At 42.6% G+C, this 288,358-nt stretch overlaps 8 protein-coding genes across 10 annotated transcripts; 4 read left to right on the forward strand and 4 right to left on the reverse strand.

Moving 5' to 3' along the window:
• Positions 1 to 23,049: 23,049 nt before the first annotated feature.
• Positions 23,050 to 52,716, reverse strand: CAPN8 (calpain 8). Its single transcript, XM_009937340.2, has 21 exons — positions 52,480 to 52,716; positions 49,684 to 49,753; positions 41,909 to 42,027; positions 40,657 to 40,790; positions 40,314 to 40,482; positions 39,333 to 39,416; positions 38,435 to 38,520; positions 36,991 to 37,065; positions 35,836 to 35,996; positions 34,959 to 35,134; positions 32,982 to 32,993; positions 31,319 to 31,530; positions 30,690 to 30,726; positions 29,959 to 30,024; positions 28,960 to 29,017; positions 28,314 to 28,378; positions 27,090 to 27,158; positions 25,683 to 25,761; positions 24,649 to 24,765; positions 23,968 to 24,026; positions 23,050 to 23,073 (listed from the first exon to the last, which is right to left on the reverse strand). The coding sequence occupies exons 1-21, from the start codon at positions 52,714 to 52,716 to the stop codon at positions 23,050 to 23,052; spliced, it is 2,109 nt and encodes a 702-aa protein (XP_009935642.2).
• A 6,749-nt stretch (positions 52,717 to 59,465) lies between these two features.
• Positions 59,466 to 89,210, forward strand: LOC104332003 (calpain-2 catalytic subunit). Its single transcript, XM_075413066.1, has 21 exons — positions 59,466 to 59,704; positions 60,551 to 60,620; positions 68,430 to 68,548; positions 68,948 to 69,081; positions 69,933 to 70,101; positions 72,082 to 72,165; positions 74,632 to 74,717; positions 75,403 to 75,477; positions 75,686 to 75,846; positions 76,185 to 76,354; positions 77,575 to 77,586; positions 79,041 to 79,252; positions 80,531 to 80,567; positions 81,288 to 81,353; positions 81,924 to 81,981; positions 83,581 to 83,645; positions 84,782 to 84,850; positions 85,350 to 85,428; positions 86,438 to 86,554; positions 87,037 to 87,095; positions 87,753 to 89,210. The coding sequence occupies exons 1-21, from the start codon at positions 59,468 to 59,470 to the stop codon at positions 87,774 to 87,776; spliced, it is 2,103 nt and encodes a 700-aa protein (XP_075269181.1). The 5' UTR covers positions 59,466 to 59,467; the 3' UTR covers positions 87,777 to 89,210.
• Positions 89,211 to 89,645: 435 nt separating this feature from the next.
• TP53BP2 (tumor protein p53 binding protein 2) lies at positions 89,646 to 139,556 on the reverse strand. Of its 2 annotated transcripts, none has more exons than XM_075413064.1 (18): positions 139,362 to 139,556; positions 118,330 to 118,477; positions 113,113 to 113,226; positions 111,662 to 111,741; positions 110,589 to 110,690; positions 107,717 to 107,891; positions 106,112 to 106,293; positions 105,570 to 105,734; positions 104,944 to 105,181; positions 103,044 to 103,172; positions 102,514 to 102,650; positions 101,231 to 101,720; positions 100,099 to 100,880; positions 98,093 to 98,230; positions 97,380 to 97,513; positions 96,176 to 96,342; positions 92,850 to 93,049; positions 89,646 to 90,076 (listed from the first exon to the last, which is right to left on the reverse strand). In XM_075413064.1, the coding sequence occupies exons 1-18, from the start codon at positions 139,386 to 139,388 to the stop codon at positions 90,035 to 90,037; spliced, it is 3,450 nt and encodes a 1,149-aa protein (XP_075269179.1). In that variant the 5' UTR covers positions 139,389 to 139,556; the 3' UTR covers positions 89,646 to 90,034. The 2 variants fall into 2 exon arrangements, with proteins under 2 accessions (XP_075269179.1, XP_075269180.1); XM_075413065.1 differs by lacking the exon at positions 139,362 to 139,556 and adding an exon at positions 125,097 to 125,164.
• Positions 139,557 to 150,808: 11,252 nt separating this feature from the next.
• Positions 150,809 to 164,283, forward strand: FBXO28 (F-box protein 28). Its single transcript, XM_075413067.1, has 5 exons — positions 150,809 to 151,036; positions 155,946 to 156,055; positions 157,069 to 157,207; positions 159,876 to 160,071; positions 162,148 to 164,283. The coding sequence occupies exons 1-5, from the start codon at positions 150,824 to 150,826 to the stop codon at positions 162,540 to 162,542; spliced, it is 1,053 nt and encodes a 350-aa protein (XP_075269182.1). The 5' UTR covers positions 150,809 to 150,823; the 3' UTR covers positions 162,543 to 164,283.
• A 4,559-nt stretch (positions 164,284 to 168,842) lies between these two features.
• Positions 168,843 to 174,091, forward strand: DEGS1 (delta 4-desaturase, sphingolipid 1). The gene is made up of 3 exons (XM_075413070.1): positions 168,843 to 169,002; positions 170,617 to 171,359; positions 173,526 to 174,091. Exons 1-3 carry the CDS (start codon positions 168,921 to 168,923, stop codon positions 173,670 to 173,672), a joined length of 972 nt encoding a protein of 323 aa, XP_075269185.1. The 5' UTR covers positions 168,843 to 168,920; the 3' UTR covers positions 173,673 to 174,091.
• A 5,053-nt stretch (positions 174,092 to 179,144) lies between these two features.
• On the reverse strand, positions 179,145 to 222,485 carry NVL (nuclear VCP like). 2 transcript variants are annotated; one of them, XM_075413068.1, is made up of 23 exons: positions 222,325 to 222,484; positions 221,099 to 221,172; positions 219,879 to 219,931; positions 219,702 to 219,798; positions 218,758 to 218,812; positions 217,949 to 218,218; positions 215,189 to 215,315; positions 214,808 to 214,884; positions 214,381 to 214,515; positions 212,772 to 212,873; positions 210,739 to 210,856; positions 210,128 to 210,272; positions 207,151 to 207,418; positions 204,725 to 204,943; positions 203,970 to 204,074; positions 203,103 to 203,165; positions 201,605 to 201,724; positions 199,745 to 199,844; positions 192,501 to 192,607; positions 188,241 to 188,317; positions 186,720 to 186,808; positions 183,125 to 183,195; positions 179,146 to 181,188 (listed from the first exon to the last, which is right to left on the reverse strand). In XM_075413068.1, exons 1-23 carry the CDS (start codon positions 222,379 to 222,381, stop codon positions 181,144 to 181,146), a joined length of 2,574 nt encoding a protein of 857 aa, XP_075269183.1. In that variant the 5' UTR covers positions 222,382 to 222,484; the 3' UTR covers positions 179,146 to 181,143. The 2 variants fall into 2 exon arrangements, with proteins under 2 accessions (XP_075269184.1, XP_075269183.1); XM_075413069.1 differs by lacking the exon at positions 186,720 to 186,808 and having other exon boundaries at positions 179,145 to 181,188; positions 222,325 to 222,485.
• Positions 222,486 to 222,501: 16 nt separating this feature from the next.
• Positions 222,502 to 230,908, forward strand: CNIH4 (cornichon family member 4). The gene is made up of 5 exons (XM_075413071.1): positions 222,502 to 222,855; positions 224,311 to 224,379; positions 225,435 to 225,547; positions 229,986 to 230,126; positions 230,707 to 230,908. Exons 1-5 carry the CDS (start codon positions 222,787 to 222,789, stop codon positions 230,732 to 230,734), a joined length of 420 nt encoding a protein of 139 aa, XP_075269186.1. The 5' UTR covers positions 222,502 to 222,786; the 3' UTR covers positions 230,735 to 230,908.
• A 4,021-nt stretch (positions 230,909 to 234,929) lies between these two features.
• WDR26 (WD repeat domain 26) lies at positions 234,930 to 267,447 on the reverse strand. The gene is made up of 14 exons (XM_075413072.1): positions 266,630 to 267,447; positions 264,958 to 265,057; positions 264,786 to 264,842; positions 258,160 to 258,296; positions 257,490 to 257,587; positions 256,518 to 256,674; positions 251,747 to 251,885; positions 247,538 to 247,678; positions 246,061 to 246,180; positions 245,139 to 245,284; positions 244,533 to 244,611; positions 243,825 to 243,954; positions 241,084 to 241,269; positions 234,930 to 239,587 (listed from the first exon to the last, which is right to left on the reverse strand). The coding sequence occupies exons 1-14, from the start codon at positions 267,001 to 267,003 to the stop codon at positions 239,562 to 239,564; spliced, it is 1,890 nt and encodes a 629-aa protein (XP_075269187.1). The 5' UTR covers positions 267,004 to 267,447; the 3' UTR covers positions 234,930 to 239,561.
• Between the last annotated feature and the right edge of the window lie 20,911 nt (positions 267,448 to 288,358).

The raw sequence follows: 288,358 nt of genomic DNA on the forward strand, positions 1-288,358 counted from the left end.
CTCCCCTCCTCCACGAGACATCCTATCAGTGTTCGGGGACCAGACTTACCTCTCCTGTCTCAGACTACACCAGCTTATCTCCCCCAGCTTCTTGGAGGACAGCAAGTAGAGAGGGGGGTGCATGCGGCAAGGCTTCTGCCTGGTGCTCGCTGTCTGCTGGGGCTGCAGGGACAATTTGCTCTTCCAAACGCAGCTCTAGAAAGCAAAAGCACGTGCAGCAAAGTGACTTCTAGGGAGCAAACACCAGGAAAAGCAAGACCCATTGAAGCCCTACGCCACTTGTGTCTTCAGCCCTGCGACGCTCTGTCTGCAGGCTTCAGGTCACTTTGCAGACCAAACCGTTTGTGCCCCGAGAGGCGGTGGCCAAACAGAGGCCGCGGGACAAGCGGGGCTGAGAGGACAACACTCGATGCCCAGCCCCACCAGAAACGAGGCCCAGGTTTCTGGCGTCCCTAGCCCCAGGCTGTGATGATCCCCAGTCCCTCCTCTTACCACCTCTGGGTGTCTCCGTGGGGGCTGGCGACTCCTCCTGGGCTGGTGGGCTGGAAAGGTCACTCCTCTCCTCCCCAAAGAGGTCCCTGCAGTTCTCTATCAGGAACTCCACCAGCACCTTCACCTGCACACATCAAAGCCTTGGTCTCAACCCTGCTGCCAGAAAACGGACCCAGCAGCCTTTCCCTGTCCTGAGCCTTGCTTCTGCGCAGAAGGCTGTGGCCGTGGGGCTGCTCTTCCACACAGCCACCCCACCAGCATTTGCTTGAGGGAGGACGCACGCAGACACCTCTGAGCAGCCAAGCTGTGATGGGCCGGCAAGGCTGCAGCCGGCTGGGCTAGGCAGCGTACCTTGTCAGTCACCTCCAGCATGGCCTCCAGCGGGAGCAGGTCCTCGTTGGGTGGGCTCAGCAAGTTAGGCCCAACGCAGATGGCCAGGTTGGTGCAGCTCATCGTGCTGGTGGCTGCGTTGTGGCCGCTGTGCCAGAGGAGGGACAGAAGCTGCTTCAGGAGGAGGACATTGGCCGCAGGCAGCTTCTTGGCCACCCTGAGGGAACAGCAAGCCAACACTCCTAAAGCAGATGCTGCCCAAGGCAGTGGGGAGCCAGCGGCTGTGTTGCACAGCTCTCCAGGTGCTCTCAGGCAGCGGTCAGGGCTCCTGCTCAAGAGGGAGCCTGCTGTCCACTCTTACGCTTTCAGCTCCGAGATCTTCTCCTCCTTGCTGCTCCTCTGCATGGCTGCCATCCAGTCCCCGTAGAGGTCCGTCATGAGGAGCTTGGAGGGGATGCTTCGGAGGAAGTCCTGTAAGGCCAAGAGCTCCAGGTGAGCCTTTGCACACCGCGTGCCAGCCAGCAGCTCCTCCAGCTGCAGGTCGGAAGCGCTTGCCTTCAAGACGACGGCTAGGCAGCAGCGCAGGCTGGCTTGCCAGGTCGACGTCTGCGCCGCAATCCATGGCCTCCCGCAGCTTCCAAAGCTCTGTCCCACTGGCAGCTCGGCGGAATATCCCCTCCGTCGACGGCCCTTCCTGCTGCAGGACAGCCAGCAGCTCCTGTAGGAGAGGCAGGAGGACAGTTGCTTGCCTGAGGAGCTGCCTTGCAAGAGCGCTGGCCAGAGCCCTGCCCCACAGCTGGCTCCTTGCTGGGGGTGAAGAGCCCAATCCCCCAGCCGCAGAGCTCCTGGGGACAGACAGCGCCTCTCTGGAGCAGCTGCAGGGCCGGGGACGCCCTGGCCAGGCTGCCTTACCTGGATGGGCCGGGCGAGCGTGCCGTCCTCCGCGCAGAGGGCTGCCAGGGGCTGCCCAAAGAGCGTCCTGCTGCAGCCAGAGCCCACCTGCCCTGGCGCCTGGGCAGCGGCCGGGCTGCGCCGCAGGGCAAAGGGCCAGGGCAGCCCCCTTCACCTCTGCTCGCTGCTGCCGCTCCCTCCTGCTGCAAAGAAAAAGCGAGCAAGAGCCCGTCAACGGAGAGCACGAGGCCAGCGCTCCCGCAGCCGCACTGCCTGAGCAGTGCAGCAGGACGGGCAGGGAGCCAGCAGCTGGAAGCGCAGCTGCAGCTCAGCGGCTCCGTCTCGGAGGCTCCTGAGAGCTGCCGTGGCACGGGGCCCACCTGGGCCAGCCCTGGGCCTGCCCTCCTCCAAGCTGTGGGCAGCAGCAGAGGCTCCGTGTCCCCGCAGAACCACCACCTCCAGCAGCCGCTGCCCAGCGTGTGTCCTTGCTGCTCCTGGTGACGTCCTCCCTTGGGGTGCCCAACCTGCGTGGCAACACTCAAGGCACAAGTGAGCACAGCTGAGCCGCTTGCAGGAGCTTGCCTTTCTTTCCAAAACTCACCTGGTGAGCGGCAAAGTCCTCCTCTGTTGCTAGAGGGCACCGTCGAAGGTCCTTGCTTGGGATCAGGCTGCAAGAAGCAGGCTGCGCTCAGAAAGCAGCCCCGCTGCAGAAAGGGCCACCAGAGAGCTGCCACCCGGTACCAGCAGCCTGAGCGCAGCAGAGCTGGGACCCTCTGCCTCGGAAGGCTCTCTGCCCCGCATGGCAGGTTTCCTCCTAGCGCCGCCAGTGAGGACGTGCCAGCATTCCTGGTGGCTCCCCAAACCTTTCTACTCCCCAAGTGGCACCACAGGACCCTCCTGTCCCTCCCAAGCAAGCTCACCCCACTCGCCCCACATCCCTGGCTGCCCCGCACAGTCAGAGGCAGCTCAAAGGCGGCCATTCTCACCTCTGCCTGGCCCTCCAGCAGCCTCTCCACGTTCCTGACGCTGAATGTCCTGCACTGGGCAAGAGAGAAGGAGGGCGAGAAGAAGGTGAGCAGCGGTGCCTCTGCTGCTCAGCTGGGGGACCGGTGCTCGGGGACAGAGCCCGGAGCAGAGAGACACTCATGGCATGGCGGCAGCTCAGCTCCTTCTGCAGGAGTTGGAGCGACGGGAGGTGGGTCACTTGGGCTCTCTTCTGTCCTTCTGGGGTGCTGTGCCCTGGCTGGGGACGGGGAGAGAGCTGGGTGAGCCCCAAGCCACCTCTTCCCTCTTGTCAGGCAGCTGTGCCCGCAGGCGTGGGGGCACCTCTCCCCAGCTGGGGAGCTCCCTGCCCCCGTCCGGCTGTGCCTGCAGCATCCCCCCGGCTTACCCCAGCAGCGTGCCCAGCCACAGCTCCTTCAGCGCCCGGGAGCTGCAGACAGAGAGCAGAACCAGCGTCAGGCCCCGCTGCCCCCCGCCCGTGGGCAGAGGCAGGCGCCTGCACAGCCCTGCCCCGTGGGGAAGGACGCAGGGGCAGGACAAAGCCCCGTGGGGCAGGACAGAGGCGCTGCCCAAGCCCTGGCTCCCTCTCTCCTGCCAGAGCAGCTGCTTTTGCCCTTCCCTGCTGGCGACCAAAAGGTGAGCAGGGCATGCACGACGTGGCAATGCCCTCAGCCCTCCGTGCCGGCGTGCTGCCCGCTCCCTGCCCAGGCTCTGCACGCGGGGCAGAGGCCATTCCCGCGATGCCGCGGGAACCTCTCCTGCCCGGCCATGGCACGTGGCACCACCACTCACCCGAAGGTGGCCACGCAGGAGCCGGTGGGCCAGGAGAAGATGAGCGAGGTCCTCTCCTCCTGGCTGCCTCCCTCCTCCTCTTCTTCCTCGCGCGTTGCTGCCTCCTTCCCGCCGCTCAGCACCCAGAGCCACTGCAGCGCCAGGCGGAGCTGTGGGCGCAGGGTGGTGCCCCGTCTGCAGAGAGGAGAGGCAGGCGGTGAGCTGGAGGTGGCTCCTTGGGGTGCCCCCGGGCAGAGCCCTGTCCCCCAGCTGCCCTCGGGATGGACACTGGTGCATCCAGCCCCAAGGCGGTGGGGCCTGGGGTTGCTGCCAGGCTGTCCCTGCCCTGCTCCCAGGGCCAGGGCTGGGGGGAAGGCAGCTGGGCTCTGGGGCTCTTACTGCAGCTTGGCGATGACCAGTTCCTCCGGGAGCAGGAGAAGGCGCCTCTTGCTCCTGCTGCGGCCCCAGGTCAGCCGCACATCTGCGCTCAGCAGCGGCTGGGCATCGCTGAGAGCCTCCCTGCAGAGCAGAGCAGAGCAGAGCAGAGAGCGGCGGGCATGAGGAAGGCAGTGGGTGCTGCAGGGCACGGCTGAGGCTGCATGTCCCCGAGGCGTGGGGGGAGCCAACCTGGAGCCGCAGCAGCAGCTGGCCTGGCCCATCCCGCCCGGTTCAGGAGGGCCCTCGCCGGGGACCGAGGACGTGTCCTGGTCGGCAACAGTGAGGATGGGGAGCGGGGTGCCGGTCCCTGTGCTGGGTCAGCGCTGCTCGGCCAGAGCCTGCCTCCTCCCAGCGCCGCTGAGAGCCAGCCCAGCTCCGTGCTGCTGTCTTGGGTGGCTGTTGGCTCCAACTGACCAAGATGGCATCCCCAACGGAAAGTGGGAGGGTCCTGGGGGGCACTGGACTGAAGGTTCTCTGCAGTGTGGCCATGCCCCTCTCGCCCTGGGGAGCCCAGAGCAGGCCACAGCAGAGGGAAAGGACCACCTCCCTCCACCTGCTGGCAGTGCCCCTTGCCTCAGGCTTCACCGCTGGTTCCTGGCCTCCGACTACACTTGGTGCCACTGGTCGCCACTCTCAGGGCCCGGCCGCTCAGCCGCTTCTCCTTCCACCTCCCTCTCTGCTCAGTCATTCCATGCTTCTTCATCGTCTCCATGAGGTTATTTTGGCTGACAGTGTGAATCGCCTTCCTGAATCTAGGTGGACAATGACCACTGCTCTCCCCTCACCTCCCAGTCCAGTCACTTCACCATATAATGTTATCATGTTGGGCAAGCAGGGTTTCCCTTGCTGAATCCATCCTGACTCTTAGTTCTAATCACCTTCCTGTCCTTCATGTTTCCAGAATATTCTATGGCATTCCTAGCACTTCCATGAACATAGGACCCTATTTTCTTTTCAGATATAATAACAAGTTCATGGTACCTGGTCATCTAACACTGTTACATAAATGCTTGTGTGCTTGGCCTTAATTTTGGGTGGTTTTTTTCAATCTGCTCTAGGAATATGGCTGTTAACGCTGCAACAAACATTTAACAAGATGTGAAAGCTCTGTCCTCATTAGTCTAAACAAGAGAGGAGAAGCAGCAGATGCATACAGAGCGGGCACTGCTCAACAATGTGAAGTTAATTTGAGGTTGGCTGAAGGGAGCCTTTGGCAGCCAGCTGACATACTAAAGGGCATTGCTGTGAACCAGCGCGTGCAAGCTCTCAGACACATTGCATTGCATTTTGCTGCAGTGTGCTTCATTGGAATCTGATTTTGAAACACCCCAAAAAGCCATGGTCAACTGGAATAGAAATTTAAGTTCAACCTGTCATTTTATCCGTTTTAAACCTGAATTCACCTTGTGCTTGAGAGCATATGTCCCTAAGGTATAATCACAGCACCCACTACGATAATGTTCATCCAGGGCATTTTTTCCTTGCAGGCTTGCTCTAGTATCACCCACATTTTACAGAAAGGGAACAGAGATACAGGGGGAGACTTGCTCAACTTCAGAGTAGACTGGTGCAGTAGAAATGGCAAAAGCACAGAAACAATGTGGAAAAGATGGGTCTGGTCTAAACAGGAAGGACTTGAATGACGGTGATATTACAAGTACTTAGAGCAAGTCTAAAATGAATACACGGTGTCAAGACTAGTTACATTATCTCTTCTTTTTATTCTTAATGGCGGCAATGATGTGTCTTGAAAATAGAATTACTCTGACCTTAAACATTGCACAGTACTTCAGATACACTATAGTTGATATTTTCCTTAGGGATTTTTAACTTTTGATTATTATTCCTTACACTTTCTCATCTCCTCTTTACCCCTCTCAGTTTATCTGCCATTTATTTATGACACTACCCACCTCTGAGCAGTCAGAATGTCTCCTCTGAGCAATATTCCCAAAGTAAATTCCACTGAGGTTTAAGAGTATACCTCTTCCTTAATCTAGCCACAACTGCCTCTCTTTATTACAGGAAGCTCCGAATACAGTCACTATTTTCAGACAAGCTCATGAACCCTAAGAGGCTGCATGCAGCATTATGTACAAAACCATCAGAACAGACAGCCTCTTCCACCCGTGTGTTATTTAGCTTGGGGCAGGTTGAAGTCAGTCTGGTACACAAGGCTCTGCAACATGCCACAGTTCTCTCCAGCAGAACAGGACTTCCCAAGGAGTACCCAGGGCTAGCAAGCGGTGTTGCACATAACTGTCTGGTACACAGCTGGTAAAGAAAACCCATTTTTGCTGAAAAGAACCAAAGATACAGGCCTCAGTGGTAAGGTGCTTTGAGTTGCCCTGCGAGGCACTACATCCTTCCATCGGCAACGGTCCAGAGCCTACAGTGGTAGGCTCTTACCCTCAGACCCTTCGTAAGACTACAGAGGCTTGAATACAGACTCCAGATCCAAGCTGCAAGACTGAAACTGCCTCTGCTCACTAGGGTAGATCTGTCTCAGATGAGGATGATATAGCAAAAATCCTGTGTGAAAAAAGATAAAAGCACATGAAAACTACGTGGCCCAGGAAGGAGAAAAATGAGAAAGGCCCTCTGTAATGCTACAGACAAGACCACTGTGGCAGTGTGGAGCGGCTGAGAAAAAACATACATTTTAAATTTGTTCCTTGGCATATGTGTGGTTCTTATTCAGTCCTACTGTGCGGGACACACCTATAGGGTGAGAATATGACTGTTTGAAGGATACAAATCCTGAGGAACTTGGGTGTGATTCCTGCAGCTCCTTCTCAACTACCGTGCTTCTTGAGCTTTGCCACTCTCTCTCTTCAGAGAAAAGCATCTGCAAAAAGGGGCAACATTACTTAACCTTCTGTTTCTCTTCAAGCCCATCAGCAAGCATGATTAATGGTCTGAGGGGAGAAAATCCTTCTTAGTGTGGGTCCAAAGAATGACCTGAAGGATTGCTGTAATGTAATGTCTCATACACGGTCTGTGATGGCATCTACTTGCCTCCATTTGTACTTACAGGTATAGATTCAACACTAGCTTAAGACTGGCCATTTTTTTTTTCATAACAGCATAGTTCAGCACCTCATAGAGCATTTTGAGATTGTCTTTTTTTCTTGACTGCATGCAGGACACATTACCCTAGAGAACACCATATACTGGGGGAGAAAATCCTGTATACTGTGTCTGGTGGTGAGTGGCACTCTATAATTCCTCCAGGGAAGGCAAGTGCTTGTCTAAATTGTGGAATTTAGCCATGGCAGCCTGGTTAGACCACTTGTGGGAGTATGACACATTGGTACGCACATTCCTCAGCTCCCACCTTATGGCTGTGGATTCACAGCCTAGCTCTTTGTTTCCTTGTGCATGGGTTTTTCTTTCTCCTCCTCAGGAACACCAGCTTCTCACTTACCTGCCTTTCACCTTCCCAAATACAGATTGACTAAAAAGGTAGAGTGAAATTTGCAGCACACTTAGTAATCCCAGATTCACTTTTTAAGTATCAGACTCCCCAGGTTAATTAATCCTTCACAGGTGGCATCCTGATCTGCCATAGAAGTCCCTGAACACATTTCACAGAATCACAGAATCACAGAATGGTAGGGGTTGGAAGGGACCTCTGAGGATCATCTAGTCCAACCCGCCTGCCGAAGCAGGGTCACCTACAGCAGGCTGCACAGGACTGTGTCCAGGCAGGTTTTGAATATCTCCAGAGAAGACTCCACAACCTCTCTGGGCAGCCTGTTCCAGTGCTCCATCACCCTCAGAGTGAAGAAGTTCTTCCTCATGTTCAGACAGAACTTCCTATGCTTCAGTTTGTGCCCATTGCCCCTTGTCCTGTCGCTGGGCACCACTGAAAGGAGTCTGGCCCCATCCTCCTGACACCCACCCTTAAGACATTTATAAGCATTCAGAAGGTCCCCTCGCAGCCTTCTCTTCTTCAGGCTGAAGAAGCCCAGCTCCCTCAGCCTTTCCACATAGGAGAGATGCTCCAGTCCCCTAATCATCTTTATAGCCCGCCACTGGACTGTCTCCAGTAGTTCCTCATCTTTCTTGAACTGGGGACCCCCTTTGAAGTGTTGGGTAGTGGTTTCAATAAAAGCAGGACTTGGTCTCATTACTGTTCTCCCCTTTAGCAAATCCTATTTAGGAGCCACCACTTGTTATTGCTCACTGATACACCATGACAAGAGCATTGCATAGATGTACTGGGAATGCAGTCACAAGCTGCAACTCCCTTCCCTCTTCCTTTCTCTCGCACTGGACATCTGGATTGTAGTGCTTCATCCTACAAAACAGAGCAGAGATTAACATGGCTGGGGGAGGCCATATGCCTTTGGCTTAGCAGTCTCCGAGGGCTGGACCTTCATGGAGCATGCAGGATTCTCCTGGACCAGGAAGACCTCTAAGGTGAATATTCAACTAGACTATTGAAACTAGTCGCAAAATCGAAATTTGTGTCCAGTTTGTAGCATGTCAAGGCCATAATCGGTGGGGAATTTTTTGCTTCCCAAGAGAATTACCATTACTTTAAACAACCCTACTTATCCTTTATTCTAAGCCAAGATTTAAAAGCCAAAACCGGGAGGGCTTTTTGCTTGAAGGTGAGAATCCAATCATATCAATGTTTGGATTTCAAACATTTTTCCTGTAAATAAAAATTTTGAGGAAAAAAATTGAATCCCATTGATATTCCCATCCTGCTTCAGCTCTACTCTGAGACTGAAAATGCAGTAACACTGATTTGTTTCAACATAGAGGCACTTTCTGACAAAAAGAGCATTTTGAGGAAACATTTCTCAAGTAGCTGTTATGGAGGCATGCTGAGGCTTTCCGAGATCTCCCTCTGCCCACTATGCTCCCTGCCCATTACTCCAGCCCTCCTCTCTGCAGTTTGTCAGTGCCGTTCGTATTATTGGGATATCAAAATAAAGGGGCTACTTTATCAACCGTGAGACTCTGGGCTTATCAAAATGGTCAGGGGAGCTGCTTTGGAGCGTAGTTACATTCAAGAGACCTGAGCAGCAAACTCCAGGCTTGCATTTGGATTGCAGTCCTTGATGCCTGGAGATAAATTGGCATAGCTGAAGTGACTGTAACAACAACCTCAATGGGAGGTGTGTGCAGCTGCAAGATAGCATCATGCAGTGCTAAATGAGAAGGGAAAAATTCTCTGTCTTTCCCTGCCTAAGGAGTTTTCTTTGTCAGGATTTCAGGAGGTCATGGAGATGCAGATAGTAGGTGACACAGAGAGACACTCAGCATCAGCTGGTGTGCAAGCACACACAGATTTATCTGTAAAATTAATATATTCAGTCCTGACAAAATAATCCAAGACAAGTGATAAGTCAACCAGAGCTGGTCTTATTAAGATGCAATACAATTAATTTAAAATTACTTATTTAGTGAAATTGTGATGATCAGTGTTATCTCTCCAGATGACAGGGTTATTAGCTTTAGGCTGCCTGAGGGTATGAAGTAGGAATGAACAGTGGTTAAATAGCAGGCATGTACCTGCCACATGTAATACATTAATACCCGCTCCCCCCCATTTTCTTCCCCTCGTGTCCTCTGGCCATACCTCATTGGTCTTTTACTTGTTTGACCTCTGGTGTGTATTAAAAAACTACTGACAATCAAAGATCAGTACAGTCATTTATTATTGGCTGTGAACAATATTAATCAGAAATTAATTTCAGCTGCTGTAACACAGTGTGAAATACAAGCACTTTCTTCAAACGCCCCCTGATTTTCTCTCTCAACCTCCCAGATTTCGTTAAAATTACCCAACTGAATTTTAGCTTGTGGTGTTCAGGTCACATACACAAAATGTTTATCAAATAAGAAAAAAACTTGCCCCAAACCAACCCAAAATAAAAACAGACTAAGAAATTAATATAATAAGGACATGAAATTTCAGCCTTGGGGCACTGCAAAGGCATAGAGAGGGATTCAGATCAGCAATAAAAAAGATTCTGTTTGTTCTTCAGAATGTAAACATTTTTCATAGTGCATTCAGCTGCTCATGAAAAACTATATTACAATCCTAAGGGTTAGTCTAATGATACTCCTTGGTACTCCCTCACCCTAATTTTCTGAATTTCTAGTGGCTCGTCCATCTCCATGCCCGACACTACCTTGCCCCATAGGATGACAGGTCCTTCCAGGAAGGAGCTTGGCTGAGGTGTCTCTCAGGCTCTGGTTCCCAGCCACGGAGTGCAGAGCTGGAGAACTCAGCTGGGGGACCAGCATCATCCACACCGCAGATGAGAGGACACGCAGACTTGGTCCTTGCTTCCTCTCCCCCACCCATATGCCAGGGCTCACCCAAAGCCTGTGCCTAGGCATCGGTTTGAGTCAAAGCTGTTGATGTGAGTTGGGATTGGGCTCAAGCTTGGGATCAGTCCTGTGCTGACAATTTGATTCTGCACTGAAGCATCTCTGTAAGAAAGCTCCAGTGCGCAGGCACAGATAGAAGTCACTGGCAGCATGGCTGGATTGAATACAAAGTTAGAGACACCCCATTCTTAGCTGTAAATTAAAAATACAGCCACCTGGAAAGCCAGGGGCAATGTCTTATTCTAAGTGACCTTTTAGGTGTCATTGATCCCCCTATCATTTTACATATTTTTTTTCTAGAAACAAAAACATATGTGTCACTACTATATTCAAATTTGGATATCATAAGGTTTATTTTATTTTATGAAATGGTACCTACCCATTTTAGTATGTTTCCATGGAGGAGTTCTTTAGAATAATTTCACAACATTCTTCACAAGTGCTAAGAAATTAGGTCTAATTTAAAGTTCAGTGTCAACAAAATCAATAACTAGTAGCTTTTGCAATCAGTCCATGTCTGTTTAGAGACAGAAAATATTGCATTCAGGATAGAAATGGACATAATAAATTCCACATGTACAAAAGAAATAGAGATAGTTAGAATTTCAACAACCAAAGTGAGACCATTTCAGAAAGGCTAGATAAGAATGAATCACTCAGAAGTTTCTCTGGGAGAGAAGATACTTGCAACACCTCTCCATTATTCATACATCTTTGGCTCATTCTGGTCGTGTTTCTTAAGCAAGTATCTCAGCAGAGGACCTTTAAAAATGGGGTGGACAGTCCTGTAAGGGTCTTTCACCTTGATTTGTCTCTGATACAGCTTGTTTTGAACTCCAAGGCAGCCCATATCTCTCCAGTGCCACCATGCAGCTGGGGCATCATGCATGCTCCCAGACAGCTGAGAGCACCCAGCAGCACGTTACGGCAGAGCCCAAGGGGAGCTGAAGTTTTCCTCTGTTTGTGAACAACTAAGCCGGAAAGAAAACTTCCAGAACAGCTCTGCTTATAAATGTTCAGGCCCTGCCAAAATGATCTGGCACGTTATCATTTTAATAGTCTTGTCATGCACGAGTACTCACTGGATTTCTGCAGTTAACCGGTTCCAGCCTTGAAATTGCTTTTGAAAACAAGTGATACTAACTCCTTTATCTGAGTATGAACTGGTGATATCTCCTTGACCCTTCCCCATGTTGTGAGTCATGATCCTCACAGTTCAACTCATGTCCAAAACTGAAATTAATCATGCTTATTATTTTTAGAGCTAGCCACGGGCACTGGCATATGTGAGTATATTCAACAAGGATGTTTTGAGGATTAAAACACTCTCCTAATCTGAACTGGAACGAACGGTTTTATTGGCTGATCTGACCTTTGCTTGCATTAGAGACAAACCTGTAACTTCAGAGATAATTCATGTTTTATTGCCTTTTATTCCTGTTACTCCTATAAACCCTGAAAACCGTGGTCTAGATTTCATTCCCCTTCTATATCACTACAAGAATTGTGTAGTGATTTCCCCAAACATTTATACTTTGCAAATTCACTTAAAGTAAAGATGTTACCCAAGGTCCGGGATGAAAAAAATATCAGGGACTATTTTGTTTGGTGGAACCCATATTGATCATGATCATCTGGGACATCTGCCCAGTATGATGGGTGACACTGAGAAAGTTAACAACTCTTCTGCTTGGAAACTGAGCACATAATTTCGTAAGGATATCGTGGGTGACAGAAGACACCAGGCTCTGCCAGCCTGCATGAAAAGGAACGTTACATTTTTAAAAGAACACTTGCACAGTTGGCGTGGTGTTTCATTTCCAGTGTAGCATACTGTCACACAGTCAGAGAGATCCCAACATGATGGTTAAATCACAGTGCTAGTGCAGAAATGCAGACTGAGCAGCAGTTTATGTGTAGTTCATGTAGATGGGAGAGCCAAGATGTTGAAAAAAGGACAGCAAATAAGAGAAATGGAGACCCCAAGAGAGATGAAATTACTTTCTCAAAATCAAGCAAGTCATTTGCAACACAATGGGGAGTTCAAGCCAAATCTACCAAGTCCCACAAACAGCAACTGCATAACCATCCTTTGCTTTCACAGTCTGCCATCCTCCTTTTATACTCTTAGAAAGCATGATGGTGGGAAAGCCACCAGCAGTGCGGTCTGAAGTGCATTGCAGAGGGCGGGCAGTAAGCCTGTTCCTGAGGCTCAGGCAGCCCTCACTGCTATTTCATACTGGTTCCAATCAGACTGTGCTGAAAGGCAATTTTTTGATTTCATTGTTTGTGCAGTGCTCATGGATGCGGCACCTGGTACATGTCTTATCCAATTTGAAAGCAGATCTGTCTCACAGATCTTGGTTGCTGGAATGGATGACAGGGAAAAACTCAGACTGAAGCCATGTGTTGCTGTGATTGTGTTGAAAAGTCTAGATGAAAAGGAAACACTACAGCTTGTATATCATGATCACTGAGAAGCATGTTTGCAGATAGAAATATTTGTCCCTTTGGGTACCCAGATACTTCCCCTTTGTGGACTGATCTCTATCACGACAGCTATTTAAAATTCTAGCTGGTTTTATTCAATCCCATAGATAATTTTCTAGACCTGCTAGAAAGAGGCATTATAAAGGGGTGTTTTCAGGAGATCCGGGGACCACAGTCACCATTACCATCAGATCTGGAAATTAGAGCCATGTGTTGTCCCCATGCTGCGCTTCCTGAGGGAGCCCTAGGGACCCAGAGAGGTTTTTCACCATTAGCAAAGACCAAGATTAAGTGAAATATTTTTAATACATTGCTTAGTGCCCTCAAGCCCATGCATTGTAAGTTATTTTTCTAGAAAACGACAATTACACTTTTATAGGCTATCCTCTTCTTCAAAGTAATTGTTACTGGTCAAACATATTTCAGCCAATTCAATAATTGGCCAGAGCTGTGCTTTGCAAATACCTTTTACAGTCTCCATTGCCTTATAAATCTACAAATAAAGAATAACATATAACTTACCACTCAGCTGCATTTATTTAGGATGCAGTAAAAGTAGCAAAGGAAGGAGGAGGAAAATCTTTCTGAGAGGGCACAACTTCCTTCTGCTCTGTGACATGTCAACTCCTCTCCGCTCAGCAAAGCAGCAGCTGACGTTAGGCTCCTGGCAATGCAGAGGGGGTGAAGTACAAAGCGCTGGTGGTAACTGCACAGCAAATAAGTACAAGTCTACTCAATATAATGTGAACACATTGGGCTCCTGGAAGTGATCTGTGGTCCATCCACTGGATCATCCTGTCTCAATGTCCAAGATCAGGTGTTTCAGAGTAGCCACACAGACAGACGGGTATTTTAAATTTCACAGCAGGTTTGCTCTCAATTTCTAGTGTCATCTCAAAGCCTGAAATCCTGAGAAGTCATAGTTTTCCCAAAGACATTTTAGCAATAATTATTAAAACATTGATTACCCTTTTTATCCATGCAGATGTCTGATCCCTTTTCTCATCTTGCCAAATATTGTAGACCAACAACATCCAGTGGCAATGAGCTCCACATGTTAGTTAGCACTTTGTAAAATATGTTTGATCAGGTTTAAGTGTATTACTTTAATATTATATTGAACATCTTCTCCTGAAGTGAAGAAGATGTTTTTTGGGAGAGCTCCTGGTAAACCCATTGGCTAATAAGTCAGGTTTTACAAAATGTGAAAACAGATACAAAATCTACCAAGCATATTATGAAATTTTTGGTTGGTTTCAGCAAAATATGAGGACAGGGCAAAAAGGATCCAGACTCCAGCCACTTCCCAGTAGTGGTGGAAACCCAGAGGCACCAACATTGTGCTAGGGCACATCGCTGCTGTTTAAAAATGTGGAATACACTTCAGGTGTTTAACCCCAGTCACAAGCATAGCCAAGTGAAACAAAGTGCACTACTGCCTGGCAGACATATTTGGCAGCACTGGGATGTGTGTTCCTTCAAAACCAGACTCCTCACACTGGGATTTTGGTTTGCCTCTCTTTCTTACTGCTTGATTGTAATTGCTCTTGCACGGTTTTATTACATACCTCCCTATATTGTTGTGTATGCCAGTTACAATGACAGGATACATGGAGGTATCTGGGGGTATGAGTTCCTCATTTCTGTCAGCATGGTGTGAAAATGGCTAATCTGAGGGCTCATTGTGCCCCCTGTTTCAGGAGCATGCCATCAGTTGATAAGGACTTTGTTACTCCCCAAATTAGATGGCACTCAAGAACACATAGTCTAGCTCCCGGGTATTGTGGGACCAATAAAACTGTGGATGTGCACTGCAAATGGTTTCTTCTGGCTGTTGTTTATAGGAGCTCTTAACAAAACCCTTGCATCAAGCAGTGTCTCCACAGTAGTCCCATTGATTTCAATGGCACTACTCAAGCAGTAACTCAATGGGAACAAGGGTATCCATCTGGTCCTTGGAGATGTAGCTGCATCCGTTGAAGGATCTGTCAAGCATTCCCCAAGCAGTCTGTGCTTGTAGACATATGAGATAGCATAAAATTAGGCTGGGGAGTATGCTGATAGAGCAACAGCCACAATAATCTGAGCAATAGATAAAGACCCTCTTACAACACAAGAGTGGTTCCCCAGTGTAATTAGGAAGTGCACTGTTATGCAATTAAGAAAACTAATTAGAAGTAAATGTTTAGGGAGTGCAGGCTGAAGACATGTTGCAGCACAGTCTTGTCTCGCTCTGTGGTATTTTTAAGATCTGTTGGTCGTTTAATTGGTTTTACAGTGTCTGAATGAACTGCATTCCCAGACCTCTATTGACCACTCCGGTGTCACGGAGCATAACTTACTACATGTACAAAAATACTCCAACCTACAAATGCCAGTATCAAAACATGCTATTCACTTTCTGCTCAACACAGAGAATCTTTGTGGTCCAGCCAGGCTCATTGAAACTCTAGCTAAACACCCTCAAAAAGGCTTCACTTCTGATATAGATGTCTCCATCCATCCATGCAATGATCTTGAATTTACGGATGGAAAAATTTCCTCACTAGGTATCCTCAAGCTAATTACTACTTTGCTGCCAGCTACTTTTAAATGAAATAAAGGACCTGGACAACAGTATTTTACTCACCATTTTTTCCAGGAATCCCAAACCAGAAGTGTTTATTCAGAGTAAAACAAAGTTGAAACAAAAAAATAATGATACTCCTGGTATTTGTGAAAATTTCATCTGTTGTATGTGTAGAAATTTGGAGAAGCAATACCCTGATTTGACAAATACTGTGATTTTTAAGGATATGCTTGTGTGTATGATGTTTCCAAAAGGCACCTTGTCTTCAAAAAAATGTGCATGACAATAGGACATCGCCATTGCGTAACTCCATTACATCACAGAATGTACATCAGGTACGTCAGGTACTGAAGAGAGAGATTCTTGAAACTAGAATAATATTGGCAGTCCTATGGAAAGAGCTGGCTCAAGGACTCTTATGAGGACACGCAAAATTCAGCCTCTCAGTTCCAGGGCCACTGGGACTCCCTGGGATGCAGGAGTCATAGACCTTCACCAATAACTCATCTGTGTTGAGTTCCCACCCATGAGCAGCACTTTTTTGGAGTTCAGACCTCCGGCTACACTGCTCCAATGAGGAGATCTATCCCCCCTGCCCCCGCCCCGCAGTGCTCCCTCTCACCTAGGGCTTTTGTATTTCTGGCATATGAATATTTGAACTTATTTTGTATAGTGGCATAACTTCCAGAGGAAGAATGAAGAGGCACCTCCTCTCCAATATCACACCTGGGCTAGGTGGTAGAGTCTCTCCTAGGGACAGGAGATGCTGACTTGCATTGTTTACAGAGAAGGGGGGCTTTAATCAGAGTTTCTCACACCCATCCCAGTGAAGTGTTCAGTGCTTATACCTCTACACCACCATGTATGAGAGGAGAGCAAAAGTAGCAGGGAAGCAACTCCTCTGTAGACATATTTTAGATGAAAGCAGTGCTATCACTGTGTTTCAAAAAGAACAGGGTCCTCCTGAGATGCTTTAGGCATCTTCAGAAATGCCGCTTGGACCAAGTCTCTCAGAGGACTCTGTCTCCTGGAGAAACACCTAGCACTTGGAACCTGGTTAGCTTTGAGTCTGAGCTAGATGCCAAAACGTGGAAAGTGTCAAAACTGAATTATTTCGGCACATACAGAGAAACACCGATTTCAGGGACTCCAGCAGGTCCAGTACAAAATCTGTAGCATCTCTGAGTGGAGGTATCTCTACGGGCAAGCAGCAGATGAACACAGGCAAGTCTGAGCAGTGCAGCTTTGGAGTTGGGTTCTAAATGCGGGTCGGGGGCAGTTTAAGTGAATGCCCCAAGGATACACTGGAAGTCATCAGTGAGCAGGAGAAAGAAACCACAAGCTCCTAATTCAGAAGTTACGCTTAGGCTTTCTACTGACTTGACAGAACACACAGGAAATCCTTGGTGTGACCCACATAATTTTTAAAGTCATGATTTTTTCTTGTTACTCGTGTTACTGGTATCACTATACAATGCAAGACATGGACTGTGAAATTCTTTTATTTTTATTTTCTCCACAAAGCTTGTTCATTGTTTGTGCTCTTGTCAGCTTGTGCACTAAAATTTGGTTAGATAATTTCTCATTCAAGCTCTCATGCACCAGACCAGGATTTTTGAAATTCAAACATTATCAGCATGTGTAAAAACACACACACACACAAAATCCCAACCCGAAACTGAGATGAGTTCAAAATAAATTAACATGTAGAAGGCTGTCACTCTTTGCTGGAATCAACTTTGTTATTAAGTTCACAGCTGCTGCTTCAGATAGCTCCTTCTCTCAGGATTTTGACTGAAGTTGTTTTACAAATTAGAGGTCAGGTTGGTACTTTATCATTTTCTCATTTTCCATTTAATCTCCTTTCATCTGTTTAATTAATTCCATGCTGATTCTTTCTGAAACTGAAAATATTTTCTTAGTTTCCTGTATTCATTGTTACCATCTCCCAGGAGAGGCTTTCCCAGCAGAAGATGCCACCCAAGGCAGAGGGGAGCATCCTTCATGTGACACGACCTGCATGCCAGAACAGCCCCCAGGGACGCCGCTGCCCTCCAGCACAGAGACTCGGAGGGATGCCCAGCTGCCTGCCACAAAGCCGGCCACTGCCAGTAGTCAATCCTGTGTTTGACGAGTACCGCATTTCCTGAGCTCCAGCTCCCTCCAGATTAATGAACAAATATGATGAGCTTTTAAAATGTGGCAAAACACAATTTGCCATAAACTGTGTTGGTCACAAAGCCCCTTTAAAATCCAAGGAGATCATACCTGCTTCAACATCGTGTGCTGGATAAATTTACACAGCTAAGAGTGTGATTACAGCTTGTGAATACATATACAGTTTTACAAACATATACAGTTTCAAGCTAGCTAGCTTAGTGACTGTGCCAGATATCTTACTGATATCAGTTACCAAATAGATCTCTTTAAATAGAAGGACTTTCTTTTCCAGTCAAGCCTACATGGATGACGTTGAAGACGGATGACATGAAAGTCCAGGTATCCAGAGAGCTGTGCCCAAAAACTGGCCTAGAAGTGCTAGCTAATTAGGCAGTTAAGGTGTGCAAATTAAATAAGGCATAGAAATGAAAAATCTCTGGAAATCCCAAATCCCATGCTATCTGTAGTGAAGCTGTGGCAAAAGGATTCCATTCCTTATTAAAGATGATTTTATAATTAAAGCAATGTCACACTGCCCTGGTCTACTCTCGTTTTCCTTTAAAAGCTTCAGCAGACAAAGAAGTAGCCTGACTACTTTCAGAAGCATGAAAGGCAATGATAGCTATGGGTACCTAGCAATAAGTCAGTTTCTTTGTTTTTGTGTCTAAAGACAGACCCTCAATGCCACGGAGGTCGGTTGCTTGTTTTATCTTCATACTCTGTGATGCCACTGCCAGGGAGCAACATTCATGCTGGGAAGTTCAGTAGTCTCCCCATGGAGCTACAGGGTTGGGTACAGACACAGAGAAAACACCCACTTACACTGAAATATGTTTAAGGTATTCATGTGTTTACAGCGCAATGAACACACATCTTTGGAAAGATTTGTGGTGCTTTCTGAACAGATAGCCTAGGAGTTTTCTCAGCCACTCTGTGCCCCACGTACCTGTGTTACGTGGGCTGCTTCAAAGTGGTGTGTGGCCTCAGCAGAGCACCTGGTTGGTGTTCCCTTTTTCAGTGATTTTGGCTATTCCTGCTCCACCTCAGCAACTCATGGAGATGTACCAGGTCTGGAACACTGGTATAGATACTGCTACCAGGGTATGGCTTGTGTCTTGGATGGCAGGGAGTGAATAACTGAGGAGGATAATGGAAATTCCCTTTCGAAACCAACTTCAGTGTTTTTTTATGTGTAGCAGAGGAACACTGAAATATTTTACCATATCAGCTGACAAGAAGCATACAGCAGAGATAAAAATGTGACCATTTGTGCAGTTAGGAGAATAAGAGAGAGAATATTGAAAAGAATGCAGGAATTTAGGGAAGCCTGGAATGCTTAAAGATATTGGAAGAAGTCCCTCACTGTCATTTTCTCTATAAGGCTAGATCAAGCTACTCCATTTAAACTAGCCTAGGCAAACATAAATTTGTGAGGGATCATATTGAGGAGTAGACCAGCTAGTCTGAACTTAAAGAAAGCATCTCTGGTTTTGTTCTTGGTTTTTTTTTTTTCAATGACTAGGAGGTGATTTAGAAGAAATACATGAATCACCCCTTGAACCAACAATGTAGCTTTTCTATATTTACAGATGAGCGAATAGACAAAACCAGCAATGTTTTATGGAGTTTTCCAAATAAGAGAAGAACATTTGCTTTTCTAAGTCAGCCTGGTGTATTATGAAGGGAGTGCACGTGCTTTCTTCCCTGAAAGTAGCAAGAGTCAAAGAAGAAACCATTTTCTCCGGTTTCTGACATTGTTCAGCTACGGCATGGACGCAAAACTGATTCATTCAGCTTCTTCCTGGCTGTTATCCTTCTGTTTGTTCAGGTGCTTCTTTAGTCCTTCTCCAAGATCCATTCCTACTGATTAGTTTCTGCTTCACGCTCTTTCTCTTCCAACACATCCCTCCCCAAGAACCCAAGCCCTCCTGCCCACACAGGCAGGAGACGCTATGCTGATGGAGCCTGCACTTCAGGTGAGAGCTACATCAAAGATTTCAAGGGCAGAGGAAGGAGTTAATAAGTGGCCAGCAGTAACAAGTGAAGTAATTTGCTTTATTAAAGAAAGAGAGGATTTTATGTTGTACGTGCCATTTTTACAGAGAGAGACAGACACCATGGCAACAAGCTTGTCAGGCAGTAGCGGGGCAGTACTTTAACTATCGCTGGGGATATCATTAGTGGTGGGGAAACATCAAAAGCTTTGGAATTTGGGTTCCTTTCACACCTAGAATCTCGCTTGCTTCTATGGACTTGATTTGAATCTCCAGCCTATAAGCTTAGGCTGGGATAGCAGCAACAGCAGGCTGGGATTTTGGATGCACCCTGAATAACACATAAAAGAAAAACATGCTCACGGTATCTCTGTGCTTCCAGGCCTGCCACATTGTCTGAACTTTATGGAAATGAAGAACTAAAACATACAATTGAGTCAGGTTCAGTTGGGATTGTCTGAAGTAAAGAACAAAAAGGAGTTTGAAAACAACAGTTCCTTCTGTGCTTACTCGTAAGCCACTGATCTGATCATTAGCCTGCAGAGATGCGAAAGGAGAGATCCCTCTGTAAACCTCCCATTCTGGGAGGATGAGCGGGTGACAGATAATTGCATGTACGAGGTTGATTCTTTTTATCCTGCTAGCTCGTAGGCAGAATCCCAAATCCCTGTGATAGGCTTGCACCTCATGCAGACATATACTGCAAAGCTGGTGGCAGATGCTGATGTGGTAGGATTTATACCCACGGTAAGTTCCTCTATACAAGACAATTGGTGCACAAGGAGTTTGGAACTCTGAACATGGTCTAATGTGCATCACATTTTGCAGGAACAACGTATAGAGTTCAAGTTTTCAGTTCACAAGGCTGCAGTGCAAATGAAAACATTTCTGTAGAAAAGTGGAGAAACAGGAAAGATCTGACGAGCCATTGCAGAGTTTCCACGGGAGTCTTTTTTGCCCTGCCTTATTTATAATGTGCTGAGAATGCCATGCAGCACGGTTTTGATAGTGGCTGGGAACATATCACAAATTCATGAACCTTGGTGACTTGCCTGCATTATAGTTCCCCGTGACTGAGCTACCAAAATCTGACGGGAGTTAGCACTGCTTCACAGCTCTGAAAATGAAGGATGGCCAACATGTAAGGTATACGAGTGCAGGGAGTCCAGCTGCCCAAGCCCTGGCTCAGCCCACTATGCCCCACTGCTTCCACAGGTGCTGTTGCAGGCGTTTTAGTTGAGAGGCATTTTAGCCCTATCAGGGCTAACTGGGAGAACTGGTGAGAGCAGACATTTGTTCAGCTTGCAGCACAAGAAAGTAAAATAAGGTGGACATTAATCATCTTTTTTCACATGCATCAATTAAAAAGAAGTGCCTTCAGTCCCACGAAAAGGCTTATTTTTGAGCAGTTGTTCTCTGAGACCTGATAGCCAAGTGCTGTGCTCAAAGAAATGAAAGAGGAGGTGGCTTCTCTGGAGCTGCCTGCTTCCTGAAGATAAAGGAAGATGGAGTGCAGCACTCTGCCCATCCTGTACAGGAGCATGAGAGTCATTGAGATAACTATGAGAATTGTTGTTGTGGGGGCATCTTACTTGATGTAAAGGGAGAAGAACTGGGAGCACGCAATGGATTTCTGCATATATTTGCGTTTTCCCAGTCCTGTTGAGAGAGACCTCTCTGTGACCATAATTGGAATGAACTCATGAATAATGCATGTGAGCAGAAAGCAAATCTGAAGCTGCAAGCAGTTAGCTCACCCTGCTGCATGGTTAGTAAGGAAATGAGTTGCATACTCAAGATATAGGGCAGGGAAGGACACATTCATCTTACTGAGCAGGCAGAGAATTCACTAGAAAATTCTCAAGGTTTCAGAGACCTCATCTTGCCCCAGGTAGCTCTGTCTTCCAGGCAGGTGGAGGTATGTAGAAGTCTATTGTTGGTCAGCAGGAAAATATCTACTATGAGAAACTGGTGGCAACCTAAGACAGCCGTGTGCATGTCATGGCCAGTGTTAGGTGCACAGGGACAGCAAGGGAAAGTCTTTGGTTCCCCCGCCAGATGTTTTCATCCTGCAACCTGAACTAAAAAGTGTTTATTTGTCTTTTACTGGGAGAGAACCTCTAAATGAGAGCAGCGAACACCATCTATTAGAAAGGCAGAGTCGTGCACTGGAACAGGCCATACCTCCTTTTTAGTCAGACAGCTGTAGCCAGCGGCAACAAGAAATTCTGGGAGATGTCAAGCAGAGGCTTGGGGGCTGTCACGAAGCATGCTGTGTTCGGAGACAGGAAGCGAGCAACAGCTTACTTCCCACTTAAAGAGCAAGCTTAGGAACAAGCAGGCACGGAGAAAGGCCCCTCTCGAACACACCACTGGAGAGAGAGACACAGAGCCTTGGCCCCATGTCTGCCTATGGGACACAAATCCCTGCCCACACTCCTTCCACTACCAGGGAGAAGTGTCAAAGACATGTCCTCTCATCAGGTCATTACTGCGAGTTACAGAAATATTTTCTGATGGCTAAAAAAGACTGCTAGATTATCTTGTCTGCATTGCCATGCAGTTACTCTTTATAATTCTGTGAAATTAAATGCAGGGAGATTTTTTTAAAGGACAAAGGTTTTGAAAGATCTTAGGAAAGCAGAACACTGTTAGCCAGTGACTGTTAGCTTCGGTTTCTTGTTTAAATCGTGATCCACACTAGCACATCCCATGCATACTCAAGATCCTAGGCCCCTTACATGTGCATTTTATGCCCCTCTCATCACACTTGCCTTCAGGAGCTTCTGGGCTCCAATCATTCATCTCCTAAAACTCCAAACCCCACCCCCGGGCACTGAAGAACACATATGGACAACCATTCATAAAAAAATCTCAGGTGAAATAATTGCAGCAACTTGCCTATGGCCTGCCATCCTCCCTCCTCTTCCTAGCAGACTGAGCCAAGACTCGCAGAGGAGTGCCACCACGTTTGCCTGATTCCCTGTTCAGGCTCGGGGCTGTGTCCATGCCCAATTCCCCTGTGCCCTCAGCAGCTCATTGTCTGCCTATGGGCACTGGGCACAGCCAAAGCAGACAGTTGACTGGGACGGGAGGTAGCCAGAGCAGCAACACAGATATTGCCCATGCTCTGAGCATGGGTTTCTCTCTGTGAAACATATGCTGCATGTTGCAGGCAGTGGAGATCCCTTCCGGGATTTTGAACACTGCTGAACTTCGATGCAGAGTCAGAAGTCAAACCAAAGCCATCTGGGCCCATCTGTGGTAAGTAAAGATTTGTGATATTTCAGCATGATACACAGAAATACTCTTTGGGCAGGAAAGGTAAAGGAAGTTGAGTCTGAGTTTGTTTGTTTTATTTATTTGTTTATCTTTTTTTTGTTCAAGAGTGCATCTATATATAACTGAGAGGAGATCGCTTCATTTTTAGTGGGTTTAAAATAACTTGCCAGTAACAAAAACAAGTTTCTCTCACTGCTTTGCATAACAAGGAGCTAAATGAGTTGTTCCATGTTCAGAAGAATCTCAGAGGTCTCTGCTGAATTTATTGACTGTGGTTCAAACTAGTGTGCAGCACAGCCACTGAGGGAGAAACAGAACAAAGAGTCAGACCATCTGGAAGGTCCACAGGATGCCACTGGAGCACTCTACCATGGCTCTGGGAGAACAAGCTGGGAAAGACTGGAGCTGTGTTTTAATCTGTTTTATGTGTAAGACCCATCTGCTCTGGAACTTTGGGGAAATTTATTGCACCAATCAGTCTCAGACATTGCAAGTGGAGTCTCTTCTGAAGGAAGACCGGTTCCCCAGGGCAAGCTGTGTGACCTTTGGAAAATTCTGGGGTCAGAGTATGCAATGTACAATTTCAGCTGGATTTAACTAACTGTGACTGAGGGTCACAGGGCTTCCTAGCTGCTCTCTGCCCTTCGAGCCAGTCTTCAGCTGAGAGGACTAATTGGATGTATCTCTTGGGGCCCCTTCCAGCTGGTTCCTGAGATATATTTGTATTCTGGAAAGGGAAGACTCAAGCTGATTTGTGTTATTACAGCTTCAATGGGAGAAATTTGCATTAAAAACAATGTTGGGGAAAAAAAAGTCCTGACATCTTAAAAGGTCTCTTCTAATTCTGGCAGATTGATCAGTACATTCTCTGCCAGACACGAAGAGTTCCCTGCTGTGTGTTTTCTAATGAATTGACCACTACCCTCTGAAAATAGACTGTGAAACACACTGTGTAAGCATCTTCTCAAGCAACCTTAGGAGGTTTCAATGTACCTTTACTTTTTTGCTTATATAAGGTAAATGTTCATTCTACTAGTTCAGACAGGCCTTCTGAGCTGCTTTTCACATAAGGAAACTTTCCCTTTGAATCACTTTTGAGCTTACCACTTATAACAGTGAGTTTAAATAAATGTATTTTAGTGTGGTCCACCGCTGTATCTTAACCAGATGGTATTTTAATACGACCAGCCTCACCTCAGCCAGAGACAGCTGGATGACTCCACTCTTGTCTTTGTCCAGGAGATGGAACATTTCTGAAAAGTAGAAGAGGGGGAAAAAAAAAGTGGATATAAACCACAGAGTTTGGCATGTAGAGAATCACTGTCTGACAAAATGTAGAGGTATGGCTTTTTGCCATGATCCACTGGAAATCTAGGCTGGTTCTGTAAGAGAATATTACAGCTGTTCATTCCTCTTACAAGTCATTTCTAAGCCACTTCGTGGGGTGCAATAGTCAGATCTACAGCAGCAAACTGAGAGTTGGCAGCAGGACAACTATAAAACCTGATGCGGTAGCATCTGGTGCAATCCGGAGACAAACCTGTAAATCAGGTCTGAGTAAGGACTGTAGATGATAAATGGTACCATTTGTAGGAGCCGGGACAACTTGGGGGCCAGAGCACTGACCATAAAATGCAGATGACTGTAAAGCAGAAGAGTGTGGTAGGTTATGAAAACATGTCCCCCACCCTCCATGATCATTCAGACAGAAAAGCTTTTGCTGTATCTCTGCTGCTTTCTCCAACAGACACAATTTTGCTGGCACCCTCTCATTTCCATGCAATTTTCTACATTCACAGTTAAAAGACATCAAATACTTAACAAAACCCCAAAGTTTTCAGGAATTCCCCTTGGCTGATGAGTGGAAGCACTTACTAAACAGAGTCTCCAAGCGGATCATACAGGCCACAAAGCCGTCAAAATCAATGGTCAGCTTGCTGCAGGCGTAGCGGGTGACGATGCTCTGCTGCACCTGGTCATTGAGTGTGAAACCTGAAGGCATGGGAAGCATGTGGATCACTGGCACTGCAGGTTAACATACTGTCTTTGACATGACTTATCCAAGGACTGCTGCAGCTGCCTGGATGAAGGATTGAGGACTATTCGTCCCAGGAGGTCTATCGGACTCCATTGCCCACCTCTGCTGTGGGTCCTTTCCAAAGCCTATTGTGCTAGTTGAAGAGAGGCATAAAGTTCTCCCACAGCATTTTGTCAGACTGTATTTCACATGGTTTCACAGCATAACCAGTCCTATGTTCCTCAGATAAAGCCCTAATTAGCAAGTCTTGGTGCTGCAGCTGAATAGCTGTGATTGCAGCAGGGCCAATTGCTCACATAACACATTGGTCTTATTCAGGCCCGTATTACTGCTATTTATGTCTCTGGATCATTCACATAGACTCCACCGAGCACAAGACAGATCAAAACACCATTTGCTCCTCTAGATGCCCCTGAGCTGGCAAGCACTGCTCCAGAAGTGAAAAGCACACTTTAGAGAGGATATCATTGGGGTATTCCTTGATCAGGCTTGCACCTTCTCCAGTGCAGAGAAGGGTGGTGGGAGGAAATTAAGGAAAACGAGCATTTGGGCATAGCTCTGAAAGAGAACAATTAGATTAGGAAATAATGAGGCCAAAAATAGAGCAAGTAATAATTAGATGGATAAGCAGTGGTCACAGCATGGACAACTATATCACTGGCTCATAATGCAGAAGAGAGGATGGGTCTTGAAGTATATAACAACAAAAGGATGTAATGGTATGTGGCTGTCACGAAGGCAGAATGGTACTGGCAACACTGTGATCTAGGAGACGAGAGGGAAGCAAAGCCATTAAAAGGCTCCACCATTCTTCCAACATTTGGTGGGGGATCAGTCATGATCCGATGGTGTTCCCGAGCAGCACACTCACCTGCCTCTCTGAGGGCATTTCGCATCTCATGGGAGTCGATGGTACCGGAGTAGTCACTGTCCACTTGCTTATAGATTTCCTGCAGCAGAGGGGAATGAGGGAATGCAGAAACGGCTTTTCAACGCTTGCCCACATGGCAATGTGATGGTGCAAGCACAGGCAGGCAGGCTTTGGCTTTCACAGCTGGGTAAAAGCACTCATGAAGACAAAGTAACATGAGGCTCACAAGAGGTTACCAGCCAGAATTAAACAGCCAGGGCTTCTCCAGGGTTTAGGTTTGGTCTGCTAGTCCACTCTGCAGCCCATGCCTTGCCATTCCTCCTGCTCCTGTAGCTAGATTAAAGCTATGACATTCATGCCTACCTCTGCTGCATGCATACCATCACTCTGCTGTGCAGACACAACCTCAGGTTTCTGATGACTGGGACAGGAGCTACCCTTACCAGCTCAAACTTCTACTCTCTGAAATGTTAGTGGGCATGAGAAATGTTTCCCGTAGCTACTGGCAAGCAAGGCAGACTGGGAAACACGTTCCCATGGGCTGGCAGCCCGCCTGCCTTCATGAAACGTGGTGGCAGACAGGCCATTGAGGAAAATATCCTACCATTTGGCAAACACTGCAACAGACATAGTCCATTTTGCTAAATATTTTAGATGTGATGGCAGATGCTTCCCACTGCTAGCAGGTTTATTATCCAGAATTAGAAGCCACACAGACCTACAGCTGAGGCTGGAATTGGCTCTCAGGGCTTGCTCTGCCGACACCATCTCCTGGACAGAGCCAGTGCCTCCATCTGAGGACAGCTGAACATCTCCTCACGAAACTCCAGGACAGATGCTCTGTGCTGACCAGCATCAAACGTGGTACCAGCAGGCTTGCCCAAAAGGGATGTTGTCAAACAAAGCAGGCCCAATTTTGACCTTTATTTAGACTGCCTGATTCTAGGTGAACTTCTTGGGATATTAAATCCCCTGTCAGAAAAATAATTCGGCACTTCTACAAGATTTCAAAAAAGACAAAGCCAAGTATTTGTAGGTCCTAAAAATATGTTTCTTGTGTTTACTAGTGCTCAGCTGGCGATGCAACATACTGCAACAGCAGAGATATGTTCATATGAGCTTTAATATATCAGGCAGCAGAGAGCGCTCTCTTTGCCAGCAATGAAAGAGGATTAATCTGGCTTTCCATAAGGTGCTGCAAATTATGGAGAGTAGTGGGGCCAAGGTGAAAGATGATCTGCTTGTGCCCTTTTAAATCGAAGCTGTTTCTGAACCCTGGAACAAACTCCAGCCATAAGAAGGGAGGCTTCCAAGTATATCTGCCTGTGGTGGCTTAACCCTATCTCAGTTCCGACCTGTACTTCAGAGCTGAGAGGGAAGGGGATAAAGTCAGAAATATTATGTTACCAAATACTTTTGAATCTTCATCCAAAGTGTCTTGAATTCTACAAGTCCCAATGTTCCAGTCCCATTGATCTGGGGATGTTAAGGCACGGTTCAAAAATCCAGATTCCTCTATCCTTAGCAATATTGGAGAGCAACCAGTTTTCATAAAAACAAATCACCCATCACAAAGTACTCTTAATGATGTATTAGTTCTAATTTGTAATGCATCTCTGTCTCCCACAGACATGCTTACAGGTTTACATTTGCTTAGCTAAAGGCATGCCAAGATTTTCTAGGCTATCTGCACTCTCTAGGAATGATGTATGGGATTGCTAAATATATAAGCACAATTAGATCGACTCGCATTTTGTACAGTTAACAGTAGATTAGAATCTTTAGGGAAACAAAGGACTGGCCTCACAGTGAACAAATGTTCGAAGAACCAGAGGCAGGAACTGTAGGTGAAGAGAGACAGTCAACAGTAGGCTACGCAGTCTTTCCCAGTGTCCTTCAGGGCCTTGGTCACCCCTTCCTATGGAAAATTATGCAGAAACACAGAGTTGCCCACCATCACTTCTCATAACAACCACAAGATCCACAGCTAATCCATTCTGAACTCAACACGACCACGTCATGAGACCAGCATCAGTATAACCCTGGAAGCATGGCTCTTGACTGTCCCAGTGCACTGGCTACCTTCCCAGCATGTCAAAGGAGTACTGGGCAGATGTGCTGACCTCTCCTTTTACCTTGGCTGTGCAAAGCTTATTAGCTCCCCTATGTCCTATGTATTATGTGGAGGGGAGGGAGGCACAGCACGTGCTTGTAGCCTTCACCCTTCGAACAGGGCCTGTGTCTGTTGCTTTGAGCCCTGTGCTCTGTAACCAGTGTCTGACTCAGAGATGGAAGTTGAGGTTGTGCTTAAAACCTGTCTCCAGCCAAGCATGCTGTGTCTGCATCCGAAACTGCATGGGTACATCCAGGCAGAAGTTCCCTGCTTCTCCTCCCTTCTATTTTTAGTGAAAAGTTTAAGCAATGAGAGATGCAGAGCAGGCGAGAGAAGCAACCAATGATTAAATGGTTCAGGTTTCTGCCACCCCGAGCTGATAGAGCTGCTTGGCTGAATTTTGTGCCTCCAGCCATGCACCTGGACAATGGAAGTGTAAGCTTAGCCTATCTTCTCGGGAAGTTTTGCAAAGGAGATCCAGAAACTTTAAAGGTGATGAAAAAATGTTCAAAGGATACATCTAAAAGGCTGATCATCTCCCTGCAAGTGTTAATGCTGAATCCATCACTTTTAATATCCTTTCCTGTACAAAAAGGAAGTAAAAATCCAAGTCAGTAATACTTATGTACAACTTTTTTTTCTGCAGACAGCATTGGAGATGTCAGCTACCTTAAAATCTTGTTAGCAAAGTAAAGACACTACCATTTCTTCCACTATTTCCCTTCAGCTGATTAACATGGCTTTTTTGGCACAGGGGCAGGGGATGCTGTTGAGTTTGGGGGTGGTAAGCCTCTGTCTGTCCACAGAAGTTATGCAGCAGCATGATAACATCTTCCCATTGTGGTTCTCTGAAGAAGGTACAGGGAATACAGTGCCTCTGCAGGACATTGGCTGGCAGCTCTTGGAAGGGGAGCACCAGGTGGTATTTTTTCATCCCATATTGGAGGTTCAACAAACCAGGAGAAACCCAGCGGGGGGCAGACAAAAACTTGGGTTTTCATCATGCTTAGCTGATAGAGCTGGGTTTTCTTAGCACAGGTCCCACTTGTGTGCTGATGGATCCAGGCAGAGACGGTCACTCTGACCAAGGAGCAACTTTATGTCTCCTCATTTCAGCACGTGCTTCTCACCTTCATTCAATGGCAACTACGTAATGTTACTTACTCTTCGCCAAAACCCGGTTTAGGATAGTTTGAAGTTCAATTGCAGTCACTTCACAGTCCTGGACAGAAAACATATTTTAGGTGTTAACACAAAAAATATTTGAAACAAACTATATTCATTTGCTCTCAGACATCCGAGTGCTATTTCCCTTCCAACCCTTATCTAAGGCATGTAAAGTTTTAATTTTTTTCTAACACTTTACATCTACCATCAGACATCACATGGAGGAGATCCTCAGAAACAAGGAGTATTTCCTAGTCTTTCAAATATGAAAGAAGTGTTTTGTTAGGACCTATGGTGACATGACCCAGTAAATGTTAACTTTTTAACAGGTTTGACTGAACTGGGTAACTGCCTTCTTTCTCAGCTAAAGAGGTTCGAGAGAGCATTTGAGATTTTCCAGGCTTATGGAAACCACAACCAAACAATGCTAAAATTGTCCTTTCAAAACTCAGAAAGGTCTTTCTAACTGACAAGATGTTTTCCCTCCTTGGTGCCAGTGGCCACCTGTTCATTAAGAGAAAATCTGACGTGAGAGTCACAGGCTAGCACAGCAGGGCTTTGTAGATACTGAGGTTTGTCAAATAAAGTAAATAGAGAGAAAGTTCAGCCAACAGTTTTCCAGTTCCTGGGGCTTCTAAACAAAAAGGAAGGAATTGGCCAACTAGGCAATTGTCAGAATTATATGCCAACTCCACAGGTAATTTATTTCACCATGGGATAATATTTTCACAGTCCTCACTTCCATCACCCCTGTTTTCAAAATTATTCCATGCCCTGCATTACTGAGGGAACAAATCACATTTTGCAGCAAAAAGAGGAACATTGTAGTAAAGCTACTCTATCGTAATATAAATTGAACTGAAGCTGTGAGTTAATAAAAGGGAAGAACTGGTTGGTTTTTTGAAGACCAGGCAGTAAACGGAATCGGCAAGTCTAATATTTGCATAATCATAACAGAGAGGTCTCAGTCTTTTTCTTTCACTTTAATGCACTCACCTCTCCAGAGAGCTTTTGAAACAGAGTCTTGAATTCCTCATCTATATCTTTGTTATCGACATAAGGCTAGAGAAAAGAGATGATCGAGAGTGCGGTTTACAAGGTGGTTCTAGAAAGCAAGTTGTGGATATCATAAAGCAACTTTATGGGGAACTATTTACAGCAGTCGAAGACGAGCGCTTGCTCTGCAGCAATGGCAAACCAGAGGCACTACTTAAATCACGACCAGCCAGGGGCTGGCTTCATTTGGGAGTAAATACTTTCTAAGACTGATGAAAAAGTTTTCTTCTGTTACTAAGCTAGTTTTATAAAATAGCTGCAGTGAAAATGTTGCTGCACCTGGCTATAGCAATACAGCAGTTCCTTGGAAGTCTGTGTTCACATTTTCACTTGGGCTTCAGGGAGACTGTTTGTTGCTATGAAAAGGATCATTCAGTGCCCTTCCCACCCTTTCCTACCTGTGCTAGATGGAAGCACAATTTAATGCATTCCAGCCCAACCTACAAGAGTGCAGTTTCTGTACCCCATGGGCCCAGGTACGTGAAAATGGACGTGAAACTAAGCCATGGATATGTAAAGAAGCCCTGTAACCAGTAAGTATTGCTCCTGAGCACAAACATGTACTGTGATCCCAGCCTAGGGGAGAAATAAAAATCTCTCCTCTGCTTTGCCCCCACATTATGAAAGTAAAATCTGCTAGGAAAAAAAATCTGCCCCGTTAAGACGTTTACCTCATATGGTTTTGCAGTCACCACATCACCAATCATCCTAAGGAAAAACAAAACAAAAAAAACCCCACCAGAAATTATGAGTCTACCATTTGCCTTTAAAATAATTAGCAAAACAAGCTGTTTAAATATAAGGTGTTAGCAAATGCACAGAACAAACCCCCAGGTTCCCTGCTTCACATGCTCTCCATCCCACCTCTCTGTGTCCCACCTCTTTGAAGACATTTTCCTTGGGAAATCCAGCCCTGTTGTTCTTGTCTTGTATCCACACTCCTGTATTCTCTTTTAATGCCTGCTATTGATAGAACTCTTTTTAAAACAATCTCCTCATTGTCATACTCCCAAATCCTCCACTCTTTAATTGTGGGAATTTCTACTTCACAGACCTGAGGAATCTAGTTATCACTTCAGTGCTTGCTGAAGGCCATCGGAAGAGCCATGACTCTCTACCATGGATGGGTGTGTGTGACATATTGTAGACTACATAAGAAAATAGGTCCTAGAAATGGGACTATTTTGCTGGTTAGGGGAAAAGGTAGAGTATGTGGATAGAGGATGTGGGTGCAACACCTGACCTTTTCCTTTACATGGCTCACCTGCAGAAGAAGAGGCTTTACAGAGAAGATACGCACTGTGTTTTAGCCTGTTTCTCAGCAAAAACTCGCAGGCAGAAATCTCCATTTTTGTAAGGCTCAAAAGTGGACGGCACAATGAGGTACTCTCCTCGGGGCAACTTCATGCGGCGGGAGACTTCACGCAGGTTGACATAAGGATCAGACTGGGCTGCCGGTTGGTTCCTTGCGAAGAAAGCACGGTTTGCATGAATGTCTGTGTTACTTGCCAGCTGTGGGAAATAGGATTTTGTTAGAAACCATTTGACAAGTCACTGGTCAGCCAGCCACCTTGTTTCAATTCAGTGCTTTAAAGCCATCTCAAGTTTTTCTTCGCATAAAAGAATAAATCCACGAGTGATGGCGTAAAAGATAACCATCAGGGTTCTATCATGGGAAACAGTCAGGCAGTAGTTTCTGATTTCTTTAACCAGACAGAAAAGAATAGCACACAGGACAAAGCAGTAGTCACATGAGTGAGACTTTTGGGGCCCCATTAGGTGATGTACACAACTTCTATTGGTAATACTAAGGGTATGCCTTTGGATTATGTGGAAAACTGTACTTAATTTTTCCTTAGTACCAATATACTCTTAAGCAAGTGAAACATTGCATAGCTTGTAAAACAAGACACTGATGTAAGAAGAAACAATATAAACCTCCTATTCATGACTTCTGCTTCACAGGGATGTCTTTCAAAAAGTGTGATTCAATGATCCACAAAAAGTGCTGTGTGGTTGACAAAGGGTGAGGAACATTGCATATGGATAAGGCTTCTTGCTGTCTAAGATCGGAGCATACAAAGATGTTATCAAACATTTTAAAATAAGTCAATTTTTCTGTTGTAAACTGTAGAAAAATTTGGGGTTTTTTCCTCTTTTGTTCTGAAGATAAGATTGTATTTGGTTTTTATTCAACAGTCCTATCCTTTCTCCTCACTCAATCTCAAGGTAAGTAGGACTGCAAAGATTAAGAAGCCAGATCCATATCTTTTTCAATATATAAAGTTCATTTTCCCTTTGCATCTGCAAGGCTGTTAAAAGAACACAGTTAATTGCCACATGACCACACATTCATTTACAGAGAGAGAAGAAAAGAGCTGAAAAGCAGAGGAAAAATTGTCAGCGTAGGCTGCTGGACCTCAGTAATTAGTATCGGCTGTTCCTACTGCCAGACACCCCTGGGGTCTCTTTCTTCAGGAATGAAAAATCTTTTTACCTCAGTATTGACATCTGGGAGGATTAGGAAAAGTTGAGCAGGGTTTGTTCATTACCAGGAGCCCCCAGCCCAGAACTATAAAAGGAGTGGATCCACAGAATTTGGCATTACTTCTGAATAACATTAGCTACATTTTCTCGATTTTAGAGTGCAGAGACCCTGTTCTGCCTTCATCTGTAATAAACAGACAAATTCTGACCTCTGCTATACAAACTTAGTGGAAGCCAAATTTTAACAAGTATAAATGAAGTCAAGACTGGGACTCAGATGTCTGTAATAAAGCCTTGTGCCCCAGTCCCTTGGAAATGATTATTCAGAACTTGAGATACTGGTCCAGCTATTCAAGAAAAAAGCTTTCCAGAAGAGCTGCCATTAGTGAGGAAGAAGTCTTCCTGGTAGCTAAATTCTCCAGTGCAACAGGAGGTGCCCATCTGGAGGCTAGAAATCTTCAGCAGAGATTACATACCTCCTGAGGAATCTGAAAGGAAGAGAAAGAGCCAATGTTAAGGGACTGCTACATACCTGCATCTATAATTTGAATAAAATTAAATCAGATAAAGCCTCCTTCAAACATTTTTTTTTCTTTTTTATTTACAACTACATTTTTTAGTATCAGTTATACAGGAAGTTCTAGCTTGCGCTAGAGCTGTTCCAAAGGAAAAACAGGATCTTCACCCAGAGGAATCTATAAAACATGTAATTGCTTTTCTCTTGATACGGTGTTGTGAATGATACTATTGGTTGCAAATATTTGGGTAAGCCTTTAAATGTTCAGTCAGGAAAGTCGACAAGTTAGCCCCACTTTGCTAACCAAAACCAAACAGAACTTATTGCAGCAGACCTAAAATCTGCTAGTCTACTGCCATTGAAATATGACAAAAATACAGAGTTACCACCACTAGCAATCAGCCTGAAGAGGATGAGATTGTTGTAAGGATATTACAATAATAAATTTCAAGATTTGCCCCTTCCTAATTTAACTAAATCTCTATGTTGATTTGTACCTCCAAATATAAAATAGCTTTTCCAAAAGCAATTAGTTGTCTTGAGACCACAGATTCCAGTGAGAGCCAAAGAGAGCATCCTCCCAAGTCTCAAAAGAGCTTTTGAAAATGTGTCCCATACAAAGATTCTGGGGCATGAGATGGCCCCTTTAAGCCTCAGGTCTTGTTCCTTATAACCAGCATACCAGAAGGCCAGGGTAGGCAGTTTGAGCTACGTGACTTTCAAAAACTCTGCAGGGCAGGTAGACATGAGCATACATCTTTTCACCTTCTCCTGCACAGAGATCTGCTTTAGGTCACCATCTATGTTGTCCTAACTGGATCTCCTCAGCCACAGCATCAGCTGCAATGATGTAAATCTACAACAGTGCATGACCCAAGTAATTTGGATCATAGTTGGGTGTCTACTCGAGATGACTTAGCAACCGTGTCTTTCAAAAGAAAGTCTTCATATTGTTAAGAGTCACCAAGTCTACCCTACTATGGAAAAGGTCACAGAGGAGGCAGATGGGATGAAATAGATATAAAGCACAAAAGCTCTGCTAACTTCTCTAGGGTTGTACTCAGTGATACGAGCAGACAAACATCCTTAATGTGCAAATTCAGGATGCCAGTAGGCCAGGGTGCTTCGCACCATGCAGATGGCAACTCAGAAATGTGCTTAGTGAGAACCGTTTGTGTATGCAGACACTATGGCACTAGGGAAGCCTTTCCTAGTTTTGAACTATCCTGCACAAGATATATTAGCAAAGGTCACGCATTCCCATCTGCTCCCACCTGTGCTGGTTAGTGATCTTCATCCAGTGGAATCTGTAAAACGTTTAATTGCTTTTCTCTAGATTCGATATTGTCAATGATAATACTGGTTGGTAACTTTTATATTTGCTTCTCTTCCCTCACATCACAGAAATTAGAGGTGACACTGTAGATTTTTTTTCCCTATATCACATTTTTAGACACAAGCAACACTGGAAGAATCAGACAAAAGCCACCAAAATTACTCAACCAGAACAATAGCATGGTAGACAATGAATCAAAACAATTTTCAAATGCAAGGGAAAAATAATAAGAAAAAGAAAGTGACTACTGAGCACTAACGATAGGCTGTAATCAGAAACACTTATCTGGAATTGCCAGGCTCCCTAAGCCTGCCCCCATTCAGATTTTGTACGAGAAGGTTCTCAATGAGACTGTTGCTAAATTATTGCCTCTAGTTTTACACTGCTCTCCTGTTAAAGTGGGATAAAAACTGAGCCTAAATTTATCTGAATCTTCGCATATTATGTGGGTCAGGAAGAAATGAGAGAAGGATTGGAATTGTCTTGCAAAACCCAGTTCTTCTTGAAGCGTAGTGCTGAATGTCAAGATGTAGCAAATTACTAATTCTTTCCAGCGTAACAGAACAGGGAATAAAGCCTTTAGTCAGGAACAAACCTTACCTGATAGAGCGAATAACCAATACTAAGCAGAGCTTCTCCCATTTTCTTCTGTCTCCTGCGGTTCTTCTGCATCAAGCCCACCAGTATAGTACAGCACGGCTCATTTAAACTCCCTTCATGGTCATCATCTGGTTCATCCAACTGGATTTTAAACTGGGGATTGGTCCAGTATGTTGCTAAGAATTTCCAAGGTGAGACAAAAAGGAGGAGATTTTGCTATCATTGTAGCCACTGTCACTAGAATTACAGAAAATATCTCTTTGGAAGGACTTATGCCTGGAGTATATCCAGTCCTTTCCATTAAATTATATTCTTATGTTTTCACAGCTATGCTGAATATCAATTGGAGCCATGGCAAATCAAAGCATCAAGGTATTTCCTGGGGAGTAATGATCAACAGGGAGGAGCTGGTATCGTTAATTCCAGCCAGCCATCTATCTCCAGGGAATGTCTTTGGCCAAGGCTGTTATTGCTGCAAGATGACCAAATGCCAGACTGCCTCTCCAGAGGTCTAACCTGAAAAGGAATGGGAAACAGCACTGCCACTGAACTGTGACACTTTCCTGGCCTACCCAACCCTTTGGACGATTACTCCAGTCAGTAGCAAAAGCCATGTAAGCAGAAAAAGCAGACAGAGAAAACAAATAAATACAGCCATGAATTAACTGCTTCATGGGTTGCTAATCCCCAACGAGAAAATAAGATTGAATTAGATCTTGGCTTAGGCTGCCAAGATTTTGCTTACTATCTAAACCCTGCAGAAAAGGCCACACCTCCAAGCTCTTCCCGCCAAAGCCCCCTCTGATTGATAGGCAACAATTTTTGTTGTTTTGCTGGTATTTCACCAAGTGCCCACTTGGGCTGGGTGGGTCTCCACCTTGGTAGTTCCGGCAGCCCCCAGCAGTCGAACCCCGTCTCCACTGTCCATTAAACAGAGTCAGGTCCCATTTATTGACTTCGTTGCTTGTCAGTGTGTCAGGAGTCAAGTTGCAGATCTCAAGGCGGGTGAACTGCCTTTGAAAATCTGAAAATGCCATCCTAGTACAGAAAAAGATCAGGGTTAGTCCATCAGCCTGCAACAGTCAAGGCGATTGCAAATGGATGTCTTTCCCAACAGCGCAGCAAACATGAGCTGTCCAAAGCCCCATTGAATTGAACTCTGAAACTTGGATCTGGCTTTTGGGAAACAAAATTTCCTGCTCCCTGAATGAGCTCTATCTATCTCCTGGAGACAGTTGTTCTTGAGCTGATACCCATTATGGTTTCAGTCGTGCCATTTTCTCCATCCTCAGCCGTGGGCAATCCCTCATGGATAGTAATTCATAAGTAAATTCACTAAAATTTGTGGAACAAAATGTGCAAGGAGATGCGATTTAGTGGAGTAGGAGTTGGCCCTTAAGAAAGAGTCACCCCATAGAAAAACCATCTCAGTTTGTGTTTTCCTTTAATTGTATCGTTCATGTTTGTTTTTACCAGCCCTAGTAGCTTTGGGTGGGTGGCAGACCTTGATCACTTCATGCCACAAGCAGAGGTCTGTTCTCCTTTCTCAGTGCCTTATGGCCTGTATAGCTGATTGCACTGAAAGACAGTGGGCATTTGTCTTTCCAGTCTAGGACAGAGTAACATGGATTTAGTACTGATCCGTATAATCAGCTAACTAGGATGGGCTTTCCATTAGATCTCGGTAAACAGACTCTTCCCAAGCTGATAATCTAAACTTTTTTATTAGCGTGTAGCATTTAGGCAAAAAAACAAACCTCAAAATATAGAGCAGCTGAGGTTCATTCTTGCCACTTCATTAATTTTATTACCATCTGGTCTCCATAGTTTGGATAAGCACTGAGTTATGAAAGCTCTAATAAAAGGTAATATTTGAATGGGAATTGAGATAAGCAAGAGGCTAACAACACACGCATGTCATCCCTTGGTGGTGGCTGGTGGCAGTTTCTCTTCATACAAATGAAAGGGCTGCTTAAAAAGCATACATGTACATAAAATGTCCAAAAGATTAAGATAACTGAATGATTCTCACCAAAACTCTCCATCATCTACTTGCTTATCCAGAGCCTGTTTTTGTTTGGGATCAACATAATTCCATTCAGGAGCACTGCGGACAAAGCACAAAAACAAGATGTTCAGTTGTGATGTTTCATTCTACAATGAGATCAGAGAGTTAGGCTCTGTCTTCCTTTACAGCTGATAAAGGAGGATGTATTTCTCCGACAACTAGACCTTCTGCCCCTCCCAATGGCAGTACACACTGCAATCTGACAATACAGGACTGGAATCAGGCTGCAGCTGTATCTGCAAGTAAGCCTTAAACTGAATCATGGCTGCCAGGTACCAGAATATACAAATACTGCGGAGTGGCTGAATTAGGTAACATGCAGCCTGAAAGTCGGGCAGAGCTTCTCCATTGTAAGATCTGTCGGGATGCCTGATATTCTCCCTAGGGAGATGATATAAACTGCGTTGTTGGGGTCACCAAAGGACAAGAAAGCAAAGAAATGGGATTAGAAAATGTACTGCAGAAAACATTGCTATGTTAATAGCAAACTGCATTCCTCCTTTGCGTTCTGATGTTATGGTGCAGCAAGCTGGACTGATCTGCTCCCACGTGACGGTGCAGTTCTGCACCTGCCTCAGCAGGGTTGTCCCATGGTAAAACAGGTGCCACAAAATCAGGATATGGCCTGAGGCACCTTATCTTGGAGCTGAGCAAAGCAGCTTGATAAAGGTAGGAATAATTCTAATGTTTATCTCTATTTTCTATCCTGAAGTGTTATATGACATCAGCACTGGTATTGTAGTCAATCAGGACAAGAAACTGAAATCTCTAAGTATCGCATGAAAAAACATCATGGCCCAAATGAAAGTAAAATTTATGCCATTCTAAATATAAAAATAAAAGAGGTGTTGTCATTGCCGTTCTCATGAGATTCCAAGACAGCTGAAGCCCAGATGGTTTCTGATAGGTATTCAAACTTCTAGGCCCTTCGCTTAGTCAAAGTCCAAATTTTTTTCAAGATTCTCCAGTAGAAACCAAATACTGGTCTGATTTAGAGCATGGGAACCTTAGAGTTGAAGCACAGGCACAATGGTTTAGCCCTGCTGTATTTCTCAGGACTGGGACTAGTTTGCGTATGCTACTAAGGTCCTGGCACCGTCAGTTGGATCAATCTGAGAAAAGTCGTCTTGCAAAATGACGTGGATATGGCTTGCATTCGGCTGCTCGTAATTAAAACATAGGCTGTTCTCTTATTAGAAAGCTCTGCCTGAGGCAAGGAAGAATGTCCACTGGGCAGAGCAGATCAATATCTAACCTTGCTAATAAATTAATAGTGTTTTATTCCAACTGATTTAGTATCTCGCCTAAATGTGCTTTGTGATTGGATTAACTGCACAGTCCCAACCTAATTTTTAAAAGATATCAAAATAGACTGAAGAGAGGGAAGCAGGGGCATATAAAAACTTACTTATCACTCCAAGCTCCAGTCCATTCCACTTCACCCCAGGGATTTCTCAGCCTCACTAGTTTCTCTGGCCGTCCTCGGTAATATACCTAAACGATCCACAACAAACAGAGCCTGAGCACTTCCATTATTCCAATCATCACAGGGCAATTGCTTTTCAGACAGGATAAAACATGATTTGTACTTGAGGGATACAGTCCATTACAATTTGCAATAGTTAAAAGACACCTAGATGCCTTCCACCCTTATTTTACATTCTCCTGTGCCGTCAAGTGAGCCATTAGCTGCAGCACTCACTATTTCGTATAATGACAGCAACCTGCAAGGAAAACCATCAGCTACAAACCAGCAGAGTATCTACATACTCAAAAGCAGGAGACATCGCACGACACAGCAAGGTTGGAAAGAGGTTATTTGGCATGGACACCTCTGTCATGATTCCAGTTCAAGAGGAGCAGGAGTGTCTAGGGCTCACTGTGAAGGTGAGACTAATGGGGGAGTTCATGAAACAGGCTTCTACTCCTTTCCCATTATGGCTGACTGGCAAGGTACGTGCTCCCACTTCATGCAGTAGGAACACGTGGGGAAACGGCTGCCTTCTCTCCTGTTTCTCCTTTCTGTACCCTCCATGTCAGTAACAGCGTGGCCCACCTTTACGTTTTGTATTCCAGTCTGGTGGTACAATACAAGTTGCAGACTGCACAGTATACTCTATATAACTACCAGTACAAAGCTTTCAACCTGGCTAGGTACTACAGGTACTTTCTTTTTCTGTAACAGGGCGCATAAGGTAGCAACATTTTTATCTGATCAGTCACAGCAAGGCACCGGAAAGGTGAAGGCACTGCAGTATTGCAACTCCAAGCTGTTTTGTACGATGGCCCTGGAGAGGCTGGCTTACCTCTTCTGCTCCAGTGACAGAGTAAGCATGCCCCTTTACCAGCTTCAGACTTGTGATTGCTTCTATTTCAGCTGCAGTAGTTACCTGAGGCAATAAAAATATACACATTTAGGGCCATATATTGTGTATGAATACAGATTTCATGAGCCAGTTAATAAGGAGGAAGATATCCAAAGTGTTATGAACAATGAATATCAATATCCCTGATGCAAAGTGTATTAAACAGAGGTGAGATCCACAGCAAAAGTTTACCTCCTCTGTCTCATGTCCCTATATATGCAGTCCTAGCATAACAGATATTCGAGAATGTACAATGAAATCTAAATCTAAATCCAATCCCCAACTCAGGTAATGGATCCAGTCACCTGCAAGGACATGTTCATGTGAACTCAGCTCTAACCTGCCTCAGCTGAGATCCAGTATATCAAAATTTCAACTCTGGTAATCCTATATGCCATGAACGAGGATTTCAAACAATGTAGTGAAACGGGCTGTGAAAGGCATGGAGTTTGCAAAACATGTTCAAATATAATCTGTAACTTGAGAGAATTTGTATTACAAGTGTCAATAATTTTTAGGCTTGAATACCATGGCCAGAGTCAGACTACAGGCTACAACAAAGTATCTCAAAGGGTTTTCCTCTGACAGTTGCATGTCTGGAGCAGAAATGATACAGAATCTGAATGAGAAAAGATACTCAGAGAATGAAAATGGAGTTCAGGAAGGCCAGTCCCCAGCCCCTCGACTCAAAGCATTACCACGGGCTGTCATGTGAAAGGAGAGGCATGATGAGAGTCGATTATTTAGAACCTCATCCAAAGTTTTTATGACTGAAATCAGTAAAAGACTCACATTAATTGTAGTATGTTCTTAATTCAGACTTTCCTACCTACGTCTAACATTGGTCCAAGCTTTAGTTACAATATGGACCAGAGCCCTGAGAAGAGGAGCGGGGAGAGTAAAGCGGCCACAGTCTCTTACATCAATGGAACATCCAAGCAACGACCCAGCTCTCAGAGCCTTCTGGATGATTTGGTACAGGTTTGAAGGAGCCCTCCGCAGCTCATAGGACTCGGAGATGCCTCCAGTAAAATCCTCAAAGCCCTCTATAGTGGACCCTCCTGTGAGAGCTTCATAAGAGCCGTTCAACCTGTGGGGGAGATGACAAGAGCTATATAAGGGGCCATCTCTGCTTGTAAGCATTGGCACTGCAGGAGGAAGGGTTCATAATTTAGTATTGCTCGGGCCCTGTCTAACACCACAACCTCCTGGGCAGTCAACTTCTGCACACCCAGGAGCACTGACTCCTGCTTAGCCACCGTACTTGGCATAGGCCTTCTCCAGCAGTGCGCTCCAGAACTCGTTGCCTTCCTCCGAGTGCACAAAGAGCAGTTTCCCGTTCTTGGTGGGCAGCCTGTCATCCACCACGACATCCACCCACTCTCCGTACTGCCAGAACTGACGAAAAGAAGAAAGGAAAAAATGGTGAGGGCTGATGCGCATGTGATAGCTCCACGCTACCATCTTTCTACCCCTTCACCTCTCATCAGTTCCCCCTGGATAATTCACTGTGAGGTTTCATTTCTGAGTTGGACTCTTTCCTTGTAACAGAGTGAAACTCTTTCCATCCCTGTGAAGTACTTCTTAACGCTGTATTAAAGTTTTGCTGATAGGTACTATAAACAGTGACTTCTTGCACATAACATCTGGAACACTATCTGTGCTCCATGCAGAGCTTACATGGTGGAGAGTCCAGAAAGCTGGTGTGTAGACAGGATACTCTGAAGTCTTTTCTTGTCTACTCTTTTAAGGCCCGATCAAAAACAAAAAAATAATGACCCTGTAAAAAATGGTCCAAGGAGAGGTCACCCAAAGGGGAAGCACTTAATAGTGCTAATGCCTTCCGAAAATACTGGGAGAGGTGTGAAACATTGCTAACACCAGGTTTTTGCCTGAGCACTTGAAACCTTTAATCTAGAATTTGAGAAGGGGAGGGGAGGGGAGGGGAGGGGAGGAGAGGAGAGGAAATATAATTTACATAACAAGCCCTCTGCTGAGATGAGCTGGTGGAAGGGATAGCTATGTGCTCTATAATATCTCTCCTCACCAAAACACCTCCTTTAGCTTTGCAGGGTGAATCCACACTGCTCACACCCAAGCCTAACTGCTAGTCAAAGCAGGCTGGCTCAGTCCCAACACACCAAGTCTGCAGGCAAGGAAGTCCAGACAAAGCAGTGAGGAGGGAAGGGAAAGAGGAGGAACCGCATCAGCCTCAATTCCCTCTCGACAGTTGACAGCAACAGAGCTTGGCTTGACTCACATGGCATGATGGTTTGGCTCAGTTTACAAAACCTGTATAAATCGCCCTATCGGCTGTAAGACAGCAGAACCTAGCCAGTGAGCAGGTGCCATTTAACATGATTTAATTCTGTTCTTTCCTTCCCCTCGCCCCCCCAAGTTTCACTTACACATTGTAATTCCTGAATATTTAGCCTGTGCCAAACACAGAAAAGCTGCTTTTAGCTAAATACTAGCATTTTCCTCTTTTATTCTCAATACCCTGATCATATAGTTACCTGGAAATGAAAGATCCCAGCATAGTCCTTCTGGAAACTCTGAGCCTTGGGAACAACACGGTACAGAACATCTGGATTCAAAGTCAGAGATGCAATAGCAGCCAGGAGCCAACAATCACCTAAAAACACGTGTTACAAGGCAGAAAGGTTCATTAATGAATAGTGTTTCAACAAGCTGATCCTTACACCATTATGTCATCCTCCCACCTAGACTAAAATAGCGTCATTAAATGCTTCACAAAGTCCTGCCAGACTCTGTATTGGTTCCGCAATCCATTCTTGTTTTGCTGTGTTACTTGTTGCTTTTGCTCATTTTCCACTCACCCAGGCCACACAGGTATCTTGGGGCCTCTGAGGCTGATCATGGTGGTAGTTTCAATGGTCTCATTTGGGCTTTGCTATTTTGATTTTTTAATGAAGCTGTGAAAGCAGGCTGTTTTATCTAAGCTTGTTAATGCTCTCAGGAGGCCGAGAACACAGCCAGAGAGAGAATGTATTTGGGGTATGCATGTTGCAAAGCCTGGCTTGGCAGCACAGAGTTAATGACCTGTGATACTTTAACTACACCTGAGCCACAACACCTGGGAGAGGCAAGGGCTTAGAAAGTGACCAGAAGAGTGTAAAAGCTCTGGGTTGATAGAAGGATGGTGGGACTTCTGTTCCTGTCCTTTGGAGAAAGTTTGATGGATAGCAGGAATGTTTGGATGGTTATTCCTTCTCTAGCCCTTTCTTTGAAGGTCTGAACTTCAACCAGTGTTTAGGACTACTACTACAGACTTGCCCATGAGTCTAATAGAAGCTGAAGTCTCCTGGGAACTCTGCAAGGAGGTGAGTCCTTTCTCTGGCCCACTCCTTATCCTGGCAAGAAGGGGTATGCCCAGCCCTAGCTGGAGGCTGGGTGTCTTGGAGCTCAAGCTTTTTGCTGGGTTACCTGCTTGTTGTGGATAGGAGGTTGTGTAAGTGGAAGCCTCTGTCACATCTAACTCAGCAACACATGGGTTTCTTGCAGTGTTTGCATACAGCAAACAGCAGGAGGAACTTTTGTGTTATTACTGAGGTGTGCAGAAACTCTAGGAAAACAAAGCTGCTCTGACAGTGCTGACAGTTTCCTGGTTCCCTGTGGACTATCTGTGCCAAGACACAGTTTCTTTGTGCAGGTGCATATTCTGCACAAGCAATTGGCATAACAGCCCTTGCTTCAGTGGAACTAAGCTAACAGAGAAACCAAGTAGTTTAATCTGTAGCATGATTTAATATTTTAGAGCAGCATTTAACTCTTTATATTGACTAGGGTTTCATCATTTAATGTCGTGATGAGTATAATTGTAAAGGTAATATACAGGGGCTCACCTGGTGCTGTGTGCTCCCTGCTGCCTGTACTCCCCTGGGAGGTATCCAGATGCCCTCTCCGAGCTGAGCAAGAAACAGCTGTTCCCAGTTAAGCAAGCAGTGACTTGAGCAATACCTATAAACAAATGCCCCTGGTGCCGTGACCTGTAACTGCCTGAGCTGGCTGATCTGATATGGGTGTAAAACTGTGATCCACCTGGTGTGCCAGCCCAGGCATTTCCAAGGAGGAGGGAAAACCTAGTATTAGTATGTGAGGTGGTACTTGGGCCTTCCTTGAGGATTGCTCTTTGCCATCCTAGCTGCCACATTCAGGAAAGAGCATTCAGGCTGGAAGGGTGTAGAAAATGGCTGGATTATCTGTTTCTCCCCATCCACCTGTGTCTCTTATGGGAAGAGGTTAAAAAAATCTTGTCCTGCTCATCCTGCACAAGTGAAGTTTGAAGAGGAAGTTTGAGGCAGGTTAAATGCTACTTCTCAGAAAAGCTGTTTGAGCCAAGAGCTCTTACTTGAAAGGTAAGATTTCCCTTGCAGAAGAGAAGATAAAATAAATGGGTTGTGAGATGTTTAAACTGAAAATAGGAAAAAGTTGCTGCTGTGCATATAGAAAAGAAAGTCTGAAAACCTCAGCCTGTAGAACAACTATGAGCAAAAACCTTCTTAAGCTCATCTTCAACCTAGCTCTTTTACAAATTATTTTTCATTCTGTGGGAGAGAGCTTAACTGACTGGATTGGAAGGTTTCTCCCAGGCTTAGGTACCTATGTATAAAATAAGCAAAATTGGGAGAGCACAAGGCGGAGGGAAAAAAAGACTTCAAGAACCTCCTTTTCCAAGAAAATACAGATGCAGGAAAAAGTGAGACTGAGAACATTCAGACCTGTTTTTGTATCTATTTCTTTGAGGCTTTCCTTGGTACAGGTGTACGCTTTATGCTGTTATAACTTCTGCTTTTGCTTGGAGAGCTAGAAATAATGGTGATAAGTTGGGGATGAATGACTCTTAGGAGGAGGAAGGCGAAAAGCCTTATAAAGTTAGAACTGAAGCCTTCATTTTTTTTTAACTACTCCAGATTTTCTTGCTGTTCTTGGCATGCTGTGAAGCACAGAAGACTATTTGTAAAAAGGTGGCAGGGTGAGGATCCTGGCATCCCTGTTGTGTTCCTCCACCTCTGGAGAGACTACAGGTCTAGTAGTGACGAGCTGGTCCTTTCCTGATATGCAACATCTGGAAGGGTTTCCCCTTCCTGGTCCAAGCCAGGATTTTATAGCCAGTGAAAGGGAAACTACTCTAAGCTTTGCTGAGAATGGTGTATGTCTGATGCAAAATGAGGCAGAAGAATCAGTGAAATGAGAGGGCTTTCCTTAAATATGTTATTTACTTCCTGACTCAGAACTAAACAATTTCAGAATCCCATCCCCATAACATGCGAAATGCAGCGTGAAATCCTTTACAGCTATCTTACGGTATGAATTAATTTCTTAGCCTCTGGGACAGTGAGTGGCATTGGCACTTCTGCCTCCCACAAATGTGCCATGCAGTCGGACCTCCTGGGGAAGTATTAGGGGCAAGTCTGCTCAAAGCACTCAGGGAAAGAATTATGTCGGAAAAATTGCAGTGGTGAATTTGTTACTTTCCAGTTCCTGTGATGCTGGCTTTAAGACAAATTAAAGAGGATGCAGGAATCTGTCCATGCCAAGGAGTTTCCAGGATGGAGCCCAAACTGCACAGGTTGCCTCTTACATTCTTGTACACCATAATAGAATCCTGGCCTATTAATAAGGTTTCTTATCCCTACTGGATAATGTATTACTAGTTCTAAAAAAGTACAAGTGGACAGTGCTTGTTCATTTTTTCAAAGTTCAGCATAATTTTTCCAGCAGCAAACTTCAGAGTTTTGTTTGTGGTTCTGCCAACAGTGTAGTGCAGCAGCACAAGCTCCCGAGAAAGGGAGCTTATGTAGGACTGCTCAGACTCGTCCTGATCCAGCTGCAGGTTATGAATCCTCTTTCAAACTATGAGGAAACTATTAGATTTCCTTCCTAAAAAAGGAACTTTTGGAGGGAGAGGAAATGAGGCCAATAGGCCAATGAATTTAATATTTAATTAGAATGTATTTCCAATACAGTTATAGTCAGAAATATGACAATACAAAAAGCATTTCTGCTCACTGCATGCATTTGAAGTTGTGGCCTTTTAGCTTAGAAAAATAAATTTAAAAAAAAGTCTTCTCAGCAATAGCCCTGAGCAAGGCTAAATCTTCTATGGGCACATACACTGCTTTCTGCTCAGTCTCATATTTCATGAATTAAAGTTTCAAACAAGTGTCAATTACAGTGTCTACGGCTGCTGCTGAATGTGCTAAAAAGAAGCCAGCTTGATTCCGGGATCTGAAGTAATTTGTGACTTTGGTATGGTCCAACTATTTTATTCATTTATTTTAATTTTAAATAAGCAATTCTGGCCTTGAGTTTGTGGTGGAAAGGGTAAACCTCAAGCCTAGCTGTGCGTAGCTCTCTGTGTGTACATATACATATGCACACACACATGATCTTGAAGAATTACTTTGCCTATTAGTGTACTCGAAATGAAGTCACTGGCTGTTCACAGATGTGCTGAGATGGCTCGTGTTCTCTGTGCTGTGCAGGTGCCTCCTGGTTTACAGAGATAATCCAGCTGCTGCACAGAATATCGAATCCTTGGTGAACTGGGAGCTAAGCGACTCCTCTGTATTGACGAAGTTTACCCAAGCACACTGCACTCGCAGAGGCCATAAAACAAATGAGAAATTTGATGAGTTTCAGTTGCCACAGAGCAGCACTCGGTTTCTGTTTAGCTGCCATCAAAGTGTCTAGACGCAGAGCATCTGAACTCTTCATCGGTCTAATGATGGTGAGTTTCAGCCCAAAGCCCAAGTGTCTGGCTCCAAGATCTAACTGGGCAGTACAGAGGCATTTCTGTCCTCACTGTAGTCTGGCTTCTCACTATTTCAGCAATGCCTGGTGTTCAGAAGGGATCCAAATGCACTCCTGTGGCTCTTGCTTCCTGGTCTGCCAAGCAGATTTGACGCTCGGTTTTCGTCTCAGCTGGAAGCCCTTTTTCAGAGCTCGTAGTACCCGTGGCATGCTATCAGATATCAAGGAAGCACTGACCTGCTAGCTTTGTAATTTTTAGCAGTGCAGGTTGTTCCTGCTTTGGTATTTTGAAAGAAGGCTACCTAAAGTTTTTTCATGGAAATTAATTAACCTCTGCAGCTGTGTACTGAAAGGCAAAGGAGCACCCAGCAATGGAATGGGCTTTCTTCTCTTCAGGGTCTCAACAGCTGTCAGCTAATGTATGTTTTGAGATCTAAGGGATCTATGTCCTAGAACAAGGATCTCTGATACCCCTGGGGATGGGACTGAACGTCAGAAGAGCCATATATTGATGTCCATGGCAAAATAAGTGAACAAACCCAGTACTATTAAGCTCTCTCCTGCCTACTGGAGCTCCAAAGGCTCCCTCAACAGGTATCAGATCTACCTCAAAGCTGTCGGGCTTTGGTTTGTTCTCCAGCCTACCCATAACCTTCTCAAATCTGCCCATAAGACAAGACATGCACAAAGCCCTCATGAGGTGGGCTCCTCAGCTGGTGTGAACTGAATCATCTGCGTTGGCTTCAGGGGACTTCTCCAGCTGATAGCCCAGGCCAAGGGAGCTGCAGTGCTTGGAGTACCCTCTGAGCTTTCAGAACAAAAGGTGCCCATGAATACAAATGGTGCAGATCTGGAAAGCCAATGTTAAACTGAGAGGGTTTGAGTATGTTTTATGTTCTTTAAATTGAATTTATGCCACTTGTTTCTTAAGAATTTCTGCAAACATTTCTGGGGTTAACTTATTCAGACCGCTGCAAGAAAACTTCATAGATCACCTTTAATAACTAAGACTGTGTGACTGTGTTTCAAGTTGTTACTAGGCTATCAAAAAAGATATGGTTCAAAGAACGTTTAAAATGTTTCAAGTCTTTCAAGTTCCCATCAAACTTCCCAAGCTGATATTCATCTAGCTTACGCTGTTTTCAAAGAAATAAGTTTAATGGAGTGAGACTAACTGTAGGTTTTCTTGTTCCTTTTGTTCATACAAACCCAGACCTGTAGTGTTATTTTTAAAAGAAAAGAAATACGTCAGAGAAGATTATTAAAAATAGGCTCTATTTCCCTCAAGGACTTATTAACAGGTCATATACATGGCTTACGTAAATATGTAATCAGAGTCTATTTCAATAGAGGTGTTTTACATGAGGGCTGTAGTAACAAGGACTTTGAAATTCAAGGTATTGGATCAAATACCAAAAAAGCATGGTATACCTCAGACATGTAAAGCAAATACCTGAACGTTAAAAGGGAAGTCCCGTACCTGTATTCTGAGGTTTATTTTTGTGAAGGGTCAGTGTACGTAGAAGCAATTCAAAGCAGCCTTGCAGAAACAAATGGGATTATCTTTGACTATTTTTTTCTTTGAGAGAGAGAGAAAAGGAAGCTTGTAACAAAAACAGAATCAGATACTGGGGCTTTTCTTCTAGGTTAAGGGGTAGCTTTCAGGACCAGCACTTGGGGTACTGCCCACTGAAGGCTGGCTTGGAAAAGCCTGGGGGCAGGCATTGTCCCCAGATTCACAGGAGGCTTTTGGGCCGAGTTCTGTTGTTTGATGGATTTTGGCACTGCTGTCTGACGAAAGCCCATTTAGCACAAAGGACTGCAACCCCACAGAGACGTTCAGGAGGTGGCAGAAATAAAAAGGGGCTCACGGTATTTGTATTCAGTATCTAGGCTTAACAGAAATAATGCATTGACCTCTTCTAGTTTAAGAGCAGGCAATATTCTTCAGTCCTTGAGCTTGTAAACTGTCGAGGAAAATGAGGGTTTACTTCAGGCATGTGAACTTTATTTTTTTTTATGCTATTATAGAAACTTCCCAAATTGGAGATGACAAGAAATGTTGCTTTTATTACTTATCTGAACCATTTTCCTACAATACAGTTAGTGATTTCCCCATACTCTTTTTCAACATCCCCTGAATAAGTATCTTGGAGCAAGTATATGATTGAGCATCTTATTTTTAGCATTTGGAGCAGAAGCCCACACACCAGGGAATTTTTTAACAATTGCTTTAATGGTGCTGTGTTTACAGGACCAGCATTGGTATTATTTATTACCAATGACTTGCAGAAATTGTTTGAACCTCATTTGCACAATGGATGGGCTAGAAGACCAGTAAGGTCAGGAGTACTGTGGTAAGCAGCGCAGGAGGGAGAAAGGCTTATTTCTCTGTGTCTAATCTATCAAATTCTCATTACAAGAGTTTCAGCCTTCTTGCCTCAATATGTAGTCAGGAGAGGTTGCTGCTGCTGTCTTCTGGAGCTAGTTCTTATCAGCGAGGCAGGCAGGGAAGAAGGCTGCTGCGGCAGCTATTCAAAGAGGGAATAAAGCCCACTTACAGCTGCCTTCTGGCCGCTTGCACAGGAGCTCTGTTTAGACAATGGCAAGCCTTAGAGAAAAATGAGTGGGAAAGTTTTGCTATAATAGATCTCTAGGAGAGGACAAGTGCTGTCTGAGAGACACCTTGTCCGTGCCAGCCCCTAATTCGGGGAGCTGAGCAACACTGCCTTTTTTGGCTGCATTTGCAGAACGTGCCCGGTGCTTGGTCACTCCTGCCGCTGCTCATAGCTCTACACCAGACAAGTAGAAGGAGCATCCAGCATGAAGGCCTTGGAACAATTGCTTGTTGTGGATGGTATTACAAAGTTTGTGCCCTGTTCATGTTTTTATGATGCGGTCCTTGTTTATAAATCATGCCTGCAAGCATATGGCCCATCCTGCTTGGCATGAAATGGCATGTCACAGCCCCAGCCCCTGTACTAAACCAGTTCCTGCTCTGCTCCTTGGTGGTTGTGTGTTTGTTCAGTGTGAAATGAGGGATGGAACTTGCTCTGTCTGCCAAATAAAAATCCCTAATGACTAGGCTACTGGATGAAACCTCCCTGCTGTCCCTTGTCCCCCAAGTCTTTGGAGCCACTCTTGCTGGGATGGACATGAAGCCCACTCTCTTGCTTCAAGGCAAGTGCTCTCATGATTAGGTTGGTGTCCAGCTCTGTCTCAAGAGGTGAAAAGCAAGCCAGTCTTTCTGTTCCACAAGGGGATAAATAGCTCCCTACCTCCAGGAGACTCTTTGGTGTCTTCCAGTTTTGACAATGCTCTTACAAGCCCATATACACTCCATACCAGGCAGCAATGCTTGTGCATGAGTCCCTTTCTTGGGTGTCTGCCTCTCTCCATACTATGGCTGGGAGATAGCCAATAAAATGGCATGTGTATGAGGAATTTTTAAATGAAGATTCTTTTTTTTTTTTTTTTTTTCCTTCCGAACAAAATTCGGAAGTGCCGTACATACCCAGCTCTCCTTGGCAGACATCTGTGCGAGTAGCTCCTCCAACTATAAACTGAGGGTTGGCGCACAACTCCTGAAAAGACACATTTTCGAAGTATGCATCACCCTTTCCAGTCTGAAAAGTTCCTGTTTCTTGTTCCTTGCTTCAATATTCAAAAAACATTAAACACTTTCAACATTTCTTAAAAAATATATCCTTTGTCCTCTGTCTGACTAATGCGGGGTTAGAATAATGTTGCCTTATTAAATTGAAGACTGCATGTATCTTTTTTTTTTTTTTTTTTTTGAGGCAAATCCTGAAGCATTTGGCTACTTGAGACTGTCAGTGATATTGGTAAGAATTTTTGCTACTGCGGGGACAGAGGTGAAAATTCAACCTTGGCATTTACATCTTCTTTTATCTTGCTGTGGTTTTGGCTCAAGCAGTGCAAATGCGTTTGTGACCATCAATGCTGGATCTGGCACTGGAGCTCTGCTGAGCTGCCACTGCCACCAGCGTGGAGGATGTTACCCTGCCCCAACCCTGCTTCCTGAGAGGCCAACCATGCAAACGCTTCTATTAGTGACCCCCCTTCCCCCTAGCCTTTTGGGGCCAGCTGAGTAGGTTATGACAATGACCATCCCTCCTATCCCAGCTCTGAGCCCTCCAAAAATTCATGCCCTGAATTAGGAAATTTACATTGTCTCACTAGAGACAAAAGCCTTCCCTTTCTCCCAAGCATCTTCTGTGAGCTTCTGGGTGGCAGCAAGGAGCAGCCTGTAGGAAGCCTATCATGGCAAGCAGGGTTGAGGAAGCTGAGGCAGTCGCTGGCTCTCCCAGAGACAGCAGTTGTCAGCTCTGAGCTTCTCTGTGTCACTGAGCCATGGGACAGGGACAACACAGGGCTGCTTGTGTTCACGTGATGAAGAGCCAGTTTGCGAATCTCCTCTCGTGATAGATGTGATCTCAGCTAAATCCCTTTTGTTTCTGTGGTTATGAAGCTGGTCAGCTGCCTCAGGGCTGTCCTGGTGGGTAGGAGTCAGGAGTAGGTTACCTACCACACAGGAAAGGTTTTGTGTTGGTTTTTCTCTCCTCCCTCCAAAACAGTGCACCCAGTGGCAGCCAGCTGCTTGTGATTCATTACTCACCCAGACACCTGTCCTTCCTGAGTCACTGCCCAAGTGCTGCATACACCTTTCACACAACGGCATTTCCAGCTCCTCTCCTTATATCAACCCACTGCTGAAATTCGAAGATAAGCCTGTGATGGCAGAGTGCCCAGCGCTCGCTGTCTGCAAACCAGCAGTCACAGCTGGGGGGGAGGGGAAGGGTGACCTTAGCATCTCCAGCAGGTCTCCTCCAGATCACCCATGGGGTACTGTTTCGGATGCAGGCAGGTAAGTGAACAGTGATCCCATCAGCCTGCAATCATGGGCAGAGTTTGCAGATGGAAACCTGCTGGCCAATTGAAAAAGTCCAAGCAATGAGCAGGACTGTGACCTCCGACAGGAGTCATCTGCCAGCTGTAGGTCAGATCCAGGTCCCTCCACAGGAGAGCAAAGCAGAGGATTTGTCCCCAGCACGTGTGCTTGTGGGCCTTGCAGCAGGGTTGGACTCTGCCCCAGGAATGGAGATAAGCCAGTGGGTCCTGGTACTTATTGGTAAAGTGTCCATAAACTGTTTGTGTCTCTGCTGAGTGCTGGGAGGGCAGAGGGGGGTCCCACACTGGCAGGTCTCTGGCAGGCAGGGCTGGGACATTCTGCTGGATCTCAGTCCTCGGTCATTCCTGACCATGCTACACTTGTACACATCACAGGCAGAGACACTGTCACGACGTTGTTCTTGCATGAGGAACCAACGTATAATTTTATGAGTTTTCTAAGGCTGATGATCCCCCAGGGTAAGCAAAGTCAAGAGACACTTCCATGGTACTTGCTGCTGAAACACCAGGTCCCAGAGTAAAGTGCACATGGACAAATGGGGGTGACAGCGTAGCAGCTTTGAGTTACTAAACCTGCAAGTTTCCTTCTCTCACTTTTCAGGTGAAGAAAAAAAAAAATCTGAGCCTTGAAATTTTCCCTGTTTCTCTCGTTCTCCTTTCCCCCATAAGAGGAAGGTAAGTTGTTTGAGGTTTTTTTCCTTCCTTCCCCTTTTTTCAATTGCTCTTGATGTTGCAAGGAGGCAAAGTGACAAAGGAGGAGCAAAGGGGGGACAGAAAATAATGACTGAGAAATGAAAATTATTCGAAGCCCTGAACTGAAGGCTTAAAAACAATTCAGCATCTAATATTTCATGATGAAAATGACCATTTTAAAATGAAAGGCCATTTATAAGATATATGTATCTAGGTAGTAAGTGTTCCAGTCAGTTGCTCTTAAAGTGTCACAGGTAGCTTGAAGAGAGGCAGAGCATTTCATTTAAGTATTAACCTGGTTTCCTGGGGTGGGTACCGTTACAATTGATGGTTGGTAATTCCTGGGGTGCCCTGAGCTCTGTCAGGTACACGCGGGGCTTTTGCATCCACCTCTGAATTGCACCCTGGAGTTGTTGTGCTCTGTGGAGCTGGGAGGGACAGGGACGAATCAGGTTCCCATGAAGCAGTTATAGGATTCCTAGCTTTATAAAGGACTTAGAAGATGTTGAGTTCTTTTTTTCCACCTTAATTCTGCTACCCATGGAGGTAATGCAAGACAGAAGGAAAAACCAAAACATACAGGCATAGCGGATATTCAGGCTCACCACTGCTTTAGCGTGGATGCTCAGGGGAGCTTTGATTAGATCTGAACCCAGCAAAACACGCAGTTACAAAGCACTCTTACCGTGGGGCGCTTCCAGATTATCCCCTGGGTTCTGAAGGAGTACGGTCCCAGGTCCCGGTAACCCAGCGCAGAAGGACAGGCTGGGAACTCCTCATCCTTGAACAGGGTGCCAGCCTGCAGGCACTGCCACCTCAGGACTTCGTAGTCCTGCTTCAAATACTTGATGGCGTTCCTGTTGGATCCGAGCCCATCCGCAGCCGCTCTTTCTTGGCAGAGCCTTGCCGCGACCCTGGACATGCCTGCCCACCCTCACAGCGTGCGGCACAGCTCTGTCGTTGCCTGCTAGGCAAGAGGAGGTGAATATAGGCAGGTAGCAGGCTCGGGTGGAGCCGGGGGCTGCCCTACACGCTTCAACAGCCCTGGAGGGAGGAGGCACCAGAAGTGCAAATATGTACCTGAGATGTATCTGAGAGATGCAGGCAAGGAGCTGATGGGGGCTGCAGCCAGCGCGGCTGGGACCATGGGCACTGCCTTGTGCTGCTTACCCACTATTTGCTTAAACGTGTGTGACTTCCCTGCCCCTTTATAAAATAGGCTTTTAACAAGGGGCAAAGGAAAACAGTGCTTTTGCGGACACACCTATTTACACATGGAAAGTCATTGCGTACATTCAGTGTGCTGAAAGTCAGGCTTGAGGACCAGTGCTTTAAAAATCCAGATGAAGATGGTTTAAAACTCCTTTCCTTGCTTCTGAGATTGGGCTCTATACTGCTGGAGGATTGAGCAACCACAAAACCTGGAGCTAGATATCTACTGCTGTGGCTTACCTGGCTATGGAGATGTCAGCGAGTTTTAAAGTTGGGGAAAAATTGAACCCATTTCTGGCTTAAGTGATCTTTTTTGAAAAAAAAAAAAAAACAAAAACCAACAAACCCAACTCTTTGATACTCTCAAAGCAGTATGATTTTATGAGTTAATTTATTAGCAATAAAAGATGTGAACTTGACAGAGCTAGAGATGGATACTCAGCCATATGACCTGCAGAGGGCAAGGATACAATTCAGGAGCGTGACCCAGGCCAAAACAGGAAAATTATATCACCGGATAGGAGGCAAGGTGTTAACCCCTGCTCCCCATCTCCAGTGTGACCCTGAGCAAAAGTCACTGTACCATCCCCATCTATAAAAACAAGGTCTTATCTCGGCTGGTGAAAAGTTAGCCATCGTATTTAGAGTCTTTTGATGATAATTCCTGCATATAAAATGTTTACAGGAAAAAAAACCACCAACAACAACAAAAAAACCCACCTTGGGTGCAGAAGGCTTTTTAGACCTTAAAAAATAGTGGTTCCTGTTCTTGTAGTAGAAAAACTCCAAGTTTCTACCCATTTTGTACCGACACAGGGGTGCACCCCTGCCTGGCAAGGCGGCTGCAAATGTCTGTAGGTTCAAGAACTGAAGCAGGAGCAATTTTCCACTGAGCACAGCTGCTCTCTGCGGTCTTCCTATTTCATGGCCAGATTTCCTCAGCAAAGCCCAGTGCGTGTCCAGCTGAGAGCTGGGTAAACAGTAAGGCTGTTTGTCAGAGAGCATGTTTGGTGACTATCCCTTGGTAAGTTTAGACTGGAGGTGTGGGGAAGGGAAGAGAGAATTTTTAAGGGCCGAAATCAGTTGAGATAAGGAGCCCAAACAGAGGCTGGTCGGGTTGCTCATCTGCAAATATTTGAAGAGCGTGAATGCAAAACAAGAAACAAAATTACTTGCTCAGTTCCAGGTGGGCACAGGTAGAAAAGGCTAGGCTAAGGGAATTATTATACCAGTTATGCAAAAATTGAATTAATAATGTTGAATTTCAGTAAAGGAGAAGGATGGCCAAAATTTCATCTCTGTTACACTTCAGCACTTCAGTCTGTGTACTGAATCCAAGTGAAGAGTGGAGTAGTAAAGGGTTGAGGGGAGGATTTTTTTTTTTTCACAGGATTGATTTTTTCTTTCACCTCCCTGACAAACAGACCCATTTAGAGGTGCCCACTTTCTCTGCTTGTGAGGCAGAATATGGCACACTCACATCTTGCTGTAAGCTTCAAGCTTTGGCAGTGTTGTTCATGGAAAACCACAGTGCTCCAACACTTGGGAAATGCCATTTTGATTGGGAATCTTTTGTTTGCCACATGCTTTTTCAGACACACACTTCATATGCTGTGTGCTCTGTAACTCCAGTTGCCACCAGACACGAGTGGGCACAGAAAGGGAGAACGATTGTGCATCATCAGCATGTTGAGGGTTGATGCAGAGGAAATACACTCAGATTTGAATCTTCATAAATTCCAGTAAAATGTGCCGTAGCATTTTTTTTGTCCTGTATCTCTCATTTGGGAAGAGGATGAGGACAACCATTTTCCGTCAGAGGCTTGGACCAAGTGACCACCCAGGGTGTCCACCACAACCCTCTGCTCCTAATGATCTGTAGCACAGCACTTCAAACCCATTTCCAAGCTTGATCAGCCACAGAATGATTTATTTTGTGTAGAAAGTGATACACAAGCACCATCTAGAGGATATAAAGAAGAGGAAAAGATGGTGATTGTATAGTTGACTACAGCAACAACTGACAGTTGTATTATGGGGGGGAATACATTTCAGTTTCTCCATGACCCTCAAAAAAGGGCTGCTGAAGTGGCATTAACCCCTAGGGAAACAGCAACAAGAAAAAAAAATATGAAAATTATTCTGATTTCTGTTCCGTCTGAGATTTGCATGTTTTTACATGGCTCTTCCTGCTTTCCCTCCCCTCTCTCCCTGTCTTGATGACAGCAAGATGGTGAGAGAAATGGGGAAGAAACAAATAAACCAAGAAAGCACATAATCTTGGTTTCAAAGAAGAATCTGCAAATTCCATGAAATCAAAATTGTTCCATAACTGTGGAAATCTTTAGAAGAAAATAACTGTCAATTATCTAGCAGTTCTAGATATGTTTTTTTGCTGTAGTGCATTAGAGGGAAATGAAATGGCTCTCCTGTACTGCAGCACTTTGCAAATGAAAATTCAGGCTGCTTAGCTGTACTGTAGCCCCTACAGTGTGAAAAGGGATTAGCTAGATTTAGAGAGCTTACCTTCTCCTTTTCTAGATGTATGGGCTCCTACCTGCCCCATTACTGTGAAAATGGAGTGGTTATTAACAGGCAGACTAGTGCAAGCTATGAAAGGTCCTAAATGTTTATCTGTATGATTATTCTTTTAAAGGTTGGAGTATTTCACCAAAATGTTCGTGGAAGGAGGATTTGCTACAAGCTGCAGCCTAGTGGGTTCCCTATAGGGAAAAGCGTCTGAGGTTAGCAGCGACCTTGTTCATTTATTTTTATAAAAAGCCAGAAAATTGTCAGTGCCTTAGGAAGAGGAGGAGGGAGGTGATGTGCGGCAGCAGTAATGCCTGCACCCTAGGTGTGAAGCTCCGCAGCACAACTGGGCTGGTCCAGGGGTGTTTTTTCAGCACTGTAAGGAGGTGGGAAGGGCGGCTGAATTTCGCAAGATGACCCAGGTCTTGCTGCCACCTCTCACTGCGTTGGCCGGGGCTGCAGCCGGTCTTGCGCTGATGAGGAAACCTCAGTCCCGCTCCAGATCCCAGCTCCAGAGGGGAGAACAATTCCCTTCGTTGTGAAACATCACCACTGCTGCTGCAAGCCTCCTCCTCTGGGAAGCCACCCGCAACCTAGTGGGGACAGGGCAGCTCCCGGGCAGGACAGCAGGAGCCCAGAGGGTGTGTGGCCCCTTCTCCCCTTTCCTGGGTGCTTGGCAAGTGGCTCACCTTTGTCCCCCCAACATGTGCGTCTAGTGGAGGGCAGATGAGCAAGAGGGAGGGATGCTGTGAAGCAGAGCAGTGCTGAGCTGCTTACCACTGCTGAGTATGGGAATAGGGCAGGAGAAGCCTGTCCTGTGTGGGACTCCAGGCTGTGAGAGGCATCTGGATGCTCCTTATCAGCAACCAGCATGAGCTGCTGCAGCAACAACTGAAACCACTTTACTTGTGAAATTTGAGAGTTCGTGACTCTTTAACAGCGGCAGGTGTGCAGAGAACTTGAGAAAAAGTCAAATTTCTTTTTCTTTCTGAAGTTGCCTAGTTTTAGGGGGACACTAGTGGATAACTATTCTTGGGGCTTCTATTTTACCTAGCAGCATTACACTGGTCTCGCAGTCAAGTGGAAATCTCCCCTTTCTTTACAGAAAACAGGCATATCATGTGAGCATGTAGAAGACCAAGGGGACTGGCTTGTGTAGTGCTCTAAAGACCTTCCTGCTTTCCTTCTCACTGTGGGCTCACGTCTACATCTACTGCGAGGCTGGAAGCGGCTGGCTTGTCGACTTACCTATCTGCAGAAGACTTTGTGGGCAGGCTGTTCAGATGGCTGCTGGTATGGCCAGCTTCCCATATAATAAATGAAATCCTGGATTACACCAACATTTCCTCGCCTCTTACCAACCCACCTGGGACAGCACACCCTCTATGTGTTTGGGAACACTCTAACTAGCCATGACGGCAAAAATATGTCTTCTCCGCATTGTCTTGGGTACCTCTCCCACTGCCTGCTTGAATCCTTGCTGGCCAACTTTCCTTCCATCTTTGCTCCCTTCTGTTGTTCTTTTCTGTTTGGCTCTGTCTCAACTCCCATCCCACCGCAGAGACTCTAAGAAAACTCTGGTAACGGCGACTGTGCAGAGAGGCCATATAACATGCTTGTACACACTCGATCTTCTTGATCGTTGCCCAAGCAAAGGCTGTCGGTGGGCTGCCAGCAGACCCTAGAGTGGTCTGTGAATATCATCTACAGGACGTAGGGGAGATGACTAAGAAAAGCAAAGTGATTATACAACAAACTTTAACCCAGCTTAAACTTCTGCACCTACTAGAAAGTGGCTAGAGGAGTTCAGAAACCACAACTGGTTTTGTGGGCCAGTGAAAATCACTGCTTTAAACTGACACTGGTTTCCTTTTACGGTGACTCTTGAAAAATCAGAGAAGTCTAATCTGTGGCAGCTCTACAGATTTGAACCACTGCGTGGAGCCAAACAAACACCTTTTGAGCAGCTCTACAGCTGCCGGATCTGTCATGCTAGGATGCAACACAGCTCCTTGTGAGTTAAACTCCCAGGTGGTGAGTTGCTGTTGTCTTTTCGTCTCCTGGTTCAGCAGATGGCTTTCTTGTCTGAGAGAGGATTCAGCAGTGCTTAATGAATTGAAACAGTCGAGTGAAACCATCCTTCGGTATCACACTGTGTCCTGCTAGAGCTTCAGCACAGCCATGCTGGAGACCTTGGCTAAGGGCACACCAGTAATTGAGTGCACACAGTGTGTACCAGCTTGGTTCAGAGAGCACTTAAGCACGTAACAGTACTTGATTCGCTTCCAGTTCTTCATGTCTAACTGATTTCCCACGTGCCTTATTCTCTTCATTAAAAGAGCCCCTTTAACCCACAAGGAAGAACCGACACCTTCAAAGCAGAGTGAAGTTGATCTGTGCCTGGCCAGGTTTGGACAACCTCACAGGCAGCATCAGGACTGCTCCCTTGCATGGCCGTGATCTACGCAGACATTGCTGGCTGGTGTGGCACTCTCATATCTAACTTCAAAAAGATTTTGGGGGCCTCCTCTGCTATACTGCGAATTGAATAGGCAACGCTTACATTGGGTTCCAATTTAATAGCCATGGTTTCCCACACAGCTCTGTAAGCAGAACCTGTGCAGAGGAAGCAGAGGAATCATAGAATAATTTGAGTTGGAAGGGACCTTTAAAGGTCATCTAGTCCAGCCCCCCTGCCGTGAGCAGGGATATCTTCAACTAGATCAGGTTGCTCAGTTTTCCATCAAACCTGACCTTGAATGTTTCCAGGGACGGGGCATCAACCATCTCTCTGGGCAACCTGTGCCAGTGTTTCATCACCCTCACTGTAAAAAATTTCTGCCTCATAACCAGTCTAAATCCTACCCTCTTTTAGTTTAAAATCATTACCCCTCAATCACAAGTGATCGAAGTCCGAAGCTACCAAGCAAATAGTCAGTACCTCTGTGCAGACTGAGGCTCCATATATCAGCAACAAAAAGATACTTCTGATTTATAATATTCAAGGAAAACTTCCCAGCACATCTGAGCAAATGGTACAGCCGGGTATTTTGTGATTCTTCAGACATTTTTCAAACAATAATGTTCATTTCAGCCAGATAGGATGGCTCCAAACAAATGTTCAGCGCATCCAGGGCTCGGGATGTGACCCACAGAAGGAGGTGCCTCTGCTTCCGAGGCAGCCGGACAGCCGGCGCAGGCGGTGGGTGCAGCATATGAGGCTATCGGCCTCTGCCCCGCCACCCGGGGAATGCTGCCTGGTGCCCAGCACGTCCTGAGTCAGGCCTGAAATATGAAACAAATGGTTTGAATTCTCCCTTGGAGGGATGCCGGCCTCCGCGGGTGCCAGCAGCAGCGTTTCAGCCGTCCTTGGGAGCAGCGCGCTGCCGGAACGGAGACCCTCCTGCTCCCGCACCGCTCGGCGGGGGTGTGCGTTTGGGGGGAACTCGCTGGGCGCAGTTGGGGCTACGCAGCGGGATGTGGATGGATTCGTGCAGCGCTGGCAGCGACACGTGCTTTGGCCACCACCAGCAAATCCAGCTGTAAATGATTTCTGTGGCGCGCAGCATGCAGAATTCCAACAGGAGAACATTACAGCGTACAGACACACCGTGTTAACTCTTGAGCTGTATTGGGGGGGTTTCCCCCCTCCTTTGATTTTTTTCTAAGCTTACAGATTTGAATATGGATACTTCTGGGTTTTTACGCAGGAAATATTGGGGTTTTCTGATATTAATATTCTAATACTGGGGGGGGGGGGGGGGGATCTTCATCCTTGACTCGGAGGGGCTGCGGGTGACGCCCGGTGCGGAGCAAACCGGGGGATGCCGCGGGGCTGAGCACTGGCGGCACTCGTGACACCCTCCGGGGCGGCGGGGGTGGGTGTCAGCCCGGGCGGGGCCGGGCCGGGGCGGGGCGGCGGCGGCGGGGCGATGGCGGGGATGGCGGCGGCGGTGGCGAAGGAGCGGGCGGTGGCGCTGGGCGCGGGGCGGCACGACCGCGCCGTCCCCTACCTGGGCCAGGATTTCGGGGCCCTGCGGCAGGAGTGCCTGCGGGAGGGGCGGCTCTTCCAGGACCCCTCCTTCCCCGCCAGCCCCGCCGCCCTCGGCTACCGGGAGCTGGGGCCCAGCTCCTACAAGACGCAGGGCGTCGTCTGGCGCAGACCCACGGTAGGGCGGCGGCGGAGGGAGGGGAGGGGAGGGGAGGGGAGGGGAGGGGAGGGGAGGGGAGGGGAGGGGGGGGGGGGGGGGGGGGGGGGGGGGTCCCGGTCCCGGTCCCGGTCCCGGTCCCGGTCCCGGTCCCGGTCCCGGTCCCGATCCCGGTTCCAGCGGCGGTAGCATCCTTCCCGCGGCACCGCCGCGCCTTTTCACCCGACTTTTCTCTCCCCCCCCCCCCCCCCTCTAACCCCGGGGCGCGGGGGATGTCCTTTCCCCGGGCTCCGGGCTGGTGGGGCGACGTGCTCGGTCCGCACAGCGAACAGCAAGACGGCCGCTCGCCTCTCCGGGCCCGAGCTCTCCGTGCGGCCGAACCTGCTGGTCTGGGCAGCGCTCGGGAGCTGTCGCTTTGGCTGCCCCTTTCCCCCAGCAGAGAGATGAGCTGACCGCGATGCGGAGGTTTCCTTCAGGAGCCCTGGCTCAGCCTGCGCCTCGGGCCACCGAAGCAGCCTGCGGGAGCCATCGGGTCAGGCGGAGAGCAGGGTGCCCGGGCACTGCTGAGAGACCCCGACGTAGTCAGTGGCGGGGAGGTAACAGCCTGGCACTGTGTGCGCGTGTGTAAGGACACAGTGGGCTTCCTGGCACGTACTGCGAAGCGAGGTGGCTGCCTGCAAGCTTTGGTCACCAGCCCTGCTTCTCACCGTGCTTCACGTGTGTGGTGCCCGTGCTCGCTCCTGTCCCGCTCCATCTCCGTGGCGTTGTCCTGCTGTGGTCAGTCGGTCGTGGGATTTGCTGAGAGTGGGGCTGTGTTCCCTCGCTTACCTGCGGATATGTGTAACGCAAGGCTTATTTTGTTCCCAGGAGCTGTGTTCCAGCCCGCAGTTCATAGACAGTGGAGCCACTCGCACGGACATCTGCCAAGGGGCCTTAGGTAAGGCGGAGGCAGAAAGCTCAGTTTTCCATGCAGGTGCTGCCCCAGGACACCACAGCTTATACTAGGCTGTAACTCACTAAATACATCGTTTTGCACCCTACCACTTCTTGCCTTTCCTTGGCAGCTGCAGGTAGAGACAGTGTGTGTTTGTCTGCTGAGCACAGCCTTGCTGTGTGCACCAAGCTGGGATGACACAGACTGGTGTCCCGGTGGGTCTTCTGATCACTACCAGTTTCTTTCATGTCTGCATCCGTATATCTGAGAGCAGCCTCACTAATTTCTGCCTTTAACAGTCCACACAGGAGATCGGGCGGTTTCTTTCCTCAGTGGCAGAGAACTGAGCAGGAGGGACCCCCTGAAACCTGGAAAGTTGCAGTATGGAGAAAACAAATTACACAGAGGGATTCCCAGCTGCTTGCCAGCTCTTGAGGAGAACAAAACTGGGGTATTTCGGGAGGGATGGGCCAGCCTGTGAGCCTTTGCTGTGGGTGCCACTCAGTTTGTGCAATGGCAGCCCCTGGGTCAGCCGCTCCAGAGGAGCCCCGGGAGCTGCGGGGAAGCCCCGAGGACAGTGGGAAGCGGGTGGCTTAACCTGGCTGTGCGTGCGCAGGCATCCCAGCCTCGAAACTTCTCTGCAGAAGGCGTTTTAGGTGAGTGCCTCCATGCCTCTCCTCCCAGAAGGCAGCGTGGAGGCTGGCGAGGAGGCGGCGGGGATGCGAGAGGAAAAAAGCTGAAGTGGAAGCAGCGAGGCTCCTATTTATTCCGTAACTTTAGGGAGAGGGTTTGAGATTAGACTGATAGCGCGGTTGAGGGAATGCTCTCTGTGTAGGGAAACGTGACTAATACATGCTGTGTGTTGTGCTTTTGCAGTGGGGTTGGCAAAGGAACAAAGTTCTGTTTGCTTTTCATCAGCATAATATTAGCCACTTTGCGGCTTCTTAGTTTCTAGTCCCGCTGCTGCTATTTGTGTTTTCATGTGCAAAAACATAGCGGAGGGGGAAGCTCATTTCACATGTTTTGTGCTTATGTTTTCTTTCAGAAGTTATTCGCATTGGTGCTTAAACAACTAGATACAATTTGTGTAAAAAGCCCTGACAATAAAAAATACTTGGATTGTGAATTTAGTTCTTCTCGTGCCCCAGTGTCATCTGTGGCATGGATTAGGCTCCGTTGTGTCATCAGTGAAGTCCTTGGCGTGTCATCAGCTTCCTTCATGTGTTCTCTCTCTGCTGGGTATGGTGTCTCCCACCATGACTACTTTGGCACAAAGCATGTCCCAGTGCTTAACACGTCAGACCTCTGTCCTCTTTTCTTCTTTTTTAATTGTGAAACTTCGCAGCTAAGGAGTAGTTGAACTTTAAATTAGTGTTCGTTATAATGCCTTTTCAACATCTGGTATTTTGTAATAGAAGTTCATTTCTGAAGGCAGTTAGTTGCTTTCTGCCTAATACAGGCTTCCAGCTTTTCTATCCAGATATTGTGGCAGAAAAAGCACTGGAATGAAAGATTTGTAACTTAGTTTTCAAGTTGTGGAGTTGCCATTGCTAATGCCAAACCTTGTTTTAAATTTATGAAAGCATTTCTTGTCCTAATGGTCTTTTGGGCCACTCAGATGTTCTCATGAGGTTATACGGTACCACCAAAGGATATGAACTGACTCACAGCTTGTATTATTTTATCTCCTGAAATAAATATTTGAATAGGAGGTTGTTAGTGTTCTTGTTTATATTACTGTTTTCACCATGACTAAGTACTGCTATGACTCGCCCATCTATCTTCTTATGAATCTGGGCAGGATTTTGGTGTTGTGTGACACTTTAGTGGTTCATTAAAAATTAGATGCTCTTGATCTTTTCTCTGTATAGAGTTACTAAGAGCCGGTATTGAGTCTCTGCTTTTTCACACAATGAGGCTAGCAGATGTGCTGTACAAATGCTTAATTTTTTTTTTTTTTTGCCACTGCCTCATCTGACACCAGAATTTGTACCAATACATTTGCTTAAGCTTACATTTACTTGAACTGTGTGTGCTGACACTGATGTCCTGTCACGTTTTAGGATATCATAAAGATTGCACTGGAAAATGTCAGGTGCTCTTGGAAGCCTGTATTTTTATTATGTTGCTTTTTTCCTTAGGAAGCTTATGTAGTCTAATTATCCCCCAAAAAGCTTGATCACAAAGCAACAGACCTGTGCCCATGTGGAGTTTTGTCACTGTTCTGAAGCCATTCAGAACATCCTGGAGTACCACAGGGACAGATGAGGCATCCAAAGCACACGCACCCATCACTGCTGCAACAGACTTCTTGGCAGGCGGTGTGTAACCAAACAGCTCAGCTAACGAGCAGTGGTACAGATGTGGCTTTTAGCCGAAGAGTCTTTGGTCTGTGGGTCAGATGCAGCCTATGAATTTGTTTCATTGTATTTGACCTAGACTGTAGGATACTGCGATGCATAAAAGGCATAGCCAGTCATCAGTGCGGAAAAGGTTGTCCCTTCACCAAGGCAGCCGTTCATTAGGTTCTCCAGACACCAAAATTCTTCTGCTTGGGCTTTGGACTATCCTTTATTCTGGTTTTGTTGCTTTTTAGGAGAAACTTTTAAAGGCGAGTATTTGGAGTTAGTTTTGCAGTATTAGATCTGAAGTCGATGATGGTATTTGGCTCAGACCAGCAGGACGTGGGTGACTCATGACAGCGGAGGGGAGGAACCAAAGCCGCAGCAGAGAGGAAGCTTATTCACTCTTAACCGCCTGCTTTGGAGAGGATGTCACCATGGTATCACAACACTGGGGCGTACACAGCGCAGTATCTCCTGTCTGCTGTTTAGACACAGGTGTCTCCTCCTTAAATAAAAATGTGTGGAAAAGTAATGAATTGAGTAGGATGAATTTAGAAAATTAGATGCATGGTTTTCCCACGCTGGCAGCCGCTGTACTGTAAGTGGGAGGCCACAGCCTCATGTTTCTAACCAGAAAACTTGCTGGAGCCCTGTGGTATTAATATAAATACATTCAGCTATTGATGCAGTTGTTAATCTATAGCTGTGTTTTAAAATAGTGACCTGTCTGTGATTGGCTGAATGTACATTTTTTTCCTTTGACCCCATACTCTTTATTTACATGAGCTGTGCAGTGACCAGAGGAGCTGCCTTGCGCTTACAGCCAGCCCTGCAGGCCCTTCGTGGGGATGCTTTCCTTGTCTTTGCTCTCCAGAATGGCCAGTTTTAAGCCTTTATGGCTATTTATGCTTGCCTCGCAATTACATTTTTTGTAACGTTCTTGTTTATCACTGAAGATTAGGTAAATGCAGAAATAGGTGCATAGAAATAAGAAGTAAAATGTTGATAGCAGCTAAAAGAAAGCATGACAGAAAAAAATAGTACTTATTGTTGATATAAATAAACTCACAGCCTGATAATATCCCCTTTTCAGGTAACTTTGTTCTGCATGTTGTATTGTGCGTTTACAAAAATTCTCCGTGATTAACCTAGCTTTGCTAGAAGACCTTTCAAAGTCTTCATGTAAAGAACCTGCTTGTTAACCTCTTCTTGGACTTTTGTTCTCTATCGAAGCAAAGTCACTGTCAAGAGCTTTACAAAAGTGCCAGTTCTTATCATTAAGACTATTCAGTAAAGACCCTGCTCACACTTACTTAGTGCAGGCTAAATCTCTGGGTATTATCACAAGTTCTGTTCTCATCTAGGCTTTGAATTATCAAGTCTGCTTTTAGTGATGACTGTTCAGAAAGGGAGAGGTGATATCCTGACTGTTGAGCACTTTTAAATGTGGAAGGCTAAGGATCGTGTGTCTCCCAGTATGCTGCATCGGCCTTTTAACCTCAAGAAGACCATGCCCAGAATTGTCCAAGTTAAGCTCTATGTTTGTCTGACTCCATATTCTCCGTAGAAACCACTAGAAAGTTCAACAGAGAGATTTTACAACAAAATCTGCGGTCTCTTTCTCTTCCTGTCCACCTTGATGGGATGGCTAGAAAGTAAAGGACATTTTTTATAAACCCTGCTTATGGGCTTAGAGGCCCTCTGGGGAGAGTTTCTCCTCCTTGAGCTTCCGTGCTTCTTATGTACAGCGGAAATCTGACTCAGACATGTATTATAGCATTAAAGGGTGTATGCTCTTATTCTAGATGGCTGAGCAGCTTCTTGATCAAGGCTTCCTGAGCTACTGTGATCATGTCGAGTTGTTCACTTGTTCTTTCTGTGCTGCTGTCTGCCTGCCCAGACCCTGCCTTGTTTATGGAATAGAAATGCTAATATTTCTTTGGAGGAGTGGTGGGGCAGCTGCTCTCTGAGCCAGACTTGCTATTAATTTAAATAAGCACGGTTTTTCTGAGGGTAGTAACACCAATGTCAAATGTTCTGGGGGGTCTCTTGGAGCGGTCGAGTTTGCCTGGTCAAGTAAGGCTGTGCAATGTGAGCCCTGGTTTGTGCCGCAATAGAGGTTGAGCAATAGAGAGGAAAAACACCTCCACAGCTGACTGCAAACAAGGGGCGTAGGACATGCCTCCAGCTGTTTCCACCCACCCGACAGAGCATGCACAAAGTGCCTGCAGCTTTGTTGTAGAGGCCAGGAGCTGTGTGGTTTTACCCAGCTGTGCCTTAGGACTAGCCCAGCTGTGCTGAGCGGGCTGAGTTGCTGCCTTCTTACATTCATCAGATTTATTCTGAATGAGAGCATGTATCTGTGTAATTGCATGAAGGCATCCTAGCAGTCTAGGTAAGCGTACCTGTACTGCCTTTAGCCTAGCCGATCCGGGTCTGAGATGCCAGAGACTCGCTTCGCCTCCGAGTTGTGCATGCCCGTCTATAAAAGCCTTGCAGAGCCTGGGACATGTGCCGGGGTTGTTCTGCTGCTCGGACAGGCACCTGTCTGTGAGCTGTCAGTTGTTTGGCCTCTGTGCTGAGATGAGACCAGTTAAACTGTCGATTTGTATATTTGTTACTTGTCTCATGTGTGTTCCCAGTGTTCAGGGTGCTTTGAGATTGCTTTTTATTAGAAGTTAGAAGCCTCACTAAGGCTTGCTAACTTTTCCCAGGTGTGAATGATTGTTCTGCTGGAGGGACAGTGGCACAGCAGGGAGAATGAAGATCCCTCCTCTTTTCCTTCTTTTAGGATTTTGTTGGTCTTAAAAACACCAAGGAGCCCGTGGCTCCGGGATGCTACCAGAGGAATGTCGGGAGGGAGGCCAGGCATTATCCGCCTGTGTGCAGTGCTGGGGTGTTGATGGAGAGCACTCAGCTCTCCTGCGGTGTGTGCTGGTCCAGTGCATGTGTATATTTACATCCATCCCCTTCTCCCACAATGTCTCTGACATACAATACTTCTACTGCCAAATACGTGACAACCCACTGCTCTTTTGGTCCAGAAGAGGCCGGTCACAAGCTCTGACCTCCTTTAACTCAGTAAGCCGGCAGAAAGACTTTTTTTTCTCTGGGTTAGTGAATTGACTTGCTGTGTGATGTTTGTCTCCACTGGGAGACAAACAAGTCAAGGAGAAAGGAGTGGAGACAATATGATATTAATTCAGATGCAGTACAGTATTAATTCAGCCTGACCCCACAAGAGCCCCAGTCAAAGTTCCAGAGCTCTTCTCTAGGAGGTACTTGTCCCTTGGACTTGAAGAACCCCAGCTCTCATTCAGAAACTACCTGTTTTGGAGACTTAATAAAAATAGGGATCCTTGATGTGGAAGAGATCTCTGGGCACTCTCTCCCTAGTGATTACCATGTTGTCAGGTTTGTTTGAAGACTCCTTTGGTCAAAAAGGACAAAGAAAAAAAAACTACAAAAATAACTTTATGCGGGCAGGCTGCCTATGGGAGAGCACAGATCTAAGCTGAACTGAAGCTGAAGTCCTGTTGTTGCCTTTGACCAAAGGATTTGTTTGCAGAGCTCTTTAACATCTTTCGCTGTAAGAAGAATTGCTCTGAAGGGTCACTGCTAAAGCCCTCACACAAGGGGGGACAGAGGATCATACTGTTAATTGTGGGTTAGCCCATCTGAAAATGTGTGTTCGTATCTCCTGACCCGAGTCCCTTCCCCAGCAAACGAATTTGCCGTGCTTAGTGGTGCCTCTGAATGCCCCACGGGACCAGGGGGCACGCAGCTCCCAGGGACGAGGGTCTCAATGCTACAGAGAAGACTGTAGGAGGGGTTGCCATTTTGCAGGGTGAGATGGATGTGCTGTCGCAGAGGAGGGAGGAGTTTGTCCTCATTGCTTCATAATCTGTCACAGGAGAATGGCAAGGTGACTTTTCTGTTTGAAAAACTTCTCTGACATGGTGGTTTCTCCATTGCAGTACAAGCAGCCAGAGGCAGGACTGAAGGGAAAGTTTTATGTTCGGTTCTTCCCCTCTAGGTTATGAAACAATAAAAGCATCTCAGGTTTTGAGATTATTCTGCAACTTCACATCTGGCTTTTGTGAGATGCGAAAAGGGCCATGGGACAAATGTCATTCATAGGGCTGCTGCTGGGGGTGGGCCGTGGAAAGCCACCAGCAGCCTGGAGGGAGCTGCAGGCTGCCTGTGTTCCTCTTGTGCCACCCGAGTGGGTTTGTGCCTGAGGGTGGCCCTCAAGAGCTGCTTTAGCCTGAACTCTCCCTGAGACTTCCATTGCAACCCCAGCTTCTCACCTGTGAGCTCTTGATGCTTTTGCTGCAGGAGAGAGCTGGCTGTACAGAGCCCACTGCTTTGCCGGCCCCTGGCTTGCCAGCAGCTGCAGCTGCTTCGTGTTCCTTGAGCCTGAAATCCTACACATGCTGCAGGACCGTTTTGTGGGATCGAATGGGTAATGCCGACTTTCCCTGCGTTCACAAAGCAAAGCGACAGCAGATCTGGTCATGGTAACAAGGAGTTTGGTGTCGGGCTGTGGGAGTCAGGGGGTCTGCTGGGACTTTAAATCTCTAAACGCCTTGCTAATGGGCTGCAGGAGGCCTACAGCTGAGCAGAAAGGTAACCGCTCTGTTAAAGTAACACTGGTGTCTGAAAATAATTACAAAAAATAGAGGTAGTGTTTATATAGATGTGGTATCCTCCTCTGTTTGCTTGGTAGGAGATGGTGTGGAAAACTACTATCCAGACAGCCTGGGCTCTGGCGTGCGGGCTGGGTGTGTGTTGGCCCCATCCCAGGAAGGGTGAGGAGGTGTGTGGGGCTGGGGAACAGCGACGGCCTTCAGACCTTTCCTGGCTCGCTGGTGACTAGCGCCAGAGACGGGCTGCGGGGCTAAGCCTGGGGCCTCGAGCGGGAGCCTGCAGGGACGTAGGAGGTGAAAGGAGCTCCTGTTTGGTAGGAGGCTGGCAAGAGGCCTTCACAGGAGCTCGTCCGTAAGGTAGACCTCTGGATGGCAAGTCAACAGGCATTTATTAAACATGGAGGAGGGAAAGAAAAACAGCCTTTGCTTGAGAAAACACTGGTCTTTGAGAAAAAATGGCACCCCTGAGTACCTGCGTGTGCCCACAGGCCTTGCTCTCTGCCTTCTCCCCATGCTGCTTCCTAACGTGTAAACACTCAACTGGATATTAAGTTTTCTTTCAAATAGTTGCAGCATGGGTCGTGACTGTGCTGGTAGATCATAAAAAGCCTGCTTTTACCTTTTGTTATTACTTTGGTCTTGAGGAAATGCAACATTTGCCTGGAAATGGCATGTGTTTGTGTGCATGCATTTGCTCTGCCTTAGAGGTAAAGTGATGGGAGGGACCGCATCATCGCAGCCAAGGTCATTATTAGTTATAATGCAATACAAAAACTAAAGAATAAAGTTTGAATATTGGACTTTTTTTTTTTTTACAGGGGACTGTTGGCTCTTGGCTGCTATTGCCTCTCTCACTCTGAATGAAGAAATTCTGGCCCGTGTCGTTCCCAAAGACCAGAGCTTCCAGGACAAATATGCAGGAATTTTCCACTTCCAGGTGGGTGGAAAACCAGCTCTTGCCTTCCCCCCAGTGCTGTTGGCCAGGAATTGGTGTGGCTGGCCATGTCCACCTGTGTGGTGTTTCCTGGAATGCTCTGAGGGACATCAAAGAGCCAGGCAGAAAAATGAAGAAATCCAAAAATGGAGAAATCCAGAAAGGGGGGTGGTGGTGGAAGGAAGACGACTGCTAACCAAAGAGCTGAGAGCAGGGCTGTCTTTGTGCTCCTTCCTCCATCAGCAGATCCAGCTCAGGATTTGCATCCCAGAATAGGATGCATGAAGCTGACTGCAAGGGGGATTGTTTTTCCTTGGGGAAATCGGTGTTAGCCGACGAACATCCTGGTGACCCGAGTGCAAAGCGTGGGGCGGTGACGAGGTGTTTGTGCTCTCTTTCCAGTTCTGGCAGTACGGGGAGTGGGTGGATGTCGTGGTGGACGACAGGCTGCCCACCAAGAACGGGGAGCTGCTCTTCGTGCACTCGGCAGAGGGCAGCGAGTTCTGGAGCGCGTTGCTGGAGAAGGCCTATGCCAAGTGAGTCGAGGCCAGGGAGGCCCTTCGAGGGCAAGGGAGACTGCTTTCACCCCGCTAAAATCTCCTTCTGCCTCTGCTTCCTTGTAGCATCCTCAGCTGTGCAGATACTATGCATTTAAGAATGTCAGCCTCATTATTACCCTTTAAAACTTTTAGGGTATGGGTGCTTCTTCACTCCTTCTATGGCTTGTTTAGTAAAGCTTTGCCAGCAGGTGCTTAAGGCAAGTAGCTGAAAGTACTGGCTTTGCTGCTAGCCAGGAAAAATAGCTCTCGCATGTGGTGGCAAGGCTGTTCCTAGAGTGCTGTCTCCTGTCGCTGGGAAGCTCCGTTTCATGTGCTCCACGCACCTGCAGTGCTTTAGCACCAGTCCATGTGCCCAGCTCTCTGTTCAAGGTGAAGATGCTCAAATCTGAATTTCCAGTTTTGGGGTGACCAGGGAGGAATTCTACCATCCCACATTACTATTTTCAATTGACGTAAGAAATTGACCTAGTTCAGATCAGCTGAAAATCAGGCCCATAATTGTTAAAGGTATTAAAAGACTGTGTGGAACTAGGGGCAAATTGTTGGGTCTTGATTATTCTAAATACTATTTTTTCTTCAAATAGTGTTCATGACTTTTGTCATTCATATGACTGAACCTGCAACCTGTATACATGGTCATATAAGATTTTATGCTGGGCTTTCCGTGTACAGAGGTCTAAGAAGCAACGCTGAATGGGGGGCACATTCATAGCTGCTGTGGTGCTGTTGAAAGCAGAAATGCTGTGGCAGTTGGTACAACTGAGGACTTCTGTCCAAGAGAAGAGGAGAACAGGGAACCTGATGGTTGTGTGTGTCCTCTCATGCAGACTGAATGGCTCGTATGAGTCTCTCTCTGGTGGCACCACCACTGAAGGCTTTGAGGACTTCACCGGTGGAATTGCGGAATGGTATGAGCTGCAAAAGCCACCACCCAACCTCTTCAAAATCATTCAGAAGGCACTTCAGAAAGGCTCTCTCCTTGGCTGCTCCATTGACGTGAGTTAGTGAACTTATTGCTGGACGCTCAGCTCTCACTGTGTGTGCAGGCAACTGAGGGATGGACCCAGGTGTGCAGGAGGTGCACAAAGGATGTTGGTCCCCTCTGCTTCCAGTTCTTTGCTTTCCCTTTGACCCAAGAGTGCAACACAGGCCTGTGCTCTTCTGGGAGTTCAGGCTGAAACGTAGACTTCATTAGTTCAGGTGTAAAAGCTTGTTGCCTCCCTTGTTCTTCTTCCTCGAGACCTAGAGCTTTTGCTGTTTTATACGTTTGTGGTAGCGAATCGTACAGGGAGCTAGCTTATTAGGGGTCCTGATCTACATCTTTGCTCTTAAGAAAGCCCATAGCTTGGCAGCAGGTTGGTACAGGCTGCATGGGTTTGGATAGAAAGCTGCTGCTAATGGCTCCTGCAGTCAGATGCTCAGAGGTGGCAACCTCTGTCCTTGCTGTAGCCTATTTGTTGCACAAATTGTACCAAAATGTTCCCCAAAAATCTGGACACCATTCTTGAAGCAGGGAGGCTCAGACTGTTGCCAGGCCTTTAAAAGGCTTTCGCGGAAAACACGTCGCCAAAAGCTGAACGTGCACCAGAAGGAAAAGAGGAGTTTTGGCCCTGCCTGCAAGGATACAGCATCGCTTTTAGCCTCACTCAAATGAATATAAGTATTGTTATTATGATAATTACTTTGCTCCCAAAGGAGATTACACCTTAGTTATGTCTAAAGGGAAGGTAAACTGTTTACAAGTACTCTGTTCATAATATAAACTCCAGTGTTTCCTCCCATTCTTTAAGTTAAATCAGAGTCAAAGGAGAGGGAAACTTCACAGCAGGAAAAGTACTTGGTTGATGCCAGCGTGCAACTTCGCAGCACTTTCGGGACCTGTTTTACTCATTTGCATTTAGATAAAAATCTGACATCTGGATTTTTGCCCCAGAATGATACAAATCTCTTGTCGGGGGGGGGGGGGGGTGGAAGAAAGTAAGTATATTCCCTTTGTAAGTGCTGACACTTTATATATTGTGAACTAATTATTAGTGAGTTTAGCCTTTGAAAAAAATCCTGTAAAATCTTATCTTCTCTTCTGTGAGAGAACTAGGGACACAGAGATTAAGCGTTACATGGAGAATGCACTGCAGGCAGTAGTAGGCCATGAACTGGCAGCAGGAATCCTGCCTGCTTGATCCCACTCTTTTTTTTGAAGCTTCAGATATGCTTGTTTAAAGATCACACACTTTCTGAAATGGTGGAAAGGCAAGTGCAAACACACATTTCATAGAGGTTTAAGCACCTTTAGAGCAAGATGTCGAGCAGTCACTTTCTAGCAAGAAGTGACTTTTCTCTGCAGTGTTTATAGGCCAGACTGCTGAGAATTGTAATGGCCACAAAAAAGTGAGAGGGTGATATGCCCTAGGTATGAGTGGCATCTGAAGTGCAGCCTTTTCCCTTGCTCCCCTGCATGGCAGGTCCTAGGCCGGTGGTGCTGGGGAGAGGAAGGGAAACTTCCCACCCTGCTGTGGAGCCAAAAGGGGTGTTTTGACCTCAAAGCAAAGCACTGGGGCTTGCTGGACCCCAGTGTGATCCCCAGTGATGCCTGGGCAGCTTCGGGCCAGTCATCCTCTGTGTTCGTCCTGGTCCCTTGAGAACATGGAGTTCGTTGTGCGTGTTCCCTTTGTGCAGCGTTTGGAGATGCACGGGAGGGGATGCACTGCACTGGGTGTTTTGGAACCAGGAGGGAGTTTTGTTGAGGTGCAGAGCTTCTGGCGTGCACCCCGTGCCACGAACATGGCACCACCACACATGCTGCCATCCCCTCTCCCCCCTCTGTCACATAGATCCCTCTCATTGCCTCTGTGCAGCAGCTGAACCACCCCTGCAGCCTCCCAGCGAGACTAAAGCTCCGTTGGAGGGGAAGCTTTTCTCCATTGGATCCCCTGCCACGTGGGAAGCCACGCTCACCGACTTTCTTTGCTCCTCCAGATCACCAGTGCGGCGGAGACGGAGGCAGTCACTTCCCAGAAGCTGGTGAAGGGACACGCGTACTCGGTCACCGGGGCGGAGGAGGTAGGTGCGCTGCCCCAAAGGGGTGAAATGCAGTGAGTTTTGTGCGTGGCCTTCCCTGGGCCGTGGCAGCCACAAATTCGTCTTCAACCTGGGAAATTCTTCAGTCTCATCCATTTTGTCGAATCAAATTTTGAATTCTTGCTTTCTGAAGAAATACTGAATTATTTGGCGTGTTTTCAATAAAGGCAAACTGGACATCTTGGGGGGCTGATCAAAGAAACCCCTTTATTTCCACGAGCATTGCCGTTCCCTAGCCAGCGGGGCGGCGGGAAGCCCTGTGCAGAGGGCACACTACCCTCTGCTGGTGACAGGGCCCCTCAGAACATTTCCGTATGGCAGGTGCAGCACCACATCTTGAACGCACACCAAGATGTGCGAGAGATGTGTGCCAAGCGGGGAAAAAAAAAAAAAAAATAAAATTATTGTCCCTTAAATGCCTGCCGGGCAGCACCTTGCGGCAGGGCACAAAGTGCCTGACAAGAGTAGGTGACTGGCAAAGGTAAGTCAAGTGAAAACAAAGGAAGCAGATCGTGGCATCCTTCCACGCGTGCAAAGGGCTTTCGGTCACTTCAGTGATAATTATTTCCGAAATAATTTCTGGAACTTCAGAGTGCGGTGTAGAAAGCCGCTGACACGCTGCACTGAGGTGGATGCTGCTAGCGGTCAGGTTTATGTACGTGCATTTAGTCCTCCTCTCGCCACAAAAGCAGTGAAGAGGGAGTTTGACCTTGATTCACAAACAGGCATGATTTAGCCAGGCTTTTCCTTTGGAGCTGTGTGGAGGCCTTGTAAGGCTAGTTCATCTTGGGCACCAGAGCATCATCTCTGGACTCCACTGTTGCCGCACTGTGCTGTTTTCTCGGCTTCAGGCTCTAGAGGTGCGCCGGCTCCTTCCTCAGGTTAGTGGCATGTGTTCCCCGTAAATACTGGGTGTTCCCCCTGAATTCATACAACTTTGCTTGGCCTGAAGTCTGTGAACACAGAGATCAGCAGATAACAAGCCAAGGCCTCAACACAGCGTGAGGAGGTGCTGTCATGGCAGGGTTTGCGCCATGGGGCATTTGTGTGGTCAAAGGGGTTGTGGCCAGACCGAGTATGCCATCTCTTGTAATCAGTGCAGTTCAGATTGTATATAGGGAGGGCAGAAGAAGACATTTGAATGTGAAAGGGTAATTTATACATAGGTGACAGCTTTAGAGAAATATTCCCTGGTACCTGCTTTTTGGCAATCCTGTAGCAGCTTTACGTTCCTTTGCTTGAAAACCTGTCAGAGGTAATTTTTTTAGTGGCATAAAACAGACATTGTGCTTTAATGGCACAAAAACCTTCTCTGGACAAGCTTTGGTGCGTGGAGCTCATTCGAGATCGGTTTGACTTCATATCTTTTGGACCAGATGAGTGCATGTTTGTGTATGTACACTTCAGTGTTTGTGCAGCAGAGATACTTACCGTGTCATGTCCTTTAGTTCCCATAGGAAAGGTGGAAGGGAGCACAGGGCTGAGTCCCTGGGTCAGTACTCGGCCCAGTCTTGTTCAACTTCTTCATCACTGACCTGGATGAAGAGTTAGAGTGTACCCTCAGCAAGCTTGCTGATGACACAAAACTGGGAGGAGTGGTGGATACACTGGAAGGCTGTGCTGCCATTCAGCGAGACCTGGACAGGCTGGAGAGTTGGGCAGAGAGGAACATGATGAAATTCAACAAGAGCAAGTGCAGGGTCCTGCATCTGGGAAGGAACAACCCCATGAACCAGTGCAGACTTGGGGCGGACCTGCTGGAGAGCAGCTCTGTGGAGAGGGACCTGGGTGGACGACAGGCTGACCATGAGCCAGCAGTGTGCCCTGGCTGCCAAGAAAGCCAATGGGATCCTGGGGTGCATTAGGAAGAGTGTGGCCAGCAGGTCAAGGGAGGTTCTCCTTCCCCTCTACTCTGCCTTAGTGAGGCCCCATCTGGAGTCCTGTGTCCAGTTCTGGGCTCCCCAGTTCAAGAAAGATGAGGAGCTACTGGAGGGAGTCCAGCGGAGGGCTACGAGGATGATGAGGGGACTGGAGCATCTGTCCTATGAGGAAAGGCTGAAGAAGAGAAGGCTGTGAGGGGACCTAATAAATGCTTATAAATATCTGAAGGGTGGGTGTCAGGACGATGGGGCCAGACTCTTTTCAGTGGTGCCCAGCAACAGGACAAGGGGCAGCAGGCACAAACTGCAGCATAGGAAGTTCTGTCTGAACATGAGGAAGAACTTCTTCCCTCTGAGGGTGAGGGAGCACTGGAACAGGCTGCCCAGGGAGGTTGTGGAGTCTCGTTCTCTGGAGATATTCACGACCTGCCTAGACACAGTCCTGTGCAGCCTGCTGTAGGTGACCCTGCTTTGGCAGGAGGGTTGGACTAGATGACCCACAGAGGTCCCTTCCAAGCCCTACCATTCTGTGATTCTATAACTCTCCATACACTTCTGATCCCCTCAGGTGAATTTCCGAGGAACAGCACAGAAGCTGATCAGAATCCGAAATCCCTGGGGAGAAGTGGAGTGGACTGGGAAATGGAATGACAAGTGAGTTGATGTCTCATGCATTGCCAGTAGGCTTTTACTGCAGGGGTACAATCAGGTTTTTGCTGCCGTCTGTCTGCTCCCTACCTCAAATTCCTCTGTTACATCTGGATGTGATGTTTCCTCTGAGCTGTTTAAAAGAAGCATCCCACCACTGTCATCTCCCATGCATCACAGGATGCGGTGCCCTCCGTACAAACACCTGCCTTCATGTAAGATGCAGTCATTTTGTTGGTGGTTCCTACGAGCCTCTCTGTAGTTTCTGCTTCTTTAACGACTCGGGTTCAGTGGTGAGCTATTGAGAAGTTTCTTTCTAAAAAGGGCTTTAAAAATCCATTTCTGTTGTTAGCAATGAAAGTTGGAGTTTACTTCTGTGGCTGGGCAGTATTTGTTCTGCGTGTTCCTTTTTCTAAAATAAAGCTCTGTCTCAGTCAAGGCATTAGCACTTTCTGCATATAAAACTTCCTGATCCTTACCTTGCATATGTAAGAAATGGAGTATCGAATAACCCAGGTCTCTGTATTTTAATTCTGCTGTGGTTTGAGAGCCCTGGAGCTGCTGTCAGCTAGATGTTGTGGAGTGTTGCAGTCACGTGGAGCTGTAACAAAATTAAATCGTTGTGCCAGACCAGCTGCATTAGGATTTAACCTTTACTGTACCCTATAGTTGATGTGGGATTGTCTTTCAGTTGCCCAAACTGGAGTGGCGTTGACCCTGAGGTGCGGGAGCGGCTGACCAGGAGACATGAAGATGGGGAGTTTTGGTAAGTACCGCTGGGTTTCCATTCGGGCAGAAGGGAATGTCTTCTCCTCTGCTTTTCTTCACACAAAGTAACCTCTCCCAGTACACTCCTCAAGACGAGTGAGGAAATTCACCCTAAATCCCAGTGCTAAATCGCAGTGGGAGAGGGAGGATAGACAAGATGCTTGTCCACCCCAAGGAGACATTGCCTGTGGCATTGCCTCCCACAGGATGGCGTTCAATGACTTCTTGAGACATTACTCCCGCCTGGAGATCTGCAACCTGACACCGGACACCCTGGCAAGTGACAAGTACAAGAAGTGGAGCCTGCTGAAGCTGGATGGGAACTGGAGGCGAGGAGCCACTGCAGGGGGCTGCAGGAATTACCCAAGTAAGAGCATGCAGTCACCACCCTGATGGAGAAACCCTTTATACTCGTCCACTTGTACTTTCTCTGGGAGCTTCTTCTGGGAGCTGGTTTGGGGTGGCCTGTAGAGGAGGAGGATGTACCTGGGATATCGGGGACTGAGCCCCCAAAAGTGCAAGGGTTTGTGAAATGGGGCTCCCTGGTAAGGATCTAGTTGTGGTTGTAGAGGCTGGGGTGGGAGTGTTAGATTTCCTTCTCACAAGTGGTTTTGGAAATCGGTCTCGCATCTGTCCTAGCTGACATGTATATATCGGCACGGGTGCTTTTAGCCTCTGAGCAGTTTGCATAAATCCACTTCCCAGACACTTTCTGGACAAATCCACAGTATTTAATCAAGCTGGAGGAAGAAGATGAGGATCCTGATGATCCTGAGAGGGGCTGTACTTTCCTCATTGGCCTGATTCAGAAGCACCGGCGAAAGCAGAGGAAGATGGGAGAGGACATGCACACCATCGGCTTTGCGATTTATGAGGCAAGTAAGGCAGTACAGGTGCATGAGAGGAAAAGGAAAACTTGCCCTATAAATGAGGTAGTGCAGTTCTCAGACTGGGCTTTCAAGCAAAACTCAGCTGGGTTGAGTTGGACACCAGCTGTAGCAAGGGAAAAGTCCACTTAGATGTTTAGAAAATTATCCTTCACCAAAGCAGTGGTCAAGCACAGGGACAGGTACCCAGAGAGATGATGGAATCTGCATTCCTGGAGATACTCAAACCTAGAATGGACATGGTCCTGAGCACCCTCATCTAGCTTTGATATTGGTCTTGCTTTGAGTAGGGGGTTGGACTAGATGACCCACAGAGGCTGCTTCTCACCTATAATATTCTGTGTTTCTAAAAGGAGGAACAGAAAAAAGTACTTAAAAAACAAAAGTGCAGAAATCCAGTCTGACCTTCACTTGTCAGGCTGTAGTGAAAAGCAGCAGAATGAGAGCAGCCGTGGCAAGGACGTGATGCTAGCTGGGACACCTGCGCTAGCTTGCAGGTTGTGAACCCAGCAGCAGAACCAGCCAAAACACCTGTAAAACTCGTTCTGCTGAATAAAGGCTCAGAGCTGTGCCTGTGGTAGCTCTGTAAGCAGAACATTTCGTTCAGAGCTGCAAAGCAATGGTGGTTAACTGGCAGTGAAAACAGGACTAATGATCTTGCCTATGGGTTTCTCTGTAACCCTAGGCATTACGTGCGGCTGCTTGCTTCCTTGATGTCCCAGCTTTGGAAAAGCTTGTCAGAAATCTGGTCCCCGTAGGCAAATAAGATTTAAACCAAAGCTAGGTCCCCTCAACCCATAAAGAAACAAAACTGCATTATCGTCTTGCTCAGCCTCTGCCTCCTCTCCTGATGATGGAGAGTTCGGGGGGGGTAAAGAGAAGGTGGGAAGAAATAATAGAGAAACTGAGTCTGCAAAAAATATCCCAGCAGGCCACGAGGTTGAGGGTCAGCAGGAAACCACGGCCAGCCTGGCTGTGTCTGTGCCGGGCTGTTCCCATGCTGCCCGGGGTGACCCTCGCCCGTCTGCGGGACGGCACTGGGAGCAGAGCCAGCACTCAGCACTGGGCTCACCGCTCACCTTCCCCCTTCAGCTGACTCTTTTTCTTTTTTCCAAGAGTGTGGATGTACCCGCTAACCAGCGGTGAAAAGAATTAGTCCTGGAGCTGCCATTCAACAAGCAAATAACTCTCTCATTTTCTCCTTGCAGGTGCCCCCAGAGGTATGTTGCATGCATTGGTGGTCAAAGTGCAGAGCTGGGGCTGACTGGCTTGTGGGAAGAAACGGTTCAGAGGATCCTCCTTCACTGCAGGACAGTATTGACTGTGCAGAGGCTAAAGTTAGAGGCCATTTATTCTGGAAGGGGCCTTCAGCCCATGTTGCATTTCCAGAGCATCATGGGTTGGGATAAGAGCTCTCTGTGCTGCAGAAACTCACCAAAGCTGCTCTTCCGTGGGTGTTCTCCCAGGCCAGACCCACACCTGCTCCCCCAGAGCGCAGCTGCTTTTCTCAGGTTTGCACAGAGTTCATGTTTGACACACAACGAATATTCCAAGAAGGTGTTTCTTTTCATTTCCCTAAGCACCATCTTTACTGGTGTCTCTGTGTTTCTACCTGCAGGTAGCTAATAAGGTGCCCCGGGGATCAGAGAGGGGTGGCAACGCAGTGGGATGCCTGTGCAATAGGAGGCAGGGCTGCAGGTGCCTCGGAGCTGCTGCTCCTGCGAGGCGTGAGTGAGGTTGACCAAAATGCCCTGGTAACCTCATTACATGGCCTGCTGTACCTGTGAGGGCGCATACGAAGCACTGGGGCTATGGAGGCTACGCTCAGACCAGCTACTGCTGTGTAAAATGTGGTTTCATCGGGAAGGAAATGGTGCTGCCAGTTAATTAAATTTCTTGTGTACCTGACACTACTGTGTCAGCCACTCAGCTCTCACCCTTGTGGTCCAAAAACCTGATTTCCATAAAAAAGATATTCTAGCTACAGTCCCATGATTTTTCTTTCCCCCCAGAGGTAGAATTTTATCTCCCACCATGGACGCAGGTCTGACAGGTTTTATGTTCTGAAAAATCCAGGAGGACTGGAAGGGGGAGGTGTCTGAACCGTGCACATTCCTGATGTTTGCTTCTAGATCCGAGCTAGCCCACCTGTAAAACCCTGCACGGAAGAGTTTGTTCTGGGAGATGTTACACTCCAAATATGCTTTTAAAATGCGTAATGTTTATTTTATTCTTGGAGGCCTCTGTACGCGGGCTCTCTGCCGTAAGGCAGCCTGACCTCGGAGGCAGAGCTGAGCTGTGGTCCCCCGGTGGCACCAGCTCTGGGGACCAGAGGGACGCGGGTCATAAGCCAGCTCGCTTTAAAGAAAAACAGTTGGTGGAAGAGTCTGCCAGATGTCTTCACACACCGTTCATCATCTGCAAAACATAAGCATGGCCTTGAATGATTTCTTGAGATGATCTGCATAATGTGTTTGCAGCTGCAGCTCAGGGGTGCTGTGGTGGGACATACCCACCCCCTTTCTCTTCTCTCTTTTGGTTTTGTTGAACAGACTTTTTGTTTTTGTTTTTTCTCCATACATAGCGAATTGTCATATCTATTATATTTTTAATTTGTAAATGCAAATACATGCAAACTGTGGGGTTTTTTTTCTCGTTCTTTGCTTTTCATAAGTTTTCTGGCCAGACGAATATTCATCTGAGCAAAAACTTTTTCCTGACCAACAAAGCAAGAGAAAGATCAAACACCTTTATCAATCTCCGAGAAGTCCTCAACCGGTTCAAGCTCCCTGCGGGAGAATATATCATCGTGCCCTCGACCTTTGAACCCAACAAGAATGGGGATTTCTGTCTGCGAGTCTTCTCTGAAAAAAACGCAGACTCCACGTATGTAGCTTTTCTGTAACCATGTAAAAGCGGTGGGGGCATGGGGGTGATCTCTGGTCCCTCTCGCGGGTGTAGAAGGATGGAGCAGCCCAGGGCCTGGGGTACGTTGGTACATCGACTTCCTACAGGGAGCAGGAAGAGGGGAGGGGGGATGCGCAGCCGCCCTCCATGGATGGGGTCATGGCAGTTCTTGTTTGTCCCCAGTTTCCCCATGTAAGACTGAGAGAAGTTTGACTAAACATAGCGGGAAGGAATGGTGGAATAATAATTATTGTTATTAATTGACAGCCGTACCTCGGCAGACGTTCTTAGTTATTGGGCTGTAGGCAGCTGGGTGCCCCAGCACAGGCTGGTCTGTGGAGAGACCAAAGTCCCAAAGAGCGGCAGGCTGGGCTCTCCGCTTGGGAGGCAGCAGTGCGTGTGCTTTCGGCTGTCTGGCAACATGCAGATGGCAGCAATTCATGTCACACCTTGGAGATCAGGCTGGGAAAAAAATTCAGGATACTTGTTCAACAAAATGATACCTTTAATAAAATTAAAATGTGTTTTAATGGAACTGGCTCAAACCACACCATTAGCTGTGAAAATATTTAGACATGCCACATCTTAAAGAGCAGCTGGGCTAAGGCCTTGGGAAAGGGTGTGGGGTATTTCGTATTGCATTCACTAATTCAAACCAAGCAAAAACCTTTCTACTGTTCTGAAATCTTTTGTTGCGTGTTTCTGTAGCAGTGAGAAAACCGGGGCGTCAGTTGTGTGAAGGCACATTGAGCTTTTGATGGGCCCTTAGCAGTGCTTACGCACCATCTGTAGGTGTGATGCTCCCACAGCAGCTGGGGGACAGCGTGAAACGGTTCTCCTCCCACTCTGTCACGTCCAAATGACTTCAAGTCTCTTAGTTTTGCTGTTTTATAGGAGAAAAAGAAAAAAAAATTACTAGATGGAAGTTTGATTTGCACCCGAGAGCCTGGTCCTGTGCTGAGGTCTGTAGGCAGTGGCATGAGTGACCCAAAGGGTTATTTCTGACCCAGAATCCTGTCTGTGGCTCTGCAGGCTGTTGCACAGTTTGTAACGTGTTTTGAAACTCTTATTACTACAGCTGGCAAAATCCTGCTTTCACTGGTGGTATGCAGTGTCTGTGGCTGGTGAATCCAGTAACTTTTGAACACTTATCGTTATTCCCGTAATTTAAAGAATCTCTCTTTAACTGAAACCTGAAGGAAGGGCATCAGAAAATGACTTGTTTTGTTTTTAATGTTGATTTCTCTATCTTTCTAGGGTTATAGACGATGAAATTGAGGCAAATTTTGAAGAGGTACATCTTAAATGTTTTAAATTGAGATAATTTTGCTGTGAGTAAGTGGGGTTGGGTGCCTGTTGCCTGTGCAGGGCGGTGTTTTTCTATAGGCATTGTCAAGAGCTGTTGCCCCTTTGGAAACAGATCTTTCAATACCCAGAGCTGAACGTCCAGCAAATGTAAACATCGTAAGCAATAACGGAAACTCGTGTTGTCCCTTATCCAGAGTGGTGAGCTTGGGCTTCCCAGGTACAGGAGATCAGGTGCTGTTTGCAGAGGTAACTGGAGCCACGGGAAATTCCCTTTGCTCTCCAGGAATCCAGGAGCACAGCCTTTTAGCCATAGGGGTGTCTTCACATGCGATGCTGTTTCTGTGAATAAGTAGCGGCTCACATATGCTTAGTCTTGCTAGAGATGTTTCACCTACTAATACATCTACCTCTCTGATTTTGTTTTTCCCCCAAAGAGAGGAACTTTTGTTTTGCTTTCTTTTCTTTAAATGAAGATAGCTTTTTTGTTTGTTTTTGCAAAAGCCATTGCAAAAGTTCTTAATTTCTGCAGTGTTTGCAACACCAGCATTTCGAGGTGTCCCTGAAAATAAAACTGATTAAAATAAAAGCACTCTCTACCTTCAACTTTGCCATTTAAATTATGTTTTACTAGGGGCAAGGAGATGCATTAAGTCCTTCTCAGGCAGAAAAGTTCCTCCTTTCCATGTTCTCTGTTTCTCTCTTCTAGACCGAGCTCAGTGAAGAAGACATCGAACCCAGCTTTAAAAAGCTTTTTGGACAGCTAGCAGGAAATGTGAGTTGTTGGTTTTGTTTTTTTTTTAAGGACTTACTGGTAGCATGAGTGAGTGGGTAAGAGAGATGCCTCCCCCAGCGTGGAGTTTAATTCCAGTGCTGAGTCAGATCTCGAGCATGTGCATAATTTCGCATGCAAAAATCTGTATGGTTACCAGTCTGCTTACACAATGGATTTGTGAGGGCTCCTGGCAAAACATCTCTGCTCTGTTTGAACTGCAGGCTCAGCTTTTACCTCTACAGGTCTCCAATTCTGTCCTTCAGGCAGAGCTTTTGGTGCAGGCACATGGGTTCCTCCGGTGTATGATGAGGACTGGGCTGTGCCTTCTCCCCAGGCTGCTCTCACCTGCCCGAGGGGTCGGGCAGACCCCACAGCCCAGTGTGCTAATGCCGGGGCGTCGATGCTGCTCCTGGAATGGCTGGTGGGGACACCAGCCAAGCTTACCGCTTGCGTTTTCCACCCAAGGGAAACTTGAACTCCAAGGGATGTTTGAACTTGGCCAACTTGCCCAAAGGAGTCTGCTTATGAGATGGTGCCTGCAGCTCACAGAGAAAAACTTGTTTTCCGCAGGATGCAGAGATCTCCGCCTTCGAGCTGCGCAACATCTTGAATAAAGTCATGGCTAAACGTAAGTACCTTCCTCTGGCTGTCTCTTCAGCTGGCCACCAGCAGGTTTCCAGCGTGGCCGCGAGAGCACAGAGCACACCACTGACCTGGGCAGAGTCAAACCCCTGCGTGTGCTTGGCTCTTGGTATGGCCACAGCCACGTGCCCTGTTCCTTCAGGGGGCTGCGGAAACTCTGAGGCTGTGCGCACAGGACTTTGGGAGGGCACCTATGGGTGCCTTTTGTCCCAGCATCTGCTCCTGGGAATTGACTGCCAGGAAGACAGACGGATTTGGTTAATGCTTGATAATAATCAAGAGAAGGTATTGCTGCTGCTCTGGTATTGACCCATTCAGGATTCAAACAGTAGCCCAGCCAGTGATCTGGGGTGTCCCTGAGGAGGAGGAGAAACTTTGAAAATCTGGGCTTTTTTTCTGTTAAGTGATTCAGAGCTTGGCTCTGCATTATTTTCCATTCCATTAAACAGTGCTTGAGAAATAAGTCCTTGGAGAAATAAGTAGCTCTCTAATTTCCAGAGTGAAACCTTAGCCAGGTAACCAGGACTGTGTTGTATGTCTGTGTGTACCAGCCAGTTAGAAAAGGTGTATTCCTAGTTACCAGGCTTCATGTCATATTCTTCCCTTGCATGATGCTACGTACCACTGACCTCCATAGGTCAGAACTCCATGTTGTCCACAGAAGTCCACCCTTGTCTTTGCAGGCAGACAATAAGTGCAGGAAAGCTTTATCTCTGTCTCTCGCTTCTGTAGCACACCTACAAACCAGACTAACTGGGCTGTTTGCTTGGGGAAACATCGCAGCTAGCTTTCACCCTAAGCCTCTTCGCCAGGAGATCAGAGGGCTGCTTATCAGCATCCATTTGCCTGCTTCAGTGCTGCGTCCCTCTGGTGTACGAAACAAGGACTATCTTATGACCCTTTGCCAAGAGCCTTGCAATTCTTGCTCACGTGTCCTCACACCTGAAGCTCTCCCTCGCTGGCAAGTCCTGACCCCACTGACCACACATCTAAGTGAGCACTGCCTCCCGCTCTGCTGGGTGCAAAGGAGTTGTCCAAAGTCGTAGCATACCTCAGAGAGGGTACCTAAGCAACATAAGGCAACGGTTTCCCATCCAGTGTTTGAGGGAACTGTAGGGTTATCTGTACGCAGGTGTCCTGACTACAGCTCTACACCACATCCTCCACAGTCTGCATTATGCTAGGTACTTGTCAGATGCCAAAGGCTTCAGATGATATTAGTAATTCCCAGAGCAGGAGGCAGGCATCCCCTGCTGCCCACTGCACTCCTCTGGCCCAGACTCTGGCAGCGGTACGGCTGGACACCTACTCCCAGGAAGGGATTTGAAGTAGGCAGCGGACTGCCATCAAGTAACTAACAGGTGTAGATCACAAACAATGTAGAGCACTAAGCAAATGTTATGTAGAAGCAGAAAACCACACCAAAATGAAAAAGTCATCTTGAAGTTGCAAAGGAAGCCACCAATGACACAAAAGCAAATAAGGGCTGAGGTGCATACACTGGTTACAGAGCTCCCAAGCGATTTAGGAAGGTGCTGTGGTACTGCATGCAATGATAATTCTGTCTTTTGCTCTTTCGTTACAGGCCAAGATATTAAATCTGATGGCTTTAGTATTGAGACGTGCAAAATAATGGTTGATTTGTTAGATGTATCCTTTAAGGCTGTTCCTACATGATATTATTCGGCCTGTGCTGGAGTAGGTGAGCTGCCGCCTTTGCAGTGGCGGGTCCATGCTGATGTACTAGTGACTCCTGAGGTGGAGAAGCTGATTTTACTCTGGTTCCCCTGAATAAATGGTAGCCATTGCTGCTGACCGTGGCACGTGCGTTCTCCCAGGCAGCGGGGAAGACTCCCAGGCCGTGGGGAAAATCCATTTTCAGACAGGACGATCTGCTTTGAAGTCTTCCCAGCTGTTGCATGTTCTGGTTTAGCTGGGGACACAGTGATGTTTGTGCTGGGAAAAGACACCTGGCTCTTAGCATGGTGTGGATAGCCTTGGCTGTAGAGTTTGAACACTGCACTTCACTGCTTTGTTGCCTGGTTGGAGTTGGTAAGGGCATCGTAAAGCCATGAGGACTTAGCAAATAGAAAATGAGGGAAACAAACACAGGAGCCAGGCAGTATGCTGGCCTTAAGGAGCTTCTACTCCTAAAAATAAGGGCAAAGGCGTAGGATGAAGGATTCAAGTCTAAGAATAATTGTGTTCAGCTTCTTTGAGCAGTGGGAGTTGAATTGCATAGTCAGAAAAAGGGAAATTACCAAAACAGAATAATGCTGTGCTGTAATTTGGTGTAAAATATGGCAGTCCACAGGGACTCCTTAGTGGGTTTTGGGAGCAAAGCAATGATCAGGTTCTTTTGTTAGCTGTTTGTGCAACAACTTCAGTTCTCCAAATAGCAGGCTTGGTTGTGGCTTTTCCTGTTTATAATCCAGACTTAGGACTCGTGCTCCTCTAACTGCAGGTGTTGAACCAACGATGCAGAACAAAATGGCATCGTCGTGGCTGTTTGGTGCATGCATTGAAAAGATAGAGAGCTGCCAAAGGAGGAGCAGAAAGAACTTGTGAACCGATCACGGTTTAAATGAATCGGTCACCTTACTGATTTAGAACGACAAGAAATCTTGGACAACAGTTACGTCTTCAACAGGATGAGTCCTTTAGAGAGGACTTGCATCCTTTTCTTAATCGCAGTTTTATTTTTAAATATTAAGTAAGTAAACCCAGTGCATGGAGGGGAAAACTCTTTTCCTTCCCTCCAAAGAGATTACCTTAACTCAAAGAAGAACGACGGGAGCGGTAAGCTGGGACTGAAGGAATTCCACACCCTCTGGACAAAAATTCAGAAATACCAGGTAAGACGCAGCCTTTTTGGGTGCACGTGCGACCAGCTGTAGAGGTGGCTGTAGCCTGATTTGCCTTGTACGGTGTATACAGTCACACACTGCCCACAGCAGGGACTCTCGCTTCAGCTCACGATGCGTTCGTGTCCTCAGTCCCTCAGGACCCAGAGGGATTTTTGCTTTATCTCACCCCCAAATCCGTAAAGCCTTCCCACCTGACAGCGTGAGTTTGGCGTCAGCCTTGCAGCTTTGGTAGTGATTGTGCCATTTTGCACAGACGTTCAACGAATTCTCCGGAGTCCTTATCCACTCTGGCTGCTGCATTAAAAAGACTTACTTTCCAGAGCCGCTTTTAGACGACCTCGGGGATAAGCACCTAGGCCTTCAGACCGACGTCGCAAACGCTCCTAGGCCACGCGCAGGCTGCATTTCAAATTGTTTGACTTCTGACGAAAGCCAAAACATGCCCTGAATTATTGAAGTTTTTGACTTTGGGTTTTGTGTTCTGCAGAAAATTTACAGGGAAATTGATGTGGATCGATCTGGTACCATGAACTCGTACGAGATGAGGAGAGCGCTGGCAACAGCAGGTATTTGTATTGGTCTGTCTCTTTTTAGGACTATATCAGCTTTAAGCTGGGTTGATAGATGATTACCAGTCTCCTGTCTATCATTTGTAAGCTGAAAACTCCTGTGTTCCTAGACCTGAAAGGCTGTTGTTAAATCTAAGTGCTCAGCCTGGGCTCTCGTTTTTGTGTAGCAGTGGCTTGCCACGCAGGCACACGAGAAGCATCTCAAAGGAGTGACAGGCCTGCAGTTATTTTCTGTAATGACCAGCTTTTGGAGAGGCACAAATAGCTGCAACCATCTGGTCCTGTAGCAGTATACCGTTGTCTTTCAGGGGGTCTCTCTGGGTACGTGTTTGGCATAAGCCTGTAAATGAGGGATGCTGTGACCCAGGGAATGCAAGTGGCCTGACCCAGGCATGATGCTCACAAGAGGGCTAAAAGAGGGGTCAGTTTGCTATCGCAGCCACTGAAAAACGAATCTGAGTTACGACAGTGAGGCAGGTGTCCCAGAGCCCTACGATCTCACGTTAACTTACTGATCTTCTGAAGCCATCTTAACGTCAGCGTTTGGGCTCTCTGGAGCTTCCCCTCCTGTGACAGCATAAGATGAGGCAGCATTTCATTTTGTCCCAAAGTTTAGAAGCTCTTTGGAAATGAGAGAGACCCTGTTTGCCCACAGAAAGCCACTGCTTCGTCTCATGTGCCTGAGCCTGGCAACCACCTCACCACCCAGGGAAGGACCACAGGCTGGAGCAATTGGCTGTGTCCCCTGGGAAATGGGAGCCCACATGTGGCAGCACGTGTAGCAGGAACAACACGAGACCTAGTCACAGCTCGAAATCACTCCAAGTACAGAAGGGCTTGTTGGGAGTTTCTGAAAAGTAGTAAATATTTGTAAAATTGGAGAATTTAAGCAAAAGTAGAGAATTGAATTTCTGGCAGTGTATAAGGTTGAGGGGTTTTGTTGGTTGGCGGTTTTTGCATTTTTTTCTTTCTCTTGTTTTTTAAATCCTTCACATTGTATTTTTAGGGTTCAAACTGAACTGCCAGTTACATCAAATCATTGTGGCTCGTTTTGCTGATGAAGACCTCATCATTGACTTTGATAACTTTGTACGGTGTTTGATTCGGCTGGAAACCTTGTTCAGTGAGTACACAATAACTGGACAGACTCTGCTGATGTGTGTTTTCAAGTCCAGAATTCAGAAAACCTTGGTACTGGAACCAAAGCGACTTCAAAGCTGAGCTATTAATCTGGCAGTGCAGTCTGCACGCTCCTCCTAGATCTAGGAATCAGTGTTTTAGGCCACGCTGCCGAACTGGAGCCAGACAGTCTTCTGTGCAAACAACTAAATGTTGATTTAAAGCCAAAAAAATAAATCTATCTAAACAGTTATACATTGACAAATAGTGTTAATATTGCAGACTGAACAATTAAAAATGTTCAGTCTCATTTTTGTGCATGAGCATTCAATGACTTTAGAGCGGCTCTTTCTGGTTTGGGGTATAGACCATTGTCATACATTTCAGAATATGGGAATAAATTTTGATCCTGAAACACAGGGAAGGGGAATACTTTCTTATTAGTTCCTCTATTTATCCTTGTCTGTCGTCTCATTGTTACCACAGAAATGTTTAGAAAACTGGATACTGAGAAAACTGGAACAATAGAATTGAACCTCATTAATGTAAGTTCATTTAACTCTAAAACATTTGTTGTCTTCTTTTGGGGGGAGGAAGGAGTTAACAGAAGAGACTGTCCTGCTCCATTCTGACTGATTATACGCATTCACATACATGCTAGATTTGTGTAGCTTGTGTATTTATAAGCAGTCTTAAGAAAGGTTACCCTTTTTTTAAAATTTACCTACATCCCACTGTATTCTGTAACAAGCAGGCTGGGTGACTTGAATCTGATGCCACTTATCCCTTCCTGGCAGGGATTTTGGCCGATAAGTACACGGGCTTCCTCCCTGCCTTTTCTGTCAGCAACAGGGTAAAATGTAGGTGCAGTAGTGACTCATGGTATCGGCCATGTCTGCTTCTTTCTGCACCACGTGTGCCCTGGAGAAAGGACAAAGTTAGGAGAAGGCTACCCACCTACACATGTTCAACTTGTTTATTACCCGAACGTAACTTATTTTTGGACCTAAATGAGGAATATGCAAATCATCCCAAAACTCTTCTGACTTCAATGAGAGATAAATTTAAATCATTCAGGAAATGAGTACTTCTGTTAACAGCAGACTTTCCTCCTCATGCTAGAAATGGGAAGATGCATACTTGCTACAGGTATTTTTACTGAACTTAATCTTGGGCCATTTTCTGCTCTCTCTCGCATATAGTGGCTGTGCTTTACCGTCATTTAAACCACTGACATCAGCTCAAGACACATCAAAAAGAGCAAGATCAGGTGAAGATAATCAAGAAAACATACATGTAATATCCAAACATGAAAGTGCCTTAACTTATGCATGGCAAGTTTTGCACACAGTTATAAGGAGGAAAGTATTCTACTTCAACGAGAGAAGAATCTGCAACCTCATTGTTATGGGTCTGATAATCTTTATCTAATATATATCCTCTCTACAAAAGCTTTAATTTAGTGTAAGTCCTCAGAGCAAATTTTGAAAATACTGCTTTGCTAATATCTTTGTATTCAAGGTGCTTTTACGTGACTTCTGGAAGAAAACTCCTTATAGCTTGACAGTCTGGTTTAATAAGTGCTTTTTGAGTGACAGCTCCATTCCATCCTGCGTATCTGAAACTAGAAAAGGGATGGTACTGCACATCTCTGAATACAGGTGTTTAGGTAAGATATGGGTCCCTTTCTGCCAAGCCCCAGTATTCTTCTTGTTAAATATTCTTCAAATAATTGAGCAGCAAGTAGATGTTTGACCCAACTGAAGGATAAGTCTTTCCATCCTTGCCATTGATGGACCTGTAAGCAGGAGGCTGTTGGCAACCAGACTCGCAGAAGAGACTGCCTATGCTCAGATGCAATCTTGATTTCCTGCATCACTTTTCCTTTGAAATACAAGAATGTATTTAAATAAAAACAGTAGAAGTAAAGTTTGCAAGATTGTTATTCCTTCTGCAAATGAGCACATTTTTTTCTTAGACACAGATCATCACAGAGCACATGGAGAGCTTCTGTTGTCAGGAATAGAATATGCTGTCGTTTAAAGGGGAAAACAGCATTCTGGAGCTGACTAGGCACTGACAGACACTCTGGCTGTGTGTCAGTTAATGAAATGCTAGCTAGTCTGACACTTTAATGCTTGAAAAAAATAAAGGTTTCAAAGAAAGTTAGTTGGTAATATATACCCCATACCTAACCTACTAAAATCATGAGCAGAGTGCTGCTCCCAGGAGTTCTCACTAATGCTGACTTAAGTTTACCCACTTGTTAGTAGGAAGGAGGACATAATTCCTCAATTTCTTGTATTTATGGCACCTTTTCAGAAAGCACTAAGGACCCACCTAGTAGGAAAACATGAGCCTGAAGGGTGAGGCAGGGAGACACTTCATAAATATCTTTATAGAAAGATTTGACCCTTGCCATTAAATAGTGTTCGTTATAAGTGATTATTCCCAAATAGATCGCTATAATGCATAGTTCCATAGGAAAGGCGTTGTCTGGAAAATACTTGTACCAAGTGTTTTTCTTGTATGTCCCTTAGCTTTTAGGTTAACAAAGGTCATATGCAACTACCCGATTTGGCTTAATTTTAAATGCAGAAAGACTGTCTTGAAGGATGTGGGGAAGAGGGGTTCAATTTAATACAGAAAGTAGTTGAATGTGAGCATAATGTAGAACAGCAGTGTGTCTTACTGTTAACAGTTTCAGATGGTCTAATAAAAACTTGACACTAAAATACCCAGAGTTAAAGCTTAAAAGGAGACAAAAGTTTAATGGTATCACAGTCAAGTAAAAACAAGTAAGTTGTCAAGAACTAGAGAAAGTTTCTACACTTAGTTTTCAAAGTACAAAATACAATAAATAGATGATGCTCTTTGTAAAAAGAGGAATCTAAAACTACGTTGTCTGTTACAGCACATAATATTTTGAATACATGGAATTCCTAAGATGCTACAGCATTTTTAAAAGTTATTGCTTAATGGAGCAGTCACGTGGTTGTCACTGTTCAGATGCACTTCAGTTTAGCTTCTTTAATGAGTGGTCTGCTTTCAGAACTTTATTTTAATAAATTTCTCCCATTTGGAAAAAGCCTTGGGACAAATTTGGACAGAGCCAAGTTGTCTGTTTCACGATGATTCCTTCAATGGTAAATTGAAATGGTTCTTGTGTTTAATGCAGGAAAATGTGAAATTCTTTTCTGCCATGTTTGAAGAGATCAGAGTGGGTACTTGAACATAATGGCTTGCTTAGACCAAAGGCAGCCAAATTTCATTTGCTTGTAAGCATTATTTCATCTTGTAGAATGCCCTCATCCATTTGTGAATGCATCAATCCTTCATTTGTTTTCAAAGCACATTCTTCATAGCTTTCAAATTACATTGTCACTGAAATAAGTCTCATGATATTGGAACCAACACAAAACAATTTTTTTTTTTGCAAGTCATCCATTTATTCGTACTTCAGGATTCTGGCTTCCGTACTATTTCATGCCAAGCTTCTTTGTCTAGGTTTAATCCTTGGATATAGCTGAGGGTAAAACAGAAATAAGATTTCAAATTTTACTGCTTTAAAAGGTTACTTTTTAAAAAAAAAAAAAAAAAAAGGAAAGAAAAGCCTTTCTTTGGTGCTACAATACTAACGTAACCTTGCATAGCAAAAGCATGGTTATAAAAACACCCAGAGCACTAACAAATATAAATTTAGCATTCTTAGGCAAGCTTAAAAAATACTAACCATGTCAGTACACAAGGCAGGCATTGAACAGCATGTAGTTCAGTACCTTCAAGCCTACCTAGACGGGTGGGCTAGGAAAAGCATGTGGCTTTAAGTCAAGAGATTTGTGTGTTCAGTGAACTGTAGGATTCTTCCCTGCTTTATAAATGGAAATAGAGATACTAAAAGTCCGTTTTGCTTTCTCTCTGCCAATGCCTATCAGCTTTCACTTATCTGTAGCTTTGGGCAAGCTGGAAACATCTGGCTGTATAAGGACCATGGAAGTGAAAGAGCTGTGCTTTAGTGAGTGGGTAGTGGGTGGCCAGTTAAATCCATTTAACAGCCCCGCAGTAAATCAGTAGCTGCCACCCTGGGGCCCTTGTGCTGTGTGCCGTATACACATTCTGGCTACGCACACAGAGACTGCCTCAGCTGCAGGGTGACGATGGATGGGACACAGCTCAACACAGCACACAGCAGCACCGAGACGCTTGGGAAGCTCCTGGCTCCCACTTGCAAAGGGTTTTGGGAACAACTACTGTTCTGCACAGCACAGCTACTGGCATATAAAAATGGAAGGATATACGTCATACAATTAGGAAAGATGAATCCTCCATGCTCTAAATGGCAGTGCATGTCTACATTACATCCTGGATTTTTTCAGCTAAAGTTCTCCTTAAAGATGCCCTCTTCTCTCTTCAACCAGCATCTGGTTTTCTGCTTTTTCAGAGTCAGCTGATGATTAAGAGAAGACCAATAACTTCACTCACAAGGTTTGTCTCAGCCTGCTATGATTTCAGCAGCAGCAGAGATTAAGTTAGTCAGTCACAGCAGCACAACACCTGATAGTGTTCCAAAGATTCTGTCTGGTATCAAGAAGTCAGTATTTTGACAGTATTATCTTATTTGCATTCAGTTTTAGAGCTCTCACACACCTTAGGGAGCTAGCGAGTCACTAAGAAGGGTAGAGTACTGATGCAGGTAATTTCATCCTTGGTTTTATGCAGTGCACCTAACTGCAAAAGGATAAAGCAGCTGTGATAAAAATACAGCTTAATATAAGAATATATTAAACTACCAAACATTTTCCTCTGTGCTGAACATCTTAGCCTAGATGTCAGCTGCTATATAAAGAGTCCAGTAATTGCTTTTGAGAATAGCCACAGAATACTTCGGTAGCAGGATTAGCATGGCTGAAGAGACACAAGAGTGTAACAGTTAATACTGGGCTTGGGGAGTTTTCCCCAAAGGTTCTCTTCAGGTTGTGTTGTGCTTAGAAGGATGAGTTGTGATCCCCAGGTCTAAGCTGTGTTGCCTTGTGCTTTTTATTACAGAAGCACAGACGCTCCTTGTGTTCTTACACACCTGTGCTCAGGCTGAGCACACGCTTATGAAGCCGCAGCACATGCTTAATTCACCCTGGGGCAGGAAAAAAAAAGCTGCCACTTTTGACCTTTCTGACCATAATGTGTTGGCCAGTGGCTGCACTAAATTTAGAAATGTTTATGTCTGGAGAGGGAAAAGCTGAGCAGAAGTACTATGTTAGGGAGAATTTTACAGTACATGGTGGGTGGGCCTGACCTGAAAGGGATACAGACATGAAAACTGATTTTGCGCTAAACGTAGTTGATCTGCAAAATCTAACCAGTTTAGGAGGAAGGATTATGTGCATGAAGGAGGTTCAGCCTCTTTCAAGCATCATACATCAATCAACTAAAATTCCCAGTGGTTAATCTTTAGCATTGGCAGAACCTCTTATCTCCGGCAGCAGGGCAACTAGAGATGTAGAAAAAAGCTTAGTGGAATTTTTATATGTGTCCATCTGCTATAGTTTTCTAGCAACTCAGCCACGGGGAGAAATACGGGGACATAAAGTATCTATTATTTGTACGCAGTTATTTTTAATAAAAGAGGTAGTACAGAATGTGATGAGGAAAGGAGATGCCATTCATTTAAGGCCTTTAACATATGGTTAAATATTACTTAAAGAGCATAGGAGAAAAAAAATCTGCCTTTATTTGGCAACATGATCGCTTTTTCAACATTACAAAAAGAGATGACCGTAGATTTTCGCAATGTTTTTCTTAAAGCTCCCTGTGAAACGATCTCAGATCACAGGGTGCAATGCATGCACCCAGACAGGGAAGGACTCATGACTCATTCTTCATACAAGTGTCAGTTCTTAAGGCCCTTTGTGCCAGTGCATCACTGTCTAGAAGAGGGGAAACCCAGTCCTGTTCACTTGCTCAACAAAGCCTTATGCACACATCATGTTCAGATAAAAGTGTTTTTTTTCCTCTAAGATGATGAGACAAGGTTAGTATTAGAACCTGCTATGTATAGCAGGGTGGTGACAAATGTTGTTCTTTTATGCACCTATTAATATAATCTGTGTTAGGTATCTAAACAGAGGGTGTTAACCCACTCTGCCAAGATATTCAACTCCCCAAACGAATACAAGAAGAATATCAACTCCTTCCTCTTGACTTCTGAAATTACACCTAACCTAGATACATGAGAATAATGCTGTGTATACTTCCACATAGTGGCATTGGGTGTTTGGACTCTGCAAATATCAAGGACTCACCCCTAGCAGGTTGCGGGGAACATAGCCTTCCTTGTCATTCAGCCGTGCCCACCACCACTCAATCTCATCTTCATCTTCCCGACGCAGGATTGTCATGCAGTCTCCCTCTTTCATCGAGAGCTCATCGTCATTCTGAGCCTCATAATCCCAGAGTCCGTAAATCACTCCTTTGTTCATTATCCCCATTTTCTCCTGGACTCCTGCAACATTAAAAACAGAGCAGTTCAGTAAAAAAGTTTAAAAAAAAAGAAAAAGGGCAACAGGTGCAAAGACTCCTGTACTCTTACTGGAGAGCCATCCAGGAATAAAAGAAAAACCCCAACCTCGATTCGTATCACACTGAGCACCTTGTTGTCACCAGCCTACTGAAAGTCAGTCCTGGAACAGGCGACACTGAAGGCAGCCCTTGCACACAGCAGACAGGTTCCTTCCTTACACGTGTTCAAAACACACAAGGTAAATGGGGACAGGAGCACCGACTGATAAAAGGTTATATATTTTTGTGCTAGTGTGCACACTTCCTACACCTAAGTGATGAGCAAGAAACACTCCTTTGTACTCTTAGTTCATCAGTAATCTCTTTCTGTCAAAGGGAGACAGCTCTACCTGCTTCTGTTGACCACCACTGTCATTCTGATGCTTGAGGTATTATTTGCCATCCGTGTCACTTTATTTCAGACCTTTAAACCAAGTTGCATCTCAGATCTATACCCGAAAGATCTGTCTGCTACCCGCCAGCCACTTTCAGTAAACTTTTATCTCACTCTTGTCTCAGCAGTTCTTAATTTCTGCCACTATTGTAATTCTTTTTAAACACTGACTTCAGAAACACAATTCTGTTAAATTGCTTCTGGACCAAGGTGTTTTGGAGTATGTGCATACACCTTGCAGATGTTATTTAGAACTTGTTCATCTTACAGCTGTAGCCAAAGATGAAATTCTATTCCTTCTGTGCACATTCCTCAGCTTCTAAGCAGCAAACTAGAAAAGGTATCTTAATCAACTATTATACAAACTTTCTCTTAGGTAATGATTCCATTTTAAAAAACCTGAATCCTACTGGGGGTTTTGTTTGGTTTTGGTATTGCCAGGAGCAAAGAGTACATTGCACATCGTATCGCAAAACTTGGAAAGAGAAACGACATCTTTTGCATATTGCAACCTATTGTATAGGATTCTTACCTGCGTCTGCTGAACAAAGCATCTGCTCAAATCAAGTTTGTTATTTCTGCATACCAGCTCATCACATAAAACTAAGTTACTTCCCCTGCATGCTTAGTTCTGCTCCGAGAAACTCTTCCCTTGCTTTGCATTTAGTACAATTAAAGGTTTGGCAAAAGATGTGCTCTGCTTCTACCCATGTGGAAGGTACAACTGAGCACTGAACATCAAAGCAGACAGAAAATGGATCTGGTCTTCTAAACAAGTGTTAGAAGTCACACCAGGGTGGCAGTGCAAACATGCTCTAAGGTTTAATGCCTGTGCTGTCTCCAAGAAAGTGAAAAGTGACATAACTAAGTAGCATCGGACTTGTCATTTAATCAGTGCTAAAAGACTAGCAGTTTTATTTAAACCTGCCTGTCCTTGATGATATTCAGTATTGTGCATCATTTACAACAAAAAGTGATAAGGTGAATCAGTGGATTACACCGAGGTTTCTCACCTCACAGACGAGTATAGAGAGCCAGGTTTTAATGTGATATCTGCTCTGCAAACAGACAGATACACATCCCCAAACTTCTTTCACAGCAAGAAGCAGATTTAGCCAGTGAATTAATTTCTTGCTATAACTACAAGCAATCAGAAGCAGTCTTAGCAATAGGCTTAATTCCTAATGGAACAATATGGAAATTTGATAGCTGAATAGCCAAAGTATCAAGAGATCCCTTGGTTTCAGTGGTTTCAGTCTGGAAAAACTTGCAATAAGCCAGAGCTTTACAGTCCTTTCAGGACCCATTGAACAGTATTTCATAATACCAAAAAGCCCAAACCCAACAAAAAACAGAGTATCAAGTGAGATCACCAGATGGCGGGTCCAAAAAACCCCACAAAGAAAAAGAACGTGTTTCTTCATGCTGTATATAATAAAGCCATGGATCTCCTTCCCACAGGATCTTGTGGGCTGTTTACCCAAATTTAAAAATTAGACAAATTCCTGAAAGCAATCTCTCAAGACCTATTCAACACAAAGACACCACCCTCCTAACTCATATCAGAGTTAAAACCAGTAAGAAATATCGGACAAGTATTTTCTTTTTAATCTAGTCTTCCAATCTTCCTTAGGCATTTGCTGTTGATGACCAAAACTGGAGTCTGGATAAAAAGCAAAATGGAATTTAGCTTGGCCCACAGATTTCGACGCCAGTTAAATAGGCTCCCTCCCTTCATAGGGAAAACTGTATATTTGGCACCAAGAGATACAGTTTAAGCTCAGTGAGGATAGCTGGACAGACTGTTTCGAAATATGCTGGCTGAGCATCTTGTAGAAACTCAGATCTCGCATGTTCCACAAAAACAGAAAGGCTGTATTACAGCTTTTTACACCATATTACATTGCTATTACTCTAACCTCTTATAAATAGATGACACTCCAGCTAGCAGGCACGTAGGGGACAAGCACTACATACAAAACATACAGAAAAGTAATTTAAAACCTCATTACATAAAAAACATACGGTAAAGTAATTTAAAACCTCATTGACTAATACTCATCACACCCTGGGGGAATGCATCCTCTCCATTAGAAGATAGTTTCCCTGTAGTCTTACTAGTTGAATAAAATCTAAATTTAATCTGTGATTTCTTTTTAAATGCAAGAGATGAAAAAGGCCAGAAAAATAAAGTCAAATTCAGTGCTTACTAACCTTCATTAAGGGAGAAGCTTGGCAATATGTTTCTTGGTTCTAAAGTGCACATTAGGAAATATTCCTCATTTAACGATACCAGGCAGCAGATAGGAACTGCCTACCAAGATTCCACACCACTTCTGGGTTTATGTAAAAAAGTACTTATGTGGTAAGATTCACCTAATTGTCACCTCACTCTAACATATTTGTCAATGCACGCTTTTAACCCATTTCAAGGTTTTTAATGTAAGGGAACGTTTTGTTACTCAGATCTTCTCTGTAGGTTCAGCATTATAAAGTCAGTCTCGATGGACCTCATTTTGTGACAAGAAGCTGGCTAAACCCTCTCTCTTTCCAAGAGAAACTCAAGGCATGGGCACACAACCTAAGCATGCAACTTACCACTCCCCACACAAAAACATACCAAAGTGTGCCAGGTGAGTCCCCAGAACGCTCCAGAACTCGGTTGCCACCACCTACCATATAAGAACTGGGAGCACTGTGTGTAGCCTTCCTCCATTTCCTCGCACTTGTCTGCAGCCGTCTGCATGTCGCTGTAGGTCATGGCAAACACAGCAGCACCCGACTCCACCAGGAACTTGCACACCTGCACGTTATTGCAAGATGCTGCACAGTGTAATGGGGTCCTGCAAGCCAAGAAGAAAGAGATGACAGATTACTTTTATTTGCTCATAGCAATGCTTACAGACTCCTAGGGGCAAGCCACTTCTGCGCGTGACCTGCGGCACTCAGTACTGCATCACTGAAGGCTTCCCACCAGAAGCACTTAACCCAGGATGTCAAGAGCAATTGCTTTTCACAGATAAGAGTTACCAAGAGCTGTTTGAGCCCTAAAGCTGGGTTTCCATATGGATCTCTAGTTATACTACCTTTTTGTAATCCATTAACATTTTAAGAACATTCATTAAGGCAATAAAAATAAATCAGTACTAAAAAACCCACTCAGAAATCCTCCTGACATCATTCCTCTTAGAATCTAGATAATTGCTTCAAGACCTGACTTGGTGAGAAGCGCAGGTAATGGGGATAACTACTGAGGCTGGGGGACAGCAAGCAACTTTACTCAGTCTTGGGCCTCAGACACTTTTGTTATAGGCAGAAATAATAGTAAAATCACTGCCCCCTGCCCCTAGTCTTTTGTAAATAAGCTCCCTAGCTACATGTAAGAAGGGTTTGTAACCCATTATGAGCTACAAGCCTAGTTTGTAGGTTGTGGTTTTATGCTTTCTTTTGTTTTTAAGTTGTCCAAGTATTGGGCAAAGAACTGAGGAGAGTTTGCAGGGCTAGATACTGCCCAGACCACATGTATACTACAGGCTCTCTCACAGAGAGGACATTGGGAATTTCAGCAAATAGCTCACTATGCATAAGCCGTTTTCAGGATCTCAGAGAAACAGTGATTTCCCAACAACTGTCTCCTCTCTACTGGGCCTCAGACAGACACTTTTTTCATATAGGAAATATTAGTATAATTTGGCTATTCTCTCCTCTGCACATTCTCATATGATGCCCCACAGAGAACTGCTGTTGCTCTGCTGTGGAAAAGTCACTGCCAGCTCTACAGGAGCAAAGTGAGAGACCTTCTGAGGGACCTGCAGCAGCCCCCAGGCTGCAGCTCTCTTGTGGAGAACACCTGTAAGGTACCACTCAAAGAAAGCCTTACCATCCATCGCTATCTGCAGCGTTCACGTTCACACCAAATTGCACCAGGAACTTCACGATTTCCGTGTGTCCAGCACACACAGCGTTGTGCAGTGCAGTAATCCCTTCATCATTGGGCATGCTGGGATCTTCAACCTGTTCAGCCACAAAAGGAGCCATTCACATTTCGATGAGACTCTCTACAATAAGCACCTCTTCACGTATAAAAATTAGTTGTCTTATTCCAAAATACGATTTTGAGCCATACTTCTACAAAGGACATGAGCAACAGGCAGAAAGCTACAGCAGTCACCAGTCTCGCAAAAAGACTCACATATAAGCTTACAGCCTTTTGATAGTGAGAACCTAAAGTGGTTCAGAGGAATGGCATCCTGGTAACTTAGTAAAGACATTCATAACAAATTTCTGATGTTTGCCTATTTAACTGTGCAGCTTATTAAATTACCTGATAACATGCCAGACAGGGGATGAAACACTACACAGAAATGAGGCAAAAGTAGTCCTGCAAATTTACAGTCTTGATGCCAAATACCCAGTGTGGATTTAACACTGTTAAAATCAGCCTCCAAGTGGCCATGTCCTGTTACGACTTATCTCCTCAAGGGCAAATCTAGGCTGTGCGCTATTATTTTAGCTTCCCCAGTCCAGAAATGCTATGACTTCCCAGTTTGAACCAGGATTGCTATTCCTCCTCTTACAAGTTTGCATTTGTACCTCATAAATTATTCTCTGCACGAGGTCAAACTCCCCCTCCAAAGATGAATCCAGAAGCAATGCAAGGGGATTGAATTTCACTCTCATTCCATGCCCAATTCTCTCAGAGCCAGTTTTACGCAAGTTCGTCCTCTTCCCCTGTGAAAAGGTAACACAAGTTACAGGCATTTTTTTCCCGGGAAGGACAAGAATACAGAATTGATTATTTGGGAATGACAGCAGAAATGACCAATTAAGGCACTGTTTAATATGAAATTTAGACTATTTTCTACCAGTTCCCTGACACATTATGAATATAATAGGTTAAGCATGTTATGAAAGATCTCTGCCTTTATCTCTAGACAAGGTCACTATTCAATTCAAATACAGAAGTCACCTTGATCAAACGTATCAACAAAATAATAAAACTCTTAATCCCTGAAGATCAAGAAAAAAATGCAATTTTTTTTTTATTCCGACTACTTTAGCATTAGCTCTTAAAGCTGTTACACAAACCAAGTAGTACCTTCCGAGAAGTATACTACCTTTTAAGCACAATGTTAAGTTCCTAATGTCTTCGTCAGTTTAGCAGAGGTTAGCAGGAACACAAACAGTTACGGAAAATAGTTTTAGAAAGAATATAGAACCAAGTGTAGAAATGTTTTCAATGCTCCCAGTGATACTGGAGACCAAGTATTTCTATCGCTGAGTTTGTAGTCTTTCCTTTAGAGAATATGCACGCGTGAGCTCAGCGCTCTCCCCAGCTGGCTGTGCAGCAGCAATAAGCACTATTCATAAGGCTATGCAAATTCCTGACAGATGTCCAAGCAAAGATGAATAGAAATGACTCATATTTTGCAAGAGCAAACATGTGAAGATAAGACATAGAAGAGATTCCCAGAAAACACTCTTTCGCCTCTTGATTTATACAGAATATCAAAAAGCACAGGCTTTTTAAAGAAAGAGCCTGTCAGCACAACCTAAGTATTTAAATATGAAATCAAGAAGTTGGTTTCTTCTCATCATCGCAGAATTATTACAAAACCAACCAGAAATTAGTTCTTACAATTTAGGAAATCCTACCACTCAAGCTTCCTTGTAAAAGGGAGCAAGGACAAAGTCTTAAAAAGCATGAAAACGTGCAGTGACTATTCCGTGAAGGAATCAGAAGGCTACAAAGCACATTTAAAGCTTTTAACTCCTCTGCAATGAAGCGATGGAGGGAAAAAAAACACTTTCATATATCAAGTTATTAAAATTCTATTTATGGTAGGTTTTAAAAGAAGCTCTTTGAGGAACTTAAAAGCAGTATTTCTGTTCTACAACACTGAGATAACACCACACCACACACACAGATACAAACTCCCAAAACAAACAAGATGTTAAAATGCTGCCTACTCTTAGCCTAAAGAGACTCCACGTTGATGCAGCTCGAGAACTGACTGATGTTAAATCAGGTTCCAAAGAAAAATTCAGAAAACATTTCAGTAGAGGAAGTGCAAGCAGTTGATGCGTACAAAGGAGTTTTTAAAGCAGAAACTGAAGTAGTCTGTTTCTCCCTGTTTTTCAAGCAAGGAACTTTCAGATAAACAAATGCAATCCAAGATTAAGATAATTAATTTTCATCTCATATCAGTGATATGTAAAATCTGTATCTGTGCCTCAAAAAAAAAAAAAAAAGAGCTTTAATTTTCCTTAAGAGGGAAGCATAGCTTAGATGTAGTAGGCAGACTTATATAACGAATGTTTTTACATCCCAGAAGAGTTTTACTATTTGTGCATCAAATTTCATTTTAAACTTTTCATTGTGTCGTTAATTCTAGAGACAACAGAGACTTTTCATTCCTGTCATTCACTCTGGAGACAAGGGCATCACACAAACAGAACAGATACCCACAGAGAGACTCCTACCCTATTGTGCGACTGTTCTCCCACATCTGGTTAAGCTCTACAATAAAACGCACAGGATTATGGCAGAGCTTGAGATGAGTTATTGACAGAGCACCAAGTTGTAGGCTAATACTTACAGGAGGCAAGGAAAACTGCCCAGTAACTTCAGGAGGCCTCATATTGAATGAGTCCTCTCCCAGACTCTCTGGTTCCCCTGATGGATAGGGAGGTGGTGGGTATGGAGGATATTCTTCCATGTATACCTCCAGCGGCAGTGAAGCTTCTAGGCTCGGTTCTTCCATTTTTGGCTGCGTGAGTTCATCACCATCTGATATTCCCTCAGGTACAGCATCCAAAGGTACGGAGGGAAGAACAGCTTCACTCTGGTCTGCTGGTGTGTTTTCCGCTTCCTCAGCAATAGCCGGTTCCGGCATAGAAGCAGCTGTTTCTTTTTCCAATTCTGCACTTAGATACGGATTTGGGATTTCTGTTGGGCTTTCAGGACTGGCAGCTGATGCCGTCTGTTTGGAGGGATGTGACGGAGCTGAGATAGTCTCCATCGCAGCCAGAGTGGTTCTCTGATACAGCAGCTTCTGAATATTGGGGCCGTTGGGTCCTTCTGGCTCAGTAATGGAGCTACGTTTCTTCAGTGGTCTTGGTGCATTAGACAACTTTTTTCGTAGCGCTTCCAAATCAGCATCACTCTGGTTGCGGTACGGATTGGATAAGAACGGCAGCAATTTGGTTGGGCTAAGGGGACGGGGTATTCGCTCTATTTCGTGATTCTCATGACCAGAGGCTGTTGTTTCCATCTCGGGCTCCGGACTGCCTGGCTTGCCTTGGAGGTTTGAGTAGACGTTCTCTGTCTGCGGCAGCTGATTCTGTACACCAGCTCCTGCCATCACAGGTTTGCCATACACTGCAGAACAGTTCAGAGAAGGGTGGGGGGAAAAAAATAAGTGTGAATATTTGACCAACAAACCTAATAAGAACACAAAACCTCATTCACCTACCTATGGCAAAGAAGCAGAATAATGTGATCAACCAAACAGAATTAGTGTGGTAACCAGGTTTACTGATTACGTTATCTTGGAAATGCAAGACAGATATTCTGCACTTTGTTAACGCTGATATACAACATGCCAGATCCACCTAAGATTCATACACTTGCATTAACCTGCTTAATTCCCCAGAGGAACAGCTTTGTACCCACAGACCAAGTGGAAAGTACATCTGCCTGAGGTTTATGAAGACAGAAGATATGCTTACTGCTTGGGAAGTGCGGTCCTCTGGTCTGTGCCCTTGTCAAAGCACTCTGCACTGCCTGCTGGAAGTTCTTCCCAGGAGTCTGCTGTTGCGTGTACATGCTATAAATTGAACTTGCAGCCACAGTTTGAGGCTTTCGAAATGGCGGGAGTGAGGTCTCTTTGGACGGCTGAGGGGTAAAAGGTCTTACAGCTGCTGCTGGGGGACTCTCCTGTTTGGATGAGGGAAGAATTTGGTCCTGGCCAGAGGAAGGACCTGCAGGAGGTACAGAAATTCTTTGCTGTATCTGCTGAGAAGGATGGGAATGCTGCTGTGCCACTGCTTTCTGTTTGTTCCCCATAGTTACAACAGCCAAAGGCAGCTTCTGCGGGTTTCCATCCAGCTTAGCATCAGTAGGTTGCAGATGACTGGCTTGACCAAAGTAAGGCAAGTTTATTTGTTTTGGTTTAGTGGGGACAGGCGGTGGTACCTTCGTTATGTTTTTAGTGGCTGTCTGAAAGACAAAAGAAGCTAATTAAGATTAAACAGCAAAACACATTCTAGTAGTTCTACTGCAAAGGACCGAAGATCCTCAAAGAACAACACAGTATCTAGCATTTCTGCTGTTGCTGCAATACTGTTTACAACATCATTGGAAAATGAAGAGACTTCTTCAAACATTTCATCATCACAGTTGTTTGTACTTTGAAGCCATTCTCTTTAATTCTTTCTATAGCAGTTCTGTTTAGAACAGCAAGCAATGGTAGGGCACAGTAATTTCTCTAGAGATAGCAGAGACACTTAAGTAGCATCTGTAGGCAAGAAGCTTGTTTCTCAATGGAGCACTTGTCATCACCAGTTGTCCTTTGTTACTTCACCCCTACCTGATCAAATCATGCCCTTGTGCCAAGATTTAATGAGAAGTCTTGCTGCAATCAAACATCTGAAGGACACTGCTGCATTAAACAGTGAAACAAGTGTGTAAATGATTAAAAAAAAAAAAAACCACCTATGTAAATGCCTCTGTGTATATAACGTTTTGTGGAAAAAAATACATGCATACACACTAGTACAAGTAACATAGCCATTTTTACGTATTCAGTCAAAAAGTATATTTTCACAGTGACTGTAGGGAATGACTTTGAGTTAACAACTGCCCTTAGAAGCCCAAAAGACTTTTTTCCTTAGAAATAGTCTTTTAAAACAAGACCTAGGGACTTTTCAAAGAGTGTTCTGGCAGCAATATATCAAAAGCTGTGTAGTAATCCCTGTCAGATAGAATGCAGTGGTTCGAGTTTCCTGCGTACCTGAGCTTCTCGCAGGAGATCTTCGCTGCTCTGGTTCTTTCTCAGCATGCCCAGCCCAGCAGAATGGTCCACAGAATCAAACATTGAGAATGGACGCACTTTCTTCTCTTTGTCGCGTAAAAAAGCTTCTCCTTCGGCTGTTGTTAGACAGAGAGGAAGACTTTTAAAAAGGACAACACAACTGTGGAGTAAGAGTCCTGTTCTGCGCAATACTGAAGACAGCGTACACCAGGGATGCTTTCCACATCCATCCTTCCCCTGCACTAAGGGCCCAAGGGCCTGACAAATGCTGTAGCTTGCAAATTAAACAGGAGCATGTATGAAGGCATTCGTATCTACTTCACCACCTGAAACAATTTAAAAAAAATAATCCCTTCAACACCAAACTAAAGTTTATTTGGCAATATTCTTTGATTTTTTTTTTGTGCTCTCAAATGGATTCGACACATTTACCAAAGCATTTAGAAGAGACAGATATAATTAACTAGATTCTGCATATTTTAAGATTAGTCAAGCATGTAAGAACATACCTTGTCCTTCACTAGTCACGATTCCTTTTCCTGAAGTCAAGGCTGATCCTTGACTCGCGTGACTGTCTGGATTTGAACTACTCCAGTCAGTGGCAGACGGGGAAGGTTTTCCACTGGGGACCACAGAACCTAATAGAGAACAAGTGGAAGAGACTAAGCTAATGTTTTTATTGACTTATTTATTACAGGTAGGTGTTTTGGGGGGGTTTTTTTGTTTGTGGGGTTTTTTTTTTTAACAGTCAGGTCTAGATGGTGTACAAGTATCATACACAGGTTAACTGCCATAAATTCTATCACTTTAGATTTTTGCTCATTTGTTTGTTTTAAAAAGAGAATGCAAAACCAAGCTCAAAAGCAACTATCAAAGCAGTAGCAAAACTATTTGTCCTAGCACGTGTCTGCATTTACACTATTCAGACAAGAAACTTCTCCAGATTGCCTTCTTTCCAATTAGTAAGAAACTTTCCCTGGATGTTTACAATAAGTTAAAGGTGACAGAATGGCAAGAAGGGATGAGAAAGATCTACTGTGCAAAGAAAAACATGATGCTTTAAAGCATAAACAGATCCTGCCAGCAATATCCAAGACAGTAGAAAAATCATCTGTATGTTCAATGGGCATATAGGCACGACATTAAAGCTGATCTTTACGTTCACTGGAGTAGACATCCAGTCTGCTTCAAAAATAATTAAGAAAATCCTTGCAACTTGCTATTAGTTCAAATATCGCACCAAATTCTCTCCACTAAACTCTAAATTATCTACTACAATAAGTGATATTAAATTCAAATAGTAATGATAAGCAGCAGGAGAAAAGTTTCATTCTGACAAAGCATCAGATACTATGTCTCTAGAAAAGCAGTCGTTTTGCCCAAATGCTGAAAAATAAGGAGTGATGTTTTAGTTCAAATAGCACAGCACCACCCATTCCTATAGCAAAAACTCAGAGTTTGTACTGACTAGAGCTAAAAATTCCACTACAGCAGTTTTAAGATCTGCAAACCAAATAAAATGAAACAGGTCCCCATTCCCCAGTACAGCATGAAACACTTGGATTGGTTTTGTGTCGTGGCTACTTTAATAATATCTGCCAGAACTGGAGATATAGGGAGGGAGATAAAAAATAAACAGAACTATTCTACAAGCTCAGCTTCCATTTCTTCCTTTTGGGAAGATCAGAGTTTCTCTTAAGCTGAAAAGTGAGTCTTCGCCTCCCAAGACAGCACACAAGGGATATTTGCAACTCTCCAGTTTCTCCAGACTTCTACTCTCTACGGAGCTGAACTGTATCTCACAGGAGAAAGCCCCAGAGAGAAGTCAGTCAAATTTCCATTAGCAATCCAAGCAGAAGAGGCCAAGCCTCAAGTCAGGTGTTGGACTTCTGTCTCCCCATATTCCTACGCCATCAACATGTCAGCAAGTTTATTGCTATTTCTGTGCTACAATAAACTGCCTCCTTTATAATATTTCTTATGACGTTGGTTAATCCTTTACATGTGTCATTTCCAAGACACACGATCAAAAAACTCAGCTTTGCTAGTTTTTAAGTCCAAGTGCCAGGTTGTTACCACGTATGTCCTAAAACTGCCTCTAGAAACCCAAACAAACACTGCTGTATAGTTTTGATAAGTATTTTAAAATAAATAAATCACATCAGTTTACAGAAAAATCCTCCCACATTCTAGGCTGTATAAGAACTTGAACTGCTCATTAAGAGGATTACTTAATTTCTAACACATTGAACCATATAACCTCAGTGCTTATAAAATATATTCACTGGGGCAGGAAAACTGCAAGCAGTAAGACTGACATCCGAAATAATATTTGTTTTAAAGAAAAAGGACAGAACTGGTAGATAAGAAAACATTTCTGGAGAAGAAGTATTAATTGTAAACTGTTACCTGCGGGAGCTTTAGCTTGTGAACTGCTCCCAGCTCTCATGTTGGGCAGAGTTTGTGTCTTTAGTGGACCATCAGGCACCTGCAAAGCTTGTGTCCCATCTGAAAATGCTGGTTTCACCAAAAGTTCAGGTCTAGAAGCAATACGTGGCATAGTAGAGGACTGAATATAAGGACCCACTGCTGCCACTCGACTTGGAGCAGAAGCCACTGGCTGGGGTAAATTGCCATCTGAAGAAACCTTCGGAAAAAGAAGAAAGAAAATTTGAAGAATGTTACACTGCAGCATGCATCCATCGGAGTTTGAAACAGAAGTCAAAAAGGACAAAATAAGAATTACAGTCCAATATATTAATTATCCTTTTTTAAAAAAGCTTTAAGAGATACAAACATGAGGTAGGAACAGCAAAAAAAAAACCCCACACAACATGCCAGCATAAGAAGAGTCCTTGTCCATTAAGAGTAAGTAGGTTAACAGCAGCGTACCATGAAAAGTACTTTAATAATACAAGACTTCTACCACGTATGAATAAAAACAAGCAGTGTAGCATCTGAACAGCCTTACCCGCAAGCAAGTTTTTACTTCAGACTGAAATTAATTTCTTTGTTATTAAATATCCCGCACTTACTGGTACATTCTCTTTCTGTTGCAAAGCTGCCTTTTTCTTCCACAGGCGCTCTCGCAGCTCATTAACACGCTTATCCATGACCGCCACCTCCGAGTTGCGCTTGTTCAAACACTCCCTCTGTTGCTGCAGCTTGGCATTCTGCTCCTGGTTCAGTTTGTTCCTCAACTGAATAAATTCACAAAGCGGGGGGGGAGGAGGGGAAAACAACAAAAATCAAAACAAATTAACTTTCAGGATGCAGGACAGGAAACGGTTAGAAAGAGAAAAGCCCTCTAAAAAGTCAAGTCATGCCGGCAAACTCAGATTATTTTCTCCACAGAAAACGTTGATTAGTCTCCAAAATTTGCAGACAGGAAAGATACACTGCGTGCTCCTTCCCCTGCTTATCTTGAACCCAGTACAACTAACCCTCCATCCTCAACACGCAGGCGGCCACGCAGTTCTGTCAGGAACGGGAGCAGTGGGATTTCTTTCCAACGAGGCAAGAAACGACCCAACCAACTTTTGGCCCTTAAGAGTTGCGGTTCATGGCATTGCCTTACCTGCAGCTCCTTGTACAGGCGGTCGAGCTCAGCTACAGCTGACTGGTTGTCATGGTAACCATCAATTCGGCCGTTCTTCAACATCTCCAGTTGCCTGGTGAGTTCCTCTACCTTCGACACCGCCAGCACGAGCTCGCGCTGCTTTTGCTGGAACAGGCTGTTCATCTGTTCAATCTCCTCCACTGGAGAGGACGAGAGAGCACAATAGCTGCCCTGAGCAACAGCCGAGCGTGGGCTGCTTCCAAGGCGGTGGTTCAGGGGACGGCGAGCGCCCTGCCGGCCCCCGGAGCTGCGCTGCACAGAGGCTGCGGCCCCCGGTCGCCCCAAACTGACGGGCCCTGGCAAAGCAGCTCTTCCTCCAAGCACTTGTAACAGCAAACGCACTGCAACGTGATGTAAATCCTACCTACTTAGCGCACTGACGAGGAGGGAAAAGAACATTTTAACTTTCTGAAGTATGGAAACAAACAAAACCACATTATCAGGCTGAATTTCATCTGGTAGAAGCCTAAACTCACTTAATGCTGAATTCCGCAGGAAGACACTCATTCAACCACAAGGCATATTTATGGTATTTAGAACACTGAATTTAGGTCATAGGAACTCCATGACAAAACACACAAGCTGTTACATTAAACAAAGACTCAGAGGGCTTTTTAGGGTCTATTACAAACAGCTGTCATCAGCTGCTCCCACTGCCAAAATTCTTGCATTACAGAACAAAGTTTAAGGAATCCGTAAGAGTTCAAGCACGTGCCAAGACCAGACCTGCTGGGGAGGGTGCAGGGAAACAGATACACATGCTCCAAGATCTTGTATTACTCTTCCATCCTTCCATTTCTTTAAACTGATGTTTATTTTATGCAACAGAACCCAAACAGCAAATGCATTCTCTGCTTAGAAAAACACTTTATCAGCAAAGCACTGTGCTTCTTAATAAAACAATATGTTCTCATTGGAGTCCGGCTGGAATTAACAAGTTCTGTACAATATGTATAGAGGGAGGATGAAAAGGTAGGCAGCAGAATGTGTGTTGATATGGAGTCTGAAACAAACATTTAACGTTGCACCAACATGCTGAACTGCAAGCACCCCACTAGTACTGTAGCAAGCCAGAGACTAGTCCGATTTCCGCAATTAAATGGAAATACTCTGCCACTTTGGCCATTAAGTTACCTTTTGCATAAGGGGTAACATGAGTATCATGCCAAGCTTTGTTATAGGCCAAGAAGAAATAACACTCTAAATGTGTGGGGTGGTAACATCAAGGACGGAAAAAGTTACTGCGGTACATAAAGGTATCTGACTAAGGAAATTACCTATATCAAAATTAAAGAGCAGATATGCTAGGCTCAAAACACAGAGTGAAAATGCCCTTATGGGATATTTTAAAACACAGTAAGCAAATACATTTTGCTTTAGGTTATTCAGGAATTTTCTTGGTAAATATAAGATGTGAAATTGTTAAGATTAACATCTCCTGGACCGCTGTAAATACATCCTCTGAATCAGAGAATTCAACAGAAATTTTAGAGTTCCAAGAACCATCCTTCATGAAAAAAAAAAAAAAAAATCACAGGCTACTTTCCCCAAGAAGCAACTCACCTAATTTCCCATTGCTGAGTCTTTTCTGCTCCACATGGCCTTTCAGTGCTCTCACTTTCTTAAGTTTGGCTTCCTGATTCTCAGCAATTTCCTTTAATCGCTTCAGTTTTTCCTGTTCGGCAGCTTGCTGTTGCTGTCGCTGATCTTGTTGTTTCAGGAATTTCAGACGCTGTTCCTGCAGTCAAGACAATTTTTTTTTCTTTCAATGAACTTACGTTAAGGTACTGACAGAAAAAAACACCACAGCAGCGCAGATCAGCTTTAGCCCAGTATCCTGACTTCCCAGGGTGTCAAGCGAAGCCTGAGAGAACAGAGCAAGCACATACAAATTCTGGCCCAATATAATCCTCTACAGTACAAGAGCCTGTGGAAACAGAGGTGGTATCCATGTCTAACAGCCCTTGGTAAATTTTTCTTCCATGATATTACTCAAAATCTTTGGAAGCCTAAGAAAAACTTTAGCATTCATGTTCCATGCCATTTGCCAATTTCATTTAATCACTGCTTGCCTCTTGAGTTGCAAAAGCTAAGGATTATTTCCTCTCTACCTTCTACATGCTGATTGAACTTTACAGATCTTTACCATACATCACATATTAAACAACTGTAAGTCATACTGGAAAATATTAGACATTCTTTATGCAACAGATCTTCCATAAATTATTGACCACTTTCATCATTCTGTGCTTCTTCTAGTTCTGCTAAAACCTCCTTCAGATGGGGGATCACTGCACACCAAGCTCTGACAATTTACCATTTCCTGGTAACGATCACTGCTATCACAACACAGGAGAATTCAAGACATGGGAAAACCTTCTCATTTACCTGGCCCCCACTTATACAACAGACATCATCTCGGTCGAGAGAATCCTTTTGCCTCTCCAAGAGTATTAGAGTAGGATGGTTTGCTACCAGTTTCTGTGTACAGGTGTCTATAGTTCAGAGCTAAAAGAAACCACCAGATCACCTATAGACACTTCCCTGAAGTCACACACCATTACACATGGCTTCCAGTTCTGCAAGGATAGGTTGTTCCAGAGGCAGGAGAACTACTAAGACTTTCCCAAGCACCCACTAACAGCCAAGACTACCACTGCTTGCTAACATTAGAACTCCACACTTTAAAAAAAAAAAACACACACACCACCAAAACAAAAAACCCAAAACTACACCCCACCAGTCATATTTAGAAACAGAGACTCTTATATACTTTGAATAAAAAAGGAAGAGCCTTCCAGGCAGCACCTGCAGTGTATGCACTAGTTTAGAGTCAATCCCACTCAGGAAAATGTCAGAAAATAGATATTACCATTTGTGTCTAAAAAGAAAGTGTATTTTTCACCCTCAGAATCTATTTTTAATACTGCATCTGATTTCAGAAGCCAGGAAAGAGGTGATAGAAAGCTTCTCTTTGAAACGGCATCTAGGAAAGCAGGTTTGTTCCAGAGAGGCATGTTAAGTGAAAAATTCTCCAGCGTGACACCCACAAGGCTACTCTTCTGCAAACCACAGGCAGCAGACACCTACCTAATGGGTAGCTAGCCAGACTCAAACTCACAATTTTTTTTTAAATCTTGCATGACTCCCTTTACAGTAAATATAATGTTCCTATTTCTCGTTTCATATATATAGTGACAACAGTGTTATTTATAAGGCCATGGTCTATTACCATCACCTGTGAGCGAAACAGCCAAGAAGTCTGAAAGTTTAGGCTTGTCTTATATTTAACACATCTCAGCTGGAACTGAGAAGAGGGCAACATTCTGCCTTGGCAAATTAACCTAGGCAGAATAGGTATCAACTGTGCTGCTAAACTTCAAGTGAAAACTGTGATCACTTGGTTGATTGACTGATTTTTTACATTTATAGTTGCATCTTCTTCATATTCTTACCATAAAACAGAAATAAAGTTTTATTGGCTATTTTGATGGGCCACAGTATCACATTGAAGGTGCTGCAGAACCATTACAAAGCTATGGTTTGAAGCACTTCCCTGAGACACAATTATTGAAAGCCAAGGAAACTGAACAAGATGCTACACATACAGGGGGAGAAAAACCCAGCTGATCTCAAAAGGAGAGGGGGGCAGGGCTTCTGACAGAGGAAGAGTAGAGAGACAAGAGCCCCAGATCAGCCACCTTCCCCTGTAAAGCACGTTCTGAAAGGCATGGAAACTCATCCTCCCAGACAGCTTAGTGCTCTTCAGGATGGGCTTGCATTTAGTAATTCTCTGCCAAAAGCAGCATTTTCCATGGTATTATCAAGAGCAGGGTGTACCAACAACACTTAAGTCAAATATTAAATCCATGCCACCATTCTGCAGATGCATTCAGAGTATTTTTCCCCTAAACGATTCAGGAGCAGCCTGTGTGCTTTCAACAGCTTTTCTGTTATTGTTCAGCAAGCATTTCATAAATCACTCCCCTAGCTGCTTTTATCACATACATGCCCATCTTTTCTAGAGAGCTGCCCCAGGAAACCAGGCACATTGAACCCTATCAGGAGAAAGCAAGATATCATTATAGGACAGTATTATATCCTGAGACAAAACCGCTGTTCAGTGATTAAACCAGTGAATGGCTGATCACCACACGGAACACAAATGCGGCTGGCAGAGCCACTGAGATGAATGACAATATATTAAAGTTATATGCTCTATCCTTTTAGCAAGCTATACGGTCACTTCTATCACTGGCATTATTGCAATGTTTTACTACTGGACATTTGCATAGACTGACTTTCAAATTTAATAAGAGGGAGCCCTCTGCTTGTAAAAGGTGAAAAAAACCCCTAAATCTCCAACCCTCCCTCCACCTCATGTGACTCTCATTACCTTTGTTCCTGGCTGTAAATAATCTCACTCCAAACTCACCTTGTTAGCCAGCATTTGCTGTTGAGCCTCAATTTGCTGCTGCTGGCGTGATGCCATTTCCTGAAGTTCAGCCAGTGTCATATCCATCCTTGGAGCACTGACCTGTCAAAGAAAACCCAAAGCATGCTAAGTCTAGAATTTTTAATTTGGCTAGCCTGCAACTCAATAGAGCTACTGCAGAGAAGTATGATAAAGGTCTTTAAAAAGATAACAGCAACAACTTAGTATCCAATAAAATAATTAGAAAGAAATGGCGTATTTTCCATGGTAAAAGAATAAATAGTTCTAAGCTCATACACATGCGTAGCCCAATCCAGCAACACATTAAGCTGACATCTCTTCAAACATCATTATTTCTAGCAAAATCCCAGCAGCATTTTAACGAGGCCTTTCAGAACTCTTTATAATTAAGCTCAGTATGAGTCAGCTTTGACTGACTGAGCCCAGAATGCTCAGCACACGGCAGGACCGATCTATGGTCGCAGGTGTATCGTTGCAATTCAAAGCACTTCAACATAAGCTGAAGTAAATAGAAAGTTTAAATATAGTGTGGGAGGGAAAAACCACCTCCCTCAAAGGTAGCACTATTACTACTTTAGTTATCTGTTCACATCTGTTTCCTGAATCTAGATTCAGTCTTATATCCATAATTATTATATCTTCTAGACCAAGAATAAATGGCGGACTGTGGATTCAATGCTAAAATAGTGACTGGTCTCAACCTGAAATCTGGAACTAAGGGATCTCTCACACAAAACTGAATTAAAATAATCAATGAACTGAGGAAAACAAGAAAAAATTTTCAACGGGAGTAGAAAAGGGAAAGTATGCTGAATTTGTATGGGTGATCTCAGAGCAACAAAACACAGATATACCAGTCAATGGATCTCAGAGACATCTTAAGAACCGAAATCAAGGGTGATAATTATTAGAGGCTTTGTGTCTGGTTTAGAGCGGTCATTAGAAGTCTCTCCAAATTAGTCTCTTCGTTTCCAGGGTAGGATTTGCACCAGTATCTCAAAGGAAGGGAAACCTCCGTTTTCACTATACTGGCCATTACATGAAGAACTTACTCCATTCTCTATTCTTCGGTCACCAGGCACTTTCACACCATTTCTTTTTAAGGATGGATCTTGAGATCTTTGTCCTGTCCCTACACAGAAATACAGGATAGTCAAAGATGGTAAGGTATTTTACAATTTTTCTTACCCCTTCAGACAGAGCACTCGATACAAAAGGCAAAACAGTACAATCATTTTGGTTTAGAATCTTAACAACTGTTATTCCCATGCTCTTACCAGTAAGAGAAACTTAACTAATGACACAAGATATTTTATGAAGAGGCTGCTGTTCAATGTCAACATTTATTTTAAGATATAAGACTGTTTAAAACAAGACCAACAAAAAAGCTTAACCAGCAGTATGCTATTTCAATATTTCTCCCACAGTCAGCAGGCCCCTGGTAAGTCTGCATTACAGACGAATAGTCAAAAAAATGCGTTCCCCTCTGCAAACGACACAAAAATATCTGGTTAATTCACAGAGAGGCATTTGGATCACAAGGCGTTAAAACCAGCATCTAGATGTTCTGGTGTGCCTTTGTATACTATCTCACAGAGAATACGAGTAACAATAGTTAAAGGTTAGTCACTCATAATGAAGGATGCACCATGGAATCTACAGCTGATTATCTGCACATAAGAAAGTTTAAAAGCACATTTTTTGCTTCCTGGCAGTCATTGTGACAGTAAAGATGCCACTTAACTGGAATCTTACTTTAGTTTTTCCATCAAATTATGTACAAATGGTGTTCAGATACCAAATACCAAGCTCACTTGTTTCCCTCTAGGACATATACGTACTACAGGATGAAGCCATCCCTCTCAGCTTTTTGCCTACTTGATACCTATTTCAAGAGCATATCCCTGCAAGACTAACTGCAGAGCTCCTAACTATTCATTTGCTCTTCCTCAAACATGTCACTTAGCGATGCTGTGGCCAAAAAAATGCCAATTATCTTTATACTGTGAGCACACTGGACTTGAAAAATTACATCCTGACAACTAACTGCACTATAAGACCTTCAGTAGGTAGAGGTGGCACAGCCTTAACTTTTCATGTACTCATTCTATCATCATTACACATTTCAAACACCAAGATATGTTTAGCAATTTTAAAATATGCTGCGTACAACACCATTTTAACACAATGTGGTATTTCCAATGCCAAGGAAGATTACCAAGGGTGAAAACAGAAAAAAGTGAAGGAAAAAGACTGATTTAAATGCAAAAGTCTTAAGGATTCTAATGAAGAATCAGATTAATATGGGATGCACAGAAAAACCTTGAAAATCAAAAAAGTAATTTTCTTTATAGGTTTCATATATAGATTTACAGTGCATAGATATTAGGTTCTCAGAGAACTTCACTAGGTAGTTCATTTAACGCTATTCCTGAAACTAATACGAATGTGTAGATTGTGGGAGAAACATCAAAGGAATGAACCAGCTGAGATCAACACCTACCTGCTTCTCGGCAGGGAGAGCGTTCATGCCGAAGAAAGAAACGAACCTCACTTCTCTGCATCCCAAAGTGCTGCAAAATATCCAGCATCCGTTCATTATCAGCTACAGGACGTTCTGAAAAGGTAAAAAGCCAGTTAACTATTACATCCCTACATAGCTTGGGCATATACCAAAACAAATCCAAAATACCTGGCCATCATCTTTCACTTGAACACCTGTTATTACTCAGGTGCAGTGTGTGCACCTAACCCTTGCCCTCACCCAAGGCATTTCTACCTTTTCCCTGCTTCTGAAGTTAAACCAACACCTCTGAAAAGCCAGTACAGCCCTTTAAAAGTCCACCCCTGAAGGGAGAAGCTGAGGCACCGTCACAGCCCAAGAAGCAGCAAACAAGCAATTTCGAGCTTTTGGCTCTAGTGCCTAAGTTCTGCATTGCAAATTGTCTCACTCACTCACCATGACAGGACATGTGCCGGCCTACCTTTCGCTCTACTTGTGTGGTACCTCAGACAAACTTATTTCTCAGACATTCCTACCCCCTCCCTCAAGGGCTCCTCTGCCCCAGTCCCTACAGGGGCTCATCATGCCCTTCCTAGTCCAACGAGAATTAAGAAAGATGCAAAGATAAACTCTCAGGGAAGAGGAGCTCTTCTCCTAACGCTTCCCAAGGACTGCAATCAAATGCTGGATTGTAGCCTTTGCGCTCAAGCTCAGGCAGCGGCACTCAATACCCTGAAGAGACTCCCAGGCAGTACCCAGCGGGGCTGATCTGCAGCAAGCCATCACAGCTCCTGTCACTAAGTGGTCTCCTGCAGCTCCTGTCAGCCATACATATGGCTCACTCTCTCAGAGAGCAAATTTCACGAAGTTCAGATTACATGCATTTTGAAAGTCCCACTTCTGATAAACCTGGAAAAGCTGAACTATTTTGGATTCACAGCTCAAAGGAAAAAAAAAAAAAAAAAAAAGATCAGGCAGTGAAAAGTGACTCCCATAAAAACTTGCCATTTTCTTTCACACAGTAAAGAGGAAGTTTCTTAAAAAAATTACATGCACAAGGTCCGCTGAATTTCTTTTCCTACTCTTGTTCCCAAGTTCAGGATTCAGTCACATGTCTTTTTCAAGACTTACTTGGTGCCTTTTGATATCACAAAAATCCAGAGGGTGTCTGTATCTACCCCCTCCATTTACCAGTGTTCCTCCCTTTCTTTATTACTGTTCTTCCAGATTTTACACACTTCATAGCTGAGCATTCACAGAGAGGATATAATTGGAATTACTTATTGGCCTCTAAATTGTTACATAAAAGCAATTGCTTTTGTTGTTCTAGACATTTTACCATACATTTTTATGCCTGTGTTAAAAGTGATGGCAAATATGTAGTCAATATATTGTAGTAGTCAACTTTATTTAGTCAGGATACTGTCACAGTATCTTGTGACAACATCTCAGACTCATGATCAGGTTTGATCCATTTGTGCTGGGTGCCAGACAAACAGAATATATTGTTCCTGGCCTGAGAAATAAGACAGGCAGACAAAGACTGAAACTAAATACCACCAGGTTTTTTTTTTGCTGACATCGCTTTTATTGGATGTTTCCTTTCATTATTTAAGCAAGCGGAAGGGAAAAAAATAAGAAAATAAAGAAATCAGAGAGTAGTTCATTCATATGCAATGGAGAGTCTTTCAAAGTCACTATCTTAATATGAAATAATTATTTCAGGGGGAAAATTGTTGGTGTTAAGCATAAGTGTTTTCAGTTTCATAAGAAGAGGAGCTAATAACGTATGTTTTCAGCATGTGAAAAACTTTTCAACATAAAAGTGTTTCTTTAAATGAAAAAGCTGCAGCTGTGCTCAAGCAATCTAGGAAGGAAAATTTCTGGAGTCACTGTCAAAAGAGATTAGCTATACAGAATAAGCAAGTAGGTCACTGTTACAGAAAAAGCAGTCTCTTGGCGGTTACTTGTCTAGACAGCTAAAAAAGCTCTTCATCTGCTAAACCTTAATTCAAGAAAAAAAAAAGCCAAAAACCAAAAAACTAACAGTACCACTGTCAGATTTCCATCTTAAAGAATATACAGCAGGCTTATGAGACAGATTTCTAGCAGCTCAGCAATACTTCAGCTGAAACTCTATAATCAAGGGAGATGTCATTTACACAAGGATTCTGTCAATACTACTCAGTGGCTTCAAAGGAAGGTCAAAGAGATTTTCAAACACCAAACAAAACTACATTTAGAAACCTCGAGAAGGAAGGACAAACAGACTTCATTTTTATAATTCCCTGTCTCAAACAGGGGGAGAAAAAAACCCAACACTATCTAGGCACACACCTTCTGACTGCTTTACACAGCGGCGAAGGTAGTAGCCTAACAGAATTCTTGCAATAACAGGAAGATCAAGAAAGTCTACCCTGACAGTCATCAAATTTCAAGCAAAACCGAGATGACGAGGAGAGCAGTAAACTTGCCCCCTTCAGGGAGCCGAGTGCCTCAAGCGCACTTGCAGCAATCTTTCAAAGTACGCTTAATAAGGTCTGACAAGATAAGCTAAAATTCCTGAGCAAGCATCAGGGGGGAAAAACCCCACAGATAATCTAAGAAGGATCTCAGTAATTGAAGTCTGAGAAGTCATTTTCCAACACAAATCTTTTGTTTCTACCCCAGAAGGCTAGCTACCATGCGCCATGTTTGCTTTAAAATAAAGTTTAATTTGTTCAGTGTAAAACGCAAACAAAATAGAAGTCATGGCATATCTTCACAAAACAAGATAGTGAACTTTGCTGCCATCTAAAATGAGATTAGGTAAAAGCCAGAAGTACTTCTCTCCCTCCCCCAAAAAAATCCAGATACACATGAAAACATATTTTGCAAATGGTTCTCACTGGATGTTATACAGATGCTTAAGAAAGGATATATTTCAGCTGAAACAACATACATGTACTTCATCCAGTACTCGGGCATTTTAACATTTCATGATTTGAGACTACCACATTTTTTGTTACCAAGTACAGTTTGAAACTGTAGACAGTTTTACATACACACACATATCAGTGCTTGTATACAGAAGTAAGTATTAGTAGATATGACAGGATCAGTGAAGGGAACCAGAATAATTTGATTTCTAAAACAACTGTCAAGGTTTTCACTGCATAAATGGAAGATACTTGACAATAGCTGTGCAAATAACAATTAGATACCTGTTCTCGTGGTATCTCAGAAAAAAACCAAACATCTCCACTCTGTATTCAGATTATTTTTTTGAGTATCAGAAAGGCTGACAATTTGACTTTACAAATAAAACCCCTTGTATTATATGGTCTCACTTTCCCAGAAGTTCACTTTTCAGCTTAAGACAACCATTTGGACAGTAAGCACTGGCAGCCTCTGCTTGCCTCTCACACAGGTGCTCTCCCTTGACTTCAGGACAAAGTCGCTGCGCTTTCCCGTATGCTCTACACCAACACCACAAAAGCCAGTCAAGAATCCAGGCTCAGGGAACACGAGCAGACAAGCTGCCCCCTCTTCAGCAGGGCTCCAACTTGGTACCAACAGGACAACCCTGTTCCTCACCATCACAACCTGTGCTCTTTAACAAGACACAGGGCTAAGGCTAACTACAAATTCAGTGGTTTTACCTAAACCTTTATTTTACTTGCCTTTCACTGTGGACATTAGCTTGTGTTGATTTAGACAGAACTGGACAAAGGCGTATAATAAAAACACTTTCCTAAAAGACTTCTTTCCGTGCTGGATTATTAATTTTTTATTATTATTTTTTACTATTATTTATAAAGAAGAGATGCTTTCTTTTCCAATGAGAAAAGAAAAAAAAAACTTCTGTTGCATTTTTAAAACTTAGAAATAACAGAAACATGACATCTCTGTCAGAAGAGGCTAAAACTCAAGAGACAACTCAGGTATCTCATGCTATTAAACAGCTCACCAAAGACTTCTTTGAACAGGTATGAGCCTGAGCCAACAGCAGAGGAAGACAGGAACACAAGCCCTTATCATCCGATTCTTTTATAATTTTGATGAAGCATCTCAAAAAAGTTAAATCAAAAAAACATTATTTTTCATGACTTAAAACCCTGTCCATGATTCATCTATTTTACACCTCTGGATAGCAGTATCTAATGAGTACCACAGAGACAACAGACAGTCAAGAGTCTCTTCCCATTTAAGCCATAAAAAGTTAGCCATACTTTAGCTTTTGATTTGTTTGTTAACATGTTCTCCAATTCCAGCTGAGCACTGCAAGCTTAGGAGATTTGAACCTCCAAGGCAAAAGCCACAACAAACCACATACACAAACCTCTCTTCCATCAGCCTGAAAGGCAGGACAGGGGACAGTCAAAGTTAGTTTCTAACTCCTCCCTCCCACCCACCACACACCTTGTACAGCACTTCACATCAGATAACTCCTACTACTACTTCTGGTAACACTCCTTCCCTCCTGTCCTCAACACTATTCAGGAACAATGAAGGCATCATCATAACTATCTGAGAGGAGGTTGTAGTGAGGCAGGTGTTGGTCTCTTCTCCCAAGTAACGAGCAATAGGACAAGAGGCAATGGCCTCAAGTTGCATCAGGGGAGGTTTGGACTAGATATTAGGAAAAATCTCTTTACTGAAAGAGTGGTCAGGCATTGGAACAGGCTGTCCAGGGAAGTGGCCAGTCACCATCCCTGGAGGTGTTAAAAAAATGTGTAGATATTGCACTTCGGGACATGGTGGTGTTGGGCTGACAGTTGGTCTTGATGATCTTACAGGTCTTTTCCAACCTCAGCGATTCTATGATGATCAGAAAAAGGAAGTTTTCCTTTGCCACTGCACTTAAAAATGGCTATGAAGTTGAGAAGATGCTGTCTGTGTCACAGAACCCCCGACACTTACTACTTCAAAAGTCCCACACAGGCCACCGGGATCCCACTGTGGGGAGGAGGAAGAGGAAACACCCCCCCACACACACCCTTCAGGGACTCATTTGAGTCAGAGCAGGGCTGCACACACACAACATCCGCATGCTTGACTCCCTTTCTTTTGCTTTTAACCCGTTTTACATCTATACACCTTTCTGTAGATACCTTATTGTTAATCTCTTTGTCATACCTGCGGTACAAAACTGTACGGCAGAAACCCCCTGGGACAGGACCACATCTGTCAGGTCTCCGCAGCACCTTATTAGATAACTGAGTGAGCCTAACCTACCTGAGCCACACCACACTTCAGCCAGGTGGCACTCGCTCTCACCAGGCTCCTTGCACAGCTCCACCACATCTCTGCAGGTTGTTTCGGGGGTGACCGGCACCTCGGTGAAGTGCTGCTCATTGTTACTGAGGTACACTGTCAGAAACATCTGGAAAAGGCAACAGCACACGGTTACTTCACAACACAAAGCCATCGGAGCACAACCCTCATTAAATGCATTATTTTCAACACAACTGTATCATTTCTTATCAACTACTGTGCATACCGAATTTCAAAACAAAACCGAGTTTCTTGTTAAGATGCAAACGAGACACTACGAAAGCAATTTTCTGCTCAACTAAATTACATTGCTGGAGGATTGTTTCGTTTAAAATCTGGACCTACTGCTCCTTCCTTCTCTCAAGGTGATGTGTCAGAACTCCTCCCACCTCACTATACGTTTATACTGCACCCATTTGACGCAGCAGGAGAAACAGTCATCTGGAGTTCAGAAGTACTCTTCATAGCGAATTAACAACAGCAATTAAAAAATAAAATTTTAAAAAAAGAAAACACCAGTGCTTACTACATAGGCAGTGCAGTGGAAACATAATTTGCATCCCCATAACACATTTCATTGCAAGGTTTGTCAGAAACACAAGTCAACTTGCTACGCCCTTAGTCTCTGACTGAATACAAGGTCCCCCCAGATGCCACTGAAAGGAAAGGAAGGATATTTTACTTGGCTTCCTCTTCACAGCTGTACAAGGATCCTTGATCCCTAGTTATTATTCTGTATAAACACATCACACAGCCAGATGTTATTCTTGCTCATGTCTTTCCTGCCACAACTAGAAAATGAGCATTTTAAAAATGAGTTGCCTTATTTGATAGAAAATATTGATGATTACTGCCTCTGAACACCACGTTGCTGTAGGCTATTAATATTCAACTGCTATCAAAGTTTAGCCGCTAGCTAAAAATTTATGTCAATTCTCTTCCGAGACCTATTCTCAACTTCAGAATCAAATAGCTGCTCGTTGTATGACTTCCAGCAACACAAAAATCAGTCATATGTCTCCAAAAAGCAATTACTCCACTAAGCATTTCAAGTAATAGAAACCTTATCAATAGACTACACAACTCAGTCTTTTTCATACAGCTGGAAAAGCTGGTTTTGCAGGAAAAGACACAAAACCTTGCCTGTCCTCATTTTTACAGGGTAGAAGGGGTATACATCCTTGCGAACAACAGTTCACAGGTCAAAAAAAAGAAAAAAGCATCCAAATCAAACAAGTCAAGAAAGAAGTACAAATAGCATTCTAAGAAAAAAAAAAAAGGTAACAGGAAACAAAAAAATGCCAAACCACAAGCATCCTTTCTGTGATTTTTTGTGAATACTTCTGAATGAGTATTTTTGATTCCACTGCAAAGTGAAATTCAGCCTCATCTTCTTCAGTTTTAGGAAACCCCTCCTGTTGATGATTCTCCCAGAATAGAGCCACACACATGCACATCCCTGACATCTCCAAAGACTTTCCAGGGCTCTTTGGAGTGCCAAGATCCCCTCCATCCCTACAAGAGAAGCTGCCTTTATTCTTTTAAACTTCTACGAAAACATTCCACACTCCGCGTGTCTTGTTATACAGACTCAGTATTTGTCACACTTGTGGCTGTATAAACACTTGTGAATAATATTTTGGGCCCTGGGACGGCACCATATTTAGCACGAAGAGCACGCAGAGTTTCTGATCTCTGGTTTTGCCCAGCTCCCCAAGACAACGGTTTCTGATAAATTCCTAAAAGACCTTCTACAAATACTCAGAGCAGAAAAATCCTGCTGAAAGAGAGCTCAAAACTGTCTGTAATCCTTAGGAAAACGTTCAGATCCCCCAACCATTTCCTTGTCATGTTATTGGAAAAAAAAAAAAAGAAAGAAAAAAAAAAAAGAAAAAAAAAAGAAACAACCCACTCAAACACTTGAAGCTTGTCAGGAGAGGAATTAGGAGAGAGAACGTGGAAAACGCAAAGGCAGCAAAAAAAATACCGGTTACTGACCGGCAGAAGCTTGCGAATCCCATCGAGGGCGCGCAGGCAGACGGAGCAGGACACTCACTCAGCACTTGCTGATTTTAGCTTGAATCAAGGCTGCTGCTCAGCCCACAGTCCTGCTCCCAGAGGGGAGCATCCCGTCTGCCACCCAGGGCCACGGCTGCTCACTCACAGGCGGCAGGGAACGTGTTTTAACGCTGCTCCCTCTCCAGCCTGCTTTGTGTGGGCCAGAGCTGCGTGGCAGGCAGGCAGGTAGGATCAGCTTACCACATACACTTATTATATAGCAAAGCCGGGCGCGACCATTGTGCTGTTTACAGCGCAGCGCATTTAAGTACTGACCTAAATTAAGAGACAAAGCTTTCCAAACAGGAACTCTTGCTACTTGGCTTTAATCTTTCATCACTGAACATGCCATCTTTTAGATGCGGTGTTTCTAGAGGAGGCTGACAGTAAGGAATGCCACGTGCAACCGGGTAAGAACACCAGTTAGTCACAAAAAATGGGGCAGAAAAGTATAAAATAAAAAAGAGGCTCCCAAATAGCTTTAGAGCAGGGTTAATATAGGTATGTAAAACACATCAACACTTCGCATTTAATGCTGTACAACCTTGTATTCAGAACAACACTAAATCGCACAGGCTGTGTATCTGCAGGAACATTTGTTAAATTTTAAAAGATGAGCTCACAGATGGGAAGTATGAGAAAATTATAAAAAACATTACATTCTACACAAAGCAGACCTAATCTGACCCTAGCAGGGCTGTTCACTCTTCAATGGGCCGGTTTACATCCAGTTGTTAATCCTCAGGATTTACCAATACAGACAAATACGCAGGAAGGATCATGAGCTGCCATTTCTATCCACAATGCTCAGGATAATTACTAATACATTAAGCCAAGAGCACTCAAACCTGATGCGTGTGGGCCATTTCTGAGATTTGGTAGTGTTTGCATTATCTCTGTCCCATGTATTCTAGGAACAGGGGGAAAAAAGCAACCAAGTTCTGCAGATTCCCTAAAAACATAGCTCAAAGTCTTAAGAGTCTAAAGCATCTATAAGGCTACAAAATTGATGTGACCTTCACAGTTACCTCGTTCCACTTCTTTTTAGCTGCAGGGACAACGCCAAGATGATTCAGAAGTCCTCAAAGTAGTTGCGCCCCTCCCCTCCCACCCAAACGGCTGTAACATTTATCCCCTTGCAGGGGAACGGCAAGGAGCTGCCCTGCATGCTCCACTGCCTGTGTATCTGCAAGGTCTCCGGGGTAGCCGGCTCCCAGCTGGCCAGGTAAGAGCCTAGGGCAAGCACTGAGCAGAGGGTATCCATCACAGAGATGTCTCCCTCCCCAGAAAGGGCTGAAAAAGGTAAAGAAGCCGATGTGAACCAAAAGCCTGCTGTGGCTTTTTGGCACGGCTCATAACTCTTGGTGGCTGCTGTGGCTTGCACCAGCTCGCATTGGGATCCCAAGAAATCATCCTTCCCCTGGAACAGTTCAAATGCAACGCTTTTTAACTACCCTGCCAGCTAGTTTATATTGCTGTTTGATCACTGCGCAGCAGCGAAAAACAAAGGAAACAAGAATACTCTCATGACACCCTGTTCAGAAGTTTGAATCCTGTAGATCGCGTCAAACTAGAGCGTAAAGCGGTCTTTTGCTCCTCCCTGAAACCAAAGATGTTAAGACAGTTATATACAGTCATACAGGAATTAAGATAGAAGGAAAAAAGAAAAAAAACAACATGCAAAAAAATCAGTTTCAAGCTAGGCATAAATGAAAGACTTGATAAAAAAAGAGGCAGAAAAATCTCAGTCAGACCTTTCACTTCTTTTGAAGACAGCATCCTGGCAAATACTGAAATGTCTGACAATTCCACACAGCCTCAGACCAGCGTTTTTTTTCCTCTCAAACTGAGAGGAAAAAAGACTGAGTTTTAGGTATATCCAGCGTACAAGCTGAGCACTTTTAAACAGGAATCAGGTCCCTGAGCAAGTTCTAAACTACAGATTTCCTCCTCCTTCTCCAGCCCCAAGATGTACTCACTGTTTACTGGTACTGAAAAGCTTTAAAAAATGTAAAAGCATTCCAATACTGTGGCATACTTGCAAGAAATCAGGGTGGGTTGTGTACCTACTGAAGCAGTTCCTTTTAAAATAACATCACAGATTTCAGCTGACTCTGCTACAGCTTAGAAAATAAAAGTTTGCAGTTATGGAGCCTCCAAATGAGGCAGTTCGATCAGATGCATCAAGGGCACCAAAGGGATTACCAAGGACACATGAGCTAAAGCAAGAGATAGTTTTTGCAAGGAATGACTACGACGTAGGACTTACAAACAACTGAATGGCAAAGCAGAGTACCAAACAAAGAATTACTTTCTGTCTCAAAGAAGCCTGCCGCTTAAGACACAAATCTAAGAAAATCCAGTTTGGTATGAATTACAACTCTGAGTCCTCTTAGCATGAAATATATCATTTTGTTCCAACCCATATTACTTACGCATGACCTCCAACCACAGCCACTAAACCTGGATTGTAACACGCCCAGGAACAGGAAGCGAATGTAGCAAGAACAGCAAGCAAAGAGGAGGACAGAAGAGGGCATCAATTAAAGCACATCACACCCACTTCATAATCCTCCATCTCTCTTCTGCAGGTCAGTCCCAAATGGCCTTACATTTGCCTGCAAATCTGACCCATTTGTTGCTAAAGTCATCAACAGGATCATTTCATACAATTGCACTGATGTTAAATACAATTTAACAGGACACCATCTGCAAATAAGTTTTGAAATTAAATTAAAATATTTAAGAATGGCTAGCTATACAAAAGTGCTAGGCTCTGGCCACACTACACTTCGGTTCCTGCTTTGTCGTGTTAGAAAAACAAAAATCAGCCTCCAAACCTGTTTGGAATACAAACCTGAGCAAACATGTGCCTTACAATTATATCCATCCAACAAGATATCATTTCATACCAATCTTCTCCCGATATCACAAGACCTCAATCATTGATTAAAAGGAGGTTGAAACGGAAATGCAATTTACTTTTCAGCTTTGATGGTGTTTCTGTAAGGATCAGACTTCCCTTACTCCTTACTTATTATAAAACTGCTATCACACATCTTAGGTATTGAAAGGCTCTTAAATTGGACATTTTCTAATTAATGTATTAATAATATTCAATTACTCAGGATGCAAGTAATCAGGAGAAATCTCCATTATTGTGCATGATGCAGATTAAAATGTAAGCACTTTGTTAATTCCTGAAACCATCTGAATTTAAAGAATGAGCATACTTGGCCTCCTCCCAGCAGTTTCTAGTGAAACATCTAATTCAGATCATAAAATTTCAACAATGGACAACAATCTCCCAGGGCAAAACTCAGTCCCTTATAAAATACTATAATCAAGCAGAGAATTTATTTAAAAATACTAACTTAACCCTGGTTTTCACTATTTGGTGAATTCCTAACTTTACGCAGTCTTCCTGCACAGCATGTAACATACAATACAAGCTGTGGCATCTATTCACATGGTATTTTTTTATCTTCAAAGCATCTTATGACCAGGAAGTGCTGACACAAGCAAGCAGCTTCCTACTGTACAAGCAGTGAAACTGAGGCATACAAGGCAGTAATGACAGAGACAGGAACATTAGTTGGTAGCCAAACAAGCATACCGCCTCTGGAAATCATGATTCATTTCATCAGACTGAAGCCCAATACCCTTGAACCACACTATGCTAGTGTTAGGGGGTTTTATATATCCACAAGACAGCTAAGTAACAGTCGTCCCTTGCGTAACAAATTCTTGTAGCTCTCCTTGTTAAGAGCGCATTAAAAGTCACTCTTAAGGTTGACAATGCAATACTTTGCAGTAATATTCTCTCTATTGTTATCCAAGTTATACCTATTGTATTACCCTGCAAATGTTCCAACACAGACAAATATATCTTCCTACAACACGGAGAGCATATACACCCGATGTGCTGTATAAACAAGCCTCCAAAAAGGAGCTTATAGCACTCCCCTCAATGACTTTCTCTACACAGTGTGGTTACAGCAGCAATATACATCAATACAGAAAATATATTTCATAAATATGTGAGCTAGCTTTTTTTAAACACTGTGTGGGATAGAAAAGAATTACAACAATATAATTTGCATCCTGAACTCAAATATATTTTTAGAAGTTAATTTTAGTTAGCTGAAAAACTAGCAACATAATATTTTTAGAATGAATAGATTAACTATCAAATTTCAAGTACAGATGACAGAAATGAGAAATAACTGCTTCCACCCACAGAGCTGATACCCACTGTTTTAACCACAAATGACTCTTTCTTGATAAATATAAAATCCCTCCAAACAAAGAGTTTTAAATGGAAGTCTTGCATCTTACCTAGCAGGAACACTGATGCTGCACCTTCCCAGAGAGCCATGAAGAAATTAGCTGCTAAAATAGGTATTTTTGCTGACTTGATGCAACTTTCTAAACAACAGAAGACAGCACATTTTCCTGTTCTGATAAGCAGCGTTCTGAGCTGGTGCATAGTTACAGCTCTCCATTTAATGCAAAGTATACCACAATAATAAAGTAATTCAGTGATTCTTTTGCATCAAGTTCCTCGGAACCTTAAAACAGTTCTTCAGCAGGCAACATCCTCACTTATTGTACCTGAAGATTAAGGTAAGCAAAAGATTAAGGTAAGCAAAAGATTGTAATAGACTTACTAGAAGATAGGCACACGGGATGATTGCTATCCCCAATCCTTTTCATATTCAGCTGTTCAATATAGCTAGGTTCAACAGAAATGCAGGGTAAAGTTTAATATTTGCCTACAGCCACACCCAAATGCATGGAGCTAGGTCCCTGCCGTCTCACCCGCCGCACACACGACTCCGTTTATATTGTACTGGCTTTTGGCCATAAACACGAGAAAGGAAGTTATGATGCAAGGTAGGTGGAGTACAGTAGGAAGCACCGTGAGATTGTTCAGATTATTCCCAGTCTATATAAAGCACAGCCTTTTTCCCTTTCAATTGTATCACAGGAGAAAACAAAGACTGAGCCTTTACTCAAAGGCATGGTGGTTTCTGCTTGTATAGATTATTTTAAAGATAAGTTTATTCTGTACTTGTATTTTATCTTTGGTAAAATGTCAATTTTTTCCAGTACAAAGTACAATGTTCATCTATGTGCATTTTTGGGGGATGGTGAAAAGAGGTGGAGACAGCAAAAAGGAAGCTTTCCCCTCCCCTTCCTTTTTTCTCCCTCTTACCCTTAATGTAGAAAGAACAGAACAAAAGCCATTTGCTTTTAGTATACACTAGCTAAACTGGGCAAACACTATAGCACAAACGCCACGTTACATCTCACTATCAGGCATGCATCTGAGTCATCATTAGGGGAATTCAAGAGCTGCAAGGAAAACTGTCCGAGTTCTGGCCAAGCACTGTTACCATCTGAAGTTAATGGATGTAGGTTCGAAACTCTGCTGCTTCATGGACTGCAATATCAAAGGCAGAACTCAGTATTTCAGACTTACCAATAAGGAAGATGCAAATACAATCTTCCTGCCAAACCTTATAAAAAAAATCATCATCTTAGCTTAACCATTTTGGTTTTGTGAAATCTGTCAGGCATAGCTCAGGACAGGTAGAGACAGGATTCCCAACCTAAACCCCCCCTCTCCTTTAGTAGGGTATTACGCACAAGGTCATTAAGAAGACGTCTTTCCAAAGACTTTTACTTCAAACCCAAGTTACATTTTCTGACTTGATGTTTTTCTTCAGTCATTCTCACATACAAGAAGAGAGCAAGAGTCCTCCCATAAGCCAGACATCAGAAAGGTCTATGGAAATGAAGCTTGCTATTTCGCATGAACGCTAAGCACAGGGGTAACAGACTCCAGGCTCCTTGGTTGAGCTACCCAGGTATCACTGAAGGCAAGAATGTCTCAAATCAAGAGGGGCTTTTAAAGACACTTTTACTTTCGCACTGCAGGTATCTATTGCGATATCAGCATGAAGCAGAACAAAATGTTCTGAAAGACACCAGCCAGTTTGTTTGGTTTTCAAGATATATAAACTAAATTGGTTTCAGTAACCTGCGTAGGAAACCACAGCCTTTTATTGAGCACCCACATTTGCCAACACATCATGCACAGCTCATTCTGCTCAGACCTGAATCCACACTTGGATTTGCACTAATTTAGTTAAACAACTGCAGGTATTCAGGGTAAACAAACCCTGAATACATTCTTCATGTTGTACCACATGGCAGCATGTTCACAGATGTCTTCACATTGCTGTCTGTGAAGTGCCTCTCCTCCACACATTCCTCCCCAACCCTCCACCCCCCCACCCCACCCCCCCCCCCAAGTACCGTTCCCCTTTCTCCCCAAATCCTTCCTCGTGGCTCCTTGGAGCCACCACTTCTGCACTGCTGGACACCTCACCAAAACTCATTGACTGACAGAAAAGCAAGCCTACACACAGTGTTTGGACTTGTACTGTTTGTGCCCTACTTGGAGCTGGCTCCTCCTCCTCCTGGAGTCAGCGAAGGAGAATTGGGTCTTTGGAGGCTTCCCCCTTCAGGCAGACTCTGCCTCATCTTCTGTACTCAGCACCGAGTTATGAATACTTGGTACACAAGGAGAAGGCAATTAATACTATTTTCAGGCAGATTAAAAAAATGATCCCATGTAATTCTTACAATAGGTACTATGCTGTGAAAAAGGGTAACAGTCTAACTCACACAGCATAACCACAGGGGTTCCAGTTGCTCCTCCTCCCATTCTTCAGTATCGAAACGCACATTGCACCTAACAAGAGCCTAAAGCCAAGGCAACATCCAAGCATAATGAGCGGGGCTATGAACTCAAGCTTAAGCCTGAATCATCTCAATTTTCTGTACTTGCACCAAACCCAGAGGCAGTCTTTGTACTAAAAAAAACCCCTAAATAAAGGAAAATATAAAAGAAACTAAACGGCTCTAGACCTTTGCATCCCCTGCACTGGGAATAAACGTTATTGTTCTCCTAGCCTCCTATACAGGTAGAGGCCAACAAAAAGCCATACCAAGTGCTACCTGCTGGGACACTTCAGAATTACACCTCTCAAAATAGTGCTTTAACACGCATGTATATTCTGACAATCAAAAGAAAGTCTAGTATTTTTTCTGGTAATCAAAAAAGACTCTGTACAAGCCAGGACCCTTCACGGAGAAAAGCAAAGTTACACCCACATCAGGGATGAAAGCAAATTTAACACAACCTACACCTAAACAGGCTATCACAGTAAACTGGCACCTATACCACCCACACTACACCGCCCACTGCCTAAGACATCAACTCTTTACTGGGTTTAAAAATACTTCTTTTCTGCTTTTCCAGCCAAGGTATAATAATCTCACCAATAAAAAGGCAATCAACATTCACACCAGGACGCACTCAGCCTCAGCCCACCAGAACATGCAAGGCAAACCCACATTTATCACGCAACAAGTGCCTGACCCACACATCAAGCAAATTTATTACCTTCTATTTACTGGTAAGAGGGGGCTGTGCTCCTGGGACTCTGCATGGGGGAGGCAGAGTGTTGAAGTAGAAAGGAGTGGGTTTTTTTTTGTAAGTTAATGTCTATCTCAAAGAAAAAAAAAAAAAAAAAAAGAACAAGGGACCAGACGCTTTGTTATTTAACAGCAACACAAATCATGTAGCAAGTCAGAAGACAGCATAGCACACACTGGTTTACTCCAATCCCAGTGACTTCATAGAGCTCAGTGCCAAATGCTTTTGAAAATCCTCCTCCTTACACCACATTAGTCACTCCTCCAGTAAAATAGCTGCCAAAATCTGTGTCCTACCTCCATGAAACAGATCTCTGACAAACCAAAACACTCATGACACGCACAGGTAGGTCAGAGGACACACCATTTCTGGCACCTGAAACCATGACACATGTTTAAGCACACAGGTAATTCCAGTGTGGGGAAAGTCACAGGATACACTTTTTGGGCTGTCCTGTGATACAGGCTGACCAGTCTGGTACACTAAAGGTGCTAAAGGTTACTGCAATGTGAAATTCAGGGGCATTTTAGTGCACTGCAGACTGACATCTTCATGCTGCGATCCCAGAACATGCTGTTCAGCCATCTACCTTCAGGACAAGCGTAAAAGAAATACACTCAAACCAGGAATTTCAGACCACACAGCACAACAGTCTATGTTCTTTACTGCTTTCGAGGCCAGCTTCAGCTTCCTGTCTACTTGCCTCCAGGAAGCAGAGGCTTTCTCCTGTATGAGCTTCTCAGTCTCACCAGCATACATATATGTTTGTGTTAGTCCAAATTCATCCTCACAGTGAGTGAGGATACCCAAAGATGATGGAGAAGTTCCCCTCTATTACCATCTCTCAAGACAACGTGGAGGCTAAAAGGAAAGCATAAGGTATTGTCTGACTGCTACAGCTTAGCCAACCGAAACCGTGAGCTGACAGAGGCAAGCCATGCTCTTCTCAGATCCCCCCCATTCTGTCTGATGATGCAGCCACATGGCAAATCACTTCCACCATATAAGCCTTTTTGTTGCTTTTTGCCTTTAGTGTAGGTAGAAATTCCTCTGAACCGTCACCCAACTCCTTACTAAATTCAAGGGGAAGCTACAAAAGACATGTGGCTTTGGGTGGGGATGGAAACCAAAGGAACAAGACCATCCATTTGAGCAGCATCCTACTATTAAATTAATTAGCTGTTACGTCACACCATACCTTTGCAGAAGGGTAGCCCTTTCCGATTCACCACCAGTTCTGGGTGGGACCACACTCCTGTTGCAGTGGAAGTGTACCCTGAAGACTACTGACCTTCGCTTGTCAGACCCAGGTGACTGCCAGTACACTCAGAGCAAGCAGCCCGTGCATGGCAATGCAGGCAATCAACATAGGCCCCAGCAATGCCAAAGACAACCGGCACGACATGCCTATGCTTGGTGATGATATCTGTTGAATGACAGCTGAAGATATTATTCACAGCCGTGAAGAAAGGCTTTTGTCCTACCACTTCTGGGCTGCAAACATGCAGGAAGTCATTAGTAACTGCGCAGATACTGAAGACTATTACGCTACAGCAACACGCATTCAGCTGGCACAGAAGACACATTGAGCTTTTGCACCAAAACAGATGGAATTTTTTTTGGTTTTTTGCAAGTTAAAAGGGACCGGTGGGGCTAGTACATCACTGGAAGTGACGGATGGTCAGATGGTCTTAGTCAACCACATTATAACGGTATATGTACAACTCGCCCACTACAGCAGAACCGGGAAGGAGAAACCTTGCCCTGACAGTCAGCCCACCAAGCACCACGCTTGATTTAACCCTTGCTCCTGTAATACGGAACTCTACACGCTTTAAATTTCATCAGAAAACATTCAACTGCTGTAACAGAAGCTGCAGAAGGGTGGCAGATTGTACAGTTGATCACAGTCTGACAGGTTTTATTTAAGTGCCGCTCACTCCCCGGAGCTCTTTCTAGGCAATACCAGGCTCTACGCAGACGCGCCAGCCGAGAAGTGAAGGAAGGGAGAGCGGCTCTTCGGAGCGAGGGAGCAGGCTTGCTGGGTGGCTCTGCATGTCGTCACCAGCAAAGCCATGACAGTGATCTTCACAGATGGCCTTGTGTGAAATGGTGTTTGCTGAGGTGATATCACAGCTATTTTAAATTAATTAAACAGAGTAGAGTTTAATCAAATCAACTTTTATATTATGCTGGGCTCCTCAACAAACTTCTTTTGCCCCAAGAACTGCAGAAATTGTCCCTCAGCCTGTTACTAGTTGACCGCTCATTCTGATTCCCTGGAGGTAGGAAACTTTTTCTCTAATCCAACCCCACAAACTGCTATTTGCAAGAGAAGTACTCTAAATAACAATCTTTTTATGCAACACTGGGAAACCACACTGCAGAAAGGCCTCTTGGGCAAGACCTATGTAAAATAGCATAGGAAAAATGATGCAGAGACAAGTAGCATGCAATGCCATTTCCACAGCTTCTCCACACCAACCTTTACTTGTAGTAACACATGTTCTCAAAAGGCTGGAAGGCACAGCGTAGCAATCACTGATAAAGTGGTTATGGGGCAGTAGCGTAAGTAGGCAATGCGCTTCAGAAACACAGCTCATACATGACCCATGGCAAAGTCACTTTGTCATTTCTGGCATTTCACAAGAGAGTTTCATGGCATTCTCCAAGGAGGTCTGGAGTATTTTGCCTGGCCCCTATACACCCTGCCTTTCAAGATTCAGCAACGCCTGCCTGCTTCCCTCCCTCTTATGCAGCCAGAAATCAGTCACATTCACTGCTATGTCAGCTTTTCCTGAACACTTCATTATGTTGAGACACACACAAAGTCTTACTACAGTTGAGATCAGAGAACCTCAAACAAATCCTGGGAATCACATCCTCTGAAGGGTCTTCCCAGCCCTGGGATGCTCAAAGATAGCATGAATGGGTTTCACTTTCCTGGAGAAGTCAGGGCAGGAGCCATCAATCACTGCTCTGAATGGCCCAGATACCAGTCTGGGGAGGTTCTGCATTCAGGGCAGCATACACTTATGTAGGATGGAGAGCAGGTGAAGAAAGGTGTTAGCACACACTTTAAAAAAAAAAAAAAAAGAAAAAGAAAAAAGGTGCAACAGACAAGCCATGGCCCTTAAGCAGCAAGGAAATTGTCACCAAGTAATAACTGTACGCAGGCATGACAGAAACGGATGAATAAAAGCCCCAACTACAGGGAGTAAAACCCTTCCCACACATTAGTGGATTGAGAACTGGCTGAATGGCAGAACTCACAGGGTTGTCATCAGCGGCGCTGAGTCTAGTTGGAGGCTGGTAACTAGTGGTGTCCCTCAGGGATCAGTACTGGGCCCAGTCTTGTTTAACTTCTTCATCAACGACCTGGATGAAGAGTTAAAATGTACCCACAGCAAGTTTGCTGATGACACCAAACTGGGAGGTGTGGTAGATACACCAGAAGGCTGTGCTGCCATTCAGCGTGACCTGGACAGGCTGGAAAGTTGGGCAGAGAGGAACCTGATGAGGTTCAACAAAGGCAAATGCAGGGTCCTGCACCTGGGGAGGAACAACCCCATGCACCAGTACAGGCTTGGGGTGGACCTGCTGGAGAGCAGCTCTGTGGAGAGGGACCTGGGTGTCCTGGTGGACGACAGGTTAACCATGAGCCAGCAGTGTGCCCTGGCTGCCAAGAAAGCCAATGGGATCCTGGGGTGCATCAAGAAGAGTTTGGCCAGCAGGACGAGGGAGGTTCTTCTTCCCCTCTACACTGCCCTAGTGAGGCCTCATCTGGAGTACTGTGTCCAGTTCTGGGCTCCCCACTTCAAGAAAGATGAAGAGCTACTGGAGAAAGTCCAGCGGAGGACTACAAGGATGATGAGGGGACTGGAACATCTCCCCTGCGAGGAGAGGCTGAGGGAGCTGGGCTTGTTCAGCCTGAAGAAGAGAAGGCTGCGAGGGGACCTAATATATACTTACAAATATCTGAAGGGTAGGTGTCAGGAGGATGGGGCCAAGCTCTTTTCAGTAGTGCCCAGTGACAGGACAAGGGGCAATGGGCACAAACTGAAGCACAGGAAGTTCCGTCTGAACATGAGGAAGAACTTCTTCCCTCTGAGGGTGATGGAGCACTGGAACAGGCTGCCCAGGGAGGTTGTGGAGTCTCCTTCTCTGAGATATTCAAGACCCGCCTGGACAAGGTCTCGTGCAGCCTGCTGTAGGTGATCCTGCTTCAGCAGGAGGGTTGGACTAGATGACCCACAGAGGTCCCTTCCAACCCCTACTATTCTGTGATTCTGTGATTTCTGTGTGATTTTCTAAGCCAATTTACACAACTTGAACTTTGTCCAGCAGAAGTAAGGAATAGGGAGGTTAGATTCTTGAGTGTCTTGCGGAAGGGACTTGTGGCTACTGAAACCCAAGAATGGAACTGCCACCTTGCAGGAGGACAAACCTCTATAACCTGAGAACACCAGAAGGTTTCTCTACATCAGTGCCTACATAGAGTCTTCCAGCTCCTTATTCGCACGCTGCAAGGGTGCAACATTTTTGCAGACCCACAGGCCACCACTCCACTGGAGTACCAGTGCACACGGATGGTTCGGTGTGGCGTAGGGCTCGAATGGGACAATGACTGCATTAAAAAAGAACCCACTGCAAAAGATCTAAGAAAACACAATTTTATGCTTTTAAAGGCCAGAAGGAAATGAGGTAAGAAAAATACACAATTTCAGAGATTCTTCCCTTAACTTTCAGTTTAAAGAAACCATGGGATTTAGCACTCTATTGCAATAGAAAAAAAATGAGTAATCTTAGATCTAAATTGTTCCTTAAGCAGTTAAGCCTCACAAAATAAAAGTATCGAGACAAGGGAAAACCTAACTTCTTCAACAAAAACACATCAAAACCCACATGTTGCTTCTACTATCCAAGATACACCTGAAACAGTTTAGAGGGAACATTCACTTCACATGCATGTAAAGGACTGATGCACAATCACCTCTTTTGGAGACTGTTCTCAAGGGTGGAACAGAATGAACTACCATCAGGGTTCTCTCCCCATTCATGATTAACCCCACAAAAGTAGGAGTGCAGGCAATGTAATTACTCATTTAATACTTACTTTGGGTATGACAGACTTGTATTCCAGCTGCACCACAATGCACCAGTTGGTTGGTTGGCTGACCTCCCTGTATGACCTTTTACAAGTGGCTTAACCTCCCTGCAGCTTCCACTCACTTTATTAAACGTTCTGATCCGTAGCAGTTAGTATTTCACAGACCACATGTTTGATACTGAAGAACTCAACAACATCAGAAGCTTTCAAACCAGCAATGTGAATGTGTCCAGGTTTTCACCTGAGTTTGGGTACCATAACTACAACCCAGATACATCACAGATAAAGGTTTTCCTGAAACAATTTCATAATCGAGAGAACCACGCAGAACAAGAGATAACTGCAGCACATCATTGATTTTTAAATGTACATGCTTCACTTTGCAAAAGGATGAAATAAAGTTGTAAAAGTAGGATTAAAAAAAAAAAAAAAAAAAAATCAGGAAAAGGGCAAGAAGTGTTCCCCCAATCCTCCTCTTTAAAATAGATGCAAATAAAAGCCAGGGCACTGCACACAGCCATCTATCAAGAGATCATATCATATTAAGACCTGGAATTATCACCGTAGCATAGAAGAAACTGGTACAGAAATTATATTACCATCTCAATAACAAAATTATTGGTATTAATGCCACAGCAACAAAAGCAAAGGGCTCATCCTTTCGGCACAACTGGGTTCAACATCCACATAATGCCTTCGCTACAGTGAAACAACTGGTGAGGACACAGGCATGACTAACTAAATGCCAGCAGCAAGATCCAGGATATTAATGATTAACAAAAAGCAAACAGCAAAAGCAAGCTGAAGACTAGTTTCTGCCTTTTAACACGTCCAGCATCATGACAGAGCCACGATTGCTGTTCTGCCCCCGACTCTCTCACCATTCCCTCTCCATGACCATTTGCCCAACTACAGCAATAGTTATCTAACACGGTCTTAAACAATGTTTCAGGTCTTTCACGTTCCACAGAAAAGCCTGAAAGAGTTAAGCAACAGTGACTAAGATAATTAAGTATACTTCACATGATGTCCAGGATTTCTAGTGACCTTTATACACAATATCATCCGACCGTTTGAGAAATGAAGATCAAAAAGACTTTACCTGACTCACAAGTGACTAAGCTGAGAGAAACCAGGCCTAAAGATAATAAAACTGAGAGCAGAGTTTTATCGGCTCATTACCTCATGAATAGGAGCACCATCTGGTTTCCAGAGCATTAAATAAGTTTTTACACTTCACAGAAAGACGAAAGCCCACAGATTAAAAGGATCTGGGAGTTCCTTTGTTATCGGTGGGCTCACACAGAAGGCAGCGAGAAGTCCTCTTCCAGCTGTGCCACCAAGCCCTGGGAGGCAGCTTGAGTCGGTCTCCTTGGGGTGATCCAGGTCCCTTTTCAGAGAGGCTGTATGGCACCAAGGCGCAACTCTGTCCATAATTAAACACGCTCAACAACACACACAGTGGGAGAGAAAGGAGAGTCCCCAAGGCAGACTACTAACAAGGACAGAGGCTAGACAAATAGAGCGTTTTCAAGAAGGTTTCTTAATCAATAATTTGAGGAAATGCTAGGCACATTGCCATTTAGTTTATTCTGCTGAAATAACCTTTATACCTGCCTCTTTTAAAGTCCAACTGACTTGCATGTAAATTAACCTCATAAAGCAGACCTGCTCACTAACAAAGCAGAGATCCCATCTGGCAACACTAGGAAGAACGGGGAGAAATAAAATCCTGTGAATTATCCACCCATCCCAAACTTCATCACTGCATACTGTCCCTTGAAACAGGAAATGCAAGTGCCCCACAAGGCACTCACACCCTGAACTACTGAATAGATCAGAAGCAGCATAATTAGCTATTCCCATGGCCTCTACAGCTTGATCCAGTATGAATTTGTAATATCGCCCTTCCCCCATTTCTGATAAAAGCCACACAAAGAAACAAAGATATTTAACATACTGCAGTGTAATATAACACAAATTGCAGCTGGAGGCCTAAGGTATTAAAAAAGTTATCTGAGAAGTTAAATACATTTAAAACTATTCCTGGAACAATTCTTCATGGGATGTAAAAAAATATCTTGTTGTAACAACATGAAAGAGAAGAGGAGGGGGGAGAAAGTACTCTGGAAACCTGAAGGCAATATTTCCTATTGTGCATAATGACAGGTCACAGCGTACATAAGAAGTACAAGAGGCAGGAGAAGTTCAGGGGTAAGAAAGCTCAGCAAAACGATCACCTAAGCTTTATTCAGCACCCTAGACAAAATACTTTAAACACTGAATACCACATTAAAATGTATTAAAACCTTTAAATGTATTAAAACCTTTAAATGACTAACATTAAACGGAAATTCAGTTAGAAGAACACACAACATATTAAATACTTCAATCAAATGAAGATATGAGGCATATGCTCGGAAGAGCTCACAGTCTGAAGTCCCATTCATGCACTGAAATCCATCATGCAGGCAGACAAGAAGAACAGTGTTAATGATTGATAAACCTGATTGGAGCTTAAATAATTGAAAGCTTATAGGGTATAGGGCTGAGATCCTACAGATCACTTACTGGTATCATAACAAGTTGTTAAACTCTACCAGGGGGTCAGTTTGTTTATAAACTTATAGCTGCTCATCTTACAAAGTGCAAGAGATTCATTGCTATTAAAATTTCTTCAGTTAAGCACCAAGAAAAGCATTTCCCAAGAAAACTGCCCAGTTGAGCAGATGCATTACCACTACACTATTTCAGTAATTCAGAATCCATAGGGCAATTCCAATTAACTGCCTAATGGAACAAGCAAAACCACCTTAATTGTAGAGGTTTTCTAACAGTTAAAAATACATTTTTAAAAAATACACACATCCACAAAGTGGCAGGCATTCTGCAATGAAAACAGGAGTCCAGTGCTCACTGGATGTAACAGCTCAGAGACGACCACTTGGAACAAGGTATTCAACAGACTTTAGAAGGAAAGTAGAACCCATGATGGTATCAAAGTTGCCCCGCTACACTTAAACAAAGGCTAGTTTAACTTGATTAGAAAAGAACACACAGTTATCAGGAAACTTCAGTTTCAGAAATTTAAAGTCATTTCTGATGACAGAAAGCAAAATTAATTTAGGAATTTATGCACGCTCCAGTTCACCAAGTTAGTCCCTAACAATATACATGCATGTCTGGATCTACCCTGGTTTCAAGTAGGCTCCCAATAACTACTGCATGTAAGAAAAATTGCAAAATGAAACCTTATCTAGATCATCAAGGGGTTTTGATCCAAAGACTTCACTGAGCATTAAAGGGTAGCTCAATCTGTATTACTTCCTACTATCTGCAAAAAGTCATTTATCCAGCATGCATAATGACGCACATTATTTCTCAATACATGCTCATCTTTAGGGTAATAATGTAAAATAAGGGAGAGACACCAATTATGCTGCAGAAAAATATGCTATTTTTGAAAGTGTCTCCAGCTCCTTTTCACCGCTTAACAGTACCAGTCACACTCCCACAAGCCTTCACAGATGAAAGGTGAGACAACTTCACACAGCTTGCCAGCATTAACCCTGTTATTACCTTCATCAGTACAGCTACACACAAATTACTTCATATTACACCCTCACACAGACTTTTAATCACATTGTCCTGACATATGGTTACAGCAGCAGCTGAGCTCCTATCTGTCATCACCGCAAGGAAAACATTCCCGTTTCAGGGTAGTCTCCCAAGAGCAGGAGTAGTTAGTTATGCTGCTGCAGCAGTTTCCAGGCTTTTCACTGGCAGCTACTCGGAGGTGAATTCCTGGCTGGGCTCACGCTCGCTGTATTCCCCGCATGGGGTCACGAGCCCCCCTGTGTTGTTTAATCCCTTGGTCATGCTGCCTTCTGGAGCAGAGGAGAGATGGGCCTGGAGCAGAGACTTCAAATCATACACAGACAATTTTCTTTGGAGGGTGGGAAAGAGGCACCATAAGAAATGTTTCGCAGACGGTTTAGGGCCGGCCTACTAATTCCCATTCAAACAACTCGGATAAAGATACTCAAGTTCACGAGCACCAAGACGTCCTGCTCCCTCCTGACTTTCTTCAAAGCCTCCTTCTCTTCCCACTCCAAACTCTCTCAAACTTTTTTTACAAAGATAAATGAGAATTAGTTCACTAAAAAAAAGGACAAGGAAATCTGCAGAAATACTTACAAAAAGAGATAAATAATAAGAATTACTTTCTGCACGACCATTCTCTACGGTTCCACATTCATGTGAGTGCATTTACTACAAAATGATGTTTTCAGAGTGGCAAGTGGCTGTTGATGCGCCCTACAGCCAATGGACGAGCACTGTTTTTAACATCCTTTTGCATTGTGTAATATAACCGTTGGACATCATCTCCCTCTGAAGACTATACTAAAACTCAGCATTTTGATGGGGTTTTTTTTGCGTTTTTTTTTTTTCTTTTAAGGTGAATTAAGAGTTCTTATACTCCTAATACTGATATTTTAAATTCCTTTAGCCAGATTCAGCCTTCACAAATCTTCCATTCTTCACAGTAAGCACGAGGTAAAAAGGCTATATCCATCCCTTTATTTAAGAGTTAAAAAACCAGAATCACCAACGAGCTGAGTCACCAGCCAAAGAAAAGTCTGAGCCACCAGGTCAATGCATACTCTGGAACGTGTCACCTGCAAACACTGATGGGATAAGACTGCTCCTGCACGTTTTCTCCTTTATTTGAACTCAGTGACAAGGAACTGGCCAGCAACAGCGTCTCTTGGAGATTTCACTGTTATATGAGCGCGGTTACCTAGCTAGGTTTTGACATGTGTTGAATTAACACCTTGTTATATTTATTGCTTGTTTTTCTTGGTTTTCATAGGTAGACAACTCCACAGTTACACAACACATTGGCTACTTAATCTGTAGTTAGGCTCATATTCTGTCTGTTCCTCCCTCATTAGTTACAGCAATAGTCACCCAGCCTTCTCTAGTGTTCTGTGAGATCAAATCATTGCTCATTATTCCCTCCTAATTGCAGGGGAAGAACCTCACACCGATGGCAAAACAAGCATCCCTGGAACACCCATATCCTTCCAGCGCAGATTCCCAGTTTCACCTCCCAGCACAGTTCCTTCCTCGCTCGCTTCAGTCAGCTCCTGGAAGAGTCACACTGGAAATACCCTTTAACAGCAGCATGTGGTTGAAAGGACCACCTGTGCGTGCAAAGCCGCTCGGCATCAAGCGCGCCAAGGCAGGCCGCGTCGCCTGGGCGATGGAACATTTCAGAGCACCCTCAACTCCGACTAAGCAGGTATTAAACTTGTTGGGATTTTCCGTATGTAGTCCAGTCTCTCGGAACAACAGATTACGGATTTCACGGGGCATCCCCGCTGGTAAAACCAGGCATTCGGTCAGGTGCACTTTTTAAGGAAACAAAGTATTTCAGATCGTTACCTTCACGTGTTTTGTACCAAAAAACTCAGCGAAGCTGCTGTGCTGTGCTTTCACCCAACTTCAGCTGACACAAACAGCGCAGTTGTAAAATTCCCGATAAAGCTCGGATGGGAGGTGGTCCCCCCTGCCCCTTCTGGCAGCGTTGGGAGGGAGATGACGCCGGCTGACACCGGCGGCCGTGCAGAGCTCCCGCCGAGGGGAACACCCACCACCCCCGGGAGCTCCCGATCGCTCCTAGCCAAAAACAACATGGACACCGGCTTCCTCTCGGAGCACTCGAAAACAAACACCCCCTCCCCCCAGAAGCAGCAGACAGGGCTCATCTCAAGCCAACTTTAAGAACTTCATACCATTAGGGAAATGTAAAAAAAGCAGGGTTCAGAGGAGGTGCCTGCGGACCCCGCGGGGAGCGGGGCGAGCAGCCCCAGCGCGGCAGCCTTACCCCCCCCTCCCACCCCCATGGAGCGGGGCGAAGGGGGAAGTTCCCGGGCGCTGGGGGCCCCCCTTCCCTCTGCGCTGGCTCTGCTCCAGCGGGCCCGTCTAACAAGTTGATCCCGGCGTGGAAGAGGAAGAAAAGGAAAAGCTTAAGGGGGGGAGGGGGAGGGGGGGGGGGGGGAAGAAGCCGGGAGGGGGAGGGGAAGCCCCTGCGCGGCCGCACCGCGGCCGCGGAGCGAGAAACGAAGGCCGGAGCAAGAAAGAGAGAGAGGGAGGGAGAGGGAGGGAGAGGGAGGGTCGCCCCCCCATCCACGTCCGCAGGATCCATTTTCCCTCCCGCCGCCCCGCTCCAACTTTCGGCGCCCCGGGGGTGGCCCTCCGGACGCCTCCCGCCGCTTCGAGCCCCCGCGGCCCTGCCCGCCCGGGACTCACCGGCATCATCTTGGAGCCGAACCGCATGGGGGCGGCCAGTGCCGGCCCCACCGCCCGGAGCGGGAGACCGGCGACCCGGGGGGAGGAGGACACTGCGCCGCGGGGAGACCTGTTGCGGGAGGCGCTCGGCTCGGCCTCGCCGCCTGCCCTCTGCTTTGTTCCCGCCGCTGCCGTCGCCCCCGGCTCCGCTCCGAAACTAACCCCGGCCCGGCGAGGAGGAGCCGCAGTGCCCCGCCCCACCCCGGGAGGGGCCGGCGCGGCTCCCGCGGGGGACGGGCCGCCTCTTTTGCCCGGCCGGGGGTGCCTGGCCCGGGGGAGCAGCCGCGCCTGCGCCTGCTCCCTCCCGACTGCCGGCTCAGCTTCCCTGGCCGGGCCCGGGGCTCGGCGGGGGGCTGCGGCAGAACGGGACAGGCGTGAGCCCCCGCCGGGCCCCTCCGGGGGAGCCTCCCCCCGCACCAGCAGCGGGGAGTCGCGGGTGGGCGAGCTCAGGCTCCAGCGCTGAGCCTCCCCGGGTCCCACCTGCGAGTCCCGGCCGCCTCAGGCGGGTGTCCTGCCGGTAACCCCCTCGTAGCTCCTCGGGTACGCGGCAAATTGAGCATCCCCGCTACAGATTTTACTTTTTTCTTATCCCCCCCCCCCCCCCCCCCTTTTTTTCAGTTGGACCTGGCAGTGGAGCTACAGCGACCAGGTCAAACCTCACAGAACAACGGTGAGGTGCCAAAATTTAAAAAAAAAAAAAAAAGTGTAAAAATACCCGTGATAGGATCGGGCTGTCCAAAAAAACTAACCCCATGAATCCTGTAGACCCACTTAAGAGGGGGAAAAAAAGTTTTCCCCCGCTGGGCCCGTGCGCGGGACACGCGTTTCAAACCCAGGAGCCTTGCCAGCAGCGCTGCAAAGGCTGGAGGAGGGCTTGGAAGGACGGCGTGCTAAACCAGCACCGCTACAGGGCTCTCTCTGCAGGGAAAACAGCTCCATCTGCTTCTCCTCCCCGTAGTAAAACCTTCCCAGTAATTAGAAAGGATAGAAGGGAAGAGGATTAGAAGCTCCTAGACGAGGGGAGAACAAAACTCAGACCTAATCTGTATATAAACATCTCTTGTCCTAAGGCAGCAACAAAACTTCATCGGCACTGATCAAAGCCCCGGGAATCCCTTTGCAATAACCAAGCATTGTTTAACACAACACTGTTGCAGCTGCGGCGGGGGCTAAAAAAAGATCAAAAAGCTATTTTTGGAGTTGCCCAATTTCAGCAAAGAAAAGCTGCAGACCCTTTCGTTGTTGTTGTTTGGTGAAGTTTGCTTTTGCTACGACGCTGTGAAATATAGCAGTACGTAAAACTCGTCCCAGAAGCGTCTCGCACGCTTCGAACCTGCTGTACGGAGCCTCCCCGCCCGGGCTCAAACATCCCGGAGCGCTTCGCTTTCGACAGAACAGCCTGGGAAGGGCGGCCGGGCCGGGGGGCTCCAGCCAGGCCGCTTCCCCCCGGCCGTGAGCAGCCGGTATGCTTCCCTTCCCGCCCCTCTGTCGGTTTTCCTCTCAGCGAGGCGGCCGCTCCACAGCCCCAAACTGCCCCCCGGGGTCCCGCACCGCCGGGGGCCGCTCCCGCCTCCCTCCCCGCCGAGTTCGCCCCCGCCCCGCACAGTCCCCGCCCCGCCGCCAGGGCCGGCCAATAAGGCGGCGCTGGCGGCGGCATGACATCACCTCCCCAGACACCTATTGGGTACCTGGCGAAAACAGCGCGCCGTCTCCCGGCAACGCCGTGGCGTCACGGCACCGCCCCGTAACCCTTCCCGCCTCCCGCCGGCGCTGCCCCCGGCCGCCTCTCACTGCGGCGCCGCGGGCAGCGGCGCTCCCGGAAACCCGCGGCTCCGGGCAGCGCCGGCCGCCGCCGCTGTTCGCCTGGAGGGCCGGGTTCCCCGCCGGCAGGCTACGCGCTGGCCGTAGGCTGTGAGGGCCGGCCCCGTCCCGCGGCCGCCCTGGCACGCTCGTCAGCCTGCCCGTGGGAGGCTCCTCACCCCAGTTCTCACTCGGCGGGGTTTCCCAACTCAAACTCTGAATTTATTTTACGAGGTAAAAGTGTGACGGGCCACGGCACGTGGCAACGGAGAACCGAAACTCCCCTGCAAAGCTCTGCTGAGTTTTTAGGAGCGCCTCAGGGGTGCGATCTTTTAATGTATGCCCCAAGTACGGGTACAAATTATTTCTAATAACAATTGGACTGTTAGAATAATAATTTCTGAGCCTGTAAAATAAACCTGGAAACGTTTAGATAAAAAAATCAACTAGAACAAAGGTTTCAGGTGCCTGGATGCGCATGGTACCTGTGTTAGCTGGCGCGTGCCTCCTGCGGGTCAACCCACTGCAGTCCCCGTTGGCACAACTTCCAGTTTTCACATCTTCCACACACAGCTACCACCCCATCCCTGCTAAGGAAATGGAGCTTCAAGGGGTGCGCATCATTTTTTCCCAGTTACTGCCCAGGCTCTGTGACTCATATGCCGCGGTGGAGGCCGTCGGGGCCATCTGGCCGCGCGTCTGAGATCGCAGCCTCTGTCCAACAGAGGACACAACCCTCGCCAGGTTTGCGGGTGAAGCAAGGTCAAAACCATCCCACGCTGCTGCCTCCAACAGCAATTCAGGCATGGTTTCACTAGATGAACACAACATGAATTTCCCACAACGGGCTATTAATGGCAGCAAAGATTTTGGGGTTTATGAGCAGGGAGCATGTGGTTCCTCCCCTGTGGGAAGAAGCTCGTGAGGGTTTCTGACCGTAGGTTCAACCTCCAGCGTGCCAACGGTTGAAGGTAACCGCATTGCACGCAGGAGGACTGGCAAGGAGCAACAGTTCTCGGTCCTGCACGTGCAAAGCCATTGCAGGAAGAAAGAGAAGATGAGATCCGCAGGATCTGGAGCCAACGGCGCAGATAGCTGAAGCTCTGCACCTCTTCCCTGGTTCCCGCTCCTCTTGGTGGCCTGTCCGGAGCGTGCTGTGGATGACTAAGACCACACGCAGTTCCCTAGAAGCAGTCACAGCAAGGGTCCAGGGGAAGTTAATGCTCATGGAATTGCTTGAAAAGCATCCAAGAAAAGGAAAAAAAAACCAGCAAACCACCAAATAAAAATGTAGCAGAATAAACCTTCTCTCCATGAGAGATCTACTTGATCTGAACCACAGAAACGTGCAGTAGCAGAAGGGCATCACAGACAGTAGTGGTAACTGTAATCAGTAGAAATCAATTGCATCGTCTTTTCTTGCTTGGGATCGAGGGGAGGGCACTGGGAAGACACTGCTGTATTTAATGCCTTCAGCACACTACTTTTAAGTTCTACTTAACTACTTCAGTTAATTCCTTCAGTGCTCTACCTACGCAATTTTAACAGTAACTTCTCATTGCCTTCTCTACCAGCCTGCCTAAAACTGCCTCCAGACCAGCCAAGTCTTCTTTTACAGCCCTGACACAATTAGGAGGATTATCAGGCAACAGACAACAGGCAACATCTCTTTTGCAATACCCTGCAATAATAAGAAAAAAGAAAAGCTGTGCCTGCCAGTCGTTTATATTTTAATAACCCTTTTAATTCTTCAGCAAAAAAGATGTCGAACCTGATTCTTGGACTGTTTCTAAGGCAGTAATTTCAGAGAGAGTTTGTCAGACATCAACACCGCAGCATCAATGCAAGAGGAGCAGGAGGCCAGCTGGTTCAGGTTTGCTGCCCGCTGCCACCTGGTGTTACAATTCCACCAAGCCAAACTTCAGAGCTCTAATTTCTGAGGGATGTGCTTTAAGAGCGCAGAAAGAAAGGAAAGCTTTGGAATTGAGATTGCTGGGGAGAAAGGAAAAAAAAAGGGGGGGGGGGGGGGGAACATGCCAAGAGAATTGCTCACCTAAACTCAGCGGGCTGGGGCACAGCACAGCAGCTTCACAAGTTTGGACTCTTTCCAGCAATGTTGAACTTCTGGCACCTAGTTTATACAGCTTAGTCTCCAGCTCAAGATAAGGCTTTTCCAGACAGCGATTCAAAGCAAGGCCTCAATTCGTGTGTTGTCAAATTGCCTCACAAAGAAAAAAAGTAGCTATAGAAAAGAAAACCAAGGGGTTTATACCTTCAACACCTTCATACAGTTTCACTAATCCACCAGCTGTCCTCTGATGGTTGTTGAATTAATTGTCACTATTTAACACTGCATTTTTACTATTTAATTTCCTTTAAAATGTCAGGTCGCAGACCTTGCAGCACAAATAATTTTGGGGAAAATGTGCAGCAACGATTTGGTCTACCCTCCAGAGGGAAAAAAGTTCACTAGTTCCAAAGCCTGCAGCTGAAATTCATGAAATCCTTAAAGGAATCTGCTAATGGCACCAGCTAGGACATCCCACATTATCCCTGTGGCTGCTTCCGAAGCAAAAGCCTTTGCTCTATGCCACATTCAAAAGACTACACCAAGAATCATCTGGCAGATGTAAATTTTAAACTAAGACAGAGTGGCCTGCCACAACTCCTGTTAACTCCAGTTCTTTGCGTGTAAAGATTTTCTTAGGCATTCAGGAGTGATTTAATGGACATACCTTCCTCCTGGCGATAAGCTACTTCTCTCTAAAATGTCTGAGTCTGGCAACTGAAACGACTCTCTTCAGCTGTAATCCCCTTCAGGGAGTTTATCACACCAGTGCGTGCTTAATGAACACCACCACCAGGCCCCTACTTGAATGGTGTGTGTTTTGTTGAAAGCTACATATTCTTCTTAGATGAAGTTCATTTTGGTTGTGATGTATAGGTCCTTATTCACACACAGCTGACAGCGATTTAAAATCTACACAAAACAATGTATTCTGTGACATTCCTGTGCCACAGCTCAAACAAAAACTAAATTTGCCCAGGACAAGGAACAGCTGAGTAACATTTATCTCACTCAGAGGCATGAGAGCCAGTCTCTTACCTTGTGAAAGCATTTACTTGTGTACAAAGGGAATATAAACTTCGCCGGTTGCTGTATAGATGAACTGGTAATGCGTGTAAGCAACTAAATGAGACAACAGAGGTTCAGGTCCAGACTGTAACCTTAAAGTTAATTAAAAAATATTTCTTGCCTAACTTGCATCCTCTCTGGAAACTAATCCCATTATCTGAGAGTCACACATGCACCCACTGTGCAAAGTACGTACACAGTCACATTACTCAGCAAGCTAATAATTATATAGAGAGCCAGCAGCACCCAGAAATGAGCAGCACTCAGAAGCTACTTTAGAAATTTGCATCAATTTGCTGCAACATATTCAGCTCTTTTGCTGATAATTCAACAACAGTTCCAAAGGATGAGTTTATACAAGTAGAAAGTGACGTTAATACCACTATATGCAAGCATCACTCACAGTAAACAAAAGTCTTCCATTTCTTCCAGATCAACCAGGAGTGATTTAACTTCAGTAAACTAAAGCTTCTTTAACTTCTCAAGTTATTTGCTAGAAGAAAATTCTAATTTCCTCACTCAAAATTCTTTTCCATGTAATTTAAATACAGATTTTTTTCCACAGGTAATTCAACAACCAACCAGCTAAAGCAAGACTGCTCTGTGTCTTAAAGTGAGCAGAAAGAAACTTCTTTTTCCATTAGTCCCAGGCATCTTTGAAAAAAATGTAGGCTGGCACAAATTAGTGTTTTGTATGCATCATACACAGCTGCCATTCTTCTCAATAACTAAATTATACTCATTAGACTCACTTTGGATCCCTGTCAATTTATCTCAGAGGTGATCCTAACTGAAGACCCTCTGCCACAAAATGTCTCTTTAAGGCAATTACAGCAATGCGAGAAAGGCGAATCTGCTGGCAGATGCTCACCCAGCCCCATAAGGGAGTTGGTCTGTGAGGAGGAACAGAGAAGGAACTGAAAAACACTCACTAAGTACATATATATTCAGCTGTTGCAAACAGCAATTCTGTTATCAAAATCCCATCCCTTGCCAGAAACCTTCAGATGCTGATTGGCCACGCAGTGATGCTGAACCTTCATCCCCGCTGGATGTTTAGAGAATGTGGAGAGTTAAATTAACACTGCCATTTTATTGTTGCCTCATCCCTATTTCTCAGCTGCCAAGCAGCCAGCCTTAGCTCATGCTAGAAGTCCCTTCGGAGTCATGAGTGAACGAAACCAGAAGGATTTCAGAAAATACAAAATTATTCAAGATCAGGCTCCGCACAGTTTCTTGTTGGTACAGTGACTGCAGGACTGAGCAGACCACGGTTTTGTTAACATATTCTCCTGGTCAAATCATGTATTTTCTTTGCATATTCTCACACAGAGCTATAGTCCCGCACCTCAGCAAGCCAAACTCTGCTTTAGATAAACCTGGCAGACACAGGTACATGATCTATAAGGCACAACAGACACTTTGGGAGTTGTCTTTTTCTTATACATCAACATTATTGGTGCAGTTTGTCACATCAGTGGTGTTTCACTGAGCTGAACTGAGAAGACACAAAGATATATTACTAATGTCTTTACCAAGTTCTCTTTATCGTATTGTAAATATGTGGTAACATACTAAAATCAAAGGAATTCCTTGGAACTTGTACCAAGCTAACCAGCAGCAAAATTGAGCCCTTCCCTATGGTAGAAACTGATTCCTTGTCCTACGGCTTGTGAATATCCTACAAGAAAACAATACAGAGAATTAGCAGAAGTCATGTAATCTAATTAAAACCTCCTCTTTGTTCATATAAGCTTTCTTACCAAGTTTACTTCTGAGTACAGCTGTGGGAGGATATGTAACCTGGCCAATGCTATCTAGTACTTGATCCTGCAGTCCTCTTTCAGGGAGGGTATTTTGACTCCAAGAAAATAGAAAGGTTATTTTTCTGAACCCTCATACTTTTTATCCCCCAAGTACATCAGTTTGCCTGATAAATATATTACATGTCTGCAAACTCTTACTTTCTTGTGGAGTTGAAAATACTTCTGGTTAAATATTTCTTAAAAAATTAAAACAGAAAACTGTATTTAATGAAAGCTTGACTGTGCAACATGCCTGGCGTACAAAAGCTACTCAAGATTAGTCTGGTCCCCACACTTTTAGCTAAGAAAAATCTACAGAGATTGTATTTTCTTTCATCCTATCTTCTACTTGTTCTCCTTTCGCCACTTCCTCTCATTTCCCAGGGAGCATCACATTCTTCTGCCTCTCAACTTCAGCTTATGATCACTATCAGGTACCTAATGTACAGTATTACAAATAAATTATGAGGTAGATGTAGATTTTAGAGGTGGTTTCTCAACCAGCTTTTTATGCAATATGTAGCACTACTGGGCCCCAAACTGGTTAAACTACAAAGGATCCATCTAAATATTTATATCAATTTAATTAAACTGGGATTACATTCATATCTGAAGCTATGACTCCACACAACCATAAATACTAAGTTACCTACTAATGGATAAAAAGTCTCATGCAAAACATGAATCTGTGCAAATTTACACTCCTGTCTACATTTGTTAAGAACATTTTAAAAGGAAATTTTAATATGGCGCTTTTTTTCCCATTTCCTTTTTAAAGCCTCTCAAAAAAAAAAAAGACCTTTAAGCAAGCTGGAGGTGATTCACAGGGACAAGAGCATAGACTCTCTGTGGATCTCCCCCAGCTTGCTTACAGGTATTTCCTTCACTTCTGGCTGAGAAGTCACCGTCCCCAGATGTGCCCAGATGTAGCTGCTCTCCTGTATAAGCGAAACGAGCCCGTGTGTTTCGTCTGATCTGGCCTTGCACCAAACTTCTGCATTAGATTTAGCCTTAGACTTTACTCTGCCTCAATGTCCAGCAGCCTGAATGAAAATATGGCTGTGTGAATATACCAGACTTCCTTCAAATGTAGCACCCCTTAAAAAAACCCTTAATATCCATAAAGTGAGCAAACTGCCACTGCCCCTAAGAAGAAAATGTGCCATGTGGAAAGGCATTTTCTATTTTTCTATTGATTACACTAACTTAATAAAACAAATCTGTTTTCCTCCCACCCAACTTCTGCTCTGATCCTCAGTTTTTGAGCACATTGCTCCTCTTTTCTCCTATATTCCTCATTAACATGGCAGTTCTTCACCTAGTTACACACCTTCCTTCACTTTCAATTCCTGCTGCTAGATGTCTTCCGCCCATCCCTGTCTTCCCAGACATCATCTTGCTTCTCACCCTCTTTTTCCCCTTCCCCGAATTTATTCTCCGTTCTCACATTTGATATTGCAGCTTTCCTTGTATTTGATCCAGGCTCCTTCCTTTTCACCATGCCTTTTGGCATTGCTTCTCACCATACGAAGCCCAAACAAAATGTTCTACGGCTTTCAGTAAAACTTCACAGTCCCTGCTGTCCCCAACAGACCACACTCTAATCAGTTGGCAAAGCAAGATATATACAGTCTTATAAGCACACAGTAAGCTGTGAAAGGCTGCTCAGTATAGATATATCTAAGAATGTCGCTGACAAATTTTAAGCCAAGTAATGAGATTCTACAAAGATTTATGACATAAAAAAAAATCCTCCAGATTACCACAAAGAAAGCAAAAGAGATATCCTTGGCCCAGGCGGCCTTCCTTTCAAACTTCATATTCCTAGTCCAAAGTACAGAGGCATCAAAATTTCACCCCATGCCCAAAAAACAAAAAATGAGAATTTTTGCTTAAAAGGGGCAAAATGATATATTTCCCCTGACATTTTCCTTATGAGTCCTTTAGATGTCCCCCAAAAAATTCAGTCCAACTATATTTAGCATTCTAACCCGGTATAAACAAAACTAAGGCCATTTCAAGATTTGTTTTAAATATTACAATAATTGCAGAAATCTAAATGAGTAGTAACTCAAGTAAGGCAAATAAGGTGTGTATCCTGTATGAGCTGTAAAATACTGACAACAGAGTTTGCATGTTACTTGACATACAGTAGACTCTACTTAACTTTATTTCATCCCTTTCGGGAAGTATTATCAAGTTATCTGGCTTCACTCCATCCCATAGTAACTGAAAAGTTAAGCCACTAGAGAGTCTGAGATGGGGATTTAGTGGAAGTGCGTGCAGTCTGTGTTTTTGCAAATTAATGCAAAGTGATGCATGTTCAGAAAAATGACACAAGATACATTGGGGAAGGATGTGAATTAGAATCTGGAAGGCAGCAGAAGTAGCTTATATTTATTAAACATAAAGCTGTAGCTTAAAAACTCAGATTTTTCAAACTGTATAACAAAACAAAAAAGCATTCTTGAAACTATCTTTAGTTTAGCTTAGGTAGGATGAAAAAACCCACTTGCTCTTAAAGCATTAACGGACTGCCAGCCCAAACTTCATGTGCCAAGTCACAAGTTTATTAAGAATTCTCCTGTGTACGTTTTAAGCTGCTGAGTGTGCATGTGAAAGGAGATCAGGTCTTAAAACCATGCACAAGAATAAAACCCTTGTTCCGAGACAGACAGATCATTTTACAGCGGCATTGATGAGCTGAGGGGCGGGGGGAGCAAAACACTTCCAAATCCATACAAGGCACACAGTGTTCTGCTCCCAAAAAGGAAGTATTAATTTCAGTGCACATTTTTGGAGTGCCATTATGGTGATACACATAAAGGCTTACCCCTGCGTTTGCCCTGCTCCCAAGTTAATCCTTTTCCAATTGCAATTTTTTTCTTTTAAGAAAGAGGTTGCAGGTGGGTTTATGAGGAAAGGGGGAAGTTGCACATGAAAGAAGTAGCTTAAGGTAAACCTTCAAAGAGGGGAAGCATAGCTGAAAAAATGTACAGGGATGCTGCAGGTAGCTGATGCTTTCGTCCTGTAATACTTTAAGCTGTACTACCTTGGTGCAGGTACTGCAGTGAGTGGTCCCATTCTTCTCAAACTCCTTATGGCTTTTTCCCGTACACATTGCTACTGCCACTTCTGGCATTCACCTAGTGATTTTCTTTGGCAAGTCAGTCTTCAGCAGCACCAGTTCCCCTATTGAGCACACGTGCTCAATGCTACTCACATGAAAAAAGGAGCAGCAGCAGCAGCGGAAGGCAGAGAGGAAACTGGCACTATACTTTTGAATGGCTGTGCCAAGTTCTGTCAGACTAAAATAGTGGTGAAACTACAGTGTAAGTGTCCATGACCACGCTCAGAAGCACTAGGGAATGTTCTAGAAACAGCCCTTGGTCCCATTCCTTTGCTGCCCCAGACATTATATCCAACTGCCCTAATATATGCAATTAAAGACAAATAAAAGAGCAGAGCTTGTTTGTTTTGCCTCCCCAATAATGTTTGCAAACACACTGCTTACCCTCGCTTCCCTTGCATGCCCTGGCCAAGGCAAGGTAGCCCAGGTTGGACACAGGTGGGGTGTTCACCCATCTATACGCAGAATAGAAAGGCAAATTTGTAAGAAGTATGTAGCTGCACCTCACAAGCTCCAGACATATTTTTCCTGTAGCTGGTCATTTAACCATGTTTTCCTGGGGTCCGCTGTGTGCCTGTGCAGCCAGTGCTGCTCCCACAGTGCGGTGGGAGCACTGCCATGCTTCTGAGCAACAGCAGTGGTGAAGTTTTGGAGGTCCATCTCACGCGATCACCTCAGGAGGGGGCATGGGGAGCGAGGCACTGATCTCTCCTCTCTGCTGTCCCGCCACCAAGCGAGCGCGAGGGATGGCGTAAAGCTGCCTCAGGGGAAATTCAGTTTGGATGCTAGGGAAAAGCTCCTCACAGAGAGTGGTCTGGCACAGGAACGGGTAAGGTGTACCTTGCCCCAGGTAAGGTGTCACAGCCCCAGGCCTGCTGGAGTTCAAGAAGTGTTTGGAGATACATATACATGGTTTAACTTTCACGTTGCCCTGTGTGGAGTGAGGAGCAAGCCTAGAGGATCCTCACAGGCCCCCTCCAGCTCAGGGCAGCCCTCCGTCTCTGGAAGCTTCTCCATCCTCCTTGACCACCTCACTCCGGCGTCCCTCCTCCCCCAGAGTGGGAGAACAAAAGCCCCGTCGCCTCGCGAGGACCCACCTCAGCCAGGCGGGCCATCGCCCCTGTCATGCAGGGTTGGGCTGCTGGTGCCGGGTGCCCTTGCCAACCACAGCCGGTGGCAGAGGCACCTCACGCGAGTCACCCACTGCGCATCTACTTCCCCGCCGACGGCGAGTCTCTCGCTTTCCCGCCACACGGTGCGACAGATTTACTTCCAGTTGCTCGCTCTAAGCCCGCCGCTGGCGGGGTGCCCAGCAGCTGGGGGGGGCATTTCGAGCAGCCCCCACCACGCCTCGGTCGGCGGAAGGGAGGGGTCTCCCGGGGCACCGCGCTGCCCGCGGAACCGCCGCCAACGGCCACCCCACCCCCCCGACCTCTGCCGCCCCCAAGCGGCCGGGCGGGGCGGGGCAACCGGCCCGGTACTAACGGGGGCGGAAGTGGCGTCATAGGAAGGCTGGCTCCCCTCCCTCAGTGGAGGAAGGACGGGCTGTAAGATGGCGACGCTGGAGGAGCGGCTCCTGTCGGACGGGGAAGGCGGCACCCTGGGTTCGGCGCGGCTCTCCCCGCCCCCGGTGTCGGAGTCTCCCGAGGCTCTGGCGCCCTTGGAGCCGCCGCCTCAGAGCAACACGCTGATGGGGCTGCCCATCGTGGCGATCGAGAGCATCCTCAGCTTCCTGTCCTACGATGAGACGAGCCAGCTCCGCCTGGTAGGGGTCGGGGCGTGGAGGGGAGGCGGCGGGGCGGGCGAGCGAGGAGCCCTGCTGCGGCCGGGGCCCGGGCCCGCCGAGGGGAGCCCGCCGGGCTGGCCGGGCGCCGCCGGGAGCGGGGCGGGAGCGGCGCCGGGGGAAGGTGGGGCGGCGGCGGCGGCCCCGGTCGCCCCCCGCCGGGCGGCTGCCGGGCTGGGGTGGACTGGGATGGGGCGTTCTCCCTTCTCCCCAGCCGCCCCCGAGCCTCGTCTGCGGGCGGGTGGGTGTGTGGCTCCGCACACCCGCTGCTGAAGGCCCAGTACTGCCTCTCGGTGCTTTCGTTCCGTTCGTCCTCTGTAAGAAATGACGGGGCTGCTGGAGGCTGATTTCTCCGAGCGAGTGCTTTTCTTGGGGGCGAGTCTATTGTGTCTCGTGTGCGTGTTTATTTTTACTTATAGAGCTTAAGCCTACGACTGTAGGAGATGGTGAGTCTGCTGCTTCAAGGACCCTACTCTATCTAGAAGTAAATGTGTGGCAAAAAAGAAGACGCGAGAAAGCCCTGGTCTGCCTGAAAGGCTGCCTGCTTCTTCCAGTCATAGTAGTAGATCTAATAAAAGATATTACCTCTGCCTCCAAACTTTATAATGCCAAAAAAAGAACAGCTGTCAGTGAGGAGATCGCTGTGTATCAGTCTTTAACTGCCTGCATAAGGAGTCTGATGTAAACTATGATGTCGTATGAGAAGCTGCTATCTTACTGAACTTCTTAAGAGGTCATAAATGGAGTAATAGTGAGGGAATTAGTGCATGTCTTATGTAACCCTCAGTAAACTTGCATGTACTGTACTCTTTCTATTTTAAGAACTCTATTAGCCTAAACTGGATAAAGTTACAAGCATATTTCTGCAGAAAATTAGGCTGCGTGTGTCCTGGATCAGCAATCTGAAGTGTTGCATCCTGACTAACTGAAAGCTCTTTAGAATTAAGGTAGCCTTTAAAAATAACAACCCCTAAGCATAAATTCATAATGAAATTTCATCACTTTCAGATTTTTAAAGGCTACAAGTAGCCTTGGGAGATACTTATATTCCTGCTCTAAGATCTGTCTTACACAAACAGGAGATTTGTGTTTTCTCTGAGAACTGAGCTGCTTATCAAAGATGAATGAATGTATCTTATGATGAGTAGTATTCTGCTAAAGATACAATGCAGGATCATATTAACTGAATGACAGGAATTAAACTGCTTTGGTCTCATGCATATGAAAAATGTGCCCCAAAGCAGCCTTATTAACCCCTTAGAATGTGGCATTCCATGGGATAAAGCATCTTGAGGAAGGTAGGAAGATGTGATCCAGGACATCAATCAACCTAAACAAAGTTTGATCATGCATGTGTAGACACAAAATGTGGATTCCCTAAACTGATCACTTTGATGCGTTCTCTGGATCCCAGCGTTGAAGGAAATGGGTGTCCTAATCTCCTTTTTCTGGATCACTGTAGATCACTGACCCAAAAAAAAAAAAAACAACTTGAACTGGTGTTGAAGCTACCGGGTGTACAAGAAGACAGACAAAGGAGTTGGCTGGGTGGGAGGACATAGAACATTAGCAAGTTTTCAGATTAAAATAGAGATAGGAAGCTGTATTGTTTATGTAAAGCATAGTGAGGAGCATAATCTAAGGCATACGATCCGTAGCCTTTTTCTGTCACCAAAAGGCAACGTAAAGAACATTTCCTGCTTGTGATGATTGCCATCAGGCAAGGCAAGACCATGGGCTGGCCCCTCACTGTGCAAAGAAGTTCTTGCTTTCCTGAGCATAATGCTTTCTGCTATTCCTGGTTTTACTGCATTTGAAAGCATAAATGAAGCACCTACTGGTTAAACAGCGGAGTAGGTCTGAAGTAATGGAGACTAAACAATAAGTATTCAGAATGCAGCCATGTCTGTAATTATGCCTCAGTGCAAATCCTGAATTCTCAAACTTTTGTTCAAATAAAGTGAATGAGCAGAAAAGCAGCAGCATTTTGCTTTCAGTCCTTTTGATTATTTACTTCATCTGCTTCCTCTGATATGTCATCAGAAGAGAAACACAGAAAACGCAAAAGATCGTTATGCCTGAAGCTCTAATGTTCTGGACAAGCTGCAGCCTAGTATGCATGCTGATATGGAAGCTAGCTATCTCCCAGCTTTTGAAATATTATTTTACTGTGATTTTTTTTAATGACTTACAGAAGGTCTGGAATTCTTACATGAGTGGGATAATAATGAAATTCTTATGTGCCAGTTTCTTTTCACTTACATGTCTGAGCCTGGAAATGCACTTCCATTCAGGCTATTACTACAGCGAGCGTTATTAAAACCAAACATTCCATAACCTCCTTCCATGAACACTCTGAGGAGAAGGTTATCTGGGATTCTGGCACACGTCAGAAGTGTCTTAGATTCTGCAGCAAATTTGTGCTTGATTTCTGCACAGTGCAAATAAGGACTGATAGCCTTTGGACAGCACTGCTTTAATCTTCCCACAGTTTCAGTACATCTGTATTTACAGGCATTTGTATTTTAAAGCTTCTTGCCAAAGTCATCAACATTTTGTCACTCACACTTTACTTTAGAAAGGCATTATGAAGCATGGTGTCTGTGGAGCCACTCGGAAAAAAACATATATTGAATCTAAATACTTTCGGATATTTTAATCTCTGTTTTGATACTGGTTATCTGGAAGATGTTCGTTAGCTTGGAAGAAAGGGAAGCTGGCAGTAGTCTTCTAGTAGACTGTGCCAGTTTAATTTGTTTACAAATAAAGTGGAAAATTAGTTCTTTCATAGAAGCTGCTGTCAGTATAAGTCAGCATGCTAAAAAGCAACCAGCTTGTCATTCTGCTTTTCACGTGGACTCGGAATAACTTTCTAACACTGAAATTTGAACACAGTGTGTGGTTGGACTGGATGTTTGAGGAAATTTGGGGTCTTTCAGCTTTATGGCTAGAATACAAAAATATTCACAAATACAAATATGAGCAGATTTAACTTTTTACTTATGGTCCATTGAATAGCTGGTATTGAACTGTCCCGGACTAATATGAATACCTAAAAGTGTAATAATGCTACTTTGTATGTGACTGCTGACTATGCAGTCTAAAAGAGGTCTGTTGTTCCTATAACTTCAGGAGCCATATGGTTTAAATGGTGACATCAGGAGCCAGCTGAGAATTAAGAGGTGATGGGTAAAATAAGTTGCAGACAAACATTTTTGATTTCTGGTGGTACTTGTTACCTGTTTGGTGTTTGGGTTCTGGACTGATTATTGGCACAAAAATGGGTAATGTCCAGAAACTGGAGTAAATAATTCTTCATGTTGCGTAGTTTAAGCAAATGAGTAAGGCTAAAAAAATCCGATGTTTAAGAAATTTAGTGTTAGCCATTGGGACCTAGGCTCTTGTATGTGGGAGGGCTTCAGCGTGCTGAAAGGTCCTTGCTGCCGCCAGATGTCAGCAGATACATGGTTAAAATCACTCTTTCTGTGCTTCCTCTGAATTTGTAGCTAATAATGTATCTAGAATTGTTTTTCACTTGTGCTGAATAATTGCATAGCTCTTGTGCTTGTTGCTAGTTCAGCAGCTTGATAAGCTGTAAAGTCTTGTACTCAAAAATGGTATCGGGTCTAGGCATCCTGAATGCAGTTGATACCTTAGGAGAAATGTGACATTTTCCTGCTTCCCGCAGTTGAAGGGACAGTGTTATTTTTTTTATACACTGGAGATGGTTTAGTTGATTCAATGAATGGGGCAGAGTGTACTGAGACTGTACCTCTGTAATTAGCCTGTCTGATCATTCTTCTTTGTTAACAAGGAAGATTTAATACAAAGGAGCACAGACAGATTGACAGCAATTACTTAATGGTCTGTTAATACAGATTTGTTTGAAAATGGTCGGTTCTTACAGAACTTAAACTAGCTATGACTAGAAGAAGACTCACAGAAAGTAGAACTTCATTTTAAGTAGTGCCTTCCATATAAACAGAAAATAATCACAGGCATTTCTATGAGAAGTGAGAATCTTCTTCCTCAAGGTGTAAACTGTGTAGACTTCAAAGTTATGAAATGATTAGCATATAGGAGTTGTGCACTTTACAAAAAAAAAACCAAAACCCACCAACAACCCAATTTCAAAGGACAGTTGGTTCACTGAGCTCTTGCATCTTCAGAACTGAATTGCAACTGCTTTAAACTTTTGTACGAATTGGCTTTGTCTTGTAACCGGTTACTCTGTGAAGGTTTAAATTTAGCAGTCTGCTGTGGCTTCTGCAGCTATTAATGTACTTTCTCCCTAAATCTGTGAAAAAATGGAGGCTATTTGTATCCAATATAGCAAATAAAGGAATCTGTTAGAAGAGAAAATACTTTTTTTTATATGAAAAGGAGTCTTGCTTCATGTGCACTGTATTGCATAAGTTTTAAAATTTAATTGTGGCTGTCTTCAGATACATAAGCCTTAAACGCTGGAGAAAAACCGTCATGATTTCTTGTTTTTAAAGGCTTCTTTTCTGAGACTAGAAAATACTAACTTGATCTACCAGAATCCCTCTGGAGGCCAAGTTAAAAGCCAGGCACAGGCATTTACAAGTTCCAGTAAAATCAGAGGAAATTGTATCTGCTTACGTATGGATGGATTTCAGCCTACTGTCTCTTGTTAGGCAATATCAGGAGAGTGATTTGTGTATTCCATGGAACATAGCTGCCCATTTTTGGAGTATCATGACCTTTGTTAGAGATGGTGATACCTTAAGCTCAACTACAGCTTCTGCTTCTTGAAATGGAGCAAAACCTGCTAAGAATCTTTTATTACCCAGCAAGTATGCATAAGATGATAGCAAAGTGACTTGTGGCCTTAATTGAGCCTTTAGCTTTTCTTTTTACTTAAATACAGGTTTGTAAGCGAATGGACTTGGTTTGCCAGCGAATGTTAAATCAGGGATTTCTGAAAGTGGAAAGATACCACAACTTGTGTCAAAAGCAAGTTAAAGCTCAGCTTCCAAGGTATGTACCAGTTAAAACTGTAGTTAAACTTAAATGTGCTTTTAAGCAGAATACTGAAAAGGAATTTCTTGCTAGCTGATCCAACTTGCATATCTTGAAAATGTGAATCGCATTTGTTTTAATTCCATTTTTTTCCAAAAGCACCTTGAACCTAAAATCTAATAACAAAATAATAATGTGGATGAACGTAAGTTGTCGTATACGAGGAATTGGAATATTGGAAAGTGTCTCTGGTATTTTAAGCAGAGAACAGAAGAGTGGGTCCTGTATTATCCAACTCTGCTGGGAAATCAAAGACTCCTAGGAATGAATAAATGCCATTCCTTTTCAAGACCAACTCCTTTCACTGATGATTCATCTACGAGACTGCGTTCAAAAAAAAAAGCAAGGTTTTGCAGTGCCAAGGATTAAACAGAGAAAGGGAGGGTGGTTTGACATGTGAGTATTACTGGGAGCTAGTTTCTCACTAAAACAATGTGTTTTCTCCTCTTTCCAGTCCGTAAGTGCAGCTGCTGCTGTTTCCTATCAGATTTCCCAGTCAGAATGAAGAAACTAAATGCTACTTACTATAGAGATCCTTTGTCAAAAAAGCTTTTATCGCAACCTAAACTTTGTACCAAGCACTAATAATATATTAAATCTATGTCAATTGCATTGAAGTACTAACTGTAGGAATATGGAGGAATAAGAATATTCACACTGTTTCAGTGTCTGCTGCTAGTTAATACTGAAAACTTGCTTTTAAATAGTCCTAAATTACATATAGAGTTTATGGATCACATAAAATGTAGTAATTATTTAGAAAACAAATTTTGTCTAAGAAAGTGTAGTATGCTATTATTGGCTAGTTCTCAATCTGTATCAGTTTTTTTCCATAAAGACAGAACTAATGTTAGTGGTTACATTTTCAAACCTCAGAGGGTTTTAAGGGTGAAATTAACTTGAGCGGTTGTTACAGTTTCATTTTGTTGACTCATTGTTAAATTGGTGTCACTTACTGGTCTGTCTTCTAGACGGGAGTCTGAAAGAAGAAACCACTCATTAGCTCGTCATGCAGACATCCTTGCTGCTGTAGAGACGAGACTCTCTCTGTTAAATATGACTTTCATGAAGTATGTGGATTCCAATCTCTGTTGCTTCATACCTGGAAAGGTAAAATGTAGACTGTTATGTGAATGTTTATCGGTGTTTAAAAAATATGATTGTGTAACTTAAATTTGTCCCAAGTTATATAATGTCCATACATATACTGAAACTGTGTTTCAGATACTTGAAAACAAACACACAAGCCAATGCTCTGCTGTAACAGGCAGTCTGAAATGAATGAACCAGACTATATCTAAATATTAATTATTCTAAACTTGATTTCCATTTACCCTTATATTCATTCTTGATTTTGATATTTGGCTTGTGGCATGTACATCCTACACATCTTTTTACAAAAAACACGGTATGTAGTGTTCAATTCTGAATTTTAACTGTACAAAACAGCTAGAGGCTGGGTCATCAGAAGATATAGTAATTTAGACTATGTATAACACTAAGGACTCAGGAAGATTTAAAGCATCTTTCTTAAAGGTTTGAGTACCTCAGATTAATTGGATTAAGATATTTAGTATGTGGAAACACTGTTCAGTATTACAGTGAGTGTGGTATTTTTGTAAAGTAAGTGGAATTAGTTTTAAATGTAGATAAAGTGTGTTAAATGTTAACACTGCTGAACAATTCTGGTATTTCAGAATACCCAAACATAAAATATAAATTATAGAAGTGAGATATACATTGGAGATATCACTGTTTTATAAGGTGTGAAAACAGAAGTGCACAGGGGAATTAAAATCATGATCTGAGGCACACTGATGCAGCTCAGGGTTGAAACAAGATATGTGAACATTAGCATAATGCTCTATTTATTTATCTTTCCATGTGAGGTGTGGATATGTTGGTATTAATTTTTCATGGGCGGATAACTGGATTGCTCTGGGATAAATGGAAAAAGTTAGCTGTTGGATTCAGATGAAGCATGGCAGGCATTTCTACATTCAGTATGGTAGAACAGGCTGTCGGCATGAGTTGTATTTTTATCTTGAAGAGGTAACTTGATTTCTGTACACTCATGTTGACGTAATTTCACATTAAATTATTATAATTTAATATATTTACGCTTATTTGACTATTTTTATATATACCATATGATTTAAAAATGCAATGTTAGATTACATATTATATAGTATAAACAAATATGATATTAAATAATACACTATGTGGTAATATATAACATAACATATATATTAAAATATAATTAAATATGTTATAAATTATATATACCGTATAATTTAAAAATGCAATATAACATAAAGTCAAATAAGCTTAAGTCCTTGATACTTGCCTAGTGGATGCATTACTTGAAAGAAATGTTGCCATGCTTCTTTGAGGGGTAGACAGGAAGGCAGTACTCAGTCTAGACCTGGGGTGTGCAGGAGCTGGGCAAGTGAGCTTGGCAGCCATTTTCCTTGTGGGCACTGAATCATAAGGACCTTCTCTGTATTCTGATACAACAGCTAAACAGTTTTGGGTTTTTTTGAGTTATTTACTTAGTGTGTGAGCTTGCTAGTGCTGCTGCTCTCTCAGCACAGTTAGCAGTTCACCAGAAAATCCTATTTTGGTCAAGCAGATTCAAGGCTTTGTGTTCACTTAGTCTGTGGTTCCTCCCTGCCACCTGCCCCGCTCCCCTCAGGAAATTTTGTTTGAATGAAGCTGCCACAGAACTGTCAGGAAGTGAACTTGCATTAGAATATGCAAATGCTGATTTGAGGTTTTGCATATTGTGTGAGGGTTCCTGATGATAGCAGAGCACTGCTGCAACATTTTGTGTTGAGGGTGGCAGGAGAATGCTTTGAGGATGTTGTTGCTAACAGGATATAATGTGGGTAAAATTGCAGAAGTCTTTTGTAAGCTTGTTGCGTGATAAGACACTTCAGTCTTGTCTAGCTTTTGCAACTTTTTAGCTAAGCTTCCTTTATTAAAACACGAGATGCAACTGTTGTCTTACCTATGATTCTAAGTTCTTAAAATATGTGTTCTTCAGGAGACTCTTCAACCATTTTTAATCCTGTGCAAAATACCTGTGTCAATAGTTTTAGTAATAAGAAACCAGCACTCCTATCTTGACCTGCCTCACACTATAATTCATAAATTAGCAAGACACCTTTCATCTCTCTGTATCTCTCCTAACCAAAGGGCTTGCTTATCAAACCTGTTAAGAGGGTGCTTATGTTCTCTGTCAGTAGTGGATTGATGTTTTATAAATTAATGTGTTTTGGACTTAATCTGGGTTTGCAGTATTTTCTGTGTATACAAGCGGACTCAAGTAAACATTTACAGTTCTTCAGACTGACATAGTGGTAATTGTTGCTATTGCATTTGTTTGTTTCGTATGCCTCATAACTGGCTGGGGGAGTGACTGCTCTGCATTGTGGCTTAGATTATCTTGCTTCAGGTTCTCCAGAAAGAAATGATTATGCTCTGCTGAGTATAGATTATATCACTTGGAACTCAAGTATGTGTGTAGTAAAACAAAATTTCACACAATGAACATTATTTCCAGAGTTTGAAGAGAGTTGCTGTGGTAGATCAAGTGAAGAGCTTCTCTGATATATCACAAACAGCACTTCATTTCAAAAAGCTGATGTAGAACTAAAGCACACAATGGTGTGCAATACATATGTAGTAAAAGCCCCTGAATATGACAGAACTTCTAGAATGATCTGAAATAATCTTGCATTTATCAGAAAATCCTAATTCTTCTTAAATGTTTTAGGTAATAGATGAAATTTATCGTGTGCTAAGGTATGTAAACTCTACAAGAGCTCCTCAGAGAGCTCATGAAGTTCTTCAAGAACTAAGGGACATTTCCTCCATGGCTATGGAATATTTTGATGAGAAGATTGTTCCAATACTGAAAAGAAAGATTCCTGGGTCAGATGTATCGGGACGTCTGATAGGAACTGCCCCAGGTATTAATTCCACCGTATAGTTAAGTTTTATTTAGTTTTTCTGTAAAAATTCACAGCATTGTATCTTTTTAAAGGTCCCTCCCTTAAATGCGAGCTTTATTACATAAATATTGACGATACTTGTTTCTTAAGAATACTAACTGAAATTAATTTGATTTGAAATTTAAGGAGCCTTTGTACTACCAAAAGAACATTCACTTGAATGTATGTTAGAATTACGCGTAATGTGTATTCATTAAACAAACACTTTTGTGCCACCGATGAATGAGACTTTATATCATTGCACTTGGTTGAAATTCAGCATGTGAGATGACAACTTGATGCCTTTTATTTTTAGGATGATCAGCAAATGAATTAGACTAAGCTGCTGTAGTACATAGAGAGTTAGAACATACTTGTATGTGCTTTTTTACTTTCTTAGGGCACTAATGTGTACACTAACAAGCAAAATACTTATGGGTAATAGTGAAAAGGCAATCAAAATAACACCCTATAAATAAACAATTAAACTGGTCCTTCATATACTCTGTCAGACTTTCCAGAATTTTTGTGAACCAAAGTCTAAGGTAGTTGCCTCATATAATGGCCAAAAGCAAAAGGTTAGTAGAACTGTAGTGTTTTTCCTGTGCTGGACATCTTCACACTTCTTAGGAACTGTGAAATTAACTCTGAAAGGGTAACTTAATAAAAAATAAAAAATAAATAATTACATCTTAAGGAAAAATTATAGGCCTAACTGTAGGAGCTGCTTGTTGTTTCTGGTATGTCCTGTCCATCCTTTTAGCCGTAAGTGTGTATACCACCTCTTAATTACATCCTGTTAATTATACCTCAGTTCCATTGAGTCTCTCGGTTGAGGAAGTATTGCCCAAAACCATAGCTGATGTCAGTCGGCTTTTCAAGGCCAAGGCTTTATGTGGCATAAAAGTGCCTCTCTCTTGTGTTGAGGGAGGAGCATAACCTATCTAATGGCAAGCCTTTAGAGTCACATAATTGCAGCTATGCTGGCATTGTAAAGGAAAGAAACGAGGAGGAGGAGGATGACTGTTCTAGCCTGTTCCAGGCTGTTCTGTCTTTGTAGTGCTGAAAAGTGGCATCTTGGTGGCACAGCATTGCTAGAAGAATAAAATGATAGAAAAAGTGATAGATATCTCATACGATAGAACAAGCGATAGATATCTCTTATGATAGAACAAGCTATAAGATAAGATATCTCTTACGATAGAACAAGCAATAGATATGCCTTACGATAGAACAAGCTATAAGATATCTCTTACGATAGAACAAGCAATAGATATGCCTTATGATAGAACAAGCTATAAGATATCTCTTACGATAGAACAAGCAATAGATATGCCTTATGATAGAACAAGCTATAAGATATCTCTTACGATAGAACAAGCAATAGATATACGGTAGAACAAATGAAAGAAATTATACAGAACCTGTTAGTCTCCTTGATTTGCAGGAACTTTATTAAAACCAACAGTCTCAAGCTCAAATTCCAGTATGGTTTTAGTACTTAGGAAGAGTGGTTCTAAAGACACATGGGAAATAGATTCGTTTCCTCCAAAAAGTAAGTTAAACTGAAATATCTTGTTAAGCCCCAAACCACAAAATTTTAGAAATTTAGCTGTCTACAAGTAACAGTGCAGAATTGTACTGCTCTATGGAAATACATTTATTTAATATAACTATTCTGTCACAAGTAATTTTTAGATATGTTCTGGGGTTTTAACTTAACATCTGTGACACTAAGTCTAGATGACAACATAATATCTCTACGTAATTTTTGTTAGAAAGGAGGGGGGCTTTTATACAGAAAGTAAATGATGAGCTCTTTTGCAGACTACTGAAAATCTAGATATTTTAAATTAAACTAGTTGCGCTCTGAGATACCATATGCTCTTGTTACACACTTAAATGACTGTAAATCTGTTTACATGTTCACGTAACTTGCAACCAGTATTCCGATCCGTGTTTGGGGAGTGGGGATAAGCAAAATGTGGAAACTGGGAAATAATTTTTACCTTTTGTGTTAAAGTTTTAGACGATTAATCGCAATTTGCTCTGAAGTTCCAGGGCCTTCTGCAGCACTGACAACAATGCAGCTGTTCTCCAAGCAGAACCCTTCAAGACAGGAAGTCACCAAACTCCAGCAGCAAGTAAAAGCAAATGGCACGGGCTTGACAGCGCTAAAGCGGGAAATCTCAGAGCTGCGCATCAAAGTGCAAGAGCAACAGAAGCAACTCCAAGATCAAGATCAGAAACTGCTAGAGCAAACCCAGATCATAGGTGAACAGAATGCCCGATTGGCTGAGCTTGAACGCAAGCTGCGAGAGGTGATGGAGAGTACAGTAGGAAATTCTTCAGGTTCTGGCTCAAACGAACAATCTCCGAGAAAACGGAGGAAGGCGGTTGAATCCACAGACTGTCCTAGGAAATCTAAACGCCTTCGAAACAGAAAATAACGTGGGAGTAAATGACACCTTCAGGAGGATACACTGCTTTAGTAGCCCGAGCAGGTCTGCTTGTTGGGATGCTGTGACTAGCTTCATGGTGTCACTTAGGCTGCTGGCTCCTCAAAACACCACTTAGACTTGAACAGTAATTTTCTTTCAATGAGACTTTTCCCCTGCTTTCTGTATGGGTGGGCCTAATGCACAGAATCTTTAAGATTTGCAATAGATACATACTAACCAGACCTGCTCTGTTATGTTTTGAAGAGTTAATCTTATTTCTGTGCAGATGTGTTTAAAGTAAACTTATTTGTGTTTATGCGTATGTTCACATAAAATCTTAAATAAATTCAGTCTTAACTGACTAAAAAGTTAAGCGTAAAAACAGATGTCCTATTCGCTTGAAGGAAAGATCTACTTTTAAAATCTTGTTTTAGAGAACTTGACCTTTTTTGTTACAAGTGACCTTGTCTGGAATGTCTGAAAAGTAGTTAATACTTTTTGGGGATCTCTGTAATGAGTAAAACTGACTTCTTAAGCGACAGTATTGGCTATATATTTTTGTAAACTTACAAAGAAGGGCCTTCTAGCCAGTCTTCACGTGAACACACCCTAGTTCTAGGTCTTGGGAGCCATAATCTACATTTGCATGGGTAGATGCATGTACACCTTAGACTGCCAAAAGCACTTGCCTGAAATTGTTCTGAACTCTGGGAGAGAGTACAGAGACCTATGAAGCAATCAGCCATAACTTAGCATCTGCTTTCAGCACAACTGCTTTCTCATAATGAGGTGGTCTCACGAAGCTAGTTGCAGGGGAGTTTGAACCCAGGCTATCTGCCACTTTCACTGCCTGTAAATTGCAGGTGTTGTTAGCCAAAGCTGGAGAATTGAGAAGCTGCCTGTGCATCACATGATTCATAGGCCAACATCTAATAAGGATCAGACAAATTGTCCCTACAATAACCAAGCTCAGGGGGACACCATTTGAGTGAAATGATGTATTATGGAAAAACTTAAAACTATTTTGTGTGTATGTGTTGGGGGATGGGGTGGGATGGAAATTTTTCTGTAACACTGATGAAGATATTCTAAGCTTTCCTTATCCTAAAAGATAAATCACTTCAGAAAAAGCTTTAATTTCGTTTACACTCCTGGTTTGACCTTGTAACTGGAAAAGCATGTCTTGCACTGTTCAGTCTCTCTGGTCACTTTATCAACATCAGAGTTGTGTACGGTGATTTTTTTTTTTTCCCCTGTCTGTATATTTTTGGAACCTTATACAGATACCGTTGTCCATGTTTTTGGTTTTAATCTACAAAACTATGTAGCTTTATCATGTGACTGACGGTATTTTTACTCAGCTGCTGCTTTGGATTTAGGTGGTACTGAATTCAACTTGGTGTGGCACTGAAAATGCAAATGATGCATTTGTAGCTTTTCAAAATCTTTGATACTGTTACCATGGGTTAAAGTGCAAGTTTCTGTTACCTTTTGTATGGCTGTCAGCATAAAGTAGTGGTTGTACTTAAATCACCAAACACATCAGAAATTGTCTGGTCAAATGTTACATAAACATGGGAGAAGTGACATTTTTCCTGACTCTTCAGCTACAGTTTTTACTTCTAAAACATATTAGCTCATACCAGAAGTAACATTGCAAATGCCTAGTTTTTGCAGACATTTACTTTTCAAATAAACTTGTTAAGTAGTTTGAATCTTTTTAAAAAAAAAAAAAAAAGACATGTTTCTTAAGAAAAGCATGATGGAAATGATAAAAGGTTATCTGGTTATCTAGGGGAAAGGTTAACTGTTAAAGAAGCATTTACTGTTACTGGCCTTCCATGGCTCAGAACTTTTTTACTATCAAAGATCTCTTAAAGACAGATAACTGCTGTTCAGATTAAAAACACTCGCATATACTTCATCTTCTAAAAGATAACAATTTTGAATCAAAGGGTCAGCGTGATCGCTATAATTACTGTGTATCATTGGTGCAAATTCATTTAATGGTCATTCATGATGACAAATTCATGTAATGGTCTAATTACTAGATATTTGTGGTTAAATACTTCTAAACAAGTATAAACCTGTGAATTGCATTCACTGAAAAGGTTTATTTGTACATCTCTTAGTATCTTTTGATTTGCTTTATTAATTTCTAGAAGATGTGAACCATTCCCCCCAATATACAAAAGTTTCAGGTTATTGGAGAGTACCATTTATTTATATGTTGGTGGATCTCTAGCTGTGTGTAAACTGAGCTGGAAAGAACAACAGCCTGTTGTTACATGAAACATTCTCCGTGAACCGTGCCAACCTGGAACCTTCAACTCAAGGAAGTATGACGTGCTCCATGTTTGCAGGTGCATCCTGATCCTCTACATGCTACTAAGTATAGCAGAATTGAATGAAGCCCACCAGACTTAAGAGGCAGAGGGGCTGGCTATGAGCAAGCTCTGAGCAATGCCACAACAAAGAAAGGCACACTACTATTTCATTTTCACTTCGTGGAGAGGGAGACATTGGTATCAGATGGCGCTCAGATTGGAATATACACCAGTGGTATGGATAAAATGTCGAAAACAGAATGAACTAATAAGTTTAGAGAAAATAGCTGAACTTTAACTTCTGACACCATATTGTCTCTTATTAAATAAAAGGGATGCATTTTGCAATATGTGAACAACTTGATAAATAGCCTGAAGTAAAACTAAATCACTTCTGATTATAAAAGTCTATGCAAGTTTACATGAGTTGATATATCTGCCTCAAAAGTACAGTGTTAGCAGCGTGCTAATAGCGATTAGTGATTGTGTAATCTGTTCAAGGGAGAACCTCACACTAGTGAGGCTAAGATGTAGTTTACAAAGTTACATGAAAAATTGTCTTATGGGCAGCCAGTGGTTCAGTTTTAGTACTTGTAGCAAGGGCTGAAACTGAACAGCTCAGGGTTGCAAGAGAAAGCAGTGAATGTCTTTTATAGCTAGTTTATTAAAATAGCTTGAAACTACCGAGGCTAGCTTTCCTTCTTTTCCAGCTTGCTTTGCAAACTGCTTTTTGTTTCATGGCAGGGGTGGGGATTTTTTACAAATTTGCCTATCTAGTGAACATGGTGAAAATGGTATCAGAAGATATCCCAATGGTACGTTCTTCAGGGAAATGCTGTTTGCAGCCAGGTCTTGCTCCCCAGATTGAACAACTTGTGTGTCCATGCAGTATGCAAGCACCTTCTAAACAGGGGCTGATGGATGTAAGAGGTGGAAGCCCTGAAGGAAGAAAGACTTAACTGCTTAACAAGATTCATTTCTCAGGTTAAAGAGCAGATAGAGACAAATGTTCACATCTTCAATCCCTGACGCTCTCTCAGCATAGCACATGAAATTAATCACAACAGTTCAGTGATGTTATGAGGGTGCCTTCACGTAATTTCTTAACCTAAAAGGTAAGACTGTACTGAACAGAAACTTAGTTGCTCTTACAGAGATCTTCTAACAGTTAATTGTGGGAAACACTAAGATTGCCTCAGGAATTTTCAGCGTAAAGAGCCTCTTGAAAACAGGATGGCATAGGATGTAGTTAAATGTATCCTCAGACAGGAGGGGACTACAGGACTTCTTGGTGTTGCGGATGGTTTTAAGAAGGAAACTGGCAAATCACAGTGACAGACTGATATTTTGTTCATCAGTAAATTCAGTTTGGAGTATTTTATAGTAATGTGTCTGTTAGTTGTGAACTGTTCTGTACCAATTCCATCCCTGTGCTACTTTGCATTGTACCTGGACGAGCTCACTTGTCCATGTGCTCTCTGCTCTTGCAGTTGTGCTTGCTGGATCTCGCCTTCCTGGCTGGACGAGCATGCGCTGCCATCTTTGGTTTGCACATAACTGAACACTCTAAGATTTTTGTTCTAGCTTTGTGCCAGCTGAAGACGCATTAGGTACTGGATCTCATTGTCTTCGGATGGGAAAACGTCAGACACAAAAACTGTTAGCTTGCTGAAGACCTGATAGGTCTGGGTTTTTTATATGAACTGCTTAAGCCAGAAAAACTCGGTGGTTGAATAGGAAAAGCACTTTGCACTCCAGGACACTTGCGCAATTAAATTTTCCAAAACTTTCCTCTTTAATATTTGTCTTAGTTGTTTAAGCCTTGTTTGGCTGCTATGGAATGTTTGGTTTATCGATCTGGGATCTTCTATTTAATTACCCTACTAAAACTTGTGACCATTTACAAACCCGTATGCATTTGCTGTGCCGTAAACCTGGCTCTGTGTACTGAACTCTTGATGCTGCGTCTCTCCTCCAATGCGCCTGTCGGCAGCTGCAACCTTTCTTATTAGCAGATCCGTTCGCTCTGTCGGCAGGCTCCTTCCCACGGGTGAGAAGGTCTTTAGCGCAATGATGGACAGCAGTGCTAATATTTGAACTACAACAAGAAGGGAACATTCTTAGAAGCATTACCCACAGTGTTTAGAGTGCAGTTGAGTGAAACACTCGTGATCCTGGCAATTTTGCAGTCAGCTTCTGCACTGGTAACTCAAAAGTACGTCCTGGTTTATTGTGAAGCGGTCGCTGAGCAAAAAGTAAAACTGAACATCCGTCACAAGGACAAAATGCCTCGATGAAATCTAATCATCTGTTTTATGCTGCACCAGTCCTCATAAAGTCTACAAAATTCAGGTCATGTGACTAAGGAGGGAAAAATTGTGAATAGACTTTTCCATCTCTCTACTTGCTCCCTTTTTCACTTCTAATGCACATCCTAATACAGATTAAAAATGCATGTAAACAGAAATATTTACGAAGCTGTTATGTTTTGTAGATCCCGTGCTTTGTCCATTACTTTAGATTGTAAACATTTTCAAGTAGGGATTGCATTTCCCCAACATGTGCACAGTTGCGCATGGGGCTTTTAGCAGCTAGTACATATTAGCCCTTTTTATTAGTTATTACTAATAAATTTTAAGTGATGCATCATAAACCTTGAGATATTCATATTACTATGATAAGGTGTAATTCACTTTGTGATAACTTCCTCTGTTGTCTTTATCACTATTATTGATTTAGATTATTTTAATTTGAGTGGATTTATGGACAACTAAAATTCCAAGGAAGTAGTCACTCAATTTCTGCATGAAGTAATCTTTGTAACTGAACTGCCCACAGTCAAAATTATGTGACAAATAGACCAGGGACAGATTAAATGGAGTTTAGTTCTCACAGGGGAGTTTGTCAAAGAAGTTCCCAAAATATCTTACCACAAAAAAAAGTGAAGAAAATGGAGGCCTTGGCATGGACGTTTTGAGTTGTAGCTAAATATATTTAGGCAGAAATTTAGATTTTGGACAAACGATATCTAGTCCTTGCAACCACACGTCTCTTACCTTTGGGAAAGCAACAACAGAGCCGCTGTGAGGCGCCGGTTCTGTTTCCAGTCCCACGCAAGCGAGCCGGGCGAGGCCGCCCGCGGTGGCCTCCGGGCAGGCAGTCCCCAGACCGGAGAGGGGCAGAAATCTCACAGGCGTTTCCAGCGGCGTAGGAACACCGTTCCGGGCGGGGCGGGCGGATACGAAGCCGGCTCCTTGCAGGGACGGGTCGTCGTGGCTACCGCGGCGAAGGACGGAGGAGCCGCTTCGGGCTGCCGCAGCGCCCCGGGGCGGGAGGGCTCCCGGGGGCAGGGCCAGCGCTACCAGCGGGAGTTTTCTCTCCCTCCTTCGCTATCAGTGACGCGCACGGCGTTATCGGCGGCGGCGTCGCCGGCTGCAGCAGCTCGCTGCCCCCCCCCCCCCGAGCCCCGCTCCCCTGAGGCGCCGGCGCGTGGCGGCCCCTCTCACCCACAGCCGGCCCCTCGGGACCCCGCTGCGGCCGCCGAGGAGGGGCAGGGCGGCGGGCGCGGGATGACTCAGTCCCGCCGCCTCCAGCGGGAAGGCCGGCGAGCCGCGGCCCGGCAGGACGGTCCCGGGGCAGAGCGGCAAGACCTCTCCCGGGAAGAGCGACACACACACGACTTCCCTCCGGCGGCAGCGGGGGCTGAGGGGCGGGTGGCCCGCGCTTTCCCCCCAGGCCGCCGCACCGCTGGGCAGCAGCGCGGCCCCGCCCGCCAGAGGCGGAGGGATCGGCGGCTGCCACCCGGCCCCTCAGGCGACAGCTTCGCCGGACGCCTCGGCCCGCCCGGCCAGGCCCGCGCCGAGGGGCGGGGGGCGAGGAGCTCCGGAGGGGGGCGGGGCCTGTCAGCCCTGACAGCGGGCAGTAGCCAATGAGGAGAGAGGACGCGTGATGGGCGGGACGCCCGCCGAGCCGTCTTCGCGGCGCTATAAAGCGCGGTGCCGGGGGGGCGCGGAGGACTGGAGCTGAGTGCGGAGGGGGAGCTGGGCGAAGCGCTGCCGGGATGGGGAACACTGTCGCTAGGGAGGACTTCGAGTGGGTCTACACAGACCAGCCTCACGCCGACCGCCGCAAGGAGATCCTGGGTGAGGAGGAGGGGTGGCGGTGCCGCCGCTCCTTGCCGCCGGCTGCGTGGCGGGGCTGAGCGGGCGGGGGGGGGACCCCCACAAAATGGCTGCCAGCTGCCTGCGCCGGGGGGCGCCGCGGGGAAGGCGCAGCGGCGGAGGGCCCGTCCCTCGGCGCCAGCCGTGAGGGGTTCCCGGCGGGGGGGGGGGGGGGGTGCGGGCGGGCGGCTGGCCGGCCGGGGCCGAAGAAGTCGGTGAGGGCCCGCGTGAGGGGAGCGGCGCTGGCCGCCGACGTGGAGGCGGGAGGCGGGAGCCGCCGCCTTGGCGGCGCTGGCGGGGGAGGGAAGGAGCGGGGGCGCGGCCTGCAGCCTGCGGGGGCAGAACCCCAGCCCCGCAACGTGGGGGCGGCCCAGGCTTCCATTTTGAGCCGCGAAGCGAGCGTGGCGCGGTCCCACCTCCCCGCGGGGCTGCGGGCCGCTCCCCGGCGCTGCCCCCTTCCGCAAGGCCCTTGGTGCGGGCGGGGAGCGCGCTGAGGGGTCGCTGAGGAGTCTGCGGGTCGGTGTGAAAGGGTCGCGTTCTGCCCGGGGAGCTCACAGTGGCCCCCGGTGCCGGTGGTAAATAACCACTGCTCGGAGTGAGGCGACGCCCGAGTCGGACTTGAGCTCAGCTGAGCCTTTCTGGTGGGTTGTCGGTTCAAAGCCGTTTCCTTCCTGGGCAGGCCGGAGGTGGTACTGGTGTTTGCCATATACATGTCTGGTTGCTGAGCAACAGAAAAATGTGAAAACTATCCAATTCTAAAGGATTCAACATAGCAATAACTGTCACAAGTGGAACGGTGGTGCGTTTTCATTGCCTTTGCAGACAAATCCTTATTGGGAGGGAGTGATACCTGTAAATGTAAAATTTCCCCTTAACAGAGTGATTGTAATTAAACTAAACTAGATCCTTGCTGTTTTGAGAAGACAGGAAAGCTTTAAGATAAAGAGGCCCCTCAATAACACTACTTAGACAAACTTGACTTGCTGTTTTGAGAAGACATGAAAGCTCTAAGATAGAGAGGCTCCTAAATAATTCTACCCCAGACAGCTCAGCCTTGGGAGGGCAGATGTACCAAGCTACAGAGATAGAGGCACCAAGAGGGCAACAAGACCGGAGCAAAACAACCTGGAAGGACACGGTATACGTAATCTGGGAACTGAGTCTGCGCAGAAACAAAGGTCAACCAGCGGACACTGTGATGACGAGTATAAGCCTTCATTTTGCGACCCTCAAAGACCACCCGAGGATGCTAACAGACATGTGTGAAAGATACTAACATATGCTAATTCGTTCTTGGAAAAGTCATGAATATGCTAAGCATTTCTCAGAAATATAATGAATATGTGCATTGTGATTGTATTTAACCTGAAATGACAGGGTGTTTGGCGTGCGCGTTTGGAGGAGAGATCCCCCGTGTGCCCGGCGCCGCAATAAAGAATACCTGCTTAATAGCCCTCTGACTATTGAGTCTTCAACTCCGGCTTTTCATAGTATCAGGAGGAAATTACTGTATTTGCTTTTGTAATCTAATTGAGATCAGTGGCTGTGAGGAGGGCTTCTAAGTAATTCCTTTTTGTTTAATTCTTTCCTATCTAGCTAAACATCCAGAGATAAAAGCGTTGATGAAGCCAGACTACAACTTGATCTGGGTGGCTGTGCTGATGGTTCTTGCGCAGTTGACTGCATTTTACCTAGTTAAAGACTTGGACTGGAAATGGGTAATCTTCTGGGCGTATGTTTTTGGAAGCTGTATTAGCCACTCCATGACTTTGGCTATTCATGAGATCTCTCACAATAGTGCCTTTGGCAACAGCAAAGCCATGTGGAATCGATGGTTTGGAATATTTGCCAACCTCCCTCTGGGTGTCCCGTACTCCATATCCTTCAAGAGATACCACATGGATCATCATCGTTACTTAGGAGGTGATGGAATTGATGTGGACATTCCAACCAACTTTGAAGGCTGGTTTTTCTGCACCCGTTTTAGGAAGTTCATGTGGATTGTTCTTCAGCCTTTTTTCTATGCGATTAGACCTCTCTGCATCAATCCTAAACCCATTACTCGACTTGAAATAATCAATTTGTTGGCTCAGCTTTCCTTTGATGTTGTGATATATTATTTATGGGGAGTCAAATCCACTTTTTACATGCTTGCTGGTTCATTACTTGGACTGGGGTTGCATCCAATTTCAGGGCACTTCATAGCTGAACACTACATGTTTTTAAAAGGACATGAGACTTATTCCTACTATGGGCCACTTAATTTGCTCACTTTTAATGTTGGCTATCACAATGAACATCACGACTTCCCCAATATTCCTGGCAAGAGCCTTCCACTGGTAAGTTTACTTCCAAGGTTATTACTTTTTCTTAAAATAAGCCCTACTTTAACTAGAAAATCACGTAGAACACTGATAATTACAAGAACAAAAGTTGGGAGTTTGGAAAAAAAAAGAAAACAACCCCCCCTCCCTCACTGAACAGTTTCTAAGTTGGGTGATGAAGGGGGTGATTACTGACCGTTTTAGTGGTGTCCTGAACAAGTTCCCAATGTGCGGGCTGCTCAAGCTCCTTTTATAAAAGGAGAGGAAAAGCATGTCTTAGGCTTTGAGCTAACTTATTTTTCTGTAATTACAACCAGTCTTCTAATTTCTTCAGTTTATAAGTATGCAGAATACTAGTTAAATTGCAGATAACTTCAGAGACTTGTCAGCTCTGTCTGAAATCCTAAGGACAGTATTGTATGCATGGTTATCCTTCAGTCTCTTCCAGCACTGACATTCTTTGAGGAAGAGAGACAGGTTTGAGGTACTGTTGACAAATGCTTAATAGCTTTCTATTTTAGAGCAGCTGAGTTTCCTCCAGTGACAGCCTTTGAACCCTAAATAAGTATCAGCTGTACAGTGGCATAATTAAGCCTTCAAAGCTAAGACTTAGACCTGTCACAACTGCATGAGTAGCAGATGTGAGTTTTCAAACTGGTTTCTCTCCATTTCAATCTTTGCTGTTTCCTTTAAGCAGGAGCTTAAGTCTCATTGTATACGTTTCCCAATTGCAGCATGAGAACTGAAGCTCCCAGAAAAGTGTTTGTTATCAGACACTAAATCTGCAGTTTGACAGCATCTGTGGTGTTGGTCTTGAAGCTTTGTTACTGTACTTGGTATTAGCAAGACCTCGTAAGCTTGTGTGTGTGTTTGGAGTCTAAACTGGATTGTTATTTCTGTTGCCAGTGGTGGAACTGTAGATGAAGTAACTACTCCAATACTTCTTTAGCAGGGCAGTTAAATTCTGTAATTAGTTTGCTGAGATTTTTTAAGTTTTTTTTGCTGTTTTGGAAAAAGACATATTAGTTCTTTTATTCATAGACTTCATCTTTTAAATACAGCTCAAGTTGCTTTAACTCACCTTTGATACCTAGATTTGTGCTGGTGAACCAGCATTTTGCTGCTTGCACCAGTAATTCAGTTGTAAATAGGGAATTATTTTTTTTCCAAGTCTTCAATCGCAGAGGTAAATACCCGGCTTTGCTACAGGACTCTTAATCCACAACTCTGATAAGAAAACAAAGCCTTCTTTTAGAACAGTGTAGTTAACTTGATTGGACTGGACTGTGCTGTATTGTGTGCGAAAGATCACTGAAGTATGGAACACTGGATTGCAGCTGGGACACTGGTGAGCCAAGAATAATTACTGTTGAATAAAAGCATGCTGGCTAGATGCACTATTCTGTAGGTGTGGTAACGGATCAAAACAATCTTCAGCTCCAAATCAAGCATGAAAGTATCTTGGGTTTGTTTGCTGCTTATACAGATTAATATTTTTCTGTCTAAAGCTATGGAATTTAGTGAAAAATCAGTTTTGTTCTGTTGAGGTTTTTAAGGCTTTAAGTGATTTGCCTTAAATATTACTAAGGATATCTAACTGAAACTCCATCTCTCATAGTGTAGAACAGTGGTCTAGTCAGCATGTACATCTGAGAATAAAGTCTTTGTAAGCAGTTTATATTCATTCTTTAATGTCTGTCTTCAGAAATTAGACGTTCCTCAGAAATAAGGTCTTTCTTCTGAGTGCTGATGTTTGAAACTACATATAAATAGCTGTGTTAATCATCTCTTCCTAGAACTTACAACATCCTTTTTAGTGATACTTGTATGCCTGTTAGTCAGCACTGAACTGAGTCACCTGCTTCCACTAGCAACCTTACTGCTTGCTTTGGCAAGCTGCATCGTTCCATAGGTAGCACAGTAAACAGACTTCACAGTGTTAGCAAAGTTTGTTCTGGTTAGCTTCAATATGAAAAGTTTCACATGAAGTTTACTTAACAACCAGGGACTTGCTTTTTCCTTCCAGAAACTTTCATGTTGTGGCCCTAGTAGCCTTTCCTGTAGACTCTGATGTCTAAAATGAAACCTCTACTGCTCTGCATTGTTACAGGTTGAGGATTGTAAAGTTGTCACAATTGGTGCCAATACAAATAGTAAATAAACCTTGTATCTCTTCTTTAGGTGAAGAAAATAGCAGCTGAATACTATGACAACCTGCCACAATATAACTCTTGGATAAAAGTACTGTATGACTTCGTAATGGATGACACAATCAGCCCATATTCACGCATGAAAAGGCAATTAAAGGGTGAAGTGAAGCAAGATTAAATTTCTGGCAACCAAAAAAACTTTGAAATGTCTGCTTGCTTTAGAAGTAGCTGGTGTAAGGTCTCTTGCTAAAGATGTTCACCAGTGTCCTGAATTAAGATCTACAGCAACACAGCAATGCATCCTTAAGGATTTTGTAGCAGACTCCTACTGGCTATAACATTCCTCGCAGTCCTCGGATTCATTGGTTTAATGTTTCTGTTTGCCTAAGGATCAGTGTTATATGCATAATGCTAAATCACTTTGTTACAAAATTTACTTTGGCAGGTGTTAAATCTATATAAAACATCTGTCTGACTCTTAGTATTTTAAAAGTTCTCAATGTAGTACACTGCCCGCAACATGCTATTTAGATGACTGTGGTGTTAAAATGCTGTACTTCCCTGTTAATTCTAAACTAACATGATTTGTTAACTTAAGCCTTCTGTTGAACCTGTTGCCTAATTTATGGGTGGAAGAACTAAATTTGCACGGAAATGTTAAGTCTGCTTTTGTTTAAATATGTAACGTCATTTGAAGCACCGCTTTTAAAGTTCTACCTTTTCCTACTGAAAGTACCTTAAAGGAGCAGTCTTATCAGGATGAAATTGGCACGTTTGAGGTGGCCTGTGTGACTTCCTTGTAAAAGTGGGGAATTCAAGTGTATTTCTGCCTTTGTGGGTCTTCACCTACTGCCTAAGCCGCTTGGGTGAGCATATGGCTTGAGCAGCTAGCACTTGGAATCATATTGTGTAAGCTACTAGGTAACTTAATATAACCAGTTAGGTTTTTAGTATTGGAAAAATCCTGTTCGTTAGGGGTTTTTCTGATCTGCAGAGAAAAATTATTAGGCTTGTCCTAGTTGGTTCTACTGTTACCATGGTTTTAAATGCTAACTAATATTTACACTCGCTTGGAGTTTTGGCTTGTATGTGAAAGTGAACCAGTTGAAGCAGATACTGTTCTGGCAAACAAGGCTAGCTACAACTCCTAACAGCTCTGCCTATTAAGCATGTTAGTCATTTGTGTACACAGAAAAGGGTTGCTAAATGGCCTTGGGTTTTTTTCCTAAACCTACGGTACCCTACATAAACATTGGTATGTCTTTCATATTAAGATGTGGTGAGAGAGCACAGGTGGTGGCACCAAACTTCCTGCTTAAGAAGTTTTAAAATTGGGAATGGAGAGGGGATAGACTTGCTGAACCCTGAAGGATGAATCTCTACACATACCTCAGCGCAGTATATCTGCCTTCTGTCATCTAATGCATTGATGATGGCTTTAAGCTGTCAAAGATGGCTACAAATCACCCTTAAATCTCAAATGGTGATCCTATGGTAGGTTCTTCACTTACCTGAAAGATGGAATCTGATGAAGGTGGAAGTCTTGCCTGCTGTCTACGCTGGTCTACTGTAAGTAACTTAATTTTTCGTATGTCTCCAGCTCCTGCATTTTGTGGGTTTCATGGGGTTTTTTTTTTTGTTTTCTTTTTTGGAAGAAGCTGAGTGCCCAAGAAGAATGTGTTGGTACATCTTAACTGTCACTTGATTGTGGTCCTGTTTCTAATATGCATTTTTGTTTTTTAAGTGTGGGCTCTTATCTGTGGTTAAGTAATAGAAATGGTATGAAAGTGTGGCAACCGCTTAGAGTGACTTCATTATGATGCCAGTAACATGCTAGCTAGCCAGCATATTGCTCAGGCTATAGTGTAATGTCAAAATACACTTCATCTGGTATTTTTACATGTAATTAAAAAGCAAAGATTAAAGCACTTGAATTCACAGGGTGAATTTTTGACTAGTCCCCTAATGCTAAAGGACTTTGAGAAATTTTTTTGTATCTTTAAAGCAGATACAAGACCTGTTCTATTGAGTGGTGGTATAGATGTACTGTAAAGAATCACTGCCTTGCCTTTCTACTGGTAAGAAAACTGACTTTGGCTGAAGGACTTGAAAGGTTTAAGGAGTTGCAAAACAGTTTTTTTTAAGCCACTTCTGCATGACTGTTTCACACTTTGAGTGGTGGAATTAAATCTTTTTGTTGATGGCTTGCCATAACTGAATGAAAGATGGAAGGTGTCTCCAAAGTTTTACAGCTAAAAGCTGAAGCTGAGAAATTGCTTATCTATGAAGTATTCATCTAGGGTAAGTGAGAGCTCAGACTTTAACTTTCTTGGGCTTAGTTACCTGTTTCATAGAATCACTGATGCCCCTTACTGTCCTCCCAATGGGTACTGCTAGTGTGAATTCCTGCTTTTAAACAGGACTGAAGTTGCCATCTCTCTTGTTTAAAATAGCGAATAATTGCTTTAAGGTGTCCTGACTGGGATCTTCCCTTCCAGCTCTGATTATAAATATCCCATTTTGCCTTTAAGAGCTGCAGAATAGTGAGGAACTCTGAGGGACAGATCTATGCTTACCCTAATCTTTCTGAAACATCTCCTACTGGCTACTTGTTGGAGAACACTTACTGGACTAGGTTAATCTGAGCCAGTGAGACTTAATTTTGGATCTAAACCACAGTCTGATTCTTGCAAGCATTGTAACTAGGATTCTTAGGCATATAATTCCTGTGTAATACACAAGAGGCCTTGACATCTAACTTCAGTAGTAAGGATTTTGCTGGAAGCAGATCATCTGAAAGTTAACCTACATTGCAGTAAAGTTTAGTTTCATCCCTAAAAACAGAAGCATTTCTGAACCACTGGTAAAAGGAAGTAAGGCCAGCTGGACTACTTGGCTTGTTTGATACATTCTGAAGAAGTAACTACTTCTCTCAAGTCATAATGTGGTGTTTAGTCCAAAGGCATGACATAGAAATAAGAAAAAATAAATTTTTTTAAATACATATGAACCATCTAGTTACTGTTTTTAAGGAATTGAATAGTTTTCATTAATACTATAAAGATATATCTGGCAGAAACAGGTTAATATAGCTTTTGAAATACTTCATCTGAAAGTTGGAGGGAGCTTTGACTAACCTGGGAAGTACAAATTAAACCTAGAGACCATTAAGAACCCTGACAGTTAACCTAATTATAATTTTTTTATAAATCTGTTCAGATGGAATGAGTTAACTTTGTCCTTTGTACGTGGTTGTTAGGGTTTGTTCCTTTTTGTGGAACTAAAGCATCTTACTAGTTTGTCAGTTTGGCAAACCTTTCCTTTATGAGATCAGCCAGGGGTTTCACTGTCAAAACACAGCTGACTCTGGGTTGGCAGTGTTAAACATGCCATCCAGGTATTTTAGCTGCAGTTGAATTGTGCACAGCTCTGAATCCCCTTCAGGGCTTTCAGAGTAACTTAATTCTTAGTTTTAAGAATAAAGTGCCTTGCGTGGCTTTTAACACCTCTGTGTGTCTGTTCTGCTCTGCCCTCCCCTCCCCCCAGTTATTTGAGGCTGCTTAAGTGGAGTTAAGTATTGCGTCCTGGAATCTCATCATAACAGGCATAAGTTTTCCCACAGGACAGGCGTGGGTATATTCCTCTTTCAAAACAAGTTTTGCTTCTGGCATTCTTGTTTTGCTGTTGAACCTGTCTGTTCCACAACAGTGGCCAATTAACATATGTTAAGTGGGTGCATCTGTCTGGCTACAGAGAGCTCCATACTTTCAGATCCGGGGCAAGACTCCTACCTGGCACTAGAAGTCAGTTAACAAATAGTTAAGACTTATGGTTCTGTGTCTCAAAATTCCTCTGGTTAAGGCTTTAAATGTAGCCAGCAAGCACATAACACATACTTCAAGTAAGTAAGCAGACACTGTTAGATGATGAGCTCAGTGATTCATCTCTGCTTTCTTGGCATTTAGTCTTATCAGATGAAGTGGCATGCCACAGTAGAACTTAAAGCTGTTTATTCCTTAATGAAGTTCAACAACGAGTAATGTCAGTGCTATAGTTTGCAGGCTGTCATACTGATTCTGTTGGACGAACAGGAGAAAAGTCACTTTTGGGTAATGATCTTGCATGGTAAGTGGTCTAAGACAGCTTCTGGTCAATAAGTTGGAAAAGTCTCAAAACACTTAAGGCAAAGCAAGTTCTGCTGTTTTAGCTTGCACACTGGCACAGCACAGGAGCTGCTTCTGGGTCTGCCAAGATTGTTTTCCTGGGACCTTGCAGACACAATCTGACAAATAGGTGTGTCAAAATCATGTAGATGTGCCTTTAGGAAAGCAACCTGTCAGCCTGTGTACACAACTACATCTCCTCTATTTCACAATCAAGGCTGCAGTGGTATACAAGACTTTCGCAAGGACAAAAATGTTGAAAAAGTTTCATATGTAGCCAAGAATTGAGACAGCATTTTTTTCCCCTGCTGACAGTTCTCTGCCCTGCCCCAGCCCCCTATCCATGCTGAAGTCGGCATCTAATGCTCTGGGACAGAATTACTGTGATTTAGATATGTGGCTGCCTAGGAAAAGAGAGAGAAGAATGGCATGATGAGCAATTTCTTGATTGTGCCCCAACAGAAACAAAGTGACTAGAGAGAAAACCTCCTCTAGGCATGCCTGCTAGGAGGGGCAGCAGCTGTGTATGCAGAATGAAGTAGTGGTCTCTGTCTTGCATGAAAAAGCTTGTTCCTTAAAGTGATTTCCATTTTCTATGTACAAGTACAAGGGATCTTGCATTTTCTCTCTTACCAAGTTTTTTTCAGTGATAAGTACTATAGCCTAAGAAGAATTTCCCACAAGAAACAGCACTGTCTTGTGTTAAGGGTCTAATATGAGTTTGTTTGCCTACCCTTGTCTGCTCCTGGCTCTACACGTAGCCCAGACAAGGTAAGCAAACAGGATATAGACATTTGACGCTTCTGGCTTTTTGTGCCTTTCAACTTTACATTTTCTTGTAAACTCAAACTTGCCCGCACCCCACTGCCTGTTCCACTACCACATGAAGGAGAATGATCATCACACACCTTGTATATTAAATGGGTGTTTTGTGTTGGAACTCTTGACAAGACTATATTGTTATTACTACCTGAATAGTAATACTGTTGTTGTTACTGCTACTTGAATAGTATTTCTTTAAGACTTGCAAGGCAAGACTGTCTTGCTTCCTTGCTCCATGTCTACACAGGAATAATGCCATCATAAGAGGAAAGGAGAAATACCCTTAGGTGAATACGCCAAGGCTTTGGGGACTTTACTCTTTAAGCTCATCAACTGCAGCTATCCTGAAGTATGGTACATGAGTTTCCCCTATATATCCATAAAAGAGAAATCATTTATGTGGTTATTTTCACCTGAAACTTAGAGTGGCTTGCTTGCCACATCCTTTTTTACATGAAAGTATGACAAATGTTTCTAAATGGTATCACTGAAGTTGTATCAGTTAGGAGACTTTTTTCACTCCTGATCAAGTTTTTACATATAGTTCATTTGTTCTGAAACCACTGCATGCCTCAGGCAGATAAAAACAGTGATGGCCTTTAGAATTACCATATCTAAAGGTAAAATAGCTGACAGTTTGAAAATTGGTATTTGAGGTAGCATATACTGTTTTCACAGGGCTCCTGCTTCTTTTTTTTTCATTGTTCAACTTCCAGACACTCAAGTGAATTGAGTGTGTTACTATACTAAAAGGGTTCACAGCTTTCACGCAGTTGTAGCTTTCTATAAAGCTATTAAAGAAAGGTGGTAAAAAAACTTCAGGCTTTAGATTTAGAGCTCAAACAGGAAAAAGTTTATGCAACATAGGTGGTTCTTTTATAGCTCTGTACATGACATCTAATGATTTTACATTAGAATTAGTTACTTAACTGATATGTCCTAATTGCATTGCCCCACAGTAATGAACATCCACAAGTGAAACTACTGGGAAATAAAATGATGATCCTTCATCTTGGATTTCTGGGAATCAAGTAATTCCTAAAGCTCCAAGCCTGATTTACAATTACAAGCAGACACATCATCTTCTGCTTTATATACAGGGACTTCATTTGTCAGTCTTATGGGCCACAACTTGAATCACCGAGTCTTAGGCTTCCCTGGAAGAGGGAGGAAATAGCACACCATGTTGTGCAAAAACAGCAGTGGTAAGTACAAGCTGCTGAGTGGCAGTATTTTTAAAACACAAGTCTGGTGATTTTTTTAATAGCCTTCCACATTTACCTTGGGGAAAAATGTGTAAGATCTTGTCAGACAGCAGCTCACAGAAGAATCTAAGTCGTAAGGCCTTGTTCTCTCTCAAGGCAAGGTCAGTCTTGAAGTTAGGTTGTTCAGGGTCACATCCTCTTAAGTAAGTAGGATGTATGCTTACAGAATAAATATTGCTTATAAAAAGTATGTTTTATATATGAATTTTATTACTTTAAAAATTATTTAAAGGTTGGTGTTATCAAACTTGGTGTGGAAAGTCTTATTAGCAGAAATCATCCATTTCCTGTTCCGATCCTTGACTGATGGTTGCTGTGCTTTTAAGAGGAATAAGACTGATCAAAGATAGGAACTGAGATTAACTGTTACAGAACTTTATAGAATGATGACAGTGGTAAAAAAAAAATACATGAAGGCTTGTAGGTTTCAGAAATTAGTTGTTCAGTATCTTGTCACATTTCAATGTTCTGTCTTAACTCAGACACTTCCCAGTTTGCTCATGCTGAAAGTTATGATGCTCTTTCCGAGACTGAATTACTTGTATTTAAAAAAAAAAAGCTTGAGGCTCTTGGCCTGTTTCTTAAAACGGTAACATTTTCCTTCCTCCAGAGGATATCAAAACACTTGAGTTAAGAAATAAAAATCTGTAATATAATATTTTCTGTTGTTGCAGACTTGTCTGTTTAAAAAAAAATTAAGAACCAGCTTGACAAATAACTTATTGTTTCAAATGTTTCTTAGATGGCTGTTATCATATCATAGCACTTCTCAGACTTCCAAACTTTACTCCCTTCTAGGTAACTTTAAGCTTGCCATCTGTAGATACCTTCTTTTGATAAGGTGAAGGGAAGCTGTGAGAAGCTCTGAGAACCTGTGCTGGCACAATCATAATGTGTTGCTGTATTTGGGAAAGGTGTAATTAATCATATGATAACCTACAGTGCAGCACTTTCCCAGTTTACTTTCAAAGCTCTGCTCTCCCAGTGATTCTCCCAGAGTCCTTGTTCTTGAAAAACATAGTGATTTTCATTTATGGTTGCAAACAGCTATTTGAGCAGTGTAAACTCTTTGAAGGGTTAGCCTCTCTGCTTGAGGGACTTCTGATTAAGGGCACCAAATATCTCAGAATGGTATTAGCTCTTTACCACTAAAACATTCATTTTTTAAATGTAAATGGTGATAAGCAGGTAGTGTGTGTTGTATCTTTTATTCTGGAAATAGTTAAAGTAAGGATTGTTTAGAGCAGCAGGTTGTTATGACCTTTTTTCAGGTACAGTTTAAAAAGTTGAGATATTTAGTACAGCTTCTTTCCAGGCTGTCTCTTGAAATCAGGCCACAGGGATTACAAAACTTTCCACCAATGCAGAATAAGTCTCTTCTGGGAACTGTCCAAATGTGTCACCTGCACAGTGACTGATGCAGTTCTTCATACATTATTTGATCCTAACAGTGCCAAAATAAGAGGAAAAAATATTTCAGACAATGGTAAAATTATGCAGTGTTTAAAAGTGAATTTATGTATAATTTAATAAAGTGAAATAAACCAGCTATACAAGTTGCTAGCTGTATTTTAAAACATTTACAAACAAAAATCCAAATAAGGCAAAAACCCACTACCCTGGCACATGAATGAGGTTCTCCAGTGACATTCACCAGTGCTATGTAATTAACAGAACCCTTTGGCAGAGTTCTTGCACTTAGTGTTGCCATGCTGGGTTCAGATCACAGCCTCACTGAGAAGATACAGCCCTCTTTACCAAGGGAGTTGCTGAATTGACACTTTATTCCCCCATGCTAGGTCTGCCAAAATGAACAGACAACATCTTTTGCTAGTCTAACTTACTTGTAGCTGTTCCTTAATCCTTTTCACTAATCACTCAAAATCAGTTTTGAGGACCAGAATACTTAGAGATGTTAACTTTCACTAAAATAACTGGCTTCAGCAGGTGACGTCTGTCCCCAGCTTAAAGAACAACTTTGTCTCCAGTCAACTAATTAAACCAAAAGCAAGTTAACTGAACTCAGAAATGTGTATGGGAGGGGAAAAGAGCTAGAAACACTAGATCAGTGAGATGCAGCTTTTTTTATTTTCTAGTATTCATAGGAAGGTGTGTAGAGTTCTTGTCACACAATTTGTCTAGCAGATAGGAAGTAGCATCTGGAAATGGGAGATGAGTATCTTGCACTCCAAAAGATATTTCAAAATGCCTAACTGAAAATCCTTCAGATGGATGTAACTGAAATACAGGGTTCTGAGACGTAATATTTAAGCTGCCTTTGAGATGCAGAATGACATTTCTGGTTAACTCTTAAGGACCAGAAGGAGTATGTCCTAATACTTACCAGTGATTGCTATGTCAGAGCAGATGCTTTAAGTTTTTGTGGCTGTTGCTTCTGAACAGTTTGCTTAATGATTAGCAAAGGGGAAGAAAACAACCACCAGCACCATCTTTAAAGGGTCTTGGAGACAAAGATCACTTTTAAATTTTAGAAAAGGTCACTGACCATCAACATACAATAATAATGAAAGGAAATGGTTAACTAGTTAACTTCTGTCTGGCTAGTGTCCAGAATGAATATATTAAGGTATTTTGGCTGCAGTACACTCTTGGGAACGCAGATCTATAGCTAAAAGCTCTGCAGCAATAACTATCCCTACATATATTAACTTCTCAGTTACAGTAATTAGACTCAACAGTTTTCCTTTCAGTCATTAGAAAGAACAGCTCATAGGACAAGGTCCTGTGCAGCCTGCTGTAGGTGACCCTGCTTTGGCAGGGCGGTTGGACTAGATGATTCACAGAGGTCCCTTCCAACCCCTAACAATTCTGTGATTCAGAAACCTTTAAAACAAACTTCCATGACAAATGCAAATAATTAAAACACTGATAAGAAATAACTAAGATGATAGAGTGTGTTTTATGTACTATCTCAAAATGATGTCTTTTGCTCATTAACAGAAATGGTTGAGCATCTTTGGGTGTCACATCCATCTGAGGGGGAAAAAGGTGGTGGCAAGGTGTGGAGTGCTCTAAAGACCTTGACTTTTAACTGAAAATACCACAGACCTAACAGGTTAGGGCCAGGTCAGTAACTGATCTGGGAATATCAGTAAGAAGTCCAAGGTGGCATACTAAAAGTTAACCTTGATAGCATGGTAATCCATCTACCTGCAGTGCATCATCTGCAGCTGAAAAGAGAGACTTTAATTTCTGACCTTGTAAAAAGCCACCAGGTTTGTTTAATGCAGAAGCACATAGCATCAGTTTGAAATACATGCAGGTATACCTGCAACCTTAACTATTCCACCAGTCTCCAGCATAAAAACAAGTGTCTTTTCCCAGGAAGTAAAGAATTACATATTTGAAGCTTATCTTACCTTTTTTGATACTGAAGATTGCACTTTCCTAAAAGCTTCTTCGAAGTGTTTTTGGGAAATCTTGATTTCTCCTTAAAGAACAAAGCATAATTAATTACTAAAGTTGCAGGCAAGTGACAATCAAGTGATTGTTGCTTGTATTTCAAGGCAGCATTCATGAAACCTAACTAACTGCATGTGCTAGTCAGCTGGATGAGAACCTAATTCTGTAGTGTTATGAACACCTGAACTCTTGTATTTTATGTAGCCTCCTCTGTGATCTTAGGCAAGATCTTAATCCCTCTATCCCTTGCACATTAAGCCAAAGAATACTTACTTGTTTCAGAAAGTTATTTTAGGTATTACTGTTTCCACCTGCAGATTGAGAATTTTGTTCTCGGAGATGGTGAGTTAATTGCAGCTTGCATCAAATCTAGTTAGAATTCAAGTCCCTTAACCCTTCTGGAAGTTAATGCCTCAAGTCCTACTGCTTCTAGTTGTGGGCTTTATTTTCTATACACATTTAATATTAAGCTTCCATATAGAGTGTATGGAAGGAGAAAACAGCATTCATCAGCTAGGAAGATCAGTATCATTAAGGACACAGTTATCAGAAAAAGTCAAGGTGAAACAGTCTGTGATACTAATGGAAGAGTATTAGCTATGGCTAGGTATAAGCATACTTTTACCTACTGCTAGGTAAAGTAGTTTACCTCCTACTGAAGGTAGGCAGGCTACTTCATGCTTATTGTGAGATAAAAGTAGGCACAATGCTTGATACTGTGGAGAATTTAGCTGTCAGTAATCTATACCTTAGCTACTTACATTAACATAGTTTGCTTTGATTTCTGATGACAAAACCATTTAGTCTGAAAAAGTAGGTATGAATGTTTTATTAAAAATTATATTGATGAATGATAAAATAATGAAGTATATCAACAAGTATAATCTCTTTAAAGTAAGAATGAGTACTTAAAACACCAAATATGAAATTGTTTTTTTTCCTGTTTACATAGATGAGTGAAGGATAGTTGGTTCCTTTTCCTCTTAATTTTAAAGTATCAAACAAGGACTAGATCTTGCTTTTCAAATTCAGCTGGAAAGATACGAAACTTTAATCTCACTTGTTAAACCACACTCAGTCTTAACTGCTGTAACAAGAAGTCTCATAGACTCTTTGCATATGAAGATCAGATTTACAGACTATGCAGGTGATGTGGGGTCACTGGCTATCTTTTAAAAAATATAGAGAGGGACACTCAGGGATAAGGTCACAGTTTAGAAGGTCAGTGAATTCTCTCCATTTGTCTTTGCAGCTGAAAGTGTCAAGAGATTCTCATACTCTATCCAGTCTTTGTAACTAGATCTATTTGAAGTAAGTGTAGAGGAAGTATTAAACTAAAATAGGTCAGTTAGGATGTTAACAGTAAGTCACCAGGACCAGATGGTGTTCACCCAAAGGTTCTGAAGGAACTTATCTATGAAACTGCAGAACTGCTGGCTAAATCTTGTAACTTCTTGTTATAGCCACCAGAGGACTGGTAAACTCCAAAGAATTAGAGGAAAGATCCTTTGGTGGTCTGAAAGCTGATTCAAGGACATGAAACAGAGCAGGCTTAATGGTCACTCTTCAGGAATAGGGAACAGGCAGCAGTAGGGTCCCACTCTGGAATTGGTGCTGATATCAGTTTTATGCTGCGTGTTCATCAGTGGTTTGGAAAAGGGAGCCAGAAGTAGAACCTTCTAAGTCTGCAAATGATACTAAACTCCTGTGGGCAGTCAAATGATGAGCAACTCCAGAGGAACCTCATAAAACTGAAAATCTGCCCGATCTTTCTTAGGATTCCCCTCCTTCCTCCCCCAGACAAACTGCAGTATCGGGCAGTGACTACCATGATCAGCTCTCCTAGGACTGTTTGATTTGGAACTAGAATTTATGGATTCTTATAAGAAATATCACAAAATGGATACCTTTCCATTTCACTGTAAAAAGTCCCTTCTGGCAAACCACTGTTGAATGTTTAAAAAAACCCCTCCCATCTCTGAATTTATTCCAGAGAGAAGATACTGGGTATAACAAGGAAGTTGCACCAGAATTTCTACTGAACAGAAAGGAGCAGCACTGATCTCAGCCAGATGATTCCAAAGTACTGACTGATGAGGACACAGCACGCGTCTGCAGTCATGTACAGGATGTGGGAGGGGAGTCAGTCACACATGTCCTGTGGTGACACTGAAGGAAGAAATTCTCTGGTCTCTGTACACACCCCACCCTTCTGAAGATATAAATGAACAAGGTCTCAAATCAGAAACCACCTTACATGCTTTCATGCCAGCCAGGGCTGACATCTTGGAAATCCAAACCCCAAGACGTCCCAAACAAGTAGCTGCTATAAACATGCAGATCAAACTACGCATATATTATTGACTTGCTGGCTGCCAACACATTCATACAATAAGTGCTCAGGCTGCAATCTTAAATGTGAAGGCTGAATTCAAGTGATGAACAGCTTTGAATAAAGCCTGCTGTATTCTGGATAATTATAGAAACAGGATAAATTCAGAAATTTCCATCAAGAATTTTTTCCATCTACAGCAAGCAAAAGGGGTAACCCAAGTCATACCAGTGAACGTTTTGGTAGTTTCTTCTTCCCCCATGAACACACTAGTTCCCTCAAAACAAGAAATGCAAACATTCTGCCCTGTTAACCTACTGTTGTTAAAAACCAGATGAGACTGGATATGTACTAGATCAAAAAGAATAATTCAAAGCCATTAAAATTCCAGTGTGGTTCTTAGAAATCAGAGACAATTACAAGCCTAATATATTTTCCAAGGACAATCTGAAAAGTCACAGTTCCATCCTAGCTTTGCATTTTGACTTGAGGTTAAAATAACAAACAAAATTACTGGGAAAAATCTAGATACACATACATTTTACATAAAGGTTTCAATTTCCAATTACATTTTCCTATCTGCACAGAAAAAATAATAATTTAAAGAACAGTAAAATATAACTTAAAAGTGGAGAGAGATATGGAAAGGGCAGACATTGTATTTGAAACAATTTAGAACCCTGTCGAAGTCCTGTCAAGAGCCACTGAGGAGCTGAACACCTAACATCAAAACTGGCACTCAGATTTTCCTAGTGCCATCACTACTAGACGCATGTATTGTTACACAATACAGTTGTGTGCCATAGGTATGTGATCAGTAAGCACGCAGTTACAACTGTAATTATACTGACTTGTAGATTTGAGTAATTTTTCATACTGATATGGAAATTTGGCAAAGATGTATTCAGTCTAATATATAAGTTGTCAGTTTATACAACCATTTAACATCAGCTTTTCTTCACGGTTACAAGGTTCAGCTATTTTAGAGAAAAAAAAAAATTATGCTGAACTCCAGCATAACCATTTTTTCCCCTACACCTACTTCAAACATGCTTATGTGTTCTTGAAACAAATCTGACTTAATTTTTGTTTGGCTTAGAAGTCCTCAATCATTTATGTACAGCACAGACACCTTTATGATTGTCTTGAACTACCCTAAATACTTTACATTCCATTTATCTTCTCACTGTTCAGTTAAGATTTTTGTAAAGCTTTCTTACCTTTCCTGCTTTTAGTATTCTGCAGGGCCATTTCCTGTCTTAAGGCGCAAATTGAAGCCTCACGCACGAGAGCGGAAAGGTCTGCCCCTCTACAGATACAAACAATAGGTCGTTGTAGGGTACATTTCTCTCATCCTTTGCTGATAGTATATATAAAGGCAAGACACTACAAATGACGGTATGAGACTGGTTGTGCTGTCATAAAGGTTCATCCTAAGAAGACTGGAAAGAGGTCTGAGGACTACCCAGTGCTGCAACCTTCATTATGGAGTGACCTCCTGCAGATTTTAGCCACACATTAAGATCAAATAAATGAGAAGGAAGGGGAGGCAAAAACCCCATCCAGCATCCTTAGAAATGCCAAAGGATTGATTAATATTGTGCCACTTGGTGGGAACACAGTACATTTTTCTTGTATTGGTCTTAATGAAAGATTCAAATGGAATCACTCCTTATTACAACAGGGAGTTGCCTTGCTCAAAGCTGCATCAACAGTTAACATGCCCTTAAAATAATAGTATTCACAAAACATGGTCAGATCAGTCTTTGTTTCCAGTTTCCAGCTGTTGAACTTTTCACAGCCCTTCAAAGTGGTGCAAGTCACTGAACCAATGAAAATTTTCACAATTAACTCCCCATGCTTCGTCTGGGGGTGCAAGGAATACTGCTGTATGTAAAAAAAACAAAACCAAAAACCAGCCAAACAACAACAAAAAAAGAAACCACAAAAACCCACCCCACAAACAAAGAAAAAGCAAAATCTGAAATACAAACACCACCCCCCCAGACAAACCCCCCCACAAGACAGCAAAAAGGGCAGAGAAAGAAAAAGTACTCATCTTTCCCAAGTATAAAACAAAATAACAATCATTACTGGTGATAGCCTCCATTTTTAAGATTCAAAAGCAATACTGTGACAAGCAGCATCTCATAAACTTTGTATTTCATGAACTCCAGAAAATCATTAACTATTAATAAATCATATAATAGATTAAAGCTTTTTGAGGTTTTGTAGAATGCATCTGCAAATGATTGTGACAGATATGGCTATCAAGCTTTCCTAAGAAACACACCTTGGTATTCCCAAAGCACGGCTGAAATAGGCCCTTATTACTTTGTCAAATACATTGCTTTCAACTGTTGACAGAACAAGTTAGTTACGGTTGTTTAACCAGTCTGCTTTCATCATCATTGTATATAGGTACACAACTTTAAGAGGGTTCTCTCATCCTCAGATTATGCAACAATTATAAAATAAAACCAAGCGGCCTCTACTGATCTGTATTTACATCGTGAAGATAACTATTCCAGATGAAAAAGACTTTAGCATCGATATATTCCTACTGACTCCTTTGAAAGAAGCACAAGTGAAAGCAAGAAAAATAGCATAAGGGAAAAGGCTTATAAACCCTGAAAGTTAAGAGATCCTCTTAATAACTACAACATACAGACATTATCATGCATCAAAGGACTGTTGGTGTTGCACATTAAATATTAAAGTCAAAACTAGAAGCTACTCACGTGTAACAATCACAATGTTGACTGTAAGCAATTTCTTCAAGGCTTACATCACTATCTAGTGGAGGCCGGGTGCCATCCTAAAGAATTGGAGATAATAAAAAGAGGAATGTAAGAAAACGTGATTTTTTTTACACATGCCATCTCTGAAGTGATTAAGTTTCATCAATCAGGAATCATATAGGGGTCTGACAAATCCCCTGAAATATCCAAATATTCATGTGGGTTTTAATCTCAAAGCGACAACAAGGACAACCAGCCTTAAAAACATTTAATTATGAAATGATACGTAATGCTAATTTTTAACGAAGAGATTAGATTTTCTCTAACAAAATGATGGCCAGTCTGTGACAGGGCCATATAACACTGACACTGTTCCGTATGTCAACATGTCTTCAGTAGCTGGTTACACCAACACCACTGCTTAGCCGAACTTCCACTAGTTTTACTATGTGTTGAAATCAAATAGCTAAGCAATAAGGATGTAGATTTAGTCTTATCACCTTTAAGATTGAAGTAATTGTATATCTTCTATGTTCTAGACATACATTTTCAAACTCAGAAGTTTTCTATTCTGGATTTCATAGAAGTTTACATGTACCGTAGACATTCCTGTAGACTTTTTGACACTACTCTTCCATATTATTACTGCTTCCTCCACAAAGATCCCAAAGTGGTTTCTTTTGTTATTATTTTTGCATCTCCAATGGCAAAAAATATTCAACATTATAAACTATATGTGAAACTAGCCAACAAAAATTTTCAAACACTGTAAGCATGGGGAACTCCCTATTACCCTTAGACAACAGTAAAGTAGTATCATGGTAGTACAGAGATCCTAGGTGTCTGTAGTATCAAACAATACCTCAGTTTATACATGAAAGGACCCTTTTTGATACAACTGATATTTGTCTCCCAGAAACTCATTTGACAGAAACGCACAAATTCATATAATTATTTTCTGACTTCTTCAGGTGAACTAATATACCACACACCTACAATCCCTTCGTGGGGGGGGGGGGTGGAGTATAGTAACTGGCAAGTTAAAACTCTTGAATAATCAAGGACTAGGCAGAGTAACAGAGAAATCGTGAATGAATATTTGGTAGAATACCAGTTAGAAAGGGGAAAAAAAAAAAACAAACCCAAAACCAAACAAAACTACAAACAACAAAAAGACAAAGGAACAGCCCAATTTTGAAATATTTTGAAAGGAGAGACTTTAACCTGGAAACAAGGAAGTCTTGTGCAATTTCATATGGGATACTTTAGTGGTTGTTGTACAAGACTGCAAGTCAGAGAGACACCTCTGCTAAAGAGAAACATTTTATCTGTTGCTTTGAGTAGCAACATAGGTTGGGCTTTTTTCGGGTGGGATGATCTGCCCGCTCTGGAGACAAGCTCAGCAGTACTTGTGCAGCAGTGAAGCTTGATACAGCCTGCAGGAATGTAAGTACACTAGCAACTTCACCATGTGGAGACATGTTTCTCTTGCGTAATCAGTATGCAATTTGAAAATGATTGATTTGTACAAGTTAACTGAAATAAAGCTCTTTCACAACAAAGCTTCATCCTACATTTAGGCCATCTGTCTTCCTTCCAATCTGTTCCTCTCCCTGACTCCCTTTTCTACTCATCATGCTGCCTTTGTAACATGCATGTTTTCCCTCAGCGACGATTCCCAGTTTCCACATCCTGTGCATGTATTCCTGGGGGACTTCTGGGAATGCATACTGTCACCCAGAAGCCACTCACAGCTGCATCAAACATTTTGTTTTATCTGGCCCTGAGCGCACATTTTAAGCAAGTATTCCTGTACACAGATTTTTCAAATTTCCTTACCTAGAATGCATGGATGAAGTCTGACAAAATTAAGGTATTTCAATTAATTTAACATATTTTCCTCTCCCCATATTCCATATTCTTCTTGCAGATAAGTCCTATACATTTTAAAAGAAAATAACAACCTATTTCTTGTTCTTAACACTAGAAATACAAATCTTTGCCTAGCTTTACGAGAACTCTGGTGACTGCAGAAGTAGCAAAGTGACAACAGCACCAGCCTCCTCATGGAATGACACGGAAACACGCATGGAAAAGACTCATTCAGAGAGTGTTTGTATCTTGTTTCTGCTGGCCTTTTAAATTAAAAGCTGAGAAAAGAAAAAAACCCATTAAAGAATTAACACCTCATTCACTACAAAAATTTGTAACCAAAATATTAAGACTAGTATGAATTAAGTAGGCGTGGAAATATCTGGTATTCCAAAAATAACACGCCCTGATAACCAAAGACAGGATCCACAGGAACCAAGCTGGTAAACACTGTGCAACGCGTTGCTTGGATCTCAAGAGGACCCATAATGAGATAAGGCCACAGCAAAGATAAGTGTGCTCTGATAACAGGACAAGATCACTGCATCACATGTGCCACTCCTCTTATTTTATCCCAACCGGAAGACAGATTGTAGCATAAAGATTCCCAGAAGGACGGCGCAAAGACACTTTTCAGCAACCTCACCCAAGATTTATGGCAGCTGAAGTAAGCACGATTCTGAACTGTTTCATTTTTAGAGAACAGTTTTCTAGATTCCCTCTAACAACCAGTTTGTCATCGCTTGTCAAGAAGCAGCCACGAGATGAAGCAAGGACTCAACACACAAAGTGATCCTGGCCCTACCACTGGGATGCATGCACCTTGGTCACTATATGTGGCTGTGAGAGTGTGAGCAAGTGAAATCTGTGAGAGTGGAAGATATCAGTTTTGTTTAATACCACCTTCCCCTCCAAGCACCAAGCTTCGTTGCACTTCCTACACCACTAATTACAGTGAGAGCACTCGAGATAGTTACAAATCTCTAAAGATTCTCCAGCAAAAATTAGGGAGAGCAAGGCTCAACACCTGTATGTTACAAAAAAAAAAAAAAAAAAAAAGCAGAGCAGATGTAAACTCCGTACCAGAATTCTTCTGCTCTGTTTAGACAGTTTAGCGACTGACCCTTACTACCCACTTCTTCCAGAAGAACAAGGTTGGTTGTATTAAGTCAGAACAATCATATAAGCCAAACTTTTAAAGAACACTTTGAGTTATCTTTAAAAATAAATTGGTAAAATAAAAAACATAATTCCTTAGAGTATGTTTGAAAAATGATTAATGGATGTTACACTCAGATTCTCTCTAGGTCTTTTAAAAGGCAACCATTTCTAAGAAAAGGGCTGTAAAAGTGTTAACTGAAATATTTTTATAAAACTCAGAAACAATAAGCTGATCTACTGCTAATAGCAAATGGGGGCATACTTAGTCTTTTTTTCCTCCATTAAGTAATGCATAGAACAAATGAAGGAAAGTCTAACATCCTGAATTTGTAGTGAGAGTCTGACTTTTGAACGACTATTTTGGCATGAAAGGACATGCTTGTGTGAGTCCTCACTTCCTGAATTCTCCTGTGGGATTAACTGTTGCCTACACCACAACTTCATGCTTACACAAGTCTGAATTATCTTTCTTACACATTTGCTAAATAGTTTTTGCCACACTTCTCATAATGCAGTGCTATCTTTTCTCTATAGTGAAGACTTTGTCTCCTTTGCAGCTCAAGAAAATATAGATGTTAGGACACCTGCTCTTAACAATCAATGCTGATCTACTGGAAAAAGTAGGAAATCTGAGTAATTCATAATGCTTTATATGGGTTTTTTTGAGGCCTTGATTACTGCTGTACTGTACTTAGATAAATATTCAAATAGAAGTGTATAATTCAAATCTCTGAAGTGGCAGAATGTGCCATTAACCACAGGGAGGACCCAGGAAGGCAGGTATTTTAGGTTTTCACATTTACTTGACCAACAACCTCTATCATCATAAGCTTCCTTTCATCCTACAGGCAATTAAGTGTCACAATTACTGTTGAACAAATACAGCTGGAGCTAATGAATCATTTTGGTGAACGTGTAGAACTCCCCCTCAAAAAAGCTTACAAAACACTTCTAGGCCGATTACTCACACAGATAGGAATCTTTTAATTAAATCTGTTCAAACTGTAACTACAAAGATATCGGTTTCTATGTTTAACAGGTTTGCCTTACAAGATTCATCAACCCCTTGCAGTCTCACAGCAAATTTAACAGCAGATGTGGCTGATGGTTTATTTTTATGACCTCAAGTGTTTCACGAGACAGGTTCCTGCAATTCCCTGTAAAATTTAATTTGTATTAAATCATTCCACCAAGCTTTGAGATAAGGATTTATTTCCAAATACTCACTTTGGTGATGGTCTTTAAAATGGCAAGTCGATCTTCAGGTGGTGGCAAACCCACATAGAGTGTCTTATCCAGTCTACCAGGACGCAGGATAGCTGGGTCAATTATATCTTAGGGAGGGGAAAAATTAAAAAAAAAAAAAAAAAAAAAAAAAGAAAAATCCAGAAATGAGATACACCCTTAGGAAAGTGTGCACATGAAAAGGAATATATGCATACTTGTACCAAGATTCAAAGAAGTATTTGTACCATGATGTGAAACTCTGAGCATTGAAATAGCTGATTGAAATAGTTTCATCTCTGTCAAGTAGGAGCCTCCATTACGTAGTACAGTTAAGCTGCATCTGCTCAAAGATACCAGTTTCATCTCTTCACAAGTGAAGACAACTCTATCTTTGACAATACAGTACTAGAACATTTTTAGTGTCACATCTAGCAGTCAAGTGAGGAACTCCACACTAATTCGTAACAAGAGAAAAAAATGCTTCCAGTTTGTTCTGTTGGAAGGAACTCCACCTGTATTAACTGCTGCAAGTCTGCTCAAAAGGCATAGTGATAAATTAAGAATAACAAGTACACAGGGCCAATCATAAGCACCCACATAAACTTTATTTTACTGGTCATTTGCATTTCTATTACATATTAATTTTCTGAATGGTAAAAAAGAAAACCCATGAAAACACAAAACAGAGCTGCAAGAATTTGTTTCCCAGGAAGAACTACAGACTCCAAATTTTATTATGTGTGGAGAAGTAAGACACCAAAAATCATCACAAATGTTTCTAGAAAACCATTCAAAGCCTAAATGTAATAGAAATGTCCAGCAGCCTTTCAGCACCACGGGCTTCAATACTGAACTTCCACAAACAGTAAATAAGGATATAAATGCCAATGACTATTGGTATAGTAAGAGATACAAAAGGGCATATAACCTGGGAAAGACCTCAATTCCTGTCTGCATTTCAAAACAAACTGCCTGGATGATGTTTCTAAATGCTTCTTGATACCACATTTCCTCATCTACCAAAAACAATGACAGTATTACTTGCTCTCTTTCACTACGGAATTCTATTGAGTCACCATACCTGGAGGTATCCAAAAGAGGTGCACACGTGGCACTTTGGGACATGGTTTAGTAGTGGACTTGGCAGTGTTAGGTTAACAGTTGGACTCGATGATCTTAAAGGTCGTTTCCAACCTAAACGATTCTATGATATCCTACATGCTACAGTAATGTGAACAGCAAAGTCACAAAAGCACCCACAGAAGATATAAAGAAAACTGTGCTTTTAGTGTAACAGACTTTTTTGAAGCCTTTACGTTGTATAGGTGTGTTGGTAGCTATTGCAAGAACCTTCTCAACTAACATTTGAAAGTTACACCTTTAAGCTGGAAACTCGCAAGGACTCCAAATGAAGCTGTCAACACCCTTACAATCATTACATCCTCTTGACAAAATGCAGCTAACAGACAAACTGCATGCATTCATGTATATTAAAGCTGAAGAACTGGGAAAAGTTAAGCTGTTAGTCCTTACTGTACAGGTGTTTAAAAGAAAAAACACAAAAACCAAACCAAACCAAAACCCCATGACCCAAATCCCAAAACAGTAGCATGGAAGCATAGCTATCCCCCCCCCCTTTTTTTTTTTTCAAATGAAAAGAGTTTGCTTAACTCTGACAATACTCCAACCACCTGATCCTACCACAACGTAGTCTTGATCACTTTTTAAAGATGTGCATAGTTTTGTTCAAGTTACTCTCTCACCTATGCTTAAAGGACAAAAAGTAGAATGAGATACATACATTAAAAATTGCTCTGCTGTCTTTTTCTTGACAAAAGTATTTTTTTTTCCACAAAGCAGCAGTCATGGCCAGAGGCATCTATGTAGGCAAAAATCAGCTACTGCAAATGCGATGAGAATGGTGAGAAAAAAAGGAAGAACTTGATGTACTGATGTAATCCAGACCAGATGAAACAAGGGTTAAACAGAATCCCTGCCATGGCAGACCCAAACAAAAACATCTCTCTTACAAGTCTGTGCACAGTGCTATATGATACTTTATCTTGCTTTTGGCACAAGTGCGCTTTCCCTTATTTTTGTCTCTGTGGATGGGAGTGTTGCAACATTATTACGATGCAATGACAAAGTTCACTCAATAGATCAATTACAAACATCAAAACAAATACTCTCAACAGGGATTGTCTAACAACGCCATGCACTTGGTAACTTCCCCATCTGAAAGTTTCAAAAGCTCATTAAAAATATTAAGCTTGATATAGAAAATAGTTTCCATTTTGCATGCTGAGAACATGGCACTCACTACACCATTTGTCCAACAATACGAAGTTGGCGATACGGTCTAAAGATGCATTCATCCATTTGTATGTAAATGATTACATTGCCCACATTCAAAGCATTACCACAACTCATACTAACTCTGTAAACTGCAGTAACGGTGGGTTACAATGAAAAGACCCTACTGAAGTTTAAAACACAGATCTACACTCCCCATCTCCTTGTGAGTCAATTCACTTCACTCTGCTGGTTCAGACCTGGGTCTGAAGCTCTTCAAAATTCAAGTCACATAACACAGAAAATCAGTATTTACTCATTGGTCAGACTCACTCCTTAGATGCACTTCACGTCTGTTTAAAGCACTGACTAATTCTCCTCTTTTAGGAATTTCAGAGCACTCCATCCTAATAAATCATAATGTTCTCTCCATATCTATTATCTTGAAACTTATCTACACAGAAAAGAGTCAACTAATTTTAGATACATTTGACATTTTAATGAAATTAAGGTAGTTACTGTAGATACCTCTTTCAAAGCCTATTACTATCAGCTTTGAAAGTGAAACATGGAAACACGGTAATACACATCACTCCTCTTCCAAGCAGTTGTCTCGGAGAAAATATATCTCTACTAAGAGAAACGTCTAGTTAATAATTTTCTGTCTTGGTTTTCTGATGTAGTCAATGATGTTGACTATGTTGTTAGAAGACAGCAGTAGCATTTTCCAAATAATTTGGCAAAATTACATAAGACTACATTTAGAGTACATCAATTCCTTCCTTTGTTCTTAAAGGTTAAAACAGGCACTAGCCTCTAGAGAATTATGCAATATTTCAGTTTGCTACACTGCTCTCCAAACTGCTGCAAAATTTATCCTCTTCACTAAATTCTACTGAAAGTACCTTAGCATTAATCCCTGTAATGTGCCATTCTATTATCCTATAATAAAATCTGTTAGTCTCAGATTCATTTCCAGTTGATTATTCATGTCTGCCCTGGTTTCGGCTGGGATAGTGTTAATTTTCCTCCCAGCAGCTGCAGTGTTTTGGATTTAGTACCAGAAGAATGTTGATAACACTGATGTCCTCAGCTGTTGCTATGAAATCAAATATTTTTTCCAGTTTCTCCTATTCAGCTGATGAGCAGGGGTGCAGGAGCTGGGAGGGAGCACAGCCAGGCAGGCAGCTCAAGCTGGCCAGTGGAAATACTCCATACCACAGACGTCATGCTCAGTTTATGAACAGCGGCTGGCCAGGGAGCAAGAATCCTTTTCTTTTATCCTCTGTTTTCCATGAGTTCAAACTTTTCCATGAGTTCGGTCTTTTTTCAGTGAGTATGGCGAGTTCTGCGAAATTTATGAGTTTGTGAAAATCTGCCAAATTCCTGAGCTCTGGGAAACCCACAGGTTCCACAATCACTGCTCAGGGACTGGCTACACAATTGGTCATCGAGCAGTGAGAAAAAACTGTATTGTGTATAGCTTGTTTTGCATATTCATTACTATTATTGTTAGTATTAGTATTTCCTTTGTTGTCTTATTAAACTGTCTTTTATCTCAACCCACGAGTTTTACCTGTTGTCCATTTCTCCTCTCCAACCCGCTGCAGGGGAAGGGGACAGGTGAGCAAGTGGCTGTCTGGTGCTTGGTTGCTGGCTGCCAGGTTAAACCACAACAATGTCTTATCTCAACTGTACAAGAGTCAACAATGTTTACGAAAGTTTAGTGCATACCAGCAACAATGACTATTGTACTGAGTCCATCAAACTTCTCCTATACTCACTACAGCATTAAAATTATATTTCAAGTATACAAGATCTAGGTCCTCACATTCGTAACGTTCTGGAATGTAGGCTTCAGAAGCCCTATAAGGTTTTCTGAGACAGCAGATGAATGCTGCAGTTAACAGCTTTTGCTCCTCGCAACAAACAAACTCCACTAAAATTACTGTGAAATATACATAACATTCAAGGGCTGAATGCAGAAATATAATCTGTGTGAATTAGAACTATCATGAAACAAATTGTTCCATGCCTCGCATATTAGGTGTTTTTCTTAGATCTTATCTTGCCTTTAATTCAGCAACAGGTATAAACACAACAAACAAAAAACCCAAACCAAAACTGTAACTATTGTCAGAGACTGAAGATTATTTTTTTACTGTGTTCCAAAACATGTGGTTCGGGTGAACAGCTCTAGAAAACTAATACAGACTTCCTAATTAGAACTCACTGAAACTAGGACCATGCTCTAAGATAACAGCAGAAGGTGAATTCTGCAAGAATTAATTTTAAAAAGCAGAGAAAAAGACCAGCAAAGACATCACCACAGTTTACATCAAGCTTAAACACCATCAGTTTGTAGTGTTTCACTGATTTCTTGTCTGTTTCCTCTGGTTACATACAGTTCCTTAGATCCCATGGTAAATGCTGCTGATGCCTTGGTCAGCATTTCTCTAAAGAGTTTATACAAAGCCTGGGGAAGTAAGAAAAGAACAGAAAGCAGCAGTATCCAATACTGAAACTCACACTGGTAACTAGAAAACTGGGGGAAATTAGAGACCTTAGTTAACAGTGGCGCTTGATGTTTTTCTAAGTATTTAGCCTCGGATTTGGCAAAGGAAGTAGACTGAAAAAAAAAATTATTATTCTGACCCATAAAGTTTCTAACAGGACATGACAGTTCTGCCTCTTTTCTTTTTTCTCTCTCTCTCTTTTTAATGACATTGAGTGCATTAAAAGTTTAATACTCTTCAGACAAAGTTTGCTATTGGTTCTGCATTTAGGTGGTAAAAGATTGAGTTGGGAATACTGCATCCCTGCTAATTTAGCAGTAGTCAAGAAAGATCCACAGAGGACTTTCAAAGTCACTAAGTGCAAAAAAAACATTCAAATACCCTGCTTTTAAGGACAGATTAAAGGCTTATTTCAGCACTGCCAGAATAAGAATTACCACTTGCAGATTGTATATGATAAACAAAGGAACCAATCTATTGTGCCTGTCCTTTTGGCAAAATGGGAATTAGAGTGTTCCAAGTCCTTAAAGGCTATTATAAAAAAAGAATTTGTCAGTCTTCAGACATGGGGTCTATAAGACACCACCATTTCACAGTAATACCTTGTCCCAGATGCTAACACCTCACTGGAACAACCACGCCAGAAACATACCTTGATGCCAAAACTGGTTGAGTCACTGCTACCCTACTGCTAGTACTATTATTCTTTATAATAATACTATTTTTATGAGAGAAGACTCTTCTTTTGGCACGATGGTCTCCGAGACCACAATGCCGACAACATACACTAAAAACAACTATAAAAGCTACCATGCATGCAACCACTCTAATAAAAGAAGTATTTTACAAAGCCATTTTCTATCCTATTAAATTACACTAACATGGACTAAAGATGAGATCTCACACTTCATAATACCGACCCAGTGGAAGATTTCAAGAAGTTCTTCTGGGACATGTATATTATTTAGATTTATATTACACAACCATCCCAGCACCTATATTCAACATAACTATGACATAAAAATCTTTCACACAAGTGTCAGACTTACAAGCAAAAGACTTTTTCAGGCACCACAACTTTTATTGCTTGCAGGAATCATTTCAACATACGAGCCAGTATAAGCTACAGTTCTCCTACAGGTCTCTGCCTTGCTTGCTCAGGGCAGCAAGAGTGCTTTACTAGCATAGACTTCACTGATCCCTACCTGCAGCGTGCTCCTATTAAGTACCCAGACCACACTAGCAAAATTTAATTTGGTGAACACTGCCGCCTCCTAAGCCCCATAAACAGTGAATAAACTACACAACAGAAAAAGCAGTTTCCCCAATTTAACCACAACTTCAGTAAAAGTTGTTCTGATAAAAGCCGCATCAATTGGAAACTATATTTCTTCACACTGACAAATGCAGATATCACAGCAGAAGTTTGTAGTCTAAACCTACCCAAGTATTACTAGTAAACACAGCTGATATCCTTGTGAAGCAAGAGATCCATCCTATCCAAACTGCACAGATAATTGCCACCTCTCACAAAAGTTGGATGTGTCAAGCTTCGCTGTTCAGAAAAAATTATTTTATCATGTTTGCAGAACTACTCCTTTATCAAGATACAATCCATTTGCACTTACAGAATTTGCAGATAACATTTATACCCTTCAATTTGATGATTATATTTGTTACCCCTGCCTTTGCGTTTTCTTCATGTTTGGCATTTTTACCTCAAATTAATTTTTTTAATCAACGTTACTGGCCAGTAATACACCCCTGAGTTTATGCCTTACAAATTTCCCAGCTTCCCTCAAATATTAGTTCAACGCTCATTACTCAGGAAAATTTTGTAATTTTAACTATTCTGGTACAGTAGAACAGTACATCTCCCACTGCAGCTGAACAAGGCAACAGTGACTTTTTAAAACTGAACAAAACCAAATCCCCAAACCATTACAGAGGTACTTTATACCAACTTAACAGTAAAACCGCATCCAGTATAAGGCTTATAAAGGGATGGACTAACAACTGCACAGATGTCTGTTCCATATATGCATGAAAATAAGACCCGTAAGCAAAAACTGAATCAGTGTAAATCCAAACCCAGCAAAGCTGGGAATTAGGACAAACCTGCCACACACAAGTATTTGTGAAATTAACACCTGAGCCACATTTACTCTAAGCTGGCCCTTGTAAAGCTGCTGAACTACCTGCACTCAGATGCCTCTACGAGAGGTGCCCTTAGCTCAGAACAGTGCCATGCTCACACTGTAACATGAACGCGCAACAGATTAATTGATCAGAAAAGGTTTGGATTTGAGGAGACACTGTAATTTTAAATATAGAACCATGCTAGTTATAGAATTACAATATGTAAGAACACATGATTTCATCAGAAGAGAAGCAAGGATGTCTGATTTCTCCCGTTTATGATTTCTGGGTCCTTACCTGGCCTGTTTGTGGCAGCCATAATGAAAACTTGCTGACGATTCTCCAGACCATCCATCTCTGTGAGTAACTGGTTAACAACTCGGACACTGGCTCCTGACTTTAAAAGCATAAATTTGTCAACAAAATTGAGGAAACAGGGGGGATGTGACTATTCCAAAGTAAAAGAAACAAAAGATCTACTAGCTCCTCACCCTGAAACACTGCTCAAAGAAAAAGTTTCTTTTCCACGCTTTTAATGTAGTTGCATTCTGGATTTCTACTATCATAGTCTCAGCTCATTTCCACCCCAAATATATGCTACTTATATACCCACCACACATTTTCACACATGGCAAACCTTTTCTTTCCCTTTAAAATCACAGACTCACTTAAGGAAGTACATATAGATATTTATACTAATAATTCTCCTGTCTATCTCAACAAGAAGACCCAAAACTCCTCAATATTCAGGTTCTGGGGGGCAGGGGGTTCTCCAAATATTTAAATCTGAAGTAATACCTTCAGCAGCTCAGCTAATCATAGTTAAATGTTAAGTCCATAGTACTGACATCCTATAACAAAACTCAATTGCTTAATCTGAATGTCATTCTAGAGTTGGGGAGACAGAGACGGAAAGCACAGCAGCTGGAGAACAAGAGTTCAATTACGCAGTAAAACTGCTCAATGATTTTGAAGAAAGTTGTTCTAAGTGTTACTGTTGTTTTATTAAACACACAAAAATATAAATCCACCTATGGATAATTAGAGTATGTGGTAAAAATGCACACAGGTCTCAAAAAGCCAATGGAAACACCAAACACCCCTGAGTTTCACTTATGAATCTCAAGGACTGTCGGCAGTATCACAGCCCGAGTAATACAGTCACCAGTCTCCTGCCCAGACAGTACCTCTACATGGTTAAATGAGGCTGTGAAGAGCCGGGGTGGGCTTCTAGGCACCAAGCTGCTGCCTGCTGCTGACGCCACAGAAATGAAATACAGTGAGACCAAAGCACACTTGTTGCCCTTCCTCGGCTTAAAATCTATGCCTGATGTGGTGTCTAGTACTGGGCACCTTCTTTTATGGGTCTGTGGAAACCACCATCTCAGGGCACTCAAGAAGTCAAGTCTGAACTTTTCAGCTTGGCTATCTCTCATAGGAAGTGAAGTATGCAAATACAGATGACAAGGTACGATTCAGAAACAGCTGATGAGACTTCCTTTCTCCCATAGACTGGAACTACAGTCTTTCTGTTAAAGTCATCGATGGCAATATCTGAACAGTACTGTACTTAACTTGTCTGTTAAAAAAAAACAGTGCAGCTTTCCTTTCAACACACTAACAGTTTGCTCTAAGAAAATAACTCCTCCAAAAGCAGAAGTTAATTCTGGGTGCAGGTAGTTCCTATTCCAAAACAAAAAAAATCAAGACAGAGACAACTTCACTACTGGAATAGCTCTGAAGTCTAATACATTCCACTTATGCTCCTGCCTCCCTCAAATATTTTCATGACTCAGTTCACGTTGTTCAAATCAGTAACTGCTTCATGTGAGCATTACAGCTGCATGCAGGTATCAGGATTTGGCCATAAATTAAACAGGGTATTAAACTGCACTCCATCTCCTCCTACGGCTCTACACAGCCAAGTTGGTGGATACACACACATTCTCTGGATATTTTCTGTATATACATAGATACTAAAAAATGTGTTTAGCTTTATGAAATTTGATCAACATATTTTTCCTCAAATATGAGAAAGACTCTCAGATTGGAGATATTGAACGTAGTACCCTTCCAGGTACTTCTGTTGCTAGCACAATGCCACAAAAGCTGCAACTGAGGTAATTTATTTAGGGAGATATTTTAAGATGGACTCACTTCACGGTCAGACCTCCGAGGACACAAAGCATCAACTTCATCAAAAAATATAACACAAGGGGCTGAATTCCTGGCACGCTGGAATACCTGACGTACAGCACGTTCACTTTCACCAACATACTAAAACAAACCACAGTGAAACAATGTAAGGCATGAAGATTTTGGCTGGAAAAAAAAATAATCACAGGGTTTTAAACACTGTTTTAGGTGCTTTGCAAGGGAGAAGTGCAACCTGCTAACCAGTTTACTTCTGGTAACAGTCTGTTATCTCGATTTCTTTAACAATCAAGATTTACAGGGGAACTAGTTATCACTAGCTCATTTCTGACAGTTTACAGTACATTCAAAGTCTAATAGAATTCCTACTTTCTGGGGAAGAAATCTAACTTGCCATCATTCTGATAATCAGAATTAACAAATACAATCTTCATTAAGGACCTTGTCATTCTTCAACTATTCATAAACAAACCCAGTGAGCAACCTGAACACAATGAAGATCTCAAGTCATTGCCTGAAGACAGGGAGGTTAGTGGTAGGGAACTGAAACGTAAGCAAGAATTTCACTTTGAATGGAGAATTGCATGGGTCGGGGTTGCCAAGTCGTAAATGCAAACACTTCATTTTTTTGCAGACAAACACATTTTGATACAATTTATGTCTTAACACAGTCTCTGAATCACAGCCAGACATTTTCTCTTTATTCCACAAGGAAGTGGAGCTCCTCATTAACTTAAGAGTTGTATTTCCTGCCTGTATCAGTACTTGAAGCACACATTAAAAAATGTTTGGGAAAAGAATAATTAAATCCAGTATTTTGGTTTTAGCTTCCACATTATTGGTAAGCAGATAACTGCCACGGTCTTCCCAGATGTGGGCTGCAGCTGTCTTACTCAGTTCAATACATTCTCTTAACTCTAAAAGGGACCGAAGTTGTATCACAACATTCTAAGTCCAGTGTTTAAAAACTGGACTTAGACTGTAACTCTGATTACAGCACTTTTATCTGTTAACATTTAAAATCTTTAAAAATCACTTTGAGAACTAAAAAACCACATTGCTTTCCAAGATTTCAAACTTCCATTAAGAAGATAAAATGACCGGCAAAACACATTTCCGAACTTCAAAGTTGAAATTTTTATTTTGCTTAGTGAAAGTTGCTGATTTGCAGTTACTGATCACCAACTGTTCTCATTGTTGATTTGAATTTCTGTTCTTTTTCCTGATCTACATAACAACAATGATGCATGCAGTTGGTCAGTTAGAAATCCTGCTTCAGTTAAGTAGGCTCCATCTGCCAGGTAATTTCAATCAAGGTACACACATACTTAAACTACTCAGATAGCTTTTTACTTTTCACATGCTAAAAACTTTGAGCCATGGTTAAATAAGGCAACTTCTGTGGCACTAGTATCAGCTGTGTAATTATCAGGAATTTTGCTTGCCCCACACTTTCCACAAGAAACCCGTAAATAACAACAGCACAATGATTAGTGCATACCATATTAAGCAGTTCAGGACCTTTCACAGATATGAAGTTCAGTCCAGACTCATTTGCCACGGCCTATCAAAAAGGAAAAGACAGACATAAGTATAAACCAGCCATGTTTTCTTTGGTTCTGTCCTTGGAGCGATAAACAAACTTAAGGGAAGGAGCACAGCTGTCAACTGCTTGTAAACTACAGAAAACAGTACAAGGTATAATTACATGCAATTAAGAGTGGGAGGGGGGTGGGGAATTTAGCAAGGTGTTCTCTTTAATGAGGCAGTGTTCCAGATTCCCACCCCACCTCCCTCACAATCTCAGTGATTAGTCGGAGTTAAAGATTTTGATAATCTTAATTCTTAATCAATTGAATCCATCTTAATTCAACTACATAAGAGCATTTGAAGACAAAGATGAGTGACAATCTGGAAACTTGCATGATTATCTGTATTTACATGGGGAGCCTATGAGAACTGAAATGCTCAAGGAGAAGGAAAACAGAAGTATTTTCAGTAAGGTAAATATAACAAAATTACATAAATATAATAGAGCATAGACTACTTCCAAATATATAATATAGTTACAGTGAAATATTCCATAGAAGTAGCTATTTAATAGTTTCTTCCGATCTTGCTACTTTCTTCTTAACCAACTTCACTCCTTCAAGTTTTGCAGTAATTCCCTCTCAATTCAAGCAAATGGTAACTTTAGGACAAGAAAATCAAGCAATTTTCACACTGAGGCCCAAATTTAATTTTCTTCTGAGAAGCGGTGCAAAAGCCCAATTTCTGGCAGTGTCACCCAGACTCAGTCATTCTTGCAGAAACACCCACTTCAAGAATATTCTCCGGTATTTTTAAACATGTTCAGAAAACGTATTACCTTAGCCAACAGTGTTTTGCCACATCCAGGAGGCCCCGCAAGCAGGACACCAGCTGGAGTAGTCAGGCCCAGAGCTTTAAACTGCTCTGGGTTTCGCACAGGTGCCTGTAACAGGAATTATCATAGTTATCTGTGACAAAAAGCCAACATGAAATTTTTCATTTCAGTTACAGTTGGATGAAAAAATCATTCATAAACAAGTTCGTTATTCCAATTCTTTATGGGCTAAAAGAATAAACAGTCAGTCAGTCTTGCACTGACAAGTACCCCAGAGTGGGAGAAGTACTATTATTGAGAGGCAAAGATTTTATTTACTTAAGTTCTCATCTTAAGGTGTGTTATGTATCTCTCTGACCGGCAGTGAGACAGTTAACCTTCCAGCTATGTAGTCTCCAATTCTTTGTGTGGCAGTTGTGTAACTAAGGTTATTGGTACACAACTTTTAGAATACTTAAGATTCAGCAACAATAAACATACTGAAAACTGAAAGCATGAACACAGTAACTGAAATACTAAATACACACACCAGACTTGTAACAAATTTTAAAGCAAATTTATAAATATAAAATTTATAAATATAAATAAAGTCTGACTATTTTAAATGAAGATGTTGCAACATTTCTAGTTTGTAGCGTGTCAGAACTCCTGGTCAGCACATAACACCTTAAATAAATATTAAAAACAAACAAGCATAGTTTTATTTCCTGAAGAGAAGCAAGTGCAAAAAAATCTCTGAAAGTAAGGTTAAGATGTACCAATATTGCCATAGTCAGCTCCTCCCGAACATCCTCCAGGGCTCCGATATCTGCCCATGTCACATCAGGAATTGTGACAAAGCCTTCTCTCTTGGCAGAGGGTTGCACTGACGCCAGTGCAACAACAAAATCATTCATCTCGATGCACAACTTGTGCAGCAGCTCCTCAGGCAAGGGGTCTTGCTTCTTCAGCAAATCTAAAAGTCTCTGCAATTCATCCTTAGAGGACACGAAAAGGGCGGGAAAAAGATTATGCATGGGATTAGATTTTAAGAACCTTTTTTTAAGGGGTTTTTCAAAGCAATACTTTCTTCAACTGTAATATTAATTCTTACAAAACAAATTATTATGTACAATACATATAAAATATGTAAAATAGCACATGTATTTTGTCTTCAAACTCTTCCTACTGCTTCTCTCACTATAATTAGGAGAAAGTTCTTTCCATGCTGACATTTCCAAAATATGTATTAGTTATACGTATTAATTCTGGTCTTAATACGAAATTGCTCTCAAGCTAAAGTGAACAACTCTGATGAACAGCACAATATTCAGTTACATATAAACATTTAAAACTCTTCACATACTTTTAGATTATACACATTTATTGAACATAATCTGATTTCAAGTCATCAACTCATTTCCTCAGGCTTGTTAGACCTGGTTTTGTAACCAGGCCCTGATAAAGTCTGGGCAAACAGAATAGAAATACAGGGTAATGCTATTCAACACTGTCCCGTCTTGCAGACCACAGCACCCCAGGGAGGTACGTTCCTGTTTCCCCAATCAATTCCTTACTGGGAAAGCTATCTGAGAAAATACATGATCTTTACACCTTCACAACATAAATACTGCCTTTCCGTATTAGAACTGCGATGTATGAAAGCAAATTGATACTGCACCACAAGTAAAACTATACCAGGATTTTCATTATAAGATAGAGGGAAGAAAAAAAAAAAATTGGAAACTCTTAAGTTTCCACATCTTTCCTACAGCAGTATACGGGAAAAGTATCACTTCCTATTTGTTGCAACTAAGATAGCTCTACAACTGACCCTGAAGAAATAGAAGTGTTTATAGTGCCCGATATTCCTTTTAAGCCCGGCCTCCTCTTCTTAACAGAGCCATTAAGAGAAACTCCGAAATAGCTGAGACCACTGGGTTTGTTTACTTGAATTGTGTGAATGATTTTTCACGGTTTTGTATGTTTATTTTTCCAATTATAAGCACAATATAACAGTTTTAAGGACAATACCCTGTATTAGACTATGTCAACCTCCTGCCAGCTATCAAAATATGGCTCTGTTAGGATTAGACTTCCTCATCCTCAATAACCCCTTTGATCATGGTGATGTTGATAAAAGCTGCAACTACCTGCCCCTCCCCACTTTCTTTTGGCTACATCAGGCCCCAGCAAACACTGGGAGCTATGCAATACAATTATGTTACTCTAATACAAAAGCTTACTACAGCTTTTTATGCTGGTTTTTTGTTTGTTTGTTTTTTAAATTACAATACCAGTTTTCTTTGACAGTCCTCCTAAAACCAGAATCTGAGTACAATGTGGGTTTAAAAATCACTTTGTTTTACTTCTCCAGATAAATCTTTAGAAAGCCTACACACAACGAAGGTGCACACACACTCCAAATTTTGAGAAGTAGGGCCAAGAATTTCTACACAAAGGTGTTCTGGTTCACTGAACACAGCATGTTACTTGGGCCACAGAATAATTCTGGTACTGGAAATGCTAATTTCTGCAACAGAGTTCCAGCCAGCTGTACTGCCCACTAACAGATATTTTCTCTGCAGCTTAAGTCACACTGCTAACCCCATTTCTATGCTACAGATACCACTTCTGCAAACTTGCTATATGTGCTAGAAACCACATGCGATTTACCCCAAGTAAACACATGGATGGAGGGAAAACATAGACTTCATAAATACTTCTACACCTTGGCTAACTGTAACCACACCAGGTCAGGGAATCGTAACAGGTATTTCACTGAGGGCATAGCAACAGCACAGCACACTGCTAACTCAGTGCAAGTCTGATATTCTTCAATTCTCTTACAGTCAATACACCTTTGAAGAGAAATATAGCCACTATTTTAACCTCTGGTCTGCTAGAAAACAAAACAACACAACACAAGCAACAACAACAATGAAAAACCCAAGGAAGAAAACATATCTTGTACAAAACATTAACATGATTTATTAGAAGGTGTGAGTTTTGGGAGCCACTTACTCAGACCTATTACATGGGTCATTAGGAATTGAGCTTGTGGCTTACAAGTTGATATTGCTAAATCTAAATTTAGTATTATGGTAGCCATAGGTGTTTAACGGTTTATAAGCAATGACTTTCACAACTATAAAATGGCTCGGTTCTTAGGATAGTAGAGGCACACGCTTCAAGGAACAAATACCTTAGGAGGAAGTTCTAGTTGTTTGGTTTCCTCTTCCACCAGGATGTCTGTTCCTATTCCCATGCTTTCAGCTGCATTTCCTCCAGTGTTTATGTGCTTCCTTTTCTGCTTGTCAGATTTTATCAGGACCCTGTTCACTGTGCATATAGCCGCCTCACGACAAAGTGCCATCAGATCAGCACCTACATAACCTGGAGTCAGATGTGCTAAATGACGAAAATCAAAGGACTCTGGGAGCTTAAGTTTTCGACACAAAGTCCGGAGGATTCTAATCATGTAGGAAGAAAAAGAACAACACCATAAAGATGAAGCTGTGGCTTTTTTTATTTTCATATGAAAACAAACAGCACTGATTTAAGGTCTCATTCAGTCCACATGAACTGAAGTAGTACAGTGGGAACAGTTTTCACTCAATTAGGAAGTAAACAACACTGAAACCCACAAAACTGCATTATATATATTTCCTTTCAGTTCTTAAATGAAAACCAACAGCATCTATCAGGTAATGTCAATCAGTGGGTAAAAGCTAGTTTTGGTGAATTTAAATATTATAGATTCTTTAAACCTTAGTTTATGATTCAAAATTGACAGAGTAGATCCCAGAGTGTACCACAGAGATGCATACAAGTTATCCGTTGAGATATTTAACTTTGTATTCCTAACAACCTTAGTCTGCATTGTCTGTCCCATCCCACTTTATTTATTGAAGAACATCCACAACTATTCTACAAGGAGCAAATGAAATCAGACTGTGTGAGGAGCTCTGTCTTAATCTTCAGTATCCTTTCTCTACCATTGTTGGTGGAATATAACTGTAGGTATTTCCTGTGTCCTCAGTAAAATTTCCAATAGGCAACACACAGCATACATGTACACCTCGTGTGTTCCCTCATCCTCACTCAGAATCTTGTTACACCTACCTATGCAGTTCCATCACTAATACAAAACAGCTCAATGTAACTGACAGTGAAGTGCTATGCTTCCTGCTTTTTTTTTTTCTAACGAGAGTTTTTTCACTCTGTATTAAAACCTCCTGCAAGGTCCACCAAGACTTCCTGCTATTCTTCTAAGCCAAGGACAACTACAAATTACATGAATAAAAAAAGACAAAAGTCAATGTCACTGCACAAATATTGGCGCTGAAGAACTCTGAGGAGAGGGATCAAATCAACTTGTTTAAAACAGCAAAACATCACTTCATTGGGAAAATATTTTAAAAAGGCAGCACAAACCAAACAAATGAAGATCATTAATATACTTTCTAGTTCCAATGAAAACTAGTTTAAATTATTTCCAGATCAAGTAATGTAACTACAGAAAAGTTATGAAAAGAATGAGTTATTAAACTAGCCAAAACTCTGAAATTACGTTTCATCTGCTTGCCTCCCCCACCAACAAGTTATATCACCTCTCATTTAAATCTTTATTAGTGATATTAGCTTGGTTCTCAAGACCTGTCTGACAACAGCTGTAGGTAATCAACTGGCTCAAAGTGTAAAAAGTTATGAACCGTAAATGGCTGGTTCCGAATTTGTGTCCTGTATATATTATTTTCCTTCACATGCTTCATACATCCACAAGAAAACACTGCAAGTAAAGCAAGATCTCCAGGCACACTTCCTCATCCTCCTCAACCTCCCTACAGCTGCAGATGCACAGCTAAGCAGTTCAAATCATGCCTTCAGCAAGACTGATCTATTATGTGGTAAATCAGCATACTGTAAGGACTTCTGTTTATATATGGCCCTTTTATTTTTAAAAAAGGAACAAACCCCCCCCCCGGAAAAAACCACCCCAAAACAAAACAGAAAAGCGGGGAGGAGAGGGTAATTTAAAAAAAGAAAGTAAAATCAACAGTTCCTGTAAGCCTACACTTTCAGGAACACAAACACAAACAACTGTACAAAACAACAATATGAATGAATGTGACTACACTCTAACTTGTGAACAAACTCTACAGACTATGATGGCTTTCCCATTCACAACTCCTACCATTTGAAACAGTGCTATTTCTGGGAACACAGTATTTTTAACATGAACCCAAGAAATCTCATAGAACTCTCATCAGTCAACTCTTTAGCTCTACCTCTAACCACTTGTATGTTTTCCCACAACCAAGAGGAATATAATTACTACAGGGCTGTAGATTTAGAGAAAGGGAAGAAAACAAAAAAAAGTGTAGACATGGCCAGAAGGGGCCGGGCAGGAAGGTGGAATAATGGCCAGTGGTGCTGACAACACAAAGTGAGTAATACTGCAGGCAGAATACTTTGCTTTTTCAGCCTAGAAATAAGATTAGTTGAGCTAGAAGGAACTTATCCTTTAACCTTTCTTTCCTTCCTGTAACAAGATAAGCGACAGCTGTTTTCACACTTCTCTTCCTGTGTTTTCTGCTGTCGTGGAAATGAGTAGCAGTTCCTTTTTAATCTAAAAAGCAAAAAATTTTTTTTTTTTTTTTATCTAGTCTGATGGTCACAGATCTTTGGTGTAAAAGGGCCAGTTATAGAAGACAGGATGACTGCAGCTCAGCTTAATGCCTAGACTGGTGTATTCCTATGAGGAATGGAATGGAAGAATCTAGTCCTATTGCTTACGGTGCTTGAGAGGACTAACAAATGGGCTATACTTAATTTATGTTCCTAATAGTTACATATGGAACACCAAAGACAACAGAAAAAGATGTATTTAATTCCATTGTCTATACTGTTAAGGCACTTGAAAATCCATTAACATAATGCTAAAAGCAGGTCTGCACACAAGAGAGGAAACCACCCCAAATGCAGACACAGCTACCAAGACAGAGAGTAGATGCACACTTAATGTCTTCTGCATTTCTCAGTGTGTGCTGATCCCTAGGCATGTACAGGCATATATAAGACTAAACACAATAAAGTGCTTTTCCTTAATTTGTATATTTACACATTATTTCCTTATTTATTAATTAACCAAAACGAAGCTTAAACTTTATAACACATACTTTTCTCTTGCCGCTTCATCTGGGATCCCTAAACAAATTTCTCGATCAAATCTCCCAGCTCGCCTCAGTGCAGGGTCCAGCGAGTCAGGTCTGTTAGTTGCTCCAATAACAAGGACCTGGGTGGTGGCAGCCATGTTATTCAAGTCTAAAGGAAGGAAGGAAGGATGTTAGTACTCATACTTACCATCTCAACATTGTTCTGATATCTACATGACTCTGTTTCTGCAGCACACAATAATACTCAGAACAGCAGAGATAAACTAACAAACAGTCATACTAAACTGCTGTTCATCCTTATTCCTGCTACCTTGAATTTGCATTTTGCACAATCAAGCAAAAATAAGCATTTCAAAACAACATCTGACACATTTTCCCATTATATCTGTTTATACCTCAGACAGCCTTATGTAATGCTGTACAGACCACTGTGAAAATAATGTAGTAACATCCCCTAAAATTTATTAGAATCTTCCCATCAGAACCTAGGTAAACTGTGTCACAATATGAAAAATTATTACCACTATCTCCACTAAAGTCACTACTGAAGGAAAGCAGACAGTGAGCCTGATAATTAGAAAGTTTAGTTTAGTACAGGTGTTCCTGAAACTGACCATCCATACAAGTTAGGAACTGAGCAACAATTCTCCGCTCCATGTCCTTCGATGCAACTTCTCTTTTTGGGGTGATCGCATCAATCTCGTCAATGAAAAGGACACACGGTGCACTAGACTAGGAACAAGAAATATTAATAATTACAAAATCACACTGACATAGTGTATTACGAGAGAGAAGGAATTTTTTCAGATTTTCTGTTCTATAATTATTACTCTAAGTCTGCTGCACAATCGACCTGTCCCGGAACAATTCTGTTGTTCTTATTGACTACCTAGAGAGCCACCAGGCTATGAAACTGTGCTGAGGAGGCTACGAAACAATTAAGGCATGCGATTCAAAATGTTCCTATATATTGTTTAAATGTACCTCTATGTTGTTTTAATAAGTTTTCCATAAATATTCTATTGTGACTGCTCACTTTCTGAAGTCCAAAAAAGAAAGTCAGACAGGAAAGCTCTGATTTGGTTTTCTGTTTGTTTTGTTAATGACATTACAGCTGTGGAATTTCAAGATCTAGTACTGCTGACACACATAACGAAATAAAAGGAGCAGCAGGTGGTCACGAAAAATGATCTGCCAACTTCAAGACTACTACAGAGCCTTGACCATGCTCAAAGAGTAAAAATGAGCAATAAGCAACTCCTACAAGTGTTCTAAAATTCCATGTACTTCACATTCATAAAAAGCCAACACTAATACAGAATGGTAACTACTGTAACTAATACAATAGTGTTTAACTGACATAAGATTATTAATAGTCTCAAAAAGCACCAGTAGTGCAAAGGAATACTCACGGAAAACACTAGAATCATCTTCAAATAATACTAGAACCATATAAAAACCAGTAATACTTTAAAACCCATGCATTCTGTGTTATCAGGTAGCAAGTGCGCCACCTAGTGGTCATTCACGTTTCCACGATGATACAGGGAAAGACCACAACCAAGCTACAAAGATTCCACAGTACACGCATAATATACACGGAAGTATGTCTTTTGTCCCCTGCACAAAAATTGGTACAAAAGCTAAGTGGAAAAGCTACTTAAGTGAATGTGAGTGACAATAAAAAAAGGCCACAGATTTTAAACATATTTTATGCAATACATTTAATTTCTTCAAGAATAACTTCTATAGCAACCTCCCCATAACTGCTATAAATACAATAGATAACGCAATTTCTAAAACCTCTGTGCAATCACTTATTTAATTTTCTTCTATACAACATCTTAACAAGACTTTCTAAAAATTAAAATGTACTATCAACTGGAAACATAATAACCTAACAGCTTCCCAGTCAATCCTTTTGTCATGTTTAGCATCCTTTTATACAGGAAAGTACTTTAAACACCTATATATAGTTGTGGTGGAGAGCAGTAAAACGGAATAAAGTTGAACAAGCAGAACATTCTCAAAGGTCAGGAACAGAAAACTGTCCTCATGAAATAAAATATTAGCGACATACTAAAAAAACAAGCATTTGGATTTGTTTAAATTAAAGTCATCTCAATCCGTCTGGTTCTCTTTGCTTCTTACCAAGTCTGGAAGTCGCACCAAAGCAAGACTTCAACTGTAACTTGACTCCTGCTTTTATGATATTTGTCCAAAATTTCTCACTTTGTACCTAAACCCCCAAAGTCTCAAGTCCCTCATTCACTCCAATTCCATGACAGACAAAAACATCAAAAAAAAAAAACTTGTAAGAAAAAAGCACAGTAAACTGCTCTTACATAGTTTTTATATGTCAAGCTAAGCAGCTCCAAATAGGTAAATAATTTATGTTGCTCCTTTTGCATTGATATGATGAACTATCTTTTGTCAAGATTTCAGAATAGTAATCTTTGTGCTCTATGACAGCATGACAGTACAATGGTATTCTGGTCACAGAAGGGGAGACACTATGACTTGTGTGCAGCAGTATAAAGAATCACTCACTAATATTCACTCAAATTCAAACCACAGCAACAACGTATGAATCTTTACAAAGAAAGGGGAAAACAATTCACAGTGTTATTTCCAACGGGTGTCTCACCACAGCCTGCTCAAACAATTCTCTCAGTTTCTGCTCAGATTCCCCTGACACTCCAGACACCATCTCCGTTGCTGCCACTTTCAGCATTGGGAGCTCAAGCTCCTGAAAGAGACAAAGAATGTTGTATGATATATCCAGAGGTTAGAAATGTTGGCTGTCCTAAGGGACAATACTTGCCAATACGACATCTTCTACACTCAAAGATTATATAATCAAGGCTAAATCTTAAAGAGCTCTTAAAAAATATGAGTAACATTCTCCAATTTAAAATGGGTCTGAGCCATTTGGCCAAATGAAGAGAAATGGATACAAAATCCAGGTTTCCCTAATTCAGTTAGAGAATGACTTGCATTGTCAAATAGATTTGCACCTTGGTCCTCAACCCAATCCTTTACAACGCATATACTGCAGTCCATGCTTGGGCTTCCTTCTGGAGAAAACTGTCTATTTCCATCTGCAACAAAACATTACTTCGCAGTGTGGAAGAGATCCCTACCAGGTTTGGTTCCCTTAGCCTTGCTCCAGAAACACCTGAGCATGACTGTACAACACAATACTTCTAAAGCTCACACTCAAGGTTTTCTGCTATTAAAAATAAGTAAGTAAAATTGTAACTTTGATAGACAGTAGCACATTAGTGCTACAGGTAGTTGCAGCCCATTTCAAGCTCTTTCAAACTACATATAAAAAAAGCCTAATTCATACAAATCACAGCCAGCAGAGGCGCTAAATGGGGCCTGGAGGAAGTATTTTGCCTTGAATAACTACTAAGAATATCTTATTTAAGAAAATGATTTAAGAAGTAGTCACTCCATTTATCTCATCTCTGAAAATTTTTCACTTGTGTCACGTTTCTTCCCGTAAATTTGACATACAGTGTCTGAAGGGTCTAATCAACATTGAAGTAATAAACCTCAGTATTTTCCTCCAAAGATAAAAGCTGTACTAAAAAAAGCTTGTAATTTACACGTATCTAAATTTAAAGTGACATCTAAGGAACAACTGCACTAAAGACAAAAAAATGTCTGTGGTTATCACTGAATAGCCCTAAATAGCCCTGATTTATATCCAAGACAGGCATAGCGTAGCACAGTAACCCCATCACACACCAAGCTATCAATAATGTCATATGCACTGAAATGATTAGTTTGACATATGCAGAGCAACAACCAATTCTGGAATTCAGAAATCACTGTTTAACTTACGCCACCCAACAGAATCAATATAATGCCTCATAAAAGATGGTAAGGTTGAGTCCAGACTTCAAACAAAACACTATGGTAAATTTAACAAAAAGTATCTTCCATTTATAGCCTTCTCAATACCCATGCCTATATTGCTGTCTTGGGAATGCCTCAAAATAATTAAGTCAAACATAAAACACTGTCACTATGTCCCCTCTTCATATGAGGTTCTATCAAGTACAGATTCAAGATAACCGAAATTTAAACAAAGGAAGTGAAAATGAATATATTTTAGACTAAGACAAGAAGGAGAGAGAAGTGATGAAAAAGCAGAAAAAGATCTAGTATGTCATGAAGGAGGATTATTTTGTTTCTCTAAATATAATTCAGAAACAGAAGAAACTGTAGATGTAAAGCTATCTCACCCCAGCGATTGCCTGTGCAAGTAGTGTCTTTCCACATCCTGGTGGTCCGTGTAAAAGAAAGCCACGAGGTGGAACCACACCTAAGTGGTTATAGACTTCGGGATGACGGACATGAATGAGCATCTTGCATATTTCCTGATTAGGACAAGATAGACCTCCATTTAAATCTAAGAAATTAGTATTATAGATTTCTACTATTATAGACAGGCCAAAATAAAAGTAAGTTCTGTTTATTAATATAATTTCAGTGACCGCTTTCAGAAACATTAGTCAAAGAAAAAAAAAACCACAAAACTTCACTGCTGTTGGTATAAGCAGCTATTCTCAGTGCCACACAGATTAACTCTGCCAGATTTCTTGTCTGTCGTTTTTCATGAGACATTTTATTCAGAGCATTCCATGTCTCACCATTAAAATTTCAACTAACCTTTAAAGTTTCATCATTGCCTCCTACATCCTCAAACTTCAATGAAGGGTGGTAAAGCTCTGGTCCCTTATTTCTAACTGTTAAGGAGGAAAAGTCATGCAAATTTAGACATGGCATCATAGTAGTTGCTAACACCAAACAAGAAAGAACTCAGCCTAAACAATTAGCTAAGTACACGGAGTAGTATTATTTTTTGGTAGTAGACACAGGACTGGAATATTTTTAGTACAACATTAAGGCTAAATTTCTTAACAAGACACTTAACAAGACTTAACAGGTCACTACTTTGCAACTCAGTGTGAAACACTTCTCTGGTGACAGGGTTCCACAGTCAAATACCATCTCTTTGATTGGAGCAACACACCAAAAATAGCTTCTCACCTTTCCCTTTAAGTAAGACGGCATCAATTTCTCCATCTACATCTGGAAATTCTTCTTTTTTTCTTTTTGCTTTCTTACCCTTTGTCTTCTTTCTTTCACTCTCCAAGACAGAAAATTCTGTTGATTTCTAGGGCATAAATCCAGAATTATACACACAAAACTTTCCAAGTCAGTGAATTTCTGCAATATTTAAAAGAACAAAATGTGCAACTGTCTATGATGCTTAACTTACACATATTATGTCAATAAAGAGAAGCAAGGCAGGAATTTAACCCCTTCGTTTTGTAAAAAATCCTGTTTTCACTCAGGATTTGCCTTTTTAAAAAAGGCAAATTTTTAATTACACCAGTCCCTTATTTGCTAGGAGTACATACTTATAAGCATAAAACCCCCAAACAACTCCCCTCTCCAAACCCCCAAACCACTAACCAAAATCAGACAACAGTTATTTGCATGCCATAGCGCAATCCACTTTGGCGACGACTAAAAACTGTATGAATGTATTTACTCCAGTGGAAACAATTTTTATTAAGTCATGAGTGGCTGTAAGAAAATATTATTCCATGCTGACACAAATTAACTGCATGTAAGAAAAGGACTAATACAGGAGAAAAAGAAATAAAAAGAGGTTCAATGATGAGCGTTGGTTTTTTTGTTTGTTGGTTGGTTTTTTTTATTACAGTATTGCAAACATTTTACTATTTGAAGATCTCCCTTTTTACTCTCTCTATATATATACTCTTTTTCTCTATATAAGAGGATGCAGTACCACTAGGATAAAGGGATTACTTGTCAAATCTGCCTATTCAGTAAGCATTTTGTATAATTAGAAAGGTAGATGTAAATGATTTATAAGCAATATACATTTTTATAAAATTTTATCCTTTCAGTTGGTGTTATGAGGACACGTATTCAAAGTCTGAATAACAGACAAGTTCTGCAATCCTTTAAAGTCCCTTTTTAAAATGCACCAGAAAGTTTGTATGTTTTCTAATTTCGCCTTGAATTTTATGAGTTGTCATAAGATGCAACATAAAGTATTTTTACTGGATATTGAATCTGTTGTATTTGAATATTTAATTCCTAAAACATTATTTTGATTTCCTGTAAATATGCTAAGCTCAGCAAAATGCAGTGTTACTCATTAGAATGCTGAGTTTTATAGGATGTCTGCTTGGTATGCGAGGTGACTTATATTGCTACTTAGGCTTACATTTAATAAACCTTAGCTAGGAAAATTGTTTCAATTTCAAAGAAAAGATAATAAATAAAATGAGGGCATAGAATATTAATGTGAACTGTGCCTTTATTTTGTTAAAGCATTCAAAGTTAAATAGTGGTGGTCTGTTAACAATCTAGGGCTATTTGGCAAGTCTTTAAACTTGCTCAGTAATCAAAACATAAAAGGACAATGGAAACTTTTCACAATAAAAGAAAGAGGAGTTGAGTACAGAAACCAAACAAATTATTCTCTGCTTTTTCTTGGTAAGGAGGTGAACTTTATAGGAAGGGCAGCAAGCTCTGGGTTAGGGTTGCCTTTTCCTGTCTTTGTTAGAAATTACATCTGTCTGTGAAGAATCCTCTCCAGTTACTTCGTGGTTCATGGCTACGGGGGAGGTGTGCGTGTCTATCTGGAATGGAGCAGAGAAAGACAGACTAGGGGGGAGCCTTCTTTTATTTTTCCTGGGATTTTTTTCATTTAGGAAATGGCAATTCTTCACGTTAATTTGCCTTGCTTACTAAATATACAGCTGGATAAAGTTCCTAAGATCCCAGCTGTGTAAATAGAATATTAACAAAACAACTGTTTTCTTCATCGTTCGTATTATCACAGAATCACAGAATCACAGAATAGTAGGGGTTGGAAGGGACCTCTGTGGGTCATCTAGTCCAACCCCCCAAATGTAGTTCTTACGTGATATAAAAAAAAAGCATCCTGCCAAAACATCTTGTTGGCCAAACATCATAAATGTTTTCTCCCATACATAAATGGAAAGCTTTCAATAGGTTAGGTAAACATGGTTATTTTTTTCTAAATAAGAAAAAAATAAAGGAGGGGGGAAACGGGCATCACAAAGTGGGCAATACATGTGGGTGGGGAGTAGGACCTATTTTTAACTGCTTTGTAAATCAACGCAATTTCCTTTCAGCTTCCCAAACTCTTGCCCAGCCAAAAAAATTCAGCTTTCCCCAGGCTCACTAAGACTTAAGCACTGTCTAAGCCAGACCAGATGCTACAGCTATAGCAAACGACACGGTTCCTGACTAGTTAGGCTGGTCACTGGCAAATGGAATAAAAAACAGCTAAGTTCCACTTATTTATTGCGCAGCACAGGCAGTAATCTGGGTCTCCCTAATACTGAGCACTACATTTTCCTCAAAAAATGTGCAGGAAATCTGTAATTTTGCGACTTTTACATCCCATACAAACATGCTTGAAATGGGCCAGAAGGTTTAAAAATCACTTCTGACACAGCAGAACAACAGGCCAAGCCCCTGCTTCTTCAGAAGCCAAGCTAAAAAACAAGTACTCCACTGGACTTAAGACAATCTTTCCTTTCTATTTAACATGTTCACTATCTTTAAACACAGTATGCATGTTTGTAATAAAAATAATGTATTTTAAAAATCCAGAAAGACAGACAGTCCTTTTGGTCTTAATAACACCCTTCAAAAGCCTGTCAAATTACACAGAAACTTACACTGTACTTACACTTAACTTGCTACTTAAAATCACATTGGGTTTGTAAAACACAATACCTCAGAAATCAGTTTCTTTTCATCTCCTTCTCCACCCTCAGAAAAGTCAGTGAAGAAGTCTCTTCCACACGGAGTTTTATCAGTGAACCAGCCACCTTCAGAGACACATGTTTCGACTCTTGTTCCTGGTGAGACAGTGCTTGTTTGAGGTGGGGGTGTTTGCATAGGATGAGGCGTTTCCATTGGTTCATGTTTTGGAGTGGTTGGAACAGAATCGGGATTTCCTTTCTTGTATAAGCTCAGCAGGGAACTGTTCATGTGATTTGCAGACTGCAGATTCATGTATTTTAAAAAAAAATATACAGGTTATAACTCACATTACTTATATTAAGAGGCAAATGAAAATTATTTCATAAACACTATTTAGCATTATCCCTGCTGGAGAAATTTGTCACGCATCTTCCAACCCACTCCTCTGCAAATCAAATGACTGCGTACAAAACTACATCCGCTGGTTGACGAGGCAGCAGCCTTTGCAATTTACCCTGAAATGCCCCCTGTTAATTGCCCGCCACTTCTTTTAGTAATAGTCAGATGTGTCAGTTCTTTCAATCATTTCATTTATTTGATAGTCAAGTCTTTCAGACCCCCAGTGTGCTTTCCTCAAAAGTGACTCCCGTCCACAGATTCTTCCCTTTTCTTCAGAAAATAGCCTCCTTTTACCTCTACAGATTCTCAGCTGGAACTGCCAACTTAACTATACCTAATCTTCACATTCACTTTTAAACTCTCTATGTGCATTGCAATTTCACAACATAGAATCACATGTGTTCTGTAAATGCAAACAATCATAATAAAATACAACTTACTAGATCTTCTGGATAATCATCATAATCAGAGACATCTGTGGCACTTTCTGCAGTCCTTTACATGGAAGGAAGACAAAAACTATCAACGCAGAACTGCAAGTGGGACCCTCACAAAACAAAACAGATGCAACTTCCACAACATGGTTACATGATACCTAACCTAAGACTGGAAAAAAACCTCCTGACTAGCATGCTCTAAATTTACTACTATGAAAAGATAAAAACCACATCCTTTCCAAGACTTTAATGAGTTGGACCAACTTGGCAACCTGGCTGAAAGACAATCCTAAAAACAAGTGACTTAAGATCAATCCGATTCAGTTCACCAAGAGATCACACAATCACCAGTGCTGGCACAAGGGAAGTGGTAGCAAATCACTGCTGAACTAGACTAGTCCTTCTGCTTACAATATCCTGATCTCCCATGAGACCTTTCATATCTGTCACGGGTTAGAGAAACCAGAATGGTCCGTGAGACTACGCACGAGGTTAGGAGTTAGGAAATCTTAATTCCAATCTCATACCCAGTGGTGATTTACTCTGAATAGCCTGTCTTGTAGTCTTCTCTCTCAGATTTAGCTAGTATCCCTAATGCTCAAGAATGATTAAGAACAAAGTAAAACAAAGGAACTGAATCACATATGGACTGGGGCCTTACGTGGAATACTACCAAGGAGGGCCCAAGCATATCTACTAATTCAGGGCTGTATGTTCCTCATAACAGAGAAATCATGATTGGCTCTAGCATCTGCTTGTCTTCAGTGAAAAAAGTGCTTCCATTAACCACAAGTAACTTCTGATGAAGACAAGCCTATAGAAAATCAAGGATCTATCTGTAACCTTGAAACTGGCAAAATTTAATAATACAAAGACAGAAAACTTTAAAGAAATACTAAATAGTAATGGCATTATCAAAGTAATCTAATGGTAAAAATTCTTCTTACTCATTTTTCTCCTGTTGTCTTGCTCTTTTTGCCACATGTTCAGCTTCTAGAACTGCTAAATCTTCGCGTTCTTTTTCATTACTGATTATTCCAAATACTGAAATAAAAAGTTCCAAACATGTTAAGAAAACAGCTGAAGCATAATCAAAGAATTTGGCATCTTGGACATAACATTACCTTTTCCAACTTGTATTCTAAAAGCATTTCTTTTTCTTCGTCCATACTCTGCACTGAAAAAAAACAAAATAAACAGGTTATACCAACTGCTTTCCCCCTCAACATACTGTTATTGTCAGTGGAAAAAATACATGGTAATTTGATATTCCAGCTTCTAAACAAGTTCTTATTAAAACCAACTATGTGAAAATGTGATTGTTTTTTCTTAAGCCTGAAATAGCTGAATCACTGGGATGAAACAAAAGCACTGAACTGTAGTAGTCTCTAAAGGGATGTTTAGTAAAAATTATCAAGGTTCTCTTTAACTGTAGACATAGAGAAGCAGCAATGTACAAATGTACACACTGGATTCTATTTCACAACACCACCGATTTTTTCATTTTAATTCAAAAAAAACATACGGATGCAGGACTATGGTCTAGAAAGGACAGTCCAGCAAGGAATAACTGTGATAACTAATAGTGGCCACTATGAGAAATTTTGATTCAATGAGCATCCTTCAATGCAAACAAAAATTATCAATGTTTATCTTCACTTACTGAGGTTATGTTTTACTTATTTGTTTTTATACAATTGCTGACAAAGGAAAACAAAACAAAAACCCAAGACCCATAAGCATCCTAAGCAAAGGTTTTGGCTCCCTGTCTCTAACAAGGCCCAAATAAATAGAACATGCAAACACAAATTAATATACTTCTCCACCTTCTTTAACACCAACACCCACCAATGATCTGCTGAAACACAACCTTGCACCCCACCTAGAAAAGCGTAACAGCCTAAAAATAATTAGACAAGACTGACTGTCCTGATGAGCAACAAGATTTAATTTCTTAACTGAATCCCATATCTCACCCATCTGCCTGCACTAAAGTGTTATTTTCCCTCATATTTTAAGCTTGCCGGGGTAAGGACTAACATGCTGTAATGCACCTGTAGCTGTTGTTTCAATAAAAAGAAAAAAAAAAAGAAAAGCAATCCACAAAAAACAAACCACATCTAGATCTTGAAATGCCAATGTATTAATAAAATATAAGTTACTAGATATATCAGCAAAGGAAAACACTGGAGTGGCAATGATCTTATTGTTTCAATCAACCTCAACAAATGGTAATTAAGTTAATATAAAGAAAATTAAAATTTTGATTAAAAATATACAAATGCAAAATAGCACGATAATATGTTCCATATTTTGAATGTAGAATATAAGAATATTTACTCACCTGTATGTTTTCTGCAAATCAGATGCTAGAATTCCAATGTCAACATACTGGCCACATTTACTACTTGCAAGATACTGAAATGAAGAATTTTAAGCAGCAAATATAATCCTTGTCAATCTTTTCATCAGAACAGATAGTTCTAATACGCCTATTTCAAACTCTACCCTTCTTAGAAGTCAAACTGAAAATCAGAAACAGCTTTGAACTGCCTTAGAACACACTAAACAGTACATCCCAATGAATTATTTATTAAGACCCAGCTAACTAGCTAGCTACATTTCCTGGCAAAAGCAGCATACTGTATTTTGGTGCTCTGGAGACTTCTGCTGGCGCAGCTCCATTGCCTTCATTTAGTAAGAAAGACGACTTTGTAACACACACACCATCTTATTATCAATCCTTCTTCAGCTCTTGGTTTCTGTCAGTTAACCTCCTTTTGTTTTAGATCTCCTACCTTAAAAATGAAACAACCTACATCAATTAGTCTGGATACTGTCATAGTAAGAACTTCAATCTTGGCAAGATGTTTCAAAGAATAGTAAAGCACATAAATGAAAGTGAAATCTATCGAGCCCTTTTGATAGATTTTCTGACCTGCAGAAAATATCAAGCCTACCATAAATCCACCCGGTTCTTTCCTTTCAGAATAGTCAAGACACAGTCACTGTGATCTGGTGCAGGAAAACAAACAAGCTCCCACTTCTACACAGAAAAATGGTGTTTAATTTGCAAAGTGACCATAAATACCCGTGAGACAGCACACAGCACCAGCCACTTGAAGGAACCACCGCTTTCCTTGCTCTTCGCACGTGGATTACGCAAGGAATCGGATTTTTTCCTTCCCTTTCAGTCATTTAACATAATCTATGTACATGTATCGAAATGTAAACGCTTACAATTCGCCTACAGCTACCCAGAGTTTGTTTTGTGCTTTTTTTACTATTGATTTCACACTTGAAATAGCAGCCACTTTCAAGACCAGAAGTACTGAAGAGGATGGAAGAAAGAAGCAAAACGAAACGAAAGAAAATGAAGGGAAAAAAAAAAGGACCTTTTTAAAGCTGTTTTTTTTAAAGACCTGAGCGACAAGGCCGGGTTTCGGCGCTCGCTGCCGTTCCCCCCCGCACCCGAGCGGGTCGGCTGCCCCAGGCCCCTGCCAGCGAGGGGGGGCCGCGATGCCCCCCCCACCGGCCGTCCCCCGCCCGCCCGCTCACCCAGGCGGGTACCTGCTTAACACGCTGCTTCAGCCGCAGGTCCACGAAGTGCCCCGGTCGGCTGCGCATCGCCGCCCGCCGCTCTGCCCGACCGAGGGCCTTCCCGCGGGCCCGGGCCGGGATTGCGCACAGGCAGCGCCGGGCGCCTCAGCCGCGCAGCCGCAGGGCCCCTTCCGGCTGCCCGCCCACACCGGCAGCCCGGGCGCGCTCCCTCCTCCCTCCTCGGACCCGCCGGGCCGCTCGTTACACGTCAAACCAGGCGCCCCCGCTCCCCCAGTTGGGGCTGCGTGCCACCCCCGGCAGCCCCCGCACGGAGAGCGGGGACCCGCCCCGGCTGCCACCGCCCGCCCTGAGGAGACCCCCCGCGGGGACTCCATTTCCCAGCATGCCGCACGGTGGCGGGGGGTGTCGGTGCGGCCTCGCCCCCGCGGAGGAGGGGGCGTGGCGTACGGCGGCCGAGAGGGCGGCGGCGGGATGGAGTCGGTGGTCTTCATCTTCTCCCTGATTGACTGCTGCGCCCTCATCTTCCTCTCCGTCTACTTCGTATCCTTCTCCTCCAGGGCCGGAGGGTGCCCGGGGTTGGGTTGGGGGCGGGGCCGAGGCGGGCCGGGCCGGGCCGGGCCGGGGCCGCTGAGGCGCCGCTGAGGGAGGGGAGGGCGGACGGGGAGCGGGGCCGGAGCCGCCGGTGGGCTGAGGGCGGCGGGGCGTCAGGGCCTGCGCGGAGAAATGGCGGCTGGCGGGGGGGGTGCCCGGGGCGGCAGTCCCCGGAGCCGGGAGCGGGGGTGTGTGGGGGTGCGTGGAGGCGGGGGGGTGACTCAGTGCCGAAATATGTCTGCGCCTTCGAGAGCTGGAGCTCGGGTGGCCGCGGGCTGCCGCGGGCGTGTGCGGCCGGCGGTGCGGGGAGCGCACCGCGCCTCGGCTGAAGCAGCGCCTGCTTGGCGGTGCGGTAGGGAAAAGGGTGCCGAGGGCCTGTCTCACACCCCCATAAACCACCCGGGCCGAAAAACATACGGCCGGGCGACAGTCTCTTACCTGTGAGGATGCCTGACTCCGTTTTAGATAGCCAGGAGGCTGCGAGTTCCCCGACAAACGGGGTTCCCAGGTTCTCTGTTACAAACTTGCCTGCAGCCTTTGGTGTCTGGTGTTGATAGAGTGTAAAAGCACTGATTTGGCTTTCTTTTCTTATTTTTTCTGATTAAAGGAGAACTGGCTCTCATAAACTTTCAAATCGTGATACTATTTCAGAATCTACCCAGTTCTGACAGAAAAAAAAATACAGAAACACTTGAAAGAAGTTCATCCTGGAGGCATAGGTTATTTATTGAAAAAATTAAGTCTTCACCGTTTTTTTAGGTACAGAAAAAATGTCATACTTTTTCATCTTCTTGGAGAAAAGGAGCATGAGCTTTGCAGGACAGAGCATGATGATGTGCACACATGAATGCTAAGCCTTTTCTGAGAGGGCTTTTCTGTCTGAAATCTTCATATTTCAATTGCTGAAAGTTCCTTCGATAATAAAGTTGCCCTGTTATTTCCTAGCACAGTAAGAATTAATCCCATGTTGCTGTAAATGTAAAAAAAGTAGATCCACTTCTTACAACTGCACTATTTGGCTTTATTATGAGGAGAGTTTAAAAAGCTCATTAACTTTTTCTTCCTTTTAAGTTGTGATTTCAAGTGTTGTAGTAATAATTTTGATACCGAAAATACTAAGTTTGCCTCCCTGGTCGTCTTTAAGTGTTGAACTGAACTTTAGCACGTGTGCAACAGTTGCCATTGGAAAAACATCATAAAATCGCTTGGCCTGATGATAAAATGTGGCCTAACTTTCTACCTAAAGTAGGAATGAGTTGTAGCAAATTGAATGCCTTTGGCATATCAGCTGTAGAACAGGACAGTCTATGCTGAGAGCAGGGTGCTCTCCCCGACTTATTGGATAAAAATAAAGCTTTCTGTATTCTGAGTTACTGTACAATTTTTCCTTATCTTGTATTTCAGATAATTACACTATCAGATTTGGAATGTGACTACATTAATGCTAGATCATGCTGCTCAAAACTCAATAAAGTAAATTATTCTTCTTTACGTTCAATATGATTTAAGAAAACAATCGTTCATCTTAGCATCACAGATAACAGGGTTATAATGTATATTTCAAGAGCCTTAATTGGCAATACTTTGCATGTGTCCTTTATTTCAGTCTGCTTGTCTTTTTTGGATGCCCATCTTTCAGCAAATTGAGTCATGAAAGGCCGTTCGTCTGACGCTTGGTGCTCTGAGAAAGGCTGCTGCTCTGAATTCATGGGACTGAGGCTTAACTCTGCGGAGAGCTCTTGAGTTCTGTGCTTTCGTTTTTGTAGGTGTGCCACACCAAGGATGTCTGCTCATGACTGAACTCTGAGATCTTTATAGCAACTTTCTCTGATGCTCTTGTATAATTTCTAACCTCTGTTGAACCACTAGAGAGTTTTACTGTAATAAGGAAAAGTACCATTTTAACTAAATCTGCTTAAAACTGATTTTATTAAATCAACAAGGCCTTCCGCATGGGTGTTCGCTTTGATTTAAAGATATTTTCTTTCTTAATGCAAGAGAGAATGCTACAGGATACTGTCAAGTCAAAACTATGTTATTGCCAGGGTCTGACCCAATTTAACTATGCCATTTTTCATATCGATCAACTTTCTTATGTGTTCCAAGCCTGAGGGTGTCTGTATGTCCTCTGTGCAGATTTTAATTATCTCCTCTCATTCCTACATCCAGTGTTCTCTGCAGTGATTTCAAATGAGCTTTGTATACTTTTCTTAACTTCCTTTCTTAAGTGCTTGTGTAATGTAGTTGTGTTCGAACAGCTGCTGTGCTTCCCTCTAGAAATTTTTGTAATACTTAGATAAAGTACTTCTGATATAATGTTGTAGGGCCCGATTTCTGGCTTACTGCTATGGAAACTGTCTCAAGGTATTAATTTCCCTACATTGTGCTCTAATTGGATGCTTCTGCCATGAATTTTCTGTCTGAGTTTTACATGATTAGAATCAGGTGATAACTACACATAGATCTCTTTTTCAGAAAGGAATTTACATTTGTGCGTATAATTTTTTCTCTTCTTTCTCTTTTTACAGTGGGTGGTCCCTGAGGTGATTGGGCACGCTGTTGTAACAGTATTAATGCTTATTTCATTGCACTGGTTCATCTTTCTCCTTAATTTGCCAGTAGCAACATGGAATATATATAGGTAAGTGCGAGGAGTTTTGTGTGCCTTCTCCCCCCCCAGTTAGTAATGTAGCTTTAAGTGTAGTATAAAGATAAATAATATGTCACAATGAGATGTTTCAGCTGTGTTCTTGAGCTGCTAACAGTCTTCATGGATCTAACTAACATAAAACTCTCCTCTGCTTGCAATTAAAATTACAAGAAACCAAACAGCATAAAGGGTATGAAGCTTTTGGCCTTTCCGTGCATTCTCTCTGGTGCCCAGGAATCTTGATTTGTGAGTCATTCCCAAGTTCATAGGAAATAATAGCGTGTTAATTGGGATTATGAAGTAGTACTGCAGACACGGTTGTTAATGTTTTTCATGCTGTGCCTACATGCCCGATAGTGATAGCAGCATAGAAGTACTTAGGTCATGGTTGTAAAACCATCGAGCTGTGGTGTTGTGCCCTGCACCCTCCTTTGTTTACTGGCTTGTCTCTCCTCCTCATTTGCATTGTTTTTGGCCCCCCATCTTGTCTCTTTGCATTTGGAAAGGTTTGTAGACTTTCCATCATATGACAACTGTCAGTGTCGCTGGTCTTTGTATGCCGGGCCGTCCACCACTGTGAAATGGTTTACTTGTCAGTAGTGGTTTCCGTGTGGCAGCGCTGGGGCTGCTGGTTCAAAAGTGTTCTTTTTACTTTGTATCACCTGATGTGCAGAGTATTGAACCTTTACAGGCGTTACGCTAATAAAAACTGGGTGTGGATTTGTCGCAAATCACTGTACTGCAGGAAGTCCAGAAGACCAAATGTTTCAGATATAGGTCTGAAAAGTTGGCTGTAATTCTTGATTGCCTGAACCTGCTATGGCTAACTATTTGCAGGGATGGGTTGAGTTGCTGGTAAAATTAAACACGAGGTTTCATAGCTCTCATTAAAAAGAAGTGGAGGATCCCTTTACGGATAACTTTGTTGTTCTGTGGCAAAATAACCATGCATTTATCACCTTTGTTTTCTATAAAACTGCTAGCAAAGCCTTCAAGTGTTTCTAAGCTGGAGTAACATGAGACAGTATAACTTGTATGCTTAATGAGCAAATGTTGCCTAAAATGCACACATACAGGTATAGTTTTGCTTGGCTACTCGTATGCACAACTCTGTTATACACAGTTGCACAAAATGACCAGTATCTCCTCTGGAATCTGCTGGCAAGCACGGAGTTTGCATTTAGAGTTTCATTTAGGTTAGACTATTTCTGCGGCAGACCCTAGAGAAAGAATTTTCTTTTAAGATTTCTTGTACTGGTTAGCTCTTTGCTGCTTCCTTTTGCTTACGTATGTTAACATTTAAAGTAGTCACTTGCTTTCCCTTCTAAACCTGGTCAGAGAGAATTCTAAAAGATACAGTCATTTCTGTTTCTACACTTCAGGCAATAAGCTTTCACTGCTGTTCTGAATTGACAGCTCTCATTTTATATTTGTCGTACATGGGGTAGACGTTCTCAATATATGAAAATCCAGGATTGTTTCCTCGATTTTAGATGTGCAGTGTAGGCAATAAATTAATATGACAATATGATACCTTGCCTGTCCTGCCACAAGAAGTCAAAAGTTAAGCCTGTATTGCTAATCCTGACTTCTTTCTGAGGATCGAGGAGTTTCACACACATCAGTAGCCTGGACTATCCCATCTCTCATGAAGGAGTTAGAGGTCTGCAAAAGCAAGTGTGTTGTTCAGCATTATAAAGGAAATCTGATAATTTGGGATAGAACTTACCTTTGACCCAGTGATCAATGGACAAAAGGTACGGTAGTCAGAAAAATAGCGGAGAGGAGGAAGTGTCAAAAACAGATTAGGTGGGAACAGATGAAGTGTGAACCTGTTCTCATGCGCTGCAAACTTCCAGCATCAGCTGAATGTGCTTGAATTTTCTTCATACATTATAGTATTTCAAGAACCATTTTCTGGAGAAAATGTTGCTGCACATGAATTCAGAAAGGTTTAAGATTATCATTCTACTCCAAGATGAGTACAGAAATCAAAATAGTTGTGTGGAGATTGAAGAAGTCTGTGCTTTGTAGTATATCTAAGTGATAATAGAGAGACAGGTAGGATGATAGTCCCTTGCCCTTACTTTCTTTCCTTCAAAACCTGTTTAATCTTGATGGTACAGTTACAGGCAGTACTGGCTTAATTTACTAATTGTCTCAGTCATTTCAGTGAGACTAGAGAGGTTTTGTGTGAAAGGGACATCAGAAACAAATCCCAGGGAGGATAAATTGGTCAAAACAGCATCGGGGAGACTTTCAAAGTTGCAGCATGTTTATTGTAACATCCTACTGTCCCTTCTTGTTCAGCATACTCAGATGCTAATTTAATTTGGTTTATTTTTTGCTGAATTTTGTAGTGTCTTATACAGTCTCCACTGAGACATAGTTTTGTCTTATATCGTCCTTGTTTTAAAACTAGAAATTGAAGCAGCTCATTTGAAATCTAAACATATTTCATAATAGATTTTTTTAGTTCTTAAATATTTCTAAGACCTGCTACTATGTAAAAAAAGAAAGAATTACAAAGGAAATGTTCAATGTGAGTAGACAAAAATAAAGCAACTCAAAATAAAAGTTGAACACTTCTCTTTCTTCTGTTATAAAGATGTGCTTGAGACTATAGGTCAAAAAATGTGATTCTTGTCATCTCTTTAAGTAGATCATACCCCTCTTAAAACTGAAGGAGTAAAAAAAAAAAAAAAGCTTTTTTTTAAAAAAAAGCAGCTTTAAAATACAGTGAAAATTCTGACCAAGACATCCACATCCCTTACAAAATTGTGTAATATAAATGAAAATGTCCGGTTGCTGTGGCAGCAGCTTCAACTGAATGGAGATAGTGGAGGCACTAATGTGTCTGTTCATTAAAGCTGACAGTTTTCTTGTTCTGTGTGGTTTTGCTGTAGAAATTTTCTGCTGTTTAGAGTACAACAACTGGCTTGAGTTGTGTTTGTCAGCATCTAGCATTGTTGTGTCCACGACTACAGTTCCTTAGATGTATAATTTAAGCTTTACTAGCTTGTGGGCCTCTTGGAAAAACTGCCTCCCAGGTTCTGCAAGCTTTAATTAAGTTGCATCATTTAAGTGTTACCACTCTTCTTAAAAAGGAAAATTAATAAATCCTAGAGATATAAGAAAACTATGCACTCTATTTCTGGGGTAAATTGGTCCAGGAAACTTGTGTTCTTCCTTGAAATGCATTTTATTGGAGTAATTTTCCAGTAAATGGACAATAATTGTGTTATCTTTCAAACTGTAATTATTTCACATGAACTATTTTTAATGGGACATAATTGTCTTTGTTATTAGCCAGATATGCTGCGGTGCTTTTTAATGCCTCTGTGAAAGACAAATATAGTGGTCTTAACTGTTTGAGTTTTTTTGTCTCCTGCTGCTGCTAGAAAACATCCGTGTTTCATGTTCTTTTTCTTCCCCCCCTATTAATGAAATGAATGTTGTAAGAGGTGGAGGAGTGCCTTTTGGAGTACAAGTGGTGCCATTTTTTCCACTATAGAAAGAAAATCAAAAAGTGTTCTGACACCTTGCTTTTGCTCCAGGTGTAAGACCAGGAGTAAAATTCCTGTGTAGAAAAGAGTATTATTCCGGGAAGGTAGAGCCTGTATGACATTTAAGTAGAATAACAATACTGTTCTAGACTGGTCTCAGCTGGAGTGAGAATTTCAGGGGCTTGCATTTGCTCTTTTGAGAAATGCTTGCGGCAAAAGACCATGCCGCTTGTTGAATTTTCACAGGACAAAACCATTTGCATTGCTGGTTTTATTCTTAATTTTGCTTCAATTTCACTTTGTTTCACTCAGCTTTTGTTCTTACATGGGTTTGGACAGCAGTACTGCTTCACTGCTGCCCAGTCTCTCATCCTGTCAGCCTCGGTGTCTCTGCTGAGATAACGCAGGATGGTTGTGACAAATAAACAGATCCTTTGTCTCCTCTTATGCTATCTCATTTTGACTACTGGAGTTTGTGATTATCTACATGGGGTTTTTTTTGCAATCAAATCACTAATTCGTAGCTAAATTAATTCTTTTCCGGTCCCTTTCATCTAATGCATCTTTCCGCTGTGGTTGGACATTTGCTTCATAACACCAAGTAACCACAGACTGCTATTAAAATGAACTGGAATCAGCTGTTACCTGGAAACTCTCCCATTTATACGTGGGAAGCTGGGCTGATGCTTTTAGTACTTCTTGTTCTCTTACTCTTTGTTTGTGGGTTGTAGTGACAGAGATACACGCAATTTCCTGAAACTCAAATAGAATTAAAAAAGAGCTCCCTTATGTTGAATTGTGAAACAGCTCTTTAGATGAAAGTCCCTCTGCGCAAGCTCTCCCCCTCCTGTTCTCCTGACACTCCCTAATGTTTTGGTGACTATACTTCTGTTGTTGTTTTGTGGTTTTTTTTCAACTTTCAGGTACATTATGGTGCCAAGTGGAAACATGGGGGTGTTTGATCCCACAGAGATCCATAACCGGGGGCAACTGAAATCACACATGAAGGAAGCCATGATTAAACTAGGCTTTCATCTGCTCTGTTTCTTCATGTACCTTTACAGGTTAGTTTCAAAAATTGCTCCCAGGCAGTCTGCCAGCTATTTTTATCTCCTCTATTCTGCTAGTAGTGTAACTACTGGTATTTGTAAGTGTTTTATCTTTTTGCATCTAGCTAAGCCTCAGTAATATATTTTGACAGTTATCTCCAGGCTTATTATATGCCTTTATTCTTTCTGATCAGACATTGTTTGGGAAGTCAGACTACTCCTTAATCTCAAACCCACTAGAAGTGCAATGTAAAGAGTTACATGATTTTAGCACATAAAATAATTGGCCAATTTAGAATGGAAATCAACTTGAGGACCAAGTTTATTTTACAAGTTCTGTTTTAGAAAATAAGGTTTATCTGCATAAGTTACAAACAGGTGAGTTCTGTGATGGGGCCACTTACTACAAGATGGAAGAACTACTGTTCTCCTACTGCAGTATTACTTCTGCAGTTCTTGTTTTCATAAGCAAAGCACATAGCATAGTTGCCTTGACTTTCAGAATGAAGTGCAGTTCTCTCATGAAAGCAAGAGCTGTTCCTACTTGCACACGCTTCAGTAATCCACTGGTATCATGTTTTCTGTTTTGTCACAGTATGATTCTGGCTTTGATAAATGATTGAGAAGTTGAAAAAGAACCATTAGCTGCCAAATTGGGTCATCACTCCAGTGACTGGGTGTGGAGCCACAGACACCTTCCGAACATACCTAGATCAGTGTCGTCATGCAGTATATTTTTCCTCTTTGAACAAGAAATATTTTTCTGTATTTTTAACATAAAATATTTTCAAAAGACATTGGATTTGTGTAGCAGTTGTTTTTGTTCCTTTACAATCCAAACTGCTGGAGCTGCTGCTTCTGTAAGGTGAAGTCCTTGCTTACAGAACTGATCACATAAGAATTAAATGGAGAGAAGGGAAACTCATTTCAGCAGCATGGGCTGATACTAGTGGTAGTTCCAGAACAAACTGAAGTGCAGCTCTGATGTCCGCTTCTTACTGAAAAGTGTCAGGATGTGCCTTTGACTGTCAAGCTGTCCTGTTAGAGCCTAGTTTGAAGCAGTGCTTGGAACATGGATTTTGAAGTGGAACAGTAGCGCAGCTTGCATCATTGTGTGGCTTTTCTAGCTAAAAAGCAACAGAATAAAAGTATGCTTTTCTCCCTTTCCACCCCTCCCTCCGACAACCTCTACGAAGTCTTGTGTTTCGATGGATTAAGGTCCCTTTGGTGAAAGTGACAATTGTGTGTAAGTGGAAAACAGATAAATAAGAAACATGATTAATACTTGTTTTTTCCCTTCAACTCCTGTTTCATCATTGGAATACCTCATAGACCTCCATACAAAGTCAACATCATATTGCACCAGGGTTGGAGCTGGCTGCAGAGCAGAGGACTGTCTGCAGTCACTGCTCCATGAACCAGCTGTTTCCATATCTAGTTAGGTGAATCAGGAGTATGTCTAGCTCAGGGAGGTGGTCTGGTAAACCGTAACCCAGTTATCCCAATTCTGATACGACTCTGCTTCAAAGACACCAGCAAAAGTTCTTTTTGTGTAGCTCTTGTATCAGTGATAAGTATATAAACCTGAGTTTGTACCCTCGTTGTCCAATAAGTGTCTCTAAATTTCTTATATGTGCATTGAAACAGTTTTTTTTGAAAAAAACACATGAAGTGAAACACCTTTAAAATACAGTTCTGAAATTAAGTCCTGAAATTTATGAGCTTTTCCTTCTTGAGTACTTGGTTTTTTGGTGTGTGGCTGCCATTAGCAGATTGTTTCCATGGCCAGCTGTGAAAAGACAACACTGAAACTTGATTTCTCTATCTACCTTGTGTTCACTGTTTATTCTAGGAAAAGCCTAGCTTTAAATTTATGATGGATGGAGTCCAAGTTCAGCTGTTGTGAAGATGAAAAACTGCTGAAAATTACACTCATTAAAAAAAATAAGTAGGGAAGTAGCTACCACAGCTGCGTGCCACTGACTACTTGACACCACAGAAATCAAACTACAGAATGTACTGCCTTATAAAGCTAAAACTCAGACAGAATGTTGGTCTAGAAAAAGGAGAGCAAGTAAAACTTTGAGAGAGAGCAAAGTCAGTAACTTTTGTAGCAGCTTACGTGGTAGGCAATTAAGTTATCTTATTTGTATGTGAAAAAAAAAACATACTACACATTTTGGGTTTTATCTACTAGAAGAAAGGGCAGCATTAGTAAGCTGCTCAAGTTAAGTCCTTGCTGTAGTGCTAACAGTAGATAAATTTTACACTGAGAAACAGGATCATTAGTCTGCACATCCACCACTTAAACTATCAGTTTTGTGTCTTACCTCAAAATCATGTCTTTAGAATAAGAGCTTTATTAATTGAAGTGTTCGTAAGGTACATTGCCTTCAATGACTTCTAACAACTAGCACCTCAGAATTACAGTGATGACATTAGATAGGGTAGACCCATTCTCTCATGGAATTAGTAAAATTTGTCACTTGCTAAGAAAAGCTTCTGTTCTTCTCTACTGAGGGAAGTGTTTCTTCAGAGACGGAAGTGGAACAGGAAAGGATAAGGGAAAAGAACAATGTATCTGGGGAAAAAAAAAATGGGGGTAGTGTTATGTCTCAGTTTATGTCCCTGGCCTAAACAGATATTATTGTCGATTCATCCCCACTTCCTTCCTCAAGGATCAATTATTAACCATGATAGACGAACAAAAAAAAAAGTACAGCTATGTTTTCTAAGTAGTGGTTGTCAAATATTAAATAAGCTACACTTTTATATGAATGCAAACTTCCCACCCTACTTTGATATTTATAAATATGCTGTTCGTTCTCATCTAAAAATGTGTTCTAATAGTTACAAAAAACCTCAGTAGCAGGCTCCAGAGACTACAATTCTGCTGAGTAATTACACTGGTAATTCTGAAGCTTTCCTTATAGTACAGGGTCATTTCGTGCCTTAACAGAGATCTTCACAGAGCTCAGCATCAACAATAGGAAAAATGTATTTGTAATTGCTAAAAATGTAGTTCATTAGCTGGAAAGAGGGATCCTACAGTCACCTCTCCTGGAGATCCACAGAAATTTTACAGTAGTAAAAATCAAAACAACCTCCCTACTTTCTGGGTCTCCATCAAGGGAGCACAGGGTAGTTCCAATCCAAGCTTACTATATTATAACTATAGGTTAAGCTATGACAAGAATTCAAGACAATTACAAACTTTAGACTGTCCTAAGATCAGTTCTACATGCAGGTTAACAATCAGCCTGAAATCCTGGTAAGTATAAAGTAAATCTTTATCTTTCTAGTGGCATAGCTTTATTCTAATGCTTTGTCTCAGAAGAGGCTCTCTAGGATTTTGTACAAATGCTAACTGAAGACCATTTTGCCTGTAAGGATATTACGATAATGATGAGATTGGAGGTGGCCACAGAAAAACGTAGGCTATGCTGACGACCATGCAGTTATCAGTACATTAATGTTTCTGCCAAAGATAAGGTGGTTAGAGGCATTAGGTGTGATCTAGCAACCCTCCTGCCAAGTGCTAGCACCCACAGGAGGCAGCATAGAGCAGCACGTGGAAAGGAATGAGGCATCCCTCTTCTGCGTGCAGCTGCATTTAAGCCATAATTATCTATACACTGCTTAAACTGTGAAGGAGGGAATAAAGTTAATACAAAGGTGCTACTAGAGGGAGTAAAGACATTTTCTAATCAATATAGAAGCTCAAAAAATTAAAAAATTGAATGCACTTCAGCAAAAGATTTGAATTTGGAAAAGCTACAGGAAGGAGAGGGTAAATTTTGGCACAGCTTTTTATTTAAAGAGAACATTAGCTAGAACTGAATAAAAATGCCTAAAATACATACAAAACGCAGGACAAAGATGAGGTTCTGTTTTAAGACACAGGGAAGATGGACAAGAACGCAGGGTTAGTTGGAGGGAACAAAGGCAACAGCTGAGAAGCAGCTTCAAGAGCTCTCGGCCACAAAAGCTGCTTAGGTTGACTTCAGACAGAAGTCTGGAGGTCCTTGATCTCCAGTTTAAGAGAAGTCTAAGCAGGAGATGCAAGTACCTTCTTAATATGACCTATCAAAAACCCCCACAAAACCCTCCGATCCCATAAAGCAACCTGTGTGGTATTTTGGCGAGCTCCAGCATCAAGTTACGAAGGCTTTCCTGGAGCCTCGAAGGAGCCAGGCGTTCAGCAAGTTAGGTGAGCACAGGAGGCGACACAGGCAAGTCGACTGCTGAAAGTGCAGTGAAAACAGAAGCGTGGGGTAGATTAGAGCAAAACATCACGAACTGGAAAGCCTGCACCTAACAGAGAGTGAATTCATCTTCAGCTAAGCTGCCACAAATTAATTTTCCTAAGCAGGAAATAAAGTACTACAAACATGGAAGAAGCCTATGATTAATGATCAAGAAATTAACATCCAAGTCAGTCATATAAGTGAAGTTAGGGAAACTAAGAACTATTCATTCCAGTTATTTATTCTGTTTATTGAATTGAAAGAAAGGGAATACAAACATTTCTGTTAAGTGCTGTGCACCAACATGGAAAAAGTGTAATTTTTTTTTTTTAAAAATCCTAATAAAAACAAATCAGAAGTTAATGTAGTTCCAATTGAACATTTTTTAAAGATATGTTTAAAATACTACACATTTATAAAATAAAAAAGTTAAAACGGTGTTCTGTAAATAATTAGTAAAACAAGTGAAAATAAATACGAGACCCAAAGTTCTTATGTTTTTAATGTAATATAGCAAAGAAATTTTTAACTACTTAATATAATCCGAGGAGAGTAACAAAAATCCAGAAAGTTTAAGAACGCAATCCTTTGAAACATTTAATATCAGTCCATAGCAAATAGTCATTACATACCAAAAGCTCTAAGTGTTAACTAGTTCCACCACAACTCCATATAAATCTTGACAATTTAGAAATCTTGAGATCAACAATAAAGTTCTTTTCTTGATCTCTACAGCTTGGTTTGTAAGTACATACATGCTTTGAGGATCCATTTTGTCCCGCAAGTTTTCAAGGAGCCAATAACTTTTTCCATCTGTGCCTAAAAATGTTGAAGATTCAAATCTAGCACATATACCCTAACAATGAAAAATGTTTAAGAAAAAAGATGGGGCACAATGAATTTCAAATTTATAAAAATATACTGATATTAACCAAAACCTTCCGGTCAAAGGACACTTCACATACACACGACTTAAAGTATGCAATAAAACATGACAAGTACCTAGGACATTTGGTTCTCTGTCTGTTCATCGACCACACGCACACGCACATTCATACCAGATGGGAGGAACACTCTCACAGACGCTTTATTGAATCCAGATTATCTGGATTAATTGACAGAAAACTTGTCTACAGTTTATTTCAACAACTAGAGGCAGCTACTGCAGCAGTAGTTCAACACTGCACACTTCAATTAAGTCCACCCTGTTTAAAAAAAAGTGTTAACGATTTTTTTTCTTTCGAAACATCATTAGAAGTAGCAGTGTTCAAAATAAGGTATGGCAGCTGAAAATGGACTCAAGCCAGTATGGAAAAGACAGGAGGAGGTCAAAAAGAGGATTAGCCATTTATGGGATGGGTGTTCTGAGTAGTTGTCTCCACAAAAAAAAAAGTCAGACACAAGTGTATTTTGTAGCTAAAAATATGGACAAACTATTGAAAGTGCATTTTTCCTCCTCCCCCTTGAGTTACAGTAGTTTGTCTCTTGGTCAGTAAATCCTGCTTTTCATGTTCATTCCTCCGTCTCTACCTCCCTCCCCATTTGGGTCTACAACGTCTCCCCTCAAACTAGGGCTAACTGTACGAGTCCTGGTATCCTGCTAAGGAAGCCTTCAAAATTGATTGTGGGTGGGAGCATCACTTAGCAGTGTAAGAGTATACAACTAGACACAAACTCCCAAGAACATACTGAGTTTTATTAAACATTACCTGTTTGAAGCCAAGTTGAGAAGTAACTGGCAAGATCTGGATAGATTTCTAGCTTGCATCTTTGCTCAAATCATAAAACACTTTAGGAAATACAGAGGGAATTTAAAACAGAGGTATCATTTCCCCCCCACCCTCCCCTCTAAACCAAGGGCAGATCTAGCATTTTCCGCTTTGTGCTCCGTTGTGCCTTTGAAAATTACTTACCTGCACAGCTGAAGAACATTCAGATAATAAAAAGCTTCAGCATTTTTTTTTTTTTTAAAGATCTGCCTTGACAATAACCTGAGGCTACTGCAAGTATTTTAAGCCAACAGCTGACCAGAGAAAGTTACAAAAGGAGTACACACTTACAGTATTTGCCTCTCTAAAACGATAGGTCTGTTGACTAGAAATACAGGTATTTATTGTGGGTGTGTACTTGTTCCAGCCTTAGGCTCCAGCCTATAAACATTTTTAAGCACATGGAAATGAACATGTTGCAAATGAGCAAACACATTTAGTTCCCCCCCCATAGTCTCATTTTATAGTCTGTGCACAAAAAGTATTGGTACTTTTCAATTCACATATTGTGAATACATGACACGTTAGAAATAGTTCAGGTTCCTCTTTAATCTACAGGTTGGAATGGTAATCGTTACCACTGGATCTGTAATGTCAGTTCACTGGGGGACCAAGTAGTGTGGCGAAATGAAGACTCCTTTCACCCTTCTCTCGTCTTTGCCCATCACCCGTGAGCAGCAGACAGCCACGCGATACGCTGTCACTGAGACGCTCTGGAAGCGGTGCCATCTATACAGAGCTTTCCTTTACACTGCGTAGTTGCAGCACGAAACTAAAAGTGGAGATATTGGAACATGCGCTTCTCCCCAGCTTTTTCTCTAAACACCTGAAGTGTATTTTAGAGGTACAAACCAAGTCCAGAAGAGAAACCCCAGAATGGAGAGGCAGTATTTTGGCAAATGTACTAAGTTTAAATTTCTACAGTGCATGGCAGTGGACAGAGGCATCGGCCCATACACACCTACATGCAGCTTGTTCCAGGGAAGGAGTCTCACTTTGTTCAGATGTGGCCACCACATGAAAGATGCCTGTTGAAGTGCATATGAGACTTTAAATCTAAACTTGAGATTTGATCCAGCCTTCACCACCTGCCTGAAGTTCCCACTGAAGTCCCATGAGTATGAGGTAAGCAAGCAGTGCCAGACCATTGTATGAGACATCAAAACTAGGATTATTCTCCTTACTCTCCATAAATAGTATTTTGTCCGAAAATGTAAGTTCCAGAGTAAGACAATACTAGGGTAACTTCCAAAGATTCCTATACTGGCACTGTTTTTTAATTATACCATGTTTTAAACATATAAAAAGCTGTTTAAAATTTAAGTATTGAATTTTTATTTAAAACCCAAAGGTTTAGTTACTCAAGTTTGACCCTAGGAAGTTGTCCGTTTCCCTGCAACATTGATGCCACAGGAACATGACTGACTAATCTTACGCTATCTGAACCAGGAAGAGAAACCAACAGCTTCCTCTAAAACTAGCTAATGGAAGAAGGAACTGATTTGTAGTCGTAAGTTTACACACATATCTCCAGTACTGTGGAACAGGAATTCCTATCAAAGAAATTCACCTTAAAATTAAGACAAATGTACTAGATTGAAGATAAGAACATTAACTTCCTGCTTCATTTTGGAGGTGCTAAGAGAGGAGTACGTCAGATTTGGGGCTAGTCTCAACCAAAGTATCAGATTCTTAAATCACATTTAAGTTAACACACAAGGCAAGAAAAATAAAACCCACCAACTGATGGCTGGAATCTCAAAAAAAAAAAAAATCTAACCTGCTAAACTTCACTTTGTTTTTCTGCGAAAGAAAAGAAGGGACTGTTTACATTCAACACCACATTCCTGTTCATCAAAGTGGCTACACTTCTCTTCCTAGGAACTCCAGCAAACCTTCCCCCATCCTTCTTCCACACATGACTAATAAGGACACTAGATTATTATCCCATTAAAGGATGAAGTCCACACTAATGTTCACATCAGTTCTTGGTGGCGTGCCTTTCCCTGCTCCCTTGTTACTTTACAGCAGCACCAACACTACCTTTCCACCCAAGGTGGCAAAAAGGAATCCAGTGGCATCCCATAATGAATTTGTGTGTAGTGCAGAAGCACAGAGATGCCAGGCCATCTATGTCAAAAAGAATAAATACTTAAATTATAAATGTCTTTCTCTTTCCTTAACATGGGGTATTAGTGGAACTATTCCTAGATGTGTCAAGACGTTCACAGCACCAGCTTGCAACAAGGTCTTGGAGAGGCAATTAAATCTGCAGACTTAAAAGTATCTTCTCAAAATCTGTACATCTTTATCAAAGAAAGATTTCCATCGTAATATAAGTCTTTAATTACCATCTGTACATTAATTACTTTTACAAAATGTTGACTTTGTGAAGAGAGGATTCAGTACATTCTTCCCTTGAGGTGTAGTCTACCTTTCACCAGCATTGTTGCATATATTTATGTGATTAAAAAAAAAAACCAAAAAGACCTTGTCTTGTTTAAACTCTTAGTCTGGGGGTGCACTCCAAATGTTTTAGGTTTGTTTTTTTTTTTCCTAAATATCTGTAAAGACAGACAGTGAGTTTCTCCTTCTAAAACAAGCTTCACTGCCTACGTAAAGCTTCCAGCCACTGCTTCCGATTGGGTCTCAAGACTCTCTGGAAAAGCATCAGTGATACCGTGTTTCAAGACACTTCTTGCATTATTTTAATTCCAAATGTATACAAATGAAGTCATTTTAATCCTATAAATAATTTATTTTAAAAAAATTGTGCTGTTAACCCCTTTGCAGGGCAACGAGCTATGTGAAAAGTACAAAACTTTTTGTCAAATGTGATACTGAGAGTGCTTTTGACATAGTTCATTGGTTTATCATCTCAATTTATATATACTGCGCAACGGGCAAGGCTAGAATCCATGAACCAAGCTGCAAAGATCTCAAGCTAAGTAAGGCGGAGAGAGACTTGAGAAACAAGAGAAGGAAATACTTTCCTATCCAATGTATACTCTTCAGACTAAAGCACTCTTTCTATCAAGCCTTCTAAACTGTTAAATAAAGTGTTCCAAACAAGCATTTAAACTTCATTACACAGAAGAGCAACAAGAACAGTAGCCTGCCAGACAAAAAGGCAGGAGGGAAAAATATATATACTGAGTTCAATGGTTAGCCTGAATGTAGCACAGTTCTTCACAACCGATGGGGGGGTAATTTCAACACGGTGTCCAACAACGTTCTAACGACGTGCTTCATCTCGACTGGTTACTATGAAGCAAGGTGGTAAATGTTTGGCCCCAACCGGGCTTCAGAAATGGTTCTTTTTCATGACGAGCATGTCTGTCCAGCTATCAATCATGTTTGTTTGCACCAAATCCCAAGCCATTTAAAATACGACTAATTAAGTTAAACTGAAGTCGTCTGCTCCAAATTCACCATCAACTATCCATGCTACTGCATTCCTCTGAGCAAAAACAAAAACATAAGAGAAAGAAATCACACCCTGAAGATCTTGTAAATAGTTCAGATTTCCATTATAAGGTTATTAATACAGTGTATTTACAGAAGTTTTACTGAACATGCATTAGTTAATGGATCTTATACTGTAACTGAATACCATGCTAAAAATGACTTATTTTAGATATTATTATTCATATTAATTTAGGGATTAAGTTAGCATGTTAGGTGTTGGTTCACAAAACGCGCCTCTTCGAAAAAGACATAACACACATTTGCATTCCAGTTCCAGGGGGACTGTGCCAATTACAAAGCTGTCTGTCATCTATTTAAGATTCCTAAGCTGTTACATATTATTCCGTGCACCTACACCTCTTGTGGAAGCACTGCTGTGAGAAATCCAGTCTCTATTTTTTGATTTTTATGGCATTTACTAGCTCATTTTCTGGAGATACTAAGAAAGAGTGAGCAAGCAGCTAATTGGAGAAAACAAACAAACAAAACCACGAGCAAAAACCAACTGGAGGATAGGCTCCGAATCCTTCTGGGTGCATTCAAGGTGTTACAAGCCGGAGATTGGCCAGGCTGGTCCACCTAGTCCAATACCAGACGCAGATGCGTCAGAAAGCACAGGAGCAGGAAGAGGAGGTAATTCTTCCTCCTAATATCCTTCCCACTTCCAGCCATTTTCACCTAAGGGACATTCTGAACTAGAGGTGTTTACTTATCGAGTAGCACTCATTTGATTTCTCTTCGATTACTTTGTCTGGGTTCCCCTGAACTCACGTCCACACCTAGTACCCACCAGGTCCCGTGGCAATGGGATATACTGTATTTAATTTTAATGTTTACTGTAAATGTTTACCACAAGGTTGGACGTGTAATGATAGAAGCCTATAAACCGCAGAACAACCTGTCAGCAGTCATCTCGTTAACAACTCTAGGGAGAGGTAAGAAGGGTTGGGAACATTGCATTGTGTCTCTCTCCTGGACACAGACTATTGCTGATAGCTAGATTTTACAGGGGGAATCTTCTCTCTCCAGACTTTGGAGATTCCTTTTGTAAGCACTGCAACACCATTATTCAATTTGCAGTGTGGTCAGAATGCATTATTTAAATTTTAGTAACACAGTTCGTTATTAAACCTCAAGCACTGGAGGGAAGATTTTTAAGAAGTCTACATACATAAGTTAATAAAATCCTGAGGTCTTGGGGACACCACAGTTAGCTATAGGCCCATGTCAGAAATTTGAGTATCATTTTGGAAATACCAGTTGTTTCCTTTTTATTCCACAAACATAAATAGCTTTTACTGAAAAAGAAGTTACTGTTTTCTTGTGTATGGCTGTTGATTTTTATCAAAGTAAGGATTCTAAGACAATAGTTAAAAGCATTTTTCTACCCTGTTTAAGGTAAAGAAAATCCACCAAACCAACTGCCTTTGATGTAAACTTTTAGTGATTAGAAAACAGACACACACACACACACACTCTGGTTTTTACCTTCAATATCCTGGCTGTCTACAAAAGGCGCTGGTCCCCATATTCTAACAGTGCCGTCATCAGAGGCGCTGGCCATCATGGATGGAATCTGCGGGTTCCAGCTCACACAATTAACAGTACGCGTGTGCCCTGTCAGCTCCGCAATTGGCAGCTCACTACGCTTGTGCCAAATATATACTTTGTGATCTAAATAAAATATGCATGTAAAAAATGTAATGAGAAGCACTGTTCTGCACAGACCACTGTCATCTCAAATAGCACTTACACACAAGCAACTAAAAAACCCACTAGTGTTGTGAAATCCATGTCTGCTGAATGCGCAACAGCACCCACAAAATTTTTCTTCTAAAAGCAATCAAAAGAATATGCGTAAAGCTCTTCCACCAAGAGGCACGTTCCCTTTTAAGATGTGCAAGCCTACTACGCTTGGTATTTGACAAAAAACATTTGACTGCAGTGCTGATAAGCAAATACATGGCTAGAGAGAAACCAAGCTACTCAAAGCTATGGAGCTGTAATGTTATTCAAAAGGAAGTCTTGTAGATTATTTTTCTTTCTTAAAGAATCATATTTACAGATTAGTACACACATTATGAAGTCATGAGTACTAAGGCAGAATATTTACAGCCACCACCTGTTGAGGAGTACTAGGTAAGATCACAGCTCTATAGTTTATGAAATACATCTTGATACTGAAGACCTAAAACATTCCAGTGAAAGTGCAAACAGAGCAAACGAGGGAGAGCAAAGCTTAAATGTCTCAAACTGTGAGCTGTTACTGTCTTTGACAACAATTAATTCTGCTGTGATATTTTAAGATATGAATTTGCACATATTGAAGTAGATGCAATAAAAAACCCCACAGGTCTTGTTTTGTGATAGGAAGCTTTTAATTACTTGTAGCAACACGCTAGAAACAGAATAGTGAACTATTTGGACACTCCACTGCAATTTTGAAAGAAGTGTCACTGCTTTATAACCAACCATACTTAAGGATAAGTGACTAAAGGTGTTTTCAAAAGCCTCGTATTTAGGTCTAGAATATAAAATTAAAGTATTTTAGTCTATTTGGAAAGTTTCAATGTATATGTCATTCTGAAGGCTTAGTAAACAAACCAATCTTCCTCTCTTCCTCCTGCAACAAACTTGCTCTGACCTACCTGCTCGAATAGCATCATGGAACCATGAAGTAACTCAATTGTCTTCTGCTGAATCAGCTCATTTGAGTGCAACACCTTTATCTGTACTTGCATTGATGTGAATAGTCTGGTTGTGTTTACATTCCACTTACAATTTAAAGAGACTACATATCCACACTATTCATCAAACAACACAATTCACTCTGTGGACACACTGGACACACAAGCCTCTGCTGTCTGGGACAATCAAAGCCTAAACACAAACTAGTATTTTGGTGCTTGTCAGAAGTCTTTATTTTGTTTTGGAAAAAACAAGTTAGCTAGATTAAGGCAGCAGTCAATTTGCCTCTCGGAAAGAGACCTCCATTTTCTTCCTAGAAAAAAGCCTACCTAGCTGACAACACACCTTAAGAGGTTATGACAATCAATCTATTACTTTTTTTTTTTAAAGGCTATGAAATGTGATCTGTTATTTTTGTTTGCTTGTTTTTTTAAGACACAGACTTTCTCAGTAGCCACCTCGGCAATAATTCAGTGCAAACAGGCAACAGCTTCAGACAGTCCAAATACAAATAGGATGCCATCAGTTTCAAGTACTGCTCGGTAGTTTTTATCAATGAGGATTAAAGAATAAATAAGGGGGGGGGGGGGGGGGAAGACTGATGCACTGTAGTATCTACACATGCACATCAGTATGGCTTAACACAAATCCTGAACGTTCGGGTACTTGGGTCCCAAACTAAGAACCTTGTTCAACCAGGAAAAGGTTCACACTGGATTGGAGGTGCCGTCCTTCAGTCATTATATTCCACTGGCTCTGGTCAGAGGGTGAAATCTGGTTTTAATTTAGATATATTTGGTATTTTCCAGAAAAAAAGCCATGTCCTGGCCAACCTTATTTCCTAACAGCTATGAGTTATATAGTAGTAACAGTGATTGCTTACATATTCCAAGTGGAATTCTTAGCCCTGCATAGCTTTGAATCTTATGTGACCTCCATAGGAGGTGACGGCACTACATTAGTGACAGAACTGAACCAATTCAAGGTATAAACCAATAACTAATTTCTATTCTTGCCACAGACAGTTGAATAAAAACATACCACAAAGCCTCTGATCACCAAGAAACCCTACCGGACTGTGTCAACAACTGCTTAATTTGAGACTACTCCTTCATAATTAAGCTGACAACTCTACTGAAATTAAAATAACCTCACCACACCTGTATCTTCAGCAGCCAAATAAAGCTGTTACTCCCCAGAAATATTTTTGATTCAAACCATAAGCCTAAGTATCATACTACAAAAAGAAAAAGCCTCAAGAATACCCACCCACTTCTAATTAAGACTGTGCATACTTTTGCTTTAGAGGAGCAACAAAAAAAGATTCATTAATGCTTTCTACTACTACCATCCTCTCAAAACATGCTTTCTGCTAGCACACTATTTTTTGAAGAAGTATGCCTCAATCTCAGTGCTCCTCAAACTTCCTTAATGAACCAGTTGCTTGCTTTTACAGATGACAGCTGCTAACATCATTATAGGAGTAAGGTGTAGGAACGATAGAGTGTTCCAGTTTTCTGCACAAACAGGAATGATGTTACCTTCGCTGCCACTTGCGATGAAATCTTCATTATGACCTCCAAAACACGAGTGAATTGTGTAAAATCCTTGCGTAACACCTTGATACTTTCTCACTAAAACTCTGTCTTGTAAGTCCCATAAGTGAACTCCCTGGGAATAAGTAGTATAAAGAATGTTATTTTATTATTAAACGTTATTCATTGCATTCTTTTGAAACACTAAAAGAAAAACGAAACATGATGAAAGTACATTTCTTCAGCCAACTTCAGTACTGTTAGTCGATCAAGAGAGTAAAGATATACCAAATTACTAGATTAAACTTCCAGTTTGTGGTCCCTTCCATTCTGAAAGCTCCTGTTCTTACCTAAGGCTCCAGGAGTAGGAATAAATAAAATCTAATTCTCACACCCCCAGACATGTCAATCTGCCACAATTCTTGCTGTACCTGGCTTCTGAATGCAACAGCCAGATATTAACATTTAATAGTACCTAATTCTTAGTATGAAACTCCTGACTATAAATCAGTCAAAAAAATAAATCAGTCTCAAGAATAAGACTGCCTTATTGTCAGACAATGCCATGCTATATTTATGAGTATTCAAGACCTCCATATTACATTAAATGCAACTGGTTAATATCAAACATTCCAATTTGCATCAAAATATTTAAAAACAGGTAACAGTTCCAAGTAGATTTATTTGCATTTCCATTTATCAGCACCAACTCACCTGAGTTGCTACATTTAACAAAGCTAAACGGCCATTTTTTGAAATAGTAAACGACATGATAGGGTGATCTTCTTGTACTCTGAAATGATAAAACACATCAGTGTTAAGAGTACACTTCACCAAACAGCGATGCAAAACCAAGACAACATTGCAGAGACAGGACATGCCTTTTATCAGGGAAAAACAGTTCTGAATTTGAAATTAGGTACGTGTCTATGTCAGTACAAGCCAGGTTTGCAATAGTTTGCTTATAGTTATGACAAATCCCAGTACCAAAAGGGACTTCAGACCTCAAATCCAACTTCTAACTTCGAGGCAGTGTCTACTAAAACATGCCAGGAATTGAGAAAACAACTCTTGATGACAGAAATGTCAAAACATCCACAAGAAACCTACCCCAGTGCTTAAGAAGTTATTTCTAATACTTGATCTAATGCTTCTTACTGCAACTGGAACTCACTAATTCTTTCCCCATGTTATTCTCCTCTTCTTTTAATACTGAGAGTATTTTAATAACTTATTTCCCATCCTGCCCCACAAACCCTTCCTCAATCTTCTTCTGACTGTAAGAAGCAGGAATACAAAACCAAAGAAAGAGGTAGTTACATGTTCCTGTCTGTAAGATCCTCAAAGTTATAACCCCGAATTCGCTGGTGTGTGTCCGACGCTAGAACAGTTTTCCCGTCACTCAAGCACCAAAGGCATTGTACTCTCACCCCTTCCCAGGAGTCAAGGAGATTACCATCTAAATCCTAATCAGACAAAAAAGAAAAAATTGAACTGTTAGTCTCAGATTTTTGAGGAGTCGACACACAAGTATCTTTTTCACCTTCTGTTCAGACAATTGCTACGGAAAGCAATCTTACCCTGTAAAAGAGTGGACTTGATGAATTAGGACTTGGTTGTCATAACTGAGGGCTTTTGTAAGTATCCGTCCTGGAGAGCTCAGAATCCCTTTCTTCACTTACTGTCTTGTGTGTGATATGTGCAATCTACGTCACGGAGCTAACCTTTGCAGTAAGTGAAGTTTGCATCCTGCACTATTATTCTGGGCACCAATTCAGATGACAAATAATCAAAAGAGTATGGGTGAGACTGTGGACCACCATGCAAAGTCAACACTAGTCAAGCAGTGAGGGTTTAAAATTTCTGTTTACACTAAGCAAAGACAGCATGCAAAAAACTAAGAGAGACATACTCAAAATTCTGTGGAATAAACAACATCTGTGGACAAAGGCACTACTTTTTATTAGTGTATTTTCTAGAGCAGCTAAGAAAAAAATTCCCAGCCCACAAATCCTCCTTTAGGCAGAAAAAAGATGCTGGAACCCTTTTAACTGCTACATACAGAAATGCTGCTGAAATACTAGCATTAATGCATTGCCTCTTTGAATTACAAAGGATCAGAAGTTTTTTTTTAGTGTACACACATGCAAAAACTGAAAAAAACCCACGAACCTCAGATACGACTGTGACAAAACTTTCATTTCTTGCTTTGTTTTCAATGGGACAGATACAGAGAACTTACACACTGATAGAACTGTCCACGCTGACCTCCCGTTACAAAACGCTTCCCATCAGGATTCCAGGCCACACTTGTTAAACTGTCTTCATGAGATTGGCTCATCTTTGTCCTCAGCTCCCCAGTCTGGAAAATAAACAAAGGCAACAAGGCCTTATACCAGAACCCTTTCCCCAAAAGGCATTGATAATTTTATCTGACATGCACAGCATTTGGAAGTGCATATATTTCAACACGTTCATTAAAAAAGCAACACAAACCTATGAACAACGCAATAAAAAGGCAGAACTACTTTAACATCTCCAGTGACCCTGGTCTTGATTTGGGACAATTTTTTCTGTCCCTCAAATCAGGAGGGATGGACTAGTCAGTGTGTCACACAATTGGATGATTACGATGAGAGATGGGAATTAAAAGAAGTTGGAAGAACACAGAACAGAGAGAAGAAATATGAAATGAAAGAAAAAAAAAAACCCCAAACATGGAAACCAAGGAGGCACGAGGAGACTAAAATAAAACAGAAACGACAAAATACTTTTTAGTAAGAAGTTGGGAGTATTAGAGTATTTAGAACATTTTCCTGAGCTGGAGATCTTCATGCCAAAATTTAGTTTTCATCCTTAGCTTATAATGCTACTGTTTCACAAGACAGAATGCCAACGAGTGGCTTATCGTTGTCAGAACAGTACGGGCTTCTCTATTCCCTTGTGCCAGCTCTAGTGCTCTTCACTGAGCCAATTTAGTCAATTAAACAAAAGAACAGTATTCCAAGGGTGAAAAAAGTGAACATTTTTGTTTTAAGAAACTAAATTAGTACAGAGTCCAAGGCAGCACAAAAAAGACTATATAGCCCGCAACTGAGGCAGAGGAAGCTTGGATAACAACTCAAGTGCTCATAAAAATCAACAGCAGAAAAGGACTTTCAATTTCATGTAGGAAATGGCAAAATGCCCTAGTGTCTGACTGAAAGATGAAGTTCTGAAATAATAAATTTAAGCCTCTGTGAATCTTCCACCAACATCACTAGGAAGATTACATAAAGTAAAAATCACTTATATCTTACTTTTGCTACTTGTTAAAATATTCAATGAGCAATTGCTCCCCTTAGACAATAATTCTGCACTGTCTCTTGATTAATTTACTGTTCTCTATAAGACCTCTCTAAGTTCCTGTGGATTTATGCCATCCCTTCTTAGAAATTATCAGCAACCAGATACACTAGAATTGCTGCACAGCCCCAGGCACTTACATTTCAACTCTGTACTCAGTCTGTACAGAGCTAAGACTAGAGTTTGTAAGCTGCCATAGTCTTTTTTTTCAGATTGAGGGGGGGCAGGGAGATCAGCGTCTCCACTTACATTCACACCTTTGGACAACAAGTGTGTGGAAATGACTTCTTTCATGCTTAAGATATCTAGATATTGGAAGAAAAGTAGTAAGATGACCACACAGTTTTATTTTTCACTCTTAAGTCACCACTTACTTGTACATTCCAGAGCCAAAGCTCAGAACAATCATCTGGGCCACAGGCAACAAGATAGTTGTCATCTGGACTCCAAGCAATATAAGAGACACCATATGCATGACCTTCTAACGTCTTAAGTAGTTTTAGCTGGTGAGTGTCCTGAAATGAGAGATTGTTGAGACAATGCAAATGAACTCCTACTAGATTTCACATACACAGCCTACCCAAGTACAGCATGGCAAGTTTGCTTCTTGCAACTTGGCACCTGCATTTTACAAGACGTATGAATAGGTTCTTACTGGAAACAGAGTTGTTAGTTTGCAGAGTAGGACCATAAAATGAAAGCTTCTACGTTTCAACATGCAAAACAAGAACACTTGCAGGTGATTTTGTTCTAATCTTCCGTGATTCTGAATGTGGAACTCAAAATAGTGTTGCATACAGAGTTGCATGTTACATTAGACTTGTTTTAGTATAGAAGATTTCTTTAGTGTCAAGTCTCTCTACCTCTACTGGAATATACAAGTACTATTACCCATATTTTACACAATTAAGCTACTTTCTTAAAAGTAAAGACATGCTGGAAGCCTGCTATAGTTAAACAGAGAACCAAAACCTTCGTGCACGCCAACAGGGAAAACCTCCAAGTGCCAATGTTTTTATGAACTTGAGCGTATCTTGTGTGCTGCTCGAGAAAGAAGTTCTAGAGAAAGATATTTTTAAAAGCTTCCTTGAGAGGTGTTCTTATTTCAGAAGTGTTGCCTACAGCAAGCTGTTGCATCTTTTCTGCCAGATTTAGTGAATGAAGCATACTTCCTTCACACAGAGTATCTTGTATCACCTTTATGCTACAACTGTTCTACTGCTACCTTGTCAGAGGAACTTGACTTTGAAGCAGCTTATCAAAATAAATAGCACAGCTAGATACTGTGAAACCACCATACACTTGCTTCCTAAATACAGAAACCTATTTCAATACAGTATTAGCACTGACTCTTCACAACAACATGCAAGTACAGAAAAATAGAACCAAGCTTGTTCAACTGTTGACAATAATGTTTGCGAAGCCTCTTGGAAAAGGGCAAGTGGATTCCCTCCCCACCCCCTGCATGGGGGATGTTTATACCTCCTACTCTTCTTCAAAAAAGAGAGTGACTCATTTGAAAATCTAGCTTGATTTCTCAAATTGTTCCTTCCCTTTCTTTTGTTTTAGTATTAATCAGCAAAGCACCTCTTGATTCTGAAGAGAAAGAACATGGTCAACAGAAAAAGAAAAATCACATGAAGGACTGTTTCCTGGGATCAGTTGCAAGGGATTTGATGATTCTCAGCCAGCCTGCAGCTTTGATGGTTCTGCTAGCTAGGAAAGCTAAATTCCTCAAAAAAAGCAAGCTAAGAAAAGTCTTCAAAGCACAGAGAAAGAGGGGCAAACCACAGAGAAAGACAGGCAAATGAATGGACCTCCTCAAGGCCCCTTTTCCATTCTAATCATTATTCCTGGTCTGCATTACACACTGCTGTGTCTGTAGCTAAACCAATCTGCAAGGAAATTGAGTCATGTCTGACATCATCTCTCATCCTGGAGCTTGTCTGCAACTGATGTATTTCTTTTTACATCAGGATTAAAGTACCCTGTCACTTCTGCATCACAGTTGAGACTCATAAAGAGCGAGATACATAGGATATTCCTCTTCTAATGACAGGACTCTCTGGCTGTTACCAGCTCTCATACTTCTCCTCAAATACAGCAAGAGTACTATATCACATTTTGCTCTAAAACAGCAGTCAGTGCTATTTCAGGAAAACACTCCCAAATTTAGTCAATCTGCTTCCCACCCACCACGAAAAGAAATCTCAGCACTTCTATCCCTTACATACAACTTCCAAGATTTTTGTTACATAGAAGAAACAACTATTCCGGTATCAGCTTCAGCCTGCAGTAGCTCAGCTTCTTGGCTGAACGGCAAAAAATCTGTCAACAGTTTTTAGGAAGCGCAAAAAAAGGAAGGTTTCTGTAAGGAAAAAGTCTTCTATCAAAGAAGCTGCATGCCAGACAAGGTGATGTGCCTACTCTGCTTATCCTTTGTACTCTAGAGATTCTGTCATACTTAGTACCAGTCAAAGAATTCATTCCACACGCAAACCTAGTTCACTCAAGACATTATTTAACTCTGCTGAATCTGTATAAGAACTTTGCAACGAACAAATGAAAATGTGAACAGAGGCACAGGTTAAAACAGCTTAGACATGTATTTGGGTTTTAGAAAATAAGAAATTCATAGTATGAAATGAAGAAAACCCATGGAAGCAGTGTCATTACACTTCAAGAGGGGTGGATCAAGAAAAGAAAGGGAGAAATGAAGGATTCTCAGACATGAAGCATGTAGAAAAAGAATACTATTGATTTGAAAGTGTTCTCCCACCACTTGCCCAGACAGAGTTGGACTGATGTTTCCCTGTAGTTGATATAAACAGATTAGAGTAATTCTAAATGCCTAAGCCTTGAAAACTTGATTAAACACAGTTCAAAAGACATTGTCAACTGCTACAGGAAATGTGAGAATCATGCTCTGGCAAATACAAAAACGAACCATTTGAGTTATGTGGCCGAATGTTATTTAGGCATCCACCTCCTTGAAAGGGTTTCAACTTTTCTTTTTTAAAGTACTCAAATACAGAAGATAAAACTCTACAAAGCTGCTTTCCCACTAATTAGTTATTAGAGATTTTGTTTCTTTACCAACGCTTGGGCAAAAGGGTTAGTCTAAAACACTCACAAAACAGTTATTTGGTTTGATTAACCAGGTATCAGCTAACAATTCACTATAAAATGTGCTAATCAAGATGTTTGGTACTAAAGCCCATCAATATAAAAGGACGATATGCCTCTACAACCAAGGGACAAATCAACAGCAAAAACATTTGATCCTTAATTTACTTAGAATTACTGTCTGTTAAAAACCCACAAACCAACAAACACAGAACATTTCCTAAATAAATTACAGAAGTCAGCTTATACTGCTATGCATCTCTTGGCCCAGAGCACACTGGGTCCAGTAACAAACAAACCACAACAGTTCTATGCCTGAAAAATACACATCACTTGCTGTTCAGGGGCTATAATAACTATGCACATGGAACAGGTTTTTAAGTTCTCCCATCTTCTTAATAGCAAAAAAAACTTATATTATGTGGCTTCCTAGCTTGTAGTTGAAGAGAAGGATTAAGTTCAGCTCTCAAATCCTACTGAAAGTCAGTCCAAAACTGCAAAAACCTTTCATCCTCCACTTAAACTACCAGCTTGCAGTTGTGTGGTTAAAAACTGTAAGAATATTACTTCTGATAGTATTTCACAAGCATTAACAACTTCAAATATTGTATACATATGTTCAAGTTTATCTTCAACTGTTATGAAATTTATGACCATACTTTCGTATCACTTCTACCAGTCAATGAAGAGTCTTAGACTCATTGCTTAAACTTTTCATTTACATAAGAATAGATATGGTTAGAAAAGATAAATCTTGTACCTGTAGGATAAGAGGAACAGCACCACATGTTAGTATCAAAACTTAACACCACAGTCTGTAAGAAAACAGCTGGGTATACTTCCATGTGTCAGTGGATTCTGACAAGCGTTTACACCTTCATCTCAAGCCAAGTCAAATCTTACAACAGCAACTAGCATGAAGCGATATACTGATACAACTTCAGTTTAGCACATATTACTTTATTTCTGAGTAATTAAGTGGTAAAACAGATATAATATTTAAATCCAAGTATACTAGTAGTAACAATAGAAAGGAGTTAGTCACACATCATAGATCAGAAGTACTCTTAGTAAGCGTGATTTAGAAGAAAGGTTCCTCATTGCCATGCACCTTCCACTCTCACCCAATGCTTCTCAAGGCCTTCAAGCTAAGAAGCTCCCCTGGAGCACCAGCAGGCTCTACCCCACGGTACTGGTTCAGAGCACACAAGAGTTCCTGCTCCAAAGCGGCCACCAGTTCAAGCCTGTTACACTCAGGTATCAGGTTTTCAAGGTGTCTCCTTCACTAACTTACACTGACTGATCTTCAGTCTTTTACATCCCAGAGAAATACCCTAGTTGGCAGGCTACAGTGCATGTTAGCCTGTCCTACAAACATCAAGCCATCCTAGCAAGAGAAAGCAGAGAGGGAATGGAAAGACAAGATGTACACATTTTAACACACGTTGCACACTTACTGGATCAACCTGCCATATAATAACAGTTGTGTCCTTAGATCCTGTTGCTAGTTTAGTGCCATCATTGGAGAATTTACAGAACCATACTTCATTACAGTGCTCCGTTAGTATCTGCTGTGTATAGCATGGGAACTGTTTCCTGGAAAAGAAAGGGATGTATTCGCAGGTTAATAAGAACGCAGTAAGAGATTTTTTTTTTTTTTTAAATCGAGCTAGTAAAGACTAAAACAAAAACTTATTTAAAAGCAAGACCAGAAAACTTAGAAAATTCCTCCCTTAACAGCTACTTCAGCGAAGTATAGAATGAAGTGCTTTATCTGGTAAAGTGCTCATACCACCAAGTGATCGTAACAACTTAGAACTACTGTTATTCCACTCACATTATAACTTGGAATAAAACCGACCTCATTAGGAGTGTAACAGCTTATTACTATATGCTTCTATGATGTAAAAAAAAATACTGGAGTCCAAACCTCTTTGAACCCTACGTGCAATGTTTTATTTACATGTGACATTATTCTAAGTACCTAACTCACTTCGCTGTATCTTACCAAATCTTCAGTAGTGATTCTTACATAGAAGTTGAGTAAAAGAATAGTATTACTTCTTTTCCCTGAATGTGATCTTGCACTAAGTTAGGTGTTTCTTTGCCTTCATTTTGTGCCAATTTTCACTTTCTTTGCAGAGTACCCCATACAGTATCTAAGCATAAGTAACATCATACCATTGTGGGCTTTCAACTTGAACTTCCTCACAAAATCTGTTATTTTGTAAAACATTAAGTGTTTATCAAACAAAATATTATATGATAAACTACTGAAGGAGAAGAGTCAAACATTTCTCTAGAGCTAGTATTTAATCTTCTAGTTACACACTGAAGAAAAGCTAACAGTCAAAATACTGTTAGGTAGGAACTGGAGACAAGTTTTATTTCATTTACAGCTTGCCCACTGTATAAGAATTTGAGAGATAAGCTAAAATAAATGTAGCCTTTTACAGCAGATGACTGCTTTCATAGGTAACACTGCAGTTAACTACGAGTTCATTGTTCAGATGAACAAAAGGCAGTCTAACCATGGACATTTTTTCCTTGAACTGCAGGGATCCTGAAGCGGTTTAGTCTTATGCTGAGTTTTTATGGTGCTCAGTGCAACAGGCAGACATAACTCTAATGGGACACAATGGTACTAATGTAACAACGACAGCTTCTGTGAACGTACAGTTGTATTTATCACTAGAGATGAACTGGCCTGGAAAAAAAACCCCAACCCTTACTTCCTTTAAATTTGTGTTTAAAAATGCAGTTCGGTGGTAGCCAGGCTGCCAGACATCTGAAAAACTACTTCTTACTAGAAGCTAGAAAAAAAAAAAACCTCTGCTTAATACAGTGTCTATATTCTCTCAATCTATTTTTTTTTACTAGAATATGCTTCCTACTCCATGCTTAAAGACTACTGAGCAACACTGAACAACCATACATCCTTTTTTTCCTGTCTTATGGCAGAGGAATATAAACAAAATGTACATATACATTTCTGTAGTTGGCTTCCTTGGGTACATCTGCTTACTCATTTAGACAGAAACACAAATCACTTCTGCTCCTGCTTTAAGCTGACCAGGAGCTGTTTATTTGGCACTAGAACACCACTGAGCCCAAGGTAAAGAGCCCTACCCATGAAAGACGACCTCGGCTTCCTTGAAGCCTAGAGGGCGGTAGGCAAACCCTTACACAGCTAGGCCCACATACAGGAAGAGCGTTTCATTATTATTTAGCCGTATTGTAATAAGTTAATGTTTTTCCTCAGAGCAGCAATTTGCTGTAGAAGGCAAGAGAGTATCCGTAACTCATACAAAGTACAAGGGGCACACTGTGTCCCAGGAAAGCCTTCTCAGCATATTTAATTTAAAAAAAATACTCTACAGAACAATAACACTTGTATTTAAAGCTTAAAAAAGCAGCCAAGGTTTTGTAGACATGAGAAGCAAGGAGTATAGTGCTGGAGTATGCAAATTTCATAGTAAAGGTGGCCTTTAGGTTCCTAAAAACAGTAACAGGCACAGCTGATATAGCTGCTGCAGACACATCCCAATATTGAATTATTCTAGTCACAATCCAGACAGATCAGAGCGCTCTCACAAGAAGTTCTCTTCACTTAACTAAGGAAACATACAGTCCAGCAAGTCTGACTTCACAGATAGCAAAGCATACATTAAATAACCATTCTACAGAACAAAATAACAGCAGTCTCCAAACAAGAAAACACAACCAAAACAGTTTCTGGTTTCGGTAATTAAATATTATTGTAGCTCAAAGGTTTTTCTTTTCTAAAGTGTTTCATTACAAATTGTTCTGTTCTGCAAAACACATTTGAACCGTGTTGTTCACATACTGAAATAAAGTGTCCAATAAAGTTATCTGTTGTTGTATTCACAGAAGTTCAAAATCCTAAACAAAAACAAACAGCTACTTTTTTATTCCCTGTACATATAATGGAAGATTTATGCCTCACTTTCCACAATGGTTCTTTTTCAAAAATGCTGCATTAAAGTAGTACCTAGAAAGCAGCACCTCCCATTTGGGCTTCACTGTTTGTCTGTAAACTCAGACTAAAGTTTATTTACATGAAAGCAACACAAAAGAATTCCAGGAAAAAAAACCAAACAAAGCATCCAACTAGGCTGAAGGCTCTCAAAACCAAAAATAACCACCCCCAAGAGCATCAGTGCTCTATTATCAAAATCTCAGGCACAATAAAGATGAAATCCCTCACCTTCACCCCCAGCAGTTTCTCCTTCTTATCTCCCACTCATATGCAGTGATTAAGTTTTAGTTAAACATTTTACCTATTAGTCCAATTCAAGCATGCTTGATCAAAATATTGCCAGAAGTCCAAAACAGATTAGTTCCAACTAAAAAAGGGAAAGTTGTCAGTGTTCTATCATTTAAGTAGTACAGAACTTAAATTGTCTAAGCTATTAGACTACTGTTACTTCTGTCAGTTTAATCAAAATTCGGCTTCCACTGTCTTTAACTCACCTCATTATGCCCAAGCATGGCAGCACGTACAGCGCACCACATACTGATCTCAGACCCCTGCAATAGGTAGGTACAATAGGTTGAGTTGAGGACAGAATGGAAGCCTTTGTTTTGAAGTGGTTTTTTATTGAATTAAAGTAGTCATGAGTATGTATGTATGTATACATACCAAGGAAGTACCACATTAGGTAAAAAAAAACAAACAACAAACCAAAAACTATGGCCAAACTTATGTCAGCAAATAGATTCAGATGGGTGAAATTCAAGTTCAGATTTGTTGCATAGAGTATCTTCTATTTCTGGCTCTAGCTAGTCCAACTTCAGTAAAGCATACTCTACATTTGGCTTGAATGCTCTTTGGGGTTCAATTAATCACAAATGCCTACAGAACATCCAATGTTATGTATGGACTTGTAGAAAGACTAAAATTAAATCTCTTTTCCTCAGTCTGATTTTAAGACTCACTTCTGAAGTAGGGAAGCCACAATTTCAGTATCTGATCATTTCCAATAGCTCTTAAAACGGGAAACAGTCAGATGTCTGCACGCACACACATGAAACTGTTGCAACGATGTAATGTAGCAGAACTGCAAGCTAGACAGTCTAAAAAAAGTTAAATGCATGAACTGCCAAGGATATTAATTCTAAAACCTTAATATGGCTACAGTGAAGTACTACAGAAGTCTGCATCTCTAAAAACAGATTCCATGTAACCCAGGAACACAAGTCAAAGCAGCTGAGTTCAGAAAGTTTCTATAAGCAAGTTTATTGGTACTTCACTTCCTCAGAGGAGCTAACCTTAACATGAAAAAAAATTCCCCTGTAAGCCCAAGCATTGGCCTGTTATGTAAACAGACCTATAAGGGCATCATATACAGCCCTTATTTTCTAGGTGGCCTAGCCCTCATTCCCTTATTACACCATGCACAGCAGTTTTCCATAAAAGCTACACTGAGTTTTTAGGTCCTTGGCCAAGTTCTGCTAAACAAGAAAAAAAACACTCAAGTCAGCCATTTGTTACAAACAAACATCTTCCTGCTTCATGTCTACTAGAGTATGGCATTTTGAAGATTCAGAAGCAGCATCAGTTTTTCTAACAAAAATTTATCCAGATAAGTCTGAAGAGCTAATACATAGGTATAAGAGATATTCAACTCTTACTACCTTACTAATCTGAGAAAATAGTATTATATATTATGTAAAACGGAAGTGTCTATTGCACATTTCTTCTGTTTTAACCTTTGTGTCTAAGACCACCTCACTGTCCACTATTAAAAGCTGACGCTGAAAGTTGACTTCATGAGCTATGTTTCAGTAGGCTTTCTGCATTCCAGCAAGCTTGAAGGCAGAGTCTGGGTAAGTAACCTACTAGCGATTCTCCAGTGAAAAAACACAGCAGTCATGTGTTGATGAATAAACAGACTGGCTGTCCAAAATTCTAAGAAACAAGTGACTAAGGATTAGCCTAGTAACATACTCTATTCGTACCCATCTGATTAAAATTTTAAAGCTTCAGTCTGACCCCATTACCCCATATCCAGCTACCAAAGTCTTATACACACCTTCTCTCCTCCCCCCCCCCATTTAATGAGAACTGTCTTTTCCCAGTCAACTCCTGTTAAACCAACTCAGAATAGTTTTCACGTTCCTTTTAACAGTAGGTACAATTAGATTATTTTAAAAGACAAAGAAAATATATTGTTGCCCATCTTAAAAGTCACAAGAGATTCTTACCTACTACAAACATGATCTATTAGCAGCGAGACAGAATCTAGATTACTGTCTAGTTTGGTATTATGATATAGGCACCGGTCTCGTTGTAGTTCCACAGCCTGACGCAGCAGGTTCTGTAAACGCCTTGGAGGAAGCATCACTGACGGGGGTAGGTATGCTTTAGAAGAGTTAAGAAAAAAAAACAAAAAAGGTATCAAAACCAAGTTACAATTAAGAACATATAATGATTTAAGTGTTTTTAGAAGAGACTTTAGTAAATAAAAGCTTAAAAGCTAGAGGAAAAGAATGCACAGAGGTTGTCAAATTTACAGCTATACATCTGGAATTAGAAGCATAAACTTTTTGAAATCAGAGCTGTATTCAAGCTATTTGGAGTTACACTATATGTTGTCCTCACCAACAAGCACCATTTACAGAAGCTAACTCAAAACCCAGTATTTAACAAAATCTGTAAAACTATAAAACAGCATCAGCTGTGTTCATTTAAGGAATTCTCTATTAACACTATCAAAATTAAGAATACCATGGGTTTTACAACTCTGATATACAGTATTACACCAGCCACAAGAAAGCAGAAATCGTAATTCATAGCAAAGTCGGAGACCACTATCAACAAGTATTAGTATCACCAATGGTTATAGGCCACACTTAGTTTCAACCTCTCAGCATAACTGGCATTAACAAAACTGCCCTCCCCTCCCCAAGCCACACATTAATCACCAAGTTATACTATTACTGCATACAGCAGAGATAAGAAATTAGAGCTCCTGTTACAAACAGCTTAGAGACAGCAAAAGATTAGATACAGAAGACCAAAGGGTAAAGGCACCTAAAGGCATCCCCATTAGCCAAGAAATACCAAAACAACAACTGGCAAATGCAGTTGAAGTCAATTCCCTAGGACATGTCATTATGTAATATGTACTGGATTTACAGAGGTGGAAATAAATTCTAAACACTAGAACATCTTACTCTGGAGTTTGTCCAAAAGTTTAGATCTGGAAGCTGTTCCTTTCCCTTCCCACTCTGCTTTTGCACGCAAGTCTTCTGCATGGCTACACATCAGATACCTGTTTTAAAAAAAGCACACACACACCAACAGACCAAGTCTTTCTGGAATCATTCTGTTCACTTTTGAGCATGATACATATCATAACATTCTTAATGAACTGGAAACAGGCAACTTAAGCGTGAGACTGGTAGGAAAAAGGCGGGGAACACACAAGCATGCACCTTCAGAACAAACGTCTACAAATTGGCAACAGAAAAAGAAAACAAAACACAAACACATCTTAGGGAAGGTAGAAATGTCTTCTTTTCATCTAAGAACAAAGCAGACTATATTACCTACTCATCTGTTTATAAGGTAACAGGCTAACAATTCTCAATATCAGATGATGTGTATGTATTAATTTGGGTTCTAGTACTACAAAAGTACATCATAATCAGGTTGCTTTCAACCATCTGAAACCGAACACTGTCTAGTGAATAGTCTTCTTTACTCACCATTTTAGCATATCTCACCATAGCTTATTAATCAACTGGATAATACAGTTTGAGGTTTTTACAGTGTCAGCTATCAAACGCTATAGCATTTCCTAGAAAATTCCACCGAAAGAGCTCTCAAAGTTCAAGCACTTACCCACTAAGGACATGAATGCGTTCTGTATTGTATTTCAGAGGCGTCAGTTCACAGCGCAGAACTTGAAGTGCCTCCAGGACCTTGCCATCCTCCAGGTATTCCAGGTACTTCTGCTGCAGCAGCAAAAACTTCATCCTCTGACATGACAGAAAGCAGCAGTCAGGGGAAAAAGGTTGACTGAAGTTTCAGAAAACGTTTGAGCCTAAACAGAACAGTAGAAACCATTCTACTATGCCCTTCAGAAACACAGCTATATGTAATGTTTCATTACTCAATTTCTTTTTGCTGGGTTTTGAACAACATTGCAGCAATTAAGCTATCCATGAATTTCCTTTCTGCCTTACGGGGCTCCAAGTATCTTTCTACCTCACTGCTCAGATCCCCCCCTTCAACTTGTCTCATTTTCATACTCACTCCCTTTTCAGTCACCATTCTTCGAACCCCAAATTAGATAGGTTTCCCAATCTTACATTCTATCAAGAAGAGTGTCCAAAAGGTGCTATGACATATTTAAGACTGCATGACAGCACAGAACACAAGTTCTCATACTGCTTGTATAGGAGCTGACATGGATTGTTTGCATAGCTGCATAACATATACCAATAACAAATTGATACTGCCTGAGGTGTCTTTTTATTGTAGTTGCATGTTAAGTTGTTTTCTTTGGGTGTTGTATCATTTTTCAGGATTACAGAAAAAAACCAACACAGTATCCTACATCTAGGAATCACTTCTCAGAAGCAGTCACTGCTATTTCAATTTCATAGTGTTCCTTTAGTCATGTACAGTTTTTGGTTGCTTTCTTTTGAAAAAATAAAGGCTGCTATTCTAACAACAAATGTCTGTGGATAAAAAAAGAAAATTCAGGCATTTATCTACTATAATCTAAAATCTGAAGTCCTAAAAATTTCTAACACTGATTTAGTAGAAACACAGTTTGGTTGTTTCTGGATGAAACCAAATACTCCGTGTTTGCACTTCTTTACTGCTAGCAGTCATCAGGAAGAAAAGACATTTCTGGACCATGAGACTCACCAGGTTGAAGAGGAAAATGTACATTCTTAGACGCACCAGTGACAAGCAGAATGAAGGTTAAGTGTAGCAGATTACATTTGCTTTTCTAATGAATACACCACCAGTTCAATCACTGCTTTCCTTTGCTTTGTCAGACCTCAGGCACCTCGCTATTTTCATGCTCATATTTGGTCAATGTTTACTTAGTTTCAAACACACTGCTAGCCTCCTTAAGTAGAGGGATAATTGGGAAGTTTAAGATGCTCCTGTTCTATTAAAGCTTAAATGCAAGTTTAAGGCTTGCTATATGTAAAATCCAAATTTAAAACATAAAGCAGTTTCATCTTCCAGAGATGTTCCGTTCTTCAAAAGAACAAAGTTTCCACATACAGTGCTATTAACTTACCACACACCTTTGTGAAGCATAAAACATTACCTAGTAAAATTGATTTATGTTCAAACATGTCTGTAGTAGTCTATTGTCCTGTACGTAACAGGCAAACCCTATCCAGTTCTTTAGTTTATTTGGATTTGGAATTGTTAGAGCGTCACTGTACAGTTTTTCCAGGTGAGAAAACATATTTTGGTGTTCTGATATCCCAATTATTTACAGCCTCAGTGGCTGGTTCCATGCAGTAGGCCAGCAGACCTCATGCTGTTTGCTTACATACTAGCAGCAGGAGGGATAAGAGCTTCCTCTCCCAGCCATGCATGTGCTCATGTGGGTGCACGGAGGTGCTCAGGTAGTAGTCACGTATCGTATTTCTCTCCTCTTGGTCACCATCAGATAAAAAAAATAGTCTGATATTTCCAGTTTGTAATAAAACTATAATCCCTCCAACTCTTCCTTCTCTATGTACTGCATATAATATTTATTAAATTTAGGTCATCTTTCCCTTACATGTGATAACCGTATGTGCATCTAATTACTGCTTTCTCCCTCCCTACTTATAGGCCTTGGCACATTAATTTCTTTTCTTTACAGTAAAAAAACAAAAAGAGCAGAAAACTCTTAAAAAAAAAAACCCCACACAAAAACAAAAAGCAGCTTTCGTAACACTGGTCCTAACAATTCCATGGAAGTATTACAGGAACACTACCATGCAGAATCCTGTTGTCAAGTTAGCTAAAGAGGTATAACTTCAGTTTTGGGTTAGAAAGTATAATTTCAAAACAAAGCCATGTATGACTTTGGTGTATTAGGAATATAAAAGCCTCTAGAGAACAACACATTACTATACACTTCATTCAGGAGTCAACTGCTAACACAACAGAGAATTAGAACAAGCAGTTTTAAATTGTAACTTATCTATAGCAAAAGGCAGATACTAAAAGTGTTGATAGTGCAGATAAATTGATTTTCTAAGCTATTTTGATAACTGCTCCAAAACTTGCCCTACAGCATACTCAAACAATGGCATGAACACAGCCTCCTCAAGGCAAGAGTGACATCACATTCCAAGTCTTTTCTTGTATTGGGACAGTTGGGACACTCACGGCCTCCTACCACTTATTTTCGTGCAACTATTGGCTTTGCTGACAAATAGATTTCACTGAACAACTGAATTTTATCTTAATTTTCTCTCAACTACTTATCTGTCCTACTAACAGCACTGCTAATTACTTCCAACACCACCTTCTCATGGTAGACAAGGCCATTTTGAGTACATCAAACAAGCTCATACAGCCCAAACAACCTCTTCTAGAAGAAGGAAAGAGAACTGTTTATTATATCAGCAACTGTAAAGCATAAACGCCACCATTTAAGTAGAACAGAACAAGTACAAAACTAATCCGACGTGATGCACCCACAAGAACAGCTTACTCATTCTCCCTGTTCTTTAGCTGCCTTCCAAAAAAGGGAAATAAAAAATTATCATAATCCAAATTATACCATGTGCAATGTAATAGAAGTGCCTGTGATTTGTCGTTATCTCAGTGTTTGCAATGAAAATTCAACATCATTGCACTCTTTACTGTTGAACAACTTAAATCCAGACACCACCATCGCTTAGCCTATAGCAAAGATTCTCCACCCTGCAGGACCCATGGAAGAGTCCCGTACAACAGTTTCAGCACTGCAGTCTGTCTGGTTTTGTTCAGTTATTACTACCTCATCCTGTCTTTCAACTCTATAGAGAGGATGAGGATAAAGTGCATTACTTTGTTGTTTCTAGAAGCTATTTAAGTCTAAGTTGGACCTCTGCTCACCCTGGGGCAAAACTAAGACAGAGTTAACAGATTTACAGGGGTTTTTTTATTTTAATGCATGTACTATTAGCATTTTACTTTCTTCAAACTACAGCCTTCAATTACTAACGAATGTTTAGTACTTTTCTGCGTCACTGTCCTAATTTTTAGTGGGAAAGCCCCCTGCAGAAACTTAAATTCTAGGAAGTTTTGCATGTACCATGATTCACCAGCACTAAGTAACCAAAGGTGAAAGCCTCAGCAACACAACTGTGAAAATAATAGGACAAGCATCTACTACAGTCAAGAAACTGGACCATTTTGATCACTGGTTACAATAGCAACTCTTCAGAAGCTTAAAGACTAAAACGCACAGCAATCTAATTTTAGGATTAGATTTTCATGTTATTTTTGACCTGCATGCCTTAACAAGCTCCACCTCAGTTTTCTTACTGTACTAAGAGTTCAAAATAGATAACACTCCTGAAACAACTCTTATTTGAAATGAAGGCAGCAAATGAAAGACATGCTGAAATTATTAGCTGATGTTTTAAGACACAAACTCAACACAGTAGCCCTCTGCTTATAGCCTGCAGAACTAAGACGCCAGTTTTCATTACTTTGATAGTCTTGTAAAACATGGATAAAAGCACTTTAAAACCATCCATAACTTAAATGTAAGATTTTATATGTAAAAGGACAGAAAATATTCTGGCCTGTAGAATTTAACAAGGTTTCTACCACTTAAAGAGTAATTCATGCCAATAGAGAACTGCCCTTAATGCTGGTAGCAAGAGCGATACCACACAGGCAGGTGGAGCACTTGACTCAAACTACAAGACATAAATCACTTTTTTTTTTTTTTTTAAATTGAGAGGACAATTAGGAAGTATATTCTGGATGACTATAGAAGAATGATCTCCAGGTTCAATCAGTCACCCATGATCGGTGCCATAGTATGTTTGGGTAGCCCTAAAAATAAGCAAAACTTGAGGCTGGCTTGAAGCTTATATTTTCTAGGGGTTCCTGATGGAAAAATAACATGCTCGAGTTAACTACAAAGCTTTCCTGCAGCCTGTCTCAAGACAGTTATATCGTACATGCTGGAAAGGTAAACATGACTAATCACACACTATATAGCACTCAGTTGCGTGGACACAAATAGAAATAAGCAGACTGTCTCCTCCCCCCCCCCAACATATCAATACACAGCATCAAACATTTACAAACTGAGATCAGCCATTTAATGTTTAGTGTTTTCACCTGTAGAACTTACAGCACTTTGCAGAAATAAGGAAATTAAAATAGGAGTTGAATTTTCAAAATACACACATATCCCCTTCACTGACCAGACATTTGAAAAGCAACTATATATCCTGGTTATGCTGTCCAGGTCATACTGACTATAAGGAAAAAAACAAAACCACAACCCAAAACACCAAACACATGCACACACCACCCATACACAACCCCCCCACTCTGTCAAATACTCTGTGTCATCTGAACTTTTAGGTACCCATTCTTCTCGTACACACACATTTTTGAAACGTCTAGTCACACACTGTAAGTCACAAGTCAGGAAATCCAACATCTAATTTTCTGCATTTAAAGAGTTACCTGCAGCAGCATCTTGTCTGGACTTTCGCTAATCAAGACATTTATCATCTTCATTACCTCTGACTGTTGCAGTCTGAACTACCTACAGAGCATAAAGCATCCCTCCTTACCTGTAATGATCTTTCACTAGTTTCCCGGGCACTGACTACACCCACCCATAATCCCAACCACGTACAAAACAGTCAGGTGGGGAGGGAGGTGGAGATAGTACGTACATGAAGCACGCACCAGCTCAACTTCTCCTTGCAGTTACTAACACACACGTAAGACATTTAATACTGTTGTCTGTTTTAAATTATATGAAGTTCATATAAAGGAGAACTTTAAAAAAATAGTTAATATTTGGTTCAAGTAAAGTTCAGTCTAAACCAGGTATTTTTATTGCACCAAGTTTTATTGAAGCAGTTAGACATCAACATTCAGGAGCACACTTTCAGAGCAACCAACAGAAATGTCCCCTTTCTTCCTCAAATTAAGTTCTCCAAAAAGCACAATGCAGATACTCAGTTAAACCTCTTCACTCCCAGACACATAAAACACTTGCATACTACAGAAGAACTTGGTAACTTCACAAGATAGAAAGATGACAAAAGTTGCTTCAAATGACCATTCATACTCACATACAGTGGTTTCATACTTTCAGTCTCCACAAACTATTGAAAACTGCATGCAATATTCTAAACTGTATGAACAGTAGATCTTCTGTTTATCAAGTCTTTGAGAAGAGAGAAAGTGAACTACTAGTCTAATTAAGAGGTGCTAAGCTTTGACCAAATGAATAGAGCATAATGTAAACTTTTCTCAAGTACCCTCTGATGTTTTGTTAAACATCTGTTTTTCCTACTTCACTTCCTGTTCTCTTTCTCTCCCTCCCCCAACAGACAGGAAATTGTCTTGACAACAAATGAATCAGCTAGAAGTGGAGCTAAGCAGCCATCAGCTGATTCTTCATTGTTTACAGTCACAGACACTTCAAAAACCACTGCCACGGTTTTCTTCTTAAGTGACCCTAGTTGTTCTAACTTCATTTCGTTAAAATAAAGATATAAACACAACAGAACAAGCCGTTTGAAGACCTAACTAATTATTCTCGAGATAGAAAAATCAACCCAAGAAACACTTTCCTCAAAGTAACTGAAATCATAACAACACATATGGTAATTGTCAAGTCACAGGATCAACAAACCTTTATTTCTAGGTTCATCTTCAAAAAAAAAAAAGCGCCAGCCAAAGAGAAAAAGAAAAAGCTCTAAATAAAATCCCGAACAGCAATACAAATACATTTGCTCTTTAGAAGCCATCTGGAAAAGCAACAGTATTGTTCACACTCTATAGCAGCCTCTATATTCCTGTAATGTGCTATTACAACGCAAACTCCACACTAGTACTACTGCATTCTGTTTCTAAACTTCTCTTCCCTCAAGAAAGCCTAACTCTCAAACACAGAGATTGCAAGAAGTATTTCAAATTTGAAATTAGTATTCAACATACTTAGTTTCTACAGAAACAGATCTATTTTCAGACTGTTACAGGATTCATATTTTATCAGTTAAGTATGTTTAACAAAGTTTAAACATTCAATACACCAAATATTAGCCTCAATACTTTTGGGCTTCCTATCTCACATTCTAAAAAAGAAATAAAAAAGTTCAGATTCGTACAACGTTTTGAGATAGCATACAAGCCACTTAAAGTAAACAAAAAAGAAAACAAGAACTATGGACAACCAACTCCACAGTGAAAGATTACACCACTACAATTAGTCCAACTATACAGTTCTGAAAGAGTTCAAGTGTGCCTCTTACCACAATTGCATGCGGAGAATGCACTAAGGCCTTAAGTTCATTCAGGTCGTTTTCAGCCTGCAGAAATCGGCATAAGAAAAAAAAAGTACATAAGGAATGTGGATTTTGAATTCTCTCACAGATACTATAAATTTAAACAGTGGTTAATACAGTCCTATAAGCCCTACGTTACCTTATCCCATTCTCCTTCCATGACATGATTGCGGAATTTGGTAGCAGAAGGATGTTCTAAACGACATCCTGACTCTTGCATGAGAAGATCAACAGTCTGGCTGCAGGAGAGATACAGTGTAAAAAAACCCGACCAGTTTTACCCTCACAAATACACCACCTGCTATGATAACAGTTAACCATGTTTAAAAGTAACAATACTATGACCAGGTTCAGAGGCTTGTCCAAAAAGACTCAGTTGCCTGAGACATGTAAATGACTACCTATAGGTAAAGCAAGCTGTCAATGAGCTTGAAAGCTTCCCTGAAGTACCATAAAGTATGTGACTTACCAGCCACCACAAACAGCCACCCCTGCATAGAAGACAGACTTCATGAAGGAAGATACAGACTAGAAAGCTGTTAGCTACTGGCTACTATCCCCTGCTCGCTCCCCCCCTTCCCCAAAAACACTGAGAGCTACTACATCTGCAATAGGCCTAACCTTTTCTTCTTCATCACGTATTAAAAGACTGGCTCCTTAAAATAAAATAAACAAACTTATGAACCTGTAGCCCTCCCCCTTTTATGCTAAAAATAGCTTATTTACTGTGGTGTCGTCTATGAACAGTCACGAGTTGTCTGCTGCTGTAAACTTGCCTCGTGTCAGAGGCAATTTATTTTATGTACTAAGTTATTTCTAATTGATCCATTCCACAGTGTTTGAAGACTTCTTTTGTGGTGGCTACATGAGTATTTCGCAGGACTTCTCTAGCCTCCTTCCAAAATCATGATGTGTTGACTTTAGCTTTACTAAAAAAAGTGCGTGTTGTGATTAAATTCTTAGACCTCCCCTACTCCACTGAGAAATTATTTTCCCTATTCCGATTTTAAGAAAAGGCCAACATATGCATCTCTAGTTGACCGATAAGACTATTACCAAAAACACGCGTCCAGTACAAATCTGCTAAGGCCTTCAACACGTACAGGGACGAAGGTTTTCAGAGTGGAACCAAACAGCCTGTTTAAGTGGCAGCTGAGTTTGCGCTCGCTTCCTCCCAGCTGACAAGCCAAATCCTGGAGCTCATCTGCAAAAAGCCACCACCCCCCCCGCCCACCCCCCCGCCCAGCTGCGGGCTCCATTATGTTTACCAGATAACTTCTCCCCCACGAACACATTGGTATTGATCTGTCCTTATCGGTGTGCAACCCGACTTCCATATTGCCATCCCTGGCAGAGGAAGCTCCCGGCCTGTCCCTTCGCAGGCACCAAGCTGACCGGCACAGGCTCGGAAAACACATCTCCGGCTCCATTTTTATCGTTTTTTGGTTTGTGGGTTGTTTTTTTTTTTTTTTTTTTTGCGAGCAGGCCTACCCCTGCCTCGCACCCAGGCACTGGTCTCTCCCCGTCGGGGGACCACCAGGCTGCGACAGGGCAGTTTTCGTCCCCCCACCCCCCGGGAGGTCCTTTCCTCTCCCCCCTTCCCAGCTCCCCGCTTCGGACTGCCCCCCCTCCGCGGGGACCACCGGCCGCCCCCTCCCCGCGGGCGGAGCGGAGGGCGGCGGGGTGCGTGCGCCGGGCCGCCCCTGGCCCCGCGGGGGCCCTGCCGTCAGGGTGCCCCGGGGAGGGAGGGAGGGAGGAAGCCCCCCTCGCCCACTGCGGCCTCCCCCGCCTCGGCGGCCGCGGCCACTTACTTGAGGCCCAGGCCGTGGAGGTGCTGCCCGATCAGCCGGATCACGTCCTCGTCGGACTGCGAGAGCCGCTTCTTCTTCTTCAGGGCGCTGCCCCCGCCGCCGCCGCCACCCCCCAGCTCCGCGGAGCCCGGGCCGGGGCCCCCGGCGGCGGGCACCCCGTTGTTGACGCTGAGGCCGCCGGGGCTGCCGCCGCCGCTGTTGGCCGAAGGCAGCAGCCCGTTGGCGTGGGCCAGCTGGTCGCCGGCGGCCGTGCCCGCCGAGGCCTCGCCGTTCTGGGCGCCCAGGCAGCCCAGCTCCGGGCCCGCCGGCCCCTGCGGCGGCGGCTGCTGCTGCTGCTGCTGCTGCTGGCCCCCTCCTGCCCCGTTGGCCTGCATGGCGCTGCCGACGCCGCCGCCGCTGCTGCTGCTGCCGCTGCCTCTGAGCGGGGCGGCGGCGGGGAGCGAGGGGGACTGGGACGAGGTGAGGCCTGCTCTGCCCGCGGAAGCCCCGGGCTCTCCTGCTCCCTCCACCGCCGCCGCCGGGGAGGCCCGGGCTTTTTTCCGCGGGGGCGGGGAGGCTCCGCCGGTGTCCGAGTCGGAGGAGGAGGAAGCGGAGGCCAGAGTTTCCTCGCCGAGAGCGGCCGTGGTGGGAAGCCGGGGGGGCGAGGAGGGGGAGGCGGCGGGGGTGAGGGGAGGCGGAGCGGGGCCCTGTGCCCCCCGGGGGTCCCGGAGGCAGCGCCGCCGTCCGCTCGGGGCTCCCTCTGGCGATGGCGGCGGCCGCCGCTGCCCTGAGCCCCCGCCCGGCAGCCCCAGGCGCCCGGCCCGCTCCGCTCGCTGCCCGCCGGGTTTGCCTCCTCTCAGCCCAGCTGCAGCCTAATGGAGTCCGGGCCGGGACGTCACAGGAAATTCCTACACTGCCCCCTACACACACTTCCGCCGCCCGGGGCGGGGGGTGCGGTGCGGGCCCTAGAGCTGCCGGGGGGCGGCGGCGGGGCCGGCCCCGGGGTCGCCGCGGACGCCCCGCCGAGGCCTGCCTGGTCGCCGCCGGCCGCCCCGCGGGGCCGGGGTCCGCCGAGCGGCCGTGGGGGGGATCCAGGGGGTCCCGCGAGCGTGCCCTCGCCTGTCGGTCCCGGGGCAAGAGTGCGGCAACGGCGGCGTGCGAGGGCGTGTGTGGCGGGCACGCGGGGCACGTGGCGAGCGCCCGCCGCCCGGGCACGACGCTGGTGGGCCCGGCCGTCCCTGCGAGGCGGCCGAGGTGACCGGGCGGAGGAGGGTTGCGGTGATTTCCTGAAGCAACCTGTTTTTTCGTTATTTTTTTTTTTAAAAAGAAGGAGAAAGGCTCAATGAAGTCGCACGGGGTCGTTGCCCAGGTTGGTTACTGGGAAGGTGCCGACCCGCTGCCGGGCTTGCCTTTCGTAGTCGCTGCGCCTTTGTCAGGAGGGGCTGTCGGGAGGTGCTGGACGTTTGTGGGGGTCCCGGTCTGGTCTGAGGTGTCTCCGTCCCGTCCTCTCGTCTGCGGCAGAGGGGAAACGCAGATCCTCAGCCAAGGCTCTGGTCAAAAGTCACGAGACGAGTGAATTCTCAGTCTTTAAAAAGCGTCTTGAAATAACACGTTGTGTGTTATTTGGTTTAGAGCCTGGAGTTTTCATTTTTTACATTCTCAAGCTTTTTTCCAAAACCCAAAGGGAAATAATACAACTTTTTTTTTCTCAATGAAAGCTGAGATTAACATCTCATCACCTTTGTCTTCAGAAGCTGAGGTTTTAGGAGCACTGGCTTGCTACCAGCTTACGTTGATAAGTTTGGACAATAGTGCACTCTGTCAGGTGGAACTTTGAACAAGTCTGACTGGGGGAAACCATGGGGCCAAGACCAGCGGAGAAGTCTGTGAAGAGACAAAATCCATGAAAGGAGTGAAACCAGAGAAGGAGCGGAGACCACATGGAGGCCTGGCCAACTGAAGTAGATACCGTACCTTGGCGCTGCGTAGAGACCTCGGAAGGCATTTGTCTGACACCAGCTGAAGCACTCTTAACAACAAAGGGAAAAGTTGGAAAGAGCATTGTCACTGAACGCTGCCCAGGTGTGGCTGTAGGGTTAAATTCGACATTAGTTTCCTGGAGGGAGGAGCGTCTTGACTTTGTGTTCATTAGCTCACCAGCTGTTGCTGGAGAACACGTTTCTTGTGTTTTAGCCACTTCAGCACTGCCGTTACCTCCTCTCATCTCCATCGCTGTGTCTTTTCATCACAGAATCACAGAATGTTAGGGGTTGGAAGGGACCTCTGTGGGTCATCTAGTCCAACCCTCCTGCCGAAGCAGGGTCACCTACAGCAGGCTGCACAGGACCTTGTCCAGGCGGGTCTTGAATATCTCCAGAGAAGGAGACTCCACAACCTCCCTGGGCAACCTTTTCCAGTGCTCCGTCACCCTCAGAGTGAAGAAGTTCTTCCTCATGTTCAGACAGAACTTCCTAAGCTTCAATTTGTGCCTGTTGCCCCTTGTCCTGTCTCTGGGCACCACTGAAAAGAGTTTGGCCCCATCCTCCTGACACCCACCCTTGAGATATTTATAAGCATTTATAAGGTCCCCTCACAGCCTTCTCTTCTTCAGGCTGAACAAGCCCAGCTCCCTCAGCCTCTCCTCGTAGGAGAGATGCTCCAGTCCCCTCATCATCCTTGTAGCCCTCCGCTGGACTCTCTCCAGTAGCTCTTCATCTTTCTTGAAGTGGGGAGCCCAGAACTGGACAGAGTACTCCAGATGGGGCCTCACTAGGACAGAGTAGAGGGGGAGGAGAACCTCCCTCGACCTGCTGGCCACACTCCTCCTAATGCACCCCAGGATCCCATTGGCCTTCTTGGCAGCCAGGGCACACTGCTGGCTCATGGTCAACCTGTCATCCACCAGGACACCCAGGTCCCTCTCCACAGAGCTGCTCTCCATCAGGTCCGCCCCAAGGCTGTACTGGTGCATGGGGCTGTTCCTCCCCAGGTGCAGGACTCTGCATTTGCCTTTGTTGAACCTCATCAGGTTCCTCTCTGCCCAGCTTTCCAGCCTGTCCAGGTCACGCTGAATGGCAGCACAGCCTTCTGGTGTATCCTCCACTCCTCCCAGTTTTGTGTCATCAGCAAACTTGCTGAGGGTACACTCTAACTCTTCACCCAGGTCATTGATGAAGAAGTTGAACAAGAATGGGCCCAGTACTGACCCCTGGGGGACACCACTAGTTACCAGCCTCCAACTAGACTCAGCGCCGCTGACGACAACCCTCTGAGTTCTGCCATTCAGCCAGTTCTCTATCCACTTCACCGACCACTCATCCAGCCCACACTTCCTGAGCTTCCCTAGGAGGATGTTATGGGAGACCGTGTCAAAAGCCTTGCTGAAGTCGAGGTAGACAACATCCACTGCTCTCCCCTCATCTACCCAGCCAGTCATGCCATCGTAGAAAGCTATCAGATTGGTCAGGCATGATTTCCCCTTGATGAATCCATGTCGAGTACTCCCAATAACCTTCTTTTCCTCTACTTGCTTGATGATGACCTCTAGAATGAGTTGCTCCATCATCTTTCCCGGGATGGAGGTGAGGCTGACCGGCCTGTAGTTCCCTGGGTCCTCCTTCTTGCCCTTTTTGAAGATTGGAGTGACACTGGCTTTTCTCCAGTCTTTGGGCACCTCCCCTGTCCTCCAGGACCTCTCAAAGATGATGGAGAGTGGCTCAGCAACGACATCCGCCAGCTCCCTCAGCACTTGTGGGTGCATTCCATCGGGGCCCATGGATTTGTGGACGTCCAGATTGCTTAAGCGATCCCTCACACAGTCCTCCTCGACCAAGGGAAAGTCATCCTCTCTGTAGGCTTCCTCTCTTACCACCGGGGCCTGGGATTCCTGAGGGCCTTCCCTGGCACTGAAGACTGAAGCAAAGAAGGCGTTCAGTGACTCTGCCTTCTCTGCATCCTCCGTCACCAGGACACCCGCTTCATTCAGCAGCGGCCCCACATTGTCCCTAGCCTTCCTTTTGCTGCTGATGTAGCTGAAGAAGCCCTTCTTGTTGTTTTTGACATCCCTTGCCAGATTCAATTCCAGGTGGGCTTTGGCCTTCCTCGTCGCATCTCTGCATGCTCTGACCACATTCCTGTATTCTTCCCAAGTGCCCTGCCCCTCTTTCCACGTTCCATGGACCTTTCTCTTCCACCTGAGCTCTGCTAGAAGCTCCTTGTTCAACCATGCAGGTCTCCTGCCTCCTTTGCTTGATTTCTTTCTCAGGGGGATGCACCGCTCCTGAGCATGGAGGAAGTGACGTTCTTGAGGAGTTCTTCCTCGGTCCTGCTCCTCCCCAGGTGCCATCACTGAATCTATAATTCATAGTTTTGGGTGAAGATGACTGGAACCATACAGAGAGCAGCACAGAGCCCATGGAGGCACCTTACAAAAGCAAGCTCTAAAGAGCAAGACTGGGTTTTCATGATGGTGAAGCTGCCCATCGTTCTTCCCTGCCCCCTGCCTCTGTGTGCGGGGATGGGGCTGGAAACCCATTCCCACCATACCCGTTTGTGCCGCGGTCCCTCCATCTGCTTGCCCTGCAGCGCTGCCCTGCCTAGCCTGGAGAGCCTGGCATCCCCTGATCAGTCCCTGCTTTCAGTACCTGCGTGTGGCCTGCTGCTCCCATGTGCCAGCCTCTGTCTTGATGACTCTGTGAAGAGTATATCTGTGATGAAAGAAATGCAGAATCCCTTTCCTGTAGCTGGACGGTATCACGTGGGTAAGTGGCTCTGTATACCCATCTGTGATGGAAAAGGGTCTCACAGGGTCACGGTATGCCCCATTCATTTCAATTAAATATTCTTGGAGTAAGAGTAGTGTTTGGAGCTGAAAAAAACCTGAAAGATCACCTTTAAGAGGTATATTTTGCAGCATTAATTGCAGTGAAAGTCCTTCCCACCCCTACCTCATTTCCCTCCTTGAATATCTCAGCAGAAACAAAGGGCTGGAGGAAGAAGCTCAGTACTGCTAGGATGGCATCGGCCCCAGTTGCTGTGCCGGGGGGAGCTGGGACACAATATCTGAAAATTTCTCAGGATCCCAGCTGACATGAGGGTGCAGAAGGGGCAAAATTCAGAGTCCCAAGTGTGAAGAGCGTGCCTCAGCTAGATCCTGGCCCACACATGGAAAGTTCCTGGAGCAGTTCCTGCTCCTCTTCTCCTTTGTCATCAATGTTTTTCCTAGTCATAAGATGGGCTTTTCCTTCACCTGGGCTTTTCCTAGTCACCAGGAGGGGGTCCTGAGAGGCAGGTCTGTGGCTAGCAGGCCTTCTTCCCTATGCTGCAGCAAGGAAAAAGAGATTCGGGGAAGAGGCAGTGGCAGTGTGCTTTGGCAGTCTTTCATCAGCTGAGCCCTGATTTGGATCCTAATTCTATTCCACACCCTTATGAGAGAGAGCAGATTTAATGATGACCCAAATAAGCATGCAGCTTTTTGAGCAGTTGGACGAATCAACTGTTAAATACAAAACACATCTCACTTGTAACAGAGGACTTTGTGATAACAGAAGTGTACATTCATCAGATTCAGACATCTTCAAAGCTTCCCAAAAGTAGAGAATAAATGCAACAGTTCAGCAATAAAAAATTGACAAATTTATAAACACTCAGAAGAGGAATTTTAAAGACAAATTTTAACAACTTTAAATACAGCTGTCATAATATCAACCATGTTAGTGAAGTACAGAGGTAATACATAACTATGCAGAATATGTACAGTTCTGACTATATTGTAATTAAAACAGCTTCTTATGGTATAGAGCCATATCTTTGATATAAAATGTCTCAGAAAGACTTCTTAGTTATTGTGAAAGTTTGGAAGACTGAAGAGACCAATCACTCAATATCAAAAACAACCAGAGGTATCTTTATGTGTATGAAAACTATCTTGGGACACTCTAAATATAAGTGCTTGAAAAGCAAGAAACACCTGCTTTTTCTAGATCTGGAAAGTTAAAAAAGAAAAAAAATGCCCTTGAATTTATCATTTATGGGCTGACTGCAATTAATAAAACTTTGGCTAATTTCTCTCATTCCTTCCCCCCCCCCCCCCGCCCCCTTCATTTTGCTTTAGAGGAGGATGGGGCAGGAAGTCCAGATCTGAATAATAGGAAGGAACTTTTCCATTAAGTGACTGGGGTTTTTTTATTATAATCATGTGAAGTTGCTTAGGCAGAACTGAAATATTAAAAAATATTAGAGAAAATCCTGGAGAGATGGATTAGCAGTCAAATGTGCATGATGAAGGTAATAAATCGTTTGATTCCCTCCTATCAGGTGTATGTGTGTATACTTTTCCTTTTCTTCTGCACCGAATTTGAGGTTAGTGGAAACAAGCCAACTAACAACAAAGAACAAAAGAATAATTTAGAACAATGGCATTTTCTGTGGTACCAGCTAAATAAATGCTTTAACAGGTGCCTGCATGTGCTTGCAACTTTCAAAAGATGAGATACAGATGAAAAAGAACCACCTTCCTTAAACAGCATTTCTAGAAAACATTCAACAAATAGAGGATTTGTAAGCAAACTACACTGGGCTGCAGTTCCATCACTTCATGCAGAGGATGGTCGGTATTTTAGTAGGGGAGTGGAATCTGGAAGGCCAAAGCTTGGCTGGAGTTGCAACTGAAAGAGAATGTGAAGGGCACCAAAAAGGGCTTCTGCAGGCACATCAGCAGCAAAAGGAAGACAAGGGAAAATGTGAGCCTGCTGCAGAACTGGGTGATTGACCTAGTGATAAAGGTCAGGTAAAAGGCTGAGATGCTCAGGGGCTCCTTCACCTTGTCCTTTAGTGGGAAAAACCCCAAATCTCCCAAGCTTCCATGGCTAGTAGCAGAGTTTGGGGGTAGAGGGAGACTACCCACAGTAGATCAAGTTAAAGTCCACTGAATGAAACTTGGCGTATACACGTCCACTGGACCAGCTGGTGTGTGTTTGAGCATCGAGGGGGCTGGCCAATGTTACTATGTGCTCACTCCCTATGAAATATTTGAAAGGCTGTGGTGTTTAGAAGACTGCTGATGACTGAAGTAAGGCAAAAGTTCTGCCTTTAAGTTCCATTGTGTCTGACCCAACGTCACTGACTTCTGGCTTAGTGAGCAAGGGGAAAGCGGAGGATTCCATTTAAGCTTGACTTTTTTAGGGCTTTTGATAGGGTTTCCCTCAGTAACCTCATAACTGGGGAGATGTGGATGGGGTGGGCAGACTATATGTGTGAGAAGCTGACTGTACCACCAGACTTGAAGGGTATCACCTCATTGGTTTGAAGTCTGACTGATGCCCTGTTAGGAGGGTTTAGGGATCGATACTGGAGGAAGTCCTCTTTGATATGTTCATTGATGGCTCAGGGGGTGGGACAGAATGCACCCTCAGGTGGTTTTCTATGATCACTATGCCAGACTGGGGATATCAGTTGACAGAGCGGAGGCCACAGATGCCCTTCAGAGTAGCCTTGGCAAGCTGCAGGAATGGGCCAGTGAGAAGCTTGTGGTGGTCAGCAGAGACAGGTGTGAAGTCCTCCACATGGGAAAAATTATCCTCATACGGTTCTACAGGCTGAGAGCCAACTGGCTTGGGAGTAGCCCAGCAGAAAAGGGCCTGGCCATTCTGGTGGACAAAAGAAGTTCATCATGGGAGTTCAACACCTACAGGGGTGCATTATCAATATACCCAGCAGGTGTGTGCTGTCTGTGCAGCACTGGTGAGGTCACATTGGATATCCACTGTCCAGTTTTGGGTCCTCCAGCAACAGCCTGGAGCAAGTTCAGTGGAGGCTACTAAGGTGCTAGGGGCTGGAGCACATGATGTACGAGGAGAAGCTGAAGAAGTGGGTTTGGCTGCACCAGGATATAATTACAGTGTTCAGCTTCCAGGGGAATTATAGAGAAGACAGTATAAGACTTCTCTCTGAGATGTGCACCAACAGGACAAGAGACAAAAGTGAGAAGTTGTACCCTGAGAAATTCCAACTGTGTATATGAAAATAAAAGTTCAAAGTGAGAGTGGTCAAGTACTGGAACAGGTTCCCAGAGTGGCTGTGGACTTTCCATCCATGGAAATACAACTAGACTGGACAAGGCTTTGAGCAACCTGGTTTAGCTTTGAAGATAGCCCTGTTTGGAGCAGGAGATTGAACCGGTGACCTGCAAAGGATCTCACCCAATTTTAATTTTGCTATGATTATAAATACACCTCTTAAAACAATCCCTGTGGTATGGGGGGATGACTCAATAGTTGTCATGTCTCCGGGGTTGCTGATACTATGTCCAAAGCTTCAGTAGGGACATCGTGTTGCCTTGTAGATGAGTTCATGTGGCAAGGCTAAGGGCATTAGTGCTATTGTTATAACGTTAATTAAATATTAGGTAATCATGCTGTGTCTTCTGTCTGCCAAAGTCTTGTACATACACTGAAGTTGACCTCTGCACTGTCCTGAGCAATCACAGCATGGCATGCTTACAAAAATAAATGTCAGAAAGTGCTGAGGATCCCGTGCAGTGTGGAATGTCCTGTTTAATGCAGAGTGTGTCATATTATTATATGGTCAATACAATTTCTCATAGGAAGAGCATACATGGCATGGGTTTCCCTGTATTTCTGTTGCCGTAGGTGTCTTCCTGGATGTGCAAGATGCCATGTATTGGGAGAAATTGGACTTCTCTGTATGGGCAGATAAAACATGCATGTGCAAGAAGTCTGATGCCAGACTTGTACTTACTGTGCAACTTCTCTGAACATGTACAGCAAGACAATATTGCATATGCTGTGAATCTGACATGTCAGACTTGCTTTGCATGCATGATTTATCTGTCTGGGACTATCCTAGATATCAGCCTGCAAAATCTGTCTGTGTATACCATAGTATACCAGTCATTTTGAGATATATTAGGAAGTTATGTGTAGCCAGGATTTGGAAAGATGCTAGGCCACCGTGTCGGTGCTTCAAAGAGATGTTTCCACACTAGCAACTGACAGAGTAGCAGCGTGCTTGGACTGGTTTTTTTTTTCCCTCTACATCTTGATAGGCGTAAATGTTCAGTCTGACACTTACTGAATCGCCTTCTGACCGTTGTGTGCAGCAGCAGCTGGCAGGCATTCCATGGAAAAGCCTAGCACTGATTTTTTCCCATGGGGCGTTCCAAGCCCGTTGTTTGGAGTGTCTCCTGTAGTCTGCGTTCCTTAATATTAGTGTGTCGATTTCATGTCCAGGGCTCAGATGGGTTATTGGTGGTTTTGTGTGAGATTAGATTTATCCTTCTATTGTTGCAGTTATTTTACTTTTCCTACTGGAGGGCCGCTCCCTTGCCTTTTACTTCTTACTGGCTCTCAAGGCAATTGTTATTTCAGGCTTGTTAATTGTGTCTGCCGACTCCCACGTAGCTCCTAGAGCCTAACCCTGAGTGGGGTAACACACCACTTTCTATTGCCTAGCAATTGAATTAGGCCATGCCTCTCATAGAATGACATGTACACTAGTCCTTTCTCTCTGCTTTTTCTCTTTTCTCTAGAGGGTTATATTGCAATGAGCTCTTACACCTGAACTAAACATTCAAGACTGGGCATGTAGACTGCAGTATCTCATATCCACTCTGGAATGGGCAGAGAGGGGAAATTGTTACGTAATTACTAGCAGATTATATCATAATGTTAAGCTTGTGAATAGCTCATTGGAGCCCTGGGATTACTTAGTTGTTTGGATGGGTGTTTTTTTTTGTTCTTAATCAGGAATATATGGTTTTCCCAAGTCTGCATTTAAAAAAATAAGTGAACTGCCAGGTGCACCTTATTTGCTTTGGACAAGAGATTAAAAGTTCGTGTCACAAGATTGTCATTGCACTACTATTTAAGTGCCCCTTATTTTAAGGGAAATCACTAGTTTTTGTTGCAACTGTGTCTTTGCTTAAACCCCAACCTTCTGCACAAGCTTCTCCATCCTTGTTAGTGCACAGTATTTACATCAGAAACAAAGAGCCACAAAGTTAGAGAAAAGATTCTTTCATGTGGCTCCATACATTTACACAGTAAAAAATCTTCTCTACCTCATCTCATTTTTTGCTCTTTTCCAGTACATTGGCTCTGGCACTACTTCTCATACTTAAGACCTCATGAAGTTTCAAATAGCTACTGTAATAAAGAACAGAAGATACCACCAATAACCCAGCACAAAAATACTTCTGCATGCCTGACAAAGTGTGTTGTTCCAGACCACGCTGGCCGGAGCTGCAGGAGGGGGAAACAGTCATGGCACAACAATATTGCACAGTATTGAAGGCTGATCACTCAAGCTCTCAGAAAGACACTCATGCAAGACAGAATTTCCTTCTATAGCTAACAGCTAGCAGTAAGATCTTAAACACATGTGATCTGGTGACCTTTAAACGTTACATTATGATTTCCGGAAGAGCTTATTCAGATACTTTTCCAAAGGCTCCTAGTATCTTATGGTTTAATTTTTTTGTTTTTGACTAATGTGTTTGAGTCTTTGGTACTAAATCGCCCTGATTTCTCAAATAGAAAAATTAATGTTCCCCAAATTTTCTAAAATACATTGTGTTTTTTTTTTAAGAGGGTACAGTCTGTGGAATATAGGCGGAGATAGTTTTTACTGACACCTGTTTGGGGTGACTAATATTCCTTATTTGAATCTTTGCCTCACAAATAGTATAGTAATTTCAAATATGTGCAGATTAAACCTTTGTACTTTTGTGGTTTTTCTCTTAAAGTAGAGTGCCAAGAGGGTTTCTGAAGCATAGCGTGGTAGGTAGGCTTTACTGACATTCATTTGGATGCATTACTCATTACCTGCTTGACTAATGGGAAAGGCATCCTATATTTTGTCATTCCTATTTTTATCCATCAGTGCAAGACGATACAATATACTCAACTACGTCTTTAGAATTCTACGTCTGTAGAATTTTCGAATTAGTTCCTAGTTTTCTATAAACACGAAGACCTCCTTTGTAAGTATCTCCTCTTTAATGGCACTTATTCAGAATGTCACATCTGAGAGAGGAGTGTGTCCTGCTGGAGGCACGTTGGGAAGTAGTTCCAGCTGGAAGGAGGAAAGGGAAGTTTTGTAAAATTAGGATCAAAGGCTTGGTCTTTTAAATATTTCAGTGCACGTGTAGGCATACTTCTGTGCGTAGTACTATTTGCCACATTTTCACAGTTGGAACCTGGTATTATGAATTATAATAAATCTGTCACCTTGAAGTAGCTAACTGTATTGCACACTGTGGCCACTCAAAACCTCACAGTGCATTCTGAAATGAGCTCAGCCTTTCTCTCTTGAAAACAAAGGCTCTTGTCCCTGAAGCCAGAAGAATCCCCATATGTTGTCAGAAGTCTACTGCCAAAGACATGTAGTGCCAAAGACACAGCTGAACGGAACAAATTCCATTTTGCCAGGAGCATTGACAAATGCAAAGTAGGTAGGTTGATAAATCTGCTTTGCTGTTGTTGTTGGAACAGCAGTATTGGCAGGAAAACCTTGATAGAACTTTGTTTTTAAAAACATGGTTCATAGTATTCATCTAGCATTGAATTATACATCTCTAAGTTAAGCATTTAGCCCAAGCTATTTTTCTAGGCTTCCTCTGCAGAGATGGAGGCACCTACAAAGGTGATTCATCCCACATACCTAGGGTGGGATGAATCACTTACTGGTGTCTTTCTCCATTGACATTACAGAATCACAGAATCACAGGATGTTAGGGGTTGGAAGGGACCTCTGTGGGTCATCTAGTCCAACCCCCCTGCCGAAGCAGGGTCATCTAGACCAGGCTGCACAGGACCTTGTCCAGGCGGGTCTTGAATATCTCCAGAGAAGGAGACTCCACAACCTCCCTGGGCAGCCTGTTCCAGTGCTCCATCACCCTCAGAGTGAAGAAGTTCTTCCTCATGTTCAGACAGAACTTCCTATGCTTTAGTTTGTGTCCGTTGCCCCTTGTCCTGTCTCTGGGCACCACTGAAAAGAGTTTGGCCCCATCCTCCTGACACCCACCCTTGAGATATTTATAGGCATTTATTAGGTCCCCTCTCAGCCTTGTCTTCTTCAGGCTAAAGAAAGGGGAGCCTAGCCCACCTGCATTAGACTACATCACTAACTTGCAGACGAGTGGATTTAAAAGAGGTAAATTCTGGCCTAAATTCTACCTCTGTAATGGTAGATTTGAAAATGCAAAGAGTGTCATCATGGGTGAAAGATGCCGATGTGCCATTGACAGTCACAGTAAGTTAGGACAGTTGAACACCTACTCCCATATTACTGGCAGGCCAGCCTGTGGCTCATGAATTGCATGCAGCTCAGAAGCCAAGTTGGAACCGTACTGTCACATCACTTCATAGCGATCTGTCGTCATCTGTCTTCAAGGTCATAATGGTTCCTAATACTCAGCTGTGGGAGAATACTAGTTGGGGAGGGATGCTGAAGCTAATATTGACAGATCACCTGAAGAAGCAGCAGGTCTCTAAGGACATCCTCACAAAAGATGCTAGGATGACCTTCAGGGATCTCTGAGGGTCTAGACCTACTACTTCCTACCTTGAAGCTGTTTCCAGAGCTTGCCATCCTCTGAATTCTTCAGAGTATGTGTCTTGTGACTCTTGGGCCTAGCTGGAGCCTAATATCTGCAGTTCATTAGATAGTGAAGGGTGGTCACTGCTGCACAATTAGTTTTGTTGCTTTAAAAATGTGGGCATTGTTAAACTTACTATAGAAATAGTATGATACTTGCACAGGAGCAAGAAACAAGATGAAAGCTTAATAACCTTTACTGCTTAAATGCAGTAAGCATTCTGAATACACAGACTGTCAGCAGTTTCTCATTATTCCCACAATCTCTTTTCCTTGGTAGAAACAAGAAAATTTACAGGTAGGACCTATCCCATCTTGGAAAGAAAGCTTTCTCAACAAACCTCTAAAATATGCCCTGTGGTTCCCTAAACCTATTCATTTTTCATATTATTTTTTAAATTTTATAAAGTTGTTTACCCCATAACAGATATTTGCAATGCCTTCTTTGGCAATATTTTGGTAACATGATTTCAACATTGAGAAGAGACTTAGGAACATCTACTGCGTTGTTCAGAAAGCATCATGCAGGTACCTTAAAATGTCTGGTATCAACACATTATGACTTCATGAAAATCTTAGGAGATATCTGATGCTAAAACATCCTTTATCTATCTTCTACACAGAACTAATATGTTACTGTACTACTTGCTTTTATAATTGATTAAATATTAACATTTTTGATCAATATTGTTTTAAAAATAATAATTTTAACAAAATGTATACCCACTGTTATATGAAAAATAAGACTATGCTACTTTAGATATGTTCTAAAGTTTGTCATAAGAATGACAATTTTAGCTATGCCTTTCAACACCTTTAATGGTTTTTATTGTGTTAGCTACGTAACAAGTATACCTATAAACATTAATATAAATTGTAAATAATTTAATGTAGGTAAGAAACCCTATGGATATTTGGTGTGAATTTTTAGAGCTACGGATATTCTGAATACAGTAAGTTGAGGCAGATTCAGACTGTCAACAGAACTGCTTCCATGGCTTATCTTTTGAAACAAGTCTTCTTGAATAATATTGCATAGTTATAGCACTATCAGGCAATTTCCAAGCATAATTAAAATATTTAATTTTTTAATGAAGCTTTCGAGTAGGCTCAGCCTTTTGACTTTTATGTTGGGCCTTTGTAATCCATAGGGAATAGTGCTATTCAGTGTTTCAAAAGGTAGCATTTTCAGGGGCAAGTCAATATAAAGCCTCTAAGATGGGGGAAGTTTTGCTGCTCAGATAAATGTAGTCAAAATAAGATGCAGAAATCCTGTCTTCAGTATTATTCAGCCTCTGCTGATTTATGCTTTGCTTTTCTTGATAAGTGGACATATATCAATCTTCTCATTTCTAAAGATGTTTTCATCAAAGATTGTCAAGTTCAGCCATCATTTTTGTTTGTCATTACATTGGATTTCTGTTTCTACAGGTCAGGCTGCAAGTTTTTCTTTGGTTTTTTTTAGAGGTTTTCATAGGCAGGAAAGAATATCGTATTGTTCTGAGTGACACTGACGTGCCAATAAATAACACTGAAACTTGGAAGAGTGTTAATTAGAAATTATTATAACCTGGCTGACCTGACTTGGCATTATGGTATCTTGCCAAACTGGCTTTTTATTCTTACGCGTGTCTGATTTGTGTTTGTGGCAGGAAGCTAATGATTTCATGGAACTGTTTGGCTTAATCCTTCTTTCTTTACACTGCAGAATTTTATGTGAGGAAGGATAAGTAGGCTTACAGTGAGGTTCGCTGGGTATGACCTGTGGTGATTACCCCAAGTAATGTTTGGTACAGATTTCTATTTTAGTAATTTCAGATAGATGATATACTGGGCCTGTTATTTGTTTACTTAAATTAGATTTACATTGGTTTAAGACTGGCTTACCCCTGTGTAATTCTGCTGGCTTCAGTGCAGTTTTTTTGTAATTCTTATTGGTGTGAGGTCACAGTAGGGTCCATTGAAACAAATTAGAATTTGTTGAGTGATGTAATTAATCAACAACAACACAAGACCCAACTTGTGACTTCTGATCATGTTGCCATCCTTGTAGCTCTGCGGAAGAAGAGCAATTTAGGTGGCTGTGAACAAGAAGGACCTTCTGTCTAGCTGGACCGGAATCTCACTCACAGAGGTCCCTCAGTTAAAAGAGAAGCAGATCTTACCTTTATGTCTGTATGTTCTACATAGACATCAAAAGGCTATTTCTTGAAGTCTTTGAAGTGAGATGGGTTTAGCATTTGGCCTACTCCTCACTCCAGTTCCTGCAGGGACACTGGACTGTGGGCTGGGGCTATGGAAGCCGCAGGTCTCCGGCCTTACCCTGCCTTCCCAGCTGCGTGCTGTGCTAATTAGCTGGGGTGGAGTGCTCTGATGACACACATATACAGCATCTTGTTTTGGAGTTAGTTGGTAGGAGTGCTGCGCTGAGCTGTGCAGTCATATCCTACATTTAACTATAGGTTTATATGAGTAATAAGTCAGGTAGCTAAACCAAAGTTGTCCAGAATATGTAGCACAGCTGATGCAAATACCAAACGAACACTGTGGGACCCGGCTCCATGGCCAGTACTCTATTCAGCAATTGTCAGTGTGGTTTGACGTGGGGTTGTGAGCGGCACAGGAGCATTCTCAATATGATGCATCATGCTGTCCTTTCTGCATCTCCTGTTCTTCATAATTTTTGGTAATATTACAGGAAGAATTCCTGGAGGTTATTTTTTCTGTTTCCTTAGGAAGGTATGTGGTAGTAGCCACAATCCAACATTACATTACATGGCATTACTTACAGTACATAAACACAGTATTTTTAACATCCATGTACCAGTAATGCCTACAGACCCAGGCAAAGTGAACCTTATTTTTGTAGATATTTAGTACAAGCATAAAATGAATGTCTGTCCATGCTCCAGTAAGCTTACAGTTTAGAAAGAGGAGACAAAATGGGAAGGTAACATACACAGAACAGTTTGAATAGGGGGGATTCCACTGTAGGTTTTTTCCTTAGCATTGGCATCACTCTTTCAAGCTATTGGAAACGAAGTTATTATTGAATAGCAATGGGAAGGGGAAAGCGAAGACAAATAGTGGCACAGCAGTGTGAGGGGGGTAGGACAGAAAGAAGAAATTTGAATCAGATAACCTTTTGGTAACTGACTTAATAGAAATAATACAATAGCAAGGGAGAAAAAGTCCATGGTCAAATCACATGAGGAGTCAGTCCAAAATTTCCAAATAGGTTGCTGATGCTTGTTGGCAGCTTTTAACTTCAGCTGGAAGAAAAGAGCCTCTTTTCTCCACAAACCAGAATTAATCTGTAACACTTTTCTCCTCCAACTCAAGTGACTTGTGTTAAGGGAGCAGCTTTCAGACAAGGACCCTGGACCAAGTCCTGTTTGGGTACAGTGGAAGATTTCCAGCTGTATTTTAAAGCACCATTCACCTCTTGTGTCTGAACTGTTAATTTGCAGTGGGGTCACTCCCAGCTTACACTACTGCTAGGACATTAATGGTCTAAATAACTGCACCTGCTATGTTAATGAAAGTGTGCATAATAGCTCCAGTAATTTAGAAAATTAGGTATTGTGTTGGGGTGGGGAGGAGGACAGAAGGGTATAAGGGGCAAGAACTTGGTCAAAAGAAATATAGATTTCAGATCACTTGCTGTATTATTGCTGCAGTGTTATCAGTGCTGCCAGCACAAAGCTTTCAGTATTTTACCAGCTGTATTGAGCTTTGCAGTTGAGTATGTTGAAGAGTGGGAGGGCTTTTTGAGTAAGGAGAGAGGGAATCAGAATAATGTTAATTGAAAAAAAATCCTTCCTGTGTTTTTGCTGGCAGTGTTTTAAGACTGTGAGGTTTGTTTAAGACTGATCCCTGGTAGAAGATAGGCCATTAGACATCCATGAATCATAAAATCACAGGAAAACAGGACTGGAAGGGACTTTGAGCAATCCATTCCTTGCTGCAGTCTGCAAACATATACACCAGTACAATTCCCAATAAATGTTTGTCTAACCTGTTTTTGGAATCCTTCACAGCCTCCTCAAGCAATCTATTCAAGTCCTTAACTATGCCTACTGTTAAAAAGCCATTTCTAATGTCTAACTGAACCTCCCACCTGCAGTTTACACCCATTACTTCTTATTGTGCCATGCTGGGCATGAAGAACAGCTTAATTCTCTTGCTCTCTGCATCCATCTTTTATGTATTAGATAATGCTTACATTATTCTGAGTGTGCCTTCTTGTATACATGTGGACCTGGATGAAAATAGGTTAAAGGAAAAAATAAGAAAAAAATATAATTCTGGCTGAGACAGTCATTTTAGCCGATCAGGCAGCAAATGTCTGAGATGGAGGAGTTGGAAAATGCTGGGCAGGGCAGGGCAGGGCAATTTGTTTAAGGCGATCTGGGGCCCTAAACATAGCACATAAGAGAGGCCGATGCCTGCCATGTGTTACACATCTCTTATGACAGTGCCTGTTTGGCATTTTTGTCTCACCTGCCCCTGTCTCAGCCTATATCTCTCACCCGTCACCTGAACTGTAGCCAGGAACTGTAGGTGCTTCTGTCAAGCCTGATTTTCAGGGATTAAATTCTCTGCTTCCATTTTTAGTTCTCTCCATTTCTAGAGTCAGAGATGGGTAAGAAAAAGTAGGGAATGAGAAAACTTGGAACCAGCCCAGCCCGTGGGGACAGAGTTAGAATTAGGCCCACACTCCTTCATTCAGCCCTCAAGTGTCGAACTCCAACATATACCAGGAAATACCTTCCTCCTTCCTTCTTCACATCTTACAGGTCTTGGCAAAGATCCCCAAACCTCTGTTGTCCACAATGATCCCAAACATGAGTCCTTGACTGATCTCAGCATCTGTTCCAGATCAGTATCCCATATCACATAAACTACAGAGGCTTCCCGAGCATCCTGCAGGCATTGTGGTCACCCCAGGCACTCAGGGGGACCAGCATGCTTGTCCTGACACATTTTGGCTGTCTGCTGTGTCCTCTCCCAAATATCCACAGCCGTGCCAGCTGAAGCTTAATGGTTACATGGTTTAAGTTATGTAGTATGTTAGCATGTATAATTGCAAATAACTTACTTGGTGCTGCCTACGCTTTGAATGCATGGAGCAGGTCTCCAGTACTCGAGGTGTAAGGTATATATGTGGGTGGGTGAAACCAGTCAACCAGATACACCCCTTATCTCATGGGGTCGTTTGTGTGGTTGACACTGGCTTGTCCCTTTGGAGCTGACAGCTGAGCCAAGACGTGAAGCAATTCGCATGATCTAAAGCCGTTGTCTGCAAACTTGAATAGGCACCGATTGTACTGGGGTCACGTTTTCTTTTCTGTGATGGAGACCACAAGCCTACTATTAAATTAAAAAACATGAAAACTCGCATTCTTCTGTGAGTTGCATGATTCTGAGAGATGGGACCTGAAGCATAAGGCTGTAATGTTATGTGTACTGATAAAATGTTTAGACTTTCTTTGAGTTAATGGTTTCTTAAAATATGGAGAGGATTATTGATTCTCCTGTTGCATGATTTTTGAAAGAGAAAGCCTTTGGAAATTATTCACTAAGTCCATGAAGTCTACAATTGCCTTATTCCACTCTAGCAGTGAAAATACTTCACAAATGTGCAGTATGACAGAAACTTACCTGTAGACTAAATTTTAAAGATAAATCTACATTTTGTTGTAGTTACTAAAAGCATGCAGTTTGTGTTAGTGCTGACTGATTTTTATTTTTATTGAGGAAACCATTTCCTTGAATGAGGGTAGGTATTAATATTATGGGTATAAGAATATACCCATTATCTCCAAGAATATGAATATGTTTTGAAACGAACCTGGAAAAGTCCTCCAAGCATGGAGTTTACTGTTGGTAACTGTGACACCCAGTGGTCATTTAAAGAACCATAAAAATTTAGCACAGAATAACTGCAGTGAACTTAAAGGCTACATAAAATATTGAGGTTTACACAATAAATGTGTGCTTTTAAAAGTAGTACCCTTTTCCTCAGTAATGTACACAGATAGTAAAAATAAGCAACTTTAAGAGTTGTAAGATTTTCATACATTTAGTTTATGTTTTACCATATTTAATAAATATATATGTGTTTGTATTTACATGTACAAAGCTTTCCAGTATCTTGTGAGGCCGAGGATACACAGGATGACTGACAAAATGTTACTTTATCGCTATGAAGTATGAAATGGCTTTTAATTCTTGTTGGTGAGAAGCTGACTCAGAAGTCTGGGAGATAAAGGGACCTTGTTTCCCCTCCTTTGTTTGCCACTGACTCATTGTGTGGCTTAGAGCAAATTGCATGTGTGCATGGCTGATAAGTACTTCAGTCAGTGCGTTCATAAAGGTGCAAGGTGTAATTAGTATTAGTCTAGGCAGCATTCACCTCCAACCATTTATGCCATATTCAACAGTGATTAAATTACATGCTGTGTATAATGTGTCATACTTATATTCCAAAGCATAATGGTACTTTATGAGCTGTGTCTTATTACAGAGCACCGGATACGGAGTGAGTCCCATATAACCAGTAAATGAGAAATTCAATTCTATTGTTTATGGATCATTGACCATAAAATATTTATTTTTGGTGGCATGTTTTAAATAAAAGAAAACCATAAAAATTAATAATTTCTAATTGGAGTAGACCAAGCAGCACACGCTTGTTACATAGTTCGTTATATCTATTGTTTGGGAATGTCTCATGGAACTATGAAAGATTTTTCTTACAGGTGGGAAGGGTTACACAGCAAAAGGAGCAACATCAAAAGGCATCCAGTTATAAAACTGGAGATTAGACAGAGCTGCAAAGTCAGTTACTGCCTGAGGCCCTCTTCTTGGCTGCATTAGCTGTGCCTGTACTGCGTGCCTCAGGAGTGCCTCAGGAGTGCTCTTCAGCTCCCTAAGTGCGTGCTCCCTGTCTACATCTGGAATTGGGATGACATCTGAATTCCCACCATTTGTTCCTCTCTGCCCTACCCAGTTTCCAATCAGGGAAACTGGGGCCAGAAAGGGAGCAATGAGACTTGCAAGACACACAAACACACACGCACATGTGTGCACACACACACACACGCACACATGCTGAAAAGCTGTGTTACAGCATTACTTTTCAAGAACATCAATATTACATTTTTCACATTTTTTTTTATGACCATCAATGTTTGACATCTAATAGGATCACATTAAAGGAAATATTTAATTGCCATAACCAAAATGCTTAAATACTGAACTCAAGATAAAAATACCTTACAATACTGCACATGTTAGAACTAAATTGGTTTATCATGAAAAATACAGATTTTTTTTATATGTGGTTGCTTGGATTCCTGTAACATTTAGTAGTCCTGATTTCAGACCCTGCTGTCCTGATCTTTAAAAGGACACAAAGGAAAAGGTAATCCCTACTCTCAAGAGCTTACAGTCTAAAGATACCACAGGTAACACTAGATGGAAACAGAAGAGTGCACTCAAAGAAAATGAAATAATGATTCATAAAATGCATTGTTGACTATGTGGACTAATAGATTCTCACCTGGTGTTCTTAACTGCAGGATGAAGAGTGTTTTTGTCTTCCAACTTCTGATAAGAACAAAAGTATGTGATATCATGTTGTTTTAACATAAGAATATACGCCAGTGCTCACAATATACTAACATATATATACTCTTGGTACAATTCTAGTTTTGTCTCCGGAAGGAGACCATGAATGGATGTTTTGCTCTTTAACTCTGAAATACGGGTATTTGCTACAGAAATTTGGTTTTGCTTAGTGTCCCTCCACTGTTCATTCTATATTTGAATGACTTGAATTCTGGCTCTGGGTCATAGTTGGCCTGCTCTTGGTTTTTTTTGTATTACATGTGGCTCATTTCAATCCTCCCACTTCATTTTTTTGTTGTTGTTGTTGCTTTTTAGCCTTAAAACATTTGATTTTAGTCCTTACAGACTGGACAAATCATGTTAGAAACCAGTTTGTCTTCTGCTTTGTTTGTAGCATTTTTGCTAGCCAGCATAAACAAAGCCTCAGGCAATTTGCCATCCTGTTCTAGACAGGATGTCTAACAAGTGTAGTAAGTGCAAGATTTTTTCTTTGTGAACTGAGTTTGGTTTTTTTGCTGCCCAGTTCTATATTCTTTATTCCAAGAGCATTTTCTTATCCTGTGAGGAGAAAGCTACATCTCACAATATGAAAATCTGCATTTTTAGATGAAACAAGATCCAGATATGTGCTAGCTGGAAGATGTGTTCCAATACTTATATTGGAATTATAGGAAAAAGAGTATACTGAGAGAAGAAAGAAGTCTGACATGTATGTTGATATTTACTTTAGATTACATGTTGAGAAGAGCATGCTTGGAAGAGCATTAGTAGTGATGTATTTCATCCCTTCCTGCACACTGGGGCCTGGCATGGACTGCAAGGAAATATCCTGGTAATTGTTATTAATTGCTATGATGCAGCACACCAGTGGCTCATGAAGTCTCTCTGATGTCTCACCAAAACCAAATGTTTCAGATACAGACATAAATATTATGAAGTACACTTTTTCCAATAAAGCTACAGCCCTACTGATTAGCCAGTGACCTGAGGTCTAGCGATAATAAAACTTTCTGACTTAAACTTCCACACTCATCCCTCTTTTCACACCACCCTTCTGGGACAAACCAGCTCTTCCAGCCCTCAAGTTCATTTCAATTGTTAAAAATTAGCTCCTTGCTCTCAAGGGCATTGAGGCCTGGCTCTTTGCAAGTGGTGGCTGCTAGATACACACATTAATTTATTAGTTTCAGGGAGGAAACAAAAAAGGGTGAAAGAAGAGAGCTTGGGACTAGAAAAAGAGCAAGAAGGTGGCTGCAGGAGCAGCCCCAGTGCCTGGACGCAGGGTTAGCCACAGTGCTCTGTTCGGAGATGAACGCAAGTGGATCCACCTCATAATCTCCTTCTTGCACAACCCCTGACATGGCTGTGTGTGGATGTGTTTCACCCTGAAAAGAGGTGAAAAGAGGACAGACTGCTGACTTACACAATGGTCAGAGGAGATAGCAGAGAATTTTCAGACTCAGCCCCTGCATCTGGTACATTGAGTAAAATAACAAGTAT

Source organism: Opisthocomus hoazin, chromosome 2 (assembly GCF_030867145.1).
Source record: "Opisthocomus hoazin isolate bOpiHoa1 chromosome 2, bOpiHoa1.hap1, whole genome shotgun sequence".
NCBI classification, from domain to species: Eukaryota; Metazoa; Chordata; class Aves; order Opisthocomiformes; family Opisthocomidae; genus Opisthocomus; species Opisthocomus hoazin.

Excerpts from the sequence above, each read along its gene's own strand:
- LOC104332003 (XM_075413066.1), top strand. The coding sequence starts at position 59,468 with ATGGCGGGGATGGCGGCGGCGGTGGCGAAGGAGCGGGCGGTGGCGCTG. Across the intron at positions 75,847-76,184 it reads GGGCTGCAGGAATTACCCAA|ACACTTTCTGGACAAATCCA; the intron begins GTAAGAGCATGC and ends TCCACTTCCCAG. Across the intron at positions 83,646-84,781 it reads TAATGGTTGATTTGTTAGAT|AACGACGGGAGCGGTAAGCT; the intron begins GTATCCTTTAAG and ends AACTCAAAGAAG.
- CAPN8 (XM_009937340.2), bottom strand. The coding sequence starts at position 52,716 with ATGTCCAGGGTCGCGGCAAGGCTCTGCCAAGAAAGAGCGGCTGCGGAT. Across the intron at positions 42,028-49,683 it reads TGTCTGCCAAGGAGAGCTGG|GTGATTGTTGGCTCCTGGCT; the intron begins GTATGTACGGCA and ends ACGTGTTTTTAG. Across the intron at positions 40,483-40,656 it reads CTGGAGAAGGCCTATGCCAA|GTTGAACGGCTCTTATGAAG; the intron begins GTACGGTGGCTA and ends TCTCCCCCACAG.
- NVL (XM_075413068.1), bottom strand. The coding sequence starts at position 222,381 with ATGCGCAGCCGACCGGGGCACTTCGTGGACCTGCGGCTGAAGCAGCGT. Across the intron at positions 219,932-221,098 it reads GATTTGCAGAAAACATACAG|TGCAGAGTATGGACGAAGAA; the intron begins GTGAGTAAATAT and ends GTTTTTTTTCAG. Across the intron at positions 188,318-192,500 it reads TTTTAAAGACCATCACCAAA|GATGGCACCCGGCCTCCACT; the intron begins GTGAGTATTTGG and ends CCAATTCTTTAG.
- DEGS1 (XM_075413070.1), top strand. The coding sequence starts at position 168,921 with ATGGGGAACACTGTCGCTAGGGAGGACTTCGAGTGGGTCTACACAGAC. Across the intron at positions 169,003-170,616 it reads CCGCCGCAAGGAGATCCTGG|CTAAACATCCAGAGATAAAA; the intron begins GTGAGGAGGAGG and ends TTTCCTATCTAG. Across the intron at positions 171,360-173,525 it reads CTGGCAAGAGCCTTCCACTG|GTGAAGAAAATAGCAGCTGA; the intron begins GTAAGTTTACTT and ends TCTCTTCTTTAG.
- CNIH4 (XM_075413071.1), top strand. The coding sequence starts at position 222,787 with ATGGAGTCGGTGGTCTTCATCTTCTCCCTGATTGACTGCTGCGCCCTC. Across the intron at positions 225,548-229,985 it reads GCAACATGGAATATATATAG|GTACATTATGGTGCCAAGTG; the intron begins GTAAGTGCGAGG and ends TTCAACTTTCAG. Across the intron at positions 230,127-230,706 it reads TTCTTCATGTACCTTTACAG|TATGATTCTGGCTTTGATAA; the intron begins GTTAGTTTCAAA and ends GTTTTGTCACAG.
- WDR26 (XM_075413072.1), bottom strand. The coding sequence starts at position 267,003 with ATGCAGGCCAACGGGGCAGGAGGGGGCCAGCAGCAGCAGCAGCAGCAG. Across the intron at positions 256,675-257,489 it reads ACTTTTGGACAAACTCCAGA|CATACCTACCCCCGTCAGTG; the intron begins GTAAGATGTTCT and ends ACTCTTCTAAAG. Across the intron at positions 244,612-245,138 it reads GATCTTACAGACAGGAACAT|AGTACAAGAAGATCACCCTA; the intron begins GTAACTACCTCT and ends TTATCATTTCAG.
- TP53BP2 (XM_075413064.1), bottom strand. The coding sequence starts at position 139,388 with ATGCGGTTCGGCTCCAAGATGATGCCG. Across the intron at positions 110,691-111,661 it reads ACCGAAGAATAGAGAATGGA|GTCAGTGCTCCAAGGATGGA; the intron begins GTAAGTTCTTCA and ends TTTCTTTGACAG. Across the intron at positions 103,173-104,943 it reads ACAAGCTAAAGCTCCCGCAG|GTTCTGTGGTCCCCAGTGGA; the intron begins GTAACAGTTTAC and ends GTTCTCTATTAG.
- FBXO28 (XM_075413067.1), top strand. The coding sequence starts at position 150,824 with ATGGCGACGCTGGAGGAGCGGCTCCTGTCGGACGGGGAAGGCGGCACC. Across the intron at positions 156,056-157,068 it reads GTTAAAGCTCAGCTTCCAAG|ACGGGAGTCTGAAAGAAGAA; the intron begins GTATGTACCAGT and ends TCTGTCTTCTAG. Across the intron at positions 157,208-159,875 it reads GTTGCTTCATACCTGGAAAG|GTAATAGATGAAATTTATCG; the intron begins GTAAAATGTAGA and ends TAAATGTTTTAG.